Genomic DNA, 216182 nt, shown 5'->3' on the forward strand with positions numbered 1-216182 from the left:
TTAATCACTCGAGTCTAAACTCGTTTACTCTTTGGACAAATGGTATTGATGAACACCAAGGATACACTCACACCTACCCCCTTTACCCTCAGTGAGCAGTAGTTGGGTGTGTGATTACACCTGTTCTCCATGGCATGATATATTGCATAACAGATCCCATCAAATTATGTCTCTCTCTCTCTCTCCATGACAACAAATGAGAGATAGTCTCCACTCCGGCCACATGTGAGATTCTTGCACAGTGCGTGTTGGCTGATGCTCAGTTTCCATTGCAGATTTTAATAAAAGAAGAAGAAAGGAATACACAGGATGTTTCTGGCAGTGAAAATGTGCAAAGAGGACATTCCCTCTAAATCCATAATACAAAGAGAGTATAGTCCATAACACACATTTTTTTTTTTTTTTTGCTTCAATAGACAGTTGTTGAATTTCAAAATACCTAATTGGAAGAAATTCCATTCTCTATTATAAAATAAAATTATATATTGGAATTCTACCTTTTCAATTCTAAAATCCATTGATGTAATTTCCAAGTGCTGTTCGGTTTCATGTACATCTTCAGCCATATTTTCACCAAACGGGGTACTATAAATTAAACCTACTCAAGTGAATTATCTGCACTTGATGGATTATCTTTAAATAGTACGAACAGTATTCTGCATGAAACATGATATTTCATCCCTAATTTCTTTTTTTCTTATAACCACAAATCAATCAAATAATTGAAAGCTACAGTGCATACATACTCGATGTAGATGGTCCTTTTGACTCCTGTTTCTTTTTTGCTTTTTTTTTTTTGGTGGTTTTGCTGTTTTCTTGATAAAGAAAATTTTATAACATACATCTGAAAGTATACTCCCAGAAAAGCAAACTCTGAGATCTTGGGAAACAAATATCATTAGACGCCAAAATATAGAATTAGAAAAAAAAAATGGTTTGTTTCAAATTCACAATGGCGATTAAACATCACCTGAACTAAATGTACACTCAACTACAGCATGTACAACATTCTGAAATACAGACATGTATCCCTGTCAAGAGAAAAAAAAAGCCAATTAGGGAAATCTATAGACAAACACTCTTCGCTGTGAACTCCTACAGTACACTCAAATTTCACACTCTCTTCAAGGATCACAGCGAGCATTCTCAGCTATGAGTGCACAGTCCATTGTTTTGTTCAGACAACTTTGGTGGGGAATACAGCAAATATCTCAAGTCAAACTTGCATAAAATTCATTGTAACGCTGGATCTGCACATGATTTCTGACACAATTTAATTTGCAATGCTCCCTGTTATTAAAAAAAAAAAAGAGAGACAGAGAAATGAATACACAATGAGCACATAGTTTGGATACATCTGTGTAAAAATGAAGAGCTGAGATGCACATTTTCAAGATTCCATGGCCTGATGCACCTGCGAGTACAATTTGTAGAAAATATGTTAACAATCTTCTCAAGGTTATCATGTGAGATTTTAGTTGTGCACTTCTTTCAGTCTGTTTCTTCGATGGAGGTAAAGTCGTCAAAACATGAGAAGTATGCAAACAATCACAAAACGAATCCCATGTCAATATTCTGGCATTTGTCAAAACGATTCATTAATATTCTTCATTTATATATATATTTACACACATGACATTATGTTACATACACTAGTGATGATATATAATATGTATGATACTCAAAGATACATCAGAGTATTCCCAGACTAAAATTCCATACAATTCAACATACAAAGTCAGATTCTTTTTCTTCTTTTTTTTTCTGTAAATGTTTCTTTCAACATCCTGTCAACGTCCGCATCCTCAAGGGGGCAAAGCCTTCTATGTACAAAGATCACCAGAGAAAGATGGCTCGATAGCATCACAAATGATTCCGCCCTGTCATAAAGTTCATATTTCACATTTATATGTATTTACAAGATGGGGCTCTACCAGTGCTAGAACTGGCACACATAGTACTAATGTGACCTCAAACTCCACTGCAACGTCATCATTCACTATAAAAAACCTGCTCTAAAAAATATCAGTTCCACACTTAAGAACAAAGGCATTTCTGACATCTGCAAAGGACAGACCGTCTTACACCTAATCTATCAATTTTAAATATATATTCCACTTTGTTCAAGCCAGAACTACACTCTACTAAAATATATTTGACAGAATATATATTGTCATATATCTCTCTTTAAAACATCAGCCAGTGTCCTATCAAGACATCAAACAAAGTGGCCAAAATCCAAACCTTTATCAAGCACATAATGAAACACAGTCTACAAAGTAACAACTACAAAGCTTAGACCCCAGATGAAGTGTCTCTTCGAAAGAACAGTCTGCTTCATCAGTCCCACATTATGGTATGCAAAGCATGCTTGAACAATATGACTGATGAAAAGCACTGATTCAGTGTCCAATTCTATTATAAAATCTAGGTTATTAGGTGCCTAAATTGGAAACAAAAGAGAGATAAAAGAAAGCTCATGCATAGGTGTGAAGTAGTAATATCTAGTAAAGTACTGGGTTAAAAAAAAAAAAATCATGAACATGTTGAAATCCTCACAATAATGCAACAACAGCTGGCTAAACTTGAGTGTGGGTTGTTTCTCAGGCACGTGCACATGGGATTCGGTGGCAGGCAGCTTGCAACGAGACTAATAGATCCCCAACTTCTGGCATTAACAAGGCACTCACAGCAGCAAATCCTGTGGGGATAGTCTCATGATCTCAGTCCTTTTTTTGGAGAAACAATCCTCAGAAGGCTTCCCGTTCATTTAAAAATGATACAAATAAAAAAGACAGCCGCAAGTAAAAATCTGTGTGAATCTAACAGCAGCACAATTTCTTACAGAGTATTCTCTACCCCCTATCCCACCCATTATAAAACAGCATCTTTCATTTTTCATCTGATCAGTTTAAAAGAAAAATGTAACATTATCCCCCTGCTTTGTTTTTGTTTCCAACCCGAATCTCAGCAGTCATTTCAAGGAATCGTGAGACTGGCATGTGGAATGACACCAGGTCCCTTTGGTGTGCATTTCATGAAAGTAACCAGAGATGGACATGTCGATCATGCATCCTGTAAAATGCAACAGAGCTGGCAGTGGGGATGTTGACATCATGCAAAACCGTTCCGGCACAACAAAAAGCACACGGGAGAAAACTGGATATCAACTCAACAGACCACAATCACTGTCTGGTTGACAACTGAATGCACCAAAGCAAGAGTTTTGAGGTATACAAAACTCTGGGCATAGGAGGTGCAAATAAAAAAAAAAAAATTAGAAGGATGGGAATTGAACTCATATTCATCGAAAACCTCCCTTAAGTTTCACGACGAAGACATCCAGAAAACATTTTTTTTTTTTAATCTTTCTTTCTTTCCTGCGCTGGGTGCATCAAACTCACATCAATTCAATATCAGACTGTGGAAAAGTTTCACACGCAGACACATGCGGGAATCCCACACCTTGTGCTGTGTAACACATCACTCAAAATGTGCATGCAGAACTTGCAATGAAAGTGATTTGCTAGCAAATGTTTGAGATCACTTTTTGTGAACACCGCAGGGGGAAAAAACAACTCCCAAAACATACAAAGTTTGTTGGGAGGCAAGGGGGGGAGGGGCAGGGGTATAGGGGCACTGAGGGGGGCCTTTCCTGCACCCTCTCTTGGTCTACCCTACCGGATCAATACCTGCCTGCTCAGACTTAGTCAAATAAAGCTTGCTGTTTCATGAATTTCACACAGGGTTAGCATAAATTGCATTTTCTCAATGACTGCTACAACTGGTGGTTGACAAAAGATCAACTTTGAATGACACTAATGCAGCCACAAAGTTGCCGAGAGTGATAGAAATTGTTTCAGCCTCTCATGAGAGCAGGCCTGAATGAAACAGTTTTGGAAGATAGTCTCCATCCATGTGTTGTCTGGTGCAATGGTACTGCACATTGTCAACATTTGACTCAATTAACTCATGATCTCAAATATTTTGCTCCACTTAAAATCAGTTTGGATGTAATCATGATATCTACTTTAACAGTCATTGTGCCACAAGAGCACAAAACATGAAATGAGTCAACAAAATTTCTTTTCTCATTATTTTGTCCTATGACAACCATGTGATTCTCATTTACATTCAGATCTTGAAACAAGCGTTTGGGACAGTTAGGAATTAATGGCAAAATTGGAAGAAAATGACATCAATCACCTCATTTCTTCTGCTAAAATCTTGCCTTATCAAAGGTCTGCATATGGGTTTATCATTGTTGACACATTGATTGTAGTGAGTGCTTTGGTTCATGGAAATTTTCCACATATACAAGAGAGCCAGCTATGAAACTACTCCCGGCTCACATGAGTATATTCTTTTGTCTCCATTAGGCGTTTGTCTTTGCCGGTGATAGTTTTGGTTTCCTTACAGATTCTGCCCTTTGTTTCTATCCCCAGCCGAGAGGCAATGTATCTGTTTTGTCTTGTGCTGTTTCTCTGAGAGATAGACAGTGTGCCCACAATTTCTAAAAATGTCACCTTTTCCCTCCTGAAATTTGAGGAAATGCTAGTAACCTTGAAACAAATCCATTGAAGACATTGAAGACATTGAAAAATGTCTTTAATGGGTGGATTCTCCAGCAAATTAGTATGCTCCTTTAAGCCAAGGGATCAAATTTCGATTACTCAAGTTTCAGCAGAAAGGGCAATATATTCACACTGTCTGAACACCGACACAGCAGTTCAAACAAGGACATGACAATCCAATTTAAGAAACCAGAGTAAAATTTGATCTCATGCCAAGTCATGCACTAGTCTTCTCATGGGTAATTCTTCATTGATATTAAGGACTGTGAAATTTACCTCCTCTTCTGTATCTTTTTACAAGTGAGATATAAGTCCCAATTTAAAAAAGAGAACAAAATCATGATGCACTGAATTGACTGAATGAGAATTGAACATAACCGATGGATTCCTCACATTTTGGATAAGCCCTTTGTATATCATGTATGATGTCTCCCTTGAAACCTACTGCCCGTTTCTCTGGTCAAGTTTGCTAATCTCCTATTGATGATGAATGCTGGTGTTGCAGATATGCCAACATTCTGCGAATTTCATATCCCACCTTCGACCAGTATGTGCTGTTTTGATATAGGGTTCAAAAGCTGTCCAGCCAATGCACGCATGATATGTTCCAAAACCCCCCACGTTTTGGCAATCATGGTAAAAAGTGACGAATGCACAGAGCAAATATACTCTGGTAATGGCGTGATAAACTCTTCCATTACATCATCTCACACCCGTGCCTCTGTGATCTAAAGGATCGTCTGTGGCGAGGTCCATTGTGCAGATGGAGTGAAGAGAATTTGATAGCTCACTCTCTGACAGAGTCAAGGTTTTGCATGTTTTCATTTCCAGTTACAGCCAACTACTTACTGCATTCAGAGTGATAAGCACAGACGGCTCTAGGTTATGCCCTTGGATCTTGTTGCCCACTCAACTCTGTCACCGTCTCAGAGGTTGCAACGATCTTGTTTCCACTCCCCATCCTAGATACTCAGCCTATTCAATAGCAAGGTCTTCTCTGTTCAAATTAAGCCAGGTGACAACCAAAGGGATACAGAAATGTGGGACACATTTTTTTTTAGTTGTAATGATACAAGATTTTGTCTCATTCCCACATTTTTATGGATGTAGATGGATGGAAGAAGAGACATCGCATCTTGAAGCTGCATTCTGAAAGTTCCTCAAGTGTGGCACAAATGGACGTACCATTCCTGATTGTCTCAGCCAAGATGACATCACGCAGCAACACATACGCCTTGCTCTAGACACCTGCACACTCAGCCAAACCCAACTGGAATAAGGCTACATTTTCAGGAAATGCATAAACCCCTTGGAATCTGGCTAAAGACGAGACAGCCATCATGTCCAGGGGCTTGATGGTCTTATAACCACAAACATTTCAGAACGACCATCAAGAACTTATCTTTACGCTCAACTAAACTTCTAGGGTGATGCAACCAGGCTGATAATTGAAAGCTTTTCCCCTTCTTTCACAACTGACTTATCCCTTTGGCATTTTTTTCATTCATTCAGCAGGCAGCTTGTGAGGAAGTTAGAGAGGCTTGTTGGATGGATGAATACTGGAATGGTTGTCATGGGACCGGCGTCTGGTCCAAAATCACACCGTCTCCTCCCACACACTCCACACTCCATCCTCATCTTTGGTCTTTGTCCTTGAGAGTCCGGTAGTCACAGGCGCTCCATCGCTGGAACGGCGCAGTAACTTCTGACCACCTATACCCATCAGCTGCCTATTGGACCTGGATGTCTTCAGTTTTTCCTCTCCTCCGCCGCCGCTGCCAACTCCTCCTCCTCCTCCTCCTCTGACTCCTCCTTCGCTCATCCCTCCTCCAATCCCAAACAAGGTGTTCTGAAGCTCAATGAGCTGCTCGATGTTGCCATGGTGACTGAGCAGGGACTCCAGGAGATCAGCATCATCCACGGGTGATGCGGGCAAGGTGGGGCTACGCTGGTGGGAGATGCTGCTCTCGTGAGTCGAGCTGTGTGCAAGGAAAGAGGCAAATCTAGTTGTTATATGTATTAAATAATAGCAGTATTTGTGTGAACTTCTTTCTTTTAAATGCACCGGAAAAAAAAAAAGAAATCAGTACAATCTTAAAATATGCAGTGAAGAGGAAATTTGTGTGCACGGAATACAAAACCATCATTTTCATGCACACTCTGTCTAGCTCCTTATTACAAACTGCTGTCAAACTTAAGATGAAGCATGATGTATATGCCAAACATTTCGCGAGGTTTTTATTTTCGTGAATTTCGCGAGTCAGGTGCTAGAGTTCACGAAATTAAAGACACACGAAAATTATGACTCTGATCCCGATATGAATGTGACGCAAACACACGTACACGTATACATTTCTCCGTTCAGTACCTCATGCCTGCCTACCTGGAAGTGGTGCTGGTCAGCTGAGATTGCTTTGAAGGCTTGCTGGACTTGGGTGTTATGCGGCGTGGGATCATCGATCGGCCATTTCGCTGTGAATCTGGTCACACAAGAAAAGCACAAATATTTTTGAGATGTTCATGTTGCTATTGCTTCTTTTTTTTTACCACTTACTTTGAATATAGACAATTCATTTGAAACAAAATACAGGTGAGTTTACAACTCACCCAATCTTCTGAGACATCAATATAGAATAAACATAGCAATTTACACAGAAATAACACTGAAAACATCAAGCAGGCCCTTTGTTTTGTATGTCTGCTGGTACAAAAAATCAGATAGTTATTCCTGTCGTTATCCACTGCAAGACAACTTTACAAACTTTTAGTTGTAATACTTGATAAAATCAATGTTTCTGTCACTCCATTTGTCAAGATGTAATCAGACAAAATAACTTTACAGAAGATAAGATAAGATAATAATCAATCACATCTATATTTTCTGCTATTCCTCAAGAAAGAAATTTGGAGAGGGGGTTGGAGCAAGTGAGCTATCACTGCTTGTCTCAGCTGCTGCCTTGTTGCTGGTCTTGCTCCGGTCCAAACTCTTGCTCCTACGGTGCTTCTTCACGTTGTTCGGTTTGTCGCCCTCTATGGCAGGGGCACTGATGCCTCGGAAACCAGAGAAGTACTCTTCGGCTTCTGTGTCAGAAATAGAAAATAGGATTTTAGGTAAATGTCAATCTAATTGTCAATCTAATTGTCCAGTACTTACCATGTCTCTCTCGTCCCAAGTGTACCTGGTAATGCTACAGTAATATGATGGCAGGGCTCTCTGGTAGAAAAGTGTCAACACTGAAAAGGCTACCCTGGATGAAGAAGACCATTTTATTAAGATTAACACTATTAACATTGTCATTATGATTGATGAATTTGGAATAGTTTGGCAGTCCCTTCTTTACTCAACTAGCTTTCTTATATGGTGTCATATCTGTCAGAACCTCATCCTAAAGGGCTCCAAAGATAAGATCGCAGCATCATATGTAATAGTAATTCTAGTACTTTCATTGCCATTTCATTGTCATTTCATTTCATCTCATCTAAACTCACACGAGATTTTCCTGCAATAGCCAAGCATCCTCACGATCTGTCACTAGTGCCTACACAACAATCGCTTCAAGGTGAAGTAGATTTCATAAACTTTTTCCCAATCACATGCACATAAGACAAGCTCTGAAATGCCAATATATGCTACTCAACACCAAGAGATGATCAAAAACAAAAAAACAAAACAAAATTACGAAAAATTACGAAAAATATTGCCAACATCAATACTGTAAAACCAGACACATTTGCAGCATAAACTTTCGCAAATTGGAGCAGATAGCCTTTTTCGCTACATGAAACTTTTATGTATTGCCACTGGCATTTGATGCAGTGTGTCGACAGAAACTTTCGTGTGCATTTTACTTTCATGAATCTTGGGCTCCTTGTAAAATTCGCGAAAGTCTCACACTCACAACAATTTTTGGTTTCACAGTACTCTGATTTTGAAAACAGAACTATCACTCTACACTTGTAAATCATCTCTAAATCATACAAACCAACAGACCTTCATCACTGAGCGGACAGCCGGGGAGGAAAGCTCTGTGGAGGAGGACATAGAGGGCAGTGCTCGCTGCCATGTTCTGCTGCTGGATGAGTGAGGGCGAGGCAGAGGGGCTGGTCCGGTGGAAGGTGTCCTCTATGTGGGGCGCCAGACTGTAGTTCCACAGAAGGCACAGCCACCTGAAACAAGTCACATGGGGAAATTTAGCTTTACTCTTCCTAAAGTTTGATATGTTTGTTTTTTTTTTTTTTGTGTGTGTGTGGATCAGTTGATAAAGCTTCCCAATTAATATAACAATTCATTATTTTTTCTTCTGTTTCTTCTGAATTCTGTTTATCCTGTGTATTTTCCTTTTGGGGGGTAGGGGTAGGGGTGGGTAGTGCTGCAATGGTACTATATCTGAGAAACATTCAGTTTGCCATTCATTCAGCTCATCAACTTACTAACTCCTGCTAGTCAGAACACCATCTTTCTTCTTTTCATTTTTTCCTCTCATGTTTCAAGTCTTCACTCTGATGGATGCTAAAATACTTATGCATGTGTACACCAAACCTCTATGTTTCATTCGTATCCAACATGTGTCTTATGCTTTACAAGATTTGATGACATCAAAATTGAACTTGCACTTATTGACAATAAGAATGATTAAGTAATCCTGCTAATAATCCTGCTAATCTCCATCAGGCCATCCATGAGCTTAGACAATGAGCATCACTAACTGTGCACTTTACTGTTGTGCCATTTACTACTAAAAAAAAAAGAAAAGACTGGTTAGTTTTTGAAGCCAAGTTTCAGAATGCAGGCAAATTTCTATCTTTTGCACCAATCTTAGAGTTGTAATAGTTCAATAATACACACACTAACATGGTTTGAAAACTTTAAAAGGAAAGCTGACACACATGCTAATTCCATTAATTGTTCCCTTAGACACAAACTCTAAAAACACGGAAAACCTACATATCCTATACTCTTCCTTCCATGTGTACAAATAAAATCCAAAACAGAGGTCTACTTGTATAAAGTAATTCATGCTTCTCGCCTGTATGAAACAGAAAACATAGATACGTTTAGTGATCTACTCCAGGAAAAGTCGCATAAATGTCTGCTATATATGCCATATATTTAGTAAGTCTAATTTTTCATGAATCGGGACTTCCTGACAATTTAATGAGCGGTCAAATTTGGGATCATGGAGTACAGTAATGAATGGAGAAACATACACATTCATATCACAATCATGTCTGGATCAATGCTAATATTTTTCTTGTGTGTTAAATTCCTACGAAATGTATGGCATATTTAGTATTTCATGTGACAGTAGTATATGTGAGCGTGTGTGTGTGTGTGTGTGTGTGTGTGTGTGTGTGTGTGTGTGTGTGTGTGTGAGGAGTTGGTGGTGGGGGGGGGGGGGAAGTCTACCTCAGCACAGATGCAGGGGCATCTCCATCCACAGGACAGGCAAAGAACTGCTTGGGTCCCGTGGCAAACTCCGGCATCGACAGCTTGGCCAGCGCCTCGTTGAGTCTACGCCAGATGCCGCACATCCACACCAGCACCCGCAGCGCGCTGCTGTCAGAAGAGGGCGCCACACCGTCCCGTTCGTGGACCAGCCGACGGAGGACAACTCTCTGGAGGATGCTGCGGAACGGCTCCTGGTCCCAGCCAACCCGGATCCAACGGAAGTGCTGCTGGACCGTCAGGTCTGTGCCAGGACTGCGGGCAATAAAGCACAAGATTTATTACTACAGTTAGAAGGGTCTTTATGCTACTAATCATTATGATAATGTTAATATCAATAGCTACTAATAATCATTGATATTTTTAGAGTGCCTTTTCCAATGGATACAAAGCACTAAATGATCATAGATGACGCTATCATCCACTCATAAAAACCTAAACAAAAGCTGGACAAAAGTAGATCACTAGTGAGAAGTTTATTGTGATGCATATTGTGAAAAAGTTCAGAACAATTTTCCTAACTTATAATTTTAGGCAGATTCCCAAAACACACCCCAATCCCAAGCACAGAAAGACCCTTCAAGTAATTAATTTAAAAAAAATCAGAGATATACAGGCCTACTGACAATCATGTCATATTTGATGGACAGTTAAGCAGATGGCTGCAAAGGGCATCAAAAACACACATGGCACATCGGAAGTACAGGGGTGTGCAGTACATGCACTGTAGCACTTACTACCTTCTCGCTGTAAAATGACAGCTTACACATAGAGCTGGAATCAGAGTTAGGTGAAACACTACTGCAAGTTATGAAAGCTTTGGTGTACATGTAGTTTATTTCCCTATAAAACTACCAGCATAAGTAGGCAAAGTTACGTATTTAATCCTCAGACTTCTAATAGGCACAGTTAATTCTGTAAACAAACTACCAGCATATTTGGGTAAGTAAATCTGAAACTATTGAGATTTATCCCAAGACTTCAACTGTACTGATTTGTATAGCCGTTGTATGTCTTGTGTCTTTGTAGTTGAATTGGCATGTCTACACCTTTGTAGTCTTTAGTTTATTGCTCATGAGTTGGTGATTCATCCAGTCTTCTATATCAGTCATGTAAGGGGGGGGGGGGAGGATTTGGATAGTTGGAGCTACATTGTAGTGACGAGAACAAGCTCCCAATAAAATCTCCCTGAAACTTACACTGCGTCTACATCATGAATACTTTGTGAGACTGTGCTTTTAGCTCAATGTCAGAGCACAACTGTATCTTATTACAGCAGGGCCATACAGCCTTCATGGAACAGGACAGGATAGCAATAAATTCTCACCCGACTCCGTCTACCGTGCCAATGATAATGCAGTTCTCTTGCAGACAGAAGGTGGCGCTGTTTAGTGCCAGCAGCCTTGCGGCACGCTGATTGGATCGCGTCTCCAGCAAGGGTAGGAGGTCGCCAAAGAGGGCAGCCACACCCACCCGATCCACCCCGTCTATCACCAGGATGTGCACTGCCTTGCCTGAGGCAGCTGGGAGCCTGCCTGCTATTGTTTGGATCAGGAATCCTGCAAAACACACATGATATATAACTAAGTCTATCAACACCATTGTGAGAATATCTACATTATTTAACAATAACAATGATAACAGCAGAATACAAGATAAAAAGTATGACAATCCATGACAGTAGTAATTGATATTGAACACTTTAAGATTGTCTGCAGACACATATCTTTTTTTAGACGACTGCACTTAGGCACACACTGAGTCATTCGATGAGATTTATTGCAGATCTTTCCTCCCTCTCAATTCTCAGAAACAGTTTCCCATCTTCCCATTCACTAAGTACATCGCACTTTCTCCTCATACTATCAGAGTTGAATCATACCATGACGGATCCCCATCGGACTAGCACTGGCTTTGAGTCTCTGTGAGAGACGAGAGACTGGAGAGATTGATGCCGACTTACCTTTGGTGAGAAGGAGCTCGCACAGATCCTGGTGAGTGAACGCGGCATTGAGGGACACGTAAGACCTGTCTGATTCCATTTGATGGTACTTGTTCTTGGCCTGCCGAATGTGAGAGAATACGAGGCAGCGAGTCACAATTAACTTCATCACGATGACAGCGCAGAATATTCTGTGATACTCAATACACCCTCGCATAGTTTGAGACTTGGCAAACATCCAGTACCACCCACAACCCCAGCTTGTGGTGCCCATTGAAAAGAAGATAAAAGTATGTCATACATGATCATCACAATCATCATAATCATCTTCAGCTTCATAATCATGACCATTCCCAAGTCATCACAGATATTCACTTATACAAGTATAACACTGGATCATTGTCTAAAAGCTGCTGCCATAAACTTGTTCATATTACTATTTGCTGACTATGCAGGATTCACGAATATACGCTGGAATCTATACAATCAGAACAGAAGGCTGTTACGATTGTGCATTCACATGGCTCATTGGTAACTGCACAATGATTACAGGAGTTTTAACAAGGTGACACTTTGTAGAAATTACTGAAAATTGGCATAGAATAGAAAACACAGAAGAGAATTAATTCAGAAGAAACAAAATACTAAATGAGCAGTAGAGAATAATCACAAAGACAAAGACTGAAACAGAAACATATATATCAAAACTTGAACATGTTCTCTACTTTTCTTCTGACTTGAATTGCGACCTAATAAGGTCATAATTTTTCAGAGATCAGGAAAAAACGCACACATTCTAAACACCACGTTCAAACAAAATATACATCTCTTCTCACAATACGTCTTCTCTTCCACATCAATTTTCAGGATTTTGCAGTAATCGTAACAAATACAGTTTAAGTCTTGTTGTTCATCTGTTACACCTTAACAACTAGCTCGTGGATTTTTTTGATTGTTTTCATCTCCAGCTTACCTGGATGAATTCTGCAAGTTTGACGGCAAGTCTCGACTTGCCCGAGCCAGGAGCTCCATAGAAGAGAACACTCTTGTACTGTTCAATCTGTGAAAGGGTGTGAAAACAAAATGAAGCAGGATGCCATATAGAAATCAAATGAGATGAATCTTGGTTGCCAGTCCTTAAAGTGACAGTCCAATCTATGATTAAGTTGACGTTCATATAAAGGGTAAAACTAATTCATTACATTAAAATCAGGTCACAGATGGTAAAAATTATTGAATTTCAACAAATATCTAGTAACTTTCTAAACAATATCATCACAAGTGGCAAAATAAGAATAAATATAAATATTCTGCACATTTACATGTAGGTAGGAAGCTCAATAATGTATTAAAATATTTTTGAAAAAAGCACCACATGATACATGCAGGATTAGGGTTTGTTTTTCTAAATCAATCTTGAACAGCTCTCTGTAGCCAATTTCAACAGAAACTTACAATTCTGACGTAATTCTGGAGCATCTGTACAGGCAAGAAGGACTCAAAGGCCAGCTGGTCAAGACGGCCATTTTGGTTGCCATGGAGCTTGAGGACAATGTCAGAGGTCAGATTGAAGAGTTCATGAGGAGCCATGGAGGGGTTCTCACCCACAGACCAGTGTAGATTGCCTACATAGGTGAACAGAATCAAGGAGAGATTAACATCTTTATCATCATCACTATCATCATTACCACTAACTTCGTTGCCATGGGCATCATCATCATCATCACTGATCACCATCACAGCAATCACTTCCACAGACATCTGACATGATCATCATAGTCACTGACACAGTAATCAATTTGATATCAACATCACCATTCTCATCACCACCATTTTCACCATCATCATCATCATCATCATCATCATCATCATGAACAACATCATCATAATTGTCATTGCTGCAGTCACAGCCATCAGATCTCATGATTTCAAAGAATGTGATCCACAAAATATTGCACAAGAGTATGATTACTGAACAGAAGCACATGTATTTCCTACTAACTTATTACCTACCACAGTGGGACATCGAATTTCACAACATGCAGTGACATCAACTTTATGATTCAACAATGACATTACGCTTAGGGTGAACAATGAAGAAGAGTTGTTTCCTAATGAACAATGAGTTCCTAAACAAATGCCAGTTGTCTTCTGGACATTAACAATTCTTTAGTAAAAACAAAATAAAGGGTTTACATGCTACTTCTTCAAGACACACAGCCTCAGAAAGGCACACTTCGCCAAAAAAAAAAAGACAAGTGGAAAGAGAAGTGACTTGGACAGGATATCTGACAGATACTAGTGCCCTTGGGGTGTCAAATACAGTTCTTGAAGATATCCTCTGTATGAAAGCCAAAAACATGTCACATCTACTCATGATCTCCTTCATTCTTTAAAATCTTGATTCAAACAAGTAGAGCAATAGCTCATCCCCAACTACTACAACAGTGGGATGATATAAGAAAACATCAGTCATAATAGGACAGATGCAAACTGTTTTCAATTTTGGTCTCTCGCAGGAGTACTATGACCTGCAATTGCTTGAATCTGGGTCAAAAAATATGGGAGACTGTAAAGGCATGTGACATGCACCTGGCTTCCATACAACTGAAATCTTCATAAACTTCTCGTACATGGCATCATCATTGCACTTGCTTTTTAAGATGTGCTGTAACAGTTACTCCTAGCATTTAACTGCAGCAGTGAATAATGACTTTAAGTTTGTTGTGCTTGTACAGAAGCAGAAGTTCACAATTTCTGCATTCTTTCAGAAAAAACCTAAAGCTGCTGTGCTGTGAGTTATAGTAATTCTGAGGACTTTAAAAAAAGGCTTCTTGGAGCCCCATGAGCAAGAGGAACAACAAAGAGTTATCAATATACAAATAACATTCATCACTCCAGTCTGTCAAAAAAGTAGAGAGCCATAATTTGTCACATGGTTGGCAGAACACAATCAAATTCTCATACAGAAATTGAGTTAATGACCACCGTGTCACTGCTACCAGAAAAAGAGCCAACAGTTTAAATCATCTCAATTTATCCTGCTGAAAGAAAGATGAGGCTTTAAAGGTAATTTTGACAATATCCAGCTGGACTTGAATCCATCAAATGAGATATTTGTACACGGGTTCAAGCTTAGCCTTTCAGTGACCAGGGTATGCATGATAACAGCAAGGAGTGTAAAGCAACATACCTGCCACGTAGCTCTGTATACTGTGGACTCCTAGCCCAAGGCTAAAGCTGTCAGGGCCCTCATCTGACAACCTGTCTCCGTTGGGGCTCGGGAGGTCCTCGTCAACTTCTGGCATCTGAAAAAGAGTGAGGTTGACAGACTACATCAAACTCAAACCTTCTGCAAGATGGATACAGTGCTCATGCAATAATCGGGAACCACTACAGTGGGAGCCTAGCTTTAAAGGTATTAGCCCACATTTGCAAACCCACAAAAATCAAAACTGCATAAAACAGGTCCAATATGACTTCAAGTACAAGTTATAACAGTAACATACCTCACCTGTTGCTCTTTGTCTATACCATTCGATAAAAGAGAGAAAATCATCTTTTTAAAATCAATTTTCAAACCGGGTCAACCCGACCCAAAATCGAATTACGAGCGCGGGCTAGCTACATACATGTAACTTACACATGTATCGCATGCATGTAGTACGTACGTGGACCGGAGCTAGCGAGCGTTATACGCATGCATACGGTGCATTTTCATTTATTTTTATGAAAGTAATGGACTAATTGGAACGAAATTTTGCACAGGTGTTACTGCAATCATACCCAAACTCCATGCTAACTATGAGACCAATTGCTGCAGGTTTACAAATGTGGGCTAATACCTTTAACTAGAGAAAAAAATTGTTTTTCAACTACTCTCAATTCACTGGGGGCCACTGTACTATTGATATCAGATCAGAAGTTATGACTTTCAAAGATCCACAACTGTTTGTGTAAGAGATTTGTTTTGGTGATACATAACAGATGACAAAAAAAAAAAAGCAGTCTTGCAAAATCTACAAGTGTTCATCACATTAACTGCTAATGTGCATCAATTGTCTTTGTTGAATATGTAAAAAATGCTTTTAGTCACATGTACATGCAACAGTTCTTAAAAAGTACACACACACACGCACACACACACACACACACACACACACACACACAAGCATGCGCACACGTATTCTCATGTCTTTAACAATAATGATCTTAAAAAATATTGAAGTGCTTTTTGAAATATAAACGGAAGATGAACAGCAGCAAAGATCATCCAAATATAATTCTATAGCAGAGCGACAATAAATTGATAACAAGTCAGGTCAGAGTCATACCTTACAGCTATTGGCTAACAATGAGCCAATGGACTGGTCAAAAGCTGCCCATGTCATCCCCGCCAGGACAGAGAGCTGACCAATCACAAACTGGTTGGACTGGTCCTTCTGACCCAGCAGGTGAGGCGAGAGGTCATTGGAAGGCGTTGAACTCTTGCTGGCGTCTAGGATAACACGGATCGTCTTCCCTTCAGCTGTGCAGAGGATGCATAGGAAACAGATGAAAAGAAAAAAAAAAATTAATAATCATTGGTACAGTAGCTGGTGATATCAATACCTTGTGTACTCAGGAAAACTTCGGTGTTGAACTCATAAGGACAGGGTACAATCCAGCTTTACACACATCCAAGCAAGCAATACACCACAGTGGTTAATGCCAGACCATACTCCGCAATGTTTGCAACATGAAAAAGATGAGGTTCATTTTGTTATTAAGTGGCATGTGGATATCAATTTTGACACTTACTTTTGGATACAACAACAACAACAAAAATCGTCTGACACATACTTCAAATTCTTTCCTCCAAATCACCACAATACGCCTAATCTAATCTCTGCACTTCAGATTTTGTGGATCACGCTGAATTGACTCAATGTTGAGCTGAAGTCAGCATAAAGCCCCGCTCCTAGAACAGAGCTGGGATATATCCGTATCCCTTCAGGATGTACCTGTATCCCCCGGTTCCGATGCATCATGTGGGGAAGGCACTACCTCCAACGCATCCGGGATGGCATTTTGAAAATCCCCCCAACAAGAAATCATCAATTAGGATTGCTGAGATCACTGGAAACCACAGGATTCTCTCTGACACAGACTCTGCTGCTACATGCCCCAGGTTTGTGAGACATCGTCTTCACACCCCAACCCTAAACCCCCTCCCTTCAATTTGACAGATATTGCTCTATCTTCTTCCTCTGTCAATGCCATCACCACAGGGCAAAATTGAAGGATGGGTTATAGAAGTGCCTTGATGAGATCCATCAACTACCATGACATTGCTTGACAGAATTTGTTGCAATATATAAGTGAGGCTTTGCTGTTGGTGACTATCCACCATCTTTATTTTTTCAAACCGCTATCAATACAAGTTCCATCCTACCTCAGTCCCTAAAACAGCATATCATACCAAAACAACTCTTTTAGGTATAGGACATCAAATGAAATTAGTGAGAGAAACTCATCACATTAACATCTTATCCACATATTCACTGCATACAAACACAAAACGGTGTGACCGCGTTAAGAAAATATGTGTAACACAGAATCCAAAATATGACATTTCTTTTGACGCCAAATGCTACGGATTGCATCATATGACAATGATATATCATCTTATCACCGTTTTCATCTGTGCTTTAACTATACCTGTGTATGAACTGCACCCCCATAGTTCTCGCCAGTTTATCCACAAAAGCATGACAACACTGGGACTTGTGACAACTTTGAATACACCTGCATGTCAGATCTTTTCAATACATCTAGTATCAGTTTGGAGTTAGTCAAGTGTTAGTTACTATGGCCATGAATATGGATGCCATGCAGTGTCTAGGAGAAAATGGAAACTGAAAAGCAGCTTGCCACTCTGCTGCCCTAAATTCTAGGGCTACCATTTGACATGCACTGCCCCAATACACTCTAAACTATTACCTTGTGCACTTCTGACAATAAACACTATCAGGATGAGCTCCAGTACACACAGACTGTCTTTGTGAGTGTACATTTGGCTGTTATGTGTATCAAACTGCATCCCTTATATCAAGGCTATTCCCCTCAGCTAAAAGGTGCAGTTAACACACCAGTGAATACAGAATAACTTATAATGGAAGTATGTGTGAACGAGGGCAAGATAATTAACACCCCACATCCACTTGTGAGAAAGACGTTCACACTTGTAAATGCACACCTGCCATACAGCTGCATGACATATATTTGTATTCAATACTGGAAGCATGCAATCAAGACTTTACACTCTCACCCTCTTGTACATACATGTACATAGAGACATACTACACACACTGTGGCAAATGTTTTCATAGTTGGAATGTTTAAAAATAGCTTGAATTCATTATGATATCTCCTCTTTAATAGTGTCATTATTATCTGTAGAAACGTGCATTCGCAAGTGAGACACCAAAACAAAACAAAACCTCAGTAAGTTTATCAGCTGTTTAACTAATTACAAAGTAATTGTTTATGGAAAGAGGAAAAAACAGAAACAATATGAATGTGGATAATTAGAAGAGTAGGTATCAGTGACCAGGCAGTATCAGCAGCCAATGGGGGGATTAACAGGGAGGAAATTGACAGCGACAATTTGGTGAGCCGGGGTTTAAAGGAAACATCACGCAACCTCCCACACCAGACCAGTGCAGGGACATCTAGCGGGTCACTGACGGGCAGTTGTGGCACCAGCACAAAGTCACGGCATATTTGTGGATTGTCACAAAATATCTTTGCGATCGACGAGAGATCACTCGGATTATCAGCCTGACACTTCTGTGCTCACATGGACTCCCCCCTCCCTTAGTGGACATCTGCCCTCTATCCCCCCAGCTGCACGAGACTGCAAGAATGTATATGGAGCTCATCCTATTGCTAGTTTCCTTCCCACTTACTAAGCCCTAAAGTCCAGCCTTCACGGCTGAAATCCAGTGCTAATAACGTTGTTAAAAAAAAAAAAAATCAGGGTGATTATTAGCTATGAAGAGGACACTGAGCTTCACCTGGAAAAGGTGGAGGGGATGAGGGTACAAGCAGTGCTAAAGTTATATCTCGGATATACCTCTGAAATATTGAAAACTTAACATTCTGTGATATAACTTTTGTTTCCTTACATACATGTATCAAGTCTCTTTTGGGTTGAGCTGTATTTTAGTCTAGGAATTCAATCATGTACAATATTGATCATTTAAACATATTATATTATTCATGAGCATTCTTTTCTTCAGGCCAAGACAAATCATTTGTGCATGTTCACAAGGAAAAAGAACATAATTTTCTGCAGGACCAAAAATAAATGAAATGCCATTAAGATGTTCCAAATTCTGATGTAAGTGTTCTGGGTTGAAGAGCTCTTCATAATTTCCTACGAGATTGATACTGCACTGCCTGTAATTTGCCTGATATGTGAGGCTTTCATTTTCAGCAAATTCATAAACACAGCCCACAATCTCATTGTGACATAACAAAGAAACAATACTTACTGATACTGCTGAGGTATTCTTTGCACGAGTCAGTCGCAACGTTGTGAGGAGTGCGCCCTCGTCTGTCCGGCACAGTCAGGTGGACTCCGCCGTACTGATAGAGGGCTACGAGCATCTCCTGTCAACAAACAAAACAGTAATAACATGATGAAATGTGAGTAAATGGTTTTATTCGCCCAGGGTAGTCTCTTCAAAGAACCCACTGTTCTATCCCTGGCCCCTGCCATTGCCATTACCCCAGCATTACTAGGTTTACACTTGTATACACCAGGGTATCAAAGGATATTGATGCCATCTTGTGTGAGATTGTACTGTTGGAGAGGTATAAGCATGAGAGAGCTGTACCTGCCACAGAGCCTTTTACAGACTTTGGTTTGAAATTTCCTCTGTTAACTTATGTTTCATCTCAATTTCACTCTCGGGTAGTAGCAGCGAATCAGCAAGCTAATCATTTACTCAGGCTTCACTTGGCATGCCGATCTTATGCAAGTGATTATCTTAGTTCACAATGCAGAATCTCCTTTTATGAAAGAAAATAAGTACCTCTGTGCAACTAAGTGCAACTAAATAATAATGGAAGATGCCGTGACAATCTGTTAGTTCAGACTGGTCAATCGATACACAGCTGGTCAAGTACCATACCAAACACGAATGATGTAAATATGTATGCCTTGAGAATTATTCATCAATGCGTGCTTCAGCATGAAGAGGCAGATCCATTTCTGAAAAGGTAAAGCGGCTGACACTAGACGATCACACATTCACCCCTTGCCTCACCTTTCTCCATGGTAATGGACTATCTTGAGTAAGTTGGCAAGAATGGAAGATATACACCTTAGCCACGAAGCCTGACAAAAGGTTAACAGCTGTACCAGCTTGCAGGGAATCGAATCTAAGATCTCCTATGTAATGGTCCAGAGCCTTAACCAGTATACATGTGTACATCAAATGCTCTCATTGACAGGAACAGCAAGTTAGACACAGCAGAAGTGTTAATGGTACTTCTCCGGTCAATCTAGAATGACATGAATGAAACTTGCTGAATCAATGAAACAGAAATTCCTAAATACATGAACTACCACTTTCACAATAAAGGGATCTATATACAGTTTATTACTGCAATCATAACAGTAATGACAACTTTTGATACCTTTTTTCCACTGACAAGAAAAAATATGCTGCATCCATTACAAACTGACAATTTAATGATGGCAATGTATCACAGCACTTGCTAACATGTAGCATCAGCAAGAATTCACCATCATTTATGATATGGAATTGAGTGCAAAAATCTCTACGTATAAATCAAAAACTGGCAGGAATTTTCAAATTAGGTCTCATACGGCTTCATTTCCCCTTGCTTGCATAGCTAGCTGTCATGTTCACTTTATCTGCCTGCACAGAACTTGTCACGTGGTATCTTTTCCTCCTCCCACTGAACTGACGGACTCTGTCTCAGCCCTATGCCAAGTGTCAGTATCAAACTATCCTTTCTGGAATGAAACCAAGCACACACAGTAGGCATTGGGGCCGAGTTAATGGATGTTGGATTGAAGTTGATGACATGTTGTTTATACCTTTCGGGCTGCATCAACTCTCAAATCCATCCCTGAGGGTCCTCTGTAGCGAGCTACTGCAGGTCATGGATCAAGGTTGAGGGGGAGAATTTGGAGACAAATTTGGCAATGAAATTACGGGGGTGGAGCGGAGAAAAAAAAAGAAGAGGAGGGGGAGCAAATATTTGGGAGACAAATTTGAAGATTGACAATTTGATTTGGAGGGGATGGATATCAATGGGGCAAATATGTGAGGCATCGTTCTGTTGACAAGACGTTGTTCTGTTTCGAAGGTGGAATAAACGGAGCATAGTCAACTCTTGAACATCTAGGGTATTGGGGGTAAATTCCTGCAGCTTTTACAGCCATCTGCCCAAGATTTGACTACATGTCTTGGAGTTCACAGATATTGCAGGAGCATTTTACGACTGAGATAGTCGATTCAAGAAAACTGGGATTGTGCAGTGAGACAGCAAGATCTGATTAATGCTAACTACTTAGACTGTGGAAGGCTGGATAGCAGTGAAGGATGAAAAGGGGGTGGGGGGTTTCAGTGGCCAAGCCGTTGACAAGACAACGAGAAGCCAGCTGGATATTCCGAGCATCCAGGAACCACGGGGAGACAGCTTCGTTGCAGGAAGAGCCAGATTCGGGGGCAGGAAGAGTCCTAATTGATAGAAAATCATGCCTGTCGTTGGAGATGCTCGCGCACCGGAGCCCGGCTAAGACTTGCTAAATATAACACCATAAATGCTTTCGGCTCAAGTACTTCTCATACGCATCAAACACGCATCCTCCATTTGACACAGAGGAGAAACTGCTCGACTCAAGCAAATTCCCAGAGTCTTGGAGAAGCACGACTTGGAACAGAGACCAAGGATTGATTCTTTGGAGGTAGCCTTAAACATTGTAAATCCCACAAATGATTGGAGGGGTTATGACCTACCCCTATTCTTGCACATATGTACTCTTGGATTACAATAGCTTGCACAAGTGTGGTATTTACTTTGGATTTCTTCCTTGTCACTGTGACAAACAAACAGATAGGACACTGTTTTACTTCTCACTTGCATTGTAAATTTGGGGGAATTATGTTGTAAACAAGACTTTTATTCAGCTTTTAATTAAGCTGCCATGAATTGAAATGCATGCTAAAAAACTTGCTTTCATGCGTCAATGCTACGAAGGAGCATCTGGTGTAAGAGTAATATTTACAGGACGTCAAACCACTGCAAATCAGATACATACTGATGTACACTTCAAAACATATTCAGAAGGCAATAATCAATCTGAGGATCGAAAAACGGGTAACTTATTTAGCATGCTAAATCAAATGTCTGAAAAAATCTTGTGTTTATCTCAAACCCACATATCTTTATTTCTGATGTAGAAAAAAAAAATCCACCATACTGTATATACAGTACAGGGTAAATCATAAAAACACATGAGTTGGCAGCTCTGAGTCTGGAGATCCCTTTGTAGCAAAAGCAGCAAAAATACCATATTCCCTTATACATCCACCTGCACATTTTGTGAGTTTCACGACAAGTTTTTTTTTTCCCGTTTCAGTAAGTTTCGTATCCTCCTTGCTACTTCTCCGCCGCATAAAAATTTCCTTCATAGATGACAATGGCATGTGACTTTTAGATGTTGCCGAACTAGGATAAACAAAGATCAACGAGTTCCACCCCAAGGGGGAAGGGGTGCCCCACCTTCTGTCCGGTGGATGCCAGGATGTGAGCCAGGGTCCACCCGTCGTGATCCATGGCATTGAGGAGGTCTGAGGAGACGGGAGGCTGGTGGGTCGTCTCCTGGTTGATCTGGGATAGCATCTGGATGTCTGTCTGCTCGCTGCTCGGCAGGTGGAACAGCAGCGTGTGCAGGCAGCTCATCTGGCCGTAACGGGCCGCCGCATGGAACGGCGTCCAGCCAATCTGCAAAGGCAGAGGAAATGTAGTCAAGATTGCTGTCAGTCTATACAGCTCTAATTCCCACTCTTTCTTCTCTCTCTCTCTTTTTTTTTTTTCATTCTTCTTTTGTTTTTTGAGGCCATCCATTATTTTCTACCAACACGCAAGACACAATTGTTGCATTCGCATTCTGTCTTGATTTAAGACCTGATCTACTACGAATGTGCAATTGCATTAACAACACCTACACAACTCTGTGCAGCTTTTCCTTTTAGATGGAATTGGAAGAAAACACAACAATTAATCAATCATCTTCAGCTAACAGGTAGATAACTTACAGTATACAAAAAAACTGTCTCCATTGCTACTAAATGAAACATTGACAGACAATTACAGAAAGCATAAATTTTAAGTCTAGCAGTCTCAAAATCCTGAAAGTATGCAAAGTCACAGAGAAAGAGTTGGTGCGAGGTGTGTACAATGAAGCCTCAATTTCAAAATCTAACCCAAGTAAAACTTGCTCTGAACAGAAACTCAAATGTGACAGCTACAGATTTAGAAAGATATTACAGAAATCTGACAAATGACATGAAAGTGGGGACTAAAAATTAGCGCGTAATCAAGACATGGCATACTATGCTTACCCTAAATACTATCTTGACAGTGACAGGCAATGCTCTCTTTTGGGGTAAATCTGTTCGCATTTCTAACAAACCACTCTAATGTCATTTACTGAATCTACCCTACAAAGATTATAAGCCACAGGCACTGCTCTCTCTTTATGTAAAATGCACGACGGCGCAGACATGGTGATAATCATAAATTGTGTGTTTTAAGTGAGCTGCAACCTAAGACAGTAAAATTCTATTTTTTTTTGTTTTTTGTTTTTTTGTTTTTTGTTTTTTGCTCAGGACAGTCACTACATAAAGGCCAGTGTTGTCCAGGTGAGATCTTGGTTTGCTCTCCTGGTGTCTTACGTTTGTGATGCAGTCTCGAGTGGCACCGTTGTCCAGTAGGGTTCTGACACAGGAGGTGTGGCCACTGGCCGCTGCCCAGTGGATGGGCTGCCACCCCTGGGAGTCGCTGCACAGGGGGGTGGAACCATGCTCAAGCAGAAACCTCACGCACCTAAAGGTCAATAAATGCAAGAGAGACCAAAAGGATGAGATTAACATCAACATTGATTTCAATGATATTATGATATTTCAATGATTTTGATATTGCTCTGTCCAGTGATATGTATTGTACTTTGCTGCTATTTGAAATACAAGAAATAATTTCAATTCATTTAAATTCAAATGGAATCACCTTAGGAATTCACAATTTCCACAGCCAGGGCTGCCAAAATACACATATCAAAATCACACAGGTTTTCAAAAATCTCAGGAATTACTTTTCATAAAACATGTTACTAGCATCTCAATGGGTGGTCAAAAGTCATCAGTTCAGGGAGGCTCTTAATACCTTTCCTTTTGTCACAATGCAAAAAGATTGTTTGATTTTGTTGGGAAAACTTGCCAGCTATGCATCACATGCACACTGCCAATAGGTATCTCATCTATAATCTAATGAGTGACATACACGTGTACATTGATAAAGTATCTGGGTACCTGATGCTAATACTGTGAGTGGAGTTTGAAAGCTCTTTATCTTTTAGTAAAGGGGAGGGGAAGGATGGAACAGCATCTGTTGACATTTGGAGCATGTCAGATGACTTTTTTCCCCTGTGAATCTGTGACTTTTGCTGACAAAGATTCATTCTGCATACAAAGAGGGGTATGGGTATCAGACAATAGGAGGGCTGCTGAGGTAATGGAGGGGTGAGGCGACTTACCCTTCATGCCCCTCTCCGGCTGCTACATGGAGGGGGGTGAGCCCTTCTGCTTGAGCTGTGTTGGGGTCTTCTCCTAGGGTAACTAATAAATCTAAACTATCTGTGAAGATACAAGACCACAGGAAGATGATCATCAATTATACAGTTGTAATAATCTCTCAATTATTATACACAAACGCATGTACACAAAATATATCAAGTAGGAAAATCATGATTTATCAATACTGGAAACCAAAGGTTGATATTCTTAATACCAGATTTATCTGAAGATTCATTCATTTATCTGAAGATTCAATACCAGATTTATCTGAAGATTCAAACCCACAGAAAATACAGTCTATGGGTTTGTTGAGTTCATGCCAGTCATATTTTTCAGCGACGTGTGATGACACATATCAATGAAATTAAGTTTCATTGCAACTGATTGACAAATTGCCCTACATCGACGTAAATAAGTACTGAATTGATCAGTGTTGTAGTAGTAGCCATGATAAAAAATCTGTCGGGCGAAAGCTCGGTGGTCTAGTGGAGATGACGCCTGTCCGGTGATCAGGAGGTCGTGGGTTCAAATCCTGCTCGAGTATGTACGCCCATGATTTTTTATCATGGCTACTACTACAACACTGATCAATTCAGTACTTATTTACGTCGATGTAGGGCAATTTGTCAATCAGTTGCAATGAAAACATCTCGACGGAAGAACTTCATAAATTTGAAATTAAGTTTGTTGACATAATCCCACTGGAAAATTTCCAGGACTGACATCTGTTGAATGAGTTAATTACAAAAGTTTGGCAATTCATTACAAGTGTTTGGCAGTGGATTATCAAAGACTAAGATGACTAACTCATACCGTGCCTGACTCAAGTCACTTTCAAAGAACAGAGAGTGGCATCTCTTCCTTATGCCTTTGTTTGAGAGTACGTTGGTGACTGTGTGCCTGAATACAAATCGTATGTGTGTGTTACTGCTATTATGTCTGTGTCTGTTTGGGTCTGCGTATGTGTGTGTGTGTGTGTGTGTATGTGTCTGTGCGTTAAATTATGTCTGCGGCCATTTGTGTCTGTATAATATGGGTACCTCTGAAATGTCTGGATGTATGTATGTGTGTCTGTGTGTGCCTAACATTACATGTATGTCTTTGTCTGTGAGCGTGTGTCTGAAATAATGTATGTGTTTGTGTCTGTCTGTTTCTATGTCTGAAAGTGTGTGTCTCCATGTTCTTGGTCATGTCATTCTGCAGTATTTGTTTTTTCCCCAACACACATGTGATATTCAGCACCGAGAGTGTGAGGAATGTGGCTGCCTGCAGGGGAGGGAGGAACATGAGTAACCATGAAGAGATGAAGCGATAAGGAACCGCTGATTTCGTCAAGATAGCCCACCGTACTGTGCTCGCCTCACTCTCCGCTAATGATCTCTCCCTGGCTGTTGCATCGGTCACTGCCCTACTGACACCTCAGACAGTGACTAGGGAGTCAGTCGGCTTTAATAGTTGTACTACTTATCGAAGATCCGCATAGGGTGAATCACCGTACTTCCAACAAATTCTGGTCTGTCGCAGGAGCAGTCCAATTAATTTCCTACCATGTAGGTGCCATGTTCAAGAAATACCGTCAGAACCTCTCACATATGGTAGCTGACAAATTTTATAGGTCAATGTCCACTGATGTCTTGCTCATGAATTTGATGGAAAGAGAAGAGACTAAAATATCTAATTCAATCAAAGTAGCAACACTTTTCACAGTGGGCACTGGCAAATGACGATCTATAAAGGTCACATAGAGTGCATCACACAGGTTGTTGTTGCAGGATTTAATGCAGGGTAACACTCAAAAACTTGTTTTCAGGAAGTAATAGTGTACCACAATATCTTAGATTTCTGTGACAACCCCCTCCCACTATGTTTTCATCTCAGAAAACCGAGGAAGAGATGGTGACACTGACCTACATGTCCGCCATAGGCGGCGGCGTGGATGAGAGTGGAGCCATCTTTCTCTGGTGAGGTCCGGTCGTGCTGCTCCTCTATGAGTCGGCAGAGGGTGGCCGTGTCCCCCTTGCGGGCGGCCTGGTGGAGAGGGGATTCCCAGGCCGAGGTGCAGAGGGTGGGGCGCGTCAGAGCAGGGGGACTGCCTGCATGGGGGGAGAGATAAGGGGGGAACGGGAGGGGAATAGAACGATTAGAAAATAAAAATCATAACTAGCAAAGAACATTTATCTAAGTGTAGCTGTTCTATTCTGCTGTTGAGTACAAGACTCCTTTAATTTGCTTTCTCTTTATACCATGAATGTACAGATATGCACGGTATACTAACACACACAAACACATATACAAAAAATAAGAAATGAACAACAAACACAGAAAAGACTGTCAACAGTCTTCAATAATACATCTTTGAGATGCATATATAAGTCCTTAAATCAACAAATTTTCCCACAATTTCCACATTTTCTAATCTTTGAAATAACTTATAGATTCATTATTGCAACTTTAAGTCCTACAGAACTTTCAAGAGAGGTATGAGCAAAACTCCACACAGCAACAAGAAAAACAAAATACTGATGATATAACATCAAAGAACACTATAGAGAAAGAGACTAAAGGATAGAAGAGGGATTCAGTGTAGGCTGAGGCGCTTTCACTGTGCCCTTTGCATATAATCTGCGCAATCAATGTTGTCTACACCATCAGTCCATAGACAAGACGTCGATACTTGACAGCCGAGATGTGAAAATAAGAGGGAGGTCACATCGCTGATGCGCTCTTTTCAAATCAAAATCCATGCAGGGCTCATGTGGTCATATCAGCTGCAGCTGGCCTGGATTTGGTTTACCACACATCTCACTGAGGGAAAATAATACATGTATGCACACACTCTACAAACTGCACAGCAACCATCATCTCCAGTAACAACTGAATAGAAGTACATCCAGTTCTGCAACTTCATGGTATTTGCAATGCAACAGTTTCTGGCCAGAGTCAAAGTGCTTGGTAAGAAGAAGATCCCTTTGTTTTCCAACGATCAAACTACTGATCCTGCAGAATCATCAACTTTCATTCCAAGTCTGAAAATAAAGACTGCATCTGTTGATGTCCATCATTAGCTTGGTAATGACACATCCAAGTACTTATGCTATTTCCTCTCTTCTTTATTCATTTATTTTATTTTTGCTTTGTTTACTGAGTACTGTATAAGCTGTTATTTTCATGAGGGTTTATTTTTCTCAAATTTCGAAAATTACTGTTGGACCGCAATTTAATAACACATGAAAACGTCGCCATGTACAAGGGTAATATTGCACTTATGACAGCCTCAGGGTCAATTCACGAAAAAAAAAATCATCTTGCAAAAATGTCTGTGACCCCCTCATTTGCAAAAATATTTGTACATGAAAAAAACAGCTTATATCATGTTTGAATGGAGTAATCTTTGGGGTATAATATGACAGACACCTGTGATTTCTCATGTACATGTATCTGTCACCTAATGAACCCCTCAAAGTTACCCAGAAAAGATGACTCACTGATAAGTTGTCTAATTCATCTTCAAAATTGCATGAAACATCTTGTGAAACAGGAGAGCAGGAAGACCGAGTGAAATGGAATAACACACACATACACACACACACACACACACACACACACACACACACACATGCTTGTAAGATGCTCCAACCGGGGATATGATAGTTTCCTCAAGGTGACCGCGCATATTCCATTTTTCATTTCTGGAAGAAATTTTTTTTTTCTTGTTTCCAATAAATTGACTAATTCAAATTGAAGAACATAAAAACATTTTAAAACTAAGTTTGGAAAGTACAAAATCAGGCTTCATGTGGAGTATACATGACATGTAGGTGCATACACAACAATCAAGGATATGTGGATAAAATATTTTCAAATTCCCCTCTCTGAAAACTGTGAAAACTATTCGCTTACATACAGGTCCTAAATATGCACAACGGGCAGGTGCATTATATAGCCCAAAGGTACCCCTAGGGTTTTGAGAGGGTGCCTTTTCATTGGTTTTAAATACTGTTTACGCCGAATATTATGTGAGGTTATTATTTTCGCAAATTTCGCGAGTCAGGTGTTATTCGCAAATTTAAAGACACACAAAATTATTGACTCTGATCCCAGTATGAATGTGATAAACACGTATACATTTCTCCATTCTGACTGTACTACACAATCACAAATTTTTAACCACTTGCGAAATCGTTGGAGAGTCCCGATCTGTGAAAATTTAGACTCGCTAAATATATGGCATATACAGTACTCTGAGCAAAGGGGCATATACCCGGTGTGAAATGTATCCCCAGTTACTTGGAGTGAGACAGTACAATATCCCTGACTGAAGCCGTTTGAGAGAACACACAACACGCACAACGGTAAGGCAGAAAACCAGATGGAGGAAGAACATGACAAAGGTGAATCACATCCCATAACACCAACCAGTCCCTTTTTTTGCTTATTTTGACTGCTGATAGTTGGCAGGAAGAGAATATTTTGGCGTAAGGAAATGTGAGCATGTGTGTATATGTCTGTATATTTTTACTTCACAGATATAGAGCTATGCCTCCTTATTATGTGGTGATGACAACACTGTGCCTCATATTCCAGTCCTCCAGTATGCAGGTTAGTGTAAGGAAGACATAAAAGCAAGCAGGTCATTATTTTCATTGTGGTTTAATAAGAAAAACCTAAAAAAAATAATAATATTAATCCTCTTCAGATAGGAGTCCATATATGTGGCCAGGATACATTTAAAGTCCATTTGAAAATAATTTGAATGATTGCTTCTATTAGTTAAACCTGATGTAATGCCAAGGAAACATTGAATAAAACGTAGACTTTCACATGTGGCAATACATCTAAGGACATTGGTATATGAAGGGCATTTCAAAATTCACCTACCAACTTTAAATGATTTGAAGGAGTGACAACACAAAGACAAAGCTTCTATTTAGTGTTCAATTTGCCCTTTTAGCTTCTTGTAATCTATCTTACAGTCATATCTACTCCAACGGGAGATGGAGCAGGCAGAGCACAGTTTCTGTATTGCTGGGTAATGGACAGTACAACATATATGGAGATTACTCTCCACTCCACGAGAGGACACGAATATATTCATCAACCGAATTTACCTCCCGATATACAGCCCCTCATCTACTCCAGATAGAATCAACAAATCAATTCAGTGCAGTTTGTGGCTAGTCTGCAAATGCAAGCCTCCTTTGGAAAGGGGGGGGGGGGAGAAGATGAGAGAGCAAGGGAGATAGACTGGGGAGGAGGACGGGGGGGGGGGGGGCTTCAAATCATCCGTCTGTGACATCTTGACACAAGTCCTATCTGAGGGTGTATGGAGGTAATTCATCCAAAGGACTCCAACTAACCTTGTCTATCCCCTCCATTGCCTTGGGTTATTGCATCACACGGAGCTGCACCATGCACACGCCACGTGAAAGTTTCTCCCTGTATACAGACTGCTTCCACATTCATCACGCACATGCATCGCTGATAAACGGACGATGCGACCATATCTGGGGGAACTAAATTGACCGTTATGCCAATCTGCGAGATGGGGTAAGCACGCTGGCGTCTACTTCAGAGATGAAATTGCCTTCCATAACACATCCAGCCCCCTCCCCCCCTTTACCCAATATCTCCAGAAATGATGTTCAGACTTTCATCAAAGCTTTGTGGACGAGACAAATGAAAGAAATCAAGAGAGAACATCAATTTGTCTGAATGAGGGAGACTCCGAAGAATGAGCACCATCCTAAGCCAAGAAGGCCCCTCTACGTACTCCCTAAAAGTGCCTCAAATAAGATGGAGTTCTATGTCTAGCAATAATAAACAGATAAACAAACAAAAGCAAACACAGCAAGGAAATCAAAGCATGCCAAAGGTTGCCGACTCGCGTGATGATAATTGCAGGCAGTAGTCATGATCATTTTTCTCCGCAAACCGATCAATACTGCTGAAGTTGTCAGCGATGGCATTACTGGATACTGGTGGGATAGGGCTGCAACCACTGGATGAGGGCATAAGTGCAAATCAATATTTTTGACACAGAGCAAATTCGTAGAAATTATTTCTGAGCAGGCAGATGAGCCACATGTGGCTGACTTGAAATATGAAGGAATCCTGAATGTGGCAATAATTACCATGCAGTGCTTTTAAATGCTTTTGAAAAGATCAACTATTTGATACTTGTAACATTATGTTTTGAAGAAGGAATTCACGGATTGAAAGAAGACAGATCCATCTTTACTGCTAGATATAAAATTCCTAAAAGTTCCTTTGACAGTATTCAAAATGGTACATAATTTACTTATCCTTTAAATTCATAAAGTCAAAAGCATAGCTTTCTCCATGGTTCTTCCTCTCTATCTTTCTATACAAATTCATTAAAGTGTTACTCTGGTTGTAATGCTTCTAAGTGAAGGGAAATTTGTTTTCATACAATACAAAATCTCTGTATCACTCAGTGTTGCTATTGCTCTTTCGGAGACTATTTCTCGGTATGTTGTATTCATGTTACCTGTATGTTGATCTGATATTCTGCGAAAGGGCAATAAGTCACACTATTGTGATTCATAATATCAGCTCTGAATACAAAAATCTTACAGACAGGTTTGTGGAGAGGAGGGGGTACTGGATTTCAACTTGGCACATTTCCCCGTGACATGAACTCCTATTGTTCTGGAAATGTCACGATCAACGCATGACCCGATATTCAGGGATTTCTACGATAAGCATCAGCGGGGGATTTAATTGGTTGTCGGATCTTTGAGATACAGACTGTAGAGAGAGAGAGAATATCAGAGATGTGAAAAGCTACCATTGTTTCACGCAGCGATGGAGACTCTGACGTCACAGTCAACTTGCCGTGAGATTGATAGTCTTCAAGCGTGATCCTTGCCCACGATTTCTCTTGAGTCTGACATCCGGACTTCCAAAGGTACATGGAACAAGAGCAATCAACGGAGGAGCAACACGTTTTCTTCTCGCCGCGAGATATGGCTGTCGTATTTCTGTCTTCACTGTTGTGATTAATTTGCTAAATATTACCTAAACAAATTGGGTCGTACGTCACTACTTCCCCCTCACTTATCTTAGCTGTAGTCTCAGTTTTCATTGTCTGCCAAGATGTCTACAGGAGGTAGGCCACAAGAAACGAGGAGAGAGGCTCTTCAACCTCTTGAAGAAAAAAAAAAATGTCAAGGAAATTTTCGAGGAGGTAGGATTTACTGAAATACTAATGAGCTCTCTTGTATTTAGCATGAAGTCATCTGGAACGTAAATTCCATCTTGACTAACAAATTCAAGATGGATTTATTCATACGCTATTTTTGCTTGCTCTCTCTCTCTTTTTGAAACAACAAATCTCATGACAAGTATTCAATTAAAATCAAGGACTTGGATAACCTCAGCAGGAAAGCTCCAGTGTTGCAGACAAACCCTGCAGAATTACACTCATTTTAAAATAACCTCACACTTCCTTCAACACAAAGTCCAGCATCTTCAATCGTAATAATCCAGCTACAAAGGTGTAAAGGGCTTCCATTTCAGCAAGATCAGGCTCAGCCAAAGTTGTGCTTATGAATTATTTCGGCTCCACCGAAAAAAAATTCCATGCAATTCTTCTTTTTCTTTACTATTTTCCCCCCAGGATGAAGCTGTGTCCGGCTGAGTGCAAGGAACTGATCCAACATTCCGGTCCTTTCCCCTCATCATAGCTGGCCGAGAGATACCACAGATTTCCATCTCTTCCTGCTGGCTGTGGAGGTGAATGTTTCCATGGCAACAGTTTCCTCCCAGAGAAGCACAGAAGGATCCTCTAGGTGTGTGCTGCAGATCTGGATACACAGCTGGCTTTAATACACGATTTCTATCCGACAGGCGCATCACTTGCACCGTCATGCACTCACTGAGTCTTCAAAAACACACTGCTGTTGCAGATTCCAGCATTAATTTGTCAGATCAATGACAGCAATGTGACTTCTTCACCTTTCCACTGTACTTCTAATAAAAACATGCTCTGCATAGATTCAGGGGCTCATTTGAAAAGGTGACTGAAAACACACACAAACCCACAGATTTTCACAAAGAATGACTATTGAAGTAACTGGAAGCAAAGCAAGCCAAGAGGAAGTTAAGGCAATACAATTGAGCAAGACATATTGTCTTGGGAGTGGTCTGAAGCCTGAAATAGTTACAATACAACTGATTAATGAAGATGGCAATCACTGAAATATGATGACTTAGTGAAATAACAAATAATGCATATTGTAAAGCCATACAAACATCCTGACAAACAATTTTTTACATCCTAAATGACACCTTCATCAACTGCAGATGAGCAAAAGGTACAGTTTATCCCATTTCAAATATGAACTAGTTGGCTTGTTGTTTTTCTGTAAGCATATCACATCTCCATATATTCACTTAAGTCTGTTTGATTTAATTCACTCAGTTATAGTACCCTCTGTCTTCTCTTTCATTGGGATTGACCTGTAAAATCAATGACGTCCAGACCGGGGCTAAGAATTCAATATGCCGTGCCATATCAATTACTCTGGGTAAATATGGCCTGATGACAATAAGTGACCATACGAGGGAATAGCGTTCCCTCATCCCTATATCATACTGACCAGCTGCACGACCCAAATCATCACAGGCAGCGAGACATCCACCAAAATTTGGGTCTTCACTTCTCAAGTGCAATTTGAGATACTCAGCCTAATAATAAACCTCATCTGGTTGGTCAAACGACAATCGCTGCATACTGCTCCCTCAAAAATGAAGTGAAATATGCATGGCTCAACTGAAGTCCAGAGCTGTGCCTCCAATAAACGACATGAAGCTGATGGCTCACTACAGTATTTGCCTTGGCCCTCTGGGGTGCTTCCAGAAGCTTTACTCATGATTGCAGATTTCTAGGGCTTTCAGACCTGTCTCTAAACTTGTTCAGAAACACAGTTCTTGCTATTCGATATTTCTCATTTTTTCCTCTTTTCATAAGTCTGAATGCAAATTTGAATCACATTTCTAAAGGACATGTTTTCAAAGCCTCCAGACCAACTCTGGTCTGCATGTATCTTTCAATTCAGTTTATTTGCTCAACAGTGGGTTCTCATTTGTAATGGAAATATTTTGACCTGCAAAACACAGCTTAGGTGGTACCTATAGGTTGACTTTGTAGTTACCTTGAACCCTGTTCTAAACCATGATTATAAACAACTTAATTTTCAGTGTGAAACCCCCTGTGGACACCTGACTGGGGAATCTTTTCTACTGCAAAAATATGAAAGGGGGGGGGGGGACACACAAATGCAGATCAAGGAGATGGGTGATGATGTAGAAATGGAGATGAATGATGAACAGGGACATTTGGCAGGGGACTTTATGAAAAGAAGAAATGGAAATGAAAAGGACTAATGTGAGGAAGATGGGTGATGCGGATTGCAAATGTTTACTACACTTACTCATCCTCATATGATATCAGAGAGCTCATGGAGTTGTTTCATTCTTATACTTTGATTTAAGAGATGACCCAACTTTCACTGAGGTATCTCCTAATGATAGATTCACTGGCATGATAATGACAGGCAAAGCAAAGAAAATGAGAAAGAGAGAAAAATGATATGAGAAACAAAAGAAATTAGCACATGGAGGTGAAAGGGTTTCAAATCTATGACTGACTGAGAGGCTAACAAAATGTCTGTCCCGGGCCCTGTTTTATGAAGATTTAAAATTGGTTATAAAGTTGATTTCTATGGTAAGACTTTTGTAGCCTTTGTGGTAAGGAAATTTAAAAATGATTATATCTTTTGATAAAATGGGGCCCTGGCTATATAAGTAGTATAATAGACTTTGAAATTACTATGCAATGGATAACCTTATGGATACCACTATGGACGCATCCTCCAGAACTGTATTTCTTTATCATAATGGATATCCCCCACATCAACCTGTCATCTAGACTTTTACATCTTTTGCATGCTGCTGTTAAAGGACAAGTCTACCTTCATATACATAAGGATTGAGAGAATGCAACAATATTAGCAGAACACATCAGTGAAAGTTTGAGGAAAATCAGACAATCTGTTCAAAAGTTCTGAATTTTTTAAGTATCTGTGCAGTCAATGCTGGATGAGAAGACTACTACGGTGTATGATGTCACATGCGTACAATGATATAAGGAAAATAAAAAGAGAATTTCACAAAACTTTACTTTTTGAATAAAGTGCACATTTATTCGACTTGTTACTGATGTATATTAAGGGTAATATTATTCCCCCTGACTTCTGAAAGAGAGAAGTTGATTTTTCTTTTGTTATGCGAGTAACATTGAAATATGTTGAATTTTCTTTATTCTTTCTTTATATCGTTGTACACGTGACATCACAAGCTATAGTAGTCTTTTCATCCAGCCTTGACTGAGAAGAAGCTTCAAAAATGCATAACTTTAGAATGGATTGTCCGATTTTCCTCAAATTCTCACTTATGTGTTCTACTAATATTGCTGCATTCACTCAACTCACATGTTTGTGAAGGTGAACTTGTCCTTTAATGTGAAATGGCGCACAGTGTAGTCCTACACATTCAAAACAGTATTGGGCTTGGCCTGAAGACATGGCCACTTGTTAACTAAAAGTAAACATTAGTCAGGTCACATAATACAAACTTTCGAGCAATCTCATCATGGACAGACATGTCTCACAATTCTGATGGTCACTTATGCAACTCAAGTGGACTGACCATCAACAGACTGACCGTTCCCACCACCGACCTCTGACTACAAAAGCACGATCAGGAGCAGATCGGAAAGGCATCATAAGCAGAAGAGGATCAACTGGGACTGAAGTCACCACTTCACAGGCATCAGGGACAGGAAGTCGAGATTACAAGGGATCTATCAGAAATGGGACAAGTTTGGATTCACAAGAACCAAGAACACTGGCAAACTTTCTCATGGACCCAGCTTGCCACTCAAAGCCATTACAAATCAAGTTACTGTAAAAGCTACTATTTTCACGTACAGATATTTTCGCGAATGAGGACATCAAAGATATTTTTGCAAGATATTGTCTTTGCGATTTGACACTGAGCCTATTGTAAAGTGCACAAAGATGTTGCACATACACGTTTGTACCCTAGTAAGTGGTGATATTTTTGCATGTTGTTAAGTTTGCTGCCCAACAGTGATTTGCAAATTCTCAAAATTAAATCCTCTTGAAAACAAGAGCTTTTACAGTACACTATCTTAAAGAAAACAATATTGATATATGGTTTGAATGACCTATAACCTTCAGTAAACAAGGGCAGAAGAGCAAAAATAAGAATGAAGATACACCTTGTAACATATTGGGAAGAGATCAAAGAGAAAATTAGCAGTGAATTGCAGACGGACTTGATATCGGCTGACAAACACTGCAAAAAAGATGTATGAGCCACGCAAAAGGGCAAAGAAAAGGGGAGATAGAGATAGAGAGAAGAAAGACGGAAAGAGAGAAAGCGAGAGCTAGAGAGAGACAAGTTGAAAAAAACAAAACAAAGATTGACAGAGAAAGAGAGTCAAATGACTTGAGGTAAGTTATTTTTCAAATGTCAGCTGCCTCACGCCAGACTTAAATTTCACGGATGACTCTCTATCATGTCCTTGCTGTATAGCCTTGTCCATCGGTGGCGACGCGGCCCATCAGTGAAGCAGCTGTTAGATTTACACTTGGATTAATGCACTACACAGTACACGTTCAACTCAGCCAGGCTCATAGCAGCATCTTCACTTGCACACAGATCTTGTGTAAGCAAACAAGCCATAATCTTCTCATAGGAAGATATACTATTCATGTGTTTGTACTGCTTGAGGGGTTAAAAACAAAATGATTTGGATTTTCTTAACTATCTTTCCATTTTTCCCACAAATCCTAGGATACAGGTATATGGCCAAATTCCACCCATAAAGACAGGACATTAGAAAAGATATCACTTGCACTTTCGAGTTCCGAGTATACTCAGACAGGTGTCTATGAGAAATGCGCATTGTAGCAAAATCAAACTGTTAATTTGAATGAGCATTATTTAATTCAATTCAAATGCATAAGGGCAAAGGTCCCATGCTTTTAATAAGTAACAGGACATTGATTTTACTTGCCCAAAAGTGGGTTTTAGTTTCCCTAAGCAAGTCAGGCAAGGGGGAGTGTAGGAGTTTTGTAGCGGATGACACTATCCATTGCAAAGGATGGCACGGATATGAATCAAGACATCATTTCAATGAGACCCTCCACCAAACACGGTCAGGAATTTATTCCTTCCCCTCCCCCTTGTAATCTCCATACAGATGGATGTCCTTACAGATGTAAGCAGGCACCAGTTACAGAGGTAATTAGACTTTAAATGTGAACAGACATCCCTTTGCCCATGGAGGACATTTACTTTCAATCAGGGTTGCTCCTCATCAATGGTTGAACATCTTTTAATCTGACCCTATTTCTTCCCCATCCCCTGCTCTTCCTCTTTCACCCACCCCCACACCCCCACCCCGCAAAAAAAGTTACAAAATAAAAGCATATATGCCAGCTAAATTTAAGAGAAATAAATCAACAGAATAACAAATACTAGTACATTGCCTGACACTTTGAATATAAAGCACAGAGAAGCACAAAATAAGAATCTAAAAAATAAGTATGTGCTCCATTACTTTGTTTTAAAGGGGATGGCTAGTAACCGATCAGTGAGAATCAGTGGGAATGCTGAGGGATGATTGTTCCAATCCTTGTGGGATTCATTTAAGAGTACAGTCAAACCTGCCTTAGCGGCCACCTGTCTATAGCGGCCACTGAAAAATCCCCCCGAGAGAAAAGCCCTGTTTAAGACCCTGTGTATAGCGGCCACCTGTCTAACGCGGCCAGCGGCCACAAATTTTGTTTCCCTCGGTAGATTTTAACCTGTCTATAGCGGCCACAGACCCGGTAATTCAGCGTGTTTTTCTGGTTTGTGGCCGTGCCAGTCATTCATGGGCAACGTTCAGTGATCGCCACCGCTGCATTCATCACTTATTCAGTCATGATAATGCACTACTGTTAAGCTTTCTTCACGACTGTACAACATGCTACTGTGTAACAATTTCATAAACGCCGGCATTGTTCAATGCATGAAACGCATGTGTGCATACATATATTACGCATGTACATGTATGTCCTACACTAAGTGCTTATAGATGTATACAACGATGATACATGCACATGTATAGGCAATGCACACATATAGTTGGATAACCTGTCTAAAGCGGTCACCTGTCTATAACGGCCACTTTTTTTGTTTCCCTTGTGTGGCCGCTATAGACAGGTTTGACTGTACATTATATATCTATTGTTGTGTGAAAATTATTTGCTTCAGAACAGTCTCACATTCAAATAATGTGAAGATTAATGCCCCGTCACTGCCCAGGCACGCTAACCTGGAAACATTAAACTGCACATTACTTGAATATTAGACCATTCTGAAGCAAATAATTTTCACACAACAATAGATATATAATGTACTCTTAAATGAATCCCACAAGGCTTGGAACAATCATCCTCCAGCATTCCCACTGATTCCCACTTATCAGTTACTAACCATCCCCTTTAAGGGAGGGGTTTCGTCCATTAGTACATAGTACACAGTGATCTAGCATATTATGTATATCAGATGAGGGAGTACGAGTTCCATATTGTATTTCAAAGATGATAAACAAACTGCAACATAAGAATCAGATTATTCAATCTTTTCAACAGTCATAAACACTACATTATTTGCTGCAGCATAGAGTATTTTTTCCCCAAAAAAATCATAGGAAGACAACACAAGCATGACAGTCATTTCCAGACCTACTTCTGTTAAACTAATCAGGATGTTTTGATTTCATCACATTAATATCCCGCTATAATCTTGTTCCATGTATATTCCCACATAATTCTATGGCCTCTTTACAAAAGAGACAAAGCAAAACAGAGGAAAATATGGATAAAACAAAGAGAATGAGAGAGAGAGAGAAACAAGGCAAGATTGAAGGAGAGAGAGTGGGAAGAGGAGAAGGAGGGAGTGAAATAATGATAGGTAGAGGAGATAGAGTAAACAGGTGAAAGGGAGAAGGATCATGAGAAGGAAAGGACGGCAGATTAGGAACTGACCGGAGGGGAGAAACCAGAGAAGGAAGCCAGGCAGGCAGGTGGCCTGAGGAAGCCCCACCCCTTTTCCCCCCCCCCTCCCACTCCCCCCCCCCCCCCCCCCCCCCCTTCCCTCTTCGTAAGTAGTAAGGACATTCTGGTCAGGAGCATGATATACATGTATTTCAATCAAGATGATGAGCACATGCATCACTCTGCAGGGGCATTCTTTAATGTAGCAAACCGACAGAAAGACTTGATTTTTCTCGCTAATTCTATTGATTTTATTTCCTTGTTTACTTGTTTCTCACTCTACCTTTCATTCACTTCTTCTTTCTTTCTTCCTTCTCCTCCTATTTTGTCCTTGGCCATTTCCCTTTTTCATCTTCATCATCATTTCACCCTCCTCACACAAAGAAACATCACTGAAACACAAACTACTCACCACAATCAAGCAACTTTGGACAGTAACTCGTTTCCGCATTTTGAAAAAGAAAAACATAAACAAACATAAAAACAAGAATGCAAGGAGCTTTCTATCTGGGCCTCAGAACGAAATTCATTCACTTCCAAGTCAGCATCCCTACCGGTCCCCCAAACCTCAAGATTAGATAAATTCAATTTCCAAAGGAACAACAAATCAAATATCTCTTTAGGAAGTAGCCTCGAAGGGAGGGAGGGACTCAAACATCCATGCTTTGAAGACTGAAAAGGGAGGACGATTGAAAAGGGAGGTAAGTAAATGTTGGAAACAAGATTTGACTCCCAAACTTCATTTGGTTCTCCCCTGAGGCCAGATGACTGTACAGAAGGGAAACTTCATTTATTGATTACTCTTAACAAAGTTTTGCGATGTCTGCAGCTGGGTACAAGAAATTTCTGAGAAAAACATCGATCAGCCAGCTCATTTTCCCAGTTGAACTCATGCCACCATTTTCAGCTACAAATGCACCTGTCAGACAAGTTGGCGCAGAAAATCATTACACATTTATCACACATACAAACATGTACATATATTTCAGTGTGACTGGAAAAAAGCTATTATGTACCAGCAGCCAATTAATTGTTTGTGCAAGAAGGGCACATATCCCCCTACATGCCTATATGATACTTGTCATTGTTTGCTCAAACTGAGAGGGGACCAACCTTTGGCAAAATAACATGTCAAATATCAAACAGTCAAGGAGAATGTGTCCTCCTTCTCCGGTCCCAGTCAAACTCGAGCTTGGACTGAACATTCGAAGTTTCATTAAACTTGCTGTACCGGTTCTAGTAGACACATTTAGTATTGAGCAGACATTATCAATTCCATATAGAAGTCAAGGTTCTCAATATTCTTGGGTAACTTTCAGTTTGAATGTCTCTCCACATCATATTGAGTGTGGTTTGTCTTTGAGTGTTGCCTATCATATGTGGCTGATCACTTCCAAATGCTCTAAGGTTTAAACTTCTATTTTCTTTTCTTTTTTTAAATGATGGCATATGATGAACCTAAACCATACGTTCTCACAACCACAACATTCACTGAAGGGCATTAATATCCTTTGGTGAGCACAACTTCTTCAAAAACTCTTAAAGGTACTGCTTACCATTAGTAGCAGTGATTTGAAAAAAATGCTGGACTTATCACATCTCATCCGAATGTGTAGGTCAGTTGCATCACAAAACATCCTACCATATAAACATTTTGCAATAAAGCCTAAAACATAAGAAGATAACACTATTTTTCTCAATAAAACATAACTGTAGACAGTTTATTCTAGAAACAATCTTATTATCACTATTGTTCACATTTTACAACATTGATTATACTGATTAACATTTTTACATTGGTTGTTCAATCTTCCTACCTCACAGTTTAGAACTATTTTGAAGCATTAAAACTGGGTTTTTGTTTCATCTGCAAATGGTAAATAATGCCTTTAACATACTTGAAAGAATGTTACAGACCGTTTGCCAAGGCAATGAAACTTTCAAACATGAAAATCATTATGGTTAGACAGTGCTTAAATAGGGATGCTCTGACATAAGAAACTGTTGTGATTATTGGCATGCATTCACTAGTAAGGCAAAGGGAACACATCTACCTAAATCATTTAACGACAGCATTCTCATCCTCTCAATGCATTCTACCATAATTCAGTCAGATCATTGTTTAGTCCTTCATCTTCAATAGTTCAAAATCAACATATCTTTCCATTCTGTTTGAAGACATTTGCCCACGAAGTTATAATTTTATTTTAAAGTACCAATTTACATCTTATTGTTACTGAAAAAAAGGGGAAAAAATGACTGCATTTCACTTGGGAGATGTTCAATGCAGAGACTCTGAACAAATTTGAATTTGAATTTGAATCAAAGCTAAGCTTAGGGTTGTTTTGTTGTTGTTGCTTTTTTAAGGGTGTTTACAAAAATTCTTCAAGCCGATGAAATATGGCATTGTGTCGAATAGGAAGGTCATGAACACCCTGATGTGTAACCATGATGCAGAAGTCTTTGCTCATCTCTGTGACAAATGTCATCATCCCTTTACATTTGATCTGCAGGTATAATCTCTCTTCCCTCCATCCACTCTCTATCTCCCCCCCCCCCCCTCTCTCTCATCTCTCCATCTATATCTCTCTCTTTCCTAAAATTTACGTCATTGCTCATACCTAATCGCTGGCCTCAGCATCTCTCGCCTCTCCCCCGCCCATCTCTCATCCTATCTCTTTATCATGTAGACAAGCGTGTAACCTTTCCAAAGGAAAATACAGCCCTGCAAATCAATCCCAATCCCAACCCTCCCCCATGATTGTTTTCAGCTACAATGCATCTATCCTCCTCCTCCCTAGTCCCAGCCATGCTTTACCCTGTGACCTTTTCAAATCAAAACAGGAGTTCGGTCTCTTTTGCATCACCGCGCCTGCAGCACTTCTGATTTACCGACATTTTCCCTTCGCTATTCTCTTTCTCTCCCATTGTTTTCATTCTCCTATTATTTGTTTACACATTTAATAGGTGGATGCATTCATCAGTGCATTACTTTATCCAACCAGTTGTAACAACTATTCAGGAAGTCATAAGGGCATTTCACTTGTAAAATGTCAAATTCTAACAGTGTTTATTAATAATGTACAAAATTATATCATCCAATTGTAAACTGTATTCATTGGGGATAAAGGACAGTTTGCTACATCACCCTAATGATTCTTCCATTCTAATGTTGGAAACATTAATTATTTCTTTTCCATAACCTTGTTTCATATACTTTCTTTGAATACGTTATGTTAGTCATACAGTACACAACTTTCTTTGAAATTTCTTATGACTTTAATCTTAAAATAGTTTCTGTACCATTCTTCACATGTTTCTCTCTTCTGATACCATTCAATCAACTATTCAAAACTTAAATTTCTTGTCACCTCTTTACTTCTGTCTGTCTGTGTCTGTCTGTCTGGAGCTCACCACTGGAAGTCTGTCTACAATGCCATCTCTTGGTATCCCCCCCCCCCCCCCCATCTATCTCTATCTATCTGATAACACATCTGTGATAACTAATTCCATACTTGTCCTGCTGCATCCATGCCAGTATTCTTCCTTTCTCTTCACAGTCCCACAAGATCCCAATCGCTGAATGCTAAACGTGTGAAACCAGCTAGTCAGGTGTAATACGCCGTCATACGAGTCGTATTTAGCAACCACATTAGATTGAGAATCTCGACGATACACCCAATAATGGCACGGGGAAGTCTCACACACTTCTGACATTCACACACACTCACACTTCGCTCCCCGCAACTCCCCATCTCTTGGGTGTTTTCGAAAACACGTGCCCACGCAAAGAGATGCGCCAGATTTGCACAGGCTCAAGTGACTTTAATGCCAGATTTTTCGCCCCAACTGACACTTCAGACTTGCAAATGAACAGCTCTATGCATGTCTGGAGATGTCTGTCTACACCGCCACATGTTGACATACAGCATCATCCACATCCATATTGCAGGACTACACCACAATATCGTCCACCCCCAACAAGCTTTCACAGAGTGTAAACTCATCCTCGATCAAATTTCCTAGTCAAACTGATGCCATCTACTAACGCCTGGGTGTTCAACACGATATAAATCAAAAACATTTTTCCACATCTTGGGTGGCTGAGTCCAAAATTAAAAGCACGAGAGAGAGCATGATTAAAGTCCATGCCATCAAATGCAATAAAACTCAACATTTATCATGGCGAATGCCACAATTATAGTATGTACAGAGTGCTGTGTCTACATTCTATGTCAGACTCACAACATACCATAATTAACTCCTCACATCAGCCACAAACTTGCTTTTTCAGCCCAAATCCCTTTCAAATTCAAACCATGCACTTACACGCACATTTAAGCCATCATGATTAGAACACCCAAAACAGTGTGATGACAGAACAACTTATGTCAGAGCATCTAATCTCTCATGCTAAAACACAGGCAGAAATCAGCTGCAGCGCAAGGTGATGATTTTGAACAGTCATAACACTAGCAGCTCCATCGAGCATGAACATCTGGTACTGGCAAGGTCATGATTGGACTGCTTAGACTAGAGATGTTCTCCTAATCAGTACGCTACAGGAAGTAGTTTCAACTTCCAATGTTCAGATCACCAAAAAAGAAAAAATAACAAAACAAAGAATAGATTCCTGAATGATACTTCCTAACACCATAACATTTCTACTCTCTGCAGGGTCCATCACACAAGAATTATCTGTTTTTGCATCACATTTCAAAAACATATCATTGATGGGGTGACAAGACCTCGTATCTCAAAAATGTCAAAAAAATTTTTTTGGCTTAATGGTCAAATAATGGGTCAAGTGATGTCTAGGCCAAATCCCAACTGTCTTACTCCAAAAATGAAGCCACCATGACATGTCAAAGGAAAGGCTTTCCCATTCACTACAGTGCTTTGGCCGCCATGTTTTTTTGCTCTCCTGAACATTTGTCATTTTTGAGATACGAGGTCTTGTCACCCCAGCAACGATATGATGAAAAGCTGCCATCTTCATATGTGTTTCTGAATGGACCTAACGTATACAAGTTTGTATCTGCACTTGAAGCCATTCCTACGGGCAGGTTTCCTATCTCAAAGATTTACTGTCTCTATGCACATTTTATGGTGATATTGTCTTCTTCCTAAGGACCCTTCACATCATAAAAACCCTACAGAACTTGACTTTTATGTCCTTCTGACAGCAAAAAAGACAAAATATCACACAAAAAAAAGGGGAAAAAAGGTAAGATCACATCTGATTTCCACTCCAACATTTTATAGACCCCAGCCCATTGTTCTGATGACTGGAAAACTGTCATATTGCTCTGCAAAGTTTTGAAATATTACTCTTACAATGCCTAAGCAGCTCTTTGGATTCTTTAGCTACCTGAAAAAGAGATAAAGTAAGAAAGGAGATGCATTTGGTGTCATAATGAGAACACTGCTTCTATTCTGATTCTACCATTGAAAGGAAGGCCTGGTACATATAAACTGATAAGCATGACAACAATACAGCATGTTTTCTGTTACATTTCTTTCCTGAAAAGTGTTATTCCAAATAATACAGTTCCTCACTTCTGAAGAAATACTGGTCATTATTCCATTCCAGAAGTGAGTTCATAATATGTCTAAATGCTGCAGAGTCATCTGAAATGATACTTGCTCTTACATTCTAGCATCATGACCGTTTTCTGAGCTGGTTTTGAGGAAAGTTTGTCAAACTTCATATTTTTTGCATATTGGGTAACAAAATCCATAGGAATTATTCTCAACAGCACATGAATCTGCCTCCTTACAGATTATGAAGGTTATTGGTTATGACACCTACATTCTGCATTTCAGTTGTAAGACATGCATCTGGCATCAAAGAATGTTCTGTATTTGCTAGGCATAGAAGCATGTTTCATGGAAGATAAAAACAAACAAATTATGGCATGATGCGCAGATACAGCAGCATCATTGCTATGGCACAGGAGGAGTAAAGTTTGATAGACACTCTGCAATGAATATGTGAAACTCACGTCACCACAAAAGCCACTTTGAGGAAGATCTTCTACCCAAAAATAAATGTCAGCAACCTATCTTGTTGATGCTCGTGGGTATCAAATATGAAAGAGCTGAGAGGATGAAGCCCACATTTTGAATCATTTTTCCTCTACCAGTCACGCCAAACTAAACCATCAAAATGACATATCCAGCCCATCGAAAACCCTTGACGACAGACGTCATCCATGCAACCTCACGCTCGTGGATCGCTGTTGCGACAGACGTCATCTTCATTACACGGCCAAAAACGCTGCCATTTGGCACGTTACAACCTGAATTTGGGGCAGTTTGCCAGCCAAACGGGGGCCTCGCGAGATGATCACTTCGCCAGGCAGCCATCGTCATAACAACATCAGCAAGTCAGCAGACCATGGCTGAAAGAGGACCGCAAAACATGTGCAACCCTCAAAAAAAGAAAGGATAAAGGTTGTCTGACACAGGTGAAAGTGAAGATGGGTTATGAATGCTTCACCAGAGTCTTGAAGCATTGTTACGTACATGTAGCTATGCCAGCAAGGTAAAGACAGCACCAGCTCGAAATATTCTTTCTATATGCAAGGAAAATAACGTCAAGTGGTGGTCACATATCCATTTCAATTCCAATCCTAAAGAAATCCATGTTATGTAAAGTTATTAATGGTGGGCAAGAATATTTTAGAGACCTATTTACAATGTACAATATTGGCATCCACTGCTGTATTTTAGCAAACAGCCAAAAATTTCATCATTTCTTATTTTTCAAAGATCAACTGATAAAATCTTTATCACACTGCAATGTCATGAAACCATACCTTTAAAGGTATGAGGCAGGAGGAAAAAAAAAAAACTTTCAGCCTTGAAGAGAGACTAGGAGCAGTAAGTATTTCCTCTGAAGTGGCAGGTGTCAATCAAAAACACACCCTTCAAAACAAGCGAGACTCAAGAGAAGCACACCTGCCCTAAAGGGTAGGAGGAAGAAGGGGAACACAAGAAGGTCACTCCTGGCCATCCAGCCTCCTCCCCCCCCCCCCCCCCCCCCATGCAAGCGTGTGGTGTCTCTTGGCATCCCTACCCCTCCAGAAGCTACCACTGGAACAGGTGGGGAAGGGGTGGGGCACTACTTTCACCATCACACAGACAAAATAGTGGGGATATCATTGCTGATCCAAATATCAAGATTCTTCATTCTTCTTTTTTTTAGTGTGTGCCCATGCAAATAGACTGAAATTTCTTTCTAAATGCGGTTCAAGATAATTTGTCGACCTAACTGCATATGCCTGAGATCTACCAACAAGGTGACCCTTGCCCTTGTGTTTGTGTAATATTGTGATGTGTGTTTTTAGAGATGCGATAAACATTTTTTAGATTATGTGCTCCAGTGTTTATAAAGACAATCGCAATGTGCAAATTATGGTGCTATTTCTCAAATAACAACAATAATTCTCAAATGATCACACAATTTCTTGAGATTTGGATAACTATATATGCTGATCGCACTACATTCAAAAGAGAATTTTATGTCCACACTGGCAAAAATCTTAAGACATGGATCGCAATGCAAATCTTGAGATTGGGATCCTGCTGATTACTGTCAGTGTAAATGCCACTATTTGGTTCCTTTCTTTCCCTGCCAGAGGGACCGTCATCCTGCGACCATGAAACAGAGGCACGCATCCCTGGCACTCCATCAATGATTGACTTCACGAGAGATCCTCGTCACCAAGACACACGTGAGGGGATGATACAATGCGGACATAAACTCATCACTAGAAGGGTCATCGGTTGCCACGGAGACTCACTCATGAACCAGCACAAGGAATGACCATTCCATCTGCACCATGGACACTGTCACTTAACATCCTAGCAACTCTATTCTACATGTGTATCTCTGTCTCCATTCTTAACTCACTTAAACACACACACTCACACACACTCTCTTCCTATCTCAATATTGACTGAAACATCTTTATTACTAATGTCAACTCAAAAAAGCCACTTTTTCACAAAAGATAATGACAGTTGAAATTGTCATATTTCTGCACTCTTCTTTTTTTTTGGGGGGGGGGCAGGGTGGCATGGCTAGATGTAGATCATAACATAAGTGAATTGAAAAGAGCCACAGTACAAAATCAGATTAACTTTCCCATCATGTTGATTCAATCAAACAACATTTATCATCGGCAGAATATCTATCAAGTTAAATACAAAGCTGTAACTTGTTCTATTACAAGGGAATTTCTGAACAGTTTAAAGTTAGTCTGACAAGAGAGGGTAACATTTTACAAATGTAATAGAGAAAATTTGATCAAAATCTGATACAAATTTAAAACGGAAGTTATGAAATTGTGATGTTTTTTTTTTGTAATTTTTACGAAACAGTTCTTGAACTATTGTGAATTACAAAAATTTGCTACCAGCCTTCAGAAGTAAAAATCATACCCAAACAACAAAGCTCTATTTGAAGAAGTTTGTGCATAATGATAGTCTATGGGCAAATCAAACAAGTTCATTGTCAGAGTGACTACCTGCATTATTTAGTGACTGAATTATTCAGTGGGAATTGGGGTGGGTTAAGCTTTTTCCCACATATGAATTCATAGCAATCACATTCACACATCTCAAAAAAAACCCTTGCATTGATGCACTTGGTTACAACTTACTGCACCCTATCAGTCAGAACACCACGCGGGCCTCTGAAAAAGGTTGCCTTTGACTCTACATGCTGCTATGAGTTTCGGCTGTAAAACGTATAATATCAAAGAAGAAAATACAATAACTCCATGAGCTAGAACACTCTCCATAATACCCCCTAGGAGACCAGCTCTTGTACTACATATAGTCAGACCTTTATGGTAGCCAGATCCTGTTCATTAAAACCTTCTTTATTAGGGGGGTAAGTAGGGTCTTGGACCTTCACCCTGTCTCAACTCCAATGGTGCATCAAATCCCCTCCTACACGTTTGATCTGTTTCTGCCGACACCCCCCTTGGTGTGAGACAGACTGGATGCCCTGATAGGGAAGAGGATGGGGGGGGGCGCTCCAGGACACAGTTGTCATTAGGGGTCCACGGAGTCTGGATGGTTCTAGTCTTCACCCAAGACTTTAATATTACTCTATTTCTTTCATGTATCACAAGTCATAACATCATGCCCTTTAGGTCTTTTGTTACAAACTCTTTACAGAACAATAAACTGCAGATCTACTGTATAACAAGAAATGTTTGCATGCAAACTTCCGCGAAATGCATGAGGAGCCACGATTCATGGAAGTTCTTGTCTACACAACACAGTGAATGCCAGTAGCAATTCACGCATGTTTTATGCCATGAATGCTTCTGGTTTTGCAGTGTGTGAAGACAGACTCATTCATACAGTTGATAAACCAATTGGTATTAAAGAAACATTTGTTGCAAACCACTGATGAGAGCGCAACGAGCGATCTTTGGAGTCATAGAAGACCAGCATACATTAAAGTACTGTGAAACGAGGAATGTTCGCGTGCATTCTAATTTCGCGAATTTCGCGAGCGCCAAGATTCGCGAAATTAAAATGCACGCGAAATTTCTTATCTACACTATATGCATTGAATGCAAGTGGCAATTCGCGAAAATTTCTTGCCACGAAAAAGGCCGTCGGCTCCAATTCGCGAATATATTATGTTTTACAGTACCTCTGGAGACCAGACCCATCAATCAAAGGTCAGAGATATATGAAGTTTGATATTGCAGGCCTCCTACCATTTGTTCATTTTCACCATTCTCTCAATACAGGGGGACAAGGCAGCATACTTATTATACAATCACTGAAGTATCAAAATGATAAAACGAATGTCTAGAGGAACCCCCCCCCCCAAAAAAAAAAAAAAACACACAATAATATCATTGTTCACTGGAATATGTATATGTGTGTCAACATTGTCACTATGAGCATTTGCAACATTCTACAAAATTGATTTTAAATGATCATTTGCAACATTCTGCAAAATTGATTTTAAATGATTTTATTTCCTTCAGCATATGGCAAAGGGGGAGTTGGAAAAATCTATCATTACACATAATCAAAGTGATGAATCAAAAGAACCATCTGTTCTGAGCTTCAAAATATACACCTGCTACATGTCCAATATACTTCTTTGTCGTAATTCTTAGAGAGAAAATGACATTATAATAAATAACAAAATCAAGGGAGGTGCCAAAGTATTGGTTCATTTAGAGCACTACCCAGACTGCATTTCATGTGTATTTCTTTTAACATATAGGGCCCTATTCATGGTGTCCTGCAAATAGCAGTAATATTTTTGCCAAGAGCACATATCTAAAAGGTACAATCCTCTTTTCGCGATAAACAGAGGATTTTTTTTTAATCAGAAGATATAACAAAGTGCCAAAGTGTTCCTACCTCTAAAGCAATATCCATTCTACATTTAATATGATAAATTCTTTATGCATTCTGCAAAAAGATAAATATACCTATCAATGTACAAAGTTGACTGTAAATACGTTAATGGTACAAGCATCTCTTTGTAGTATGAATATTTTGAAATAGAAACAGTGGAAATGTGAAGAAGACATTACCATTTGTCCAGCATTATGTGTGTTTATCATTGCCACGGTCAAGATGCTATTAAACCTCATCGCAAGCTATTAAACCACCTTCAAGAGAAGCTGGCAATATTATGTGTTATGTTACCAGTGTCACCAACACAATGTTCTCCCTTTAACAGGGTGCTCACAGGTTACGGCCACGGAGATACGGTAGCACTTTAGCAAGAACGAATTTGTGTCAAAACACTGACCAATTTCTGTACCACATCTCAGCAGTCATTGAGTTACAGGAACATTGGAAACTAGTAATGTTTCTCCTTCTCCCCACTCTCTACTCTCTCCTCTCTCTTTCTCTCTTCCTATCTATCCATCTATCTATCTATCTATCTTCCTATCTATCTATCTACCTTCATATAATATATGTTACCTCTCCCTGTCTCTTCATCCCTTTCCTAAAACACAGTCAAAGTGTCCTACAAAAGAAGGCAGTATGGAAAGTATCCTTTCTGACAGACGAGGGCACAAACATCAGGAGGGTTTCGTCCGTTCCCCCCTCAGGACACCAACCTGTCTCTTCCGAGAAGTCACAAAACACATAGGAGCAATGATGTCAAGTGAATGGTACCATATGGTGCGGCTCCGCTTTGAAGTTTCCGCCTGCTAACATGGTGTTCCCTACTGCAATGCAAAAAACATGCTTTGGTGAATGCAGCAGAAATTCTGACAACTGCACTCGATTTCCTGCTTGAACAAAAAAAAATTAAAAAATAAACAAAGCAGAGCACAAGCAGACGACAAACTAACTAATGACGCGTGATGTTACAAAAAATAAATAAAAAATAAACTCCAAGGCTCTATCCAACTGAGAAATAGCAAAGCTAGTTTTCAAGTTGCAATTACTGAAAGTGACAATAACTGCAGTTACGACAGCAACAGCTCAAATCATCAAAGCTGGCTGTTCACAGATGTAGCTGCTGCTACCATCTCTGCAATCCATAAAGGTAATACGTGCTTCATGATACGAGTCTTCGAACCTTCAAAACAAAATGCAACTAGGTATTTCACTAATATGCAGCATATCAGCAGAACAACATCTCCATAAATAATGTGACTGAAATTCATCATCCTGCTAAAGTCAAATTCCTACTGTACATCGTGTAAGACTTTATTTCTGGGCGACTTGGTGTTCCTAGTTTTGGTGACCGAGAGGAAATACATTATGTCTCCATCTAAATGTGACCCTGCACCTCAAAACAAACAAAAAGTCGCCAGACATGAATTTTCAGTTAAGACCATATTCTGAAAGAGCAGACTTTAAGCTTTAAAATGATGTATAACTCAAATCAAATGGACTCTCCTAACCTATCTAAATATTGGAAAGAAAGCACAAACTCAGGAAAAGTGTGAACTGAGAAAAGAGGCTCTGAAGTACAGTGTCTATTCAAGCGCTTAATCTTTACCAAACCGTGCTGGCTGTGCGATGAATGGGACAAAAAACAGGAAGTAAACCACCAGAGTAACAACAATGAAGAGATTATCAGATTAAACTCAAATTAAGCATGCCTCATTAACACATTCTGTCCATAATTAATGCCAACTTTCAAAGCAGAAACACTATCCTTTGAAAAGTTATTAGAATTGAAAGTGAAAAGTATGGACAAGGTTTTTCAGAAATGAAAAAGGGATTCTAAAGACACACCTTATCACACTATTCTACCAAAAATGTTCGAGATAAACTGCTAAAAAACACACTTTCCTGCCCGTTTTATGACACCAAATTTTAGCATAATGTAAAAGAAGACCCGCTCTTTCAAAAAATATGAAAAAGTCAAGTTCGGCTAGGTTGACCCATTTCACTTATTTTCAGTCCTCACGCAAAATCAGTGTGTGCAACTTTATGTTCGTTTTGAGGTGCACGGTCACAAATGATAAATATTTATAAAGTTCACTGGTAGGGTTCTCACTGTGTCATGTAAACACCAAAACAGGCCATTCAAATAATGTAAATAAACAGTCAACCTCGGTACAGGAAAGATGTTGATCAAATCAGTGCTCTTACAGATCTTCAGAGTAACGCTACAATCACAACAGTCTCCCAACGTCTCATGTACACTCCATGACATTTCACATTTGAAAGAACAGCTTATCCAATGTATCTTAAATGCAAGAGCTTAACAATTCTCATAACATCCTTCTATCCATAGTCACTCTGATGAGCAGATGATTTGATACCCTAGAAATTTTCAAAATTGTTGATGACTTAATCACAATTCAGCAAACAAATCTTAAACTTTCCTCCCTTAAGATGTGTGCAATAAGTCTCTTTTCTGAGTGAAAAACAAACACAATTAAAGACACAAAATATTGAAAACTGATGACAAAATAAGCATCAATACATATTTCATTGAAAGCTTAAATATCTAATAACTTTAACCAATGAAAGGCAGAATAGCATAGGCTAGGTGTGTTCCCCCCCCCCAAAAAAAAAGAGTAAAATCTTATCCTTCCACAAATCTATCTTCAGTGCCATGAATATGGTTCTCTGCTAGGTGTACACAGATTTACGGCATAAATAACCAAACAAGCTAAGCTCCATATGTTGGCTTTGATCAGGGCCTCCAGCCGCCCCTCCACCCCTCCCAAAAGCCCTACCTGAGGCTCCTAGGCACATCTCTTCTGGCCTTGTCACTTTGATGTTACCTTGAACACTTGAACCTGTAAAAAGCTGGTAGCCATCACTTCTCATATATATATTGTGGGGGTGGGTCATAGTGAAAGGTGGTTTACTGTGGCAAGAGATGACAACTTGCAACATGGTTTAAGCAAAAGTGAAAACCATGAAGTTATATGATGACACAATTGAAAAAGTTTTCACAGCCACTACATGGATTAGCATTGGAAAGGAACCTTTTCATGAACACTCCAATCTCCTCAAGTCTCACTAACTTGTAGGCCTATACCTACAATTTACAAAACATCAGTCCTTTTAATGGGTTTCATCACCACATGGGTCCATATTTCCATATCTGCTGGGTCAATAGAAATAATTTCAAGGCCTTCACTAGTGACTTTAATATGAGGGGAAAATTGCTGTACCTTTCACAGCGGGACTTTGTAACTGGAGAAAAAAACCCAACAAAGTTACTGTACCTTTAACTTTAAAGGGGAGGGGGATTTAGCCACTAATAAAAAAGAAAAGAAACTCATCTGAAAATTGCTAGTTCATGATCAGAGTCAGCCAGCTCTCTATAGCCTCTGTCTCATCACCCAATGTATCCTTGAAATGTCAATGTGAATGGCTTTTGGAATACTACCAGCAGTTATTGTTTGGGGTCCTTCAGTCATACCCCCCCCCCCCTTCGTCTGGAGAACACCTGTTATGTTATGCCAGGGAGACAGGAGGATTATCAACAACCTCTCTCCAGTTGGCAGAGGTGAGGAAAGTGTCTTGTTCAACTACGACTTGGCAAAGTGAAAACAAATCTTTTACTTGCTGTGTTTCTGCTCCTGCTGGCATGAGTAATGCTGATATCAATAGAAAAAAAAAAGCCCCTCTCCTGCAAAATCTCTCAACATTCTCCCATATCGAAATAAAAAGACAACATTAAAAGTAATAAGTAGCCACCTATTAATAAACAAACAAGGAAAAGTAGAAATTACGCGGTGCGTAAAATATGTCCCCGCCGGAAGTAGCATTTAGTAGCACAATGTACAATATAGGTAAAAAGATCAAGGTCAAAGGTGAAAGAAGTCAAGGGTCAAAATTCTATGTAGAAGTTTTGAAGCCCTCACCTAGTGCCATCACATAAAGCAAACGGAATCGAAATCGGGTTAGAAATGGCGAAGGAGTAGCATTTTGTAGCCAATGTACAATATAGGTAAAAAAAATCAAGGTCAAAGGTCAAAGAAGTCAAAGGTCAAAATTCTGTGTAGAAGTTTTGAAGCCCTCACCTAGTGCCATCACATAAAGCAAACGGAATCGAAATCGGGTTAGAAATGGCGAAGGAGTAGCATTTGGTAGCAAAATGTACAATATAGGTCAAAAATCAAGGTCAAAGGTCAAAGTCAAAGGTCAAAATTCTGTGTAGAAATTTTGAAGCCCTCACTTAGTGCCATCACTTAAAGCAAACGGAATTGAAATCGGGTAACAAATGGCGAAGGAGTAGCATTTTGTAGCAAAATGTAAAATATAGGTCAAAAATCAAGGTCAAAGGTCAAAGAAGTCAAAGGTCAAAATTCTGTGTAGAAGTTTTGAAGCCCTCACCTAGTGCCATCACATAACGCAAACGGAATCGAAATCGGGTTAGAAATGGCAAAGGAGTAGCATTTTGTAGGCAATGTACAATCTAGGTCAAAAATCAAGGTCAAAGGTCAAAGAAGTCAAAGGTCAAAATTCTGTGTAGAAGTTTTGAAGCCCTCACCTAGTGCCATCATATAAAGCAAACGGAATCAAAATCGGGTAGGAAATGGCGAAGGAGTAGCATTTTGAAGCAAAATGTACAATATAGGTCAAAGGTCAAGGTCAAAGGTCACAACTGAAATTCTGTATAGAAGTTTCAAAGCTCCCATGTAGTGCTATCATATAAAGCAAACAGAATCAAAATCGGGTTAGAAATGGCGAAGGAGTAGCATTTTGAACATTTTGATCACACACGGACGCACGGACAGACGGACACACGGACACACGGACACACGGACACACGGACACACGGACACACGGACACACGGACACACAGACACACACACGTACGGAGCCCGTTTCATAGTCCCCTGCTCGAACTCGTTCGGCGGGGACAACAAAGCAAACCAGATGCATCATTTTTTGACATTATGAACAATCATATCCCAAAATACCAATAGGATTCATACCCACTAGCATGGGGATACTGTCATGATATGACATATTTTGTATTTGTCACGTAATAATTTGTCTCATTGTACTACTGGTTATTGTGTAGCTCATGTAAGAAATTGATGTTATGGCAATGGTTACAAAAGAAGTGCAGCTTTAAAGACAAAAGCTTGCATCAAAATAACCATATAAGGAGATGTTGCGATGCACAATCAAAGTAAAAGAGAGTGATTTGGAATTAAATGTTTTAGGGATGAGTAAACCCTACATGACGTCAAAATACGAGGAAAGGGTATCCCTGGTAGTATGCCTCATACTATCTGGTATGTGGACGTCATTCACGACGTCAAACACAAGTTTCTAGCTAGGTCAAAACAGGACCACTTCAAAGAATTTTGGTTTCCGTGGACAGGAAGTGATGACGTCAAGCAGAGGCTTGACCAATGCAAAATGAGATACTCAGGAAAGTTTTGACAGACAGAAAACGCCAACCAATAAGAAAAGGGGGCAGGACTTCTATGAAAACTTTCTAGGAAGTCACTTGACTTCATTTAATTAATTTTACATGGAGACCTATGGTCCAACAAATGTATAAATATGCAGTGTTTGGGCACAAAATTCAGATGCCACATTATTTGCGGAACACTCAGGACCAGGCTACGGTACTTCGAGATTGCGAAGTTAGAGTAGCAGAGTGTTATTTGGAATCAGTGTGATTCAGGGATTGTTGCATTTCGGCTGGGACAGCCTGACCATCCAGCAGAGAATCTAGGAGGATTCGAGTGTAAACACCAACAACTGTTGTAAGTACACGATCATTTAATTGAAGTTGTTTATGCCTTGTAAGTTCCTATGTAATTCCCGATATTGCATTGTATGTGTGATGGTTGTATGTCAAACCGAATTTTAATTGCATTGTGAAAGAAATAGAGAATTAGAACAACGCTAAGATTTTAATGGGCTGATTAATCACCCCTATTCCACATTGAAAGATAATTATCCATGGTGAAACATTATTATGGAAATTATGTGTGGCTAATCAATGTTGATATGATGGAATATATAATTATATGTTTTGTTTAAGTTATATGAATAAGAATCAGGAATAACTAAAGACCACAAATTATAAGGGAGGTATCATGTTATTAAATTAACAGGGTGTTTAGGGTTCCAGGGAGAGAGCCACCGTTTAGGGTTCCAGCGAGGACCAAGTTTAGGGTTCCAGAGAGGACCAGAAGTAAGGGGAGACGACCCGCTACTTCAGGCAGGGCATCGTCTACAACCTAGAGCAACCAAGCACGGGAGCTTCTAGAATAAACCAACGAGCAGAGCAACCAAGCTCAAGATCAAGTGGAATTGGAAATCTGTATTCAAGTTTGTACCATGTTATTATAATTGTAAACGACCATAATTTGAGACGAGTATAATAAATCTTATTGCTTGTTACATTATAAGAACACTGTGTAATTGGCTACTTATTTCGAGGCACTGTAGTTGCACAAGTTGAAGGAGTTGATTGAGTGAATGGTCTGCTTAACAATCTGCTGCATTTAGAGAAAGTCAGCCTTTGACTATAGAAAAGATCCCAGTCGCAGGGAGGACTTTCGTTCCCCACATTCAGAGGAAAGTCCCCTGTGACAAGAATTGGTGGAGAACCCGGGCAGCAATTGTTAAAAGTTAATAACTAGACCAGTCAACTCATGTGCAACTGATAACTCGAAACAAGAAGCCAAAGGTTAGACCGCCAGTGGCCACTTGTCTGGCCAGTGAGAGTTAGGCTCAAGGTCCAGTGTCTTAAGGTCAGATTACATTGAGTGATTGTTGCTATAGTAACGTGACTGTACATTGCAATGGATGTGTATTCTGAACTCATAAAAGTGGGGAAGGAGGCAGGGCTGACAGGCAAGGAATTGGTCGATTTTGCTAGGGATGAAAAGGAGAAACTAGACTTGAAGGAAGAAAAGCTCAGAGAGGAGCAACAAAAGGAAAGAGATGAACGACAAAAGGAAAGAGAGGAACGACAAAAGGAAAGGGAACATTTGGAGAAAATAAAAGAGCTGGAGCTGCAAATCGCAGCAGCCAGACCTAGGAATGATTCCCCTAGTAATGGCATGAAAAAGGTGAAATTACCTCTTTTCAATGAGAAAACAGATGACTTAGATTCCTATCTATGCAGATTCGAGAGATATGCGGAAAGCATGGGATGGGCCAGAACTCAGTGGGCCCTACCCCTCAGTACACTGTTGACGGGCAAAGGCCTGGAAGTGTATTCCCGAATGCCGTCAGAACTTGCAAATGATTACGATGAATTAAAGGCTGCCTTACTCCAAAGGTATGAGTTGAACGAAGAGGGATTTAGAGCTAAATTCCGGAGCTCGCAGGTAGAGCCTGGCGAGACTCACAGTCAGTTAGCCGAGAGGCTGAAGCGCTATCTCTTGCGTTGGTTAGAGTTAGCTGGTTTTAGGGCTGAGTTTGATGACCTAATTCAATTGATGATAATGGATCAAATTTATGCCAGGAGCTCGAAAGAGCTGAAGCAGTTTGTTCGCGAGAGACATCCGACAAACTTAGATGAAATGACGAAGCTAGCGGATCAATACAGTCAAGCCCACCCCCATAAGGAACAAAAGAGCAACTCCTACAAAGACCAAAAGCGACCTGACAAGGGCCAAAGTCAGGGTCATTCGGCTTCCAAATTCAGTGGCCCACAAGGAAATAAGGGGTCAAGTGGTTGTTATGTTTGTGGGAAGGCAGGTCATTTGGCTCGAAACTGCCAGGCCAAAACGAATAGTCCGAGACTAAACCGGGCTGCTGCTTTGGATGAAATGAAGGGGTCTGAGGAGAAGACTAGTCAGGACCGAAAGGGGGCTGCCTGTATTGAGGCTAACACCGTTAGATATGAAACGGCAAGACAGCCGGGCTCGTATGTGAAGCTAGCTTCGGGGGATGAAATACCCCTTCTCGAGGCAGGATGCTCTTCGGGAGTCAGACCATCAGGTGTGAACATGCCTGTTCTTCAGGGAAAAGTAGAAGGGCATGTAGTGTCCGTTCTAAGGGACAGTGGCTGTAGTACAGCCGTGGTAAAGTCAGTGTTCGTTAGAACCCCTCAGATTGTTGCAGGGCAGAAGAAGAGGGTGGTTTTGATAGACGGGACTGTCAGAGAATTCCCCATTGCTAGGGTATGGGTAGACACGCCTTTCTACACTGGGGAAGTGGAAGCTCTGGTTATGGAAGACCCAATGTATGAGCTTATTTTGGGGAATATTCCCGGGGTCAGGGACCAAAATAATCCCGATCCACAGTGGTCACTTGATAGTGACGAGGTAGTGGTAGAGGAGGAAGAGATGGTAGAATCATCCGAGGGAGGGGCGGTAGAGACACGTGGCCAGAAGGCGCAAAGTGCGAAACCCCTCAAACCACTGCCGACAGCAAGTGCACTCTCACTCGCGACGAGTAAAGGTGAGTATGAAGCAGCGCAAAAGGCTGACCCGACGCTAGCGAAAGCTTGGCGAGCAGCGGAGAGTGGTCAGAAAACGACCACAAGCAAAGGAAATGAGAGCAAGTTTCTCGTGCATCGAGGCCTGCTCTATCGCGAATTCCAATCTACAAAATTGGAATATGGCAAGCCAGTTCGACAATTGGCCGTACCGAGCGCATACCGTGATGGATTAATGGCGCTTGCCCACGATGGCATAATGTCTGGGCACCTAAAAACACAGAAAACACTCGACCGATTACAGCAAAGCTTCTATTGGCCAGGTATGGGAGATGACGTCCGGCGATATTGCATATCATGTGATATCTGTCAGCGCACCGTGAATAAGGGGAGCGTGGGTCGCGTGCCGCACGCGAGCATGCCGCTCATTGATACTCCGTTCAAGCGCGTGGCGATTGACCTCGTAGGACCTTTTGACCCCAAGACCGATCGTGGGAATCGGTATGTTTTGACGCTGGTCGATTATGCAACTCGCTACCCAGAAGCTATTGCATTACCGAGCATTGAAACCGAGCGAGTGGCTGAGGCGCTTGTCGAGATGTTTAGCCGCTTAGGTTTGCCAGACGAGATTCTCTCTGATAGAGGGGCGCAGTTCACTTCTGAGCTAATGAGGGAGTTAGGGCGTTTGCTGTCCGTAAAGCAGCTTAACACAACTCCGTACCATCCCATGTGCAATGGGTTGGTTGAGAGATTCAACGGAACTCTCAAAGCCATGCTGCGACGAATGAGTGCAGAGCGACCCAAAGATTGGGACCGTTATTTACCGGCATTGTTGTTCGCGTATCGGGAGGTACCACAAGCTAGCCTTAGCTTTAGTCCGTTTGAGCTACTGTATGGTAGGACTGTACGTGGACCTCTCTCCCTGATTAAGACAATCTGGGAAGCGGAAACAGTCGACGAAGAGGTCAAAACAACATACGAGTATGTTGTGGACCTACGAGCGAGACTCGAGGAGACTTGCAAAGTGGCGCATGAGGAGCTCAAGCGCGCATCGAAAAGATATGCCAAGTACTATGACGCAAAGGCGCGTGACAGGAAGTTTGAGGTTGGCGATAAAGTGCTCATTGTGAGGCCAACGAGCGCAAGCAAACTCCTGATGCAATGGCAGGGACCGTATACGGTCACAGGCACACTAGGGCGATGTGATGTGAGAGTTGAGGTCAATGGCAAGGTCAAGACCTACCATGTTAACCTCTTGAAGAAGTATGTTGACCGTGCGCGAAGTAGGGACAATGGAGTCCAAGCGAATGCCATCTCCGTGGTCGAGGAGGAGGTCGAACCCGATCTCGACCGACCGTGCATAGGACTGCCCGCCTTATCGCAGAATGAGAGCGTGGCTGACGTGGTGATAGATGCGGAACTGACCGAGTCACAAGCAGCGCAGGTAACCGATCTGCTAAATCAGTTTGATGCGCAATTAACCGATGTACCAGGGCGAACAAACGCAATGGAATGCTCAGTGACACTTACTACCGCTGACCCCGTGGTAAGCAAGCCGTATCCCCTACCACAATCTATGCAAGCTGCGGTAAAAGCAGAATTGAGCGAAATGCTGAAGATGGGCGTGATAGAGAAATCACGATCCAAGTACGCGTCACCGATCGTACTAGTGAAAAAGAAGGACGGAAGTAACAGATTTTGCGTCGACTACCGCAAATTGAATGCTATAACTGTGTTTGACCCAGAACCTATTCCGATTGCTGACACTCTCCTAGCGAAGCTGTCAAGAGGTAAGTACTTTTCGAAGTTCGACCTCAGCAAGGGGTATTGGCAGATACCCATGGCCGAGTCTGATAAGGAGAAAACAGCATTTGTCACCGCTGAAGGCCTGTTTCACTTCACCGTGCTGCCATTTGGTATGGTGAATGCACCAGCCACCTTCTCACGGCTGATGCGAGAAGTGCTGTTTGGACTCGACAATGTAGTGAACTACATCGACGATATCCTTGTGTTCTCCGAGACCTGGGAAGAACACTTGGATTCCTTGCAAGCTGTACTCTCGAGGCTTGCAGATGCTGGGTTAACCGCGAAGCCAAGTAAATGTCATGTGGGCTTCAAGACGCTCGACTTTCTAGGGCATGTCGTAGGTGGCGGCACGCTGAAGCCTCACCCCGAGAAAGTAGAGCAGATCTTGCAGGCGGAAGTGCCGCAAACAAAGCGGGAGGTACGCGCGTTTCTAGGGCTAGCTGGGTATTACCGCAAGTTCATACCCAACTTCGCAGCTATCGCCGCACCGCTGTCGGACTTAACAAAGAAAGACAGAGCCAACCGCGTAGACTGGGGACCCCTGGAAGAGCAGGCGTTCAACACGCTGAAGTCCCGACTGACTTCATCCCCCATACTCCATCTTCCAGACCATGAATCCCCGTTCATACTTGCGACTGACGCGTCTGACGTAGGCATTGGCGCAGTACTCATGCAGCGCGTAGAGGGAGAGAAGTTCCCTATCGCATACATCAGCCGGAAGTTGTCAGACACAGAGCGACGGTATGCCGTCATAGAGCGAGAGTGCCTCGCAATTGCATGGGCAGTAAAAAAGTTCGATGTTTACCTATATGGGAGAGAGTTTGAACTTGAGGTGGATCATCGTCCCCTCATGTACATTGCCAAGGCTAAGTTGCAAAACAACCGAGTCTTGCGCTGGGCACTTGCCCTCCAATCCTACCGCTACCACGTGACCGCTGTCAAGGGAACAGATAACGTTGGGGCAGACTTCCTTAGCCGATGTCCAGAGTAAGAGGGGCAGGTTTACCCATATCAAGGGGATTATCGAATGTTGATATTGTCATGTGTATGTACGGACAAATTAGTTTCATACGTGAAAATACTATTGTAGATAGCAGTACTATCTTGAAATGGGGGGTTGTGTCATGATATGACATATTTTGTATTTGTCACGTAATAATTTGTCTCATTGTACTACTGGTTATTGTGTAGCTCATGTAAGAAATTGATGTTATGGCAATGGTTACAAAAGAAGTGCAGCTTTAAAGACAAAAGCTTGCATCAAAATAACCATATAAGGAGATGTTGCGATGCACAATCAAAGTAAAAGAGAGTGATTTGGAATTAAATGTTTTAGGGATGAGTAAACCCTACATGACGTCAAAATACGAGGAAAGGGTATCCCTGGTAGTATGCCTCATACTATCTGGTATGTGGACGTCATTCACGACGTCAAACACAAGTTTCTAGCTAGGTCAAAACAGGACCACTTCAAAGAATTTTGGTTTCCGTGGACAGGAAGTGATGACGTCAAGCAGAGGCTTGACCAATGCAAAATGAGATACTCAGGAAAGTTTTGACAGACAGAAAACGCCAACCAATAAGAAAAGGGGGCAGGACTTCTATGAAAACTTTCTAGGAAGTCACTTGACTTCATTTAATTAATTTTACATGGAGACCTATGGTCCAACAAATGTATAAATATGCAGTGTTTGGGCACAAAATTCAGATGCCACATTATTTGCGGAACACTCAGGACCAGGCTACGGTACTTCGAGATTGCGAAGTTAGAGTAGCAGAGTGTTATTTGGAATCAGTGTGATTCAGGGATTGTTGCATTTCGGCTGGGACAGCCTGACCATCCAGCAGAGAATCTAGGAGGATTCGAGTGTAAACACCAACAACTGTTGTAAGTACACGATCATTTAATTGAAGTTGTTTATGCCTTGTAAGTTCCTATGTAATTCCCGATATTGCATTGTATGTGTGATGGTTGTATGTCAAACCGAATTTTAATTGCATTGTGAAAGAAATAGAGAATTAGAACAACGCTAAGATTTTAATGGGCTGATTAATCACCCCTATTCCACATTGAAAGATAATTATCCATGGTGAAACATTATTATGGAAATTATGTGTGGCTAATCAATGTTGATATGATGGAATATATAATTATATGTTTTGTTTAAGTTATATGAATAAGAATCAGGAATAACTAAAGACCACAAATTATAAGGGAGGTATCATGTTATTAAATTAACAGGGTGTTTAGGGTTCCAGGGAGAGAGCCACCGTTTAGGGTTCCAGCGAGGACCAAGTTTAGGGTTCCAGAGAGGACCAGAAGTAAGGGGAGACGACCCGCTACTTCAGGCAGGGCATCGTCTACAACCTAGAGCAACCAAGCACGGGAGCTTCTAGAATAAACCAACGAGCAGAGCAACCAAGCTCAAGATCAAGTGGAATTGGAAATCTGTATTCAAGTTTGTACCATGTTATTATAATTGTAAACGACCATAATTTGAGACGAGTATAATAAATCTTATTGCTTGTTACATTATAAGAACACTGTGTAATTGGCTACTTATTTCGAGGCACTGTAGTTGCACAAGTTGAAGGAGTTGATTGAGTGAATGGTCTGCTTAACAATCTGCTGCATTTAGAGAAAGTCAGCCTTTGACTATAGAAAAGATCCCAGTCGCAGGGAGGACTTTCGTTCCCCACATTCAGAGGAAAGTCCCCTGTGACAGATACCATGAAGTGGGTAGGCTGGCCCAGCTGGGATATACTGTAAAACGAGGAATTTTCACATGTATTTTAATTTCGCGAATTTCGCAAGCGCCAAAATTCGCGAAATTAAAATGCACGTGAAAGTTTTTGTCTACACTACATGCATTGAACGCCAGTGGCAATTCGCGAAAATTTCATGCCACGAAAAAGGCTGTCAGCTCCAATTTCCGTAAATTTCATGCCGCGAATTTATCATGTTTTACAGTATTTGAAAATCCTTGTTACAAATCGTATACAGCTACTGTAAAAAGAGAAATTTTTGCGTGCACTTTAATTTCGCGAATTTCGCGAGCGCCAAAATTCGCGAAATTAAAATGCACGCGAAAGCTTTTGTCTACACTACATGCATTGAATGCCAGTAGCAATTCGCGAAAATTTCATGCCACGAAAAAGGCTGTGGGCTCCAATTCGCGAAAATTTCATGCCGCGAATATATCATGTTTTACAGTATACTACTTTACATCTCTATGAAAGCTCACAAATACATCCATACAATCTCAACTGGAGTTGACCATTACCACTTAGCATAGGCTTCAACGTACATATTTGCTGATGGGCGCAATTTGCAATGTTTGGATTTAACTTGAAGGAAAATCGTCGCAATGATCAGCTGTTCATTGACATCACCATTTTGTGCATGACACACCTCATCCCCTGCATTCAAAGTGCTGCAATGGGTTCACATCAGGGCCACCTGTGTCAAAAGTTGAAGTCAACTGCAAGATCAATTTGAAACTCAATGGCTTGCTGGACATTGAACACGATGACTACTAATTGTCACTCTACAATACACTGGGCCAAGGATAATACTACAATATTTCCAGCAGATGATAGCCCAAGAACAAAACACACAAAAATAGGATTAAAACAAAATACTAGCCTTCATGCTAATGATACCTCGATAAAAAAAAATACATCTGGTATCTGTGTATGGTTATGGTATTTCTAATTCAACATTTATTAGAATTATTTTCCCTCACATCTGGATGTAAGCGGCACGAATTACACATAATCACTGATATTTCAGCAGATGGCCAAACGAGCTAAAAATCAATCAAGCCAACTTGTTATTTGTCGCCAACAATCCCCTGACTACTCCACAGCTTCATAGACGTCAATAATGTTGCCATTGGACCAAATCCCAGGGGTTAACGTTAATTGAATTGCATTGTGCCGTTTGTGCCATATAAAGCTATATGACTGGATGTTTTGTTGTTGTTGTTGTTGTTTTTCCACTTTTTGTGATTGGTAGTGTCATTGCCTTCTTGGAACTGCCATAGAGAAACCTTGGTGTTTTGTCAGTAAAGGATATAAAATGGAACAACAGGAGAGATGAATGACTTGTATAAATTGGTCTTTAAGGGGTTGTAACTATGAGTGGTCTTCATATTTGGTGTCTTTCAATGTCAAGTTGCATAATCCAGTGGAGTACTTTTCATCTCTGAATGGGGTTGAAAAAAATCTAGGCAGACAACTAATATTCACTTTATTTCTATCATAGATAATGCATTAATATCTCATTTCACCATACCAGACACCTAAGTTATCAGAATTACCAACCAGACACCTAAGCTGATCAAAATGATCATCCAAACCAGCCCCAGATTTTTGAAGAAATTGAGGCATATGGAGGTAATGTTATGTGTGTGAGTGTGTGAGTGTATTTCCTAAACAAATGACATCAAACAAATTCAGTTCCTACGAATTATATGCTATGGCACATTTAATGATTACAAAAGTAATGGGGTCAGGAATAGGAGTAGCAAGTGCAAAGGAGTAAGAAATAACAATTGAAAAATACTTGTTGCGTTCATCCTATAAAAAAAAGGAAGGGGTGCATAGCACTGTGCACACTTTGTATAAATGTTCTCATTCTCAAATCTTTATCTTTTGCTATAACAAATCTACTAATCTACTGGAGGAAACACATTTCCAAGAATAGTTTCAAACATTTGCTATATCAATCATCAACAGATGAGGGAGAAGAAAAGGGTAGAACAAGGTGCATTATACTCATCCACTCCCAAATCTTACCATTATGGTAACAAAAAGTAACCAATTATTCAATGTTGGGGAAATGTTGGCTATTGTCAATATAGAACAGTAGGAGGGGAGGGGGAGACAGACACTTACTGTGCATTTATATGAACTCATTCCCACAACTTCATCTTGCAACAGATGAACACAAAACTCATTGGAAACCCTTCTCCCACTTGAAAACATTTCATCTTTGCAATCCAGAGATGACGAAGAAGGGATGGAACTAAAGCATGGGGCATCTAGTCTGCAAATCTTACAGCACAGGACATAGCAAAACGAATTGTTCATATCGCTATGGATAATGTTACCAAGGAACACAAGACAGGACGATCTAATATACGTACATGTTATTGTACTCTCAGTATTAAGCAGAAGCAAACTGAGAAGGTGGGGGAAGGGAGTTCTAGGGTTGACAATAGACGACTCACATTTCTAGAGTAGGCATGGGTTAATATACTTCCAACCAGAACCTCTTCTCTTTCATCAGAGGCTTCAGTACAGTACATGTAGGCCTATATTGCAATGCTTAATGTCCTTGTTCTTCAAAAGAATCTTGTTTTTGATGAAAAAAAAAAGTTTGTGTTTTCTCCGGTCTAAAAATGAAACAAAACAAAGAGCTGTTCTCCGACCTGGGGTAATATAAGCACTCTTCAACCAGCACATTTGCTAGTACGCAATGCACAAACTTATACCTATACCTGCAGCAGAGCTCCAAGGTACTCTGTAAGTGCCATTCATACACTGCATGTCAAAGCCTCAGACAAGGCGTTGGGGGGAATTGAAGTATAAAGGGACTGGACGATAGATGCTATCGGACAGAGTGATGCGTCAAGATTACAGGCAGATTAACGTGAGCATTAGAAACACAAAAAGGTAAAAGAGGTCAAGCCGCCTCGGAGATTAGGCCATTACGTAAAGCAGGTTGAATGAACTGCTTAATGACTGTTACCTTGATAGTGCACCCAATCACCTTTTGGTATGAATCAATGACACTCTCATCTTTCTAATTCTTCCCTTGATCATAACATGAGTCTGAATCAATGAGTGGCTGAACTTTTATTTGCTCAATATAGATTATAAACTTAAGAAAGTCCCATCACTATCCAGCATGCTTAAACTATAGGCCTTAATGGAGAGGGGTTAAGGTGGGATCAAAACTATCTGGTCTATCCAATCATTACTTGAAGTGATTCAAGGTAGTGTACATCAATATCAATAGTGGGCTTGAGATTGGCATCGCAATTCAAATCTCAAGATTTTTACCTGTGTGGACATAAAAATCCCAATAAATAGCACGATAAGCATGGCGATCCATATCCCAAAGAAATCTTTGGATTATTTCAGAATTATCACAAAAATTCGCACCGCAGCAGGTCTGTCAATGCCAGAGCAAAGATCTTGAGATCTTCTGTCTCGTCATTCAAAACACGGATGAAAGAACAAAGCACAAATACAAAGGCAAGGGTAATGAGTAAGTTTCAGCAGATTTCAGGCTTGCAGTTTGGTCGACAAATTATCGTGATTGGCAATTAGCGGGATATTTCTGTCAATCTGTACTGGCACATAAAATCTCGAGGTCTAGATTGCTATCATTATCACGCTATTTTGTCAGTGTGAATGCGAGTAATGATTCAGAAGCATTTAGCTTCCCTGCCATATATAGATAATTACAGTGTAGTTTTAAAACAAACTGAAAGTCGATATTGCTTTTCTAAGGCTTGTGTGTCTGTCAAACTTTAGTAAAACTCATCAGTCAGTTCATGAAATGAATTTGATTGATTTCTTGCGCAGAGCTCTAAATAAATTGCACATGCCTAAGTAAGAAAACAATATCTGATTTTGCAGAATGTGCAAAATCTTGGCCAAATTTAATCAACTACACGCCTATCTACATCATTATGCCTGCTAGTGAATAAAAAAAAAAAGCAGCTAAATGTATTGCAGTGTATACGCAAATACACAAAGCCCACATTCAACAATAACTAATTAAAAAAAGCTGAAACAACACTAGAAATACAGTAAAAGTGGAAAAGACAAAAGTACTGTGACATGTACTGACATTGTGTGGCATGGTATCATCTTAATCTTAACATTGACAAGACAGAGTTTACAAAAGAAGAGAGATACTGAAAATAATCCAACAATACAACACCAAATTCTCGCACATAGACCGACCCATTGGATAATATACAGCCAATGAACAGCAGGCAGCATGTGTCTGAAATATGAATGCTCCAATTTGAATTCCAAACTAGAATGATATTTTCACATGAGAAAACACATTATCTGAATATGTTTAGGGTTATTTCAAGTTATTTATTCCCATATTTGTTCTGGCGGTCCAACAAAACTGGCCACGTCTTGAAATGTGTGTCTTAAAAAGGAGTAGGCCTAATTCTGGATATTTCATATCATTCCAAATCTGGGAAGAGAAGCAACCGTACTTCGACACCATTTGCTTTTCAAATTCAGAACGATGACCAATGTGCTTGATGACAAAGAGTGACCTCATGCTTCATACCAAAAGAAATCATATGCAACATTCTGCTCATGCAATGACATTCCAACAACAATGACAAATGAGGAGTGACTAAAAATCTCTGCTCAGGCTGTGGAAAATACTGCATGCAGTCATTTCAAGCAAGAATTCACAATATGGATCAGAGGGTGCAAACGTTATTTCAAACTCATAAGAACAGAAATCGATGAAGAAGTTCTTCATTGCATATTTCCAACAGAAACAAGCAAAACAAATTTTTTTTCATTTTGCGCACATGAAATAAACATTGCTGTAGTTGCAAAAAAAAACCAAATCATAATAAATAATAGAAAGAAATTTGACATAAAATAAAATAAAACAAAGTACAGCAATAATGTATCTACTTTGCATAAGTTCAGGTGCAGCTGGACATCAGAGGGATTTTGAGGTGGAGATGGGAGGTTTAATCCAGTAATGAAGAGTTGCTTGACGTGTTGCATTGTTTTGTACTGTTTTATCTGTAAACTTTGTGTGCAAGGCAGGTGCGACTGGTACCTGACTTTTTGTTGCTGTTTTTTTCCCCCAGACAGGTTTTTATTTCAAGTCAATTAGACTGGTTGAGTTTTCCACCACATGCATTAAGGTTCTTCAAATTGTTGAATCTGCCAAACATGACGGGGAAATAGAAAGAGAGTGTGCGGTACAAGGTATCAGGCTGCTGTGTGTGTACAGGGGGTAATCTGTATACTATGAAAAGCATCTGCAGACAGCGCTTGTGTTCTATGCACACATAAAACTGAGGCTTGGCTCAGCCGTATGTTTATGTGATTATGCAGAAAAATGTGGTACATGGCCGACAGTTCTAAGGAGAGTATGTGTCACCTGTGATATCCACAGAGTATATCTACTCAGAAGAATCTGGGAAATACTGTAGGCCTATGCCCCGTTCACTTTGTGAGGGCAACATGCACTTTGCCAATCAAGACTTGTATTGCAAGACAAAATCGCAAGTGGCTGAATTCACAGTAGAGAATCTAGAATGACAAAATGAGAATAAGTATTCATTATTGTGAGTGCAGTTTGACCTAGTGTATTTCCAAATGTATATCCTTAATCAATTCAGATCCTTCATCTTTTTGTTTCTTTTATCCTTCACTCGGGATTTAGATAAAGCTGAAATTTCCTCTCATATCTCATAGGTGGTGACTTATTTTTTTATATGTGGTCATATCATTATTTCTTTGAAGTTTTAATTCATCTTGATCATAACCGTCAATGTTATCTGCCTGTGATTTAAAATGTATATCCTTCATCAATCAGAAATTAAATTCTATCACTCACTTGGATTTAAATGTTGTTGTTATTTCCTCCGAGAATTTTCAATAAATATTCTGTAGTGAGCACTTCCAATTGGACATATCATAAGCAAATGCACCAAGAGGATGTCATCGTAGTAAACAAAGAGAGAGGCAATTATTATGTGTCATCTATGATGAAATCAAAGTAACTTTGGTCCTAGTTAGCTAACTTGCTCAAATCTTGCTTTGTAGGACAAATGGCAAAGTTTCAATCAGTGCTGGGGTGCTTCTCTTGGCTGGTACAGGCAGGACTCCAATGGGGGGGGGGGGGGGGAATCATATTTGTATAACAGACACAAAACTCTGCTAAATTTTGCTATATCTGTAAGTATATGTCCTGTTATTTTGCAAAACTGCCTGTGAAATATGCCAGGAGAGAGTTATGTGACTTTTGATCTTTGACTGGTCTCAGCTTTTTTTTTCCTTCTTTTTCTGGCTTTGCTGCCAACACATTTTCCTTTTATGCTCATCATATCATGCTCGGCTTTACATTCACATCTTCATTGCTTTTGACAGTCAGTGGGCACGAACTTCAGATGTGGCGATGACAGCGTGCTGAAAAAACGGCCGTTTTGAGCCGAGATATTTCAGAAGGAATTTTACGAGGGAGCAACGTCGATGAGATGGGATCAGGGAATGATTTGTGCGTCGAGTGATAAGGAGGGTAGGAGAGTCAAGAAACTTCAGAAGGCATCAAAATATCTTCATGTTATCCTCTCTAACATTTTGAGTGGCAAAATAACAAGAATTAAAAAGAAAAAAAAATCAAAGGGATAAGAAAGCCGTCATCTCCAGGTCATGTTTTTTTTTCAAGGGTCTCATATTTTGGCAATTTACCACTCTGTTGCTGCGGAATGTATCTGTTCGGTTTGTAAATTGCTGTGTATTCTTTCTTCTTGATCATTTCTTTTCTTTTTCTTTCTTTTTTTCTTTTTTCTTTTAAAGAGAGAGGGCAAACTTCAATGAGTCCTGGACTACTGTTGAGTTTAAAAATGATGTGCCTCTTGTGACTTTTCAATGGCTATAAATGACATCCTTGCAAAATATGCATGGTTTCACTCATACATACATTTCTACATACAATTTGTATTATACTTTATGACTTTGCACTTCATATGTATTGTTGAAACAACATAATTCGTCAAATGTGTGCTTTGTATTATTTATCATGTTTTGTTGGATGGAAATAGAGAAAAACTACATAAATGTGATCATGTGACAGCAATTCTGATGTGATTTCTTTTCTTGAAACAAGTGTAAATCGCTCCATCTCACACTGCTCAAAAACACCACCTGGCAAAATCATAATGCTCATCGGAATTTGGACTGTGACGATTTGTGTGCTCTTCTAAACAAGCTCCTGTGGTTGGATGTTACATTTCTAAACACATGTCTGGAAATCAGCTAAGCAACATGTGTTTATTCTCCAGGGTAGTAACATAATCCTTTCATCCCATGAGATGCAGCCATCAAAATATTAAAGGCATTTAATCAAAAGAAAAACAGTAAAGTGTTTCATTACAGTAATTGTGGTGTATGTCTTATTTCTATTATTGTAATATTTTATCATTTCTAAAAAGGAACACTACAGGCATCAAGTTATAGATGAAAATTTTTGGTGATATGATATTCATCACAGGGGGCTAAATTCAGGTTGTTTTCTTGTTTGGTGCATCTCTCATGTTTTCTTTCTAAGCACTTTCCTTCACACTGAATAATTCAAAAACTTTGTATTTTCTCCAGATAAACATGATTTCCTACCTAAAGGCATCTCTGAAGAAGAAAGAGAAAAAACGGCCACATTGCAGTCTGTACCAGCATCAATAATTATGCGAAAAATTCAGCGGTCAAGAACAGTTGGTCAACCACTGACCTTCACTAATTTCTCCACTGCCTTAGACAGGAAAGGAGGGATTTCCAACAGAGTAAAGGCAACACTGACCACCACTGAAATATTGCCACTACAGACGTGTTACCAACAAAATGCCAATATATTGAAGAAAAAAATAGGACACAAATCATCAAAAGAAAGATACTGCAATGTATAACATCTGTGTCAAAGGGGAACATGGTGGAATGTTAGACCTAATTACATTGTTTTTCTGATGGTCATCCTTATTTGGTTCATTTCCTCTGGAGTAAGCAGCATTTCCAAAATGTTTTACCAGCTGTCTTTGGCATTTTATTGCCTTTGTAAGGCCATGACATTGGATCAATAAGGAACATAACCTTCCTAGCATTCAAATTGCTGCAGGGATCTACAATACGTTCCAATGTATGTTCCTTTTGGTGAATGAACCCTATCAAGATCTACACAAATAAAATGGCCTTAAGAGGAAGTTCATGGGTAAACATATGTCTTCAAAAACAGCTCTGATCGTCTGGCTGGAAATGTATCATGTCTTCAACATTTTGTTTGTTTGTTGTTTTTATTGGAAGATAAGGAATAACATAGGATTTTCTCCTTTTTTTGGGGGGGGGGACGATGGGGTTCCCTGACTTATTGGCTGAAATTTTGCTTTGGTTTAACATTTTCAAACACCAAGTGCTTCATGATTTGGGCCGGTTGTCTTTGGCATTTTATTGTCTTTGTAAGGCCATGACATTGGATCAATGTCACAACTTGCTACAAGCCATAGGGCAAGTAGAGTACAGGAGAACTTATCAAAACTCTTGAGGTGACCATTACCATTACCAATGACCTAGCTTCTGGTTACTTGTCTCAAGGTCAGGAAACAGGTCCTGAAGAACAGCAAGGGCAACAGCTGAGGAGTTTCTCTCAGTAAGGCGAAGGAAACAGCACATCGCCATGGACTCGTGATGCACTTACCTACCACTGGCACCATCCTTGAGGGCACAACGTGTCTTGATGTAGTTTTTCAATCACTCCACTGGAGAGAGCTTGTGTCTCAGTCGCACTTTTGTCATGTTAGTAGGAGACCTAAATAGCTACAGCTAACATCTGTACTCATGAGATGGAATTCATCAAGGTGCAATGCAAGCCAGCGCCAATGGAGTGCTTTTTAGTTTTGGATTAGTTTGGGTTCTTCAAAGGATATTTGTTGAAAAAAACAACAACACAAACCATAACAACGACAAAAACAGAAAAGCGCAAAAGATGTTACCAACATCAACCAAGGGAGAAAAAAAAAGAGCAAAGGCAAGAAGCATCTGAAGGGAAGAGGGCAGGGGGGTTAGCGTTACCTGCATGAGAAAAACAAGTCACGGCAGTGCACTGACTACCAATGGGACCGGTCTGGGCATGCTCACTTTGCTAGTCACATGACCCACCTGGGCGGCAGCCTTGCCCTGCATGGCCCCTCCAGCTGCTAGGGGCGACGAGGCCTTTTCTGTAAGGGACTCCAGGCTATTGGAGTTGGAGTTATTGACCATGAGCATGGGGTTGTTGCTTTCAAAGGGCGGACGCAGGTTAGTGGCGCTGATACCCACACCACTGCCAAGCTTATTGGCGAAAAGCTGCTTGCGGGCCTCGACCAGCGAGTCAGATTTCCTGGAAGTGGGCAAGGGGCTGGAAGTGGGGAAACTCTTGGGACCGGAGGGCTCCACCTTGGAGCCAGTCGATGACGGTGGTGATGGTGTTGCTGTTGAATGGGGCAAAGCATTGGTTGGAGAGGCAACTGAGCACGAAGATGAGGTGGTAGTAGAAGAAGAAGAAGAAGAAGGAGTAGATGAAGTAGAAGATTGTGATTTGTGAGGTATAAGAGTGGGTTTATTAGGTGGAATAGGAGGGGGAGTACCTCTTGGTGACACATTGCGCTTGCCCGGCGCCATGGACGAAGGGGAGGTCACTGCGGGCTTGGCTTTGTCAGTGGCTGTGGTGGTGTTGCCACCACCAGTGGGTGCCTCTTTGGTTTGGCTGGTACCACTGGGCTCTGAGTGCGTGGAAGAATTAAGTTTGTTTGGGGTGTTCCCTGGAGGGTTGAAAAGTTTCTTTCCAACGGGGCTAGTAAGTTGTGCCGCCGCTGCCCGAACATTGACACCACCGAAACCTCGCGATGGTGACTTGTCCCTTGGTTCATGCTCCTTGGGTGAGGTCAGAGCGTTACGTAACTGGGCAGCCTTTCCTACTGCTTCCCTGAACTTTGATGCACCTTCTCCAGATGTTAAGGCAGTGGGTCTGGACACCTGATTGCCTCTAGCAGCTGGCTCTGCTTTATCAGGTTTTGGTGAGTCTGTGATGTCTACAGCTTTCTTGGCAGCCTGCTGCTGCTTTGCAGTGTCTGGGAGCACACTTGAGAACTTGCTGGGCTGTGGTGCAACAACAGCTACTGTTGGCGAGCTCTTCCTAAGCTGCGAGGAGTTGGCAAACATGGCGCTACTGCTGGGAATCTTGGTCCCCTTCTGGGAAGCTAGAGAGGAAGATGGCGAGCTGGAAGCTCCTTTCCCTGAAAGTTTATCCAGGCTGGAGGCAGGACTGAGAGGCCGGTGTTCCCTGCCAGCACCCTTCGTAAAACTTGCAGTGCTCGGCTTTGGTTTTGAGGTCACAGTGGGTTTCTTGCCATCAGGCACACTGGTCTTGGGGTTTGGAACAGCAGGACTTACAGACCTGATCCTGCTGGCAGGTACTGCTGCATTGAGGTCCTCTGAGGATGATGATGACGAGCCTTCAGACTTGTCTGATCGCTGGGGAGATTTATATCCTTTGGCACCATAAATCTTTGCGGACGCTTTTGGCTTGGACACAGCTGGTTTACGTGCAGATCCGGGCGGATCTTTACTTCTCGCTACTTTACTGTCAAGGTTACTGGACACTCCTTTTGTTGAACTGCCTTTGGCATTGCTATTAAGCTCACTCCCAGCCGCAATCTGTCCATTCACCAAGTCAGGGGACTTTTGCATCGCTTTTTTCAGCACTTCTAGCTCTTCCTTGAGCTCTCTAGTCCTCATTTCCTCTCTGTGCAACCGTCCCAACAACTGCTCCCGCTCGATGTCAAACTCCGACAACTTTTTCTCCATCTCAGCCTCCATCTTGACGCTCTTGTTCCGCTCCTCTAGAGCCAGCTTTGAGGCGTTGAGGGTCTCAGCCCGCATTGCCTGGGCCTGGGTCTCCCACTCCACAGCCTGCTGCTGGGCTTCAGTCAGCTGCTGGACTTGCTTGTCCAATATCAGCTTGAAGATCTCCGCATGCTTCTTGCGCTCCTGAATCATCCGTCCCTGGGCACGCTTGCACTCCCTCTCCAACTTGCGCTGTTGGGCCTTCTCAAAATCAACCTGCAATATACAAAACAGAAACAAATTGTTGGTCATAGGGCAATAATCAAGAACTGCACAAAAATGACATGAAAGGCTGTATTGTTGTACTACATGCTTGTATCAATGCATGAGGATGATGATGTCTTGAAGGAACACCACTGAAAATATGATGACAGTTCTCCTGTATCTTCCACTACAAAAGTGTAGCAAAAACTGATTCATATTCTTCGTTATACCGCTGCTGTTATCTCTCACCACAGATCTCTATTTGTGTGTCACTGTTCTGCTAAAATGCGAAGTATGGGTACTGATCCAACTTGAGTGCTAATGTTGCTCAATGATTTAAACAGTTTAGGGGAACACAAGTTCAAGTTTGTTTTGAGCAAGTAGAGCAGTGCAAGTTTCATCAAAATCATAAAAACATAGAATCTCGTCACTTCACCTGCTTCCATAAAACAGTGATATTGGGGACAGTGACACTTAACTGGTCACAGTCACTTAGGATGGATCAGATATTAGTACTAGGGTTGTGATGCTATCACCTCACACCTCTCCAGTGAGCTTGGCTCCTGGAAGCTGTTTGGCTACTTTTCTTTTTTGTTTTGTCTTCTTTGTTTTAATAGCTCTATTCTGTTTTTGTAAATCTTGATTTAGTTTAATAAATTTCATCAATGTTTGTAATATTAAAAAAAAATGCCTCTCCAGTTGATAAAAAATTTAAAAGCTGTTCCAAAATTTCCCATGTATACACACAGCATAACTTGGGCATCACGCATATCAACATCACATATATTTTTCTCTTTTTCTGAGGGGGGGGGGGGGAGGGGGTGGCAAATGATTCAATCCTCCGACCCTGCCTGTTTGCAATGCATCTCATTAATTCTTAAATACAAATGCTGCAGCCACCCTCATTCAACCCTATCCCTTCCTTTGCTAACCATTCATCTTCCTCTCTCTCTTTTACATTTGTAACACCACCATCCTCCTCCTCCTCCTCCCCCTCCTATTCTTTTTTTTTCTCACCTATATGCAAATAGGAGGAAACTAATCTGTAATTATCATAATTTGTTGCCCTACAGCAGCCAGCTTGTTGTCAGCCAGCCAGCCAGCCAGCTGGCATGGGCTGTCCAAGCCTGAATCTTCTAGCATGAGTCACTCAGCCCCTGCCACCTCAGCCATGGTGGCAGGACTGATAGCAAAATTTAAAGGAGAACATAATCATGGCCAAAAATTCATCTGGGATTTAAAGATAAAGATTACAGCGAGCTGCAACTCTCTATTCATTTTTTTTTTCAAATGAAAGTTAACAGGGTTGCAGAGACTTACATTTTGTGCATGTGAACATCAAAAAGGCATCTAGCAATGGTATCCGACAGCCATCTAAATACAATTACTTCTGTTACTTTAGTCTGAAACAAATGGCCAGTGAATTCCTTATTTTTGAAAGAGAATATTTATATGTCATTAAGTATATATTTTTGTTTGGCAATGTTCTCCATGAAACTGATCCAGATTTTATCACCTCATGTTCTTGCACGTTCCCTAAAGCAATAGGAGTCACTTGAAGTCCCATACGTCTAAAAGACATTTCTACATCTGTGGTCATTCTGTATCCAAGTAACCACAGTGGCATACATGAAAGATGATAAGACCAAGGTGGCCTTGAGATATCCCAATAAAACCAAATGTTAGATTTCACTAGCATTGTACCAGTAGACCAAGTGCATTACATATGGCCAAATTATTCAATTCAACTAATGCTTGCCATTTGAAAAAAACTAGCCAAATTTGTCAGAATTATTATGTTTCAGTTCTCTTCAATACCAAAGAAGAAAGACAGTATTTTTGTAGAAAGTAAAGTAGATGTGAATGTTTGTACACGTAGTGGTAGAGTAGTTAAACGTCCTTACGCCTTGTTTTGTAAACATATTTATTCATATCTGTTATTTTCATATGTACATATACATTATCACTTATATTTTTGTATTCATATATTGTAAATATGTTTGTACTCTCATACCCCGAGAGGGGGTCGATAGAGCCAATAAAATCTTACAAATCTTACACAACAAGCAATTTTGTATTGTCTAGTCCCATTTAATTCAACTTACTCTTCAAATGCTTTCCAGCACTGCTCACACTCAAAAAAAGAAAATCTTGTAGGGCTCATTTTTTTTCTCTCCCACTTTCTCTCTCTCTCTCTCTCTCTCTCTCTCTCTCTCTCTCTCTCTCTCTCCCTTTCTCAGGGGAATATATAACTCAATGGCAAATGTTTGCGAACATAGCAAATTCTAGGTTCATCAGGGTTCATAAGCAGTTGCGATCAAATTTGCAGTTTAATTGCCGCAAACAGTTTTTCTTGTCGCAAAGAAACTTTGAACATACAATCAAGTCTGTTAACAGTTGCAATCAAATTCGCAAGCAGTTTTCATTATCGCTTACAGTTTTTCTTGTTGCAAAGAAATTTTGAATTCAACAAGAAAAACATTCGCAAATGTTTACTGCTCAGTGAGATACCCCCTTTATTACTTCTCTCTATAGTTTCCTCAATCATGGGAATTCTACCAAAAATGCAATAGCATTTGACGGATATGAAATGGGAACACCAGGCTGCTCCATACACACAGAATACATGTACTTCTGGAAACTATCATTAAAGGAATACAATATAAGTACATTGTATGCTGCAGTGCACAAAATAATACTGTGATTTGATATGATCTATTTTCTTTGTTGATTTCTCCAAGAATCTTTAATTCATTACACGGAAGAGACGGGACATGTGTCAAGTCACACGCAAAATACACCACTGTATGCAGAGACTCCAACCCCAAGCACCTCCTGATCTGGAGATTCTCCCGCCCGAAACCCCTAGCAAACGGGAGACTCCAAGTTGATGTGTGCGAAACGCGAAGTTCCTAGGGTTGTAGATGTTCTCTGGTGCTATCTAAGGCTTATTTTTTCAACATACGATAGCAATAAGTAAGAAATCCTTTTCCACCGGGAGACACAGAGCCAGGGCGGGAGAAATCAAATCTCAAACGGGAGAACGGGAGATTTTGCAAAAATGGGCTTTCGGCGGGAGATCTCCCGTCGAAAACGGGAGAGTTGGAGTCTCTGTGTATGATCAATGGTATATTTTGTCATAGGAGTCACACTCAAATCTCCTATATGTATTTCATGCAAAGTTTTGAATTACCACCCTAAATACCACAATATTCCCCCATGGACAAACTGTATTTCGTGGCTCATTGCGTTGCATTTTGCATACACCACATATTTTTAGAGTCTAATTTTTTGCGAATTGGGACTTCCCGACAATTTCGCGAGTGGTTACATTCACAATTGTGGAGCACAATACTGAACAGAGAAATGTATGCATGCACATTACATTCATGTTGGGAGCAGAGTTAATATTTTTGCGTGTGTTTAAATTCGTGAACAGCACCCGACTCGCGAAATTTGTGAAAAAAGAAAAACCTCGCGAAATGTTCGGCGTATAAAGTATACCATGCGAAATATCATGGTATTTCACCACCACCAGTGTGAAGGCGACTACAGACATGAAGGATGCAGAGTAATTCCAAGATGATTTCTCCAGCATAAGTGAACCAATTCTGCCAAGACTCATTCAGCTGCCCTCTCCAACGAGGCAGCCCATCAGCACGCCAAGAGGCTGAACGCACAAACGGACTAAGAAAAAAAAAAACAGGTAGAAGAAAATCCATATGCTGACGGTACGGGATGTTTGAGCACGAGTGTCTAGGAGATTCTCTCTGTCTGATTTAATCAAGCCCCGAATTGGTCCCAGTCACAGGGAGAGCTGGACGGCGACAAATAATGGCCTGTGGGCAGGTACTGATAGCAGCCCATCCCAACCTCCTCCCAACCTCTTCTCCCTGTTCCCCCCCCCCCCCCCCCATTGGCTTTAGTCCCAGAGCACCGATTCCTTGTTATGACGCCCACGCCTCATGCCAATAACCCTCACCTTCCTACGTGCTTATGGTAATGTGCTGGTGGACCTGCGTGAATATTTGCAGCTCAGATTGAATGCCTCGAGTCACTGGCCTTCTTCTGAAGGTTTCGAATTCTACTTGATTTGATTCTAAGTGAACCTCCTCCATCAATCTAGGGTGAAAGCATGCATCTCTTGCACAATCAAACACTTGCCTGTGTCACACAATTATTTGCCATGTCTACCCAATCTGATCTCATTGAACTGGATTCAAATCAAATCTAGTGTGTACCTTTTCCTACATCTACCATTCAACTGTTGTGTCTGTAAGTGACTTCTCAAGGGATTTACATCAAGACAAATTACTGTGTAATGTGGATTGATGTAGGATGCAATGATGGTGATTTGATGACCGCGGCACAGTCAAATTCAGACGTTGAGGTTTCTTCCCTAGTTAATGAACACAAAAGAACAATCTAACATCATATGTGACTCATGTTCTCAACCTGTAATGTCACAGTCAACTATGAAGTGTACATGTAAGCAGTATTCACAGTTTTGAGAAAACATGTCAATATGATACAGGCACTTGCCAGAAACTGACAGAAATACCACCCAAAAAAAAATAGAAAAAGAAAAAAGTGATCATGATGAATGTACAAAATTTGACAAAAATTAGATGGCTGTTCCACTTGGAAGGCTGCCCATAGGCTGTTGACAAGGCTCAGAGAACCTAATCCTGGACAGGGAAAACACAATGTATGGTTAAGAATTTGCCATCTTTTGAGCAGGAAAAATCTTTTCACCCCATTCATGCGATTGGGTCCGCAGCCATTGCGGTTGAACAATGTACCCAATTCTACAATTTTATTGCTTGCAAACGCAACCTATTAGACCACATCCAATGGTGAAATCACAGACACAAACCATTCACTGCCCTCCGACAACAAAGCCTAAGGCTGCCGAAGTTAGCTGCACTTTTCAACCTCAACTTTCTTCATATCCACAGAACAGTGAGTCAGTAGCAGGGTTCCTTGAAACGAGGCAAAAAAGATGCCCCAAGCAAGAGCAATAATTTCATCCTTTATACACCGCCGACCTCTGACCTCCCAGTCCTATGGACCCAGAGTTCAGATCCACAAAGGAGCTGAACCTCATGAACCTCCCTCCTCCAAGCAACCACACAAATTTCGGTGCCTGCATTCATCATTCATTGTACACAGAAGCACTGCCCTATGGACTCCGTACATCCTCCTCAACCTGTACGCTCTCACAAGTCAATACTTGAAATTGTCCCATCCAGTCATTTCCTTGCCCATCCCCCCCCCCCCCCATCAAATCTACTCACTTATAAATGAGGGAGAACATCCCTGCTTAAAGGGACTAAATCATATTCAAGAATTGTGTCCAAGGATAAAGCTGTTTTGTGGAGAAAAAAAATAGTGAGAAACAAAGTTATAGGTCAGTTAAATACTGAGTGAAACCACGCAAATTTCTGCAAGAGGGGATAGACTCATTTAAATGGCAATCATATACCATGACACCCCATGAGCTATTTTAAAATGAATACATGATACAATTTATTTTCCTTCTCTGTTGAGAATGTGCAGGAATGTCAAGTGATTCAAACGAATGAAATTTTGTTTAGAGTTTTTTTTCATTACAACTGATGCCACGAAATTGATTTTGATAAATATGCAGTACTCGCTGCATGCTATAGACCAATTTGGTTTGGGTACTGTTTTTTATGGTAATTTCTGACTGGAGGGCTTCAAGTATGCCTGACAAAAGATAATTTTATGCACTGACATTTGTAGCAACGCATCTGGCTTATTTCATAAGCCATCTTTGGAAGCACCCCAGTTATGGCCGCCATAAGTTACAGTGCTCTGAAGTCGGATTTATCAATAAGGATTAGAACCAGCCCTGGCTGTCCGGGCAGAAGCTCTGTGGTCAAGGGGATAAGATGCCTGTCCGGTGATCAGGAGGTCATTGGTTCAAATCCAGCCGGAGTGTGTACAGTATGTGCATGATTTTTTTTTTTATCACTGCTACTACTGAAACACTTGCTTATTTTAATGCATCAATGTAGGGCAATTTGTAATCAGTTGCAATGTCATGTGATGTTCTTGAGATTTCTTGCACAGAATCACTGGGACATGTTTTCTTGAGAGAGTGCAAAAATTGGTGACAAAACAGCTCCTGAGAGGGGCCCCATATGATGCAACATCGCATGATTGAGCAACAGCATCTGTCTCTCTTCTGCACTGCATGACTTTCTTGTTCATAAGTACGACTAACCTGTGTTTTTCAACGGAATCAAACGAATGAATGAAGAAATCATTTATCCTTCACACCTTCACAATGCTTCACTGCTCCTTATTTTGTTTCCTCAAAGCTGATAAGTTGCAAGACGCAATCCTACAAATCTTTTCATTCTTTTCTTCCCTGCCTGTGAAACTTCCATGTAAGAAAACCCACTTCAAACAAATCCATTACCCCTCTGAAAACCCCTCGATAATCCCCTCTTTCTTTGATGGATTATTTCCATTCTCAAAGTGAGCCTGTCAATCCATTCTCTCCTTCTTATGCTTGCCTGTTCTCCCCCCCCCCCCCACCCTATTCTCTTCTCATTTTTTGCCAACACCATCAGACACAACACTCAATGTGTACGCAATATCGCATTGCACCTTAAGATGCACAGCAAAAGTTTTCATGGCATGACATAACATGCATTTCTCTCAAAGCCTTTTCTTTTTGTCGTCTTTTTCAAAACCCGGGGCCCCCCTTCTCCATCACCAGCCGTACTGTCTTTTCTAATTCAACTGCACATCTGTCAGCAAACCAAGGAGCATCCCTGCTGTCTATATGGGAGATTGAAATTCAAGAATTTCTTTCACACATCAGATGCTTTGATGCTTATCAACAGACTCCATGAAGGGGTGTTGTCTGTCTCACATGAACCAACAGTTTCTTGGCATGAAGAAGAACATTCTCACCATGCATTCATAAGATTGTGTGTGGAATACATCTGGTCTTTGCAGATCATGTGTTGCACACATAAACACAAACATAATATGTATACTCACACATACACACATATATACATACACAAATGCAAAAAATGCTAATGCTAACACCTTCCAGTTCTGATAAAAGAGTCATGTGATATTACCGTTGGAAAAAAAAAAAAATTAGTACAGCATATGCCATATATTTTGCAAGGTTTTTATTTTCACAAATTTAACAACACGCAAAAAATATTAACAATGATCACGACATGAATGAGAAATGAATGCATACATTTCTCCGTTCATTACTGTACTCTCCAAACGCAAATTTAACAACTCACAAAATTGTCGGTAAGTCCCGATTCCAGCAAAATCACACTCGCTAAATATATGGCGCGTACAGTATTACACAATGATTAAGATGAAAGGCTTGTCCACATCGGAAAATCCATCATGCCAAACATGCTACCTTGAAGCCCTCTGCCATCCTGCTGCCTGGATTTTCTGAAATACCATTGGCTTTCAAAGGATGACTGTGACTACTTGGTGTGCATTGCAATCACTGCTTTTATTAAGAAACGGAGTTTTTCATTTCGAGGAATTAAAGAATGGAATCGATTACCTAGGAATTTGAAAGAAATGTCCTTCACACGATTTAAATTGAATATATAGTTTTTGATTAACTAGACTGTTTCAGTGATGGAGTCATGTGTTTTGTGTATATTTGTTTGTTTATTCTTATGTAAAAGTCCAAACATGTATAGATTTTGTGTTGGGGGGGGGGGGGAGTTGGGAATATAGAATGTGATATGTAGCCTGTAAGCTAAAGTGTGTGTTTTTTTCTTCTTCTTCTTCTTCTTTTTCTTCCTCTTCTTCAGTATGATTTTGTGTATTATGATTTTTTTGTATTACGTGATGTAACTGTTTTTTTATTAAGATGCACAGACTTGTGGAAGAACAGCCTGTGGCTGAAACAAGTGACCGTGTGGAAGTAAAATAAATGAATGAACGAATGAATGAATGCTTTGTCTTAAGGGTGCACTTATCAACTCTTTTTTTTTTTTTGCAGAAACAGGTTTTCCAAACGGCTTTCAGGGATTTTTTTAGAGATGATAAACACAATGCTGTTTTGATTATGGGGTTCGGAAAGCCTTTTTGAAAACTGCAAATTTGTGCTTTCCGAAACAGGTTTCAGCCAGAAACATGTTTCTAGAAGCAAGATAAACGCAAAGCAAATGCAACTGCGCAGTGACAAGGCCAGTTTTCGTGTTGCCGATGAGTTGATAAACGCAACTTGTTTTGGAAGGTGTTTGTACAGGGCTTTGGAAACGACTTTTGATAGTGGGTATTGAAAGCCATTTCAAACTGGGGAAAGATGGTAAACGCAGCCCTAAAGTGCACCATCTTCACAGCAGAGAGTTCGGTCTCCGCAATCCTTACCTGCTGCATCAGTCGTTCCCGCTCCTTCTCCAGCATGTACGTCACGTCGTCGCCCTGGGCCGTGTCCTGGGCGTGTTTCCTCTTCTCGTCCTCCAGTTCGGTCACGGCCTGTTACAGGGAGGAAAGAACACACTTCACGTTTAACATGTCCCCATGGTATATGTAATGTCTCTTCTGCATAAGCCAGTTCACAATTATGGCAATGGTCTACACTGACCTCTGCATCACAGACTTTCGAAGACATGGATTACGTTTTTCATTTGATGAACAGTTGAAAAAAGCCAAGTAGAAAATGGCAATTAATGTGGAAGTGCTGCATGAATGCCTTTTGTTGATTTGGTTTAAAAAAAAAGACTGTAAAACCAGAAATGTTCACATGCATTTTAATTTCACAAATTTTGTGAGAGCCCAGATTTGCAAAACTAAGACGCATGCAATTTTTTTTTTTTTTGTCTACACTGTATCATTGAATGCTAAAATTCCTCGCTTCACAGTATTCACCTGAAAATTCCTACTGGCTGTATGCATCTAGTTTATAAATCAACATCTCTAACAGAGTTTTCATCAAGATCTATCCAGAGTTTCAAACTCGGTACCTTGGCAACAATTCAATTTCAAGAGAAGGTCTGCATTAAACCTTTATCGGGACATGCTCAAACTGTTACTGTAAACTGGTTTATGAGTGGTCACATGTGGCCTCTTTCATATGACTGTGACATAAGAACGATGTATAGTAAATCAGTGGTCTCCATTTCATATCTGCAGACAATGAATCAGGGGGGCATTTCATGAAGCATTTTTGTCCGACAACTTGTCGGACAAATTTGCTCTCAGCCAACCAGATGCAAGGATTTCAGTAGCTTGTAACATTTTGTCAGACGAAATATCTGACAAAATGCTTCATGAAATACCCCCCTGATGTCATCACATGTGAATGGATATTCTCTTTAAGACACAGCAGCTGAAAGATACTGTGTGTTCTTGAAAAAAAAATGAGAAATGAATTTCAAGGTTTCCTTTCATTTATCATAGCTGGCAACCTTGAGGCAAACTTTGATGCTTGTTGCTCAGGTTTAAAACATATAATCATCTTCTCAGGAATTTTCAGCAGGTTTTGGGAATGACTCCTGAAGAGAGAGGCTATCCTCCAGAAGGCTTAGATGCAATAAGTGACATGAGCAGTATATGCATGTCACACAGACATACACAAATGCAAATTTGACATTAAAGAGATAGTACAGTATTGGTTGAGATGAGAATTGGGCTTTTAAATTTTTGCAAGATACCAAGAAAACACTTATAACATAGTACAAAGGATACCATTTTAATAGGAATTCAACGTTTATTTGATGAAAATCGGGTTTTGAATAACTGAAACATTCAAAAACAAAGTGAAACAAAGCGATCGTTACAAAGTGTGGGTCCCACACTTTATAAGAATCGATCTTTTTGGATATCTCAGCTACTTCAAAACCAATTTTTATCAAATAAATGTTGAATTCCTCAATGAATTGCATGCTCTTTCATATTTTATATGACATTTCTCATTATCTCACCTTAAAATATTAGAAACCTGAAATTAGGTCTCAACCAGAACTGTATGATCCCTTTAAGGGTGCAATGTCATGCTCTATTTACAGTGTCTTGAGTATGTTCTAACACAAGTACCACTTGCAAGAAGCAAATCTAAAATGCTCACTTAGTCCCAGATAAAAGGAGACGCCTTACGCCAATCGCGGCAATCTAAAGGCAGCAAAAACTGTGCACGACTGATTCCATCAATGCTCATGGGGCCTTTCTTTCAAGGAGAATGTTATTTGGAAGATAACATACCCTGGAGAGACATTACCCTAGAAAGATTGCTACCCACAGGAGAGGAAAGAAAAAACAGACCACAGAGATATTGCGTGCCATGGGCAAATTTACTTTAGATGAAAGTAACGATAAACAGCAACGGATCAATTAAGAATTTCAGCAAAATATGACGATGAAGAAGTTGTAGCCACCTCAATGAATGGAGTCATCCAACATGCCGCCTCACCCCTCCGCCCCTGAATACACAGATCAATCCATGTAATTGAGGTAATGCTTTCTGCATGGACTGAAAGCATGTTTGTTGTTGATGTACTGTAAACGTGGAAATTTTCGCGGTACATTAATTTTCGCGGATTTCGCGCTACGCTCGGCTAGCGCGAATTCAAAAACGCGCGAATATATCTTCACAATTTTCTACGCACATTTTGAACGGGATGAATTGTGTGCGCTTCATCGATGATACTGCTACGTAGTACAATGTACAGGCATGTTTACGCTTCTAGTACTGTGCGAAGAGACGATACCCTAGATTGCTGTGTACTGTAGCATGCATGTGTGCACCGCACGCATCGATGCTACAGTCCCCCGTGACTACGGTACTAGAGTCACAGCTGTACTACGTATTTGAGTGCTTGTACTCGCAGTCGAGCCGCTCGCTACGTCGCTTGTCGTAGCAAGCTATGTAGCAGAGGCTTTGGATGAAAGCAGTTAATGTGTACTACAGTAAAGTAACCTGCTGCGGAGCGCGAATTTAAGAACCCGCGAATACGTTTTCGAGCCGCTCAGCGCGAAAAATTAATCGCGCGAAAATATTGACGTTTACAGTACCCTGTAATTTTATCCATTATGTCACTAATTCCACAATTTTTTAAATGGACATGTTCTATGATGCTTTGTAAAATCTATCCAATGCCTGTAAGGAGATGACTCTTCCATACAGATTTTTAAGAAAATACATTTTTGGTATTTTCTGACATTCTGTTTTTGTGCATTTGTTTTTGTTTTTGCTTTTCTTTTCTTTTTCTTTCTTTTTTTTTGGGGGGGGGGTGAGTGTTGAATTTTTCAATGCTCAACATCAGGAACACTAAAAGAAACACATCTCAGTAACATGAAACAGTAACAATAAGCATTGGTCAATGCTGTACAAACCCTGCAGGTGGATGTTGCTCAAACAAGCCCTGACCCCACCCGCCGTCTACCATGGTGATCAAGAATTACCACACCCACTGTCTACCAGTGATGATGGTGAATGGGGTAGAGGATGCCCCTTTCCTCACCTTGGTGTGGCTGGCCTTGAGGGCCTCTAGCTGGGCCTTCATCCTCTCCTCTGCCTTCCGATGCTGCTCGATGACGGCGTGGAGCGACGCCACCACATCCTTGGTGTCCATCCCCTTCTTCTTCTCCTCCTCAGACTCGCCCCGCCCCCCTCCCGCCTTCTCGCTGTCCCGCTGCAAGGCGGAGAAGGGGCTGGTCAGGGTGTACTGCCGGTGCTGGTTCTTGGAGGGCCTGAGTATTTTGGCTCGCTCATTCTACACGCAGAAAAGGCATATAAACAAAACAAGAATGTTCAATTACATTACTAAATTAGGGTCTGTTAGGTACGTTATCTTTTTAATGATTTTTGCACTGTCTATAGGTATCATTGTGTATGAAACATGCATGAAATATATAAATGATGCTGGCAGTTGTTAAAATCATAATTATATGCTCTTAAATCATACAAACAGGAAACTACTCTTCTTTTTGTCGCTTGGTGTTTTCTACTATTACAGAATAGAAACACCCACCAGCAACTGTTACATATAGAGACAAATAATTTCTCATTCTTATTTGGTGATATTTGCAATGTGCCTTTAAGTGTTACCATTACTTACTGTAACAGGAAAAGCACACATACTTCTTTGCTATCATCAATCACTACTGTTCATAATCTCTCATGCAGTATTATGTCACAGGCAGCCTCACACAGAAGCTATGTAGGAAGACAATCAATCACATCTACAGTTCACAGTCGACCGCTTCAAGCAACCATTACTTGTCACAAGTTTATCAGCAGTTAACCCCCCTTTCTTTGCCCCCTTGGACATCTGGAAGATGCCTTGGACGAAAAGTGATGGCTGCATTCGACTCTCTTTGCAACAAATGGCATATTACGAGTCTGTGGCAGTTTGGCCCATGTTAATGCCACACTTGGCACAGTCAATGCCGTCCAACTCACACATCACAGCACTTGCTTGCGGGGGAGGTTTGCATTAACGTGGGCAAGAGTAGTTGCCTCCAGTTGCACCACTCCTTGCAATCAGATATTGAACCTGCCATGATTAAAGGATTTTCATGTTCTCCACTCTACACAAGTAGCTCATAAAGGTATGCTGCATCTTCTGTTTCTTGCCAACAACCTACCGCTCCCGGGCTTTGAAATGTCATACATCCTTTGAACACTCTTTACATGATTATAAGAATGTAAAGAATGCTGAAAAGAGCTCATGGGACTTCATAACGGGTAATGATACTGGTAGAATGAGTATGCAGAATATTATCCTTCATAAACAGGCTTACAAACAAAATGTGACAGAGACAGGAAGGATAATATTGCAACCACTGTGAAGTTGAATTGCATGGGAAAAAAATATTTCATCATCGGCACATATCAGTTTCAAATCACAAGACAATCTAAATGTAGACAGCAGCGGTATAATTAAGACTTCGGATCTTTGCTATTCATACAGGAAGATGATGATGATGATGATGATGATGATGATGATGATGATGATGATGATGATGATGATGATGATGATGATCCACTACAGCATTTGTATAGCGCCATATATCTGTCATAGAAACATTCAAAGGTGCAGACTCCTCCAAGAGAGTTAGCAATTGAATGTCGGTGAAAAATTTGAGTCTTGATTGAGGCTCTGAAGTGATCCAGATTGTCAATTTCACAAAGAAAATGCTAGTGATATCATGGCACTGTCAAACCTTCTGGCTAATAGTTTTGTATTGCTGCCTTAAAAAAAAAAATCAAGAAAAAAACAGAAAGAGGAGACACTGGAGGAAATAAAACACTCAGAATTGTGACAGATTCACCATGCTATCATCTTGGAAATGCAGCAGGTTCATTCTCATGAGGTAAAATATCATAATGGACATATATACAACTACATATGTATAGCATGCACACTTATTTAAGCCCTTATTCAATGATTGAGTTCAGACTACACATTCACATGCCTGGCAAATTCAATGCCAGAAAGACACTGGATAAATGAAATGCATTTTTAACCCATTAAAGACGAGTCCCAAGAATACTCGGGCAGGTGTCTATGGGAAATGCGTGTTTTAGCAAAATCAGTCCGTCCCCACTGGATTAAAGTGATTAAATAGGATCAAAATTGGGCTCTAAAAATAAATGATAAATTTACCTTTATGTTTTCTTTACATTGTTGTAAACATGTGACATCACAAGCTGCAGTAGTCTTCTAATCCAGCAGTGACTGAGCAGAAACTTAAAAAATTCGTAACTTTTGAATAGATTGTCTGATTTTCCTCAAACTCTCACTGATGCATTCTATTGATATTCAAATTTTCAATTCAATTCAATTCAATTCAATATTGATGCATTCACTCAATTCACATGTCTATGAAGGTGGACTTGTCCTTTAAGATGCAAAAGTCAAATGGTATAAAGTTGCTACAACACTGATGGCAGAATCTATGTGTTTTGATGATCAACAGTTAGCAAATTTACTTCTATATAAAATGCCAGATTAAAAAAGAAAAAAAAAAATCACCAAAATGAGACATCGCTTGCATCATGATTGACCCATGTTTTCCGCCCTGAATGATTCTGGTGATCTCTACATATCAAAAAGGAAAAAAAAAAAATGGCAGTACACAGGAAGCTCTACTAATCTTGCGATTCATCTTGATCTGTCTGGAGCTTCTTCCATTTTTATGTTCAGTGTCTTCTTTCTTTCTTTTTTTTTTTATTGGGGGGGGGGGGAAGACAGAAAAGGACGATCAGCAGAGGACGGCAGTGTAATCACGCAGAGAAGTTGGCCAATAGTAGGCTATTTCATGAACGGGCCAATCTGCCGATTGGGGGGGGGGAGGAGGGGGATGGGAAAAGTGTGCTACTTCCCACTTCAGTCTGATGAAGATGTGACCACTGTGGTCACGTTTTTCACATCAAGAAATCATTGTACCTGGAAGAGCACCCCTGGGAGGTGTACCAGACCAGGGACGAATTCACGATGATGCCAACTACAGTATCCAGCGGAAGGTTTATTTCCACTCTAAACTTCAGATGAAGTTTGACGAATTGATGGCATGCTCTTCAATACAAAATTCTCTGACAGTCTGTTTAAAAAATCACACTACAGATTTCACTTTTTTTCCAGATCTGCTGTCTTGTGAAAATTTGCAGATCATAAACTGTTGTATTTCTTTGACTGCCTCAAGCCAGGTTGACTGACATCTTGTTGTTCATACTCCAAATAATTCTCTCAACCTGAGTTTTTTCTAAGTAACTCTTCTACATAGACCATTCTACAAATGTAAATATCCTGTGCCCACATATAAACAAAGAACCTACCGTTCCTTAACTAAAAACAAATGTGTTACCTGAAAAGAATTGCATGATGGAAATGAAGAGGATTAACAAGAACTATAGCTGTACTGATTCAACAACCAAAACTTTTCATCTGCTACATGTGTAGTTCATTCACATCAAAAGACTGTAATTTCAAAACTGAAAAACATTTTTCTCTTCATTATATCAATTTCAGGGTAATATCACACAACTGAAGACATTAATACATGTATGCTGTTCTACATTCAAATGCACAAATATACACACAGAAAAATCTGACAAATTATCTCTGGTAATAAAAACACCCACAAAAACTGATGAATGTGTGCAACACGGTTGCCTATAAAAATAGTACTGGCCGAATGTCCCCACAATCAGTGCTACTGCTCTGTGTGCTTTGAGTGCTGGCTGGCACAGAAAACCACCCAGTATTACACACTGTAAAAAGTATCCGGCACAGAAAGGGTTGAAAAACATTATTAGTCTGACACAAAGTCTTGGCAATGGTTTCAAACCAAAATCTGGTACCAGTCTGGCCCACCAGCATGCTACCAAGCCTATATTGTCGCTGGGGCGATAAGACGTCATATCTACAAAATGTCTAACGTTCAGGAGAGCCAAAAAACATGGCGGCCAAAGCACTGTGGCGAATGGGATAGCCTTTCCTTTGACTTGCCGTGGTGGTTTCATTTTTGGAGTAAGACAGTTGGGATTTGGACAGGACATCACTTAACCCATTATTTGACCATTAATCTAAAAAACTCATTTCCACCAAAATTGCAGATACAAGGTCTTATCACCCCAGCGACAATATACTGTCACATTCATTTTGTAAGATCCAACCACACTGATCTGGAGAGCTCAGAAATAAAGACTAACTATGCAGAAGCTTTGACTGAGAAAAGTTTCTTTTTTTTTCTTCTTTTTTTAATTGACATCCTGATGGCCAGACTTTACACAACACCAGCTGTCACTCAAGGAGCCAGGTCACATATTATATAAAAATGAATACCCAATGAACAAAGTACAAGGTTTCAGTCATTTGTGTTTGTCAAACAAAGAGAAGGCTTTGAACACCCACTCAACCTGTCTTTGTCCGCATTACTAATGACGAAAGAGACGGCCTTACACACATCACATCACATAACGTGAGATTTTTCTTTCAAAAATACTCATTACAGTTAAAACTTGTGGAAGTTCGTACAAGATACAACAAATTCACCTTGTACAATCCATCTACATGTTGCATGGCAAGCTTGGTAATAACTGCCAGCATAATTATCTCACTGTAGATTTTATTATGATGCCACTAACACCACTCCCTTTTTTCCTCCTTCAAAAGATGAAATACATTTACCAACATCATTGCTAAGTAAATCAACAGATAAAACTGTACACAAAAGAAAAAGCCAAAGTGAAATGCCTGTTAGAAATCAATTAAACATGGAGCTGATTTGCTTAGCAATCTGTTCACATAATCAACTACCAGTAACCTGAATAAGACAGACAGCTACTGTTGAATGACATTGTCAGTGTTTTTCTTTCAGATCATACATGTCGGCACTGGAGGCAGAACTCATGTTTACAGAGCTCAAATATTGTGGTGGGTGTAACGGGGATACACCTCTGCCATGTGTGATGGGACGCAGCCATGCGAGATCTGGAGTTAAATTACCAGGAAGTGTGCCTAGAGAACACGCTTTCTTGGCCACTTCCTGTGAAATATCTTGCCTCCCGACCAGAGGAGATTGGGTCCTATTGACGGAGAAATCTCACCTAGCCCTTTTTTTCTTTTGCCCCCCCCCCCCCAAAAAAAAAAAATAACAACATTAGGTAAAGAAATACTAGCCACCTTCTCTCATTCAAAACCATACACACATACTCCAAACTCAGGGGCTACGTGCATTATTAGGTGATCCGAGTATCCTCTCGGATCACCTTCTGTATCTGTACGGATTCTTTGTTTTTCTTCTTCTTCTTTATTTCTCCTCAAAAGTTGTGCAGAGGTTAGCTCAGAAAGTCCGCTGCCTGTCAATTTCAAAATTATATCATGTATGCATCATGTCCCAAAGACGGCAAATCTAATGTATCATTGTGATCAGTCGACCGTGACGTCACTATGACGTCATTATATGAAAACACATTCTCAATCATATCTCATTAATGAAATGGAATTTTTCAATGAAATTTACGTCACATATATTTAAAGTTATGCGCATTCTACTCATGTTCTCAAAATTCATATTTTCTCTTAAAACGTGCGCGTACGCGCGCGTTGAAATATTTGTATGCTCCAATCGAGCTCAAATTTTTTTTGCACACGTTTCAGACCATTTGGAGCATTTTTTGAAAAATTGAAAAAATCGGACGGACGCGTACGCGCGCGCGCATATACGCACGCACAGCTCATATGCAATTGAAATTTGCAGTTTTTTCACTTTGATCGCATGTCTGAAATGTCAAGGAATATTTATACCACGTTTCAAGTCAATCCGACTCAATATGACGTCATACGGGGCCGTCAAAGTTGAAATTCCGCGCGCGCGTCAATGGCGATATACAGTACAACTATGCCAAAAACTGTCAATTTTAAATCCGATTTTACTCGTCAGGATGGACGGTGACCCTCCATTTTCTGTACATATTTTGAAAGCTGATGAGTTGTACATGTCATTTCATGGGGTGGCAATGCTGACAAAATGATTAAAAGATATCAAATTTCTTAATAAAGTAAAAAAAGTAAATTTTCAAAATGACGTCCTCAAATTTCAAGTTCATTCGAGCGTATCTCACTAGTCCTTTGTCAATTTTCACCCAGATTTCAGTATGATGTAGCTTATTTAATGTTCTTTCAATCATAAAATTACAATATTTTGATTGGATAACGGTATCACCTCGTAAAAATGGATTAAAAGTAATCTTGTCAAATTTGACCAGTTTACGTGTTATCTCTATGGGAGTGCAGTTTTTCTGGAAATGAAAATTGACATGACTATCTTTATCGAGCACTAGCTCACTTAAGCTTTGGTAAATTTCTCCCAGATTTTAATATGTTGTAGCTGAGACTTTACCCTACCGTAAGTGTGCCCTTTGTTTTTTCATACGATGTCGGAATCACGTCAAAAAATTGGGTTGAAATTCAGGCTTATCTTCGATGTATTGAGATATTTCTTTCTTTCTGCAACTTTCTTTGCAATAACTCAAGAAAACGGCCTCTATCACTTCTATATTTTGCACATGTTTAGTTCATGTCACGTACATTATTTCATAAAATAACAACTACTTGATCGGACACCATCTTGGGTATGTAAAGTAGGGTCAAAGGTCATAAGTGTTTCACCCTGTATCTTAGTGAATACATGTCCTATCTTTCCCATATTTTGCACACGCAAAGACCATGTTACAAGGATCATTTCACAAAATAACCACTTTTTACTCAGATGCCATCTTGTCGTTGCAAATTGAGGTCAAAGGTCATATGTACTTCTTTTTGTATCTTCGTTATGACGTGTTATCTCTATGGGAGGGAATTTTCTTTAATCTGAAAATTGACATGATTGTCTTTATCGAGCACTAGCTCACTTACCCTTCGGTGAATTTCTCCCAGATTTTAATATGTTGTAGCTGAGACTTTGCGCTATCGTTTTGTTTCCTTTGTTTTTTCATACGATGTCGGGATTACGATAAAAAAATTGGTTGAAATTAAAGCTTATCTTCTATGTATTGAGATATTTCTTTCTTTCTGCAACTCTCTTTGCAATAACTCAAGAAAAACACGCCCTATCACCCCCATATTTTGCACATGTTTAGTTCATGTCTCGTACATTATTTCATAAAATAACAACTACTAGATCAGACAACATCTTGGGTATGTAAATTAGGGTCAAAGGTCATAAATGTTTCATCTTGTATCTTAGTGAATACCTGTCCTATCTTTCCCATATTTTCCACACGTATAGACGATGTCGCGAGAATCATTTCACAAAATAACCACTATTTCATCAGATGCAATCTTGGGAGTGCAAAGGTGGGTCAAAGGTCATATGTATTCATTGCTGTATCTTCGTTATTCAGTGTATACAGAATTTGGTACCAAAGATGGCAGATATGACTCCCTTTTCTAAATGAGAATGCAAACATCACACGGCCAATGTCTCTAAACACAGATGAAACTTGTATGGTCATGCCTATTGCGATCAGGACTCGAATCATTGATAAAAAAAAAAAATCGGATCACCTTAATTTGTCAGTGATGACAAATTACAATCTCTAGTTGGGACTTGACATTTAAAGCAAAAAAATAGGAAAATACAGACCTGACAGATGGATACAAATATAGTACAAGCAGGTTTGAGACCAACATCATTGAAAGGAAAACAAATGGATGCATGTGCTCACAAAAAAGCTGATAATGTGTAGGAAAGGAAAAATGTTATCGGTCTAAAGATATATTGATTACCATTGAAAAAAATTATAAGTTGTCAAACCCTCTTTGACAAATAAATGAATAGCTAAATATGAAATTGAATATGTACATGTATGAATACCAACAACAAATCAAAACATAAACAGATAGAATAAGAACTAGAGATTGTAATTTGTCATCACTGACAAATTAAGGTGATCCGATCTTTTTTTTAATCAATGATTCGAGTCCTGATACTGCAAAGTCTCAGCTACAACATATTAAAATCTGAGAGAAATTCACCGAAGCATAAGTATGATAGTGCTCGATAAAGAGAGTCATGTCAATTTTCACATCTAAAAAATTCCCTCCCATAGAGATAACACGTCATAGCAAAGATAGAAAAAGAAGTACATATGACCTTTGACCCCACTTTGCACAGACAAGATGGCATCTGAGCAAAAAGTGGTTATTTTATGAAATGATCCCTGTAACATGGTCTTTACGTGTGCAAAATATGGGAAAGATAGGACATGTATTCACCAAGACACAGGATGAAACATCTATGACCTTTGACCCTAATTTACATACCCAAGATGGCGTCTGATCAAGTAGTTGTAATTTTATGAAATAATTTTCGTGACATGAACTAAACATGTGCAAAATATGAAGGTGATAGGGGCTTTTTTTCTTGAGTTATTGCAAAGAAAGTTGCAAAAAGAAAGAAATATTTCAATACATCGAAGATAAACTTTAATTTCAACCAAGTTTTTTCACGTGATCCCGACAACGTATGAAAAAACAAAGGGCACACTTACGATAGCCCTACATCTCAGCTACAACATATTAAAATCTTAGAGAAATTCACCGAAGCATAAGTGAGCTAGTGCTCGATAAAGATAGTCATGTCAATTTTCATTTCCATAAAAATTGCACTCCCATAGAGATTACACGTAAACTGGTCAAATTTGACAGGGTTACCTTCAATCCATTTTTTCAAGGTGATGTCGTCATCAAATCAAAATTGTTTAACTATATTTATGAAAGAGCATTTCATAAGCTACAACATATTGAAATTTGGGTGAAAATTGGCAAAGGATTAGTGAGATACGCTCGAGTAAACTTGAAATTTGATGACGTCACTTTGAAAATTTACTTTTTTTACTTTATTAAGAAATTTGATATCTTTTAATCATTTTATCAGCATAGCCAGCCCATGAAATGACATGTACAACTTATCACCTTTCAGAATATGTAAAGAAAATGGGGGGTCACCGTCCATCCTGACGAGTAAAATCCGATTTAAAATTGGCGGTTTTTTGGCATAGTTGCACTGTGTATCCCCATTGACGCACGCGCGGAATTTTGAATTTGACGGGCCCGTATGACGTCATATTGAGTTGGATCGACTTGAAACTTGGTAGAAATATTCCTTGAAATTTCGGACATCCGATCCGTGTGAAAAAATTGAAAATTTCTATTTCATATTAGCTGTGCGTGCGTATATGTGCGCGCGCGTACGCGTCCGTCCAATTTTTTCAATTTTTCAAAAAATGCTCCAAATGGTCTGAAACGTGTGCAAAAAAAGTTTGAGCTGGATTTGAGCATACAAATATTTCAACGCGCGCGTACGCGCGCGTTTTGAGATAAAAATGAATTTTGAGAATATGAGTAGAATGCGCTTGACTTGAAATATATGTGACATAAATTTCATTGAAATATTCCATTCCATTAATGAGATATGCATGAAAATGTGTTTTCATATAATGACGTCATAGTGACGTCACGGTTGACTGATCACTATGATTTTACTTGCGCTGTCGTCTTTGCGACATGATACATATATGGTATAAGTCTGACATTGAGAGGCAATGCACTTTCTGAGCTAACCTCTGCACAACATTTGAGGAGAAATAAAGAAGAAGAAGAAAAACAAAGAATCCGTACAGATACAGAAGGTGATCCGAGAGGATACTCGGATCACCTAATAAAGAGCTTGACAAAAATAAATGAATTGATAAATAATTAATTTCAAAATAAATATGAATAAACATGGAAATGTAACAAAAAAATGAATCATAATAAGAAAAAAAGAAAATGAGAGCCTGCCCGAATCAATAGTATCCAGCTACCACTTTGTCCTCCTTGCTCCCATAATGACAGTGACATCAAATTATATCTGTTGGGTGACTAAGATTGATGGACCCAGAAAGTAATCATCATAAATATGCATCCTGCACACTGATCAGGTGTACAATATGGGGAGAATAAGAAAATGGGCCTTAATTTTTCTTCTGTCAGAGCTCCTCTACACAATATATCTTTCTTTCTGGGAAAATCTACAGTGTATCATCTTTTTGCATTAAAAAAAAAAAGCTATTTTATCTCAATATCATTTTAATCATCATGTTTAAATCGCTATTGCTGTGCAAACTTTCCTATGGGAAGCATATTAATTCACTTGTATTTCACAGTACATACACATACTTTCATCCAAGAACTTACTTAATCCAACAAAGATACAACCTATCAATTTTGATCATTAGGGGAGTGTACATTAACATTCACATTCCAAAAGTTCAGTTTCATATCAAATTTGAAAGCATAACTTTAAGGTACCTGTGGAAAATTTTATGAGCTTCCTGTTTACTTTTCCAGAGAGAGAGCCTACTCATCTACACATCGAAGATTCTACAATATCCTAATGAATGACACAGGTTCATAAAATAGGGATGCCTGCATATCTGCATGTCTGGAATTTTTAAAACCCATTGATGGTTCGTGAAACGTGGCATTATTCCATGTTAAAAACAATGTGGCATGTTACATCTGCAGAGCTGAAAATGAGCATCAAGTTTAATGTCTTGCACATGTCGCTTGTAGCCAAGGCCGGTGATAGAAGATACCTTGTGGGATTGCCATAAGAAAAAAATATTAAACGATTTTTTTGCAATCAATTGGTTATCATAATCAAGTTTCATTAAAGAAAAAAAAACACCTGGATTCATTCACATCTCTAATGATCTGTTGCTTATGATTTGGTGCATTCATCCATAATGGCTTTCTCTTCCAATAAACTTTTCCTTCAAAAAGATACACATAGCAATCAATCCATAACAACCACCACAATTAAAGTGTCTTGTAAATGCTATAAGACAAGAAAAAAAGTTAGTCATGATTCAAACAGAGATAGGATTACATGAGAGAGAGGGGGAGAAAAAGAGGGAGAAAAATTGGGTCTGAAAGAGGAAGATATCAATAATGCAGAAAAGGTTATGGGGTCAAGAAGCACCACTTGAGAAATGTTCCGTGCCAAAGAAACACTGCGCCGACTGCCCTCACAACTTGTTTCACATATTTCATCGCCACATAACTGTGCATTGTTGGACCTGCAGACAAACATCCACAGTACTTCAAACTCTACAACTGGAACGGCACACTCTCAGCAGCACCATTGGTGACAGACATTCTAGAATTTCTATGATTCCAGTCCTCAAATCATATCGTGATTTCTGTCATCGGCAGTCCAGTCAACTGGAAAATTCAATTAGACGATTGTGTCAGGTAGTGACTGTGTTTCCTGCTCCCTTCCATTACCCCCTTCCCCTCCCCTCCTCCAAACTGACCCCCCCCCCCCTTCAAAGAAAAACCAAAGTTACAGGGAGACAAAGGTCAGAATGTACACATATAATATCCTTTAATACTTTACTTAGTTTATGGTTTACACTCCAGATCATTACCTTCTTGTACATACAATGTATATATTGACATACCAACAGACCATTATAATATAAACAAAGAAGAGTCTACAATCCCCCCCCCCCCAAAAAAAGACACATTAACCTCAGACAGACTGGTGCATACCTGTTCATTCTTTGAGTTGCTCTGTCCAACGTGTCCGAATCACAGCAAGCATTGTACACTTCACTATCAAAAAATCATCTATGAACGATTGAATTGCCCTTGCATGCCTCGTGGGATGGGTATCTAAATAGTCCTTTATAGATTCTTTCATCGTGTAATTTCATCTCCTCCTCCCTATCCCCCCTCCCCCCCCCCACCCCAGCAAATGGTTAATTATGCCATCAAGTCACTCGCCTATAGTTTAATCACGAACGCTTATGGATGGTCACCATCTCAATGGGTAAAGATGTGATCGAGAATGACAATGGTACGATGTGCGCTCCGAGGTGATTCACTCGATCAAACCAATTCGGTCGGATTATGAACTATTAAGCATGAGAAAGATGCACATCACGCCACTGATCGGAGGAACAATGGTCCGCCGGTACCATCCCCTGAATCACTCTCTGATGGAAAAGCCCTTGTGCAAGTGAAATTAGAGAAAATATTTATTCCAGCCGGAGACAAGATGCTGGCCATGTACACGGCATTAGTCATACAGGGCCACGGTGTGAGTCACCCAGACTCAACAGACCAAGACTGGAAGAAAGCAGCCAGACATTCCTTTACTTGTTTTACTTGGTGACCATATCTGCATCATTGTCCATCACCAGAGGCAGACACCCAGGTATCATCGAAAACAATGCAAGTTTGGTCTAGAAAGAAACAATGAATTCACACACAACAGCACATGTACACATGTTAAAGGACAAGTTCACCTTCATAAACATAAGGATTGAGAGAATGCAACAATATTAGTAGAACACATCAGTGAAAGTTTGAGGAAAATTGCACAATCGATGCAAAAGTTATGAATTTTTAAAATTTTCGAGTTGGAACCGCTGGATGAGGAGACTACTACAGCTTGTGAGTCATATGCGTATAACAGTATAAAGAAAATGTAAAGAAAATTCAACATATTTTCACTTTTTTCGCATAATAAAAGAGCACTTGACTTGACTCTTTCTAAAGGCAGGGGGAATAATATTACCCATAACATTTGTCGGTAACGAGTCGGGGGAATGTGTACTTTTTGCAAAAGATGAAATTTTGTGAAATTCTCTTTATATTTTCCTTATATTGTTGTACGCATGTGACATCTAAGTTATTCACACACTGCAGTAGTCTTCTCATCCAGCGGTTACTGCACAAAAACTTCAAAAATTCATAACTTTTGAACGGATTGTCCAATTTTCCTCAAACTTTCAATGATGTGTTCTACTAATATTGCTACATTCTCTCAATCCTTATGTTTATGAAGGTGAACTTGTCCTTTAAGTATTGATATTCATTTTGGAAAAGATGTAGGCCCTACAACTACAGGCAGACAGACGGTAATGGATAGATTAATAGATAGATAGATAGACAGATAGATAGATAGATAGATAGATAGATAGATAGATAGATAGACAGATAGATGAATGGACAGATGGATGGATAGATATAGGGCCCTATAGATATAGTAGGTAGGCAGACAGGAAGATGGATATACATTGTTGATAGAATTAGTGAGATGGATGAATGGATATAGATGTACTGCTGTAAAATTATGTACAAATGTACATGACATACAAAATGTGTGCAATAAGAGCTGTCATATATCAACTTTAGAACAATTGTTATTTTGCTTTTGTTTCTGTCTCTGTGTTCCTTTTTTGATCATCATGTCATATTTGTAATTTCACCTGCCAGCATATGAGAATTTTGACTGAAAAAGCCTGTGATCTATTATGTCCTACCCGATGACCAGTATCAGCAGCATCTTGGAAGAGCACAGCAAAAGGTCACAAGGGTAAATTCCTGTCTTCTCTGTCACAGAGAATAGAAGGCAGTTGCTTCCTCCTTCATTGACCTCTGGTAGTGGTACATGCTCTGTTGATGATGACCTTATTCATTCTCAATGAACACAAGTAGACTTGTTGGAAAGCTAACACATAAGGCTCTTGAAATTCACATCTCACACTAAACTTGACTCACAAATTTAGTCAATATCAAGAGAAAAGGAATTATTTGGGGTTCAATATTGTCCCCAATTCAATTATCTCAGTGACTGCTTTTGGCTGATTTGGGTACCACATGTACACCCGATTAAAGTACTGCCTGTGTCTATCCATTACTACTACCCACATTCTGTTTGTGTCAGATGTTACACAGAACAACTCCTAGAGAACAACCCAACTATTGAAAGGAAACACAGCCAAGAGTAAACATTATGGTGAAAAGAGTAAGGGGGCGCATTTCTATTCTGTAATGAGTTTTGCAGTGTTTGGCAGTGGCACAGTAAAGAGTTTTCAAACATAAAATTATACATGTAACATTCCTCAAAAACTGCCAATAATGAATTACATTACAGTATTATACTGATATGATATACTGTAAAACCACAAATTTTTGCATGGATACAATTTTCATGAATTTTTTGAGCCAAGATTGGCAAAAATTCTTTGCACGCAAAAGATTTTGTCTACACAATGCGTTGAATGCCAGAGGCAATTCGGGAAAATTTTGTGCAGCGAAAAGAGGCCGTCTGCTTCATTCACAAAAATTCCATGCCTCAAATGTTCCGGGTTTTACAGGACCTGTGTCTCAAACACTGGAACAGGATTATTGATGCCCTAACTATTCTGGTATATGTATGTGTAAGTACAAATTCTTCAAATCACATACAGTTGCAGGCCTACATGTATAATGTACACTCAGAACAGAGCAAGCTCAATCAGCTACACCAACACTGGCTGAATATGATTTGAGAGTCTTCAGACTTAAAAAAACAAGAGACCTGCGGGTCTAGCGCTCACCTGAGTATCGCAAGTTCACCTTTCATGCAGTCACTAATCTAAATTACACACAGCTCTACCAAAATTTGAACAGGCATTCTCAAGTAGAAGATGAAAATGTACAATTAGGGTCCAAATTCGGCCTGGGGCCCCCTGGGTGGAGCATGGTGCCCATTTTAACAAATTGAGATCCTAACCCCCTAGGGATGCTATCTGTCAAGTTTTGTAAACATCCATCATGCAGATTTCAAGAAGAAGATGAAATTTGGACCCTATTTGGACCCCCCCCCCCCCCCCAAGGGGGACACCCCTGGATCTGGCATGAACAAACCTGGAGCTACAATTATTAATGTAGTAATTCATAGTATTAACTTAGCTCTATCACTTCTGGTTCTAGAGAAGAAGATTTGTAAAGATTCCTTATTTTTGCCCCCTGGGTGGGGCATGGTGCCCATTTTAACAAATTGAAATCCTAACCCTCTAGGGATGCTACCTGCCAAGTTTGGTGAAAATCGGTCATGGGGTTTTCAAGAAGAAGATGAAAATGTAAAAAGTTTACGGACGACGGACGAAGAACGATCACAATAGCTCACTTGAGCCTTCGGCTCAGGTGAGCTAAAAAACAAAAAAAAAAAGAAACATGAAACATGCTTAGACTAGTGTTTGCCAGGGAGGTGAGACCACCTCCCTGTGTTTACAAAGAGGGATTCTTTTCGAGTGTGAAAGTCCTCTTAAGTGCAAGGTCCCCTAGCCAACAGACCTGCTGAACACAATGTCAGAACTAACTATGCAGAGATGATAATATCTGATAAGAAACAGGGTGTTACCAGGGAGGTGACCATGCTGGTCAATAGTTACGTTCAGACGGCAGGCCCTAACCTCGAGGTTAGGAAACCTCGAGGTTTAGCTCTTGCCCCCTAACTACGACGTGTGTCCACACGACGAATCTTAACCTCGAGGTTACGAAACCTCGAGGTTACGCTTCTGCCCCCCCCCCCCCCCCCCCCCCCCCCCCCGTAACTACGAGTGGGTCCCACTCGATGTTAAAACCACAAAACCGGAAGTTTCAGCCCACACTGGTGAACAAGGCGTCTATTTATTCTTTAGTCCAACCCTGTCGGACTCGCTTACAGGTACTCTTTTTCTCTGTCATGGTATGCAGAGATAGCACTGCACTGATGACTTTATGCCTTTATGAAGATACTCGTCAAAAACATTTTTTTTAGCGTCGGAGAAGAATATAGAATGCAGTAGCGAGTTTGACGTGTTCAGTTTCAGAGATCAAGTGCATGGGAAGAAAAGATGATGTTGTTGTGTCCTGCGTCATAGGTTTTTCACGTGTAGCGTATTTGTGGTGTACGTTTGGGAGGTTGACCCGGAAGCAGAGGGAAATTGTGGGGGCTGGAGTTTACGGCGAGGTCACTCTTAACTTCCCCCCCCCCCCCGTAACTACGAGTGGGTCCCACTCGATGTTAAAACCACAAAACCGGAAGTTTCAGCCCACACTGGTGAACAAGGCGTCTATTTATTCTTTAGTCCAACCCTGTCGGACTCGCTTACAGGTACTCTTTTTCTCTGTCATGGTATGCAGAGATAGCACTGCACTGATGACTTTATGCCTTTATGAAGATACTCGTCAAAAACATTTTTTTTAGCGTCGGAGAAGAATATAGAATGCAGTAGCGAGTTTGACGTGTTCAGTTTCAGAGATCAAGTGCATGGGAAGAAAAGATGATGTTGTTGTGTCCTGCGTCATAGGTTTTTCACGTGTAGCGTATTTGTGGTGTACGTTTGGGAGGTTGACCCGGAAGCAGAGGGAAATTGTGGGGGCTGGAGTTTACGGCGAGGTCACTCTTAACTTCGAGTTCGTTGTTTTTTGTGTCCACACGGTGCTTAACTATGAGTGGGGACCCCCCGCGGCTCGTGGTTAGAGCGCTAACCATAAGATTTCTCGTGGCTCGAAACATCGAGCAAACCTCGAGGTTTGCTAACTACGAGTGCGTCTTCACGGTCCCTAACTACAAGCTCTAACCTCAAAGTTTCCTAACTTCGAGGTTAAGGGCTCCCGTCTGAACGTAACTATTATAACCATTAACCTTGGACACTGTGCCACCTGGCTGTATTAACAGGGCTTCAAGTAATGTGTGGAATGCCTATTGAAGTGCTTTCAACAAACAAAGTCTTAGCAATTTCTAATTTCATCACAGCCTCAGAAGTAGCAGATGTGCTACACAACATACCCTCACATTACTTTTAGAAATTATATCGCAAAATTTGTTCATTTTTCCAACTATTCAACCGATCATTTCTTTCTTAATCTTCACAGAAATGTTTGAAATGGCAATGTAGACAGAAAGATTTTTTCTTTCTTTCTTTAACTGATGCAGAGAATGAACCACCGCTATGGCTTTGGCCCATCAGGACATATTTACAATGGGAACAAAGAATAAAATAGGGCCTACTGTAAAAGAATCAAAAACTTGCTTTGCAGATGGCCATGTTGAAGACTTCTCATGCAACTAAATTTATGCTAGAAAGTTGCTGTGAGATCTTTTCAATGACCAAAATACTTAAAATATATCAGAAAATTAACAGGATAGGAATCAATCACTTGTTAGCATCTAGACTTTGATATATAAGTCTACTGGGAAAAAAAAGACAAAAATATGAGATGATAAGTTGATGTTCAGAAATCATAAGATATCTCAGAAGTCAAACTTCGTGGATGTATCTCCATGATCCCCATAATGACTATAAAGATTAGTGAAGTTTGCCGATACACCCCGTGCACTACATTGTGCACTCTGCTCGCACATAAAATATTGACTTTCCGCATTACTGACAATGTTGAAACAGCATGGTGCACACCTCACATAGCAATGAGAAAGCTGCACCTGGGCACAATCATATACAAACTTAACATCTTTTGAGCTGAATGTGTTCGGATTAATAAGAGTTTCTGGGTCATGTGCAAATCAAGGTTTACACAAAGAGAATCAGTAGAATCAGTATTAAGCTTTCCCCTTTCAGGGCAATGAGGACTTTGTGATGCGTGCACTATATTTTAAACTTGATTTGATTTCAGGAAGATGCTTGTACATCATTGTACAACTAATCTTCTTCAAAAAAATTCATCATTGTGGAATCTGCTTTGAAAACCAAACCCTTGCAGGTTACTCATTACCAATGCCAGTATTAATCTTTCTCTCTCTTTCTTCTCTATATCTTTCTTTCTCTATCCCTGTTCTTTGCTCTGTTGTAGCCTGAGCCGTCAGACTTCAGCTTGGTGTTTTCTTCTTCAACTGCATTTTACAATAGCCAAAAACAAAACAAAACAAAAAAATCTAGTAATACAGAACTATATTTCTTTCATTGGATCAAAGTCTACGATTTTATAAAATTGTAAATTCTGTGATGACAAAAACTCAGGAATATGAATGTGATTTGTCAAGTGCTCCATTTCTGCCAAACCTATGCAACTTTCTCTTGAAATCATATTTTGCTAAATATATTATTTTAAAAAATATCATCCATACTAGTTTCCAAGAGAAGTAGGTACATGTGTATGTAAGTTTGGCTGTGGAAAACGCATCATTGCCCATTACTGGCTATAAAAAACTAATTTGAATTATTATATTCATGAGTACCTGAAGATTGATCAATAAAATCAATGACTAAATAATTTCAGTCAAGTACAGAGATGAAAGGAAAGGTCTACACTGGGTGTCAAGAGGTCTGTAACCTACATGATGTAAAGGCACATACCAGAGATGCCTGACCTGCGTGGCCTTTATAACACATACCCAACAATTGCCCTGCCCACCAACGAACATGTGTGTACCTGAAAATAACATTAAGCGCGGGTAGGGAGCGCACAGTAGTCATCACATATCAATAATTGACACGCGGTAGCCTCACCCGCCGCTTGTTTGTTTCTCCAGAGATGCTACTGTGCGGCGGCCGTTCCGTTTGATCAGCTCCACTAACGATGTATTAAGAGAATGGAGGGGCTATTGATTTTTGTCCTTTCACTGCAGCCACATCCCGTCTTCATGGACTTCTTGTGGTATTGTAGAGTGACCTTTTGCATGACCTGACAAACAGGCTATGATCTTCACATTAGAGAGCACTGGAATATATTATGCAACTGTATATACATTCAGAACAAATGTTTCAGGCCAAGACAAGTAATCATGACAGATCTAGACTCAAGAAACATCATCCCGATACATGCTCAAAACAGGCCTAATGCTGTTATGTTTTGTATATGATCTCAGATGCATATGAACCAAAGACAATATGATTAATCACGCTTGATTCTGACTAAGAATCTAATTGTTCATATAAAATTATGTGGAATCCCCTCCCCATCCCCCCTCCCCCACCCCTGTTGCATCCGGCCCTGTTACATATAAATAAAAATATCCATATATGTATTTGAATATGAAAAAAAAAAGTAATCACAAATTATGTCTATATAACCAACTACAGAATGGGGACATCATATCTGGCTAATTATTTTGTTGGATTATTTGTTAAAGTCTAAAAAGCAATATATCTAATACACAGTCAAATGACAATGAACATATTCCCACCATCACATCTAAGTACCATGGGCAAGTGAAACCCATTGTGTTGGATTTGAATAGTGATTTCGTACTTTACTTTCAAAGCAACATTACCAATGTTGTAGGCCTATACTAGTGTTCTTCAATTTGAATAAAAATGCTGACTTCATCCATCCCCAAAGACGTGTCAGATCACAATGTTCAACACGTAATACAAATCACATTGAGCAGAGTGCAGAGGGCAATATACTTCCTCTTGTGAGCCCTGGCCCAAATGCTTAAACGTTTTTCACCATTCTCTTGTATCTCCCTTTGTTTTATGTACAACGCTGCAACTTTTGCCGTGTGTACGTTGAATTTCTCTCTATTGCAAATTGTCTGTTTCCTACCAATTTTGCAATAAAATTATGATGGTAATTTGACATCTCAATCACAATGCAAAAAAACGTACATTGCCAGCAACATCATTCACATGACCACTTATAGAGGTTATTAAAGGACAAGTTCACCCTCATAAACATAAGGATTGAGAGAATGTAGCAATATTAGGAGAACACGTCATTGAAAGTTTGAGGAAAATCGGACAACCCGTTCAAAAGTTATGAATTTTTGAAGTTTTTGTGTAGTAACCGCTGGATGAGAAGACTACTGCGGTGTATGAATAACTTAGATGTCACATGCGTACAACAATATAAGGAAAATATAAAGAGAATTTCACAAAATTCCATCTTTTGAAAAAAGTACATATTCCCTTGACTCGTTACCGACATATGTTAGGGGTAATATTATTCCCCCTGCTTTTAGAAAGAGACAAGTCAAGTGCTCTTTTATTATGCGAAAAAAGTGAAAATATGTTGAATTTTCTTTACATTTTCTTTATCCTGTTGTACGCATATGACTCACAAGCTGTAGTAGTCTCCTCATCCAGCGGTTCCAACGCAAAAATTTTAAAAATTCATAACTTTTGCATCGATTGTCCAATTTTCCTCAAACTTTCACTGATGTGTTCTACTAATATTGTTGCATTTTCTCAATCCTTATGTTTATGAAGGTGAACTTGTCCTTTAAGACGTATCCGTGGGACACTGAATTGGGATTTCACCAGTGTTGCACAACAATCTAATTTGTTGAATTTCATTAGCGTTCACTGCAAGCTTGTTCATGTGCCACTACTTTCTTTCAAAATTTCTCATCATTTTTTCTGTAATGGCTTCTTCATAACAATATTTCAAACAGAGTGCGGGGGGAAAAAGGATATTGTACCCCCAATCTAATTACAGTGGTTTACAAGATCCATGTTACCAGTCCCCTTGCATGTCTCAATTATCGATGCTTAGCCCGGGCAGCTCTATCTAACTCACAGGCCCTTGGGTGGTGATGGGAACTCCTTCAACAATTTCCTGGCGAGGAATTTTAACTCATGAAACATATCGCTGGCATTTACACTTTCTTTATGTTTTTTCTTCTCCTTCCTTTAACTTCTCTGTACCTCCCCCAACCCAGCAGGTGTTATGCCTGTGACAGCACCTTGAAAAGTTCAGGGTTAAAGGTGTGATTATCAATCTTGGGATGCATGCCGTAACTGCTACATGACTGCCTGTCACACGAATCCTTCTATAGATCCATCTGCTTGCTTTACTTGGATGGGCCATGAATTAAAAAGTGCAAGTAATGACCAAGAAAGTATCAAGTACATTCGTACAACATTCATGATCCCAACATAGATGAAAATGGGAAACTAGACACAATCTGAATGGTGATGGTATCAAAGATTGAAATAATAACGACAATATCAAAAATAATGGTTAAAATCATGACAATGTAATAATGGAAATTAATGTCAGCATTCTGATAACTAATTGTACTGATAGCAGCAAACTGAAGAATTGTTATGTGTCTGCTCATTCTTTGAGTAAGTATTCATTTAGCAGAGTAATATATTCAACAAGTCTGACCTTAATTCATTGTCTGAGTTACATGTGTGATCAAATTTCCACAATTCTTAGTAGTTAATGACTTTCATCAGAAACAGCTTCCATCTAATGGTAACTTCAATGGACAAAGAAAGCTGAGTATCTTTTTACTAAATATCAAATTTCTTGGCTGCTCTTAACATCATACAAGAATTAATCCCAGTCCTCCATTTCAAGAATGCTGTCAATCTTTGCTTTATCACACAGGAACAGCTTAGGAAATGGCTTCATATCTCAACAGGGTAAATCAAACTAGCAGGTGCATACAAATGATTCGATGCACCTGTGGAAAATTCTGAGGAGGTCACCTTCCATGCTCAAGGTTGTACTGTACCCTAGCCTGTTCACACACACCAGAAATTTAACGGTTTTCAAATCTACAGTACATTTTTAATCATACATGTAATAAATTTAAAAAACCAGAACCCTGTGAGTAGTTGAGAGATTTAGAGATTTAAAGTGCTTCACTTGCAGCTGAAAGCTCCTTTTCTTTTTTTTTTTTCTTTCTTTGCCACATGATTATGGTGGCACACAAAATAAATTTTTACTTCGCAACCAATAACTTGTGTGTGAATGGGCCTCCTGAAAAGAGAACACGACATAAACGATAGCTAGTGGCTTCTATGAAGCACTATCACCTCTCCCAAGTAAAACAACATATCGTAGAAAAATCTTCCTCTTGCATGTTTTTCATCAGTTTTCCTTGTCCATCTCTTTCCATTCGTCTCATGTAACAACACCTGCACCACTTGACCTACAACAAGTTTTGTTAATTTGGAAAGCCACCAGCACTGAGCATTTCGGGGAAAGGCCTAGTTGTTCAAGAATGTGGTTATGAAAGCAGTTCTTTTTCTCAGAAATTGTCTACTTGTCTCCAAAGTTTCCATGTCTTGTTCTGTTTTTTAATCCACAAGGTTGTAACTTGGATAAGAGAAGACCTAATTCTCTACCACATCCTCTGATTTCATCACAACAAGGGGGCAACAACCTGCCTGTGATTGGCTATCAGCACTCCACAACACATGACCTTCCGAGAACACACCAGAAGTGATCACAGATTTAGTTACAAGCTTCTTTCCTTCCCCTGATGAATAATGAAGTTATCTTTCCGTCCCACCCTATGTCTCTGAAACCTAAACAACATGCGTAATGTTATTTGTCCAAGGATACATATAAAGCAGTTTACAGCAAAAGCAAAGTCGTGTGATTAATTCTAAATTATAACGTGCTAGTGACGAAAGACTCAGTGCATCAAGATTCACTCATATTAGAAGAAACTATTGTGCTAGATCACATCAAAAGTATCATGTGTGCTAATTAAAAGTTCCCAGCGAGAAGAAATTGCACTCATGGCCAACTGCTGACCCTGTTCAAAACAGGAACTCCTTAAAATTGGCAATCGTGGCCTGAATTTCCCTTCATGCGGGACAAGAGGGATTGTATTCATTACGTTAATTTGTAACTTTGTCCTTCAGTGCATTTCAGAGTTATCCTAGATCTTCAGATGGTTCCCTTTAACACCATATAAATTTGTTTACACCATTATTTGATTTTAATTACAGCAATATAGGAATAAATGATTAAGTAATTAAATATACTTAATACATTTCATGAGGCTAGACATTGTGCTCAATAAATCATTGCTGAAGAACAAGACACATATTAAAGATCATCCTTTGACTAATTTAAGTTTTCCCTTGTCGCAAATATTGCACAAGGACCATATTCAATAAACGTGCTGTATGTTCGTGAATAGGGGATGTATGCACTTTACAGTGTACACATGCACATGATGATTGTTATACTGCCAGATCTAAGTGCTATTCTTGGTTGACTGTTTACATGCCAAAACGTGTCTCCTGATATTTTAAGGTATTTCCTTGAAAACACAATGAATGTGGTACAGTTTACTGTAAAACACAATATTTTCACGAATTGGAGCTGACGGCCTTCTTCGCGGCATGAAATTTACGCGGGTTGCCACAGGCATTCAATGCGTATAGTGTAGACAAGAAATTTCACATGTATTTTAATTTCACGAATCTTGGCTCTCGCAAAATTTGCAAAATTAAAATGCACGCAAACATTCCTCGTTTTAGAGTAAACAAGACTGTTCCTCCAGGTGTGTATTATACTTATAGATTTATGGATAGATACATGTATTTCCACGAGGACCTGTTGGCTAAATATCTGTTTCACCTGTTCTTTTTGCATATTTCAATATCTGGAATCCACTTTGCACATATAGTTGTTTATCTTGCTCTGTCATGTGAGCCTAGAGGAAGCTTTCAGGTTGCCAGAAATAATAACCTCAATAACAAAAGATATAGATGCATAACGTTTGAAAATGTTAGCTCAATGGTTTTGTAGGACAATAACACTAAAGATTAGGATCAGGACACAAGTGAGCTTTTGAGACTCACACAGTTCATTCTAAAAGGATAGTTTATAGATTATCATACACAGTCCAACTGCCAAAAGCAGTTTATCTACATACATTGCAGTTGTGCAAAATGAATTCAAAATGGTCTTGTATTTGTTTACATTGACTTTCTGAGATTTCCCTGGCAGGGTTTCTGAATGTTCACACACACACACACACACACACACACATATGTGCCAACACACACACATACATGCTTATAATTTTTTTTTTCCAGATATACTAGTAGGCCAGATGCATTTCTGGTTACATACAACTACATGCAGAGTTTACAGGTTTTCCAAATGTTCAAAGATACTTTTTTTGAACTCAATTTTTGCTCACACCCTTGAACTGTGAATCAGAGATTCAAAGATACTGCCCTCGCTGGCAAGTAAAGTCAGATTATCATACATGACTCACACGATTCCCTCGCATCATGACATGCCAGCCACACAAAAGACATGAACAAACATACACCTCAACATAGGATCAACAGAAACACTTCCTGGTGTTTCCCCATGATAGCTGATGGTATGAGACATCTATCTGATCAATTTCAATGTATAACTTTTGTGTACAATGTATCTTGCACTGAGAAAGCAATTACTATTAACTAAACAATATTAAACCCATTGGTAACGGCACTGAAATCTGCACCTATATCAAGAGGTACCATGAAAAGTCCTCGCTATGGCAACGTATTAAATTAGGTGAAATTTTATTCAATTTTTTAGTTGGGAGGTAGACTCAGAAGGAGGACTAGTGAGACTCATTATTAAAGACCAATGAGGACTCTTCATTGGGTGTGATTTAAAGGTCTCTATTCAATTTCACTGACGGATATATCTCTCGTCGCTCAATTTCCTTCTTCGGGCGTTACTGTCACTTTTTTTTTTTCTAGAGCGCAAGGTCTCGGGAGTTCTTTTTCCTTTAACTGCCATCCTCGTCAGCTGTCGAGTCCACGCTTTCGGGGGAGATGCAGCAGAGTTGTTGGCGCAGCGTCGCGACCCCTGAATCTCCGAAACAGCTGTGTCGCTGAATGAGTAGCCAGCTGCCTCGGTTTTTGCCTCCTGCGCATCACGGATCTGCTCAAATTTGTTATCTGCGCGGGCAAACTTTTACAGCAGAGAGCTCTAATTTCCTCCTGACATTTACTCAAACTAGACATGTCACAACATTCACAAAATTCATTGTTTCTTCCATAAGTGCCATCGATATAGAGGCAAAAGAAAATGATGTATAATCATAAATAGTCTTTCAGAAAAGACTTAAAAAGTTGTCTGTCTAGTGGTTGCTCTCTCACAAGCATTCCATGCTTTCATAGAAGCTACGTGAAAAGAAAAAAATCATAGCTTAATTCAATTAAATTCAATTTCATGATTCAATTTAATTTTCTGGTAGACAAGTTTTGAAACATATCTTCATTACAAACAAACCTCTGAAGACTTTCTTATTGTAATACACGAGCACTTGGTAGATATAGGCTACCCTTTTTGTTGGCTTCAATGCACTTTGTGTTTTTTTTTCCTTATTCTTCCAATAAGTTTCCATATTCTTATCCATATCATGAAATGTAAGCTATTACGATGAAATAACATGGTACAGACTATTTTCTAATTAGCACTCAATCAGATCATGGCTCTGCTAATGTAAACACTGCATTATGCATACCATGTTAAAGCTCCAACCCTCTACAAGATTCGGCTTAATTTGTATTCCTAAATAAACCCATCGAACTCGGCACTCAATCCATGAATTAATCTCCGTCATTTATTTCTCCCCAGTCCACAAATTTGTAAATGCACTAGCAGACATCCTGGTCAAGAAAAAAAAAAATATTTAAAAAAAAAAACCTGAAAAGCACGACAACGTAACTCATATTTGCCCAATATCGTAGAAGGCAAACACAGGAGCCATTCACGCGGCATAATTAGCTGGTCCACTAATTAGCCAGCCAAGCGCACGTTTCTTGCTAATTAGATCTATTCAATAGCATTTGGCATGATTACAGAGCGTGAGGGGGACAGGGGGGATCCATAAGGCAGGTGAATGACATGGAAGTAATTACTCTCCACAGACTACAGTGGCTCCTTTCGCACAACACGACTTTCACACCGTGTCATACTTGGCACTTGGACGCTTTCACACAGCAAAGTAATCTCATGAGTGATCACACTTTCATAATCTGATTTCGAGTTACAAGCATACGAGATGCTGCAAAATGTGTCTGCACAAACAGAAACACAAAACTGATATTCACTAAAATAACATGCCATGAATTCTATGATGGGCTTTGCAGCAAAACTTGCAGAATTTTTAATACAAATGCATGCTAAAATATGTGTATGTATCTTAAATGCATGCATGCACTGTGTATACGTATCAAGTGAAAAGAACATAGCTTGTCCATGTGAATATTATTTAAGGTTAGCTAATATTTCTTTTAGATGTAAAGCCATAAAGACAACAAGCACACAAACAGAAACAAATGAAAGTTGATTAGCAAAAAAAAAAAAAAGCACTGGACTATCAAAGATATTATGTGCTAAACATGATAATTGAAACATCCCTTTCTGCTTCAAAATGTATTTAAAAAATCAAAATCTAATTTAGATTTATAACTTTCTAAGTAGTTTTAAACACATTTATACATGATTTTCGACCATTCAGAAAGCCTACAGGTATTTATTTTTTATCACTACAGCAAGGTACTATACAACTACAACAAGTATGGTTACAATGTTATTCGAATGATTATTAGATTGTAAGTAATATATTTAAAAAAAATTAAAAAAATATTTTAGCAGTGAGTACTTGATGAGAGTGACATACAGATTTGGGCAAAGTACCCTGCTGTGTACAGCACTGTTGAAATTAGAGTATCCAGATAAGGAGTACAGCAAAGAACGAAGGTGTTTCATGATTTGGCATTCTAAAAATGTACAAATAACAAATATTCTCCAGCTGAGTATGATTGCACTGCGTATGTCATTGACAAAACGATTTGAAAATCATTCAGAAAAGCAAATTGGCCAAAATATACCCCTACAAGAGTATTAAAATATTTAGGGGAGTTCTAATTGAATGATTAATCGTAAAATGGTGTTAATCAGGAAAGGGAGACAAGCTCTCAAGAAAAAAAGTTTTGATTTTTTTTAACTTCAAAAATGGATATGAACTGAGATGATAAAGAGGAGATCAAGCTTCGTAAGGGTAAATCACGCCTGCAATTGAGACTTCAGCTAAGTGGTGAGGCCATGCAAGTGGGCACTGCTTAACATATTAGCTATTAACCACATCAGTCAAAAGGGGTCACTTTACAGGGCTTTGCTTCCATTTCCAAGGATTGTGGAATCAATTTCATCTTTCCCTCTAGTCAAAATGAAATTCCTGAAGGTCCAAGGCCACATGGACAAGAATATCTCTACGCCCTTTCCATGGGCTTAATACCACGTTTTGTCAAATGTAAATTTGTACCGCTTCCTCTCTAGCCAGTTTACAGCTGCTCACAATTTTTATCAATTGGGCCTGTACATGAACATGTTTGAAGAAACAGGACCTCATCAATTTGGCCAGTTTTGAATCCTGAAGGTGTTCTGGGGGCGGGGTCTCTATTGTTGCTACTACTTTTAACACTGCAAAGGTATGGCTCAACATTAGTGGTGGCCCAGGGCCACCATAATTGATGTCAAGCCAAGATTCAAAATGGATCATTATATCTTTTTTCCTTTTTTGTTTCGGGCCACCACATATCTTTAATAGACCACCAAAATTTCAGATTTCAAGACTCGAGTGGCTTGAATGGGCCACTAGAGGAAAAAGTTAGGAGTGTTAAGCCCTGGCAAAGGAATGGAAAAATAAAACAGAGAAGGTCTATCGGTGATGGCATGAAAAGTAGGTCTTAGCCGACTGTCTTAGCATCCGTCTACTAGAAATATCTTGGAACTTTTCACTTGTAGTAGCCTGCAGCAAAACCATTTTTATATGACTCCATGGAAAGGTTGCCTAATTGGTTGTTGATCAGGAAGCCACCATAATCTGCTCTAGCACCTTCAGTTTCGCACCCACATCAAGTCCAGCAAAGCAGCCGCACATGCACGATGATTACCCGTAAACAATCACCTGCGTAATTAGCACAGCACATTTCTACGGGAACATGCTGGACACATGGCGCGGTCTACACGGGGCAAGCGGGGAATGGCATACTTGTATTTGTTTTGCGATCAAGGTGCCAACGACACAACTGCGGAGGAAAAGAGTTTCGGGTTTCCCAAACACAGCTGCTGGGTTCTTATTGCAATTGACACTTGGCATTAATCCTCCGGGGTCGTGAATCCTTCAGAATGCTGTTACGCTTGCTTGGGCCTTGCTGTCCCATGACAGCATGTATGAATAGCTGCGAGGCCAGAAATATCAAAGACGTATTTCAAAGGCACCCATCTGCAAACTTTGCTCTCGGATGTTTTTCGTAGGTTGTTTTCATTTATCCTTCATCATCTTGCGATAGTCATCACAAACAAAATTCTGCTAAGTGTGGGATATATTCTGCACGCTTAACAAGTTACTTAACAGCACCATTCATACACTCTGCACTTCTCTCTGGATTGTGATGCAATATATTAGAGTTATTCATGACCATGTATGGTAGGACCACCTGATTCCCAATAACAAACATACACGATTCCCCACAACAACAACAACAACATGAAATTACAGAGAATTAAAAGGCCTTTAACTCACTACCTCAGTAATTCAATACAAAACTTTAGCAATATTGTGCCAACTTCACATCAGAGCGTTTGTGGGCAAGGATAGAATGGACTCTTGTACCAGATTCACTAGAATAGATAGCATGCCAGCCCTGCCCAGTCCCACACACTGCATTTCTTGCTGGGAGAGATAGATACCTAACATGAGTGGATAGTTGCTTGCACAAAGATGTTAGCTTACCTTGAGGCTGTTGATGACCAGATCTCTTGCCTGGAGCTCCGCCTCTAGGAGTCCAAGAAATCGCATCAGATCAGACTTGGAGAATTCCATCAATCCCTTGCCTTGCTTCTGTATATTGAAAAGCGTGTAGACAAGAGGAAACCCCATCATTGGTAAAAGCAGGTTCCTATAACAATTCCACAAGAAATGCATGCACACGTATATTATTCACCACCACAGAACACACAAAAGTCTTATAATTAACAAATTAGATAACCAGTTGTTGTTTTTTATTTGTTTCTTTTTTGTTTTGTTTTTTACTAATCAAAGTCCCTTGGGCATTCACAAAAAATTAACTGATGAAACAAAAAGCACTGTGTATGTTATGTACCGTATAATGTGAATGTTCTATGACCAATGCATTGCTTCAGCATTACCGGAACACTGTAGCACACATGTTAAAAGCAATTACAACAAATGCCATGATTGATACAGAATCACCTTGGCTTTGATGGAGTGTAGATCACATCATACCATACTTATCATTTTATATGCAGTGCTTCTCGACTTGACAACTGACAATGAGGGTGCAGGCAATGGTGAGGCTCAAACAAAAATCATTACCGAAGCAATGATTACTGTATACGCCATATATTTCGCGAGTCTAAATTTTCGCGAATCGGGAATTCCAAATGATTTTGCGAGTGGTTAAATTCGTGACTGTGGAGTCCAGTACTGAATGGAAAAATGTACATGCGTACGTCACATCCACATCAGGATCAGAGTCAATATTTTTGCGTGTCTTTAATTTTGCAAATAGCACCTGACTCGCGAAATTCGCGAAAATAAAAACCTCACGAAATATTTGGCGTATACAGTAATAGGAAGAAACACAATGTGACATCTCCTTTGCCAATCTTATTGTATCTCTTAACTCTCCTCCCATTAATAATAGTACAGAAAGTGACTCATCCATAATGGATCTGCTCTGATTTGGTTGGCTGAAGAGAGCGAAGTATTAATGAATAACAGCTCATCCCATTCCATGGGATCAATCAAGAATTTGTCAACAAATGTATGTATCCTGTACTTAGAATGCATCACAGCTTCCAATGTTCCAACTGTAAACAACCCAGATAGACTGTACAAAGCCAGTGCTCATAGATGGTGTAAACAACCATCAAGGATGGATGGCTGTTTTGTTTTGACTTCTATTTTTTTTTTTTTCTGTGGGTGACCAAATATACAATCAGTGAGTCAAGTGAGCGCCAGCTACAGCAGGGGTTTCATTGGTTAAACTTGGATCTATATCCTACGGCCATTCAGTTCAGTATCTCCCCTTTCCTTTGACCGATATTTACTTGCTATACCGCACAGTCAAAGACAAACAACTTGACTGCAGCCATGATATCTAGGGATCCAAGCAATCTCATATGATTTATTTTCAATTTTCACTTGTCAAGATTTTCTTCTGAAATACACTTAAAGAAGAAAAAAATATTGTCATACTTTCTCTGCAGTGTCGGTCCACTTTAATACATGACGTACAGTTTGGCATGCCTGAATTGGTATCCAAACATTTCTCACATGAGCTTATTAAGTGACTGCAGAAGAGAATCTCCAGCCTTTTGGCAGTGATTTACCAACATTTCATATGAATTTTCAAATCAGGAAACTAAAGAGATGCCCGCACAAGGCTGATTCATGTGGCCAAGGGAGCTGGCATTAAGGGGCATGGGGCATAGCTATGCTTTAGTCATCTTTCTCCCAAAAGAGCGACGCCAAAGTGAGTCATTCTCTCCATCTCGAAACACCCCCCACCACCATCGCTGGGGAGCAGCAGTCGAAGACCAGATGCCCTTATAAATCTCATCAGAGAACACTGATGAAGCGTGGCTCCCAGCTTCTAGGAGGATGGATGGCCGAGGCGATGAGCATCATTGGTCACGGGAAGTGAGCTGCATCCCAAATCAACCGGTCCTCCTCCTCTCGCCGTGGAAACAGATGATGCCACGCAGAGAAATTTGGGGCAACGACTGCCGAGAATCCAACCAAATTGGTTAAATCCCATTACCATTGCTGCATCACTGCTATTCAACAACTGTTAATAACCTGTGCTTTGCTATTGGGCAAACCAAGATGAGTCTTGTTCACATTGCAGACATTTCTTCAAAAACTTTATGCTGAACAGCTTTCTGTATGATAACATGTATATCTCCTACATTGGATGGGCAGTGCAGGTAACTATTGTGATTAAATGTGATAAAATCACAGCCGACATATCTGGGCATGTTGCATAAGATACTGCCAAGAGAAATTCCATTTCAGAGGGGGGGGGGGGCGAGATACTGGCATGGGTGAAAGACAATGAGGCAAATTTTATGAATGGGCACACTTACTATCACATCACATACCAGAAGGGAGAACACTGCACGACCAACTGGATTATACTGCAACGCTCAACACCCCATCCACCTGCTCCGTCGGTATCTTGATACACAGTGGTAAAACGATGGGGCATTCTTCCCACCTTTCTGGTGATGAAATTGGCACGTGCGCATTTCCCCCGTCAATAGACCGGTTGTCTTAATGCCTCATGGTATATCAGGCTCTTTCATGTGGACCATCTTCCCCCATTAATTAACTCTGATCCAGGACAAGAGAATCAGGCCATGACTCACTTGACTCTGCAAACATCATTTTTCCTTCTCATTGTCATGGTGATGCCCATTACATCACAAACTATGGGGTTACATAACATTTTTTAATGTATGCCAGCTCGGTTCTAAGATGTTGCCTGGTGCCTGCATGATTCTTGTTCTTAATCCCTTGCAGATAATCTTCTTTGCTAAAGATGAGTGCATGGGATGGGGAGAGACAGAGACGGAGAGGGGGAGAAAAGCAAACATAGCTCTTACTGCTTACTTTCCAACCAATAGAAAAGATGCAAGAGGAAAATGCTTCTTCCAAAAATGTATGATAAATACATATTCATTCAGTATGTCAAGTGAAACTATGACATTAAGTTAAGGATGCAATATGAATGGCAGGACTTTGGCAGGCATCTCTATCCAAGTTGATAGCTCTTTGGGTGTTTGCTTGTTGTATTTTTTTTTTCATGCAGAGTAACGAAATTGTACTTTCTAATACTTTAGAATAATGACTATCATTAAACAAAAGCTGTTCATTAGAGCAAGTTTAAAGGGTTTACAATCTTCTCTTTTCTCTAAAGAAGAAAATTGCTCAATGTCATAATCTTGCATCATAAAATATATGCGTCAAGATCACTCCTGGGTCTTCTTCCAGAAGAGCCATTCAGGAGCTGAACAGATGTAGGGAAAGAGCCATATAAGGTAAAGCAGGAGAGATTTGGGAGCTGAGAGAAATACTTTGCCGGTATGAGTTCCAGAATTAGACCCTTAAGCACATCGATCGGGCGGGTCGCTCGACACATCTGGGCTAATTAATGAACCTGATTGAGCACACTGAGAAGAGGGTTTCTTGGCCTTGGCCTAGGCCTTCTCTAAATGAAATAGATTGCTCTATGCACGCAACCAGAACAAGAAGCAGAAAGAGGTAGTTTACTAAAAACATTCAGAGTCTTGGGTATCGCCCCCTCCCAGAGCCTAGTAATGAGTAGCAGTCAATCAAATCTGTTCCCACTGAGTAATTACATGCATACATCATAGGCCTATACTTGGAATCCAGCAAACATTTCTTCTTGCTATGTTGGGCAAGGCTAAAGTGTGCATTGTAGCTAGGAGGAAATGCCCTTGTAATGATGTGTAGCTTGATATTTGATGTATTAATAGATACATTGTAAATGTATTGACTAACAGTAAAACTGAAAAAAAAAAATATAAACCTCGTGAAGCAGTTACTTGTATTACTTTTTTATCTTGTGTACGTATGTTTTTGATGCCGATTTCAAAGTGTAAAACCTTCCTCATTTCTTTTACTGTATATGCCATATATTTTGTGAGTCTAAATTTTTGCGCATCGGGAATTCCAGACGATTTCGCGAGTGGTTAAATTCGCGATCGTGGAGTCTTGTACCAACGGAGAAAATAATGTACAGTAACACGCGTACGTGTACGTCACATACACATCGGGATCAGAGTCAATATTTTCGCGTGTCTTTAATTTCGCGAAATTCGCAAAAATAAAAACCTCGCTAAATATTCGGCGTATACAGTATTTGTTTGATATTTGACAACCTTCAGAGTAGCTTCTAAAAATGTGGAGTTGGGCATTCATGAAAACAAAAACTGATAAGATAAAAATTATTTTCCCGCTCTGAGTATTGATCAGTTATGTAATTTCTCATGCCGTACATGTACTTTGTATGGTTTTGATATTTCAACAACAAAATAAGGTCTACATATTGATTGGCAGCATTGTACATACTCTCTGACATAATATGTGCATGTCTATATTGGTATGTGTGTCTGAGTCTGTGTGTGTGCCAAGTGTGCAACGGATCAGCCTCTCTTCACTTCTTCCAGCTAAGATGGCTATGGCATGTCATCACACAGGGGAAGAATGACTCTTTGCAGTTCCACAGGTGCAACATGCACAGATACAATGAAAATATCTGATATTCACCACACATTCACATCCCGTCATTCCTTCCCCTCTACACGCTAAAATAGAATCCCCCAAATTTTGCCCCGTCGCCAAACCTAATAAAACATCGAAACAAAATAAAATGGGAGAGAATGCGCAGTCTGGCTGCTCCCACTGAATAATATAACTTGGACTCCAAGACTTTTGGGGGGCTGTTGTTGTTGTTTTCGTCTCTCAGTTGTGTCTTATCCTCCAGGGGGGCACCCTGAATAGAGTCCTCTCCATTTATGGCAACTTGCAGCCCATATTGCAGTCTGCGCTCCTTGACACAATACACTGCGGATAAACACTGCCCCGCGGAGCTCCTTGGCATTCTCTGAATGAGTCACAGGAGCATGTAAATTTGCCTTCTCCTTAAATAATTCCAAAATAACATGGATGGGGATTTCTCCACTCCCCACTTGCAGGGAGCTGGGGGAACGGAGTGGGTGGAACACCAGCATGAATGAAACATGGCCTCAACCAGTTCTGAAAGTATAAATTTTTCTATTGTGTTCTGGCTGGAAGGGGGGGGGGGGTTGTGTGGGTCAGGTGCTTGATTGATGATGGTGGGCAAATCACCGTTCTAGCGCTGCTTGCATGCTTTGTTCAGAAAACGTACAATAGGAAAATTCAAAGCAATCAGTTTGATTTATTTTCTTCAACTAAAATTGACACTATATCATACTGTACTTCTCTTCCTAAAAGTGAGGAACTACTTCTGTTGACATTTTGAGTTGCTGTTTGTATGAAGTCTCAAGGCAGGGCCAACTTTTGTATGCACAAATAACAAATTTTGTCTGACATGTGAAGAACACAATTTTGACTCTATATGCGATGATATCATAATTTCCATTATTACTGTAGAAAATTCATTTGCATCAATGATTATTTACGTCCTGTTGCATAAACCTTAATCAAACAAACAACTTCAAAGAATTTCCTACACTGTAGCTTGGTAACAGCGAACATTCATTCAAGATTTCTGCAAGTTGTCATGAACACAGCTTTCACTACCAAATAGTATACAAAGTGTAAATCTCTAGTCTCTTCCACAACAGATTCTCAGCTCTCAGTACGCAATACCACCATGCTTTAACATAATATAACATAACAATAAAATAAGTAAAACGCAATTCTACGTTAGATTCTATGATGCTACCCACTCTGAATTCAAAATTGTATACACTGTGTGCGATTACATGAACTTATGAACTCTCTTTAATAGCTACTCTTCTCTGTGGATGTGAACACAATATTACTAAAAGGGCCAGAGAAAAGCTAACTGTGCAAAGATTCACCTCTATACATCATAACTTGATACCAACAGGCACTGGAATTGTCTCTTAATGTCAAACAAATAATTCATATGAATTTCCACACATATTAAGAGCACTTTCGGTACATTACCCTGTCCCAATGTAAACATAACTTGAAATATGCTTTCAATATTTGCCAAGTATGAGGTAGGAGAGTGTTTTGTGATATACACAGGGTCTGATCTGCTGCAGACCCTCTGTGCAAATGCCAAGCTGTGCAGCTACAGGCAAGCATTCCTAAAATTCTTGCAATTTTCTTCCCCCACACCCCATCCCCACCATCAGCACCAGTGCAGGTAGAGCTCTGAAGATGTTGTACAAGCATTTCATTCACTGATGTGACAATTGTAGCCTGTGCCCCAAGAAAAGGTACACATATATATCTACTGAAAATATACAGACACATTTAGCTGCCTTCAACAGTGGTATGTGGTACATGATGGTTTGAGCACACTTCAAGCTGATATTACAATAGTATACTCTCATGTACTCATTGCCTACATGAACATACAGGCTTTATCTCATGACTATGCATGAAACACAAAAACATAAGGTATAAATTTGTAGACTTCTCTTTCTAAACAACCCTCTTACTGTTAAAACCATCTTAAAAACACGGTAGTATGGGGACACTATGGGGCAGGAAGGCTGTCCAAGTTTGAGTATATTTGAGAATCACTGTGAAGAATTGTGTTGTAAAGCTGAATTATTACTGCTCTCTGTTAAAGTATACACACAGCCAAAAAATCTGATGGGTGCTACCCATACTTTCCGAATGTACCCCGTTGGGCAGCGATTGAAGATCGATACAAACAGGCCACCCATGAATTTCCATGCTACCGGATCTCAAAAGGAAACCAGACCCCAAAGAGAAATGTGGATTGAGTGAAAGCAGCAACATTAGTAGAACACATCTGTTGTCAGTGAAAGTTTGAAGAAAATCCGACAATCAATGCAAAAGTTATGAATTTTTAAAACTTTTGGTGTTGGAACCACTGGATAACGAGACTACTTGAGTTTATGACATCATGCGTGGACAGTAATATAAAGAAAATAATAAAGAAAATTCAACACGCTTTCACTTTTCTAGCGTAACGAACGATCACTTGACTAACCACTTTTAGAAAGCAGGGGGAATGATTTCTACCCTTATACATGTGTCAATATCAAGTTGACGGAATGTGTAATTTTCATGAAAAATGAATTTTTGTGGAATTCTCTTTATATTTTCTTTATATTGTTGTCCACACATGACATCATGAATTCTAGTAGTCTTCTTATCCAGTCATTCACTAAAACTGTAAAAATTAATAACTTTTGAATTCATTGTTCGATTTTTCCTCAAATTTTCGCCGATGTGTTCTACTAATGTTGCTGTTTTCACCCAATCCACATTGCTCTTTGGGTTTTGGTTTCCTTTAAAAGGCATGATTATTTAAAAGTTGTGCATCTTTTCATGTTGAAACCTCCAAATGCTCCATGCTGCTGTATCATTGTTTTTACAAATTTGTGTTAGCTCAACTCAGTTGCTTATAATACTGATATCCATGTATTGTACATCCTGTAATATTTCATGCATGTGTGTGGGTGTGTGGGTGTGTGTGTGTGTGCTCCCGCATTTTCAAGTTGGCATCTATGACACATCAAGTCTTTGCCTTGTCTTCAAGTATCATCTGCAATTGATGTTATCCCGATCCTTCTCAAATCCGTACTTGACATTAGATCCCTCTGTTGGACTCTGTCCCCTCGTTCTTGGAGCTTTAAATAACCGATCGCGCCAGATGACAGCTATTCCCGTTCAGCATGATATTTGAAATCACACACTCCCTGCATGGTTCAGCCGCTGAGACAACATCAAAACTGAGACTCACTGTTCTGCAGCTCCTCCAAACATGCCCTCCAATCACCCCCCCCCCCCCCAAACACGTCCAAGATGTAAGTCTGCGATACAACAAGGCTGCATGAATATAGCTTATCGATGCGCTGATGAGCCCCCATTAACGCTTGCGATTCTGGGGGAAGGGCTGACGTCACGACAAGTTGCAAAAGGAAAGAAATTCTGTGAATGAGTCGGCACTGATCCAGAAATAAATCCTTCGTCCACTGTGATGATGTTCACCAGAGAATATGGAAAGGACTGCTTTGGAAGAGCTCGCTCTTGCTTGGAAAAATTTGCTTCCATCAACTTGCAAGTCATAAAACTGCAATAAAACAGCAACATCAAGGAAATGACTGTAAGCATTTTAGTTGTTGCAGCAGTAGTTGCAGTTGGTACCACTTTCAAGTAGTTTCAGTTTCTTTGTGACAGGGCACTATGAGATGAAAACAGAATACACAAATTCATTACTTGAAATCACAAATATTGTCTAAATTAACAAAAGGGAATTTACCCATTTCAGGTTGTAATTCCTGCACTATTGAATACAGCACACAATGTCTACATTGACATAAGAATGTAATAAGACAACTATGATACACAATGCAAAAGAAAGAATAATCTTTTAATAATTATATGCATTCAGAACACACTCCCATTATCTTCTGAACAATAGAAAAGGGTTCAGATTTTAAATCAGCATATTAAACAAAAGAATGAAAACAAATCAGTAGGCCTATACAGTGTCTAATTCAGTGTTTACAAACTTTCAAAATTATTCTGCCCTGAGGTATGCCAATGAAGAAATTATTACTGCATTCCCTTTTGCAGACAAAGTACACTGTACATATCACACATAGCAATGTCCATAGTTTGTGTCCATACCTGAATACTAATATAGTGTGCTGTATTTAGATCATCATCTACCCATCTGCAGAGAAGGCATTACAATATTCTGGAGATTTTTGTACATCAAGTTCAAATGCATTGGATGGCATACAGTGTTGACTAATCATTAGGGTGATTTCTTTTAAAACTTCACCGTACTTCCACGTTCCATGAATGTCATCACACTGTTGGGGTACACTGTGCACTGTAGGGAGGGCGAGGGTAGATTAGTGATTCATAGGGGGGCTGGTTATGTAATCACGAGCCCTGGACTAATAGCTAAACATGGAGAAAGAGGTTGGCAGCTAATGATGAGTCACAAGACAGCCTGATGCTCATACCAGTCACATGGTCTGCTTCGAGAGCAAGCGTCTCCACAGCTGCGCTCCCTCCTCCCACTTTCGACCAAGCTTGGAGAATGCCTGTTGTCTGAGAGAAACCCTCGAGCTTCCCTGTGAGCGGGATTAGCTCATGGAAATGTGTTCATTCTACGTACCAATGAGCGATCCTGACATGATCATGAGCAACAGTATGACATGATCATGATAACTTGTCACCCCTAACAGGAAATCACATAGAATGTTGCACTATGGATACTTGCTATCAAGCTCAAGAGGAGCAATGCTCGATGAAAAGTCTGGACTACAGTTTAAAGGACAAGTTTACCTTCATAAACATAAGGATTGAGAGAATGCAACAATATTAGTAGAACACATCAGTGAAAGTTTGAGGAAAATTGGACAATCGATGCAAAAGTTAGGAATTTTTAAAATTTTTGTGTTGGAACCGCTGGATGAGGAGACTACTACAGCTTGTGAGTCATATGCGTACAACAGTATAAAGAAAATGTAAAGAAAATTCAACATATTTTCACTTTTTTCGCATAATAAAAGAGCACTTGACTTGCCTCTTTCTAAAGGCAAGGGGAATAATATTACCCATAACATCTGTCGGTAACGAGTCGGGGGAATGTGTACTTTTTTCAAAAGATGAAATTTTGTTAAATTCTCTTTATATTTTCCTTATATTGTTGTACGCATGTGACATCTAAGTTATTCACACACTGCAGTAGTCTTCTCATCCAGCGGTTACTGCACAAAAACTTCAAAAATTCATAACTTTTGAACCGATTTTCTTCAAACTTTCAATGATGTGTTGTACTAATATTGCTACATTCTCTCAATCCTTATGTTTATGAAGGTGAACTTGTCCTTTAATAATCTCTGGACATTTCTTTCACCTTGAATAACTTGAACTCAACTGTACTCACACTTCATTTAGCTGACATAAGCCATTCTGCAAACCCTCCCATCAGGGAAACTCACAAATTGTCATTGGAATAAAATACGAAAATACATTCACCAGCAGTCACTATTTATCATATCGACACAAAAACAGTTCTGAGCAGTTGTTGATTATCAATAAAGCACGATAAAATGAATTTAACTACCTCACTTTCAGAGGAAGATGATAAAATATATAAATCAGGTCCTAATGTACCTCTTCATTATGTCACCTACCAAATAAGGGTCTAAAACCAGATTCATACGCGGTGTCTTTCTTTTTTTTCTTTTTCTTTTCTTTTTGATGAAGGAAGGGGAAAGTCGAGTGAGGGAAAGAGCCTGGATGTCCGAGGTTCAGCCTTCACTGCTATTTCTGGCTCCATGGATGACAACCTATTTAAAAAAGTCAGTTGTCATGGTATACACCCTTTCTACATCCTCAGATCAACACGTCCTTGCAGACATGCTATATTTGTACCTTGATATCTCAGCTCTACCCTTGATGGCTGAAAAAAGAATTTAATCTTTATATTTGATTCGGCCTTATGAAATGCAAGATAACTTCACACTCAATCAAAAGAACGGTGCAAAAAGGAATAAGAACACATTACATGTATTTCTTCAAATATTACATTGCATTTTTTCTGTGCACTTTGTGCAGAGCAGACAGTTATAGTTTCACAAATTCACAAACGCTGTTCTTCCATTATTTCTCGATACATTGACCATTATTTTAGTATTCACCGTAGTGAAAAAAGGTATAAGACTCTCTACAATCATTGACGTATTTCACGCCTACTTTTACTTCCGAAGGAGACAAACTGGCTACCGGGTACTATCCTAATACGTAACTCATCTCTACAGATATGCACAGGTGAACACATCCATTGAGAGTACCATTACAGGTATTGCTTGACATTATAGAAGGATTCTGTGTACTCACGGCCATTTAAGAGAAGGTTAAAGCCACTATTCACCATTTGCAGATGAAAGACAAAACAGCTTTAGTTCTTCCAAATAGTTCTAAAATGTGGGTTAGGGATAGAAACAATCAATGCTAAAATATTAATCAGTATTTAATCAATGTTAGATATTTTTTAAGATAAAAAATGTGAGCAATAGTTTCACTGAAATCATTTCTAGAATAAAATGGCTACAGTTATGATTTATCGAGAAAAATAACTTTATATCTCCATATATTTGTGGCTTCATTGTCAAACTTTTATATGGTAGGATGTTTTGAGATGTAACAGAAGTATGCATATATGCTTCCAATATGATAACTCGAACATTTTTGGATCACTGCCCCCAAATGGCTTCAAGACTCTCAGGACCACCCCTGTGAGATGCCACTGACATCTCGCACAGCATAGTTGCCAGAGGTAACGGTAGAGTTACGGCAATCCACACTCACCGATGGAGACGGCAGGGACGAGGTTTCCCGTGGCAACCACGATGCCCCTCGACTCGCCCCATACTTGCTGTAGCTGCCGTAATTCTTCCGACTCCTGCTTCCAGAAGACAGACTCATGGTGGCCAATGTCAAAGTCAGTCACACTTGGCTAAATTATCCCTGGATCACAATCACACATCACTTCCCGATTGTTATGCAGTCATTTTTTTTCTCGCTTCCACGCCATCAGACCATCACCAGCCTAAAGAAAGAGGCATCTCCATTCGGATGAAGCCCATTCAGTGCAGCACGATCTGGACTACAACTTTCCCTGTGTTTACTTTTCATGTTGTGGCACATGCATGAAAGATGGCGGCAATTTACTGCCATAAGATCGCTACCTAAATTCCACACTGACCTCTGGATGGACAATCCACCAGAGTCTTATAACAGCGGCATTTTATCACTCACACCACATGTCCATCCCGATATGTGACGATGCTAATCCAACTGACCATAAGGGCAGACATCACATGCAGGGCTATCTCACGGCAAATGCACCACCACTCGCATATATGCAGTTCACTGTGTCAATCCAGCCCTCCCTCTGACTACAGGCAAGTCAAGATGGCATGACTTCTGAGCCTGAAAACTGCACAGTACTCCCTGCACAGGGCTGGCCAGTCGGCCCCCTCACTGCAATCTCCAGCACTGTGTGACTACAGCAGGAGAGCTGGTTGAAGCATACCTACCTTTCACAACCTCCCCAGGCCAAATGCACATGCTGTATGCCCTTCCCGAAAGGGCAAACTGTCAATCCCTGCCACTCGAGACGACAGCCAGTAGCCAAGGAAGTTACGGATCGCCGGAATCTCTGCCAACGATTGACGTGATCAGGATCTGGGTTCATATTTGTTTTACCAGGTACTCATCCCAAAAGATAGTTCACACAGCCAGAGGATTAATCTGATGATCAAGGAACACACATACTTTGTACACACCCCTGCACTCAATTTCATCATCCTGGGCTAATTCATTCTTATTACAACAAGTACAAAATCGTACCAGCACTATTATTATGCAGAGCAAAATACTGCACTGTGTAACTGACTGAAGTGATAAAAGGACAAATTTGACATGAAACATATGGGTCTCGAAAAAAAAGACTTGTTTTACTTTTGAAAGGCAAGATAATAACTATTGATTCAGAGTCAATCATTTTGTCAAATTAAAGTTTGGCAGCACACCCTCTCTGAACAAATTATCACAGTGCTACACTGCAGGAAGATTAATGTCTGAAACCATAGACTAACATTCTTTTCTCTCATTCCCTTTGATCTGCATCTCCCTTGACAGCGATTATCCGCCCACGATGAATATGAAACTGTTCGGCAAATGTTTGTACTGCAAATGAAAAGGTGCAGGTGGTGCCAAAGCAGCAGTCCTTCAAGATGCTGCCTGAAACCAAAACCAAAGATCCACTCACACTTACAGAGCCATCACATATAGGCACGGATGCTAACAGGACCCTGTTTTATAAAGAGTTGAAATTGATTATAAAGTTGATTTCAACTGTAAGTCTATGGCAGACTGTGTGGTAAGGAAATTTAAAATCGATTTTATCTTTTGATAAAACGGGGCCCAGGTCTGTCTTGATAATCTGACGGTGACAATTGTTTTTGATTTCACAGAATGTGTCAAAACTGAGTAACGGATACACTGCACATCACATCATCATGATATGCATTTCACAAATTTCCATGTGTATTATCTACAGCTTCACTGTATGCATTCTGACACTCAACAAATATACACTGTATGAAATTGAAAGTTTCTCTGTGATAGAATAGGACGCCAGTAGTACAATTTACTATTCAAGTTGCTTGAGCGACATTATCATCTTTGTTTTTCTTGAATTACTCTCAAAAACCAATTTGTGTGATTGTAAGATGGTTCACAATGATGAAATGGTATCAGTTGAATAATGAAGAGTCATATCTCTTACATTTCAAATCATAAGAAATACAGTATCTAGAGCACTTGTGAATGGAAAGAGAATTCTGCTTCCCGGCATCCATATTGTAAAGAAAGATATTTTTGTATTACATGTAATTTTTGCGATTTAGAGCTGACAGCCTTTTTCACAGTGCATGAAATTTTCATGAACTGCCATTGGCATTCGATGCATACAGTGTGGACAAGAACTCTTGCGTACTTTCACAACTCTTGGCTCTCGCGAAATTCCCGAAATCAAAATGCATATAAACCAATATTTCTGGTATTACAGTATCCATAGAGTGTCCAATAAATCTTCACACTTCCAAAATTCAACACACAAATCTTGTTTAAAATCTCACAGAATAATTTCCTCCAAAAAAATCACACTATTATGACAACTTTATCTTTCTCACTTTATTCCTCTTTCAGACAAGGCAATTTTTATTTCATTTAGTTGGTATACTGTACTTTATTATTCATTATTATTCATTTCTTTATTCATTAATTTGACTGTTTTGTTTGTTTTTTGTTTGTTTTGTTTTATTTTGTTTTGTTTTGTTTTGTTTTGTTTTGTTTTGTTTTGTTTTGTTGTATTGAATCACTATTGAAACAACAATTATGAATTTACACATATGTACTGGCCTCTGACCAGGCATGCACTGGATTTGTGCCAGGACAGAGGTACAGTAGCAAATGTTGGGATTCATGCTCTTAGACTTGTCACATTCATTTGGTCTCATTGCTTTTAATGAAGAAATCCACTCCCAAATTTTATCAATTTCATAAGAAAAAGAAAAAAATCCCTGCAGAACAGAGCAAAAATGATCAAAATCAGATAAAAAATCAGGAAGTTATAACATTTTGAAATTTTTTTTTTTTTTTTTTCGGAAAACACTTTTTGACTTCAAATCATCAAGTTGATGATGTCATGCTCTCACAATTTCTTATTCATTTCATACACTTTGTACACACAGAAATGACAAAAATCTTAAAATATTTCAGTTGTATAAAACTTGCCTTAAAATCACCCAAAATAAAAAAGAACAAATGTTAACTCTGATATTTCTTTGTTTTTCCCACCATACAGTGTATCTCACTATGATGTAATCTATCGGGAATGCCAAACTCATGACATCAATTCCCAAGATATTTTCACCAATTCTTGAATGAGTTACATGTATTACTTGTTTTCCACGGCAAAAAAAAAAAAAAAAAACTGTAAAAAAATAGCAATATGAAAATCACAACATGGTATGGACAATAGAATGTTGCTATTATCTGTCTCAGTGATAACTGACACAATAACTGAAACAATTACCTATACACTTAGGCCAATCAATGAAAATAAAAAGTATTTTCTTGAATGGAGTCTCTTCTTGTATGTAAAGTAACAAATATTTCAGGCACATAGTACTAGTACTTGATAGCGTGGCTCTTGTGACAACTGATCAACGAGTATGAATCACCACCTTTGCGTTGTGCTTGCTGTGGCATAACGTGGACTCCTAATTGGATGGGCATGACTGGTCAAGCCTGACCCGACAGAGAGCCGACCGGACACAGTGATCCAGATGTCTGACCAGCATCTTACAAATTTGGCCACCTTGTTGTGCATGTCAATTGCCCCTACAGGGGCCAAACATGGATGGCTTCAGCAGCTTGACAACTGTAGCTTTTCTACATTTTATCCTGTCTTTCTTTTCAACCTGTGATGAAAACTGCTCATTCAATCCACTCAAAGCACCAGTTCTAAGACAAATTGAATTTGTTTTACTATCTACATTATTGCTAAACTTCAAATGCAATATCTCTGCAGTTCAACCTCCAAATTAAAGAGGAATTCCAGTCCAGTTGTTCAATTTTAAGTTAGTCTGAGAAGAAAGTATAAAATCTTATGAGTACAACAGTTAAAATTTGATCAAAATTGGATGAAAATTAGGGAAGTTTTGAAATTGTGACGTTTTTCGCTAATTTGTCTGCAGAACAGTTCTATCTAGTACAGGTGATATGAATATGCAAATGAGTGATCTGATAATGTCATCACCTCAGTTTTCCATTGAGACTTAGACTTAAGAAAACATATATGTTTTGTGCATGTACAATGCCTTTTCTCCCAAGATACAATAATATCACTGTTGCATGGTGTATCCATAATGGTGAAGGAAGCACTTGTCAAAAAATACCCCTTCTCCCCCCCCCCCTTATTTTTGATTTTTTTTTTTTGTTTTTCTTTGATTCCAATGATATCTTTCTAACTCACAGTAGCAATCAAATATTGGATGCTGTGTAACAACCATCATCTCTGCCCTAGTGCAATTAATGCTGCCTGAAATACTGTCACTGTCACGTCTCACACCTAAAATTAATTGCGACAAAGGTGACACCACGGAGTCAAACTATTGTTGCCATTTAATCATCAACCCCTACATCCCCACTGCACTGGGTTCACAATAAATGGGCAGGCGATTAGTTGCCATGGCGATCGCAATGTGGGTGTGAGACTTGGCCATGCCTGGATTTGCCTCGAACTGCTTGACTCATCGCGATGTGGTCTTGAATTCATGGCATTACTCTCACTTTTGTCTTTCGTGGAACAACGGGGTGGATGCGTTCAAAGAGCTCACCTAGACATTCTACACTAACAAAAATACTCACTGCCCTGGTACTACACAGCCTTTCTGCAAATTTCATAAGATGCATAACGTTATTTTGTATCACTGGCAGTACACTTAACGTCATAGACCTATATTTTTAAATTCATTTTCGAGAGAACTTGAAAATTATACAGTGACACTACTTACATATAATGTGGCAAAACAGTGTGCTTATCAGTGTTTAAAAAAGAAGAGAGCGACAAAATCAAGACATATGTATAAAAATGATGATATTGTTAAAGAACATTTACAGTTGTATAAATATAGCAAACTAGTAGTAAGAAGACAGCTACAAAATGATTAAGAATATTCTTCTGCTATACATATTCAGGCTGAATATTTTTTTTTTTTTTTAATTCAACGGGGAAAAAAAATGAAAGTAAATACGTATACACACATGACATGCATTAATACTGAAGAGAATACCTACACATACTGTATATTGTACTATTGACTAATACAGTATTGTATGCATACAGTGAGTATTGTATTTATACAAGAAACAAAAGACTTTCCTGCATGTCAGTTGCAGTTTGCAGTTTATTTCATTCATTTTGCATTTGCATTTCTGTAAGGAAAAAAACCAAGATTGATGTTCAACTTGCACCAGGTTGATATCTCAGCAATTTTATCTGTGCATGGGAGGAGTAAGTTATCATTCTTATTTCTATAATTATTTTCATTATCTCTTTTAATTGCTACAACATCACCAAGCAGAAAGCAAATATTTGGCCTCTGAGATGATATTTCCATTTCACTTTCATGGGTCAAGAGGAGGGCAGACAATCTGGTTTTTTTTTTTTTAATAGTTATGAATTTTTTTAAATCAAAGTTTTGGTGCAGCCACTGCTGGATGAGAAGACAACAACACTTTGTGACGTCATATGGAAAATAAAACATAGAAAACTATAAAGGAAATTCTACATATTTTCACTTTTCTAGCATAATGAAAGAGCATCTGACTTATCTCTTTCAGAAAGCAAGGGAAATAATATCACCCACAACCACCCATGGCCTGGGCCATTTAAAATTGATGTCGGGCCACCCAAATTCCAAAATGGTTACAAATCTTTTGATGGTCTAAACGGGCATTGTAAATTGTAAATTTCTGTACATTTCAGGTCAATGCATTTCTTTTTCGGGCAACCAAAATGTCAAATTCAAAGATTTTAATACCATGAACAAGCTACCAGAGAAAATCATCAGTGCTGCTTGTACATGTCAGTAACAAGTTGAGGTAATGTGCACTTTTCATGCAAAATGAAATTTTATGGAACTTTCTAGGCCTATATATTTTCTTTATATCATTTTCCATATGAGACATCACAAACTGTAGTCCTTTCATCCAGCAATGGCTGCACTGAAACCTTACAAATTCATAACTTTTCAATGAATTACGACTCTCCTCAAATTTCCACGTATGTATTCTACTAATATTGCTGCATTCACTCAATCCACATGTTATATTTGGGTTTCATTCCCCTTTAAATGCCTGAATCAAAGATAAAGTTACAGATAAGTACTGTTCCTTTTTATATCTCTACATGTACAGTACCTCTGTATATGTTTATCTTGACCAATCCTTCTGTTCATCCATACTGTACATCTATTCATCAGCCAATTTATCTTTACTGTATCCATTTTGCTACATCTGTACAGTCTACACTGTATGCATTTATACACCTCCAGACTGTCATGTATAGACTGTCCATTTATCCCTGGGCTCTCTACACAGTTCTCCTTTGTCATTATAAACCTCTTCATGTCAATGAACTGATCACCATTGGTTGGGGGGGGGGGGGGGAAGTGGATTATACTGGCATTTCTGAAGCCCTGGAAGCACAATGGGCCTGTGCCAAAAATTTAAAGGGAACAATTACAGCAATGATCAGGTACTCTAAAAGGTAATTCATTGCAGGTTCGTTAAGGCTGCTGAAAGATCAATCCAGTAGTTAGAGTAATATAGTGGAAGGTGAGTAGTACTATTCAATAGTGAGTCTTGGTAATACAGGGCTTGGCTTTGTCAACACAGGCCCATTTTTTTTTTTTTTTTTTTTTTTTACATTTATGCATAAAAATAAAACTTTCAAACAAAACATGGAATATCAAAGTCTGCCTAACACACAGAGTATGCCCAAAATCCAATCTACGGGAAAGCAGCCAGACTGACATTTGATCAGCACTGAGAGAATTGAGTGAATATTTCTTTCAAATAACCGGGGATAGAATGTACAAACACTACAGTTCAGACACATCGTCTGTGACCTGAAATGCACACTGTCAGCTTAGTCTAACATTTTACATCACTTTAGGATCAAAGCATGCTGTACTCCTGTCTACGGTGCTTTCAATATTTCTTCTAGAGAAGATTTTCATCAGCATACATGTAATAACAAGAGCCATTAAATTGCAGCTACATTAGATACAGATGGGAAAAACAAAATAAATGAACAAACACGATATGGCATGTATGTGTGTATCACAAATCAGGGGAAAAGAAATATGATCCCAGGATTAAGATTAATTATGCTTCAATGCCACACTCATACAGTATTTCATACAATAAACTTAACTTTATTAAGATACCAAGCACACACATTCTCTACCGTACCAGTATCAAAATCACAATTGATTAATGAAAATTGTAAATGATCATAATGCAAAAAGTGCACTCAGTTTGAAACAAACAAACAAACAATTGAGTTTCTAATAGCATGTTGTGCGCATTTTCTTTCTGGAGAAAACAACACTGTAGTAATGCAGTTGGCATCCTTTGGTACATTGTACATTTGTACATGTATCATGAAAACGTACAAAACTTGATTAAAGAGACACATTCACAGCATTTTACAATGCTTTATGTCAGTAGGCCTTTATCATCAAATGTTGCACTTCAACAGGAACAATAATAAAACTAGCTGCTGAATTAGATATTGAGATCAGTCATACACAACAGATGTACCGTATGAATAAACTTTTGATTGTGATAGGCCTATAACACACTGTATATAAAAATGCACAAATCTTGGAACTCAGCAGTATGCAGAACTAATTTGATACATGTGTAGACTGTATGATCAACATTGCCATCATGCAATGCTATGACGACTATGCAGTATTACAAGACCTAGTTTTAAAAGTAAAACTTTTAGCATCTTCTCCCCTTTTTTGACTACCTTCCTGCCAAATAAAGCTGATCAATTACATGCTTCTGTATCGCTTTCATACCATATTGATCATCACAGGGTAAGAGGATTTCAACAAGCTTTTCTACGCTCTTCATGATTCTGCCATTGGTACACTGCTCTTTTGCTCTCTTGAGAATAATATGTTCTCTGGGGTTTTTTGGACATAAAATGAAAAAAGAAAAATTTCTACCATCCAAACAGAAAATTCGTCCCAGATGCTGCACCAGATGTGTAAAGCGACTTCCTTGATGACAGAGTGATCAGTGGAAACACACTGCACAACACAGGGAGGGGTCTTTTTCTTTCAAACATCATATATCATAATACCTCATTAGGTGCTATAAGGAGATGACTTCAGTTTGGGGGATTGGGGCACTCCCACTGATAATGAGGAAATCTGAGACTGTTTATGATGAGAGAGTGCTCAAACATGTGCACTCCACTCCTCAGCAATTGACCTTTCTGGTCCTTTCAGGGGTCATGGTTGATGCACTCTCACCCTGCCATGAGCTTTCAACATAATATACAGTACCCTGGTAAACAGTTTCCATCTCTGCAGGGTTTGAACAAAACAATCTCCTGTCAAGCCTCTAGAAACCTTCAGCCTAATCAGACATGTGATGAACAGACATTGCCAATGTTAACACTGCACATGCTGAAGATTTGACTGGAGGGACATGTACACATAGAAGACAAAGGTCTGATAGCTCTTGTTTATTACCTATTTTTCTCTGACATGCTCGCTCCGACAATAATAACATGCATGAGTAATAAAGCATGTCCTAATGCTGAGAATCCTTGACATCTGTACACATGTACACATTGTGTCAGTCACGTACATGTAGTATAATATTGCACAGTATTACCGTGTAGGCCTACACTGCATGTTTGAAATGGTACCCTGGAACGGAACTAAAAATTACAACCTTCACAAATGAACAAACACCACATTGCAAATATAACGGCATGGTATTTGTTGATTTAATAATGCATACAGATGTACAACTTCATGTGACAATTCCTTAACGGTACACCGTTTAAAACCAGGGATGATTTCAACAACAACAAATCAATTAATCCCACTTTAACAGACCTGTAGAAAACTGAAATTTTAATGAAATATCATGTATTGTTTGAGGTTGACCAAAAATCATGTAGAGTATGTTGAGGTAGCGTATTGTCATCTGAACAAGAAAAGTGTAATTCATGAAATCTCAAGATTTACTCTGCCTCTTCCTCCCACTTTCCCCTTATTTAGAACTCCTCTTTCTTTCCCCCAAGTACACACACCCATGAAATCCATGCATTTTATGCAGACTGAAAGAGAGACAAACATATGTAAAAAAAAAAAAAAAAAAAAAACAGGCAGAAATATACATTGTGGGTTAAAAGGAGACACAGCATGGAATGTTGCATAGTACAAGCACAGTGGGGGAGTACTCCTGCCAGTTGGTACCCAGTGGCACATTAAGTCCGCAGCTTCCTTCAATACTTCTTTCCTTTGTATGTCAAGCAGTAACATGATGCTAAATTAATGCAGGCACCCTAAGCAATCACATACACTGAAGGTACAATTTGTGTTATTTCTGCTGAGCAGGAGAAATAATTTTTGCAAAATCTGCTTGCCAAGAAGGTGTCCATATGGAAAGAGCAGCATGTGTTTACCAATACTGTCCAGATTAAAAATGCAAATGCTTGGTACATTTCGTCGGGTGCCCGTGCATTGGCCGCTAACGCAATACAAATTGTATTGCATTAGCGGCCAATGCACGGGCACCCGACGATTTGCATGTTGCTGATTATATAAATTTACAAGGCAACACTATGCCAAGCATAGTACATTGCACGTAAAACCGCTGTGCAATTGCACAAAATATACAATGTAAGCAGTGTCTTTTGCTGCTTTTGTCACTGTGGCAAATAAATGTACAGCAATTCACAATATGTACCAAACACAATTCCCACACCCACCCCCATGGGCAAATCAATGATATGCGACATTTTGGAATATGACCTGCGCCAAATTACACACGGTAGGTCAATAAGGAACAGACATCAACATTGAAATTGGCATGAGTTCAATGTCAGGTGCTAAATAAACCTAGAGTGTATGTGCCTTATCCCGAGATTTACCAATAATCACAATGAGCTACTGGGTGATTATTGCAGACAGGACGACGCTTGCCTGATACCAGTGCTGGATAGAAAGCCAAGATTCACTATCAAACAGGGAAATCAACATTTTCAAGATGTCTTGCATGTGGACTCAGAAGATGGTTTGTGGAAATGTTTGAATACCCGGTACTTTTCTTCTCAACACAGCTTACAGTGTACTGCACAACTACACTATTTACTGTCATACACACACTCACAAAATCATGCAATATCAAGGTAGAAAAACATGAGTACAGATGTCTATCTCTTTTTCTTCATACTGTAGGTGGTAGCCATTGAAATCTGACTGCTAACATAAAGGATTATTCAGTGGAGTGATTTTGCTTTATCACAGCACTGTATACAGTGTATGGTCTGATGAGCAGGTGAAGAGTAATTATGTAAACATCTTCTATTCACAGGGATCATTGATATCAACTGAAAAAAAAAAGATGATCTAGCAAAGTACACTGTGTACTTCCACTGTAGCTTCCTTGACGTCATTAGTGGCCTTATTATCCTATACTGACTTTAATTTTCAAGGCATTGTCTTGTAGTAGGCATAGGACTGGCATTACATTTTTGTATGCATCGTGGCTGTGTTATTGCAGTATAGCAGTACATATACTTATACAAGTGGCAGTGATAACACTATACATATCATCATCCTATAAGAAGGACATTTACAGTACATCTAAGGTATGATCAAAATGAGGTATTTTTTTCTTTTCTAACTGCCAATGAGAGTTCATATATCATCAGATTTATTTGGATCATATTATACGAGTTTTCCTGAGATTTTATACTTTCTCATGTCCTTTTTTTTTTATATTCTGCTATTCTGTTCTCTTTTCTAATTGACTACTATCGTTTCTCTCAACTTTCTTCCTCTTTCCAGGATAATAAGGAAATGTTCAGACCCTGTCACACGTTTGGTCCTGCATCACGGCCATAGTGTACAAGTCAGCACTCCTGGGGTAGGGCATTGTTGAAATGACAATGACAGTGGAAACATGCCTCATTGACGAAAGAGATTAAGTACTAATCTGCTCTCCCCACTGTAGGCTTGGTGTGTATGCCCACTGACCTATGACACCTAATCCAGGGGATCAATATGCACACTTCCTCACCCTTCAAAATAGGAGAAGGCTATTCTGCAAACACACAAGCAACCTTCTATCAACACAAGCCTTTCTATTATGCTAAATTTGGTTCACAACACCCACTGTGCCATGTATCATCTCTTCAAGGTAACCTCCACATACAGGATATCACATTTCCAACATGGCAACTTATTATCATCTCAGACAGGGTCGATGAACCAATCATAGTAGGCTGTATTGATGCTATTAGAAACTGCTACATATGCTAGAAATCTAAAACTGGTATATAATCACCCTCAAAGACATAAATCTTGAAAACAAAGTGTAAAAAAAAATCATGTAAAATACACAAAACAATCAATGTCTCTCACGCTTTATAAGCAGTAAAACAACCGTTAAATTTGAAAGGAGACTTTTCTGCTCAAAATCTGCTCTTAGGTCTTTAAACGAGAATTTATAGTTTCTTTTCCCCAAATTTACTTTTTTTTTGGAGAATCTATGCCAAAATAAATATGATAATTTCTTGATTCGGAGGTAAGCATGTCGAGTCTAAATTTAGATGCATTATGTAGAGGAAATTGCCCTGCGATCACTCACCACAGGTCATTCAAATCTTTATCAAACTGCTATGACTTTCAATGAATTTTCCCAAGTTTATTTTGGAATCTCTGGTACTCCAAAGTGATGGGGCATGATATAGTCCAGTTTATTTAAAGATGTACGAGACCTAACCCAGCACTCTGGATCTTGATCTCAAAATGAAACTTGACTCCAGACCACCTCACACACAGGAGTTATCATTCATTTCCACTGCTTTGTAAAAATCAACTTCTGAAAACCGTTTGTTTTGGGTGTTATGTACAAACAAGACTTCTGTGTTCAAGTTGATTTAATTACACATTTTTGCTACAAATAATTCGCTTTCCCCTGAAGCCCTTTCTCTTAAACTTGTGAAGTCAACTTCCATCAATATTTTCTCACAGAGCACAGTTTTAATAAATCTCTTTTTGCAGAAATGGTCATCATCCTTTCATCTCTCATATTTGACTGCTTGCTGTTTTTTTTTTTCTTCTCTCCATCCATCCATCCATCATCAATTAACTCATTACCAATCCACCCATCAATTGACCCACTGAGGACCAGCTGAATTTTCTATAATAATGCACTCCTCCCAACACACACATACACGCACATGCACACATGAATAACCACCCCTATATTGATATGGATCCAGGAGCTCCAGGCTCAACCAGGTACCAAGCTCTCCATTCTACGCCAGAGCCATAACAAGAATGCAAATGGGTAGAGCCAAGAATTTGGAGCGATACAAGCTGCACTCTTTCTTTCTTTCAAGGGATGAACAACACATTCCAACACTTTCTCCACCATCCTCCTCCCCTCCCCCCCCCCCCCCCCCCCCCATACACCCTCCCCACCCATCCACCTCTCCCGGTGTCGACATGCGATGAGGATTTCACAGATGACATGGGATCATCCCAAAAGTGAAATTATCATTTCTGTCCATGAGCCCAGCATTCCATCACCTCAGAATCCTCTCCGATCCCAACATCTTCTGACGCCAAAGCGTGTCGAGAGAGAGAGTTTCCTCCACGTCAATATATTTGCCTCTTGCGGGATCAACTGCGGGACCCATTCTCATATATTCCGGAGGCCAGTGAGAGGAAGCATTGCTCTAAATTACCCAAAGGAATGATATGAGATGAGCCAATTTGTTTGTATTTTTTTCATGGTCAGTGGCAGAGAAGTGACTGCGGTGACTGAACTGACTTCATGCGAAGATACTAAATGCTTCATCTCCCATGTTGCCCTATATTATGCTCACTCAAAGGTTATACCTGGTGGACATGTTTAGGAGTAATAGCTTGGGAATACCTTACAGCATTACCTGACTCCAGAGGAAAACTTGACACTTTGACTTTTACTCAGCAAGGGATCTATATCATCTCCAAGTGTGTTTTGATCTGCGTCATCTCCAACGTGCACACACACGCACACACACACACACACACACACACACACACTCTCACACACAGAGATATTGTTTTCATACATTGCTGTGAATTCTGGCAAAGGAAAACAATTTATTCTTGGAGACTTGTACCTACAAACACTGGCTGCGCCCCTACCTAAAGTCCTGCCCCCCTCCCCAACCCCACCATTGCTAGTGTATGTGTGTCTCTAGATTGATTTTGTATTTCACATCTTTCTTTTTATCTTACTCAGTCTCATCTTAAGGAGTTCAACATACAAGTGCTACAATATTTTCCCTTTTTCAACCCCATATCTCTTGAAAGGCATCACCTTGCTTAGAGACTGGAACGAGGGAGAAGGAGGGAGTGCGAAGACAAATAGTCTGTCTTCACCAATTGACCTGCATTCCCGCCGTACGTCGCCCCGGATGAGCTGCATGCATTACACCTAGGCTTACATCTCCAGAGCAACCTCACACGCATAACAGGCGGTGCCGTGTGTTTTTTAGGACACGAGGAGAGGAGAGAGAAAGGAAGGGGGATAGGAGGGGGAGAGAGGAAGGGGTAACAACAACAACACGAGAGGGAGAGGTAGAAGTGGGGAGATCGGGCATTACCAAATCATCGGGATCCTCGTACACCTCTCCCACGCTTGGCACGGAAAGGGGAAAAAAAAATATAACACAGGACCGTAAGAGATGAGCGGGGCAATGCGGCGGTGTGTGTATCTTGCGCTGACGTCTGCCCTACTGCTGGTCACCACGGGATCGACGGCCGAGGGATGCAGCTGCGAACGGCTGCACCCTCAGCAGCACTTCTGTGCAGCTGCATACGGTGAGCGCTAGCTCTCTTTAACATTTCACCTCCACCTTTAATATTGTCCAGAAGAGAAATATTATAAGCACGCTTAATCAGGCATTGTAGTCTGGGCCTCTAGAAACATGGACAATTATTTTTAATCTTTGGATAAAACTTGCCAAGTCTTTCTGAAGCTAATGTGACATTTCATATGTTTGAATGCTGTTAATGATTTCTCTGTCCTTTTAGAAGATTTTCTGAGAAAATGTTGTTTGTAGTTTGTTTGATTGTAAAGTACTTTTCTGTATCTTTTTATATTATATGGGCTAAAAACAGAAACATGATGAAAGTGATAAAATAATTATGCCATAAATAAATAATGCAGTGTACATATATCCAATTCAAAACTTTGTTTGACCAAATAGATACAACTTTGAATAATGCAGAGTACATGACTATGATGAGCAATATCTAAACACAATAGTAGCCCTAAAATACATAATATGTACACACATAGTTGTGGGGGACTCAGCAATGAATATCAAAGGAAATTGCATAGTTCTGTCATTTTTCCATGCATTTTCTACCATATCTATTGTATTGTTTCTAACATATCTATTGTACCTATATTGTATTGTACTACTCAGTATGTATCAACCCACACACATGATATGTGCACACACACATATACACACGTGATGCACACACACACAAACACACACACACACAACACACATACACATTTAACATAAACACATGAATGCTCACAACCACTTAAAGGGTTAGTACAGTTTTGGTGGAGATGAGAATTGGGCTTTTAACTTTTTGCGAGATACCAAGAAAACACTTATGATATAGTACAGAACATACCATTTTGAGAGGAATTCAAAGTTTATTTGACGAAAATCGGGTTTGGAACGACTGAAACATCCAAAAACAAAGTAAAACAAAGCGATCGTGATAAAGTGTGGGTCCCACACTTTATTAGAATCGCTCTTTTTGGATATCTCAGCCATTTCAAAACCAATCTTCATCAAATAAATGTTGATTTCCTCATAGAATTACAAACTCTTTCATATTTCATAAGAGGTTTCTCATTATTTCACCAAAATTGTTAGTAAACCCAAAATTAGGTCTCAACCAAAACTGTACGATCCCTTTAATACACACGTCATGATCAGAGGTACGAGTATTCATACTACCACTCACATCCATACAATTTGGTTTAATTGATTTTAAGCAATAATAAAAACACACTTCATTGCACTGAATGCACTTAATTCACTGCTCTGCACATTTTTTTTTTTTTCTTCCTTTTTCCCCCACTGGCGTCCCCTTGCAGACGCCACAAAGCTTGCACAAAGCATTTCAATGGGAAATTGCCCATATTGTATATATATGCATTATCATGTTTCTTATTTATTTTTTTTGAGATTCTGAGGCTGCCATCACTATCAAGCAAGTGCTTAAAGATGACAGGCTCCTGCATTTTTTCCCTCCTTCTTCCCTTTTATTTGGAAATAAGTGTATCGTCGATTCCTTTGATCTCATTGTTATGTGATTATGATACTATTAATGTAATATTGCTTTTTCCTATTCTGTTGTCAGATACAAGATACAGGTGTTGTAATTATTCATATATGATTTCCTTGAAAAAAATGCAGAAATGAAATTGAACTGAACTGAACTGAAATTGTACTTTCCAATTACAATTTTTTTTTTTTTTTTTTTTTTTTTAATTTGGCATGGACCAGCTAGGACACAAATATACACAAACCTCTCCACAATGGTCGGCAAATAGTTGCAGACAAATTTCAGTGGCATTGTTTCGTGCAATTGGCAGCATAGTGATACACAAATAATTTACATATGAAGCTGGGTGGTTTACCGCTGCATGCTGTTGGGCAGTTGTTGTGCACAGTTGCCAGTCACCCAGTGGAAAACAAACATGGGTGCTGTTCATGTTGGACACTTCGTTGCTTTACGCAGTTTCTTAACTATAAGTTTTCTTTGTGGAGCATTTCCATGAGGTTGCTATGGGTAGATGTTCGCTAAAGAGAGGTGGTCACTAGGAGAGATTCAGTTGTATATGCATTATTATATATATAGTGTTTTTTTGTTTGCGTGCTTTTGTGTGTGTGTGTTTTTTTTTTCTTTTGTTTTGTTTCGTTTTTCCGGAAGGGGATTTCCAATTACAACTAAGGGAAGATGGTTGTTATAGACAGGTGGTCACTACAGCAGCTTTAACTGTATATATATGCAATGAAGGATTCTTTGACAGGAATGCTGATTAAATCGTTCACTGTCCACTTCACGGGGGACCCAACAGCCTAAACAATTTGTCAATCACACAATCAACAGGTATCCAAGCATCATGTTAAAGGCATTATCTACATTTGCAGATGAAACAAAAACCCCTGTTTAGTGCTTGAAAATACTTGCAAAAGGTGAATTGGGGATAGAAACAACCAATGTATAAATTTGAATCAGTATAATCAATGTTAGGTATTGTTGAATGTACAAAATATGACCAATAGTTATAATAAAAATGTTTCTAGACTAAACCATGTACAGTTATGGTTTAGTGGGAAAGATAGTCATATCTCCTTCTATTTCTAAAAATAGGCCTTATTATCAAATTGCTATATGGCAGGATGTTTTGTGATAAGACTGACCTACACATATAGTGTATACATCAAATGTGATATCTTCAACATTTTTTTTTTTTAAATCACTGCTCCCAGTGGTAAACAGGACCTTTAATGTTCATGACATCAAGACATGCCGCACACATATGCATCAACATATACACACATACATAAACCTATGCATGAACATAAACACCAAATTTTCACCATCATCACCTTTTTGGCCAATGTTATTAGTCACGGTGAATGAATTCATCCTTAACACCAAATCGGCAACAACAACAAGAAAGACGTAGCGACAGTTGCTTCATACATTTTTTTCTTTTAAACCGAGCATTCCTCCCCCCCCCCCCCCCCCCCCCCCCCCAGCATTTTGGATGAGGTCCATCATGTCTTGGTATCTAATCATCGGTAGTAATTAAAATTCTAATCTTACAATTCTAATTAACGAGTAACTCTATATCAGATACGACCAAAGTGTGGGGGGGGGGGGGGATGACCTCGGAATAAAGGCGGGCTTTGAGTGCAATTTGGCGTTCTGCCCTCAGCTACTCCTGTCCTAAATGACCGCTTCCTGAGAAAATTGGTCCGATGGTAAAATTAGACACTTGAAAGATCAGGCTTGTCAAGATGTTAAGTCAAGCTTTCACGAAGCACGGTATCTTAGATAAATTTCAACAGACGAAGAACTAAATATAGCGTTGGGATTTCTTATACATTATGCGTTAAAGTTACCTGCATAAAGGTAGATGTCAGTGTAAAGCTGTTGTTGTTATTGTCAGAAGATAATGCCTGGCAAAAAGACATTGGGATACATGGTTATATTCTGCAAAACAATACAGAACATGGACTCTGAACTGCTCGGATGTCATCGACCCATAAAACAATAATCATGAATGTCAATTTATCCGTTGATGGGCTCTACTTGTAATTGATACTCTTGCACATGAGTGATAAGTTTGTATGTGCCATCTAAAGCTCGGTTAAATAAAGGAAATGAAACTGAAATGTTCAAAGATCAAACCTATTTTTGTCTACATTTAGGATTCAAAGCAGAGGTTATTTCCTTGTTCAAAGCAGGACATATTTCAACATGCTTCACATAAACAAAGCACAATGCCATATTGGCAAAAAATTGCTGTTATATTAAATTTTATCTGTCCTCAGATATTGCATTTTCCTCTGAATTATATTAACTGATCCACAACTGTGCCTTGTCAAATATTTCATTCACATCAACTCATCTTCATCAACGTGATGGCACAAGGGAAATTAATATCAGGGCATACAGTGTAAATTCACATGACATTCCATTCGATATGATTGTCATTGAATATCATATTCTTTACACTTACAGATCTCCTGGATGAAAGAATAAGGCTCATATTCCTTGTAATTAGTTTTCTCATTTATTACCAATCAGAGTGCAATCTAATTGCAAACCTTCATCATGAGCACATTACCTTGTACCAGCAAGGGAAATCTATTAAGAAGATGGCATTTCCATCTGTCAGTCAATTAAAGACCATTTGAAATTGATACCATCCTTTTCGATAATATCTCAAATCAGGTATGAAGTTATAATGTATGAATTACATACAAATCTCACTAGGAGGGCTTACAGACTTGCCATGAAACTTGTTTGCAATCACAAACTGCTGGAATGCATCTCAACCTACATCTGTTATTGTTGTTGTTGAGCCTGAACTATAAAAGGAAACCAAAACCCAAAGAGAAATATGGATTGAGTGAAAGCAACACCATTAGTAGAACACATCAGTGGAAGTTTGAGGAAAATCGGACAATCGATGCAAAAGTTATGAATTTTTAAAGTTTTCGTGTTGGAACTGCTGGATGACAAGACTACTTGAATTTGTGACATCACGTGTGGACAACAATTACAACGAAAATGAAATAAAATTAAACATGATTTCACTTTTCTAGCATAATGAAAGAGCATTTGACTAACCACTTTCAGAAAGCAGGGTGAATAATTAAATGTACTATCCTTAACATGATATATGTCAGTATCAAGTTGATGGAATGTGTAATTTTCATGAAAAGTAAATTTCTGTAGAATTCCCATTATATTTTCTTTAAATTGTCCACAAATGACGTCATAAATTCTAGTAGTCTCGTCATCCAGTGGTTCCAACACCAAAACTTTCAAAATTCATAACTTTTGCATCGATTGTCCAATGATTTTCCTCAAACTTTCACTGATGTGTTCTATTAATGTTGCTGCTCTCACTCAATCCACATTTCTCTTTGGGTTTTGGTTTCCTTTAAGTTGACACTGAATGTGAGTCTTCCTCCTGAACACAATATAACTGCAAGTGATATCCTAAACAACAGCTGTGTTACAAACCGCATGGCCTCAAAATCAATCATGAGCCGCATTTACACTTACTAACATCGCGATTTTAAAAATCGCGATATTTTGGTTCCACCGTTTACACTTGCGCAAAAGCACGCGAAGTTTGAGCTTCACGAAACATCGCGATTTTTTGGTCGGTAGTGCGCATGCGTAATTTACCTGTTTTCAACACAGTAGCTGAGTGGAAGCGCGCGCTATTCTGTTCGTTTTCACTGCAGTGAAGTATATTTTGATCACAACGTTGAGCCAGGGCTTTTTATCAGTACAATGCACACATAAATTTGTGCTTCTCGAGACTGTTTACTTACGGTAAAACTATATAGCTTGCTATATTACATACGTAGTAGGTGTGTAAAACTTCATCTACAGCAGCATTCAGGAGGATCATGAAAGTTCGCCGATATGACGAAAGTGGGAAGTATATAAGACTTGGAAGTTAGGTCTGGTATCTTAACAGGCGACAGCAAGAACTTACACTTGTTACGTACTCCTGAGTCCTGTATTCCACAAACAACGTATATATATCGAGAGCAGTACGGCACTCCCACAATCTGAATCAACGCATTTCTGGGAGAACATTATTTTGTTAAGTTGTCATGGGGTGATGATACGTGGTTGGAGAACTTAAGGTTTGCTACCAGTAGTAGTTTTCACGTACAGTGTACTAGTTTCATCAGGGAGGGTGAGGTGAGAGACCACGAGCCGACCGAGGATCGGCCGTTCAGACCTGTGGATGTACACAGCTGTCTATACCGTGTACTAGTACTCTGGCCAGTGACCGACGTGCTCTCTACACGTTCCAAAGAGGGATCGGGAGCGCCCGTAAACTCCCGGTGCAATCCGATACCGAGAGTCACGTGATGAAAAATCGCGATATTTCTGCAGCTTGGGTTTACACTTGCTAACTTCGCCTCAAACTTCGCGATGTTTCAAAAAATCGCACTCCGGCTGGCGATTTTTCTGGCGATGTTTCGAGGGCGTTTGGGTGTAGTTGCTTAGCAACTTACACCCAAATGTCGCGATTTTTCCAAGCAAGTGTAAATGGGCCTATGGAAGTACCCAACAGCCTGCATGCATGAGTACATGTGTATATGCACGAACCATGGCGGAGGTTCAAGCAAGGTCAAAGCAAGCTCCACCTCATTTCAATCATGTTTTCGAGGAAATAACATTCACACCCCCATCATACACCCAGAAGCAATTATTGCAACCCTAATGAAAAAAGAAGAAGAAGTAGAAGAAGAAGAAGAAAAAAAAAAAACTACTGTAAAACCAGAATTCAGGGCATAAAACTTTTGTAAATTGGAGTCAATGGCCTTTTACACAGCATGAACTTTTGCAAATAGGTGACTGGCATTCAATGCATTGTATATACAAACAAAAACAAAAACAAAAAACAAAAACGACAACAACTTCCTTGTGCATTTTACTTTTGTGTATCTTGGCCCCTTACAAATACATGAAAGTTTTGTGCACTCAAAAAAATTTGGTTTCACAGAATTGAAATAATACAGGAAAAATGTGATTTTGGAAATGTCTGGGGGTGATATCATTCAAGTTTGCTGTCAAAATACCCAAAAAAAAAGTTTATTAATTTGCATGAAATATATTTCTAGATCTGTTTATGAACATGTTCTTCTGCCCAACTGAAGGACCTCTGGGATATGCACATGCAAAGATAGAGCATGACAACGCAATTTTAAATATCAAAAACATTCGCTTTAAAATATCAACATGATGTGCTTCCCAATGTTCAAGTTGACACTACAAAGAGGAAGAAAGGTCAAACAACAGGACAACTTTCTCTAAAATTGAACATGCAAGAAAGTTATTTCATTCCATATTTTTAATATGAATCAGTGATGTATTTCAAGTCTTTCACTGATCTGAGGCACACAAATTTTCTTAGCATCGGGAAAAAGGAAATAACTTATATCATTTACATTTTACTTCACAGACATGAGAACTAGTGGCAATGATGACTTAAAGGACAAGTTCACCTTCATAAACATAAGGATTGAGAGAATGCAACAATATTAGTAGAACACATCAGTGAAAGTTCGAGGAAAATTGGACAATCGATGCAAAAGTTATGAATTTTTAAAATTTTTGTGTTGGAACCGCTGGATGAGGAGACTACTACAGCTTGTGAGTCATATGCGTACAACAGTATAAAGAAAATGTAAAGAAAATTCAACATATTTTCACTTTTTTTCGCATAATAAAAGAGCGCTTGACTTGCCTCTTTCTAAAGGCAGGGGGAATAATATTACCCATAACATTTGTCGGTAACGAGTCGGGGGAATGTGTACTTTTTTCAAAAGATGAAATTTTGTGAAATTCTCTTTATATTTTCCTTATATTGTTGTACGCATGTGACATCTAAGTTATTTACACACTGCAGTAGTCTTCTCATCCAGCGGTTACTGCACAAAAACTTCAAAAATTCATAACTTTTGAACAGATTGTCTGATTTTCCTCAAACTTTCAATGATGTGTTCTACTAATATTGCTACATTCTCTCAATCCTTATGTTTATGAAGGTGAACTTGTCCTTTAATAGGGGAGGATAAAAAGCAAGATGTTTACTGTCATTTTATGCACCTACCATTCACAGAATTGTGAGATAAAGACAAGTAAAGTTTGCATGTGCACTTTCATCTACTCTATCTGTTTTATGAAAGCTGTAAAACTTTAGATTTCCAATAATTCATATTTTGTGTCTGACTTTTACTAGTCAATACTTGCTTGTCTCCTTTTTTTAATCATTTTTATTTCTTCCAAGTAGAGTCATTTTCACTATGACTTGGCACGTCAGGCTTAAGTACATTTTAAGATTTTGGAGCAAACCTCAATGTTTTATAGTGTGATAGTTATGCTTTGGTTACTCTCTGGTTTTCAATTTAAAAAAAAAAAGTAAATAAGGAAAAGATATGAATAATAACCAAATATCAAATATAAGAATGATGGGGAGAATATTATTATAATTTATCTTTTGGGTTTCATTTCAAGCTATACATTCTTTTTTTTTTGTCACTGATCCTTCTGTTTCAATTATGAAGAGTTCTGAATTTCATGTTATATAGTATATGTTACTGGTATACGAGGCCATCGTCCCAGTCAAATATACTGCATTGATGACAATCTCCTCTACTTGTACCTGGAAACATTAGACTGTTTACAGGTATATGTTATTTCTTTCATGTACCTGTATGTCTGTATATGTCAAGAGTAAGTTCAGTTATCCTTGATTTTGATACATCACTGTTAAAGTTTCATTGATTGATGATTTTTTTTTTACAAGTGGATAAACTGACAAACTGAACTGAACTGAACTGAATGTCATAGACTAACATACATACTGCCTTTTTCATGGTGTTTTCACTCAAAAAAAGAAAGAAAGAAATGAAAATAAAAATCACCTGCATGAGATGACAGGATGGAATGGCAGGGGTCAAAGTACCATCAGCTGGTGGCAAAAAGGCTGTCTGGGGGTGAGACATGAGCCACACCCAGAGGGGAAAAGGTAGAGAGGTGAGATGCAGATGAAGGAGCAAAAGGGGGGCAAGAAGGGGAGTAGAAGAGGGCTTGACAAGGAGAATACAGGGAAGAGGGGGGAGGAGAGAGGGAGATGGGTTAGGATAGGGAAAAGGTACGCTGGGAGATGAGAAGGGTGGGCCAATGGCTGGGATGAAAAGGGAGGAGTACGGTGCAACGAATGGGGGAGGGATGCTGAAATTGATCAAATGCTGCACCTCACTGGAGGGCATCACTTGATACCGGAGTTTCAAATGTCGCTGGTAATATCGGCCATTTCAGAAACATAAAACGAAAATGTCCTGAAATGAACAGTGTGCATGAACCCTGCAAGTGCATTTCATAGATATCTTTATGTGTTATTGTGCATGTGTTTAATAGTGTGTGTGTGTGTGTGTGTGTGTGTGTGTGTGTGTGCATGTTCGGTTGTATATATGTCAGTCAGTTTGTGCACCAGCACTGCACAAGCAAATGAAGCAAATAAAAATGCATTTGACATTTGCAAATAGGGGCGGGTGGGGGGGGGGGGGGGGGAGCATTCATGGGTGAAGTAAATTGCAAAAGAAGGCAATTATGTTGTCGTAAAAATACTGCATAGCTAGTGACCGAGACCGGGGAGCCCCATTTAATGCACGCGGTGAGCGGAGGAAGAGCACTTGATGAATGCTTGTTGTGCATTATGGACATCAGCAGAAAAATTTGTCTGGGAAGTGTATGCTTGTCTGCTCCGAGGCTATTATTCATAGCTTGGAAGCGGGGGAATCTTTACCAGGGCAAGCGCAGCGCTGCGATAGCTCCGAATTTAAATTGATATCGCTCCGAGGAGCACTGCTGGAAAAAAAAAAATCAGAGCACAGAATAACTCTCTCTTTGGGACAAATGAACACAATTTCATTTTCTTATTATCTCCCTCGCCATACAGACCAATAAGATGTGCCCATGTTGACAGTGGAATATTCCTTTAATTATGAATGTGTACTAACATATCCAAATGGATAGTGGAGACCGGGATAAAAAAAAAAAACAAGTGGAATTAGGGCATAATTTCATGGCTGATGTATGTTAGTTTCTTTAAACTTCTTCCTGAGGTAATTGATTTGTTGTGATTTGTTGAATAGTGAGAGTCTTTGAAAGCCTCACATTCATCCTTCTTTATGAAGCTCTACAGAGAAAGAAGAAAAAAGAAATATTAGATTTGAATGAATTGCATTTGCTTTGTAATGCAAATGGAAACGTTATCTCCTAGCCTTTAAAAAAGGCATCAAAAGGGTTACTCAAATGTCAGTGGACCGTGATTGGTAATGGTAAAATGCAGGTCAATGTATTTGTCCAAAATTGTAATCTCATGTTATCCATTTCCCTCATATATTTGGCAGTGGGATTCCTTAAAAACATCATGCACTCCATGTTTATGCTAACCCGTTGATGACGGACTGATTCTGCTACAACACGCATTTCCCATTGACACCTGCCCGAGTATACTCGGGACTCGTCCTCAACAGGTTAAAGATATTGCTGAATAAACTTTTTTTTTTAAATTTATATATTACATGCATATCATTAGGCTGTTTGTATGAATCTTAAAAACTAATAAAATCATAAATATCAAAAACAAAAACATATCACGTTTAATATGTTTTATATGACTTGTGTTGCATTGGAAATCATACACATGCACACATATATCTATTACTCGTTTGCCTTTGTAGGGAAGAAATAAAAGGTAAATACTAATAATTTATTGATAACCAGTAATTGGATAAGGTAATATGCAGGTTTACATTGTTGCTAAAACTGTGAATCCCTTCCTAAATTTGGACTGGCTTTGCATCACTGTTTGTATAAATGTTGCTAAGGTGATATGCACCTTGTGTTGTTTGATTGACACATCATAACAAGACTGGATTTCGACCCCAATCACTTATGAAAAAAGAAGAGAAAAAAAAATACCGCCTCCCCTCTTCACCCTCTGAAAAACTGAAACGCCCAAGGAAGAATCAAGCACATACAATGAGAGCTGTGAAGGATGAAAGGGACAAATCCATACTGTGTTGAAATTGACCTGGTTGGTACAAGAAGAGTCAAGAAAATTAAAAAGTACTAATGTCATTCAGCTGGGTGTAAAATGAGAACTAAGGACTTTGGAGCTAACATATTTTTTACAAATACATGTGGTTACAGTAATAAAGCCAGAATACATCAAACATTTGTGTGTGCTTTGAGAGCCAATTGGCACAGAAAACCCCAGTGTTGTACACACTGACCAAAGTCCCTAGCATGGAAAGGGTTAAGGTGATTATAGAGATTTTATTGACTCTTCCGACCCCATTCCGGGGTATGAGAGTACAACACATAAATACAAGATATGGTCATTACAATACAATAACAACGAATACATGTTTGTGACATATTACAATGATGTCCTTGGCTAGCAACTCTTCCATGGATATGTACATAAAATATAGTATGACATTTATACCTATTGAAAAGACTAATTTAACAATTTTAATGAATTCAGCAAATGTATTTGATTTCTAAATTTTCTGTTTGTTTATGATTACACTCAGAAGTCAACTTGAATATGAAGCAAATGTTCATCCTTATCCCTATCCTATTGGTAATGGGGACCACCTGTATCATGTATTACAAAAGCTGTTATTTTTGCCTACAGAATTTTTGCAAATGAAGAGGTCACAGACATTTTTAGCGAGATATCGCCCGTTCGCAATATTCTCGTCTGTTTCTAAATATGCAGCCCACAATGATTCACGAAATTAACGAAAATTCAAACACTCTGTGAAAATAACAGCTTCTACAGTATCACATCTACGAGGAACTGTCATACCTCAGAAACATAGAGTTAAAGGGCCTCGCTCACAGGGACACATGTCCAGTCAAGTGTCAAATTAACATAATTACATACACGGGACTGGCACATTCATGCATCCTTCAGTGTCTGCCCAATGTTTTTAACACTCGCTGGATTGTGCAAATTACATAGCAGGGAAGTAGGCCCACAGAAGGGGCATCAATGCCAGTGACAAAAAAAAGAAGATAATTTGTCTCAGGGAGTCTAGTGAAATTGTCCTGAGGAGTATAAAATCTGAGCAGAATAGGATTAAAAAAAAATTGATCCTTAGAATTCTAGCATAGAACATCCAGTGGGTGTCTGAGTTATATCTCTTGCACAGTAGTAACACCATAAGTCGTAAAAGGTCCTAACTACATTGAAAATCATATTTCTACCTGTTGTTGACAATCGACTTGTAGTCAATCATGAACAACATGTTTTTTTTTTGTTTTTTTTTAACAAAGGTAATTAAAAAAAATCAAACAGTGTCGTAATCTACAAATGGACGGGTATTTTTCAATTGTCAGAATATTTGACCTTGCTTTTAACACTGAGCCATGCTGTTTCCCAACCAAATTTGTCTGTTCAGCCAATACTGTATCTATTTCTTTAAAAAAAAATAGCATAAGCGCAAATGCATTAACATCATATATAATTAATGTAAGAGTTCTCTGTTTTCTTGTTACTTATTCCACTTTTTCCTCTTCTACTTTGTGTACTTAACCAGTCATTGGAGGCAGGATTCTGAAAAGGGAATATGTGCTGATCAATACCCAGACACAGACTGGTGGAGGCGATCCAGATCCCCTCCCTGAGGTACAGCCACGCCCTGGAGGATTGCACCCCCTCCCAGACGAAGCCCTCCCTGAGGGCTTATCACCAGATCCTGATGGCTTGGAACCACTCCCTTACCCTGAGGGTCTCCTACCACTCCCTCACCCTCATCCAGAAGGGCTGAAACCCCTGCCAATGCCTGAAGGACTACAACCAGTTCCTCAACCTGAGGGACTTGATCCTCTTCCCCATCCCGAGGGTCTCGAACCCTTCCCAAATCCTGAGGGATTGAAACCTCTCCCAATGCCCGAGGGATTAGAGCCAGTCCCTGAACCTGAGAGACTTGATCCTCTCCCATACCCCGATGATCTCCAACCCCTTCCCCAACCTGACAGCCTTCAACCTGAGGGATCAAAACCCCTTTCCAAGCCTGAGGGCTTCCAGCCTGAAGGACTGAAACCTCTTCCCCAACCCGAGGGCCTTCAGCCAATGCCTCAGCCAGAGGGATTTGAACCCCTCCCTCACCCAGCTGGTCTTCAGCCAATCCCGGAGGAACTTCAACCCCACCCAGAGCTACCTCCTCTTCCACTCCCGGAAGAGTTAGAACATTATGATACCAATACAGAGAGGGTGGAGACACCGCCAATTACAGCGTCTTCTCTGGAGGCCTCACTAATGGCTACAACTGGGGCTGTACCTACAACGCCTCTTGAAGAGTTACCTGCTAATGAGACGGACAACGTGCCACCATCTGCAAAAGAAGATAAAGGTGAAAATTTCCTCTACCTTTCGGGCCCCTGTTTAATCAAAGATATGTGACAATCTACCTTCCAGCAATCTAAATGTTAATGGGACACCCCCAATAATTATCATGAAAATGCCTTCCAGATGTCAATCGATGGTAAAATATGAATTGGATATTGGATGTCTATGTCAGTTACAGCATCATACTGTAATTGTAATTGTCTTCCAGCTGTTTCTGGATGACCTTTGGGGTGACACTTATTTCCACTAACTTGCTTTCTTGACAGTTTCTGTAAATGAAGGTGTGGGGTTCATTGAATTAGTAAGGCTATGATCTTTATATGAATAGTGTTCATGCATTGTCCTCTGAGCAAAACAGACAAAAGGAAAGGGGACTAAGTATAAGGCATCCCTTCCATGAGCAAAATGAAAAAAAATAAATAAATGGAAGTTCACTGTCCTCCAAACAAACAAAGAAATACTGAAGAGGTCTCAAACTTCAGTAAGTCCCTTGAGTAACATACTGTTTGGTCAAGGACTGGATGGAAAAAAAAAACATTCAGAATGTTCCATATAAAATGGTTTGAAATACATTTGAAGGAAGTTACAAATCCTCAGATGTAGTCAAGGCACCTTCATATTATCTCCTCGAAGTAGAATGTCAACCCTCAATTTTCTGCGGTAGCCCATAAGGAAGAATATTCCTAGAATGTTTTGTCTATGGGGAAAGATAACGAATGATCCATGATCATGCAATAATTGCTGACTGGTATTTGACTATGCCATATTATAGCAAAGTTTGTTTGTTTGATAGATACTTTATTTTCTGCAAATCAATATACATAAGTTACATAATCATGAAGATGCAGGAAATATACAAAGTAAATTCAACGCAGTCTTTAGACTTGCATAAACAACGATTTGAAAGAAATATAATATACAATATGCATGTCTACGCAGCAGTGATGAGAATAACATTTATAGCTAAGAAACGATTATGCAGAGGGCCGCCACTATAAACATTGCTTGAAAAGATGGCCGGCCCGAGGAAAAGATATGGACGTACTAGATTCGTAACAATATAAATTCTGCTGCGAAGGTAGCAGGGGAAAATAAACTCTAGTGTGTGATGGTGGTGGTGGTGAATGTGTGTGCAGGTGCTTGAAGGTGCACAATGGCAGATAGGCTGGAATTTAGAATAATAAAATTGGTTTACTGAAAGAGGGGACGTTATGCGTTGTTGCTATCGGGAGACCAACATTAGTACATTATCTAAGTACATGTACTTAGATAATGATATCACAGTCTTTTGTCATAGCATGGGGTGAAAACAGGTGTGAGCATGGTGAGAAACAATAGTGCTCACAGAATATGACATTCAGACCAGGACTGAGGTTGTTAAGAACCAGTTACCATGGCGATGAATGGCTATGACATCACACTTTGGTACCGGGTATTCTATATTGGAATGTAATGCTCCTCTGGCCCTTCATTCACATCTCCAGAAGACAAACCACACACACCCATCAACCCCGAGAGCATGGAAGCGTGGAACTACAAGATCGTCTACACGGTGAAACTGAAGCAGATCTACAAGACCGGCGAGCTCAGCGAAGACTGGAAGGTTGGGGACGAGGTGCAGCTGGAGACACCCGCCTCCGCCGGCCACTGCGGGAAGACGACCCTGAAGAATGACAAGAATTACCTCATCGCAGGTGAGGCGGGATATCGCTCTAGACATACTTGTTATTGTGCCACCCTTGAGCTATCTAGACAATCTAGACACATATGCTTCTCTTCTCTACCCAGGTGTATAAACTGCCCTCAGGTTGCATTGAAGGCCTAAATGTTGAATGTGCATTGGAAAGAAGTGAAAATTAGGCCTGGGTGCTGGCAAGGGAGTGGAATAAGCATAGTCCAAGTATAGATGTGATTCTAGTGATAACCTTGTGTTGTGCAGTGCTTGAATACAATAATGAGGCAGCAAGGGACTATTTATGATATAACCATGATTTTGATAATGATAATGTTGATATCAATGCTATTACCACTGACATACATGATGATAGTTAATTGTAATAATACCAATGGCATAGTAATGATAACAAAGATGATAATGATGATAATAATAATGATAATGATTACAATTATAATGATAATAATGATGCTACTGATAATGTTCACTGCAATTATTTCATTACTCCTGTCATAATATCACCGGTTGAGAAAGATAAGGGTGTTGAGGTTTCACTCAACCTATGGCGTCAACGCTCGTATCTTTCTGAACTGAAAATGTCAGTTATTCTTATAATCACTGTGGGCAAACTAATACTCTACTACCTGACTTAGCTAAAGATTAAATACAATGAAGATGTAATATATTCTATGATCACATTGCTAAACAACAAAGTACTTCTATCTCTCTCTCTCTTCTGCTATTAACTCATCTTCATCTTTGCATCATGTAGGGAGCCCTCTATGGGCCAATGTTGGTCTTGGAAAGTGATGCATGAATGAAGGGACAGCCTTGACAGTTTGAGATATGCTACTCTGCACACAAGTGCATAATAAACCACAAGCTCTATGTATGGTGGTTATCCTGATGCAATTTACTCACAAACCCACAACCTTGCATCCTTTGTAATAGTGATTGTTGTCTACCACATTGTGGGTTCTGTGTAAATGCTGCGTATTTGGCACACTGTCAGAGAATGCGCAATTGTGGCGAACATGGAGTGAAAAATCTCAGGAAATGCCTGATTAACGTATTGGCAATATTTGGCACTCAGACCAGGAAATTTGTACACCTTCAGCTAAATGACAGGCCTACTAAATCAAATATAATCAAAATTATGGAAATGTATAAATGTGAAGGAGTAAGTTTGATAAGTTCTTGCTGTTTTCAAATTGTTTATTTTTAATGCACATTCTTTTTTACTAATCTTACTAAATCATATCTTCTCAAAATTATGGAAAGATAACTATAAATAAGCACATTAATTAGCTCTTGCTGTATTTAATTACTGTATTCTTCTTAATGAATACTTTTGTTATGATTGCTTTGTTATTTTCTGTTCATTCATTTTTTTTCAGTTTGTATGTTTTTTTTTTGTATCTTGTAGTGATATTCATTCTTCTCCTCAATTCTCTAGTTTTTGACTTTTAACTACACTGGTTGATGGTCACGCATGCAATACAGAATTCTATATTAGGCAAAACTTTGATCAGATGTGTTTATTTGTATTGATACAAGTGATTTTTTTTTTAACATTATATATGTGCCCAAAAAGAAATGCCTTTGTTTTCTGATAAAAGGTATCTTTTTATGAAAAAACACAAATGTGACCCTGTACCACAAAACCAGCAAAAAGTCGCCAGACATGGATTTTTAGTCAAGGATAGATTCTGAAAGAGTAGACTCTAAGCTTTAAAATGATGTATAACTCAACTCAAATGGATTCCCCTAACCTATCTAAAGACTGGAAAGAAAGCACACACTCTGGAAAAGTGTGAACTGATAAAAAAGGCTCTGAAGTACAGGGTCTATTCAAGTGCTAAATTTTTACCAAGCCATGCTAGCTGTGCGATGAAAGGGACAAAACATAGGATGTAAGCCACGCGAGCAATAACAATGAAGAGATCATCAGATTAAGTTGAAATTTAGCCTGCTCTATTAACACATTCTGTCCATGATTAATGCCAACTTTCAAAGCAGCAGCATTATCCATTCAAAAGTTATTAGACTTGAAAGTGAAGAGTGTGCACAGGATTTCAAGAAGTGAAAAGAGGGTCTCCCCCGAAAAAAGGGTGGTAGAAAAACTGCTGAAAACACATTTTCCCATTCATGTTATGATCCCAAACTAAAGAATAATGTAGAAGAATGATAGCTCCTTCAGGAAATATGAAAAACTCAAGATTGACTCAATTTGCCCATTTCACCTTTCTTGAGTCCTCACGCAAAATCAAGGGCTGCGACTTTTTGTTTGTTTTGTGGTGCACGGTCACAAATGTTTACATTCAGGTGGAGAGATATTTACTCATTCTGGCAAAAACATATCAGCAAAACAACAATTTATACCTGTGACCAGCCAGCCTTAGTCCAAATCAAAGACAAAATGAATTTCTGGGGAAAATCATATTATAATGAAATTATGTTTTCACATTGCAGGTCGTCTGCCAGGCCAACTGAATCTGTGCGATTGGGTGCAGGAGCACCACCGCCTCACCAGCAGGCAGAAACAGGGGCTCAAGGCGATGTATGGAAAATACTGCGATTCCTGTCAGGTGATCTATCACAGTTTACTTTCTCTTGTCGTCTCCTCCATCAAAAATTATCAAACTTTTGTTTCTTTTTAATATTTTGTTTTAGCATAACAAATGCTCTAAAGGGGAAAGAGCAAAAAAGGTCGATAAGACAAATGCACATCATACACAACCTCCACTCCCAGTCTTTGTCCAAATTTGTTTGACAATGACATTTGGGGAATAGAATAACACAACTGATTAAACTTCAGCTCAAGCAATCCTGGCATCAAGATGAAGTATATCTTAATCCACTGAGGACAGGCTGATTTTGCTATAGCATGCATTTCCCATAGACACCTGGTCAAGTTCTGTACATGCCATTTATTTAGCAAGTCTAAATTTTCATGAATCGCGACAATTTCCTGAGTGTTCAAATTCGCAATCGTGTGGTACTGTACAGAATGGAGAAATGCATATGCGAGCGTCACATTCATATCAGGATCAGAGTCATTACTAATTTTGTGACTAGCACCCGACTCAAGAAATTCACAAAAATAAAAACCTCGCAAAATATTCGGCGTATACAGTATACCGGAGACTAGTCTTCAACAGTCTTCAAGTTTTTTTTTGTTTTTTTTTAAATCCAAGAGACATCTACCAGCTGCCTTAACCCGTTGAGGACGGTTTGATTTTGCCACAACACACATTTCCCATAGTCACCTGCCTGAGTATACTCGGGACTCATCCTTGACAGGTTAAGAGACCAGTCAACTTAGTTTGAGATGATGTTCCATACATACAATGAATGTTATTTCTCTACCGTATATTCCATCCTAAATTGAGCATGCGGACTGAAGAATACAATACCAGTTGTATGATGTGACAATAATGTGATATTGCAAGTCAATTGTTGTCATTTATGCACTCAATGTGGGTTAGTGCCAATTATTGGTGCCAAAAGGTATTATGGCTCATGCGTTAACTCTTTCCATGCCAGTGACCTTGGGAAGTGTGTACAATGTTATGTGGTTTTTCTTTATCAATTGGAATTCAAAGCATACAAGGGTTAACTCAATGCTTACACAAACCTGGTGGATACTATGCAATGTTCATGGGTATCTAAAGATGGAATACCATCTAAAATTGAAATCAACATCCTTTTGCTTCATATGTGACAACATATTGAAACTTATATGAGAGATGTGTACTTATTCTACACAGGGGTAGTGAAATACAAGTATCCCTGACACACTTCTTCATCATGGCTCTCCTTGTCCCATCCCTGTCCAGATTTTGGCCTGCCCATCGAGGCACTGCAAGAAGCCTAAAGAAAACAAGCACAAGACCTGCCTCTATGACGCCTCGCTGGTGCGCATAGGGGCGGCTTACAACACCTACGACTGCCTGGCCTCACACTCCCGCTGCGCCCTCCGTGGGGGACACAAGTGCAAGTGGCAGAAGAACAGCGACTACCACGCCTGCGAGAAACGTCTTCCGTAAGGAGATGGAAAAGGGCGGGGCAGCAATGTTAATTTTTAAATGGTTGCGGATCATGTACATAGGGAAGAAGCAGTAGGGAAAAATGATTTATAGCTGAAGGATGGTGATGACCACTTTGGTGAATAATTGACTGCTACAACCAGATGTACAGTTCTAAAGAAAGGATGCGGTTTGGAGACCTGCAAAACACAATATGCATAATCAAGATGATTTTCAGCGAATAGACGTTAACTATGGTTTGATGGATGGATCAAAACCTGTGAGAATAGAGGAAATGCCAGCGAGGAGGAAGAATTCCTTTTGCTTTAATGATATTGGTCATTGTACTCGCACAGACTGCTCTGTGTATTACAGAGGGAGAGTTGTTTATAATTGTGAAATTATTAGATGTACAGGTATGCATAAGTAATGTGGAAACAATCTCTTTTATAAACCTTAGTTGATTGCACAAATTATTTAAAACAATGCACTGCCGTGACCAAAATCATTCAAATTGTTTGCTTGTGTATTTGTTTGTTTTTTGATTTGTTCAATTGAACATCCATCTGTTTATACAACATTCTTTTTTCCCAATAATACCTTTCTTTATTTGACGTTTCCATCTGTAAAAATGATAAGCTTTTCATGAAATCTTTTTAGTAATAATTGCAAAGCAGCATGAAAAGGAAAGAGAAATGGCTTCCATGTTATGAAAAGTTTAATAGCATTGATAGGATTTCTATATTCCTTCAAGTTGTGCTGGATGTTGAAATGAAGTGTACATATTGTAAAGACACCAAATGCACTATACAAGCATAAATATGGCATTGCATTGGTTATTATTGCTGTGCAAAATGACTAGGTAAGTATGCCAGTGCTTGCGTAATGTCTTTGTCACATAAAGCAGAAAAATGAACTTGAGTATAGATATAATGATTATATGAAACATTCTGCAATGTCCAGTCTGCTGGATATTATTTATAATATTGTGGGAGGATAGAGAAGGTCAATCTTCTCATAGTTTAGTCTTCTTTGAGCAAGGATAAAAAAATTACACAAAATTAGACAAATTATGTAATAACTTATCAATGTATGACTGAAAAAACATTTATCATATTGGCATACATAATATATAATGTGTTATACACCACTGTACCTACAGGTGGTTGTAGAATGAAAACATATCATGTAGAAACAAGATATATACAATGCACAAGTTCTGTCTTTGTAACAGACTGTAATGTTAGCAAACCTTCATACATCCAAAACATCATAGATGTGATACTAATTGTGTATTTTAATAAAAAGATTTAGGCTTAGCGTGTTCAATAGTTCTTTCTATAAATATCCATGCTGCTGTAATGATAATAGGATCAATTAGAAAATATTACTTGCCAGCAAAATTCTTTAATTGCCCAAGAGGGCTGGAAGATTAGTGCCATCACTTGCCAAGTGTTTTTTTGAAACAAAAAACAAAACAAAACAAAACAAAAAACAAATGACTTAACTCTATATCAATGAAAGGTCATCCAACTATAAATCTAACAAAGACAAAGAAAAGTGTATAAAGAGACAAGGCACCCATTTGATCCCAAGATTTAATTCAAACACTGCAATAGATATCAAAATAGATTTTTGATGGACACGTGTTACCAGGGACTTGGCACTTAATGCAATGGAAACATAAATGTTGCATGTTCCATGCTAAACTAATTACTGGATATCAATGACAAAGTTATACTGTGTATCATTTCTGAAAATGATGACCCTGATATATTTCATGATATGTTAAATAAAGCTTGAAAAACTACAAGTCAGCATGAACCCATGTGTTACTTTCTGCTTTGCACTTGTTTAAAGGAACCAATGCCCAAGTATTAATGTGGATTGTGTAAAAGCAGCAATATCAATAAAACACATCGCTGAAAAATTGAGCAAAATATGGGATTCGATTAAAAAGTCATCAATTTTCAATAGTTCAGTGTCATCATCGCTGGATAAGGAGACAACTACACTTCATGATGTTATTATGGACAACAATATCAAGAAAATATGAAGAAAATTTATATTTTCACTTTTCTAGCATAATGAAAGAGCACTAGACCTATACCTCTTTCAGAAAGTATGGGGAATAATATTACCCTAAACATACATCAGTCATAAGTCGATAAGGTGTGTACTTTTCAAAATAAACTGAATTTTGTGAAATTATCCTTGCATTTTCTTTATATTGTTGTCCAAAATGATGTCATGAACTGTAGTAGCCTCCTCATCCAGCAATGACGGTACCGACACTTTAAAAATTCAAAACATTCAAATCGATTGTCCGATTTTCCTCAGACTTTCACTGGTGTGTTTTGCTGATATTGCTGCTTTTGCTCAATCCACATTGAAATGTGAGCTTTTGTTTTCTTTAGATTTAGTGGTGGAATGTTTATTATCATGTTTGAAAATATCCTTGAATTATCAGCTACACAAACTTGGGAGATGATCATAATTCCATGCGTGTTCATCATTTCTCTTTAAAATATGCAAGCATGATAGAAGAATGGGGTGAAAAATGATGACATGAATTACCATAGAGTAGAATAATTGCTTGATGGAAACTAGTTTTGTCAGGGACATGGGTTTCAAGTATAATCAAATTATATACAATGTATATTTCCTACAGGAAGAAAACTATAAACACTATTAACACAGTCTGGATTCATTTCACAATGTCTATACTGAACATTGCGAGGTAGGGAACCACACCTCTGTATTTCTCAAAACTTTTTCTTGCATTTGTATCTTTTCATTTCTTTTTAAGTTACAAGACAAACTGAATAAAATGTGTTATGAATAGTGACATTGTGGTAACCTTCTCTCTTCTAATTCATCTGTCCCTCCTCTTTATTTTGGTCTCTTTCTATCTTTCTCCCTGCTTTACTCTCTGTACAAACTTTCTGTGAACTTTCTTCCTGAGTGAAACCAGTTACGGTTTTAATGGAAGGAACTCATTAAATATGCATGACATCACAGACAATGGGGCGGAGCCTACTCACTAGGAGCGGGGCACTCACAAGTTCCAGACACTTCCTGGTACAACCATACTATGAGACAGGTGTTCCATAATCCAACAACACCAAAAGAGGACATACCCGAAGCCTCCATCTCTCTCACTTCCGCTCTGTCTTCCACAGAATAGTCTTAGCATTTCAGACTGCTTCCATTGAAACTAAATTCCAGACAGGTCATCATACAGATTGTAAATTCCATATCATTTGTATATCAAGAATATTGATTCATGTTAGTATCATGCTACTTTCTACGATCTTCTGTAAAAACTCCTGTCCTTACGAAATAGATTCTTCACTTGTTTTCTTTATTCTTCTTCTTCATTTTTTATTTATTTTTTAACATGATTGCATTGTCAGATGTGGAAACAATATTACATATGATGACATAAATGTTATCCCGGGGTACCAAATAAAAATTAGCCATTTTGTTGAATTATTATTTTTTTTTAGAAGGTTGTACCCTGGGTGCCAAAAAGTGGGAAATTATTTTGGTGCTGGAGCTAGCGCGCGCTAGCCACTGCACTGCACTGCACTGCACTGCACTGCACTGCACTGCACTGCACTGAGCACACGCTATATTGCTAGCACAGCATACAAATGTACCATGCATGCATAGTATCACATGCGGTGGCATGGGAATGACTGTAGACGCACACACAGTGCATGCATTTCTCTGCGGCTGTCTTCAAGTGGATGTCAGGTGGCGCTACACATTATGGTACCCCGGGGTACCGCGTGATGCATCATATATTCTCCAGGCTGCAAAATATTTCATACACAAAGCTATCAGAATGGTGACTGCCAATCACGATTCATTCATCTTTTTTTTTCATCAATGACACTGATAATATAATAATAATAAATTCACCATGACTAAAGCAACGGAATACACGGGCCATTAGGTAGTGAGAGAAATTAAATATCACCAGTTTGATTTCAGAAAATCCATATGCAAGTGCTATCATTCCCATTCTGAAAGTCAGTGGATATCACAAATATGTTGAAAAATGGATTCTGTATCAACTTACTTTTCTCATGGAGATTCATTCTGATTATCAATGTGTAAAGTAAAGCAATGGTCACAGTTTTTGAGGGTCTTTGTGTATAAGACTAGTCCATGAAATACAATTGGAAAAACTATTTACACATGTACTTTGTAGTGAAAGAAAGCAAGTGATGATGTCAGTGGAAATGAGCCAATCACATCACTTGTTGACATGGAATAAATTTATTCACATCCATTGAGATGTAAGGGCCTTGATCAAGACCTTTTCTCATGCTTAATGAAATGATGATTTGCAGTTCATCACAAGAAGATAATATAAAAAGAACCAAGGGGAATGGAGAGATGATTATGTGTGATTAATCAAATTCCTTTTATTTTCTTGCAGCTCATAACCATAGCAAGTTAATTACCTGAATTACAAGAACAACTTTTTTGGGGGGTCAAAAAATATGGCTGTCCACTTTCATGACTCACAGATAAATAGCAGCTTTTTTTGGCAAAGTATAACCTACTATCTGCAAAAGCTATAATTTGTGTCTGTGAAACTATGACCTGCATTTTAGCATTAATAACTGACAGAAAGTGTATGGCAAACATCTCTTGAGTGTCTGGTGTATCAGACTAGTAACTGAGCTTCACTAGTAGCACCCTTCCCCTTAAAGGTAGGGGATACCTTTTACAGACCTCCCAAAATGCAGCAAAACATTAAATATGAACCTCAAGGGACTTGTTTAGGCCACTGCTGAGAAATTTGGAAGTCAACAGTTATCTACAATTTGAATAATGCACAAAACTCAGCTACTCAGTAGTTCTGTATGTCAGCCACACTTACGCCTTTTTGTTGCAGTCTTCTGTATTTTTTATCCATAAACACAAATCTAAAAGTATAAGAGCTGATGTAATAACATATAGAGTGTGTGGCAAGAATGTATATAGAAATGTTTGTAAGTTTTGATGAACTTTCTTCACAAAATATACATGATGGACACACATGCAGTGCATGGGTCTGCAAAGGTAGCCTAGTAATGTACTGGAATTTACGGTGAGCCCCGAAAAAAATTCAATTCAAAATCTAACGGTCAAAAAAGTGTACTAAATGTTACCTTCCACTTCCAATACTTTATGGGAGTTTCTAAAATGATACTCTCTTCAACATACCACTGTATTTGTACAACTCTTCATTTAAGGCATGCAAATGGGATTCCCTACCTTTAATTCTTATCCAACTGAGAAAAGACCAGAGCAGTCAAAGATTACTTGGATGTCCGTCTTTCTTCCAGTTCTAGGAACCTTTATCAGCTTGGACTCTGGGGAGAAAGAGTGATGCTTTCCAAGTAAGGCAGGGGATGGGGGAAGGAATGACACACACCCTTGGGGCTGGACTGTGTTCCAAGAAAACTAAACAAGAAAATGCAGTAAAAGAAAAAGAAGCTTTCTCTCAGAAAAATGGAACAGGAAGTTTCAAAGAGCATTTGACCAATCAAAGATCAAAATATTCTTCTACAAGCTCATGGTGCACCATGTCAATGGTCATGATAGTTTTATTGGTGAGAAAGACAAGCTATCTGAAACATTCACAACAAAGTTGAGTTTTGTCCAAATGATTCCAGGTAAAAGTGCAATCATTTTTGTTTGAAATCATATTTTGTGCGATTTATTTTTTCCTCTTTGGCTCCAACCATATATTGAAGCAATAAACATATAAACATAATATTCTAAGTGTGTATATGTGAGTGTGTGTGTGTGTGTGTGTGTGTGTGTGTGTGTGTGTGTGCATGTGTATGTTGGTATACATTTTGATTAAGTTTGTTTTACATTTATAAAATAACAAAGACAAAGTATGTGCAAAATAAACATTAAGGGGAAAAAATGTATGTATCTTTACGACAATATGTCAATTTGAATCTTTAAGAGTGTGGACCCAGAACAACTGCCTCATTTACACTTTATATTAACAAATCTATCATGTAATATTTCCATAACATGATGAAGATAATTCAGGGAAAAAAATAAGGTGATATCATATTTTGCTGTAAATCTCCCAAACTACACTATCAATACAAAAGATATTTTATGGCTGCACGAAGATTATGAGGCAGTTGAATGACTACACTTGTATATGGCCTTCTGCCTTATAATACGCTATTATACATGTGTACATGTGTTGCTCATTAGTGATTGTCATGCCGGAGAGCACTAAGTGAATTCTGTGATAAGTTAAAGGTCCTGTTTACCTTTGGGAGCAGTGATTTTAAGAATGTTCAGGATATCACTGTTGATGCATATGTGTACCTAAGTTGTATCACAAAACATCTTACCATATAGAATTTTTGCAATAAAGCCTAAACGTAAGCAGATATCACTATTTATTTTTTTTAACATAACTGTAGACGGCTTAGTCTGGAAACATTTTTATGATAACTATTGTTCACATTTTGTATATTTAACAATTCTTAACGTCGATTATACTGACTCAAATCTTTACATTGGTTGTTTCTATCCCTAACTCACATTTTAGAATTATTCTAAAGCACTCATGCTGGGTTTTTGTTTCATCTGTAAATGGCAAATTATGCCTTTATTGGTCTAGACTAACTGAACTGAATATTCTCCTTGGTGAAAAAAACAACAAATGAATATATAGCTGAAATGAAATCTTTTAATTATGTTAAATTATCCAAGAATAGTCACTGCATCATATATGAGGAATTTTGGTATTTGCAGATTGAGAAGCCAAAATTTATCCCTTACCCAATAATTCTTTTTTGTTATGGCATATTAAACAGACTTGCCAGGTTGGAAGGACAGCATTCATGATGAGGAAAAGGTGAATTAAGTGAGATGGTACCATGTCTATACCCGTCGCAGTCACCTTATCATCAATTCCTCCGGTGTTTGGACATAGTATTGGCATTGCGACATCACCATTTTGCAATCTATTGCATCAGGGTCTCAATTGGGTGAGGGGATGTGAGCGATTATACACCTGTTATTAATCAGCGGTTAATGCATGCGTGGAAGAAACTTGTAATTGACTGCAATTATTTGTGATATCATGAAAGCTTTCTACCTTTGAAAAGTCATTGTAGATATCAAAATGGGTTGGCATCATGTCTATTATATACACAGTCCATAAAAAGCCCATATGCATATAATGCATTATAGCATAAGCTATGTGTGATATTATTTTGTTTTTACACATTTACTTGTCATTTACTGTAACCCTTATTATTTACAATGAACTTGTTGCTTGAGTTATTGTTTTATTCTTTTTTATTTATGGAATGTCCAGCTTTGTTATTATTTTTTCTGTCATAAACAAGGCAAGACTCATAGACAAGAATATGATCCTTCTGATACTTGACAAACGCATGTTTAATAAAATTTTCGGTCTTAGCCAATATTGTCAGTTCTTGCAAGAAATATTGTGCGTAGATAATCATGAGACGTTTTACAATTCACAAATCTTAACACTTCTCATGTGACCAATCGGGAAGTGATTCCAAATGATACGTCGTCCCTTGGGCTGGCAATTCAGACTGACCTTCGGTCATCTGATGACCAATAGTGGCCGCTGATTGCAACACCTGATGACTCGCAACAGATGGATGACATATTTCTCAAGGACAACACTCGTCATAGTCCATAATTAAGAGCTTCCACCTCTTGAGTTTATCATTAACAAAAACAAAAATTTGGGAAAAAATAAAAGGAATGATGCAACCACTTCACAAAAAGAGTATGCAGGTCTAAGGTATTAGACGGACGGTTTGAAACTGAAAATCCCTCTACCAAAATATGACTCATATCTTGCATTACAGCCTGCAAGAGTTATCCACTATGAAAGGAGGAGATACTAGGCCCAGATCTTTTCATCTCAAGTTTCATCTCTAGATTACAACTGCAGTCTTGCTGGTTCTTCCTTTGATTTCATCACTAGATTTAAACTGCAATTTCGTTGGTTCTTCTTCTTCTTCTTCTTATAATTTTATTCAATTTTTATTTTATTCTTTCCCATATCTACACTTGGACATCAAGTACTGATTATTGATCACTGTGAATGAACAAGGAAAAATAAAAATAACCCCAACCAAGAACAAAAAAGAAAAAGAAAATAAAACACACAAATTAACCGTTGAGGACTGACTGATTTTGCTACAACACACATTTCCCATAGACACCTGCCCCGAGTATACTCGGGACTCATCCTCAACGGGGTAACAAAGAAAACATGCATGCAAAAGAACTTGAGCAGTTGCAGAGATGAGGTTAGCGTCCTTTTTGTTCTGAAATTCTTTGGCATAGATTTCCATGGAAACAGCCCAAACCCCTAAGCATTTTGTCATCCTGCCATGACAAAGCAAACCCACTGAAATTGCTTTATTGAACTTGTCACGTCAGATGTCACACCTGCTGTATAAACATCAGAAAACAAAGTGCACATTGGGTTGAGAATTGAAAGGAACAGAGGGTTTGTTACTCCCTTACGCAATTTTTTTACCATCTCTTTTTCTGCATCTCCACTTTTGATGTTTTAAACCCATGGACATGACATACCATGTTATTACTGGGTGCTTTGTTAAAAAACAAGAATGTGTACACAGACAATTAACATAATGTTAGTAGGAAAAGAAAATACATAATCTGCAAATCATTCTCTTTGTGTCAAGGTTGTTTTTTTTTTCTTTTTCCTTTTTTATGTCAAGATCTACCAATTATTCTAGGACACTTGGGGAATTCATGGTATTTGAAAACATGTTGTGGATTATCATCAGCAAACCATTGTCACTAAAGATAAACTACTGTCTGGCTGAAATTCCTCAAAACTGGGTTATCTACACCTAGACCTCAGGTCTGTGCGTAAATGTCAAGCTTTTTCCCACGTGTTCCTGCTTTGATCATGTGGATGGTAACACAATGAAATCGACTGGCAGACAACCAAACTGTATCCGACAATTTTGCTACAGGGTTAAAGGCGAAGTTTCTGCGAATGCAGTAAGAAAATGGGATGATTTGTTTAAAAGTTATGAATATCTAACATTTTGGTTCATTTCGATTGTCTTCCTATTTAGAGATGCTTTGATAATTTGTGATGTCACAGAAGTAGAGCAGTAGAGTTAACATGGACAGAATTTTATGCTTTCCCCCAAAAGAAAAAGTTCACATTTCCTCACCTTTTCATGACATATTACAATGAATATTACTCTTTGTGCCTTTTACACAAGCAAAAAAGAAAATAAAAATTTTAATACCTATTTGTGTGAAAATCCTTTCATATTTTCTTTAAGCTACTTTCTTACTACAGTGAGTTTGCAAATTGTTGTAAAGTTCCCATCTAGATAAGACGGCTCATGAAATTATATAAAAATTTTACAAAATCATTCCTTTTGTTTAAATATGTATTTTGTCCGATATTTCATTTTATGTTTCTGAAGTAAGTTACATGTATGTACATGAATGTATAACTTTGCAGTCTTTATAATCCCTATGTTTATTACTGGTAAATATGTGATAAACACTTTACTGATGCCTCCTGGGAAAGGCACATGTTCTTCCTGCAACTGAGAGAAAAAAACAAGAAAAATGCCCAAGTCACAACAATACTATGCCAAATATGCATATAAGCGTCTTTTGCTGACATTCATACATGCCAACTCGTACTTGTATGACAAAACATCCTATACCAATGGAATTTCAAAAAGTCTACATAGTATTCGACCTTTAACCTCATGTCATACTGGAGTGTCATGGGAGTAAATGTGAGGCGAGAGTTTAGTGCATCTCGCTCAGACAGGATGTTCTCTCCCGCATTTGGTATCTTGTCATTCTCCTCCTGCCAAGAATATCTCGCGTTTCCGGCAAAACCCGTTCGAGCGGGCAGACGATGTTGAAAGTCTGAATTTATTTCATTCCTCCAGAGATGTTATTCAACATCCAGAAAGAAAACTTGGGATGGGGGGGGGGGGTGGCTGGTGACTCATTCTATTGATCTGAGTCTTGATTCTTCCTTGGCAATATGACAACATGCAGTCATGAATATCCTAAGTTTTCCGCACAACTGAAATCTCCTACTCTTATATTTCAGCACCATTTTCAGTTAAATTAGACAATGCCAAATTTCCATGGAAATGTAGTCATGTTTTGCTGACATAAATCACACCACGTAAGGGTCAAAATTACAACTTCAATGATACTTAAATCTCATCACGCCATCAAGAAAACCTTGCAAAGTGTAAACAGAAAAATTGCACACAGAATGCTTATTCTAATTCTTTATAGTGAATATTTCAATAATGCACAGACTTTATCATTATGTTTTAATAAGAAGAGACCACAATATGCTATACCTGGAAATTACTGAGGGCTACTGATTTGTAATCTTTTTCTCATTTTCACTGCACTTATTGTGGCACTTTTCCAGGTTTCTATCATTTTGCCTATACCACACACCACAAAGAAAAAAAAATGTGAACAGGAGCTTTAATATGAATCAGTTCCAAGAGCCAAAACCAACCTGGTTCTTTCTCTCTCTCTCTTTCTTCTTTTTCGGATCGCAGAAGAGTATAACCTTATCATCTTACTTCATAAATGCTCTTTTTTTCAGGAAGACCTTGAATAAATTAATCTACTTGTGTTCCCTCTAATTCTCAGTATAGAGAAACACAGAACAGGTACATGATATGAATGTGTCAATCAAGGTAATTTTATATGGGTTGTGATTCTGTGGAAACAGACATTCTATATTAACAGAGTATACCAGCAACATTGTCAAGCCCTTTCAGATTGGTAAGGAAGTCATGTTAAACATGTTAAGATGTGTTTTTTTGTGTAGACTGTGAGCAAACTTGAATCTATAAATTCAAAACATGTTGCTGTTCTTAATCATGTTTGGCAAATATTTGTTTAACATCTCTTCAATACCCAAGTACATAATATACACAAAGTCTGATGCTACAAAGGATGAATAGAAATGAAAAAAAAAAAGAGAAATATACTAGTTTTTATTCATTAAATGTATTAATATAATGTGCCTTTTCATTAAGATATAGGCTCCTTTAATATAGAAGTGCAAACCCTCTTCACCTGTTAACTTTCCAGACTTGACTTCACTTATTTTTTTTTTACTATACCATACCATCATTTATCATTGTTATCGTGTTTCCACAAAGATGAATGAAGTAAGAAGGAGAAATAAGAAAAGTTATGTTGATTCCTAAACAACGTGGCCACCTGAGTTTTACTTAAAACACACACACACACACACACACACACACCACACACACACACACACACACACACACACTCACAAACAAAAAACAAACAAACAACCCTGAATTGGCATCTAGAGGATTTCTGACATTAAAAGTGATAATTGGTTTAATACACAGTTGCAATGAGGTGGTTTTTGTGGAATCCCACGCATGGGGTGCAGTGGTCAGGCACCCGCTGGTACCATCAAGGCCAGTGACAGATGAAAAACATTTTGCACTGGAATTGAGAGGGTGACTTAATTTTCAATGTGACCCACCAGTCTACGGGAGTATGATTTACATGTCTGAATTGAATGTAGGGATAGAATACAGACAAGGCAACAAATGAGAGTGAAAGTGGTACCAAAATGCAGGTATGAGGTCTACCTCTAGGTCAGATCAGTTTGTTTCTTCAGCTCCTAAAAATAAGCAGTCTAGTCTGTGGTTTTATAACATCTGTCTTACCCTACAAATTTCAAAGTTTCAAATGAACGTTTTAAGTTCCAAATGAGTGACAAGAAAATACCACTCAGGTATGTCAATCTTGTCTTATGGTATATTGCAAACATGATCATCAGTATCAAAATGAAACTGGAAGAATTGTGGCAATATCCAAAATGCTGAATACAGGCAGATACATATCTGCATTTTGTTTTTATAGTGATGATTTTGATATTGAATATCATGTGAGATATACAGTGTAGACAGATACTAGCAGACATGGGTCGTGCGATATGACAGCACAAATATACTAACAAACCAATGTTTACTTGTCCATAAGATTATAAGAATATCACATGATGCACATGAGATATTTTACGACTGAAAAAGACACTATCCAAAATGAGCTTTTCTTAATAAGAATTGTTGGTTGCACAACTCATTCTCCTGAAAGAGAAAGAAGCAATCATTGAAATTGTTCACAGAAATGTTTGGCAGTCTGAATCACAGGCAAGCAAACAATATATGTGACCCGCTACGACAAAAGGATCCTAAAGTCGCTGAAGGCTGAACTGAGAAAATCGAGTTTGAAGTCACAACATCAAAATTGGTGAAAACAATCGGATTTCTGTTTTTGGCATAATTTTGTAGTCCTATGTTTTGTCTATCACCTGCGGAAATTTCGAAGCTAAATGTTCAAAGCAAAGGCAAGAAATCAGCTTTTTTCTGGGCCATGATTTTCTGACTTCATAACGTAACAGGAACGTGTCCGAAGATTTGGATTGAGCGCCGCAGCTAGACTCCGCCCTTAGCAACGAGGGAGTGCTCTTATTAGTCAGTGCGTGGCATCCTGATTACTGATTGGTCATGCGTAGACCGCTGGCGCTAAGCTTGAATGAACATTGCGGAGGTCGCTAGGAGCATACCTTCTATTGTCAAGCGGTGAAAACTGTCTCGCCTCCCATTGATCATGATAGCGTTGGAAGGAAAACTTTGAAGGCGTTTTTCTCGAAACTCTGATTTCCACAACCACAACTTGACATGCGCTATTAAAATCATTGATATCTCCGCAACCAAGTACATTTATGAGTTGTGCTATATATGAAATTAAAGAAGAAGAGCAAGGGAATAATGTCATGCCATTTTCAGAAAATTGTCCTCCCCGACTTTCGGATCCTTTTGTTGTAGCGGGTCACATATACCCAGAATAATTTGACAGTGGGGCAGAAAAGCAATGACTTGCCAATGACTGGACAAGGTTGTCCTGAGATAGAACATTTATATCAGTCAGTGGTCAGTTGGCAGGTGATATCTCAGAAATACATGAAGGTGACTGGCCCATGTCCCCTAATGAACATTAATGACTTAGCTTTTATGTGATTTGTTTCATTTTGGTTTTTCTTTTCTAGCCTGTTAAACAAAACTTTCCCAGAAGAAGGTGTTCTGTCTATTGCTATTAAATGCATGAGGGTATACAATACATCTTTTCACTGCAGTACAAGTATTATGGTTTAATCTTCTGTTGTGTATCTCATCCAGCCATCTACAATCAGAAGCGCCCATACACTGTTGATATACCAACTTTCTGTTTTTCGTTCTCTTGTTCAAATAGTCTAAATGTTTTTGCATATTCTATGATACATGATGAACCATATATTGCAAAAAAAAAAAAAAAAAAAAGAAATCTTTGCATGCATATGACATGAAACTTCTGCAAATTTCGCACAGACCCAGGATTTACAAATGTAAAATGCACACTGAAAGCTTATGTCTTCACAATGCAATGAATTCATAAAAGTTTCATGTAGCGAAAAAGCCCGTCAGCAAGACTTCTCCTTCTGAGGGAAGAAGAAAAAATTAGGTGGGGTGACAGACTGTTTAATGAATGGGGGACATTGATCCTGAGACAATGTGGACATCAAAACAACTGGTAGATCGGGACTCCAACTTCCTGAAATCTTTCCATGGACATATTTAAAGCTTCTTTGCCACACTTTGTGACATATTGCCACCACAGTACAGCATAATTACCGAGAAGAAAAGTGGAGGTATATTATATCTAAAATAAAACCCTTCCAAAGAAAAAAAATATCTCCCTAACTGCCCTCCAAATAATATACCTTTACAACTATTCAAAACATCAGAAACTCTCAATATTCGCATCTCCTCTTCAATTGCCCTTTAAATCCAGCCCATTACCAGACAAGACATCTGTCATCGGGCTTTGGCCAATAATGATCTTAGCCAATTATTTCTCTTACGAATCTAACCTACTGTCCCCCACCCCTTCCCCCAGTCTTTAATTGCTTACACGTTACAAGTACACAGCTAATGTCTAGAGACAAAGTCAGGTGTATTTGTGGCAACGCCCACTAATTAAACCTTGCCAATATGACTCTTTATAGTTAAAAGATTATTCTTGTCTGGGGCTGCATGTGATCTTATTGATAACAGCAGCAACAACAAAGTATAACTAGGAGAGCATAGCAGCTATTGCATCAATGCTGCCGTTGACAGCAAATGTGTCGCAATGAAACGCAATGACTCTTTGTGTCACCGGAGCATGACTGTATTCCACAAACTTCATGCCTCATGGTGGTAATCACAACATTCACATTGACAAAAACTGCCATCTCATCCAAAGAATCTAGTTAATGAAATCTCCACATTGGACAGTGAACAGCAAGTTGACACATACATCCTACACCATTAAACCCCCTTCTGTATCGAGTGAGTGGTATATACATTGTATTTACCAGTAATAAGGCACAGCTACCCCCCCCCACACACACACACACACCCATCAGTAAGATAATGAGGTAATAATGTCCTGTTATAATGTGTTCTTTCTTAAATCGTCAACGTGAAATCTTTCCTCTATTGTAGTATGGAGTAAAAGAAGTGATTCTATGTTTTTTCCCCAAAGCCAACTGAACATTCATAATGACACTAAATCCAAAGTGATCACCAAATTTACTTTAATGGCCACTGGAAAATATAAAATTACTGTGAAGGGCCAGAAATCTTTTCCAATATTACCAATAATTATATCAAGATAACATATTGTTTAATTCATGCCTGAAATACTTTAGACACAAAAAAATCACTGTCATACCAACAATTTAATGACAAGGTGATTGAAATACCCCCCCCCAAAAAAAAAATAATAATAATAAAACAGGAGAAGAAATAATCAGACCAGCTTCACAAGTGTTTCAAGACATTATGCTTTAAAGGGATAGTACAGTATTGGTGGAGATGAGAATTGGGCTTTTAACTTTTTGCGAGATACCAAGAAAACACTTATGATATAGTACAGAGCATACCATTTTAAGAGGAATTCAAAGTTTATTTGATGAAAATCGGGTTTGGAATGACTGAAATATCCAAAAACAAAGTAAAACAAAGCGATCGTAATAAAGTGTGGGTCCCACACTTTATAGAATCGCTCTTTTTTGGATATCTCAGCCATTTCAAAACCAATTTTCATCAAATAAAAGTTGAATTCCTCATAGAATTACATGCTCTTTCTTATTTCATAAAAGGTTTCTTATTATCTCACCAAAAAATGTTAGAAACCTGAAATTAGGTCTCAACCAAAACTGTACAATCCCTTTAAGTAGATTTTTACCTTTAAGATAACCTATTCAAAAAAATATGCAAGGTATCAAACCTTTTGTCAGAGATATTGGTTTGGTTTTGCTTGGACCTGATTTTTTAATCTCAAAAATTACCCTGTAGTTTTCCACTTCGAAGAAATGTCTCCGGAAAGAATACAAAATATTGTTCTGGAGAAATTATAATAAATAAGACGATAAGAAAAACCCGACTACAGAAAGAGTGGATTGAAAGTGAAAAGAATTTTGGAATCCCTTCCAGAAATTGTATTTGCCCCCAAATAATTGTCACCACAGTGTCTGAGGAAGTCCCCCCCCCCCCCTCCTTTGTCATGGTATCTTCACCCACCCTTCTTCTTGACACCCTCCAAGATGCGGCAGACAGAGACAAGGTGTCACGTAGGCTGCAGAGGGAAGCCCCAATGACGTGATGCCCCCCCCCCCCCAAAAAAAAAATACACCTGTACCACGTATGGGTGCGCTATCAACTCACTTCTGGCTCAGAATTACGGTTTCCAATCAACTTACAGGGAGTTTTGGGCAGTTGATAACTGCAAAGTTGTTTTGATTATGGGGTTAGAGACACATTTCTATAAGGTTTTTCACTAAACCATTATGTTTGAATAAATTCCATATAATCAAAGTTTATTCAGATTATATACAATATGCCCTGAGCTATAGCTTTCACATTCTTTAGAATTCCAAACAAAGTGCAATAAATCCATTCAAAAACTTAAGATTTTGAAAAATCTCTTTTAAAATTCCATCTTGATTCAATACCAATTTTCTGACTTTGTTTTTTCGATCATGAAGTATATGATATGATACAAGCTATGATATTGTGTGCTATCATAACTCATTTATGGCTATATGATTAACAGATATATATAAGTCATACATATATATTTGCTCAAGGTCTCCTTGGCTTTTCTCAAGTCCTCTATTTATTTCACATTAATTCTAAACAAAGGCTGAATTTGTTCATCAGCTTATTAGAAAAATGATGATGAAGAATTGGTACACATTCTATTTGTTGGCTACTTTTTGTTTTATTTGAGATGGAATTAATAAATGAAGTAAAATGAAAATTATGAAATGAAAAGAGGGATACCTGATCCCCTGTACGAACAACGGCATGTAAACTTCAAAGCCCATTTTCTTTGAAACTGTCCTTACATGGTGGTCGGCATGCACACCAATTCTGTGGTAGTTTCCGAGAAGAAGTGTGGTGTATGGGGAGTTTAGCAGTCATTGCTATCAAGATATTTCAAACTTTCTCACATTTAACTGGGGATGGTTCAAGCATATTGATATATTTGTATAGACATAGCTACCTGTGCATACCACAATGTATTTATAAATATTGGTCAGACAAATGATAAACAGTCCATAACTTTGCCCTACAGCTTCCTGGAAGAATATTAATTCCACCACAGCATTCCATATTCTGACCTTTCAACGCAATTAGATAACAATGAGATAACGTAAGTAGATGAAGGACAATGGCATACATAGTATATATATGATTCTCAGTAGGTGGGGTCAGACTGGCAAAATATCCAGAGAAGTCTAATACCCCTTTCATATTGGCATCCTCGGATGTCACGCTAGACTCAAGTCTGGGATGAACACGGCGTGACTGGCCTCCCAAATCCTTATGTAAACAAGAGGTACAGCTCGTAATACCCTTTCATATTGATCTCGAACACGGCACGAACTCAGCACACATTTCCATAGCAGCCCGCTCGGGACACGGTCCCGTGATTACTTGCGGCCAGCTTCCCGTGCTTTTTTCATGAAAGCAACAGTCTGGCAGTCCACCAAAATGCCGAATCCACGAATTTTTCCAAATGCATTACAACAATACATGCATTTTACAGCTGACATCAATCAGTACAGTGTATGTATAGCCACTGATGGCAGTCGTCAGTAATCATGTGAATTACTAGTGCAGACTAACCCAATTCTCAGCAGGCGCACATAATCACCTTGCAATTTCACACATGAAATGAGTGTAAAAATTGTTTAGACATAAATAAAACATAAACTATGTTATTTTGTAGTCAGCACATACTTTATTTTTTTTTTTATTATTCAATCATTTGTTGTTCTTACAAATTTGATATCTCTGCATGTCGGCAAACAATTTGCCATGGCATAATACGATAAATAAATGATCATTGTACGTTGACAAGGCACACACATGTAACTGTATACATCCTCGTGCGCGCTCACAGTTGTGTTTATCTGAGATTTCCGGTTCTGGTTGTATGCCGTGTCATATTGGCAGCGTCTCGCACGAACTTCACGCCATGTTCATCCACTGTTCGTGCTGTGTTCACGCCGAGTCGAGCTTTCATATTGACAGTGGTCTGGGATGAACACGGCACGACCTCCGGAGGATGTGCCGTGTTTTTGGCCAATATGAAAGGGGTATAAGATTGCGAAGTCTTGATGATCTTAATGGCAAAAAATCGAGAAGTTTGGTGGAGTGGCACAGGGGGAAATATCCCTAGTTGGAGTGGGAAGTTTCGCGAGAAGTTTTGCGGGAACTTTGCGATCACACTGGCAAAACTTCAAGATCTGAAAGATCGTGATCTTTAACTTCTCGATCTTGCCAGTGTGACCACCGCTTATCTAATTCTTATAGAAACAATTTTGCTTTACTTGTCTTTGCCTGGCTTCTCCTCCCCCTCTGCAGGAACGTCACTGCATTTCACTGAAATACAACATTATTTTCTCTCCTGTTGAAATATTTGTTTTTACAAGTCATTCCATTGAAACACAGAACATGCCCACTTTAGAGCTATCATTTCTTGTCAAATATTTCATATTACTCTGAAAGGTTTTAGTATCAATTTTGTTTCTCATAAAGTAGTTAAGTAGTTGTCATAAAGTGTTTTTTTTTCCTACTACAGCTTCCAGCAATGGAGACCAACTCCTCCGATGCTGCATTCCAAAACATTACAGTATTATTTAAAGAGCGGACTCCCTGCATACTTCCATGACATCATCATCCATTTTTAGCAGCTGCAAATGTAATTCAATAACTTCACAAACTTTTTTGGTCTGCTGGAATATATAAAACAGCAACAAAACAAAAAAACAATTACAAGTAAACTTTCTTCCTACCCCCTCCCTAAGGTCTTCGCACATGGGAGAGAAGAGGGATGGAAATATGGGTGACGTAGGACGAGGGATGGGGCAGAATAAACATGTTGGTATTACTGGATCAAAACAGCGTGCCACTTGCAACAAGAGAGAGAAATATATACAGACAGAGAGGGAGAGAGGGTGAGAGAGCTAGATTTGAGTAAACAGGGCATTTCCCATTGAGAGAAACCTGCTGGTTGTGATGTCACAGACGCAATTGCCGGTAGGGGACCTGTGATGTCATAGCTTCCTGCCAGCGTCAGTCGGCCAATCACGCGCCTTGTTGGGGAATGTGTTGTGACAGGGAAATAGGTGAGAGTTGTAAGAGAAAGGACTGACGAAAGAAAGGAGAGAGAGAGCAACAAAAAAAAGTGGTGGTAGCATGCTCCACCGGCAGCCCAATATGTGACCGCTCTGATCAGATCTGGTATAAATTGATTGGGCTGAACATGGAAGTCAGCATAACTTTGCAGGCAAGGCTTTGAGAAGGTGCTGGTATTCCCATTTATCTCCCTGTCAGTAGTATACGTGGAAAACAGAGGCAAACTTTGAAGGCTTCGCGTGAACGAAAATTCTGCATCGAAAACTTTTGCCTGCACTTTTGCCTGCACTATCCTCTAGAGCAGTTACCAAATCTTCAGCTGGAGATTTTTGAGACCAGGAAAACCAAATAGTATTCAAAACAGCAGCCGCAGACTTTCGTTTGAGGAAGAGACTTGCCCAATCACCATAGCAACCATGCAACACAGAAGCATCTTCACAATCTTCATCTGGGGGCTAATTGCCCTCATTGTGAGTAGGACCGCTGAGGCCTGCTCCTGCATGAGACAGCAGTATCAGACCCTCTTCTGCAGAGCTGATGTGGGTAAGTAGAAATTAACACCACTTTCACTCTCTTGCTTTTTTCCCCTCTTTTCTCTTTGGGTCAAAACCTCTGTTAGGCAAAATTAAAGGCATAATTTACCATTTGCAGATTAATTAAAAAAAAAAACCAGCATTAGAGCTTTGAAATAGCTATAAAATACGAGTTAGGGATAGAAACAACTACTGTAAAAAAATTGAATCAGTACAGTCAATGTTAAGTATTGTTAAATATACAAAATGTGAACAATAGTTACAATGTATAATAAAAATGTTTCCAGACTAAACCGTCTACAGTTACGGTTTATTGAGAAAAATACTGATATCTCCTTATATTTTAGGCTTTATTGCAAAAATGTTATATGGAAAGATGTTTTGTGGTACAACAGACCTATGCATATGCATTAAATGGAATATCTTGAACATTGTTTAAATCACTGCTCCCAAAGGTAAACAGGACCTTTAAAGTAACCATTGACTGTTAAAAGGAAGTAGAGAAAGTGAATTGGTATGGAAAAAAATATACATCTAAATCTTTGAAGCCATCTGGAGTACCAATCCTTTCAGGATTTTTTGCTGTTGTTGAACTACTTCAATCCTTCTCTACACTGGCTGCCACAATTACACTTTGGAAACATGCATTGCATATGCCATATATTTTGCAGTGATTTTTGTTTCACTGATTTCATGATTCAGCTTATATGAACATTTGTGAAATTAACATCATGTCAAAATATTGCCTCTCTACACAAATAGTACACACTCGTATCACCAGTGCAATGCATACTGTCTCTAAGATGGAAAATTGACTTCTTGCAAAGGGATATGATACTTATTTCTCATAATGTCCAGGTGGCAATTAATCTTGAATTCAACCACTCCATGAAGCATTTGCCCATAATTTGTCAATGGCAATTATACATGTAGCATGCTGGCATCTTATTTCACTAAATTTCAAATTCTTATGTCTGATAGGATAGCAGGATTTCAAAAACGTGTGATGGGACTGTATTGCTGGACTTTATGATATAAGTAGATTTATGATGAATTGCGTAGATGTCCCTGAAATGAAATTAGAACAAAAATAAAATTCCATTTCATTTTACACAATGCTGGATTAAAATTGGAATATAGCTTCTTGTATAGCAGCTCCACATCAAGCTGTGAGAAAATATTGGGGAATAGGTGATACAGTGGTAAAATCTCAGTCCTCTTTTAACTTTCTCCATCTCATTCTCCTGGTATCATTTTTCTCCTCAATAATAAATGTGTATATTCTTCATCCTTTTCTTCTCCCTCTTACAATTCTATTTTCATATTCCTCCAACTCATCCTTTTCTCACTCGCATTTTGTTCTTCTGTTTTCTCATCCTTCCATCTTTTCTACTCTCTTCTCAATGCCCTCTTACTCCTCCACCTCCACCTAACCTCTGCATCCTTCATCTTATCTACATCACTGCCCTGCCTCTCTCTTCATCTTCCTCCTCTTCCTCCTCCCACCATTTTTCCTCTCTCCCCATTGTCCTTTTATTCCTACACCCCACCGCTGGATCCTTCATCTTTACCATTATCACTGCCTGTCTCTCTCTTCATCTTCTTTCTTTCTGTTCCTCCTCCTCATCATCATCCTCTTCCTCCTCCTCCTCCACCACCACCACCTCCTTCTCTTCCTCCTCCTCCTCCTCTACCAGTTGTAAAAGGAACAATCAACAGTAAAAGCTACATCTACGCCGAGCCAGCCATCACCAACAACGACATCTTCAGCTCCTATTCCTCCTCCGCGGCAGGAGATTCTTTCTACCAGCCTCTGCCTGTGATACAGCCTCGGTACCCGCTGTACGTCACCTTCAACATGACGCTCCGCGAAATCTTCAAGGGGAAGGAGGAGCTTGTCGACCTGACGACAGTTACCGTGTCGACCGCAGCCAGTGGGGCTATGTGTGGAATACCTCATCTTGATGAAGAGGAAACATATCTTATCACTGGTGAGTCAATGAAAAAAAAATACATCAACAAGTACCCTCCAACCATGCCAACCATTTTGAGTACCACTGACATTGTGTGCCACAGTGTCATTGGCATTTACAATGCAGGGTTATTAAAAGTTACTGTAACAGATCGTTACTTTTGTTTTCCTAAGAATAGGGAATCACTGATTGAAAAAAAAACAACAATCAAAAAACCCAACATGATCCCAGAATCACCTTGAAATGTTACTCCTCTCCTTCAAAATGTTGCGTATGTAAAATTCAACTCCCAGAAATGCAGATAATGAGGAACTATCAGGTGATTCCAGTCATGTGATACCTATCCTGACAGTATGAGATGCCCCAATGACTTTTAAATTGCTGGCATACAAGAATAATATCAAGAAGCCAGTGTGTGTGAATTAATGCCACTTTTACGCCTGGCTACTGGTACCCGTAGCTGATAATTCACCCCACACGATGGTTGACGCACATGCGAAACTTTGCGTGTCGCCTCGCTGGAGATCGAAAGAGCAGGGACGTCTCTGCAGTGGTTAAGAAATAGCTCATGCATATGGCATGTGGTATTGTATGTCTCTCCTTATTACTTGCGTGGGATATGGCTTTTGCCCCCCCCCCCCCCCCCAAAAAAAAAAAAAAAAAAAAGAAGCCTGACCATGGCCAGAGAGTCAAGCATGTAATCATCAGAAATGTCAGACGTATCTCAAACATTTTCTTTCCTTGTTCTTGATTAGTTACCAATATATCAAGTAACATCCAAATATGTAAGATAATATACAAGCATTGCAAGTGGAAAGACCATTACTTACACTATGAACTAAAAAAAAGAATTAAAAAAGGAAAATAAACAGAACAATATTTGCATTTATCAAGAGTGAGCTAAGGTCAAATTTGCATAAATTGATTGTGAGCAGGATGGTTTTGAAATAAAAAAAAAGAAAAAGGTTCAATCCCATGAATTGAATAGAAAATATCAAAACCTAGCCACAGTAGACATTGGACCAGCATAGCCAGGTACCCATTCAAGCCTGTCAAGTACGAGCAGATTTTCCTGTAGCTTGCACTTCCCATAGAGACCTGCCCCAGTACATGCATGCTTGGGACTACTCTTCAAGTGGTTAACCCCCGTGTATAGAGAGGGACATCATGAATAAAGCATCTTTGTCCAATCCAAGGAGGTATGCACTAATGGCAGGACTTGAACTTGGAACGACTGTGTCAAAGCCAATAGTTAAGATATTATCCACTCTGCTACGCTGCACCCACAGGAGTGTTTTTAACAAAGAATAGGACCCCGTTTACAGTGAAGGGCCGGGCTCGGCCGCAGCCAAGCCGCAGCCGAGCCCGGCCTCAATTGCGTGGCCGAGCCTCGCAATTTTGTCCATTTACACTGCTGGGCTTGACCGCACTTTTAATACAAACCTTTCAATATTTTGTTGTAGTGTCGTAGTGACGCAATTTGGTATAGTCTGGTTTTCATACCCTTTGCCAACTGAATTCCGTGGCGACGAAGTCGCCGTTCGACGAAGTGGCTGTTCGGCCAAAGGCCTTTGCCGAAGGAGAAATCCTTTGCAGGACAAAACCACCTTAAACTATAGCTTTCAACGTTGAGGGGGTTAATATTCTGAATAGCGAAATAATACGGGCAGAGGGTTTGGAAGCCAGACTAAAATTGGCCGCATATTTGGCCCAGTTTGCGTTTACACCGAGAAAAGGCCAGGCTCGGCCGTGGCCGAGCCAAAATGAGCGAGGCCAAATGCGAGGCCAATTTTGGCCCCGCATTTGGCCTTTTGCGTGTTTACACTGAAGCAGGGCTGGGCCGAGCCGAGGCCGAGCCTCGCACTGTAAACGGGGTATATGTCTAGGATTGTGAGTGGGCTGCAATGTAATTAGTGACAACTCTGGAATTGCATTGGATAGGAATTTCTGAAACTAATGCCCATGTTTATTTCTACTCTGATTGGCATTTAATGAGACGGGTCTGACTTGCTTGGTATGAAGCTGTTAAATGAACAATTGCCCACTCACATTATTGCAACCCTACAGAATGAATGTTGTGGGAAGTCCTTGATTGCTCTAAGTCAATTTCTTTAAAGATTAGATTTCAGCATGACGAAGGCCAGATGCAAATCTAAAAAGCAATTTGATTTGAAATCACCACACTTAAATGAAATGAAATACCTTGCAATTAGTAGCTAATGTACAACTGTAAGATGAATAATTGGTAAATTTTTATTCATTAAACCTTTAATTCAACTTAGCTTTGATCCTTAATGACAACTGAGATGGAGCAATGTACAAAATGTGAAACTACATTGTAGTTTACTGTGTGCGGTATAATGATTTCTTTAGGATGAAAGAAATGTTTAAGTTCAAGCTATCTTATGGCTCTCCAGTCAAGATGCATGCAAGGGAATCCACCAGAGCTTAGGACAGCCTGTACTCAATACTTTTGAGGAATGAACCCATTGACTACAGGAATACCATTGGCCCTCACGAAATATATGATATGGGGTTTTACAATCTAATGGAGAAAAGGTTAGGCTGGGACATCAGTTGGTGCTCAAGTTCAGTTCTGCACTGAAGCAAATAACATACTTCTGTTGCAGATTTTTTGTTTTTTAAACCCTTCTGCATATTCACTATTAGTAATATGACACACACACAAAGTAGTTATGAAAATCAGGAGGAAGAGTGTTTTAGATGAGTGCTCAACTGTCACAGCAAAGTTAAGAAAAGAAGAAAGAAATACAAAGAAGATTTAAGAAAATAAGATATTGTAATAAGCACTTTAATACAATATGATAATTACATTTGTATAGTGTTCTTACTAACTACAAGTTGTTTAACTGCCCCTTACATCATATCTTAGCAGCTCATATTTAGATATACTCTACTGCACTGCAAATGATATAAAAAAACTCACATCTAATTAATATTTCTTTAAATGAATAATCAATATCACATAAATAAATAGAATTCATAAGACATTAAAAAATGATGGTAACATTGCACAGACACATATGGTAGGCTGTTGATCAAAAAAAAAAAACAATATTTAATAGAATCCTCTCCTTCCGCCTCCCCCCCCCCCCCCCCCTCCCATCTTTCTTTCATTTTTTTTTTTCACTTGCAAAATATTCTATTTCACTTGGCTGGAAGGTAAACCACAAAGACAGCATGCTTCACATCAAATTACCACCTTGAAAAAAAAAATCAATCAGGATCCTACTGAACCTAAAACACAAGAAGATGATTGCATGACCAGGATGAGTTATTAATGACTTTTTATTCTCTCTCGCTTTTTTTTTCCTTCTCACTCGTGTCTGAAATATTGCCCTCTTGCAACCTGTTTTCTGTGAAGGGATGGGGGGGATAGAGGGCATAGACCGTGGGACATCAATATTGATACCTCAATGAAACTGTCAAGACCAATATACTTTCCCTTTGGGACAGTACGAATAGAGGGGGTGGCAATGCACAGTGAACTCCACAAGGTCACCTTACCCATCCCATCAATAATTCTGTTTCTCTGTAATCATTTTAACCCATTGCGGACTGGACTGATTTTGCTATAACATGCATTTCCCATAGACACCTGCCTCAGAAAGCAAGGCAAAAAGAAATTTGGAATTAGTGGATACTGAAGATTTTAAACAAAATGAATTACCCAACTGTTTATTAAGTGAACAAAAAGAAGAGAAAAAAAAATGAAAAGTACACATAATGGGATAAAAAAAAAATGTCATGCATTTTGTAATATATTTGTATTCATTTTATTTTCAATTCTTTATTGCATACGTCATGTTTAGCTGATACTATGTTTTGGCTTTTTATTTGAGATGATTACAACTGTACCATTCTGCTGATGATGTCAATGGTTACTCCTGGCTGAGTGCCCAGTTGCAGTTCATTAGTCAGAAGATTAATTATACCAAATGTTCGTTACTCCAAAAATGAGATAAGGTTCATAATTTCTAACTTGCTGTTGTTGATTGTTTTTTTTTGACACACCATGGTTTCATATTTGGATACCAAAACCTCATTTCATTTTTGCATTAAGGAACAATTAGAAAAATGAACCTTATTTCATTTTTGGATTCATGAACCATTGGAAAAATGAACCTTATTTCATTTTTGGACTAAGGAACATTCAGAATAACAAACCTTTGGAATAATGCCACAAATGTTTGGATTAACAAACCCTATTTCATTTTTGGATCAACAAACATGTAGATATGATGCAATATTTGGTACCCTGGGGTACCAAATGAAAATTCGCCATTTTGTTGAATTAATTTTTTTTTTTTTCAGTGCTGTACCCTGGCTTACCAAAAAATGTGTCAAAATATTTTTTAGTATTATTTTAGTATTATCATGCACAAAAATGTTTTCTTATTTGTGATTATGCACAATTAATGCATGCAACTGATAATTATTTTCTGCTCTGAACCTTTTTCTTTCGCATTTCATCCCTTATTATCGACCATTCACGCACGCGTAGAAGATTATAGAGATGGCAGCCCCCATGATCAAATTTTGAAGAAATACAGTTGATTTTGAAGTGAATTTTCTGGGCTTTCGGTGATTTTCTTTTTTTTCTGAAAATAAAAGTTACGGTAGATGATGTTTACAAAATGGTGTGGTGCTAGAAATTACTTCCAAAAACACCTATGGTGCTAGTTCATTGCGACGACTTTGCCGTATCCGAATTCGGAATCGGTGTATCTGAATTCGGATATGCATTATAAATAATGGGCATGAGATGGCGCTATACAACGCGGTACCCCGGTGTACGGTGTGTCGAATCATATGGGGATTTGTGTGTTCTGGAATAATGCACTATATTTCATTTCCACGTTAACAAACCTTCCCAAAAATGAACATCACCTGAGTGCAATGTACACATAAAGGGGTTTCACCTACATGTACATGAATCAGTTTCATCTATTTGTATGTTCATCTACAGGATGCAAAAGTCAGAAATAATGTACAATATGCATTAGCTTGGTGCAGTATACCATAGAGTACATGCATTATTTGACCCATAACCATATAAGGCCTGCTGATATTGTCCAGCACTGATATTCTAATTTTGATACTTTCAGGAATCCCAACTCTCCAGAGCAAATAATATACATTTGGAAAGCCATAATCTATTGAAAGATGTATTACATGTAATTTAAATCACCTTAGTATTATGCTTCATTAAAACCTGTCAAGGTTTGAATTTAAAAAAAAAAATTGCTTTAATTATTTTGGCAGGTGCTTTAAATATCAGTGGATTTTTTTTTCTCACAAATCTCAGTACATATATATATATATATATATATATATATATGTATATATATATATATTGTTCAAAAAGATGGCCCTACTTTGATATGTTCGTTAGCACAGTTTGAAACTCTTTCAGTGGATAGGGTTCACACATACAATGTGCAATGTGCAGCATGCATCGTTAAATCTAATGCGATGATAATTTCATTCAAGGTTTTGTTTTTGTATGATTATTATTATTATTTCCTTATGCAGGCTTCGTCTGGGATGGTGAAATCAACATTGGTCTGTGCAGCAGCTGGGTGGAGCCCTTCAAGTCACTCACTGCCTTTCAAAAGAGGGGACTGAGAAAACTTTATAAAACTACCTGTGATGACTGCAAGGTAAATTCAATCGTTTCAGCATCAGCCTACGTTATACACACTCCATGATATTGCACTGAGCATATTGCACATGAGAAAGACACACAAATCATTGAACATGTTCTGATATGAACGTTTTTTTAGTCAATATCATTTTTATTTTCAGAAATTAAATTATGAGAAGATAAATCAAATGAAAGCTGAAGATGGCCTGGAGATAAACACAGACTTTTTTTTTTTGTGCTGGGACAATTTTTTACTTCACAGTATAATATCACAGGGGGTATTTCTGTACAAATTCTGAAAAAAAAAGTGCATTACACATGTATGTTATCTTCGCTTTATTTTTTCAGAATGTTCGTGAAAATGTTTGCACTGGCAAAATAGTCCACATCGATTTTACAGTGATTTAATTGTTTGTCAGTAATCGTATATTGAAAAGAATCCTTATCTGACATTTAAGAATCAAAGTGTATCAATTAAGAACGTATCCCTTAAAAGTCACATGAATATAACTGGTCCACTACATACACTGACAGGATGCATGTGTGTACACACACATGTTAGTAATTATTATGTATGATGTCTATATCACAAAGGAACAGACTTCTGACATAAAAAAAGAATGAGGTTACTCCTAGCATACAATGTATCTGATTCAAAAGCAATAATTGGAAACGTAGGTCTACTGATTAGAAAACTCTCCATCTTCTCATGTGATACTGTAATGGTACAAAATTATTAAATTGTTCTGGGTGCATGGAAGTCAATATGGATAAATCATGTCTTTGATATTATGATAGGCAATCATCATGCACGACACAATAATCACATTATTCTAATAGCATGGCAGACAGAAAGCTGTGAAAGAAAGTAATTCAGCTTTTAAAAAAGAGAATAGAAGGACATTACTTCCAATGAAGCATTTTAGTTCTGTTCTTGTTCTTGTTGTTTGTTTGCTTTGTAAAAAGTTTTCTGCTGGAAAAAAAAAGAATATTAGTAAGCAAAATGTGGCAATACAGTGGTAACTAATATCCCGTATTTTCCCCATTTCATCAATAGGTCTGTACGCCATTTGATATGAACCAAGAGTGCACGCAACACGTGGGCTGCTGGGCAACTGAATCATCGTCTTGCTTCATGAGAAATGCTATCTGTATGCGATCCTCCAAAGGGAAATGCTCCTGGAAAAAGAGCAAATACATAGCTCAGTGCTGAAAGAAAGAAAGAAAGAAGATGTATTTTGGGGATATTCTTTCTCTCTTTCCCCCTCCCATCCAATCATTTTTTTCCCCCCTTCATTTATTGTGTTGTAATAATTGCAGCGTGGATAGTTGCTTCTTGGAAGACCTCACACGTTATGTATACTTTATATCAAGGGGCCAACAAAACTGACTTGTAATAGCCCCTGGGGGCCCACAAATTTATGATTACACTTGGAAAGAGCAGCTTTTATTTTGAGGATTTACAATATTTGGTGTAAGTGTTGAGGTCAGTACTATAAGGATAATGGCTGAGAGTTGATATCTCTCTGTAAGACAGTATTTCAACTCAGTTAGGCACTGGTGGTGGAGATTTTCCTAATGCTGATGTTTTCATGGGTAAATGCCCAAGTCATATCTTGACTCTGCTTTCGGAGGAGCCATATTGCAGAAAACACTATAAGGAGTTGCATGTCAACATTTCCTATTGAGAATGTTGCTTTACTAGTTTGAATTTGATCAAAAATTGCTGGCTACAAAAACATGCAGTAATTTGTTTAAGAATCAAATCAGGTAAAAGGATGATACACTTCTATTTCATACCAGAAAAAAAAGTAGTATACTGTGATCGTCAAAAGAGCTCTTGCGTGAATTGTCAATGGCATTTAAGACATCTAATGCTGAATAACTTGACAATTTCAAGGGCATTAGAGGGTCATCACTGGAAAGGACAGCCAAGGAGTGCCTATAAATATCTGTTTAGTGCTTTTTCTTGCACGTAATTATGATAGGGATGACAGATGGCCATTATTAGAGCTCATGTTGCGTCCCCGATCCCCCCAACCACCGAGGCTTGCCACTGAGCTACTACGGTAACTATAAAAGATCAGAATGACGATCTGTTACAGTCCGTGGCGCATGTCTCCTAATGCTTTATTTGAGGGCGAGGTTATCTTGGGGATGGAGGGAGTATTTCATTAACATGCAGCTTAACAACACGGCCATACTCAAGGGAGCACTTTTTAAAGGGGCAGTCATGCATCGTCCTCTGTCCGGCAAATTTTTGTGGCAGGTAGCTGAGAAATGCCACTGAGCTACTACTGTAACTACAGTGTATAAAAGATCAGAATGACGATCTGTAAAGGTCCGCAGCACATGTCTCCTAAAGCCTTATTTGAGGGCGAGGTTATCTTGGGGATGTAGGGAGTATTTCATAAACATGCAGCTGAACAACATTGCCGTACACAAGGGAGCACTTTTTAAGGGGTAGTCGTTGTCGTCCTCCGACCAGCAAATTTTCATGGCAGGTCACTGAGAAATGTAGGACTCACAAATGGCTCAAAATCAGTGGTGGATCCAGGGGGCACAACGAGCGAGCACACCCTCCCCCTGTTTTTTTTTTTTTTTTTTTGTTAAAACAAAAGGGGAAAAAAATTGAAAGTGGGCATGTGTGTTCCCTTATTTTATCATATTTTCTTAAAGAAACCATCTTGTTAGCGTTCCCCCTTTACAGAATTCCTGGATCCGCCTCTGAAAATGACACCATCATGAGTGAAAAGGTATAAAATTCAGTGTCCACTTCCATAACAAAATATTTACTGCAAAATTCACTCAGACTCTGTGCTGACAAGCACCTAAAAGGTGTCATAAGAAGTGATAACAAGTGAATCCATCTATACGTAAATTCTGAGGAGAGAATTTACAATGGATGAAAGTAAGAGACTGTTACCTACTAGGAAATCTGATATTGAAAGAACATTATAAAAGAAAGGCTGGACAATATCTTCATAGAGAATGTCATATTTTAGACTTAGAATGTGTGAGAATAAAAACAAAAAATCATAAATGTAAACTTATGGTTTAACACCACTTCAAAGGTCAGATAGGCATTCAAATATGATGCCTAGCAACAAAATATCCCAAAGGACAGACTCTAAAATGTGAAAAGTCTTTAGACTGCTAGTCACAGAAAACACAATGAAGAGAATGCTAAATTGATTTGACTGATCACCTTTTCTTTCAAATGCGATCTTTACAATAATGCCAAAATACATAATGTCTGATTTAACCCCTCCCCCCATGAAAAAAAAAGAAAAAAGAAAAGACCTTTTCATCTTGTATTTAAGTTTTACACTTCCTTCCTCTGCAAAGGTCAGATTAACAGCAAACCCTAAAGGTTGTCTGGGGTTTGCCAGGGGATTTCCCCACCTAGCAACATCAGCGACACACAAAACAAATTTCAACTTCAAATTAGTGCTGAAAGAAGAAGGTGATAGTGAACGGGCTCATGAATAAAAGCCCGTGAGTCTTCAAGTTTTAAGACTTTCTGGTTTTATTTCTTACCATGTCTTCCTTATATCAGGTCATGTCAGAAACTGGCCTCCCAAAACTGAGTCATGGCTAGAAGAATGATATCTAATCAATTAAGTCACATTCAAAAGGTAATGTGAGTCATTCACGCTGTTTGTATTTGTGGAAAGAGGTGAAATGTTTTGACAACTTGCTGGTACGCAATTTACATGTAAGATTGTTATACACCTGATATCCTGTTCTTCGACTTCAACAGTGTGCTTATTGTACGTGAATTTGCTCTAAAGTGCAGATTTTATATCTACCATAGGGTAGTCAAGTTTTTAAGTTATTTGACCTTTTATGAAACACAATGAGCTTAAAGTTGTACTTAATGTGGTTGAAGAGTTCTGTTTTTGTGCATTCTGGTTCTATTCATCATATTGCATGATGATATTTATAAGCAGTATAACCTCTGTACTCTTTGTGTATTTAATTTGTACCTAGCCAATTCTGTTATTTTCTGAAATTGCCTAAACTATTTCTTGGTACAGTACTATCTATGGACTCCTGGTTTTCAAGGTGCTGCTTTTAGAAAATTGTCATGTATTTGATGAGTATATCTTTTTTTGATGGACCTGTGATGCATAAAAGGGAATCAAATACTTCAATCACTTCATAGTGCAATAGATTCGGGGAAAATGCCAATGCCCAGAGTATAGTTCTACGAACATGCTGTTAAAGAGTGACAACATTGGTATAAATTTGATGAACCTTCAAAATCTGTTGGAGAGAAAAACAATGAGATCATACATCTGTCAACAAATTTGTATGCATTTTTCCAGTGGTTGTATTTTTTCCAGTCTATTTGCACAAATATTCTATAGCGAAAGTGTATGTGTCTTCATTCCACTAAGCAAAACTAACATTTGAAAAGGTATTATTGTATGAGCAGTTGATACTTGGTGTGTACTTACATTCTTTTTCTTCTCGTTTAAATAATCCTCTGCAAATTTCAAGTCAGGCAACATGTAAATTTGTGATTGTTGTTGTTTGTCTGGTTTTTTTTTCATCCACAGTTAGTTATTGGAGCTATATCACGAAATATTTGCCCCTTTCATGAGCAGTCACTATACTATAATGACACATCATGAAATGACAATAAGTGATAATATTCAACATAATATTATGTTGCATATTGTCACTTCCTACACAACTTTAATAGTCATTCCACAAAGATATCCTGCCTTCATTCTCTTGAGCCTGAAGTGTTTCATTGACTCTAAAGTATATTTTGATGACCAGCTACTAGCCCCTGTATGTCAAAGAGGAAGGAAAATAGTATTCAAAGTGTAATATTCCTGTTTGACTGATCTTTCAAGTAGCTTACAGAGTTCCGACAAACTTTTATCGTTAAATATATATCGTCAGTCTGTGTACATATGTTTATGTGATTAATAAATGTGAATGAAAGCACAATGATTATGAGACATTTCAAAGAATTCTGTTTTATTGCTATTTGAATAGTGAGTGCCACTTTTCATGTATCTATTGTCTCTCCTTTATCTCCTACATGAGTTTATGGCACTTAGTGCACATAGTCTGTTTTCTTTCATATATTCCACATTCAACAAACCAATCTATTCTTGCTCTTGTTTCTTCAGTCCTATCTTTCATATCTAATTAACTCTTCTCTATTCTTGTGTTTTGCTTATATTGTGTTTAACTCTGTTATTTATGCACATCTTATACATCTGTTTCTCTACTGGAAACACACATACATGCACACAAACTTTGTTTTCAAATGACACAAACACACACAAACAGCACACACACACACGCAGCCTGTATACAAAGAGCTTAAATACAGAAACAGATATATCCATTTTCATCAATTTGAGATATTTCAGATTCAAGCTGCTGAAAATCAAATATTTCTTGTTTTGTAAAGAGTGCAGTATCATTGAAAACAATGTATTTTTCTCTTTTTAATGATCTTACTTAAAAAAAAAATGAAATGTAATTCATTTCCTTTGCATACAAACTCTTAATATGCATATGCATATATATTTGACAATTCCATACAACCTAAACTTCACATTTTCTATCAACTCATGCATTCCCCCACTTGGGATACACATCAAGGTCCTTACATGATTTGGTAATGTCTATATCAAATATATGTGCACATATGATATACCACATAACACATATCACATATATTACAATATTGATTTGGTTATGGAGTCATAAGCCTTGATAATAAACAGTGGCGATTTCATTTTCTGATTAACAAATCTTCACAACAACAAACCTTGAGAATAACAAACTTTATTTCACTTTTTAATCAATAAATCTTGGGAATAACCAGCTGTACCCAAAAGAAAAGAAAAACAAAACAAAATAAAACAAAACTTAGCAATGCTTTAATATGTATACATAGGATGATGTACCTACTTACCATGTCACTTCTATTAACCCATTGAGGACGGGCTGATTTTGCTACAACACACATTTCCCATAGACACTTGCCCGAGTATACTCGGGACTCATCCTCAACAGGTTAATTGACCTGTTGCTTCTCAGTTCTGTAATATACCTCTGTTAATATTTGCCCTTAGTAGCCTGGGGTAAGTAAGGATTTGTATCAAATATTAGTGATGATACTGAAGATGTATCATTCTTATTTTCATTTTCTTCAAATTGTATGTCTGTACATTTTTCAAATAAAAAAAAAATGCTATATATTATATATATATACACACACACACACACACATATATATATATATATATATATATATATATATATATATTTATTTATTTATACACATATATAGATTAGAGAGAGAGAGAGAGAGATACTTAATCATGTGATAGCACTCATGTTTTTATCTAATATCACAGTTTGTAGTTGTATGTATTATACACATACACACATACATTATAGTATAGAGGTATCACCTATCTATCATTTTTTTGAATTCAATGACATTTTAATACTTAAAACAAATTATGCGGACATTTAAGCACTTAAACCACTCTAGTTGCATTTACAAATCCAATTGGCTTTGATTTTCAATTATTTCGGAAATGAAATATGTGGAGCGTACTTTGAAACAATGCATGCTGGACATACATCTACATTTGTACACTGTGCGAAGCGAGCATTTCTTGCCAGACAACCTTCACAAATAGCATTTATACGTCACAAGAGGGGGCTATTCAAGAAAATGATAGAGGCAAGACTGGGTTTAGCAGATGATTTGAAGCTTGAGGATGTGAGGGCACCATTCATGAAAGTTGTCAGCCCTGACAATTTGTCAGTCTCTGATATCACCACAGTATCAGTCAGTGACCAGAGCTTCTCAGCCAATCAAAACCAAGGATTTCACTGAAATTGTCAAGAGACTGAAAACTTGTCAGCGCTGACAATTTCATGAAACGGTGCCCTGATTTTGCGACACAGGATTTGTCTCATATTTCTAATATTGGTAAATCAAACAAATATACTGATGATGGCGTATCAGGGCAATTACCCCCCCCCCCCCCCCCCCCCCCCCCCCAGCTAAATACTGGTTTGTGATAAGGTTGGAGTAAAGATTATGGTTCGGGTTATGTTTCGGGTTAGAGTTTGGGTTAGGGTTATAGGATTAGGTTCAGGATTAGGATTAGGGTTAGAGTCAAGGGAAGGGTCTGAGGTAATTGTCCAGAGGGTAGTTGCCCTAGACCCTGATGACAGAAAGCATGCTTTACCAAATAATTTGGTTTATCAATGTTTAAACATTCACATGAACTTGGTCTCTATAGTAATTATGAACATTAAAGATTTACGGTCAAAATAAACACGTCGTTGAGGAAAACACGCCATTCCTTTTATATAACATCTGTCCAGATCTATCATCTGAGTTCAAGTTACCCATAAAGTATGTCAATGCAAAATATTATGATATTATGACTGTTATTTAGATCCTCTTTCAACTTTATTACATACAGTTTGATCTGGGTTTATTGTGTCTATACCTAATGGACTGTGATTGAGAAGAATTAAGTATTCAATACAACAAAAGTTTGACTAATGCTTGTTCCCTGAATTTGTTTCTAAGGCAGTTAAATTGTTGATTTGCAGTTTATGATAACAACTCAATTTAGATTGGCGACACACTGTGCAATTATTACTAGTAGTCTGAAGGCCAAACTCTTTACAATTCAGTACATGTTTTAAATTGAATTACATTCCACATTAATCCATCAAAACAAAGTCAACATGACATCTTCATAAAACTAAAATTATAAAAAATAAATGGATAAGATAACAAAAATAGCAATGGAGAGTAATTTCATGTGAAACCAATTATAAACTGTAGCTAAACAGGATGTTAAACTATTGATGCTGTACGTGGCAGCTAAAGTCTTGGAGGATGAGGAAAATGGGACCTTCCCTACCATACTTCCTATGGCATACTGTCATTAACCTGTTGAGGACAGGCTGATTTTTCTTATAGCATGCATTTCCCAGAGGCACCTGCTTGAGTATACTCGGGACTAGTCTTCAATGGGTTAAAGAGTTGTAGGAGCACTCTCTCTCCCCTTTCTCTCCTCTTCCCCCCAAAAAGAGAAAAATAGAACAAGTATAAAATTGTCACGTGCAAGTAGTCATAAATTACAAAGACAGGGGCGAAATCAAGATTCCAGTTATGACGTCCTGATTTGCTTGGGCTAGCAGTAGAACCCACATCCTTAATGAAGAGAGTTACATTGCACAGCTCAATTGTCCACTGCCACAAAACACACGTCTTCGTAACCAGGCAGCCGTGTCCTGACATCACTCCGCTGTTCATGATCGGGGGCCGGCTGCGCGTGGAGTGCGCAAGCGGAAGGAGCCGCTTGACTGCAACTGCATCCACACCACGCACGTCATTGGGGCAGGCAGGAGGACCGAAAATAAGCGATGGGCTGAGCACCGCTGAAATTAAACATCACTTTGTAGAGGAAGGTGAAGAGGAAACCAGGTTGTTGCCTTCCATTTCCGCAAATCAAACGATTCTGAGTTCTTTTTGTTTTTCTCCATTTCAACTTCAAATTACGCAAGTGATGAAATCTCTGCGATATTTTTAGCTTCCAATTAAGAGTTTTGCCATCCATATCTCCCAATGTCTCTAAGTCTCTTTCCCTCGTTTATTAATGAATTTCATCAGAAAAGTACTGCATCATTAAAAAGGAAGTACTGTGATCTTGTCAACTGTATACTAATTCTACCTTTGTTCTCTTCTTTTTTTTTTCCTTCATGATGCTCCAATGCCCATGACCTTCCTGACATGACTGATCTCAGGGTAATGGACATGACAAAGATTCTTCACATCCAAATGGACAATGAATGTTCTCAGAAAATAAATGGAAAAAAAATAAGAAGAAAAAGAAGTTACATATGGTTTCAATAGGTTGTCTCCCTTGGCATATTTGGTGATTTGATGTGGTCTGAAATTAGCCGTTTTCTTTCAAGATTCTTCAAAAGCAATTATTTTTTATGATTAAATCAAACATTTTTATGGGGCAGTGATTGAATAGAAACTGTTTGAGCAGTGATGAATTATGTGATCATCTGTCAATAAATAAATAAATAAACAAACAAACAAACAAACAAACAAACAAATAAATTTATACATAAATAAATAAATAAATAAATAGATAAATAAATGAATAAATGAATAAATTCATGAATAAAACCTCCCCTACAAAGCTCAGGAGCCAATATTCAGTACACTAGGTAATCATTAGTTTCAGTTAATACACTGGACCTTCGTTGCTAGGGTTACGGCTGAATAGCAGCATTTCTGTCTGTAGGTCAGTCGACTACCTTTGGCCTTTAACTTAGACCTCTGGCTGGAAATTTACATTTTAGCCAATGTTCAGTGACCTTTATTGGGATATTGCCCCACATTTAGTCTGCACTACAGATTGTACATCTCATATTGATGCCAGGACCAAGTCTCCCATAAACCACATCAATGACTTTTTCTTTTGTCATGGTAACCAGATATGGGGAAGATTGACAGATGGACTTCTACAAAACTCAATGTCTTGGTAATCCTTCAGCAGTGGAGTCAGGAAAATTAATCCATCAAAACATTAAATATTTTTTTTGCAAGCAGGTCATGTGATGTCTTCAGGAATCCTCCACTTGCAACTTATACCAGAAGGTGTAACTGTCATCCACTCTCAAAATGGTTGGATAAGAGAAACAAGATGTGTTTTTATGTGATACTACATTACGTGAAATACACAATGGATTTGGCGTTTGCAATATTCATGCATATTGCTTTGAAATGAAAATGGAATCCAAAAAGGAATGAATGAATAAATGAATGAAGTAATTCTCTCTCTGTGATATGAAGTATCCGTTTGAGTGACCATCATGAAGTTCATCCTACAAGACCCCTTGAACTTTCCACATTCATATTTGTTGAAGAAACTCATCCTACAAGACCCCTTGAACTTTCCACATTCATATTTTGTGAAGAATCTCATCCCCTACAAGACCGTAAGTTTCGAGACTTTGTAAAGGTATTTCAAATGTACGACTCACCAGAGTTCACAACAGGCTAAATGAGAACATCCAGGGCTTGCCTACTCATTCTGTGGTTGGAATTTCTATCAGTTGCTTATCATTTTATGTGGAGTTTATTCTCTAAGATACACAGCAAAACTAAACTTTGACAAAAGGAGACAGAAAAGAAAAGGGTTGCTTGTCAGTTTTGTTTCGGCTGACACATGTATGACAAGCCCACCAAGCGCAAAAAGTGCATGCACACACGCTGCTCAATACGTGAGTCAACGTCTCAAGACAGGAAATCGTGCTTGAAGACAAAAGGAACCAGGGAATTATCTGAAGCCACTGCCCAGACACTTCTGGGCCCCTTTTTCGCTTGATTCCATTCTTCTTTGCTCTTATCATTTCCTTTGAAATACTTTAAGAAAAAATAGAACAAGAACTGGACAATTACTAGGGTTGGGGGGAGCTGATCTGTCCATGGTTATGGCCCATTTCCTGCCAAAGGTACGTCCACTGCCCCCCCTCTTCCCGCCCTCTACCACGCCTCTCCTGGGGGATGCCTGATCGACCTTGGCGTCTCTTGATGCCCAGAGACCGTATAGCGCTCGGAAGACGGCTGACAGACAAGTGTCCGGTGGCTCTCCATGACGAAAAGCTCCTCATATCTTCTCTTAGAATCTACTGCAAATGTTACATTGATCTGTTTGTGATTTTTAAGAAAAGAGAGATCTCATGCACTATAGTATATACTCTTGAGACAGCATCCAGACAGTTCAAAGATCTTGCCCTCGTGATGGAGTTCCATCAAACGACTTTCCTCATTCAATTCTTCTCCACTCATGCTGCCTGGATGCTTCCTGGGAATTTGTTCAACTTCTATAAAAACATTTGAAAGAATTGAAACAGAATAATTTTCCCTCGTAGCTGTAGAGTTTAATGGCTTAGCAGCACTTTATTGGGTAGTAAAGCAGTAGCGGTAGAGGTATAGTGGTGAATCAAGGGTTAGGATGTTAGGTTTTTCTCTCAGGAATTTGAATTAACCATTTCTGTGCCAGTGACAATGTGGACATTGTGTACACTTAGGACTTTTTCTGTGGTAATTGGCTTTCAAGGCATGATACACAGGGTTAAACTGGTATAGGGATTGGTTTGGTAAAGACTCTTGCAAATTATTTGACACAAAACCCGATGTGTACGGTAAAACCAGAAAATTTTGTGTGCACGAAACTTTCATGAATTTCATGAGCCAAGATTTGCGTCCTTAGAAATTAAGTGTCTGTTTACACAACGCATCTCATGTCAGAGGTGATTCACGAAAGTTTCATGCTGCAAAAAAAAAAAAAAGGCCATCGGCTTCACTTCGCGAAAGTTCCATGCTACAGATGTTCTGGTTTTACAGTATATTACACTAAAAACATGCACAGTTATCGTACCAACTGGTATACACACAAACAAACAATCGAATGAAGCTCTGAAGATTCCATAACATTCTTCTATTGTATATCATAGGGGAAAATAAAACTCTCTACTGCAGTTTATTCAAATTTACTCTGTTACAGACAACCTGTATACTAGGTGGAGTCTCACTTGAACAGCTAAATGAGCCTTTGTTGTTCATTTACCCTCTTTAACTCTTTATGTGCCATGGTGGAAACCCCCTGTGTGCCACATTATTTTGAGAAACCAACGATGTCATGCATGGAGAAAACATTATGTTTTTCAAATCTACGTTACTTCTATAGATTTTTGTTCTGCTGTATATGTAGTAAGTAAAGTTGTAGAGAAAATGCTAAGCTTTATTTTGATGTATAAATGTGTATCACAAATCTATCTTTGTTTTTCTTTCAGATGACTCGTATACTTAAATTACTGTAAAGGCATAACTATTGCACACCAATTAAGAGTGACAGAAACTTAGCATTTACACCTAAATCCAGTAGGGAATACCGCTTGTTAGTCAATAACAACATAAAATGCAAGCCATATGTTTTCATTGTACTGCGGCATTTGGCGATTTATCAATCGGTTTGGGCGGGTTTGCGCATTTGAGCAGAATATGCGAAGTTGGCACGCCGTCAACTGAGTCGGACGTGCGAACGTGGCACATACAGAGTTAAGAGTCTGGAAGCCCACTTCTGACAAAGCCCTTTGTTTCACCTTTACCATCATGTTCAGGAAGCTGAATGGTTGTACCTGATGGGGGCCCCCACTTCCCGAACATGCATGATTCAACAAAACAAAACTTTAAACAAAAACAATGGAAAAGGGATTAAACCAGACCCCAAAAAAGACTTGTCTGGGGTTGTGTTTTGAGTTACCATGGTGTTGAGGGCTTTCACAGCGGACGGATCCGTGGAAGTCCGCCTAATGCCCCAGAGTTTATTTTTCATTCCTACGGTTCTCCACACTTGGGCACGCTGATTGTTAACTGGATTTCCATGTCTTGTTTTCTCGCCCAATAGTGTGCAACGGCGATGATTGTGAGTCAAGTTCGGGCTCTTTCGATGATGCAATTGCAGATAAGAAAATTGGCCAGTTCTTCCTCAACAGCCTCCGGGCATCGAAAACAGAAATGACTGAGTAATGTATCCTGGGATAATTAGGCAAACTTTTTTTGTTGTCGTTGTCTGCATAAAACATGGCATACAGCATGGATAAACAGCTCTCGTGTAAAGACCATCAAAGTTATCAACAATTCAACAATACTTTTTACCTCTGCCAAGGGAGGAGGTTATGTTTTCTTCGGCGTTGGTTTGTTGGTTTGTTTGTTTGCCCATGTGCAAAATAACTCAAAAAGTTGAGAACGGATTTGGATGAAACTTGAAAAGTTGAAAAGGTGAAAAGTTGAGAATAACACAAGGAACAGATGATTAAGTTTTGGTAGTGATTCAGGGATTTTTATGGATTTTATGAAGGATTTTGATATTTTGGCAGGTAGGGTCAATGAACTTGGGAGTTACGCTGTGCGTATTTGAGGTTTTTCATGCGCGCACTAAAGTGCGTGCTCTATTTTCTGCTAAGGCGAGGCGCACCGCACAGGTGGAAGTTGATGACGTAACAAATACTTCTACAATGGGAAATCAGGCGACTTTCAGCACGCATATGTATGGGTGGAATTCACTTATCTCTATGATCGGTGGTAGAAATGAGCTGCTTGGCGGAGGTCTGTGCTCTCAGAATGCTTCTCTAATTTGTCATGTTTTCCCTTTTTTTTTAAATATTCTAAGCTACTCGGGTCTTGTAGCATATTATACTGTGTATTGCAAACTTGGATTGCGGAGGGTGATTTGAATCGTATATCAAGTCATGATTCCAATGACGAGCCAAAGGTGTTTTTCATAATCACGATTCTCCAGAATTGAGGAACAAAACAGTCATGTGTAGAGATTGACCTCTCAATCGTGTTTTGAGGGGCGGAGTTTACGGTGACCTTTCAACCGCTTCTGCAGAAAAACCGCGCTCCTCAAATGCTTGTGCTGCAGTCAAGGTGTGTGCTACAATGTACTTATCGTTCAAGAGTGATTGATAGGAACTTGCATAGAAGCCACACCTCCTCTCCTCACTCTGAAATTAAAAACCAGAGAATCTGCGAAGTCTTCCTCAATCATGTGTACGGACGATAATTCTAATCATATTTGTAATAATAATTGTGATTCTGCGTTGCAACTAGTTTTTTGACCTGTGTGAAAACGGATAAAGAGTACTTTCATGTGTTGGACAAATGATCATTATACTGAGAAGCTTTTAAAGTATTTTTCATTTTGTTTCACTGAACTTTTTGTTTTCCGTTTCATCAAAAAGAGACTCTGGATTAAACTGGTTTCTTATAATAACTTAAAGCTAAAACTATTAACCTACAAGTATACATTAATGCATATAATATGAATGTGGGATACAAATGATCGTCTTCCATTGAAAGTGCTTTGAGAATGTAAATAGCAACTCGCTGAAAGTCATTCTGTCATCCCCTAATAACTTCTCCTTCTCGAATGGCACAACGTGGCTGGCTCGTTTTGAATAAAGGGGTGGAGATAGGGACAATCTGACAAAGAGAGCCAAATTCAACCTCCTTCCCAGGAGTCTGTATAAGAGCAAAGGCTCAAGTTCTTGATCTCCGCCATCACTCATCGCTAAGGAATGCCAGCATATCTTCAATCATGACTTTGACCACAGACCCTCAAACCACATCTGCCATTGATGACACTATTTAACTAGCTTGTCATATGCCACTTTTTTTTCTTTTTCTTTTCTTTTTTTTTTTTGGGGGGGGGGGGTTAAATCACTTCTACCACCATCTCACTAAAACTTTTTTTCCATGATACTTTCAATCTTCAATATGTCTTCTTTTTTGGTTGCAGCATGCAATTCCATATGTCACAAATTAGATGTCTTTAACTTGGTCGGCAGTTCCTCGCAAGAAATCGGGATAGATTGTATCCAAGGTTTTGAAATCTGGAGAAAATCTCATCCCTGGATGTATTACCGATGTTCATCATCACTTCCTTTTGCTACTGCTTATTAGTCTGTTTATGGTGAGGATAAATATTTTTGGTGAAAAGGGGATAAAATGATACATTCTTTGGATTTCAGACCCTTGCTTAGGACTTAGGACTGAAGGACAGTGGTTGTACAGATTCTTTGTGTGTCAAAGAGCAAGGTACTTGGAAGAACGTGTGTGTATATTTTATGTATATGTACATAAATATAATAAGAACTAGAAATGTCGCTAAGGCGACTGGTATGCCTCCGCCATAATGCATGATTCTCCTAATAGGTCTATAGTACATGTAGACTATGTGTGATTACATTTTCACAAAATTGGCAAAATATTGAAATGACAAGTTTGTCACAAATATATTGAATATTCACCTTCCTTGACCTACATTTGTAGGTTTAATTGGATGAATAGGAGAGCATGTATTTGGGGATTTAAGGACTTTAACTTGACTTTGACCCATTCATAAGTTTATAATGCATTGAGTAATTTTCAAGGTATGGAGAAAAAGTGCAATTTCTGTATTGAAAAGTTCATTGTTACCATTTTCATCTGGCCTTTGACCCTAAAATTCATAGGATAATCACTGTCAGGCACAACATGCATAAATATGTAGTAAGTTTCAAGATAACTTGAGCCACTTCTGAGATATGGAGGAAAAAGTTAGTTCAGCACTTTTCCTTGATCTTTGACCTTTTGACCTTTGAGGCAAACAAAAAAAAAAGAAGAAAAAAGACAGTTACCAGAGAATCTCTATTAGGTTATACATGCATACACCAAGTGTAAAAAAAAAATAATAATCCTGCTGGCATTGCATAAATATGAGGGAAATAGTAAAATTTCGAAGTGTTGCCCTTGACCTTTGACCCCTGACCTTTGACCCATGAACCCTAAATTCTCTAGATAATCACTGCCAGTCAGTACATGTATATATACTAGTACTATGTTCCATGAAGATACCTTGAACAATTTCCAAGATACGGAGAAAAAAGTGAAGTTTTAATATTTTTACTTGACCTTTTGACCTTTGACCTCATGACCCCGAACTTTCACCAGAGAATCTAAATTGGGTAATACATGTATACACTAAGTTTCAAGAAAATATCTTCAAGCATTGCATAGTTATGGTGGAAATAGTGAAATTTTACGTATTTGACCTTGACCTTTTGACCTTTGACCTTGAGCACGTGCACCCAAAAGTTGATAGGCACAACTTCACCCCCTAATACACATACATGCCAAGTTTCATTAGGATACCTCAAAAGGTTTTTTAGTTATGCTGTCCACAAAATTCATTACGGACGGAAGGACGGACGGACGGACGGAAGGACGGACGGACGGATGGACGGACGGACGGACGGACGGACGGACAACCCGAAAACATAATGCCTCCGGCACCACTTCGTGGCGGAGGCATAAAAATCTTGTACGTAAAAGAAAACATGAGACATGATCTTTAAAATTTCTGAGTCTTCATTCTCTGAGGAACTTTTGCCCCACATTTCTTTGTTTTGTTTTGTTTTGTTTTATTTCTATGTCTTTGTCTTTATCATGAACTCTTTTCCACTGGGATGCACATGAAACTGTAATGGATCTACTGATGTAAAAGTCATGCTACTCTCAGAGTTTACACAAGACACTTTCTCTCAAAAACACCTGAATGAGTACAAAGGAGACAAAAAAGAAATCAATACATGTTGACACAAGCCACAGAGCTCTTTGTTGTCATTCATTCCATACTTGTTAGTTTCACTGCATGTCATGTATTTGCTTTGTTTTTCTTATATTGATTTTACATTGTCAGAAGGGTCTTCTACCTGCCATGACCTCTGGAATGCACTTGGATTCACAACCACCACCTGTTCCCAAACATATGCAGGTAAACAGGTGTGGTGGATGCATTAGCTGACTCTGATGGGGCACTGACCTCCACATGATAGTGATCACAGGAAAGCATAATGCACATGAAATCTACTTCATTCCATTCACATTGATACAATACAATGTTTTTCTCAAATAAACATCAACTTTTTATTTATTTTTTTGTTCATAAAAAGAAACAGACAAAAAAATTGACATGCATTCATGAGCTTCTTGAGGCACTGACTCTCAAACACATTTTCATTTCCAATACGATTTATGACACATTCAAGTATGAATGTATTACTATATTTTTAATGAACAGTGATAGATTGTCTCATGCGCAAACAAGTTTTCAGACTTTTAGCTCAACCTGTTTTTTTCTTTAATTTGCAGTACTGTAATTGAATCTTTGTGAACTGTATTATGACTTTCAGATAAATGCTTTGCTTGGAAAATCCTTTAACATATCATGCCACAGTAAATGATTGACGGGAAATCTAATGATTTATGTTTATGAAGCCCTTTTATCGCCGTGATATGGAAAGGATAGGACTCATTCATTTGATTGAGTTGCATGGCTAACTGAAATCCAATTCAACCAATTCAGTTCATTTTCAATCATTTCTTGTTGGGGGCAAAACAACATTAACGACTGCAAAAACCTTCTCATTTGGTCTTGAATTTGATTTTGTGGAATGACATTTAGCTGCACGTTAGCAGTCACGAAGCTTGTCTGGATGGGATGAACGGGAAATGATTGCAGGTTAATATTGATTTATTAACAGGAATCATGACATTAAGTCTTTCAGCATGTCATCTCTACTGAGTCACCTGTTTTAACCCTTCACACACCTATCACACACCTATGCAACTTAACAAAAACTTGTAAAGATACTTTGGCATTCTTATCTATTCCCCTAAAAAAAAAAAAAAATCCTGGCAGTGATGCAAGATGAACAAATCTACTCAAACATGATGATATGACTCAGAAGGACAGTGGAGGCAATAGGACTTGAAAATGTAACCTAATCCCTGTCAATCGAACAATTAGTCTCAGAACATTTGGCCTATCAATGACACAGTGATCCAAGAGGATTTGATAATTGGAAAACAAGGCACAGTATGGGTTAATGCTAAGGGTATGTTGATCACTTTCTCACAACACGTGATGATGCATCTGGATGCAATACGAAATCAACAACAACCACAACAAAATGGCTGTCTCCATAGCAACCATGAAAACAAGTAGTTACTTTCTAAATGTCTCTGTGGCAACCATCAAAATATATTGACATATCTTTAAAGAGTACCTCCAGTAGCACAATTTTCAGGTAATTAAAAAAAAAAGATTGTCACTTAGCCTAACAATCATATTCAAACTAACCTTTGTCTTCAAAAGGAGAGGGTTAAGAAAAGAAAACATGAAGTGTTCACTTTGCAACATATAAATTTCTATATCTATCTGGACATATACATTATATGATTATGAACTTAACATTTGTTGACTGCATTACCACTCTCATGATAATGATGATGAGAATAACAATGATGGTGGCAATGATTACAATACATTTTGAATGTATTGTTGGCCTGAGTACAAAGTTGGTGAACTATAGATTTCAGCACTACACAGACACATAAATCCCCATCAATTTTGCATTCATTTTCACAAGCTCGGTAATATTGTATATTATCTGGCAAACTGGATTATGCATGAAATTTAGAACCAGATAAAAGAGACGTGATCCTGATTCAAACAAAATCTAAAAGAAAATATGTTTTAAACAATAAAAAAAAAGACTAGTCAAAGATTAATCATGAAGCAGATTTATTGGAAAGGGGTAACAGTTTTGTTATTTCATAGAAGTTGATGCCAATTGCCCAATATTACTACCTGGTAATGAGTACATTTCACTCAGTTGAGGAAGGTACAACATCCTTTATCACAACACTAGGATGCAGTTAAAGGACGGTTGCAATACTACTACTACTACACTGCAAAAAGTCCGGTGTTAAATAGTGAACACCGAGCTGGTGTTAAATTTTCGATGCTCATTTATGGTGTTAAATTAACACCTCCGGGTGTCATTTCCAAATTTTAAACTGTTTTTTGAAGAGTTTCTTAGTAACTGCACTTCTTGTTGATTTTTGATTTAAACAAGACGATCAAGAATTTTACATTAAAATACTAGATTTTTGAAAAAATGTGAAAATAAATTTACACCAAAGTAACATCAGCTGGTGTGGTCTCTTATTGAAGCTGGACGGGTGTTAAACCATTGATATTAACACCAACAAATATCAAATCAACACCATGTGGTGTCATTTTTTAATTAACACCAGTACAGTGTCAAAATAACACCAGGTACAGTGTCAAATTAACACCACGAAGTGTCAGGTGAACACTTTTCAACACCATCACAGTGCATTTCTAACACCTGTGGGTGTGGTCCTTTATTGAAGTATGATCGGTGTTAGATTTAACACCCGTGGTGTTAAATCTAACACCGATGTTTTTACAGTCTACTACTACTACTACTACTACTACTACTAATAATAATAATAATAATAATAATAACAATAATAATAACAATAGTAATGATAATAATGATAATAATAATAATTCAAAATACGACATAAAAAGAAAATGTAAAAATCTTGCAAACTTGAGGAAGAAAATTCATCACCAGGCATTCTGTGTTTACAATTTTACAGATGTCAGTCTTTACTTCTCAGGATCTGCTGCCTGTAGAAACTTATCGTCAATATGAAACAGAAACCAAACAAATTTATGCAAAATGATAAACTTCAGAAGGATGCATCACACTTTCACTTTCTCTCGGGTACTAGTACACAAAATAGAGAGAGAGAAAAAAAAAACATACAGAAAAATACTCCCTTAACGATTTGAACAAAACCATACCAATGGATCTAACTGAAATCAGATGTATACTTTTAAACTCTGTGAGCTCAACTTTCTTGGAGCTCTCGCAAATTCCATGGCGACATGTCACTCAACGGTTCACTTCCTTCGACAGTTGGGTTTAACAGAGAAAAAGGAAGATATGTGACAATGTGTCACTGTGGCAGCCGTAGAACTTGCGACAATTATTACGGGGAGAAGTCGGCAGGGTCCGGTGGCACCATTGTTAACCTCTTCATTCCTGTGTCTTTGTCATCTTTGGGGGTTTGTCTCGCTTTGTTTTGTTTCTTCGTTTGTTCCTGGGAGGGAAAGAGCTAGGAAGTTTTTGTCTGATGCGGATATTTTGTGTTCTAATGACACAGACAACAAAGGCTAGAGATCTAGGAGATTCGGAGTCCGAGAGAGGCAAAGTTCGCTGTTGTCAATGTAATAGTTTTGGAATTTTATTTTTCCATAGATGTTAAATATGACAGGGAGAACGGGCTCAAATATTTGCCACATCTGGTTTTAATTCAAGGAAGGGCAGGGACATGTCCATCTTTTTATCAGATGGAGACACAGTTTGTGGGGGACAAAATCACAATAAAGTATATAAAAAAGAAGAGATAAGAGGAAAGAAGGCTGATGAATTCTGCAGTCTCCCTAGAGTCGGCCCTGCACTATTACGTTTCGGCCTTGAAAAATGTGCAAAGGGTATAACCTTTGTCTACCATAATAGGAAACGTAATCTAGTTCATGCGACAATGTAATTGTAAAAACAAAAATGAATGAATGATGAATAGAAATAAATAACATTTAGCCATTAACAAATGTGATAGCCATCAGCAGCTGTGAATGCTAGATATATTGGTGGCCACACCGTGGGAATATACCTTTTTTCGCCACTAAGAATTAATTTTGCACATTGAAAGTGAGAGGTATCTTTCATGGGAAGCCTCATATAGATATATCACAAAGGAAAATGAATGGAAGAGGGAAAAAAAAAGTAGGTTGTATGAACAGCATATGAGATAGAACAAAGCATGATAAAGGATAGAGAAAATATTAACATTCTGATTCACAGTAAAAATACTGTAGAAGTGGTGATTTTTACACGAGTATATATATATTTTTTTCTTTGCGCTCAGCCTCGTTAGATAGTTCTTTGGGCTCAAAATAACTAGTATGATATATACAGCGTGTAGCAAGCAACAATTTTTACATGTTTTTATTTACATGTTAGTTTCATGTTGCATGAAATGCACAAAAATTTCACTTTTACAGTACTTTCCACTTCCAGCAGAATTCATTCCTTGGATGATCTCACCAGACATTAGTTTTGTTTTTGTTTTGGTTATGTCATTCAGCACCCATACATTGCTGTGTTACTGACCATTTTAATTGGTTTCAATCTTTGTTCTGAAACCTTTTTCAAGTGTATTATATTTGTCATTTTGATGCACTTCATATAGAGATATGCAAAATACATGAAATGAAATCAAATGAAATGAAATATATGAATCTCTAAATGTCACAGAAAATATTTACCCAATTTAATGCTATGATCACTATTACAATTGCTTTGATTAAATGATACAGATATGCAAAGCAGAAGCAACATTTTCTCATTCTTTCTTTCTTTCTTTCTTTTTTGCAATTGAAGATGACCTCACAGTCCTGAACATTTAACCTGTTGAAGACCGACTGAATTTTTTTCATTTTTTTTAAAACATGCATTTGGCATTTACCCCAGCCCGAAAATACTCAGGACTAGTTAGTTTCCAATGAGTTAAAAAGAAGTTATTTTACTTTTTTTTATGGATGATGAAAAAAAGAGCTCATACCATGTTATTGTTTTCTTGCCACTTATGAAGTGTAATTGAAAGAGTGGTGTCAAAGCATAGATGAAGACTTAAATTTGATGCCAAAAATCACTAAAATATACATGTCTACATCCAAGATACACATAAAAGAAGCATGATACCATCTCCTCAATCACAGATCATTATTAGCATGACTGATGCAGAAATTGTCTCGCAAAAAAACAAACAAACAAACAAACAAAACAAAGGAGGGGGGAAGGTGACTTCAGAATGCTTCGTACTCACGTGCAAATTTCTGGTTACTGCCCAATTTTGCAATAATGCGGATAATTACCCACATCCTGGTCTCTCTTTGATGCAAACAATTAACCCTTTCGGGATCAAGTTTGTGAGATGTTATTCACATGTAATGCAGGGAAGCTGTAAGTGGTCATGTAGGAGTTAATCCTGGCTTTTGATCCACGCCAAGGCTACTGGGGAATTAGCAGCTAGTGTCAACTTTGACGGGTTGGAATTGACAATGTGCCTGTTTGTGGTCTTCTTTTGTATTTCAATGAAATTATGAAATCAAAAGATGATTATGTCATGCAATTTCACTGAAATATTGATTCATCGTGATGCATTTAATACATGCAATATCTAATGAATGTGATCATGTTGTCATCCTGTTTCTAGGGATATTGCCATATTTTCAAGGTTCCCCCCTTTTTTTCCCAAGGTACCTTTGTGGTGGCATGTAAGAGTCTGCAGAATATTTAAGCAGTAGTTGTTGTTTTTTATTGCATTGATCTTTTCTTCGATAAAATGATAACGTGGGTAGCTTTCCTATTATTCTGTGGAAATTGTGTTAATTCTTTCTTCTGAAATGAAGTAAAAAAAAAAATGAATCAATGGAATACCTACTCAGTCTGGAAAAATGAAAGTATCAAAATCGGAAATTGATCTTTAGTGACTTCATGTGGCTTTGTTATGACAGGTCAAATAATCAGTTGAGCGGGGCTGTAAACTGGAAATGACTCAGAAGAAAGAATGAACAGAAGTAAGAGAAATGATCAAATATAGAAAGAGCACAACTGATAAATGACAGTTGTGCAAATGAAACCAGACGCTACAATTTTGCCCAAAACCGGAAATCGTCTCCCATTAATTTGGGTTCAAATTCCTTGGGCCAAACTGCCGAGATTTACAGGCCAAGAGAAGTCATAAATAACTAGAGACTGGCATGCCGTACGGATGATCAGAAATATGTACACATTATATGCCTCGTGCACCCCACTTCCCAGCAAAATTGAATTGATTATACGGCCAGATTGTCTCTCGTCTGGGCTGTGATTTATGTCTGTTTTGTCACATCTCATACATTTCACCTTATTTTTTTTTCTTTCTCAAGAACTGGCTATGCATTTATTGGGTGTGACACATCAGACACTTGGCCGCAAAGCACAACAATAGGGCAAAATTTGTTCTACAACACCCACACAAGGTTTCAGACTTCAAAATAACTTTTTAAAAGACAGTGAGAATCAACTTCTGAGAAAGTGAAGTATCGCAGATGGACATGTTTTGTTTTGTTGTTATTTTCTATATTTCTTAAATCTTTCACTGTCTTTCCATTTTTCTCACAGTCATTTTATCTTCCTACCTATCTATCATTTCATAATGCCATCTTTCTCTCACTCTCTCTCACACCTTCTTTCATCCTTATTTATCTGCGATTCTAATCACAATGCTCCAGTTGTCACTGGATTAAACAAACAAACAAACAAACAAACAAACAAATTCCCCATTAGGAGATCCATATTTGTCACTGCTTGGGAATGAGTAAGAGCAATTTTACTTCTTCTGCGGCCAGAATGAGTGAAAGGAACTTTTATTGGTTGTCTAGACTGCTTGGAATGTGTCCCAAGATATCTTGTTCTTTGTTTTCCCATTTCTTCAAAAAGGCTGAAAACGTAATGCAAGGTAAGCCTGTAGGCAAATATTTTCTGTCCTGTACTTATTTATACAGTTGATGCACAACTCCTTTAGGCTGCTTTGGTATGAAGCATTTTTAACAAGCTCAATCATCTTTCTCTTTTGGAAGGGTTGTGCACACCTGTAGATGTCACTGATTTCCTATCTCTATCACCTTACAGAATAGAGATCAAACTTCTCCCCTTTCATGGCATTTACTTTGTGCTACAGGTTAAGACATTGCTCAATGATCTAACATCATATCAGATCTAGCTTAATCTGCAAGATTTGTTTTAAGAAAATTTATACCAAGGACATACTTATGTAGCCAAGTTTAAAATGATTCATCAGTACATTCTTTTTTTACAATTTCATACGAGAATTATCCTTAATTCTCCAAATTTTGATGAATATGACACCAAAATATCTTGAACCTGAATCGTATCTTCAACTTATCGTTCTTACAAGTATATCAAGGACAAAATTCTTTGAAAGCTCTGTGAATGAGGCTTGAGGAATATCAACTGCATGAAAGCTCAATAAATGAGGCTCATAGGGTTAAATCAAAAGGGGAAACCCACACCTTGTCTCCAACCCCTCCCCCACCCCAACCAAATCTTGAAAAGGCTGATGGCATCTCTCAGTTAGCTGGATGACATTTCAGCCATAAGTGGATGCTGTAATTTGTTGCCCTCTAGCCACATGAGAGTTAGCTTTAACCCTTTACATTCCATGGCACTTAGCTTTATTACTAACTTGTCAAGCTTTTTCAACCATATTCAAAATATCTATCCAAACTTAGCACAGTTGTAGATTAACAAGCTCAGCTCAGGTGTAGCAATGTATCTTAGTCTAACAGGAAGGCCGTAGTGATATGATATGGATTAGGGGATTAGATAATCTCTATTCATTGACAATAACTGGTGCCAAACATCTTTGCCAATAATTGACAAAGAAAGCACTGTAGGGGTTAAAAGAGAATTTATGTCCAGTAGAAAGTTCTGCCTTCTAAAATTAGTACAACAAATGATATCTTCCTTTGAATGAATGCAAGGAAACAAGTGAACACCATGGCAAATATAGAAGCAAAGTGAATACAAAACAAAACAAAACAAAAAATCAAAATTAATAAGAAGAATATAAAATCTATTTTGGACGTTGAAAAATCAACCAACATAGCATTCTTTTGGTATCTGAAAATAGAGCATTGTGGTAATGTGACTGTAACATTGCTCGTCTAGCACTTTTTTTTTATTCATTCATTCATTTATCTATTTCATTTTTTTTTAAAGACAGAAAACTTGCTACAAGATCCTGTTTGAGATGGTGACATACCATTTGTTCCTGCAACAATTGCTCCAGTCTTATTTACTTAGGGTTAGGGTTAGGGTTGTGATGGGGTTTTAGGCTTAGATTGATGAGAGGATTAGGATTAGGGTTTGGTTATGTTTGTGGGTTGGTTTTATGTTTGGATTTGATAGCATACTGGTATTTCATGGGAGCAATTGTTTACTGCAGGAGTAAATGTCATGGAACCATTTGAGATACGTACATGCAGTATTGTTATTCTTATACATCTTCAAAGAAGTCAACATCATTGTGCTAGTGGAAGAAATGGCATCATAACCTTTAATAATGATTAATAGATTACTGTGCACATACATCAAATGATACAGTAATATCTCTATGATATTACAATCCTTCTATCCATTTGTATAATCTCCTATTTGATCCAATTCAACTCACTTGCTGCTATCATGCAATGGCTTTCATAATTTCTTTTAGCCTGTTGAAGACGAGTCCCGAGTATACTCACGCAAGTGTCTACGGGAAATGCGTGTTGTAGCAAAATCAGCCTGTCCTCAGTGGGTTAAAGGACCCAACATTCTTACTTGGGCAAAAATGTCCCTAAGAATATAATATGTCATTATTCAAGTCCAATCATAACAAAGACATGCTACATGCATCCATGGGCATCTACTGCCTGGGTGTAAGTTTGAAGGCATGCTTTATTTGTTGACATTCAAGAGAATATTAGAGCCATTTTTATTCTTTTTTATTTTTTATAATAGACGGATCTCCCTCTGGATTATTTGTGAATCTCATTTAAAGCACATTTACCAAACTACTGATATTTCTTTCTTTTCTTTTGAAACTGCTGGTCTTATGTTTCTCTAAAACTTCTAGGCATATTTGGGAAAAGATTGTCATTGATCTTGTTATCACTCATTTAGTGCATTTCCCTTTACCACTTTCTGTTCTGAGGCGATGAAGTGGCAAAGTAAACAAATACTGATAAAAGTTATTGTATGTGCGCAGAGCAAACAACATCACACCATTCACCAGCAGGTGCTACACCTTTTGTGTTGCCCACAAACTTAGCTTCATATAGTGAACAATAACATAACATAATATTAAACTCAATATCATATCATCTCTCTACCCCAACATGCAGATGCAAATATTAGCACAGACATGTAAGCATCAATGCTGAATAAGAACAAAGACATTTTTTTTTTTTTTTTTTTTTTTTTGGGGGGGGGGGGGATTGCATGATTTGTAGCCAGTGTCTGCATGATCAAACATACATGTGGGACTAAGGGGAAACATATGGTTGGCTCTTTTTTTTCCACTTGCCAGTCATCACTACTGATCTATTATTAAAGTGATGTTTGAATATCTAGATTGCCAACCAAAAGCCAGCTACCACAGAGGATTACTTGACACAAATACCACAACCAATCCCCCTGCTCCACAAAATAAATCAATGATGTGGTCTCAGTTGATACTGTATTTAGTCATTAGAATCTCCCGCACGTTGATGAGAAAAAACAAGATGAGATTACTTGTAGGTTTCCTCAGTATATTCACAATATATGTGCATCAACAAATTCTATCTGCCCATAGTTCTATTTCTCTGTATAAACTGGTTTTGGTCTAATCCGATTAGTGAATATACCTGTGATGTGGAATTGATATTACAATGATAATGAAAATATTTATCACAACTGATGAGGATTTGAACATTGCAGAAGATGTAAAATCATTTCGTCTCAGCTCTTGCACTCATCTTGATTTGTAATTATATATCAACCATAAAACCAGAAATTTTTATGTGCGTGAAACCATCGCAAATTTCACGAGGTGCCAAGATTCGCAAAAGTAAAATGCATGGGGAAAAGGTCATCTGCTCCAATTCATAAAAGTTTTATGCTGCAAATGTTTCTAATTTTACAATATGTAACACTCCCAATATCATCTTCATGGACTAGTATCAAATATTATGTTTGCTTCCTGAAAAAGTGGGGACAATTTTCTTAAAGGGAATAGAAAAATGAGAATCTAAATCTTGTTTCTGCAATTCTGACATTTGATTGCTTGGCAGTGGAATGACTGTCAACTGCTGGTAAGTTTTCCAAGACCTTCAAAATTCACTTTGAAAAGACTTCAGGAGAAGATTCCCCCCCCCCAAAAAAAAAAAAAAAAAATAATAATAAATAAAAAAATATATATATATATATACATATATATATATATATATATATATATATATATATATATATTGATAAGGTAGTCCACGTGTTGGCAAGATAAAAAGATAAGTAACAAAGCTGCAACAAAGTTCATGCTGTATTCACCAATGGTTAAATGTTATTTATCTTTACATGATAAATATTTTTTTTTTTGAACGGAGAATTTGCAGTGTTCTTTAAAATAAACCGTTGGTGAATACAGCATGAACTTTGTTGCATACATACATTATAAATACATAAATACATGTGGCCTGAAACCTGAAACATATTCATATCACTGTCTGCTGGTAGAGGGTCACCATATTGAATTCTCACCAGAGTTGTTTATCATCATGTCACACAATATTCAAAGTGACAAATGAAGATACAAGAAAAGAACCTCCCCCCCCCCCCCCCAAAAAAAAAAAAAAAAAAAAAAAAAAAAAAAGAGAGAGAGAGAAAAGAAATTAAAAACAAAAATGATGCTCTAAAAGTCTGCATCCAGACATGGCATCCATTCTTGAAATGTGGCAAATTCATTAAAGTCATTGTGCTTCAATGAGCATGACCTCACACAAACAATGTCATCAATAAATGACAAAATGATGCCAATCAAAGAAGCCTGAATATGACATTCAACTGCCAAACAAGTGAAAAATGAAAAAAAAAGGAAAGATATTACATCTCAAAGACTGGACCATCCTGAGCCAACAAATTAGGGGAGGGATGATGGAATACTGGTGAAATCGCATCATAAGCAGTGGTTTTTCGGGGGCTGAGTTCTTCTATGAAATTTTATCATTTCTCTTTTAGGTTTAGAGGGACTAAACTTATCCTTTCTGCATCATTATGTTTGCATGATAAATATTTTTTTGAACAGAGAATTTGCAGTGTTTCTTTAAGGACCTCTAATAAGACTTTAAGCAGCACCACCATTTTTCCCATCCCCCCCCCCCCTTCCCTTGCAAAATTGTTGGACTGAAGTGAAACTGGTTGGTTTACTTAGCCACAACTCATCACAGATGGTGTATCTTTATGTAATTGATTAAAACCCTTTTATTAACATTTACCTATGTAGTGAACGATTTACAGGTGTGTGTGTGTGTGTGAGTCCATAATGTAGAATACATTTAACTGCAATGTGTGGCTCCCTCTGTTGGCCAGAAGGAGACACTTGATCTGCACCTGCCCTGCTTCAGCTTGCTGTGATCTGAAACTTTCATATCAGTGACATTCCACTTATGTACTCAATTTATGGGATTTACCTGACTCCTATCACTCATCACCGTCAGATGTGATGCATGACTAACTAAACAAACACAAATGAACCCTCTGGTTGACTCCATACAAACAGACAATGCTATGCTAGCACTGTGACTATACAGAATTGAAGATGCGTCAAATGGACACGTATTTTATTCTCCAGAATCAATTTACAGAATACTCTCTTTCATAGACTACAGCTTTCATTTACATGTATGCCACAACTTCCACATCTCATAGATCTAGGGTTGATACCATTTGCGTATAGAAAATATCTATAATTTGATTAGTTCAAGAATGTTCTTATCAATCTCTTATCTAGGAATACATGTAAATCAACATATCATCTCTGAATCTGATTGTACATATATTTAGAAACTCACAAGTATCACAAGCCAGCATCAAATATTTGCTACAAGTTGTTTTCTGCATCTCCTTAGCATGCCAGGAATGTTTTCAGAATTGTTCACTGAGGCTGAAGCCCCCTGTTTGCCAGTTGCAAATGTTGAGGGAAATAAATGAGATTATGTTGAACATCAATGAGTTTGAAATGGTCATGATAAGACAAGTAGTATGATAAACATAGATATCAATTTACATACAGTCAAACCTGTCTATAGCGACCTGTCTACAGCAGTCATCTGCTGTATGCGACCACTAAACACAATTCCCTCAAAGAGAAAAGCCATACTAATATGAACATATCTTATTGGTATATTGGTGCTGTCATTGTTTTCATTCTAGTGTACCACATCCTACAAGCTTGGCTTTCTAGTGGAACACTCTTTTCCATCATTATGATTACTTACTTTTTTTTTGTTACCATGACAAAGTGTGCATTGTTTCTTTTGTTGGTTTGTTTTTCTATAATATCACTCGTGCATATACTTTATATTGTATTCAACGAACTGTCCTTAACAGATGAATGAAAGTCAAATTGACAACTTTGAATCATGTTTTCTTTTTCTTCTTTGATGGAAATAAATAAACTATTGAATTGAATTGAATATTAACAACCTTGTATATAGCGGCCACCCTTCTCCAGCAGCCACTGTTTTCGTCTCCCTTGGGAGGCCGCTATAGACAGGTTTGACTTGATTTTACTTACAGCCAGAAATTCTGTGCAAGAGAAACTGGTAAACATTTAAAGAAAATGAGGTATTTTCAATTCAATCATAAGATAATGATGTTTTACTAGAGGGATGTTTCAAGCATTTCTATGAGCAGTGATGGGATGTACGGCTGACATAATGTTAATCCTGCAATAAATCGCTGAAGTTTGTATCAGATTTGACATGAAAACCACACGTTTGACAATCACAATTAAACAGCAAAACCCCAATCTGTTGGTAAAAAGAACAAAAAAGGAGGGACTGCATAGCAATGTGTATGATTATTCACCGACTGTTGACGTCATGGACATACATCCTTCTCAGTATAAGAGTGACTGAAGGTCTATTACAAATCGTCTGAAAAGGCCGTGGCTGACCACCAATTTCCTCCTATGTAATATCTATAGGCTGTTTTCTATTTAACTGAACTCCATTGTCCAGATGTACATCATGCATTGATTACTGTTTTCATATTCCATTGTGTCATTCATTGAAATCGTCCCTGTTCCTTGAATCTTGTAATGAGAATCAGCTTGATATATTGCTACTCAGTCTTGAACATATCCGTGTTTCTACTAAGCCAAGTATTTGTCATGAAATCTGTGATTTATATCCATGATTGATCTGCACCTCATGAAACATGGCACATCTGTTTCCTCTTCTATACGTTCATTTGTAAAAAGAAAAAAAAATGGACGTCATTTGTTAGCCTTTCACTTTTGAAAAGGAAAAAGATGGCGTAGAACATTTCTTTTCTGGATCGAGAAACTCCTGACAAATGTGATATGCCCTGTACAATAGCTGCTCCAGGTTACTGAACTTTGTTGGTGTAAGGGGGAAAAAAGGGGGTTCACTGCTCCTCAAGCAGGGGGTAAGGGAGGGGGGAAGTGATCTGACTTGTGTGGAAAAACTTCCCCCCTCGGTCTCAAATGTGCCACCTCCTCCCTCGCTCCAGGCCAGTTCTCAGGTTTGCGCTAGCTGCAGCCAAGTTCTGCCCAACCCTGCCTCAAAGGCCGGCATTTCACAGAATCAACATCTCATCACCCTCATTATAAGAGACTGTCTGTCAGGAGGAAATACATCTGACTTCCGTCTCTGAGGTGACAACCTACCTGACCGGCATCAAGGTCCTTCTGAAAATGTATTAAAGTTTTTAAAAAAAAGAAAAAAGTTCCCCTCTATGAATATTTCATTCACGAAATGATTATGTCTTGCTCATTTGAGAGTAATGAGACATTATTTCTTTTATTGTCGCAGTTTCATACAATCCAGACAATGGATGAATAATCAATAGCCTTTTGTTTTGTCCTCCCCCACCCCCAATGTAAATGATTCCATCCTGTCCCGTCGACTATTTCTGTGTAAATGAGCCAAATGTGCACAATTTTCACACACATACTCATACCTACGGACATGAAATAAATGAGGCCCACAGAGAGCTAAAAAAAGGGGACAGGGTGGAGGGACTGCCAGGAGTGGACATCTCAAAAGGAGGGCAAAAGTAAATTCTGATGAGAGCAATTCTTTCTCAGAGGAGATCTGAGCCTTGTTCCAACATCCGGTGACTGCCATGATGGCTCGCAGTGTAGACACATTTCTGGGTCACCCATAAATTGTTTGGCATCCTTCTTAAAACAATGTCACGGAAGAAAACTATTGATGAAGTTTCATTGATGGAAGGTTGTTAGGTAACTGAACTCTGACTCGGGTGTAAAGAACCTGCAGTGAACAAAAAGTGCAACAATTGTAACAGCAAATTCCTACTCATTGTTTCCTTGCCAGAACCAATTACAGGTTCTGATTCAAGTTTTAGAATGTCCATCCATCATGGTATGGCCTAGCCTTTTTCATAGGCCCTTGGGCTATTTAATTGACAGTTTTGAGTACAGAGGGCCAAGACTCAGAACATCAGCACCAGAGTGCTTTGAGTTCTGAGACTGTGATCATTATTCATGGGGGTTTGTAGAAAGCCTACACACCACAACCACTGAATAAATCAGACTAAGTGACCAATGGAACAGCTAGATTACCCCATCAGCTATCGGTGTGAACATACGCATTATGCATGAGCTTCTTTGCATGGAGTCTGGCTGATTGGTAGATATCTTGACAAATGCTGACAAATATAGGAAGTTTGTCACAATTGACATACTGAATTGGTTGTAAATTTTGGACATACAATGGTTTAAGTTTAGAAATTGCTGCACAGGACTTTTAAGGCTCTGTCACTATGAGGCTTGCATCTTGCTGGTGGGTTGAGTCTTGTCTTGGGTGATGAGCTGCTACTCACGCATTTTGCAATTCCCACACAAAGAAGGAACTTGACAAAGGCTAGGTATGGTCATGAACTATGAAGTTGTGATGTGTGTTGCATCTCATGTTACAAATTAACCTATACCTGTATCTAACTCATAGACCCCCTGAGCGTTGCACAATGCGTGTTCACTATCTTTACCTCAGAGCATACACATAAATGGTCTAGCTACTCAAAGCGGTCACAGAAATAGGTTCCAAAGTCCACCAAAATCTCACCTTCCCCAAGCCAAAAAAAGGAAGAAAAAAAATACAACTCATACTTTTGACTGTTGTGGTCACTCTCATGAATACTTGAGCATTTCAATGATATACATTATCTGTTTACTCTCAATATGACGTGTGTCACAATCCAGGTATATGAGCTATTATATGTGACCCTGCACCTCAAAACAAACAAAAAGTCGCCAGATATGAATTTCTAGTTAAGACCATATTCTGAAAGAGCAGACTTTAAGCTTTAAAATGATGTATAACTCAAATCAAATGGACTCTCCTAACCTATCTAAATATTGGGAAGAAAGCACAAACTCAGGAAAAGTGTGAACTGAGAAAAGAGGCTCTGAAGTACAGTGTCTATTCAAGCGCTTAATCTTTACCAAACCGTGCTGGCTGTGCGATGAATGGGACAAAAAACAGGAAGTAAACCACCAGAGTAACAACAATGAAGGGATTATTAGATTAAA

General features: G+C 38.8%; 3 protein-coding genes across 3 annotated transcripts; 2 read left to right on the forward strand and 1 right to left on the reverse strand.

Annotated features, from left to right (window-relative positions):
* Positions 1-3964: 3964 nt before the first annotated feature.
* Positions 3965-125570, reverse strand: LOC139724112 (uncharacterized). The gene is made up of 22 exons (XM_071635314.1): positions 124681-125570; positions 113317-113424; positions 84999-85250; positions 81907-82014; positions 72045-73518; positions 26748-26933; positions 24801-24900; positions 23944-24094; positions 22769-22990; positions 19501-19618; positions 16297-16490; positions 15156-15270; positions 13418-13587; positions 12936-13022; positions 11984-12083; positions 11348-11579; positions 9982-10275; positions 8566-8741; positions 7512-7655; positions 7435-7464; positions 6958-7057; positions 3965-6553 (listed from the first exon to the last, which is right to left on the reverse strand). The coding sequence occupies exons 1-22, from the start codon at positions 124795-124797 to the stop codon at positions 6172-6174; spliced, it is 4860 nt and encodes a 1619-aa protein (XP_071491415.1). The 5' UTR covers positions 124798-125570; the 3' UTR covers positions 3965-6171.
* A 12499-nt stretch (positions 125571-138069) lies between these two features.
* Positions 138070-157386, forward strand: LOC139724091 (uncharacterized). The gene is made up of 5 exons (XM_071635290.1): positions 138070-138581; positions 150686-151501; positions 152982-153191; positions 155645-155760; positions 157012-157386. The coding sequence occupies exons 1-5, from the start codon at positions 138446-138448 to the stop codon at positions 157219-157221; spliced, it is 1488 nt and encodes a 495-aa protein (XP_071491391.1). The 5' UTR covers positions 138070-138445; the 3' UTR covers positions 157222-157386.
* An 18778-nt stretch (positions 157387-176164) lies between these two features.
* On the forward strand, positions 176165-185466 carry LOC139724092 (metalloproteinase inhibitor 3-like). Its single transcript, XM_071635291.1, has 4 exons — positions 176165-176591; positions 178279-178572; positions 184111-184238; positions 185280-185466. The coding sequence occupies exons 1-4, from the start codon at positions 176465-176467 to the stop codon at positions 185433-185435; spliced, it is 705 nt and encodes a 234-aa protein (XP_071491392.1). The 5' UTR covers positions 176165-176464; the 3' UTR covers positions 185436-185466.
* Positions 185467-216182: the final 30716 nt, after the last annotated feature.

This window comes from Diadema antillarum, unplaced genomic scaffold, assembly GCF_040938485.1.
Source record: "Diadema antillarum isolate AM-2024a unplaced genomic scaffold, OU_Dant_1.0 scf00000207, whole genome shotgun sequence".
NCBI classification, from domain to species: Eukaryota; Metazoa; Echinodermata; class Echinoidea; order Diadematoida; family Diadematidae; genus Diadema; species Diadema antillarum.

What these genes read in the sequence shown, in the direction of transcription:
- LOC139724092 (XM_071635291.1), top strand. Translation starts at nt 176,465, where the DNA reads ATGCAACACAGAAGCATCTTCACAATCTTCATCTGGGGGCTAATTGCC. An exon ending in GGAAACATATCTTATCACTG is followed by an intron (nt 178,573 to 184,110) that starts GTGAGTCAATGA and finishes TTCCTTATGCAG; the next exon opens with GCTTCGTCTGGGATGGTGAA. An exon ending in CTACCTGTGATGACTGCAAG is followed by an intron (nt 184,239 to 185,279) that starts GTAAATTCAATC and finishes TTTCATCAATAG; the next exon opens with GTCTGTACGCCATTTGATAT.
- LOC139724091 (XM_071635290.1), top strand. Translation starts at nt 138,446, where the DNA reads ATGAGCGGGGCAATGCGGCGGTGTGTGTATCTTGCGCTGACGTCTGCC. An exon ending in CAAGAATTACCTCATCGCAG is followed by an intron (nt 153,192 to 155,644) that starts GTGAGGCGGGAT and finishes TTCACATTGCAG; the next exon opens with GTCGTCTGCCAGGCCAACTG. An exon ending in AATACTGCGATTCCTGTCAG is followed by an intron (nt 155,761 to 157,011) that starts GTGATCTATCAC and finishes ATCCCTGTCCAG; the next exon opens with ATTTTGGCCTGCCCATCGAG.
- LOC139724112 (XM_071635314.1), bottom strand. Translation starts at nt 124,797, where the DNA reads ATGAGTCTGTCTTCTGGAAGCAGGAGTCGGAAGAATTACGGCAGCTAC. An exon ending in CGCCTATGGCGGACATGTAG is followed by an intron (nt 24,901 to 26,747) that starts GTCAGTGTCACC and finishes GTATCTTCACAG; the next exon opens with ATAGTTTAGATTTATTAGTT. An exon ending in GGCAGCAGCTGAGACAAGCA is followed by an intron (nt 7,465 to 7,511) that starts GTGATAGCTCAC and finishes TTCTTTCTTGAG; the next exon opens with GAATAGCAGAAAATATAGAT.